Source organism: Macaca fascicularis, chromosome 9 (assembly GCF_037993035.2).
Source record: "Macaca fascicularis isolate 582-1 chromosome 9, T2T-MFA8v1.1".
NCBI classification, from domain to species: Eukaryota; Metazoa; Chordata; class Mammalia; order Primates; family Cercopithecidae; genus Macaca; species Macaca fascicularis.
The window spans coordinates 12354499-12642856 of NC_088383.1; the positions used below are offsets into that span (position 1 = coordinate 12354499).

General features: G+C 42.0%; 3 protein-coding genes and 2 long non-coding RNA genes across 16 annotated transcripts in view; 2 read left to right on the plus strand and 3 right to left on the minus strand.

Annotated features, from left to right (window-relative positions):
* Positions 1–506: 506 nt before the first annotated feature.
* USP6NL (USP6 N-terminal like) lies at positions 507–155212 on the minus strand. 5 transcript variants are annotated; one of them, XM_005564616.5, is made up of 15 exons: positions 154885–155212; positions 141828–141914; positions 73103–73170; positions 71021–71103; positions 64439–64478; positions 55413–55493; positions 46669–46776; positions 35299–35408; positions 33036–33084; positions 31309–31429; positions 27670–27764; positions 27018–27083; positions 26820–26919; positions 23714–23866; positions 507–3823 (listed from the first exon to the last, which is right to left on the minus strand). In XM_005564616.5, the coding sequence occupies exons 2-15, from the start codon at positions 141829–141831 to the stop codon at positions 2415–2417; spliced, it is 2487 nt and encodes an 828-aa protein (XP_005564673.2). In that variant the 5' UTR covers positions 141832–141914; positions 154885–155212; the 3' UTR covers positions 507–2414. The 5 variants fall into 5 exon arrangements, with proteins under 5 accessions (XP_005564673.2, XP_045255474.2, XP_005564672.2 ...); XM_045399539.3 differs by lacking the exons at positions 141828–141914; positions 154885–155212 and adding an exon at positions 119051–119277; XM_005564615.5 differs by lacking the exons at positions 141828–141914; positions 154885–155212 and adding an exon at positions 77729–77987.
* On the plus strand, positions 154264–156651 carry LOC107130757 (uncharacterized). The gene is made up of 2 exons (XM_065520008.2): positions 154264–154295; positions 154487–156651. The coding sequence occupies exons 1-2, from the start codon at positions 154264–154266 to the stop codon at positions 155403–155405; spliced, it is 951 nt and encodes a 316-aa protein (XP_065376080.1). The 3' UTR covers positions 155406–156651.
* Positions 156652–180334: 23683 nt separating this feature from the next.
* Positions 180335–283836, minus strand: LOC135965013 (uncharacterized). Its single transcript, XR_010577832.2, has 3 exons — positions 283662–283836; positions 275961–276068; positions 180335–180473 (listed from the first exon to the last, which is right to left on the minus strand). It is a non-coding gene; the product is annotated as an uncharacterized lncRNA (long non-coding RNA).
* Positions 211896–212760, minus strand: LOC141407649 (uncharacterized). The gene is made up of 2 exons (XR_012417460.1): positions 212630–212760; positions 211896–212293 (listed from the first exon to the last, which is right to left on the minus strand). It is a non-coding gene; the product is annotated as an uncharacterized lncRNA (long non-coding RNA).
* Positions 283837–284075: 239 nt separating the features above from the next.
* Positions 284076–288358, plus strand: part of ECHDC3 (enoyl-CoA hydratase domain containing 3) — a 23768-nt gene continuing 19485 nt past the window's right edge. For all 8 annotated transcript variants that reach the window (XR_012417455.1, XR_012417456.1, XR_012417457.1 and 5 more), the window contains exon 1: positions 284076–284450. Coding sequence is in view for 3 of the 8 variants with exons in the window: in XM_005564617.4 (XP_005564674.3) it covers positions 284281–284450 (170 nt within the window). In the remaining 5 variants the exon portion in view is untranslated. The remainder of the gene's footprint in view (positions 284451–288358) is intronic.

Consider the following 288358-nt stretch of genomic DNA (forward strand, 5'->3'; position numbering starts at 1 on the left):
TAAGGCAAAATTGCCATGAATGAAAGACTTAATGGCAAAATACACAATGTACATGCAGTTACAGGGTAAAATCAGTCTTTGCACTATGAAAATCTGTACTAAATGGGTTTTTCATAAATATACTTTACCAATCTCTTTATCTTTTATCATTATTTCATTATCTCTTATTAAAAAATAAATTTGAAAAAGTAAAACTGTATGGTGGCAAGATAATTTCAAATTACATTTTCCTACTTAGAAAACAGAGATGAGGAAGTCTAGAAATGCTACCTTATTGCTATTAACAATGTCATACTAAATAAAATAAGGAAAGGTTATGTAGTTTTAAATACAGTCTTACTGGAAATTAGTAAAGCATTAAACATAGAACTGTGACACATACAAGGTAACACAGGTGAATACTAGGCAACAGCTACTCAATTAGAAGAGAATTAGCCTTCAAAGCATCAGGGGGTGCATCATTTTTGCCGTATGAAAAAAATGCACATAAAAGACACAAAACGAAATATACTTATTACTTTTAGCATGTTAAAAAACAATCACATCAAAAAAAGTATACAGATAAAAAATGTCATAAATGACATAAGAAAATAGTGCTTGTGTGTATATATATATTTTTTGCATATATATATATATAAATCTACAGTATTTACCACTGTTGATATATATATTTTTGAGCAGCTCAGATACTGCTATTATAAACTAAATTGTACAGCTTGGTTTATTACAAGTCACAGAATCATGGTTTTAAAATGGGAATATCCTCAGCTACATATTTATATACATTTATTTCTCAGCTTCCACCTAATCTGAATCAAGAGCCCAGTTATTTCATCAGAGTTTTGTTTGTGTTTCAATGTAGTGTTTAGCTTTAATACACTGCATTTGTTTTGCTATTTAATAACATCATTACCGAGTTGATTAAAATTACATTAGACTCATTATATACATAAAAAATATTGTCACATTCACTAGCTAAACAAATGTTACTTTCATTTTAAAAGACATACTTTTGTACCTTGAAAGCTTAAAGCCCCACCTTGCAACAGGAAGAAACATCAGTGTCCGGTTTTCTACTATTCAAATATAAGCAATGTTGAAAACAAGTTCCCCAATTAAACACGAAGTCGTACCCTCTTGGAGTACCGATATCTTTGTCAGTGTTTTGGTAATTGTAGTGTAACAGAATATTTTTTAAAGACATCACTAATTTCTTTTTAAGCCAGGAACCTGAATTTGTTTCAATGAAACAAAAAATTTTTTCAAAAGCATGAAATCACACTATATTTTTTAAAAATATCAAAATCCTAGACTCCTATGAAAAACTAGGATCATTTTTATAATTTTAACATGGACAATGTAATGGCCTGATGAGGTGCAGCAATATCCGTCAACTATATTCCCTAAAGAGGTCAGAAATGGATTGTGTAAATGGCCACCCTGGGACTTTCATGGGGAGAAGCTACATGAGTCGGGGCAGAAGTGAGAAGTAACCACACTGCTAATCCAGTTAGTTTGGCTGCCCCACATGAGTACTGTGAGCACTGAGGGATCAGTCAGCTGCAACTTCTCCTGCTCTGAGATTCCCAAGAGTCAGACCAGAACAAAGGGCATAAACGCACTAAGACTGATCTCTTAGTAAATGGATATGATAAGCACTGCTGCACCTTTGGCCGTAAACTTATTTTAACTGCCCCGATTTTTAAGCACCATTAAGTGGTTAGCCTTTCTCTCCAATGTCTTTAATTTTCAGATTGAAAGAAAATGGCAACAGCTGAAGGAGAATGATGAGCATTCTGTGAGATTGCAATTAATAAAGTCAGGACAAACTCTTCAGTCAGTTTAGGACCCAGGTTAAAAATATGAGAGGGAAAAAGAAAAACTGGACCAAAAGACAAGGAAAACAAGAATTACATATTATTCCATGGATCTGGATTAAAAGTAGTTTTTTAAAAAATGTTTCTTTAGCTCCGTGTTCAAACGTGTATGAATAGATGCCTGTATCTATTAAAAGACACATACACTACATATAGCGTTAAAAATATCTATTCTACAGTTTTTTCAGTACTTTGTAACATTAGTCAAAATAGAATGAGCCAACAGAGTAAAAATGTTCAGGTTTTGGAGAAAAACATAAACGGAACTGAGTAATAAATTACCATTGTGCGTGCATCCCTAAATGCTATTGCTATGTTTCCGGGTTAAATTCTAACAGGTCAGTGATGATGCAATTTAAATGCTCATCTTAAGCAGCATCTACGTGGGGCTGAAGACATTTCCCTGTATTCTTACTACTCACAGGAGAGATGTGCGAGCTGTTTACAATAGTATAAATACTGCTTTGGCAATTATGAACATAGCAATGTAGGTTTCATGGGGTTTCTCTCTTGTCTTTAGCAAGTACACATCAAATCTCACAGCAACACTGACTCTTGCATGGAAAGCCCGTCCCGATTCCTGTAGTGGTAGGCTGGAGGCGGGGGCCCTGAATATGGATACCCAGATGGACTGGCATCTTCTGCGGCAGGTGAAGTTTTATACCGCACGGGACTATCTACCGAAACTGCAGGGAGGCCATGATCCTGAAAGGGTGCGTGCTGAAAGGCTGAGCATTTTGGTAAATTGTCACGGCTAGCATCTCGGGTCCATGATTGTCCCTGAGTCTCAGGTCTGTATGTATAAGTAACTTCTGACCATGTTCTGTTATCTGGCAAATAATCCACTGGCGGAATGATCAATTTTCCATTCTTTGGTGACCCTGAATTGCCCGAATATCCCCCAGCACCAACGTCAACAGGGAGGACTTCTATTCGACTAGATGGCAGTACAAGGGGACTTGGGCGGCTGTAAGATTTCTCCGGAGAAGCACTGATGGAAAGAGTAGAACCATGAGGTCTCCTGGAAGGATTCAGTTGAGTCCCAGGGCTAAACTGTGAAGAAGCAAAGCTGCTGTTGGCAGTAGGGAAGTGTTTGGGTGAGTTTCCGTGGTAAATGGGGGGACTGCTGTAGGAGGGGGGATGAGCTAGCCCTCGGGCTTCCCCATCTAGCTGGGACGGATATCGTGCATGACTTGGAGTCTGTACTTTAAAAGTAAACTTGCTGGATACTTTTGACGGACTAGAACTTGGCTCAGCGTGCTTTCTCGGGCTGGGAGGGTAAAGGGCATGCCGTGGGCTCTGGGAGTAAGCCCTTTCCAGTGCCTCCTCCACGGAAGCACTGCTGTCCAGCTCCGGGCCCGGCACGTTGTCGTACTGCGATGCAGTGGAGCCCCGCTTCCCGTCCTCAGCATCCAGGGCCTTCATCTTTGGCCGCGCGTTTGCCACCCGCACCTCGGCAGGGCCTGGGGCGGTGACTGCGAGCGTGGGGTGCGCTGCTCGACCTTTGCTTTCCATGGTGTATTTGGCAGTTCTCTCCGTAGCTGAGACGTCTGATGGTTTATTCCATTTGGGCACAAATTCCTTCCTGATATTTGAAGTGGCGTTGCTATTTTGGTTGGCAGCTGCGTGATTATATTGCCTGGAACTGTCCTGTGGACCCGATGGGAGTTTTCTTTGAAAATCTACCTCATCTTTAAGCTTTTTGTTCTCCTCCTCCACCGACTTCCGTCTTGGCGGCTGTGCTCTCTCGGGCGTCCCGGTCCTGCTCTGGGGGTGCAGCGAGTGCTCGTGCCTCCTGTGGGGCGCCGCGCTCTCCCTCCTGCCACTGACCTGCGGGCTCGGCCGGCCCACGCTCCTCTGTCCGTTGCTCAGGTGATGGACACCCCCAGACTGAAGTTCAGGCGGAAGCTGTCCCAAGGGCTTCTTTGGATATTCATCCTCTTTACCTAAAAAGAAAGAGAAAGGCTAAGTAAGATAATACACGAGGATACACGAGGAAACAGTACCCAATAGAAGCAATCCATTAGTAATAATGTCATGCTTTTCATCTGTGCGCAGATACACGCTGACATACCACACACTTTCTACCACACACACACACTGTTTATACCGCAGAAGGTTGGTAGCTGATGAGAGGTGTTTAATTTTAGAGACTGATACAAAAACATACCAACACTCACAATCATATTAGGCCAAATGTATTGTGGGTGGGAATATTTTGTAATTTTATGCATAAGTTTCATACAATTGTATAACACGATTCTTACATTTTGTTGACAAGTTGTTAATGCTTTTTCAAGCCTGCAAAGCTGATACTCTCATTTCTATTCCTAACAGGAAGGTGAGTAGTTCAGTGTCTCAATACTATATTACTTTCACTTTAACCTTCCTCAGCTATGATGGTTTTGAAATCTCAGTTCAACTTCTATCAATGCCAAGCAGGTCTGCAAAATTTAAAACTCAACTGATGGCTAACTGTGGTCTCAAAGTTGTCCTCGAATAGATTATTATTATTAAATACTCCCACAGTACAATTTCCTGATCAAAAGAAAAAGTACTCTCTATCTGAAAACTAACATTCTAAAAGAATCCTACTTTAAATGCAAAAAAGAAAAGGAATTTTTAAAAAAAGTCGTATTGGATACTATCAGTTTTGTATTTTAAATAATTAGCAGAAAATTCACGAGGAATTAAAGGAAGGTGTAATAGATTGGCCATTTAACAAACAGTGTTTAAAAATTATCTTTTATAATATGTGTATCTAATCAACATCATCTTGAAGAAACAACAGACTTCACTTAAAATTCCATGTTTTTCACCTGTTTTTACAAAATAATGTACTGTCATTTAAAAATGCATTTTTGCTCTTTTCAAATATCCAGCCATCCACCCATCTAGAAATATTTACTGAGTAAGCCTGTTGGAGTGTCAGGCACTGTGCTGAGTGGTAGGAATAAGACGTGGTCTTTTTTTTCATGTAGCTTACAGTCTTGATGATGATAATTTTGTCACTTATGCACATTATAATTTTCTTTAGGATATTTCCAAAAAATATTCAGTGATCTTTTTGGCGTGAGAGGAGGGAACAGAGAATTATGAAGAAACAATATCCTTTAAATAATTAAGCTATCAGGATCAGAATAATTGAGCTAAAACAACTTTTGTGCTCTTCTGATTCAGTAGTTTTTAAATAAAAAGCAGACTCCTTTTTTTTAAGCCAAATTTCATATGAAACCCCCATATAGAAAAGAAAATATACACAAAGCTGCTGTAGTTAAAGTCGGGGTTGGGTAGGACCAGGGCTCCTCCCAATGAAACCTCTTTTCCTCCCTTTTCTTCTTCCCTCTCCTGGGCAGCTCTGAAGGGCCCGAGAGTTCCAGAGACATCGAGTCCTCCCTGTGTTTTCTACAGGGAAAGCAGAGTCTAGGAGAAGCCAAGTGATCTCACAGTGGCAGGAACCCAGTGAAAACCCAGTGTTTTCATTCTCAGTTCACTCTTCTCTTCCCCTGTGCCGTTTTCATGAAGTGCCAGAGAAATTTTTGATGGTTTCAATGGTTTGACAATGTTTATGCAAGCTCCTTATTTTATACATATGAAAGAATAAAAGTGTTAGAATTGGCAATTACAGTTTGTTTCAACTCATTCATCCATTCAGCAAATACATAAAGCAACTACTATGCAGCAGACACTGTTCTGGTTGTCCGCAATACAGGGATGGAATGAGAAAAGTGATGTCCCTGTCCTTCTGGAGCCTATATTCTAGTTATACAAAGTGCCCTGAAGAAAATTAAACTAGGAAAAAGGAATTAAAATGATTGGGAGCTGGACAGGGCAGAGCAGGAGAGTGCCAGCAAGGAGGCGGCCCTCTGAGCATGGGCCTTGAGTTGGGGACAGGCAGGCACACATGGGGCCTTGAAGAATGCGGCGAGGAATTTGGATTTTATTCCAAGGTAACTATAAAATACTAGAGGCTTTTCAGCAGAAGAATTACACGATCTCATGTTTATCTTAGATCACTTTAATGGTGGCCGGGATTTCGATTGTGGCAATACTGAATGATGATGACACTAATGGCTGATACTCACTAGGCACTCACTGTGTGCTGGCCTCTGCTCAGAAAGCTGTACCTGTAACGCCTGTGATAGGCAGAGAGTGCAGGGCTTTACAATTTTCCCATATTTTAATGGAAAATGGAGGCAGAAACTAACTTGCTCAAAGGCTCACCACTAGCAAGTCACAGGTCCAGAATTCAAACCCTGAGCTGATTCCAGCACCTTTGCTCCTCCTCCTACACTACACCACCATGGAGGCAGTGAGAAGAAGTTGCTTCCTGGGTAATTGTTCAGGCAGTGTCTGCACACCTGCTCAATGGGTTAGATGTGAACTGTGAAAGAGCAAGCAGCGCACAGCATAACTCCTGGCCTGAGACAGCCACAGGCAGATCCTATTCTGGAACAGCTGGCAGAACCCACGTTGTTCTTAAACCTTTTGGTAAGAAATATATTTTATAATATGTGGACCAATTATTTTCATTGACAACCCAAACTTTAAAATGCTTGTAATTCAGAAAAGTTTTCTTTGCTTTATGAATGTATATGTGAAATAAACTTGAAATGCCAGGAATGGAGAAAGCAGACTTTAAATACTAGCAAGTCAAGAATACTCCAAGTAGTTATTCAGCACATCAGGTTAAAAAGCAGCAATAAAAATTAAATTAAAATCTATCCAGAATCCTCCAACAGTTTTTTCCTATCAGCTCTACAAATAGTCATCCATTTACTCCCAAATATATGAATGCCTTCTTCCCTGCAGGCAAATAATCCCAACAAACACAAATTATCAATAAGATATCAAGACATATATAATAGAAAAACTGAATTTATAAACTGTCCTCTAGTCCCCACTGTCTGACAATTTCCTACGGGCAGAACACAGTAATCTGATTGGCTAATTCAGTGGCTGGCTGATATTCCATCAGATAATATCAGCCAATCATCAAAACATCCTTCTCAGGTTAGTAAGAAGAAATCTGATGACAAACATGACCATTAAAGAAAAGGAAAAGGGTGACGCCCAGAGTGGTGAATGCACGCCTGAAGATGCGCTGTCACGGGGGCAAAACGATTCACTGCAGAGACTGTCACACTGAGCCCTGGAAGCTTCTCCACCACTCACTGGCTTTTGGCAGCCTGCAGAGAGCCACCAACTTTTTAGCTCACATGAAATAATTTAAAATGTCTTTTAAGATTCTCCATAGCAGTATTTAAAAAACAAACAAAACCAAAAAAGGAATAGATTCCTGGCTGGTCTGCTGCTGCTGCTGCGCCTGCATGCGCTCTCCCCTACATCGCGCTGGCAGTGGAAGCACCCAAGCTGCTCTCAGCGCTGCCTGCAGGTGCCCAAATTCTGATTTCCATGTTTCAGTCTGCATGAATTCTCAATTAGTGAAAACTCAATTCACCTGACATGACGCATTTCGAAGGGCAGCTACGCGTAGCTCTATAACCCCAATCTCAAAACTGGATTGTTTTAAATAAATTTTAGGGACTGCCTTTTTCTGTTAGCAAAAACTCACCTACTTCATTATTTGTGATCATTTGCTTTCATGGTCCTAGCACATTTCAATGTCAATAATGTAATGAAACAAATTACAGCGATTATAATAAAACGCTTTTTATACAACCCCATCAAAAAAAAAAAAAAACAACTGGGCAAAGCAAATGTGGAAGGTAGACACAGGCAGTAACAACTCTATAGGAGAATTTAGAGTTCCAATACTTTGCAGATTTCTGTATGTAGTTTTCCATGTCTTGTGGTAACCAATTTATTCCTGAGAATGGTTAACGTGGGTTTGACTTCCAAAGTTTTTTCCCTAGACACTCAGCTATTGCTATTTATTGATGATAATCAAGTACAATAGTACCCCTTTTAAGTGTGGTAACCCAGAATTGAAGCCATATTCTAGGTTTGAACTAAGATGGCTGATTACTTCCCTTATCCTGAACACTGTAGTGGAAAGTGTATAGCTGTCTGGCAGTCACACTGTACTGCCCTTCCTTTAGAAACAATGTTTCCAAATGTTGTTAAGTTGTATGTCTCCAAGGCACAGTGGAAACAGCAGGGTCAACAGGAACAAGTGACCTGAATTTGAATCTGCCACAATAAGCTGTGTGAACTTGGGAGTCTCAGAATTCTCATCTATAAATTAAAACGGCAATATCTATTTTATAGATTTGCTATAAGAGTTACTATATAAAGAAAATTCTAGCATATTTCCTGACATATAGAAGATGCTTAGGAACTGGTAGCTACTATTATTCTATACAGTCATGCATCACTTAATGACAGGCATATGTTCTGAGAAATAAGTTGTCAGGCAATTTCATCATCATGTGAACATTAGAGTGTAGCGGGGGAACCCGTCCCCAGTATTTCGATGTAGGTTCTTTCTATTCTCCATAAGTGTCAGCTGGCTGAGAAATAAAGAGATAGAGTACAAAGAGAGGAATTTTACAGCTGGGTCACTGGGGGTGACATCACATATCGGTAGGACATGATGCCCACCTGAGTCTCAAAACCAGCAGGTTTTTATTAAGGATTTCAAAAGAGGAGGGGATGTACAAACAGGGAGTAGGTCACAAAGATCACATGCTTCAAAGGGCAAAAAGCAGAACAAAGATCACATGCTTCTGAGGAAACAGGACAAAGGGCAAAAGGCAGAACTTCTGATAAGGGTCTATGTTCAGCGGTGCACATATTGTCTTGATAAACATCTTAACAGAAAACAGGGTTCGAGAGCAGAGAACTGGTCTGACCAAAAATTTACCAGGATGGAGTTTCCCAATCCTAGTAAGCCTGAGGGTACTGCAGGAGACCAGGGCGTATCTCAGTCCTTATCTCAACCACATAGGACAGACATTCCCAGAGCAGCCATTTATAGACCTCCCCCCAGGAATGAATTCCTTTCTGAGAGTATTAATACTAACATTCCTTGCTAGGAAAAGAATTTAGCGGTATCTTCCCTACTTGCACATCTGTTTATAGGCTCTTTGCAAGAAGAAAAATATGGTTCTTTTTGCCCACCCCACAGGCAGTCAGACCTTATGGTTGTCTTCCCTTGTTCCCTAAAAATCGCTGTTATTCTGTTCTTTTTCAAGGTGCACTGATTTCATATTGTTCAAACACACGTGTTTTACAATCAATTTGTACAGTTAACACAATTATCACAGTGGTCCTGAGGTGACACACATCCTCAGCTTACAAAGATAACAGGATTAAGACACTGAAGTAAGACAGGCCTAAGAAATGATAAAAGTATTATTTGGGAACTGATAAATGTGCATGAAATCTTCACAATTTATGTTCCTCTGCCGTGGCTCCAGTTGGTCCCTCCGTTCGAGGTCCCTGACTTCCTGCAACAAGAGTGCATTTATACAAACCTAGATGGCACAGCCTACTGCACACCGAGGCTCTATGATACAGCCTAGTACTCCTCCTCAGCTACAAACACATAGAGCATGTTACTGTACTCGATACTGCAGGGTCACTGGAACACAATGGTAGGTATTTATGTATCTAAAGATAGAAACAGGACAGTGAAAATATGGTATTTTTGTCTCATAGGGCCAGCATCCTGTATGTAGTCCACTGTTGACTGAAAGTTCATTATGCACCTCCTGAGGGTAGCTGTTTTTAGACAGGTTCAAAGTGCTTTATATTGATTCCTATCTCAGTTTATCTTATTTAGACTCATCATTTCAATCTGGGATCTCCCTGGAATTTTACATTAATTAGACCTCCCCATGTGATGCCATCCACAAATCTGAACACCATGCTACCAATGCTTTCATCCAAGTGACTGGTAACAAGTACTGAACACTCAGAGTAAGAACAAAAATGGAGCACCCTAACTTCTCTAAAAGGTAAAGAACTCTCAAAGGAAATGGAGAATGCCCTACATAGAAAATTAAATAAAGAATATGAACAGGAAACTCAAAGAAGAAAAGAGAAGGTAAATATATCACAAGTAATCAGAAAAATGCAAATTAAAATACTTCTAAATTGGTATATCTCACTACTGTGGGCTTGGAGAAACAAATTCTCCAATTTGACATATTGAATATTTTTGATCTAGGAATTCCACCTCTGAGAATTTATCCTAAGATATTAAGGGATATGCAAAATGTTTGCTATAAGGATGTTCAAAACTGCATTCTTTTAGAAAACTTACATCCTCAACATAGAGGATTTGTGAAATTCAGTAACAATTATGAAACAAAAATATGGTGAAATAAGGTATAGAATATAAACTTGTAGCAGCCTACTGCCATATTAATGTATTTTTAACATTAACTAGTTAAAAAGAAAGTTATAAACAATATGTGTAGTATAATCTCATGTACTATGAATGACATACAGACATAAATCAATATATATGTCTACAAAAATTACTAAAAAAATAAACACTAGTAGGGGTTAATACAGTTTTTAAATGCTCATAGACTGAATTATTATTTTTTCCTTAAGTACTACATATTTTTTCTGCTGAGTATTAATGTGAGTAACAGAGAAGTATAAAGTTTAAAAGCACAGAATACTGTTCTACAGGTAGGATGACATTAATCTGCAGTTTCGCTGTATGACCTGTAAGAAATATTTTTAGCTTATCCAAAAAAGTATTTTAAGACTTTGCCAAACACTTTACTTTTACCTATATATACTAGGTTGAGGCATTCTTCCAATTCATTAAATGAGCAATCTTACCAAAAACAAAGTCAGATTAATCAAGTATGGCATTGCTTGATGGAGTCAGATTAGTGATCACCTTCTTTGCTTTCTGAGTGCTCAAAACTCCATTTTTAATTAATCCATTTATTGATTCTTGCCTCAGACAGACATCATGTTTACTTGTCTGTGATTTACATTATTCAACTTTTATCCTCTGTAAAAAGTGGAACTACATGTTTCTTTCTTATCGCTGTCCTTCCAACACTTGCTTGGCTCCACAGCTTTTCCCAGATGACTGTCAATCACAGTTCGCTCAGTCGAATGGTATGTTCCAGGGTCTCTTAGTCACAGCTTGGCCACACTTGGCTTCAAGTTCCTCCTATCAATATTTATTCAAATGTTCTCATTCTAAAACCTCTTTTTTACTGAAAACATGGAAGTGAAACATTACTGGACTAGTGCCTACATCCCTCGCTCAGAGGAGTGGTCCTATCTTTCCCCTAGTTCTCATTTAAATACAGGAAGTCCCTTGGCTGGTGTTACAAGGACAGGGTAGGGAAGAGAGGTCAAGGACAGCAGCAAGACAGTTTCATAAAATACCAGTGTGGTGCAGGAGACAACAAACTGTAGAGTGGGAGTGGAAGGGAGGAGATGTGGCAAAAAAGCTGAACACCTTTGAGGAAAATGTTGCCATGGCATGGTCTACCCCTATGTTGTGATATTCACAGATTTTCATTCTGGAATCCTTTAGACACATAGGAGGCACATATCAGTAAAGACTGAGCTGGACACATAGTAAAATGTAGAATTACCAATATAAGGCATGTGTTTCCTAGGAGAAATAAGAAACCAACTGAGAAGCAATGGAAAGACTGAGGTGGTAACTTCAGGCACAACAAAATGCAAAGGTATGTGCCTTACATACATAGGAGATTTTATTGTTTAATATAAGGAGTAAGAAAAATATTTACCTTATAATTAATTCTACTTTATATTCCAGTCAACACAGAAATGTCCCTGTCTAAGGAAGAGTGCCTAATAGTCTATATATCATACATCTATGCATCATACTAGAATTAAAGGAAAAGTTTAACACGTTCCATTTACTGAATGGGCAAGAGGCCAAAATGCACACTGGGAAAAAAAATCTGTGACTGTTCTGAAACGTCCAAAAAGTAGCATCTTAAAGTTCTTTCATGGTAGTCCCTAACATATTTTTCCTTCCCCAGTAGACTATAATCTTACTTCTTTTGTATTCCTTCCCATAGTATCTAAAATCATAATACAATCACAAGGAAGGTGGTGACAAATGTTCGTTCATTCAAATATTCATGAGTTAGAGTAATGACACACTGTCCATATACACAGGCAGAAACCTGAGGGTTATAAATATCCAAGATCCACATGGCTAAGAAACTAGATGTAGCAGGGTTTGGGGGAAAAAAAATCCAGTACAGACAAAATAACACTGCCTCTAATCAATTCCTAAATGATAACTTCTCTTTAGGAACTACTGTTTAAGAGGAATATGGCAAATACCTCAACTGTATAAAAACATTGAGAAGTTATGGCCTCTTTGCTCTGCCGAGATTTTCAATAAGGATGCAAAGGCAGTAGACAGGGATATAAGAAAGCCTTTCAAATACAGGTGCTGAAAACCCCATTCCTCCACATTTTAAAGACAATAAAGCAAGTGAGGCTGGAGGCCCCGCACAGTGGGTGAAGGGTATTCCCAGGTGCCCAGACCAGACTACGGGGCTGGAGTGTGCTTCACTTTAAACAGTGCCAGCTCACTCCTGCTTTCTAAAGTGATCCATGGCCAGGGAGCAGGCTCAATACTAACAAGTGTAGACCGTGCACGCTCATGATACCTGCACCAATGTCCATCTCCCATGAACATTTGCTAATGCTAACGCTGCAATTATGCCATCTACGCATTTCTCCCACAGCTGCCTAACCTCTGAATAGTGTAATAGTCTCAGAAATTCCACAATGAGCAGTGTATATACAGCTTACATTTCCAGGGAGGCCCTCAGGCCCCTGAGGCAGCACTGCGGAGGCGGTAACACTGTGCCTCTCATGAGAAGGAGAAGCGAGAAGGGGCACAGACAGCAAAGGAGAGGTGGGGAAGAAGGAAGAGGTGGCGGGGAGGTCACAGAAAGCGAGTAATGGAAAGGACCAAAGAAGCAGCCAGGAGCGCAGAGGGTGTGAGGATGGAGAAGGTGGAGGATGGAGGCAGCCACAGGGAACTTCATGGCAGGCCCACGGGGACTCGCTGGCTTTTCACAACCTCTGTAGGGACAGAGGCGTCAGCTCCACCAGCAATACGGAACCCAAGGACGCCATGCCAGGATCTGACCTCTACCATGATGAAGAGGAAAATCTCCTTGACTTCATTAAAGAGGTGGTTCCTTTCTAGCGATTAATTATTCAACCGCCACTGAACTGAAAACACATCATGTAGACCCTGTAAGAAGGACGAATGCCATCACCAGTAACATTTTTATATGCCAATTAGTATTCTCTACTCTTCTTCACAGAAGTACGTCCAAATAAAGCATCCTACATTTTGGTGTGATCTATTTTCAGAGCTATCTCAGCCTGCTTGAACTACCACCCCTAGCCCCACCACACAAACACTGCTTTACTTGTCGTTGTTTGGTTTAAATATCTCCTTTCACCCCTAAGCAACTAACTGTAACTAAAAGATTCAAGCATAATTGATGTCAAAACAGAAAGCTATATATAGGCAATAAACATTCATATTTATTATCCGTGCTTGCATTCTGGGCTTCTTTACAATAGATAGAATCATGTTTTTGCTCACCCCACTATAGCCTCGTGCCTAAAATTTTATTTTCCCTTTCTTCTCCCTAAAAACACAGGAATTGGAGGCCAGGCGCGGTGGCTCAAGCCTGTAATCCCAGCACTTTGGGAGGCCAAGGCGGGTGGATTACAAGGTCAGGAGATCGAGACCATCCTGGCTAACAGGGTGAAACCCCGTCTCTACTAAAAATACAAAAAATCAGCCGGCGTGGTGGCAGGCACCTGTAGTCCCAGCTACTCGGGAGGCTGAGGCAGGAGAATGGCGTGAACCCGGGAGGCGGAGCTTGCAGTGAGCTGAGATCCGGCCACTGCACTCCAGCCTGGGCGACAGAGTGAGACTCCGTCTCAAAAAAACAAACACACACACACACACACACACACACACACACACACACAGGAACTGGAATAAAGACTTACTGCCCTACTCCTTAAAGGGTAAGGAGGCACCACAACTCCTAACAGATACAGTAGGGGATACTTTTGTGAAAATACCGCGTTATTGATATTTCTCACTGGTGTTTGCCTAAGTGGTATTTTTATGGCAGTGCTAACAATTAGAATAATCTGCTCCAACAAAAAGGAATGTAACTTGACACATTTTAGAAAAAGGCAAAAATGTTTATTATTTTCTTAAGTAACTTTTTTTTTTTTTTTTTTTTAAAGAAGCCAACAAAAGAATATTCTAACAGTCCCTAAAAAGTAAGGGAGAGTCCCTCTCAGGCCCTTCAGGCTTGTCCCTGCTTGATTATTACGCCGGTCTCTGTCACCCCCCAGTGGACACCACACTCAACTACAAGCCTCACCCATCAACAGCCTCCGAGGCGTTAGCAGGTTTTTGCACTCAGTAAGAGGCGCATCATTGCAGCAAAGCGCTTTAAGTGCTCGCTTTGTGACCAGCGGTCTACTTCTACGCTTTCAACAGCAGAATACACATACTCTGACTGTTCTAACAGTTTTCGGGAAGAATCGGTGGGGGGGTCACTCTCAGGAAAATAATTCTATTATTCTAGGAAAGTTATCCCCTTCCAGATCAAACAGTAAGTCCAATTGTATTTTTAAATATTCTGGACTTCAAATATATTACCTGAAAAATCAAATGACATTATTTCTGTTTAATGTAATATTATCCAAAATATACAATTCAAACACTTGTAGCTTTCAATAACGTGATGAAAAGAAACAGAATTTGCTTTCTAAATTATGGCTGTAATTTTTTTTAAGTTCAAAAAATTTTTATAGTTAGGTTCCTAGGCTTGACTTTTTTTCCCCAGCAGATTAAACCTGAAAGGTAAAGGAAAAAGAGCCTATTATGTAAACACACATCTCTCACTATAAACCTGTTCAATGCCACACAAATGCAAGAGGTCTCTGTTAAATAACTTTAAAAGCCTACGCTTTGTTTCCTAGAGTTTCAACTTTACACACGTGTAAAAACGTTTAAGTGTAGTATCATTTTACATTATATGAATAAATAAAAGTGAAAACCCACTCCAATCCTCCAAAAGTGGGGCAATTTCTAAACTGGCATCCAATAAAACTGCTTCGCTTCTAGGTGCATGCAGTCAAGCTAGAGAATGGTTTCCTACGCCCAAAAAACTGCCTCATGCTAACCTTTTGTAGACAGTTTATTATCTAAAAAATACATTAGGATTTCATTTATTCAATAGAAGTACCTAATACAGCCACAGCCACAGCTACAGCCACACAGTGTTATTAGGTGCTGGTGAGGCAGGAGCCGGTCACTGTCCCAGGGAACTTTCTGTCTAACAGAGACACGTCTGACAGAGGCACTGAAAGTGTGAGGACGAAAGCATGTGTAGTGGATAGGCCAGAAAGCATGTGTAGTAGACGGGCCAGGCACAAAACAGGAGAAGGTGATCAACTTCTGTGGATTTGGGGAGGCTGGGGACCCGCTGAGAAGGCTTCAGGCCATGCTTAAACCAAGTCATGACACTCAGCAGAATGGATGAGGACAGAGGCATTTGAGGAATGGTCAGGGGCATTCTTGGAGGAGGAGCGTATTCCAATGCAAAGTGCAAAGTATTCCAATGCAAAGTATTGCAAATTATGCAAAGTATTACAAAAAATGAGAAGTATTCCAATGCAAAGTGAAAGCGCAGGCTTGTTAGAGCGGTGAGCGGCCAGGCGCGGGCCAGGTGGGTGTAGTGCACAGCTCTGGAGTCAGCTGACAGAACTCTCATTCCCAACTGTCTGACCTCGGGCAGGTACTTAACCTTAACCAAGTTTCCTCAACAGTAAGCTACTAATAATAATACTGATGGCAAACTCCCCATGAAAACTATTCAAAATTAAAATAAATGCCACTTAATTACAAATTATTGACCTACTAAAGTAGGAACAAATGAACAGAGGATTTCATCAGGTTCAAAGATCTCTAAAAGTAAAAAGTCAAGATCTTCTGGGTGGAAAGGTGCAGACCATGAGGAGAAGGAAGAATGAGGTGGTGGGGGAACAAGGTCTAAGGAATCCGGACTATGTTGACAAAGCCATCTCGTGGGCACCACCCTCGAGATAATGAAGGTGGTGCCGCCCGATGGAACTCACTCGCAGTTCCAGCTCATGATTCAGCTGACTGAGAAAGCACACCCCAAATTTATCTGGGAAAAAAGTCTTAATTCCTGAAAATCTAGAAATAAATGCCAAAGCTTAACAGAATCAAACGTGATTAATACTGTAGTTTTTTGCATTAAGGAATCTGTTTGCATTTAGAATTTTCTGTGTTTCACATATTTCTATTTCAGAGAATCTGGCCAAGTTGGCCTTCTTATGCCAATTTTAAAATATGCAAATAAGTCACTGATTTGAACTTTTGATTATTTAAACTTATAAACAGTATATTGAAACAATTAAGAGACTTAAGGTTCAGCATATTCTTAAGGTTGAATTTATTAGATTTGCACGTTTTTTAGAACTAGGAAACATTTTATTTTTAAATTAAAATTTGATACATTTAAAAGAAACTCGATATATTACATTTATAAAGGGAATTAAAAACGTTTGTAGGGGTTTATAAGTGGAACCAAACATTAACTAAAGTTCCATTAGACGAGAATGTTAAAATTTGCCAGATTTAAAAATACTATACTAACTTCTGTAAACTGAATTAATATAAGGAAGAAAAGCGTTTCTTAATTTGTAACTTTAATAAATACTAACTTTTAAAACCTAAATAATCATGTGCATAGAAAATTTGTCCTTGAGTTAAGGATTTTTAAAAAAAACTTGCATCAACAAATGCCTCCTGCAAAGGGCTGCTGGAAAAAAATAAGTTAATATGTGAATACAAAGCATTTAGCAAAAAGTCTATCATAGAAGACTCAAAGTTTGCTGTTATCATTACTATTAGGTGACTCAAAAGTGGCCGGGGAGGCGGGATGTGAAGTGTAGAAGCCGCAGACAGGAGAGAAAGTGTGTCACACTAAGGAGTGTGGATGTTCTCCCGTAAGCACTGAAGTACCCCAAAGGCTCTGGCCATTTACCAAGACTAAAATGGCTCTGTTAACTATTCTGAGAAAAATCTTCTTTGATTCTTCTATCTAGGTCATAAACTATAAATCTGGCTAAACTGGCAGACATAGTGGATTAAAACAGGCTTTCTAACCAGAATGACTTCTGTTAATCGACGAAAGTGCTGCCAAATGGCTTCATCTGAATAGAAGACAGCATGGGGGAAAACCAGTAAACAGAAAAACAGTAAGCATTTATTCCGCCTTTTCAGTAGTAACTACATTTTAAGGTAACCAAAGAGTTACATTTAAGGTAACTCTCTTGATAAGGGAGGAAAACCTCTTTGTTACAGAAGAAAGTCTGCCAAAAAAAAAAAAAAAAAAAAAAGTAAAAGAGGCTGGGCGTGATGGCTCACGCCTGTAGTCCCAGCACTTGGGGATCACCTGAGGTCAGGAGTTTGAGACCAGCCTGACCAACACGGAGAAACCCCATCTCTACTTAAAAAAAAATACAAAATTAGCCAGACCTGGTGGCACATGTCTGTAATCCCAGCTATTTGGGAGGCTGAGGCAGAAGAATTGCTTGAACCTGGGAGGCAGAGGGTGCAGTGAGCCGAGATCGCGCCACCGCACTCCAGCCTGGGCAACGAGAGCAAAACTCTGTCTCAAAAAAAAAAAAAAAGTGAAAGAAATCACTGAATTTGAAAATCACTATTTTGCAACTTCTGAAGAAATTTGATATAGGTAAGGATTATCAATGGAAGCTAAAAAGCATGAGGGAGAGTGTTAAAGGGAAACTGGACATCTCCATACAGTGTCAAGACATCATCCACAGATTACCTGCTAACTGAAAAGATTTTTTTTTTAGTTAAAAAAACTTTTATTTTAAATCAAAAAGATATGATTATCATCACCAAACTCAGCATCTCCAATATTAAGAAAACACTGTGGGACTCCTGTCTAATCTAAATCTTATTAAACTGCTACATCTAGCTTCTAGTTTGCTGAAACTACACAGAACACCAGGAAAGAAAAACCAGACAACTCCTGAGTGTGGGACATTCCACAGAAGAGCGGGACTACGCTCTTCAGCAGGGCAGTGTCATTCACAGGAAAACAAAAGTGGGGGGGTGAAGAGGGAGGAAGAGGAAAGGAGGAGTACTGCTCCCTGACAAGTGACTTAAGCCCGTAAGACAAATACAAAATGTAGCCCTGACTAAGTGCTGGTGAGAAAAACAGCTTAAAAGGCAGCCTAAGGGACAACTGGAAATATTCCCACATGGAGCTGGCATGAGATCATGCTGAGGAGTCACACTGTAGTCACACTGTTACACTTGTTAGTGGAGCAATGGCATTGTGGTTGGCTGGGGGAAGGTCCTTGTTTCTCGGCTACAGAGACAAGTATTTGAGGTGAAGTATCCCGATGTCCTTATTTTCACTTTAAAATTGTTCAATAAGCTGGGCAATGCGTACCTGGAAGGAGGTCATTATACATTTCCTTACTTTTGAATATGTTCAAAAAGCTTCACAATAAAAAAGTTTTAAAAAATGTTTCAACAGCAACTACAAAACACACAGAGATAAAATAAAGGTACAAAAATGCTAACAGTTAAATCTATGAGGTGGCATGTGGGTAATCATTGGTAATTTTTTTATCATATTTCTCTGTATTTTTGATAGCTTTCCTAAGTAAATTTAAAAGAAAAGACGCCAAACCCACACACAAAAACCCCCACGAAACTCCTTCTCACACAAATCTAGTTAATAAAAACCAAAAATTTAAATGGTAGACACTGTAGACTATAACAATGATAAAAAAACTACATGTCAAAAAAAAACATAGACATGAATACAGCAAAAGTCATGCCTTTCAACACTTTCACAAACCACCCCCATACTATGAAATAAATAAGCATTTGACTTTTATTATTATTATTATTTTTTCAAGATGGAATCTTGCTCTGTCACCCAGGCTGGAGTACAGTGGTGCAATCTTGACTCACTGCAACCTCCGCCTCCTGGGTTCAAGCAATCCTTCTGCCTCAGCCTCCCGAGTAGCTGGGATTACAGGCACCTGCCACCACGCCCCACTAATTTTTGTATTTTTAGTAGAGACAGGGTTTCATCATGTTGGCCAGGCTGGTCTCGAGCTCCTGACCTCAAGTGATCTGCCCGCCTCGGACTCCCGAAGTGCTGGTATTACAGGTGTGAGCCACTGCACCCAGCCAAGCATTTGACTTTATGGAAAAAAGAAGAAATAAACTAAGAAAATCAGAATTAACTAATTCGAGAGCTGATTCTTGATACAAGCCAATTAATAAAGACTAAATTCTGGATAATTTTATCAAAGAGCGGGAGAAGGTACAAAGAAAGTGAGAAATGAAAATGTAGGACTGTTACAGATATATGATAAAAGAACCATAAGATACTTTGCAAAACCTTACATAAATATATTAAGAAACCAGAAATGAACAGCTTTCTAGGAAAACATAAATCACCAAATGACCCACATTGACCTTAGAAGATAAAACAAATCAAAACATTAACCCCCAAAACAATTATATTAGATGGAAATAGTTTCACAAATATATTTTCGAGTTGTTAAGGAATAATTTTAATACTATGTTAAAATTCTAGAACACAGAGAAAGAAGGAAAGCTTCCAAATTATGAGGACAGTATAACCTGACAACACACAGACATTTTGGTTAACTGCAATGAAATCTCAGGAATAACCACTTTAAGTGTTAAGTAAAATATTAGAGAGTATAAATCAGCAGTACTATAAAGGAAAAACTTGTAACAACCAAGTGAAGTTTATCCAAGAATTGCAATGAATGGTTCACCACTAGGAAGTATATTAACAAAATTATTCATGTAAAAAGGTTTTAAAGGAAAAAAATGATTAACTCATTTGTGTTCAAAAGGCATTCAAAAAAACTGAACATGCACTTTGATTTTTCAAGAAAACTTAAAAACAATAATAGCTGAATACTTTCTAGCTATTTTCTAAAAAAGAGGATGCATGAATACTGAAAAGGAAGAGGAAGAACGATTATTTGTTGAAGATAAGATTGTGTATCTGAAATCTTAGAAAATCTAAGATAATTGATCAAATATATTGGCTACAAAAATAATATTAAAAGGATACCGAGAGTTTTCCAAACCAGTTAGAAAGAAATGGCAGAAAAGCTTCAACTTGCAATAGCAATAAAAGATACAACTATCCCCCGTAGGACTTGGCACCCCTGCCTTCACTCTGTTTGGGTCTCTTCTGCAGAGCCCCTGCTTAGGCTCCAACGCCAGTGGCAGCGGTAACGTCCACACACCTGATGCTGTGGGGAAATGGCAGGTCTGCAGCACACCTGGGGTTGTCCAGTGACCACCTGCTGACAGCCACATTTTATATGGTACATGAGTGGGGGGCGGAATGTGAGACCAGAAATGTCTCACAGTCACATGAAGAAAACAAACCTCGACTGTAAAATAAAAGCTTCTACTTAGAAAAACTCAATTTTTAAAATACCAGTTTTCTCTCAAAAATCCTTAATTTCAGTGCAATCTCAATACTAATAAAATAATGTATCTGAATAACACTAAAATAGTAGTGGATTCTCTTTTATAACTTGACAAAATAATACAAAGTAATGAGGGGACATTTGCCCTAACAGATATTCAAAGGGTAACTGGAGGCCGGATACTCCTGTAATCCTAGCACTTTGGGAGGTTGAGGTGGGCATATTGCTTGAGTCTAGGAGTCTGAGACCAGCCTGGGCAACACGGCAAAACCTTGTCTCTACAAAAACTACAAAAATTACCCAGGAGTGGTGGCATGCGCCTGTAGTCCCAGCTACCTGGGGAGACTCAGGTGGGAGGATCACTTGAGCCGGTGAAGTCAAGGCTGCAGTGAGCCATGACTGTGCCATTACACTCCAGCCTGGGCAACAGAGTGAGACCCTGTCTCACGTTTTAAAAGTGTAACTGGAAAAGCAGAGAGCAGTGGAACAGAATAGAGTGCCAAAATGTCATTTAATAAATGCCACTAATCCACATGACTAATGGTTTGGAAAATAAGCAGAGCTGAGTTCTTATTCCATAACAAAAAGTAACTTCTAGATGAGCTAAAGATTTAATCATACTCAATTATATCTCAATGAAGTTGTATCCATAAGCATTAAAAAAACATAAATGTTAGAAGAGAAATATGGGTACTTAAGAAAAAACACTTCATCCAGCATGTGGAAAATTCTTTACAAAAAACACAAAAGCAAGAAGCCATAGGGAAAGCTGTATGGAAGATGTCTGCAACACATAAGAAACTGGCCAGTCTCCTTAACAAGAGCCTGTATGAACAGACCAATAGAAAAATGGGCAACAGATGAACCGGGAAGTTCACAGCAAAAGAAAGAAGGATGCCCCAAAGATATCTAAGAAAGATACTCAAAGAACTACCAATCGAACAACAATGGAAGACTCTATCCAATCAGCAAACATTTTAAAACGTAACAGCGCCATGTTTTCATGTGGGCCTAGGAAAACAGGCGTCCTCGCACATGACTCAGGGGAGGTCACACTGCCACAGTTATATAAGGAGTCAAAAGGAAGTGGCATGTTCATGTAGAGTTTTTATTTATTTATTTATTTATTTTGAGTCAGAGTCTGGCTCTGTCGCCCAGGCTGGAGTGCAGTGGCGCAATCTCGCTTACTACAAGCTCCGCCTCCCGGGTTCACGCCATTCTCCTGCCTCAGCCTCCCGAGTAGCTGGGACTACAGGCGCCGCCACCACACCCAGCTAATTTGTTATATTTTTAGTAAAGACGGTTTCACCATGATAGCCAGGATGGTCTCGATCTCCTGACCTCGTGATCCGCCCTCCTCGGCCTTCCAAAGTGTTGGGATTACAGGCGTGAGCCATTGTGCCCGGCCTTATGTAGGTTTTTAAAAGGATAGATGTGCCACGGAAATTTCTTGGTATGATGTTCATTTAATTATCTTAGTGTTCCATATACAGTTCACAACAATTTAAAGAGAATGACAGGCAGGCGATGAAAGGCAGATGGTCGTGCTACAAAATGTAGAGATGCCTTATCCATTCTACCTTCACTGCCAGTAGGATTAGAGCATGATTCTGCTATTATTTATTCCTCCTCTTTTCTCCCCTGCCCCATTCTCTGTCCCCATTCTATCATTTCCTGGTAAAACGATCTTACAGACTACTACTACTAGGTTTCCCTATCTGCACAATGTAGATGAGCACTTTTATGAGTTATTTTTAGAGATTAAATGAGACAGCACCTGTGGTATGTGGCACACAGTAAACATCCAATAAATATTAGCTGCTAATTAGATGCTAAGTCACCACCATCGCAATCCATGACACAGGTTTTGAATTATCTCATGTTTAAATAGTTCTGTATTTTTTCTTCTGCATTTGACTTTTACTAAAATTTGCCTTGAACTCTTTTTAGGAGGCAAGATATTTAAAAATAAATGATAGAATAAAATAAATAAATAAAAATAAATGATAGTAGAAAACGGACGTCATTACACTGAAGGAGAGGGCTGACCTCACTTAACAAAGGCAACGGCTCCACAAGGCCTAGGCCCACACCCCATTACTGCTGTGAGGGATGCTTCCTAGGAACCTGGATGACCTTGAGCAAACCTCGGAGCAGCACTGATTAGACCCTTCTCAATTAAGTAAATAAAAGCAAGCATCTTGGTTTTTATCAAAAGTACTTTCATGGTTTTATCCATGAAAGTACTGCTTGTCCTTCTGTACAGACATAGCCAACCTGACACACTGATTGGGAAACACCAAATTCACCTCTACCTGAGGGCATACGTAACTGACTTTCTTTACTTTTCATCTCTCGCCCATGACCTTCCACCTCCCTAGCCTCTTACTATACCCATCCACTGCAACAAAGATAAGAAAGAAGAAAAGCAAAAGTACCTTTTTCTCAAGACATACATGGTCAAGTACTATCTGGTCGAAACTTTGAAAGTTATTCCTCCTGTGATTGTCTGACATTTTCATTTTCTTCCCTCCCTTCCTGCACTCCCCTTCCTCCCTTCCTCTGTCCCTCTCCCATTTACCCTGCAGCTAGCTCTAGTAATGCCCCATTTACCCTCTGTTATCATTCTCATACATTCTAGCTCTCCAGTGCACACCCTGAGAGCTTGCTCTCATCTTTCTCTTCAGTTCTTAAATCCCCAGCAAAGTAGTACCTAGCAGAAAACCTATTAGTAGGTGCTGAAAAATGTCTTACAGTAAGTGAATAAAATATATTATCTATACTGCAACATACTGCAAAGAGCCCTGGGCTAGTAGTCAGTAACTGGCCTCCAGTCTCAGTAATGCTATTTGGTGGTTCTGTGGCTTCATATTTAAGCCACTTAAGCACTTAAGTATCCATTTCCTCAACTATAAGATAGGGCTTTTACTTGCTCTACTTACTATTACATATGGTTTCACAAAATGAGATGAAGAAAGCAAAAAACGCTTATTGTTATGCTAGTTTAAAGCACCATGGCTACTTCTGTTGAACAAGAGTATTTGCCAACCAAATTTCTAAATGTAAGCAGGAATAGTACAGTCACCTAATTAGGAGAGGCAGATATAATTAATATGTTTACTTGCCTTTCCCTAAAATAAGAAAAAAGCCAAAGCAGCTGAGCTGGTAAGGCGTTCATCCAGGTTATGTCATCACAAGTATAATGCTTACGCTGTGGGCAAGAAACAGCCCATGTTAATTGTGCCATGTCTTCCAATCTTAATTACAATGTAGATATAAAGTATTGGGGTAATTCTTACCAGGTTCTGGAAGGTCTAACTTTGCCCGCTTTAGTTCTGCCATAGAAATCTGAAGTTGCTCTATCACAAAATCATCTTCAAAGAAAAAATCCTTTGCCAGGGTCTCCTGAAAAAATTCTACAAGGTCTTCCATGGACAATTTCATTAGATGTTCTAAGAAAGGATAAGAGAAATGAAAATGCCAAGTGAATACTTTAGGTGGGAAGATATTCTGTTATATTCAGGTGTAGTATAAAAGGGCATTAAAAAGGGTACAAACAGCATACAACTTACATATGGCATTGAGGACATCATTAAAACTCAGTAAGACAAAAATACTGCCTGATATTAAAGCAGCCACACAGAAAAGCAGGGAAGTTACTGGGAGAAAGGAAAGGAGGAGAATACCGCCTAATACTTCCTCACTGGAGTAACTACACCTAGGCATGAGTATTACCCCAGGGCAAGAGCTTCTCAGAGACAGAGACAGAAAGACTATCTCAGCCCGCATGAGGCCTTTCTCTTTCATTGATACGGAGCTCCAACCGCTATACGCAAGCCCCATTTGAAGTCTGTATTTCTGTTTCAGAATTTCCCAGAACATCTGGATTTTAATCTTGTGAGTTTTATTTCTACTTTTGAAATTCATTTTCTTGGAAAAAGACATTCAAATTAAATATGAACACAAAGCAGAAAGTAAAAATCTGCTAAGATCTCATTACATAATACCCTACAGGTAGATCCAGGTATTTACAAGTGTTTATGTATATCAATTGAAGAATCCAAATTATACTTTTCAAGTTATTCCCCTTTTTGCTCTTTTTCCCATTTAATAATGTATCGCTGATACCTCATTTCAACAAATATGATTTTACATCATCATTAACAGCTGTAAAAGAGTGTACTATATGTATGCATTATAATTGACTTAATTAGTCTTCTAGTAATGGCCATTTAGGTGGTTTTTGATTTTTTATTATTTAAAACCACTGCGATGAACCTCCAGTAACAACATATTTTTAAGACAATCAGTAAGAAAAAAAAAGAAAAAGGAAGGAAAAAACTTATTATGAGCTTTAGCTAACTATTGGTTAATATGCCCAGAGTTTTTCTTTTTTTTTAATTGGCTAACAACAAATTGTATATATCTGTGGTAGACAATATGTTTTGATATATGTATACACTGTGGAATGACTAAATCAAGCTAATTGACACCTCATTACCTCCCATACTTATCTTTTTGTAGTGAGAACATTTAAGCTCTCAGCAATTTTCAAGTATACGGTACATTATTATAAATTATAGTCACCATGCTGTATGATAGCTCTCCAAAACTTATTCTTCCTGTCTAACTGAAACTTGAACCAGCATCTCCTCCCATCCCGCAGCTACCCTTCCATTTCGGAAGCTTTATATGGTGGGGATGGAACTTCACTTGAGCTTTCTCTCTCTAACCAAGAAAAATACACAGCAGCAGACAGATTTGTCCACAGCTCATTTAGTCCAATGATACGGTAGAATGTAAAGTAGTTGCTATGCTTAACGTTTATTTACAAGGGTGAAGAAACTTTTTACTTGTCAAAATTAATCAAGGGTCATATAAGTAACAGCTTAAGAAGGAGATGAGAGCTACAAAGAAATACATTATGTTTCGACTTCCTCATTCTTGAGGGAACATTAAGCTAATGTCTCTTAATTAAAATGTACTTCTGTTCTCTATTTTGATCCATTAACAATCCAGAAAGAAAGTCGGCGGGGGGGGGGGGGGAGGGGGGAGGAGGACAGGGGGAGAGAGAGAGGGAGAGAGGGGGAGAGAAGGAGAGGGGAAGAGGGGCAGGGAGGGGGAGGGGGAGGGAGGCGAAAGGCGGTGTGCGGGGCAGGTGCAGGGAAGAAGGGAAAGAGATTTCACAAGATCAAATGACAGACCTGAATCCTGGAAGATAATTCATAGTCAATTGTTTTGTTTTGGTCCACTAGTTGGGGAAAGAAGAACTGAGTATAAGGGAAGTGAACCACAACAATTCTGAGTCCTTTTCTTGAAAAAACTAAACATAACAAAAGTGCTTTAAAGGGCATTTTCATTCCTATCTAAAGTATGGATAATCTGGCAGTCCTACAGTCCATGCTTTTCAAGTAAGCAACCAAACAATCTTATAGTAAAGTCCGTAACACGTACTTAGAACAATGACAAGCACAGCAGAGAGAAAAACTACAAACAAGACCCTGTGCACTCAATTAGTTTATAATTTAGTTGGGAAGCGGGACAGATCATTCAATAATAACATAAGAGAGTTGAGTGTACAATGAACATGAAACTATGTGGTATGACCTAGATTAGAAGTACGTACTATATGAAGCTCTAGAGCTTTCAATGATTTTCTTTTCTGCATAGCTACAAGAGAAGTCACATAATTTTTAAGGCTGAATTGAGACTTTAAAGATGAATAAGGTTCTTCATGGAACTTCATAAGGTTCTCATGTCTTTATTTTAAAGTAAGGCATAACATATCAAATTTATAGAGCCCTTAAAATATTGCAACTGAAGACTAAAAATTTTCCAATTTTTTTTTTTTAAACCTTGCTGCATTTATCTGCCTATAGACACTGGCTGAACTTGCCCCAGAGGCCATAATGCACTCAGGTAGAGAAGTGGGTCTTTGTGCTCCCATCCACAGTTCAGAGCTGGGTGCTATTCACCCTGGATGAAGGAAACAGTAATAGAAAATGTTTTCTCCAGCCCTTTGAACTAAGGGACCTGGTTTCTTTGGTCTTCCTTCTCTTACTGCAAACTTGAGATTCAGACTGATGGAAAGAACAAGGGGTCCCAGTGGAAACAAATACTTGACGAAAAATATTACTAGTGAAACCAACTAACTGCACTCTACAAAAAGAGTGAAAATGACACTGGTATAAACAGAAAAGAACCAAAGACCTTTGCAGTGAAGTAAGCTTCTAGTCATGAGAAAGAACTTATAAAAATATGTGACCAATTGATGATAATTTCTCCAGTGATTTTCAAAAAAAATTTAAACCACTATTAAAAAACAATGAATTTGAAGTAGGGTGCAGAATGAGAAATCAAAGCCTCAATTTTTTATGAAATTTTAGAGTTTAAGCATTTTCTTACTTTTGTGTAATTTTAAGATTGTGTAAGACATAGCAGTAAGAACTCGTTCTCCTTCAAAGATGTAGATATCCCATATTCTGAGGTTTAGTGTAAAGGGAGTCTATAATTAAAAGCAAAACAAAACAAAAATAAGGTTAACAGCTTCCCCTCACCTTGTATTTATAATTTTATGACTGAGTTTTGTAAATAAATACTTACACGATCAAGGAAACACTGAAAAAACCATTTCATTGTGTAAAAACTTGTGTAGATTTCTTGAGAATCCTGAAAAAACAAAGAGCTCACAATTTCCGGATTGTAGTAAACTAAATTTAACAAAATAATACGAAGTTAGGAAGGCTGTTGGATGCAGCTATCAAAGCTAAACACATTTACTTCCCAAATTCACTCCAAAAATAAATTCCTCTTATGACGGGACTATAATACAACACTTAGATTCTCTTTAATATATTTTACAGTGAGCTATCTTTGTTTACCTAAACTACTGTGTTTTATAGTAAGGCATACATATAGTTCACTAACAACGAGTTTCTGTGACTCTGAAAAAATACTTTCTGTACAATGAAAAAAACCTCCAAAACAACAGGAAGATCCCGTATCTTTAAATTATCACATTGTTTGCATTATTAGCTTCAAAGAAGTTCAAATCCCTCAGTAGGAACTGTGATAGCCTATCAATATTAAATTTTACAAATGTAATATTTTGTAAACAACTGGGAATTATAACTGCATAGTAAATGAAATGGATGACACTATAAATTAATAAGGTAATTGGGACCAAAGACAATTTAATTATCCCAGCTTTTTGGGGCGGGGTAGGTGGGTGTAAGTCAGTGTCACATCTACCTACCAAGTGTTGCTTAAGCTTGGACAGAAATTTGTTCAGTATTTTTTCATGATGTTCTTGAAACCTCAAGAGTTTAGGAAAACCTTGGACAAAAAAGCCTAGAATACAAACATAAAAACAACACTTCATAAACAATACCAACAAAACCCTCCAATCTTAAAATGCAACATATTTCTTTCCTTTGTAACTGTCAAAAATAAAAAGAAACATCCAGTAGTTACCAAAATATTTTTTCTCCCCACCCAGGAAGTAACTGTATATAAGCTTTCAGTAATGAAACTTTGAGCCTAGGATTTGTTTGCTAAAGATCTTCTATAACTTTGTATTTTTGAATTTAAAGGGAAACCTTAAAAAAAAAAAAAAAAAAAAAAGGACACTGAAGCCATTTATCAAGATTATCTGTTCTTTTAAGATATTGGGCCATATCTTAAATGCATATATTTTTAATATTTTATTCCAACGCTGACTAGTTATTTTGTTTTACTCTTAATACGCTAACAAACAATTTATTACTTTTTTCAGGCTTACTCTTAAGAATTTCATTAGTATAACATTTCCAAAGTTTTAAATCGCTTTTTAATCCTTTCCGAAAAAGCTGTATTTAACATCTGCTAAAAATACAGGTGCTAAATGATCAATGTTATATCAAAAATGGTATTTTATCCCGAGTGACTACACAATATAATCTATATCTAAGAAGTAACAAATTACAAATGGTTAGCATTAATTTTGTATATTTAACTCACTGAACTTTACATGTATTTTTCTTCCTGGTATTCTATATAATCCATTAAAAAGAAAGTCCACTCAACAGACTTGATGATTCTTCTACATTAGGATTTTCTAACCGAGGTTCCATGCAACTTTGAAAGATGTTAATAGACGTTCTACGCTTTTGAAAAAGAAACCAGAGGACACATTTATATCCTTCTTAGATATTCATGAGGCATTTTAGCTTATTAATCTTCTTGCCTTTTAGACTTAATGAAACTTGTTTTTCTTTCACTCAGTCTCTCCCACACTTAAGTGATTTTGGAGGCCACATTCCTCCCAGAAAGTCTGTTGCCCCAAAATGAAACTCTGTTCCACCAAGAACCTGAGGCACACGCTATTGGGCAGTGGTGCTTTACAATCTACTGGGCAGAATTATTTCTTAACTAGTTCTCAGTTTTCTAGGGTGTGTGTAAAAATTTCCAGAGACAGAAAGAGGTTCTACTCCTACTTTAGTAGTAGTTTTCAGTGAAATTGTTTCATTAAAAAAAAAAAAAAGGCCGGGCGCGGTGGCTCAAGCCTGTAATCCCAGCACTCTGGGAGGCCGAGGCGGGCGGATCACGAGGTCAGGAGATCGAGACCATCCTGGCTAACACGGTGAAACCCCGTCTCTACTAAAAAAAAAATACAAAAAACTAGCCGGGCGAGGTGGCGGGCGCCTGTAGTCCCAGCTATTCGGGAGGCTGAGGCAGGAGAATGGCGTAAACCCGGGAGGCGGAGCTTGCAGTGAGCTGAGATCCGGCCACTGCACTCCAGCCCGGGCGACAGAGCGAGACTCCGTCTCAAAAAAAAAAAAAAAAAAAAAAAAAAAAATCCATCTCTCTCTCTCAGTGCTACTTTCATGGCCAATTTGGTAGGATAGGATAGGAAGTCTGATTTTGAAAAAGTCAATACAGTTCAGTGATAACTAGCTCAAGAGTGCTAAGAAGCCTAACATTTCTTCATTTTCCACTGATGTTCCAGATCTCATATTTTATATTTTCAGCCTTAGCTTCAATCCCATACATTTATAAGTGAAACCACCGTGTTCACACTGGAAATGCAAAGTACTGAGGTAACCTTTAGTTATAAAATCTCACAGGCAGACACAGAAACAAACATCTCTAAGTATAAACTTACCCTTAATAATGAGCCAAACTGCATTCTAAGTGTAAATGTTAGGATAGTAGAATTAATATTATTTTATAGATTAGTCTAGTGACAATAATTGCTGAAGGTAAGCTATCAAATAGGTTTAAATGACCATTTCCTAAAATTGGACAGTCTTGCACATAATTACATACCACTTAAATTTGCATTCCATTGTACTTCAAGACAGATCAGCAACACAACCCCATGGGAAAGCAAAATAAAGACTGACAGGGAAGAGCGGCTTTCTTCAAGATGCCTTTTGGAATGATACTACCCTACTGGAAGGTAACTCAATATAATAACATGTCTTACTTTTAGAGTCTATTTACTAGATGCAAAGTGCCCAGACCCAGTTACCATGCAGATGATATTTGTTAAGTAATTGGCAAGGAACACTAAGGGAGAAAGACAAATGCAAACACATACATACCCCCCTCACTCTTCCACACACACATAATATCCTCACATGGTCAGAGTGTGAGATTTCAGTAACAATGAGCTATAGAAAGTCATAATTTTGAAAATATTAAAACAGTATTTTAAATATATAGCAGGTTCCCCACCACACAAAGCTTATTCACAAACTGAACTTGGAAGATTCATTCTTAGAATAGCTAGTGTTAAAATTATTTTAAATTTGATATTAACACTTAGAATAACTAGTGTTAAAATTATTTAAATTTGATGGCACTAGGAAAATAATTTTGCATTATATGAACAAATGCCACTTTTATTTCCAAGACAAGTTGTGATCTAAGGGCGGGGGCTGTGGCTCACACCTGTAATCCCAGTATTTTGGGAGGCTGAGGTGGGAGGTTCACTTGAGTCCAGGAGACTGAGACCAGCCTAGTCAACATAAGGAGACCTCATCTCTACAAAAAATTTAAAAAATTAGCCAGGCATGGAGGCACATGCCTGCGTGGTTCCAGAATCTAGAGAGGCTAATGAGGCGGGAGGATGGCTTGATCCCAGGAGGTCAAGACTGCAATAAGTCACAATCACGCTACTGCACTCCAGCTTGGGTGACAGAGCAAGACCCTGTCTCAAGAGTTGTAATCTAAACTCTCCGAAATAAAGTCTATTGCTTAATTTGGCAAAAACAAGGAAAAAGTTATTATAAACAGTGGTAACTTGAAAACGAAAAAAATCAGCAGGTTCTGAGATATTAAATAATCGAGTGCCTAGAACATGTTATCAACCTTTTATTTAAAGTGGAACCAATTTTATGCGAAAAAACTAAAAACTACACTTGAAATATAAAACTACTTAATTATTACCTTTCCTTTAAAAACCTAAGTGCCATTTCTCAATGACTGTTTTTTTGACAAGGTGTTATACATCACAATATCCGGTCAATGGTAAACATTTCACTTAAACGATAATTTCATGACCATCTAAAAGTTCTGATTAAAAGGCATCTTTTATTTCTCCCAATAATATACCTGTTCTTAAATTCCTCCAATCCTAAATTAGTTTCTTTTGACCAAGGGCAAGTAAGAAAGAATTTCAAAATGCCAACAATATACTTTGGAATAAAGACAAAGGAAAATAAATGTAAACATTTTAGAAAAGTTCAATAATGAAAAATGAAAGAAGAAACTAGTAACAAATATTAATGAACTCAACGAGCCCTGAGACATTAAATTTGTTGTATGTAACTCTTGCAAGCATCTTTGGTTTTGCTTTAATCTACCTTTTTCCCTACCTTGATTGTTTAGATAAAGCACAGGGTGTTCTTACCATGCATGGCATGTTTAGGGCCTGAGAAGAGTTTGACCAGGGCCCAGAAGGCATCTTCCTCGTTCATATACATGAGGAGTAAAGCTGTGATCTGGCTCATCCCCTGACAATACCCGACTTCCTGGGGAGCAAAGGGGAACACAGAAGCTGGGGAGTTTAGCCGAATTACATACATATGTACAGAGAAAAAGCTACTCTATAAAAACCAGAAAATTCCTACCCACATCGTTTAATAGTCCATTCTAGAGACAAATACTATACTCTTTACAGTATTATGCCACATAAGAGAATAAAATTGTGCTCAAAAATAAATGTACAGGTACAAAGTGTAAATTGCTACATATTTTTATTGGACTCTGTTCAACACTGTCACACTTTCTTTAAAGAGTGTTAATATTTATTTCACTTTATGTATGATTCTTAGCTCACTATATCTCTTCTTTGCTCAGTGGCTGGCAAAGTCTCTCCTCCTACAATACCCAGTATGCTGTCTTGTCTCCTCTAGATTTCTGAACCCTTAAGCAGACACATTTTAGGATGCCCATGCACAGTCTATGCCTCCTCTCTAAGAAATATCCACTCTCCCCACAGTCCTTGCTTATGATGTGGCCTCAGGGATTCATGCTTGTGCCACAGGAACCACAGCTAATGGACCAGAAGAGGAGAGCTGACCCCAGGGGAAGAGTTAGTTGGTTGCACTGACTCATCAGACACTCTCTCTAGGAAATGTGAACAAAGCCAGAGACTGTAATCAGATGGGGGTATGTACTGGAACAGAATGCTCACACTGAGTCTGTGGGTACAATCTGAGCCAAGGAATAAGTGGCCAGTAGGCAAAGGAAGCAACCTGGAGAGAGAAACAGTGAACTGAACAGTTCACAGAGATCATCTGAGATACTGAGTGGCCCCCAGAATGAGAGAGATGGAAGGTGCAGTTTTCCTTCTCACCAGATGCTTCCCACCTTCCAGCTCCAATTCCAATGAGGCCTAACTAGTGCTTCCTTCTTATGAGATGTCCCTTTAATAACCCCTTTTTAACTTTTCCTAGTTTGAGTGAATTTCTGTTCTTACAATTTAAAGGTTTTAACTACAATAGAAATTATACATCCCAAGGTTCAAAGGTCCTCCCTGGGACCTATTCCGCAAGTATTCATTTAACACCCACATTAAGTCCAACACGAATTAATCTATCCCAGGTTATCTTCTTCCCCAACAATGCTGAATGCCTTAAGAAGAGCATGTCTATTACCAAAGAGTTTAGCCTCCTCCGGGGTATAGCCAGTAAGGGCACAGTTATCTTGTTTGGACCTCACCTAATAGATAAATGTGATTGTGAAAGGTAACCTCCCAAGAGCAAAGAGAGTTATAAAAAGTCAAACAAAATTAACCAAGCCACCCACTTCCTGTCCTTCTACCCTGTATGTCTGCTTAAAAATAAAAACAAAACAACACAAAACATTACCAAGCAAAACAACATGGAGGGAAAGAGAAAAGGTGAGACTCACTGGCATACTGTGGTCATATTTAGGTTCTTCCACTTCAGAATCAGCTCTGCTCTAAGGCCCTAGGGTTATCGCAGGGTTTCAGCTTAAAAAGATCCACAGAGCTAAAGAGACTGTGGAACCACCTAAGCTCTGAGATGCAGAAATGTGCCCACAGGGCCCTGTTAGGTAGGGAGTGCCTCAGAATACAAATCAAAGACCTTGGGCAGGCAGGCCCCAACTTACCGTATTATAAATAGAATAGGCAGCAAGAACATGGAATAAGGATTGTTGCCTAGAGAAAAAAAAAATTTACATTAAATACAATTTAGTAATTTCACATATTTTAAACATTACAAACTTAATAAAGACTGAAAACAGATAATCCAGATAAAATTACTAATGTAATAAATTATCCCAAGTTCAAATTCAAAGACTCTAAAAAGTCTAAATTCAAGACTAGATAATATTCATTCTGAAAGGATTTATACCAAGAAAACACAAAAGACTTCAAAATTCCTTAAATGTGCTGCCCTCTTTTGCTGATCTATCTCACTTTGAGACCCTTCTAACAGAAGCAGCTGGCTTGACAGAATGGTGGAACGTCCTTTTGAGGGCTCAGTGACACTGCCAGCAAGGTACAATACCCTGCAGGGCTGGGGCGATGTCCTTGGGATGCTGAATATGCTCCATACCAGGCTCCAATACAAGGTGCTGTTTCTCCCAAAGCCAGGATTCAGGGGTCCAAGATTCAAAGGCTGGAAGTAGGAGTGGCTCATCATTCTCGCTAAAGATCCACTAGCAAAGCGTTTGCTTCTTGCCCCTGCAAGCTTGAGTTCTGCTGGTCTAGAGATCTTAGTTCCAAAAGGAAGAATGCTTCCACCATGAGACATAACAGTGATTCCACTGACCTGGAAGCTGAAACCGCCACCCAACCACTTTGGGCTCCTTATGCCTCTGAACCAACAGGCAAAGAAGGACGTGCCTGTGCGGGCTGGTGGGATTCTCCTGATTACTAAGGGGAACATGGGTTGTTATGACACAACAGACACAAGGAGGAGTATATTTGGAATGCAGAACACTTGGGGCATCTCTTACTAGTATTACTGAGCCCTGTGATGAAAGTCAATGGAAAACTACCAATTCAGGCACAACTGCTAAGTCCAGATTTTCAGGAAGGTTTGAGTCATCCCTCTAGGTAAAGAACCACAACCATCTAAGGTGCTTGCTGAGGGCAAAGGGAATATGGAATAGGCAGTGAAATGGGACATTAAAAATACCACCTGTGACCACACGACCAGTCACAGAAATGATCACTACAACTGTTATGAGTATTTCTTCCTTATTTTGGTGTAAATATATTTGTATATATACCAACAAATATTTTCTTCTTCCCTCTCTTTTCCCTTATCATCTAACATAAGGTATCTTAATAATAGTCAACTTTATACCACAGTGTGTAAGTTACAGGATACTACAGCAGAAGTGTGATCATCTCCCAAGGACTTGGCATCCTCATGTGGGGAAAGAATTCGCACATTTCAGTTGTGAGCAGAATAGTGGCATCATGTTAGGTGGAAGGAAGACTTGGTTACTATCTTACCTGGAAATTTTTTAAGGTGGTGTGTGTGAGTGCCAAGTTGCCAAGGCTGGACTACAGTGGTTGGCTCTGGGTGTCAACTTGGCTAAACAACAATCCCCAGATATCCAAAACACTGATCTAGGTGTCACTGGGAACGTATTTTGTAGATTGATAAAAATCCATGATCTGTTAACTTTAAGTAGGAGAGATTATCCTAGAAGATCTGGGCAGGCCTCATTCAATCCATTGAAAGGCCATAAGGGCAGATTTGAGGCTTTTCTGAAGAGGAATCTCTGCCTGTGGCCAGCAGCTTCAGCTCATGCCCGAGGCCCAGGCTGTCCTTTCCGATGGCCTGCCCTGTGGATTTTGGCCTTGCCTAATCACCCCCGACAGCTGGAGAAGACAATACCTTGAAATGTCCTAACATATATCTCCTATTGGTTTCTGTTTCCTGGTGAGACTCTCTGACTGACATAGAGATCAGCAAAAACTGTACTTTTCATTTATAAGTTGTCATAGCAATGATACATCAATTCATTAATTCCTCATTTCATTTCATTTCCCTTTTTTAAAAAAAAGTTTCATTTATGCGTGGGGGTCAAGGTTATAGAGATATATTTATCACTGACAAAGTTTTTACACACTGTCATTCTTCTATGACTTCTAATGAAAGTACCACATTTCTAAGAATTCCCAGATTATAAAATGAGTCTTTACCAATTTTATAGCACGTGCTATGTCAAAGGTTAAAAATTTTAAGTTAAATTAGATCTTAAGTTTCACACAACATGGACGCAAATGATCTGCAAAAGCTTAAACCTTTAGGACCTAAATCAAAATTACAGTCTATAAAGGCACTCTAATTTTAAGTTAATAAAGACTATTTATAAATGCGATTAACATTTCATAATATTAAACTTTACTTACTTAACACCGTATCTGTCTCTAAACATAATGTGGTCCCGAAACGTGCGGTTGACATCCAGGTCTATTTGTCTGATGTCAGGTGAACAGCCCCGTGCTCTGTGTTTTAATTTCTGAAGAGAAAAAGAGAGGGGAGAACAGATTTTTATGGAAATTAGTTGTTGAAAAGTCAATGACAAATAATAAAATAATTCTCATTAAAAAGTTTTTGGTTTAAAAAAATCATTCAATGGTTAAAAAAATCAAAACTATATATATAAAAAAGTACAGAATAGAAAATTTCCCTCCCCTCCATTCCCCCATTTCTCCTACTCCCTGCTTCTCCCTCTTCCCCTACCTTCCTTCTCTTCCATCCTATCTAGTTAGATTTTAATTTAGGATAGAGAACTTTTCAGAGTTTGCACTACTGAACTATGTGAAAGCTCTTCATGGCTGAGCCATGCAGTCTGTCATGATTTCTTGTTTCTTTCCAGGATGATGCTTTTGTTTCCCTTGAAGCTAATCATTGCCTTGTTTCTCAATGTGCTTCATTTCCCACCTAATTCAATCCCAAGCTCACTATAAATGGTATAATCTCCTCAGGTGATGTTCAGGTAGAGTAGGTGTTCCACCAGCTTCATCTTGCTGTCTGCTGCTCCTGCCTGTGCGGCCCGACCTCTGGGCCCGCTCTCACCTGTGAGGCCCGATCGCTGGGCCCGCTCCCGCCTGTGCGGCCTGACCTCTGGGCCCGCTCCCGCCTGTGCCGCCTGACCCTCTGGGCCCTTTCCCGCCTGTGCCGCCTGACCTCTGTGCCCGCTCCCGCCTGTGCGGCCTGACCTCTGGGCCCGCTCCTGCCTGTGCGGCCTGACCTCTGGGCCCGCTCCTGCCTGTGCGGCCTGACCTCTGGGCCTGCTGCACAGCCTAGGTCCTGGAGCCTCCCTTCTCCAACTGCTGGGATGGTTTTCTCCCATGTTGGGCCCCCTGCTTCCTGGTCTCATATCTTTTTTCTCAGGTTCTTCCCTTGCTCTGCAGGAACACATTCTTTAGTAGCTCCTGTGAAAGGCTGTATGGAAGATAAAGTTTTTGAAACTTTGAATATCTGATCATTCTACCCTCTTAACTGTTTGGCTGTTTTAGAATTCTAAGCTGGAAAATACTTTTGCTCAAAATGCACGGCTTCACTGTCTTCTAGCTTCCAGTGTTGCTATTCTAATTTGTGTTTCTTTACATGCAATCTGCTTTTTCTCTCTAGAAGCTTGTAGGAGTTTCTCTCTCATGTTTTGAAACTTCACATTTCAGTACTGGGTTTGGATCTATTTTTATCCACAGGGTTGGGCACTTAGTGAATCCTTCCAATCTTAAAAACTCCTACCCACATCTTTCAGCTCTCAGACATCTTCAACAATTCATTTGTCAATTTCTTCATCTTCCCCTCCCCCCACTCCCATTTTCTTTTTCTGAAACTCTTATTATTACAGTCTGGGAACTCCTAGGCTATCATCTACTTTTCTTGTATTTTTCTGTATTATTTTGCATCTCTTTGCTTTTATAACTGATATTCTGGGAATTTCCTCAATTGTCATTTTCAATTAAGTTTTTCGTTTCTAGTATTTTTATATTCATAAGCTCTGTTGTTTTTGAGTGTTCCTTTTTATAGCATTCTATACTTGTTTTATGGATGCAGTATCTATTTTTCTCTGAAGATATTAAAAATAGTTTTTTAGGCCGGGCGCGGTGGCTCACGCCTGTAATCCCAGCACTTTGGGAGGCTGAGGCAGGTGGATCACAAGGTCAGGAGATCGAGACCATCCTGGTTAACACGGTGAAACCCTGTCTCTACTAAAAATACAAAAACTTAGCCAGGCATGGTGGCCGGTGTGCCTGTAGTCCCAGCTACTCGGGAGGCTGAGCCAGGAGAATGGCGTGAGCCTGGGAGGCGGAGCTTGCAGTGAGCCAAGATTGTGCCACTGCACTCCAGCCTGGGCGACAGAGCGAGACTCTGTCTCAAAAAAAAAAAAATAGTTTTTTAGTTTCTCTTCTTTACACTATACTCTGTTTCTTACAAGCTGCTTTCTTCATTTGCTTCCGCTTATCTTTCACATTAGCTCCCTTCTTCAAATGAATGGCGACACTTCGTTTTCTGCTTTTATTTAAAAGTGGGACACAAAAAAGCTGCATGCCTGGGTAAGGCTTCCTGACTGTGATCCTGCTTGTGGAGGGATCTGGCCAGGCAGCTGGACTGGGGTTCCCTGAAATCAGTACCTTTGAGCTTATTTTCTTAGGCTGATCACATTCCCCAGAGAAGGCTCTTCCAATCTCCTGTCAGGAAGACAAGCACCTGGCTGCCAGTGATCTGGGAGGTGAGTTGAGGAAAAAGGCTGGACTGTCCAAAATTTAAACTACTCAGCTCCTCTGCTTTCATGACAGCAGTTCACCCGCAGCAAGGTCTGTGTTTTCCCCAGTCCAGAGGCCCTCTGTTTCATCCTCGCCAAATAACAAACCTCCAGTCTTGGGCCAGCACTGAGGGGGCTAAGGAGCTCTAACTGCTTCTGAAACAGACTTTCAACCACTTCTGTGTTTAGCTTCACCTCCACTTCCAGAGTTTCCTGCAGTTGGCAATTACCAAGCCTTATGGAGATTTTGAGCTGTTAATCAGGTTGCTTCTCCAATTCCCACTGCCAGCCTAGGACTGAGCTTCCTCAGGTTTGCTAAGTTTACTAAATGTCTGTCTGCAATCTCGTTTTCCAAAACTGGTAGCTGTTAAGCATCTCCCATTTTCTCATTTCTGTGGGTTTGCCTTTTTATAATAAAAACTCTGTCAATTTAGTGGCATTTAAAGGGAAAGGGAGCTAAATGAGTATCTTGAATCTCCCATGTTTAAACAGATGGGAGATTAAAATTTAACCATGTTTAATATAAATAAGAATTTATATACTATGTTATATTGACCCATTTACCATGTACTGGTAATATGGACTTCTGCTTGAATCAATTCCAATAAATATATATAAAAACATCACTGTTCCTGACTTCAGCTAGAAGTGGAAAGAAGGCTATCTGTGCACGTCTGGAATAAGTATGTGTGTGTTAAGTGTTTTATAAGTCTGTGTATTTTTGTGTATTGAAGTTCAGAGAAGGAGCTTCTGCAGCTTTTTAAAACAGGAAGAGCAGCCACAGTATGCTTCAGAATTCTAAAGACAGAGGAAGACATTTAGAGTATTGTATTAGAATCATACGGCCACTAAAACATTATCGTATATTATTTCTGAAAAAGGTGGTTCAGAAGATTTTTTTTTTTTTTTTTTTTTTTTTTGAGACGGAGTCTCGCTCTGTCGCCCAGGCTGGAGTGCAGTGGCCGGATCTCAGCTCACTGAAAGCTCCGCCTCCCGAGTTTACGTCATTCTCCTGCCTCAGCCTCCGGAGTAGCTGGGACTACAGGCGCCCGCCACCTCGCCCGGCTAGTTTTTTGTATTTTTTAGTAGAGACGGGGTTTCACCGGGTTAGCTAGGATGGTCTCGATCTCCTGACCTCGTGATCCGCCCGTCTCGGCCTCCCAAAGTGCAAGGATTACAGGCTTGAGCCACTGCGCCCGGCCCAGAAGATATTATAAAAATTTAGCTTGAAAAATAAATCTGTACATATTTGTTCTCTTCCATCTTTTTTTTTTTTTTTAAAGATAATGGGCAAGGCCAGGCACAGTGGCTCACACCTGTAATCCCAGCACTTTGGGAGGCCGAGGCGGGGGAATCACAAGGTCAGGAGACCAACACCATCCTGGCTAACACGGTGAAACCCTGTCTCTACTAAAAATATTTAAAAAAAAAAAATAGCTTGGCATGGTGGCAGGCACCTGTAGTCCCAGCTACTCAGCAAGCTGAGGCAGGAGAATGGCATGAACCCAGGAGGCGGAGCTTGCAGTGAGCCAAGATAGAGCCACAGCACTACAGCCTGGGCGACAGAGCAAGACTCTGTCTCAAAAAAAAAAAAAAAAGATAATGGGCAAGTAAAGAGGTTTCAATTATTGTTCTACAGGCCTCCTTGTAAAAGATGGGATGTCAAAACACAAGAAGAAAATGTTTGACAAGACATGATAAAAGAAAATGCCTTAAAAGTTAATAGGAAGGCAGAAAAGATGCAAACGCATCTATAATATCAGTTCCTCCAGAGGACAAGAAAATCTATCATAAAAAAGGCCTCGTAATGGAAGAAAAGCCTGGGTAAGTACATAAAAAATAACAGGTCAGAAATACGATTTATGTCCTAAAATGTTTATAAGCTAATGCATGGAATGCAGGAATCAAACATATTTTTTTACTCCTGAATGAAAAGAGGTAAACAGTTTCTAGTTACCTCTGAGATTAGGTGGGTTGAGATCCACGAGTGTCACAGTAATATAAAAATAAAATTTTATTTTAAAAATTGAGATCAAATTAACCCATAAACCTGAGGGCAGAAGTACAGTGGGAAGCATTTAGATAAAAAATTAGCATTATTGGCCAGGCACAGTGGCTCACACCTGTAATCCCAGCACTTTGGGAGGCCAAAGTGGGTAGATCACGAGGTCAGGGAGTTCAAGACTAGCCTGGCCAGCATGGTGAAACCCCATTTCTACTAAAAATACAAAAATTAGCAGGGCATGGTGGAGGGCACCTGTAATCCCAGCTACTCAGTAGGTTGAAGCAGAGAACTGCTTGAACCCAGGAGGTGGAGGTTGCAGTGAGCCAAGATCACACCACTGCACTCCAGCCTGGGCAACAGAGTGACACTCCGTCTCAAAAAAAAAAAAAAAATAGCATTATCATTGTGAGTTTGGTCTATGAGATTACTGAGCCACACTAAGGCTGTGGATGAGGCTGTTTTCCACTGTGGTCTGATCCTATACCATCTGTAAGTTACACTGCTAAATGCAAGAGAGAAAAATAAAAATGAGACAAAAGAAGAGAAAAACATATTAGATGAGAGCAGCCAAGACAACTTGGATCATAATCCTACCCCTGCCACTTGCTAACCCTGGGGTGAAAAGTCACTTAGCCTCGCTAAGCTCAGTTTCCTCATGTGTAAGATAAATACAATAATAATGACAAAACCTGCATCTTGGCATTGTTGTAGGAATTAAATGAGGTAATTCCCATAGAGCACTTAGACATAAAAGTACTCAAACAATGTCAGCTCTCCTCATGGTAAAGTAGGAGATATACTACTTTACCTCAAGGTAAAGTATTTAAAATACGGCAACATGAAGCTTCAAGTTAAAACTAACCAGATCCAAGTTGGAGGGAGGAGATCAGGGAAGGTCTTTGCAATGTGCTTTGAAACTCACTAACCATTTTCCTGCCTGTGGGAAACAAAGCCCCACCAAGACACCTCCTACTCCATGAAGCCTTCCTGGATCATAAAGGTGATTTCTTTTTTTACTTTCTTTTCCACTCCTACTTTTACAGTATTTATCACAGACTATTATTAAATATTTCTATGCAACCACGTCTCCTCCAACCTAGAAGAAAAGATTCTTGCCACTGTACCTATTCATCTTCAAACGTTCTTCAATACCACCCACAGAGCTTTATGGGCACAAGAAAGGACAAACAGGCCACCAGGGGAACTTGAAGGACTGAATGTTTATAATATGCTGGGTCCAAATAATTTCACCCATCTGAGAAAAGGCTCGGCAGATTAAGAGAAAGTCGTAGTTTTATTCCTACTGAAGTTCCAGTTCATGGAGGATGTATGGAGAGAGAGAGAAAGAGTGGATGAGAAAGGAAAAAAAAGTTGGCTAAATAATGATGCTGGGGGAAACTCAAATAGTAAAAATAATATTGATGAATGTTGAAAATTATAGGCTTGAAGGAACTGACAGGCAAGTCATTCTTTTGTTGTAGTTGCTGTCAGTTTTTACTAAATGGTTCTCTCATATTAACTGGCCATCTGATAATTTTACTCTACATAGAAAAAGTCTAAAATATAACATGAAAACTAGAGTCCTATTAGCAGGCAAGCTGGGTTGAATAGTGTCCCTCCAAAACTCATGTCCACCAAGAACCTGTGAATGTGACCTCATCTGGAAATAGGGCCTCTGCCGGGGTAATCAAGTTAAGATGAGGTCATCCTGGATGAGGGTGGACCCTACATGCAATAACTATTGTCCCTATCAGGAAAGACAGACACACATTCATAGAAGGGAGGACGGCCAGGTGATAAGGAAGACAGGGACGGAGTGATGCCAAGATGCATAAGGATGGCAGGCTACCACTGGAGGCTGGAAGAGGCCAGGAAGGATGCCTCCCTAGAGCCCTGAGAGAAAGTGTTGTCCTGCTGACACCTTAATTTTGGACTTCTGTCCTTGAGAACTGTGAGAGAGACAGTTCTGTTGTTTTAAGCTACTTAGTTTGCGGTACTTGGTTACAGCAGCCCTAGGAAATGAATACAACATGTAAATTGCTTTTTCTTTCATTTTCTACTTTCATTATTTAAACAAATACTAACAGAGCACCTACCATATGCTAGGTACACTGTAGTAGGTGCTGGGGTTATATTTCATATTATGTTCTCTCAGACATCTTTTTTTTTCAGCCTGGACACAGCAAGTTTAATGTCTCTGCTGTACATAGAATTAACACCCTTTCCCCTCCTCCTCCTTATGCTGGCAACAGGATATGCACTAGAAAATTTGGCTCTTAAGAGTCAATGAATAAAAGGATGGGCTCATACACCTTCATAGTTCTTTTCAGAAAGGATGCTTATAATTTAAAGGATGTCCTAATGGGAAGGAAAGGTACAGGGCAAGAGGCTGTTTCGCATTTTAGTCCATTAGTCTTTGGCAGAGCCCAACCAAGGCCAGATTCACCTAGGATGCCCAATGGCTGTGGGGATCTCCACAGGGTCAAGTAAGCAAACCCAAATGAACATGTTGGATTAAAAAAAAACAAGATCTAGAAACTCTTGAAGGAAGAGCTTCACCCTGAAAAGGGAAGAGGAAAATGCTTGGAGGGGAAGGGCGGAGGGTCAGTGTGTGATCTCTGCTGTGGTGGTGGGCAGGGGCTTAGGAGTTAAGCCAAGGGTGCTGAAGACACTCGGCAGCAGTGGCTCTCTTCTCAGGGATCAGCTCCAACATAGGCAGTAAGAAATCTGTGAAGCCATAGAACTTCTGGGGAAGGTGCCTCGCAAGCTCATTGTGGCAGGAAAATATTCCAAGGAATTTTTCACCAAAAAAGGTGACCTTAAACATATCACGAAGCTGAAACCTTGGGGGCCTTTTTGAGGTTCTAGTGGAGAAGTATGAGTGGTCTCAGGAAGAGGCAGCTGGCTTCAGACATCATTTTGAACACTGTAGTAAAACTATGACACTAAGAGCAAATAGCTAATCAACAGTCTAAAATAATTGGGAACTCTAAAATCCTGAAATATAAACTCTGTGTAGGGTCTGAATGGCTAAATTTAAAATGAATTAACTATTTAAATTATCCAGTAGGTTTCCTTGTCATCTGGATGAAATTTTACCTGAATGCATACACACACACACATACATATATATAAAAGAAAAAAAAATCACAAGAGCACCAAAGCACCTTTTAGAATAGGCTTTAGGTTTAAACCATAAATAATTTTTATTTCTGGATATAGGATCATGTTATCTGCAAACAAAGGTAATTTAACTTCCTCTCTTCCTACTTGAATGTCCTTGATTTCTTTCTCTTGCCTGATTGCCCTGGTCAGAACTTCCAGAGGATGTTCCAGAAGATCCTTGTCTTGTGCCAGTTTTCAAGGGGAATGCTTCCAGCTTTTGCCCATTCAGTATGATATCGGCTGTGGGTCTGTCATATATTTTGAGGTATGTTCCTTTAATGTCGAGTTTATTGAGAGTTTTTAACATGAAGGGATGTTGAATTTTATCAAAGGCCTTTTCTGCATCTATTGAGATAATCAAGTGATTTTTGTCTTTAGTTCTGTTTATGTGATGAATCACATTTATTGATTCATGTATGTATGTTGAACCAATCTTGCATCCCGAGGATGAAGCCAATTGGACTGTGGTAACTAAGCTTTTTGATGTGCTGCTGGATTTGCATTGATCAAGGATATTGGCCTGAAGTTTTCTTTGTTGGTTGTATCGATGCCAGGTTTTGGTATTGGATGATGCTGGCCTCATAGAATAAGGAGGAATTCCTCCTTTTTCATTTTTTAGAATAGTTTTAGTAGAAATGGTACCAGCTCTTCTTTGTACCTCTGGTAGAATTCAGCTGTGCATCCATCTGGTCCTGGGCTTTTACTGGTTTGTAGGCTAGTTATTACTATCTCAATTTCAGAACTCATTATTTGCCTATTCAGAGATTCAATTTCTTCCTGGTTCAGTCTTGGGAGGATGTATGTATCCAAGGATATATCCATTTCTTCTAGATCTTCTAGTTTATGTGCACAGAGGTGTTTCTAATATTCTCTGGTGGTTGTTTGTATTTCTGTGGGGTCAGTGGTGATATCTTCCTTATCATTTCGATTGTATTTGATTATTCTCTCTTTTCTTCTTTATTAGTCTAGCTAGTGGTCTATTTTATTAATTTTTTCAACAAACCAGCTCCTGGATTCATTGATTTTTTGAAGAGTTTTTCATGTCTCTGTCTTGTTCAATTCAGCTCTGATCTTGGTTATTTCTTGTCTTCTGCTAGCTTTGGGGTTTGTGTGCTCTTGATTCTCTAATTCTTTTAGTTGAGATGTTACGTTGTTAACTTGAGATCCCCCAAAAGCTTCTTTAGATGATAAGCAACTTCAGCAAAGCCTCAGGATATAAAAATCAGTGTGCAAAAACCACTAGCATTCCTATATCCCAACAACAGGCAAGCAGAGAGCCAAATCATGAATGAATTCCCATTCACAATTGCTACAAAAAGAGTAAAATACCTAGGAATACAGTTAACAAGCAAGTTAAGGACCTCTTCAAGGAGAACTACAAACCACTGCTCAAAGAAATCAGAGAGGAACAAACAAAAGGAGAAACACATTCCATGCTCATGGATAAGAAGAATCAATATAGTGAAAATGGCCATACTGCCTAGAGTAATTTATAGATTCAACGCTATTCCTATCAAACTACCACTGACATTCTTAATATAATTAAAAGATATATATTTTAATTCATATGGAACAATAACAAAAAAGCCCGAAAAGTCAAGACAATCCTAAGGAAAAAGAACAAAGCTGGAGGCATCACACTACCCGACTTCAAACTTTACTACAAGGCTACAATAACCAAAACAGCATGGTACTGGTATAAGAACAGACACACAGACCAATGGAACAGAACAGAGAACTCAAATATAAGACCACACACCTACAACCATCTCATCTTTGACAAACTTGACAAAAACGAGCAATGGGGAAAGGACTCCCTATTTAACAAATGGTGCTGGGATTAATTGGCTAGCCATATGCAGAAAACTGAAACTGGATCCCCTTCCTTATACTATATACAAAAATTAACTCAAGATGGATTAAAGACTTAAATGTAAAACCCAAAACTATAAAAACTCTAGAAGAAAATCTAGGCAATACCTTTCAGGACATATGCACAGGCAAAGTTTTCATGACGAAAACACCAAAAGCAATTGCAACAAAAGCAAAAATTGTCAAATAGGATCTAATTAAACTAAAGCACTTCTGCACAGCAAAAGAAACTATCATCAGAGTGAACAGAGAGCCTACAGAATGGAAGACAATTTTTGCAGTCTATCCATCTGACAAGTCTAATATCCAAAGTCTACAGGGAACTTAAACAAATTTACAAGAAAAAAAATACCATTAAAAAAGAGGGCAAAGGACATGAACAGATGCTTCTCAAAGGAAGACATACATGAGGCCAACAAACATATGAAACAAAACTCAACAACACTGATTAGAGAAATGCAAATCAAAACCACAAGATACCATCTTTGATGGCGATTATTCAAGAGTCAAAAAACAACAGATACTGGCAAGGTTGCAGAAAAAAAGGAATGCTTTAACACTGTTGGTGCGAGCATAAATTAGTTCACCCATTGTGGAGACAGTGTGACGATTCCTCAAAGACCTAGAGGCAGAAATATCATTTGACTCAGCAATCTCATTACTGGATACATACCCACAGGAATATAAATCATTCTGTTATAAAGATACATGCACGCATACATTCACTATTTACAATAGCAAAGACATGGAATCAATCTAAATGCCCATCAATGATAGACAGATAGACTGAATAAAGAAAATGTGGTACATAGACATCATGGAATACTACGCAGCCATAAAAAGGAACAAGATCATGTCCTTTGCCAGGACATGAATGGGGTTGGAAGCCATTATCCTCAGCAAACCAACACAAGAACAGAAAACCAGATACTGCATGTTCTCGCTTATAAATGGGAGCTGAATGATGAGACTACACAGGCACATGAGGAGGAACAAAACACAGTGGGGCCTGTCAGCGAGGGGTGGTGGTGGGAGGGAAGAGCATCAGGAAGAATAGCCAGTGGGTGCTAAGGCTTAATACCAAGGTGATGGGATGATCTATGCAGCAAACCACCATGGCACACATTTATCTATGTAACAAATCTGCAAGTCCCACACAGGAGTACTCCTGAACTTAAAATAAAAGTTGAAGAAAAAAAAAGTGTTGACTCTCCCAAAAAGATAGCAATTTTTATTTTTTCCCATTTATTCCATATTAATTTTTTGTACATATTTTCTAAGGAACGTATTTCAAAATCTATGGGTCTAAGATTCTTAGATGTAAATCTCTTACTCCTTTCAAGGGTTAACAGAAAATTTAGGTTCAGAAAGGGTATAGCTGCGAGATGACAAGGAGATAACATTTAATGCATTACCTAATTTAAGAAAAAAGTTATTACTCAAAAGTTTAACTTTTTATTAATCAATAATAAAACCTAGAGATACCCTAATAATCTTGGGGCAAAGTCATCTTTTTTTCATGCTAGAAGAAAAGAATCGTACACGGCAGGTGTTGGTTCAACTGAACTCTGTTGCTGTTTCCCACGAACTCTCAAAGTGATGCCGCAAATCATTTCATTAACACCATGTGGCAAACAAGCAGCTATAATTAGGTGTTAGTCCACTTTCCATGCAACCATGTCCCAACATTGATTATTTAATTACTTTAATTGACTTATGTATTTGAAAAGCACTTGATACTTATTGATACAAACAATAACATTTTTACTGAAGTATCTATTTAAAATTTAAGAAGTATTCTGCAATCCAGAAAACAAATAGACCTCCAAAACCTCCAATGCAATATAGTTTTAATATAATTTTAAGTGATCATATGAATATCTCTTGTCACCTTGAATGCTAAAAGAAATGGATTTTACTTTTTAATTTCAAAATAACAAGTTAGCTTTAGCTACTCACACTATACAGGTCCCTTGTTTCTTCTTTCATTTTAGGGATCTCAAGAAGGAGGGCCCAGACTTCACCTCTGAGCTGCAGTGGTATTCCTTTGTAAATTCGCCTATGAAACTTATTAAAAGAAAAAGAAACTGAAGGTTACAAACTGACAAAAACTTAGACTAGTCTCTATAGTCAATCTTGCTGATATTTGTTAGCATTGTATTTCCAAAGCATCTATGGCAATTAATTAATACATTTCAACATGGCACACTGAGATACTGTCATCTGTTTTTAAGATTCTAACAGGGAGACACAGACAAAGAAGGAGAGAGTATAACAAGAAATTGTTAAGAATGCCCAATGCATGAGCATGTTCAGGCCATTACGGAAGTGTCCCTTAAGTGGCACGAAAGCAGTCAGTGCTCTTTTTAAAGGTGTGAACATCTGATTTACACATTCCCTGATGGTATAATTAACTTCTTACACACTTTCTTCCTTTTATCCCACACACCTAAAAGATGCTCCAAACAGCAAAAGGGTTGCCTTGTCCCCAAAATGTCCTCATGGAATGTAGAGTGCTGTCTAACTCCTAATCTCTTTCCTACCACCTTCTCACTGGTCTCTCTAGAAGATACCAAGCTTCTCCTCATCTATCTGAAACCTCAGTTAATCCTATCGGCAATCTTCAGTGTTCTCTCTCTCTCAGACACTCTCATTCCCCACCCACCCACCCACCCCCACCCCTCCACCCCCGCCGGCTGCCCTTTCTCCTTCTTTTCTCTCCTCTTTTCAGTTCTTGCTATTTCTTCAGGAAAACCTTTTTCTTTTTCTTAAATGACACTGATGCTATCTGATAAGACAAAAACGATAAATCTCCATAAAGACACCACTTTTGAATGAAATTAGGCATAAAACAACAGTATCATCAACTCCCTCCATCCTTGAAAGTCTACTGCTATTGCCCTAAGATTCTTAAGTTCAATATACCTCTCCATCTTCTTGTAATTAATTTTTTCCTCAAGTCTAATTACTCAGAATAACATAAAACCTATTACAGTCATCACAATGTTGTGCATAACACTTTGAAACTTAAAAATAGATGTCCAAACAGGGAAGTAATTGAATAAATTATAGCAGAAGCCCTTCAGGTAAAAACTGGTACTCTTATTATCACCATAATATAGTTGAATGTTATGGTTCAGAAAATAAGATGCCAGTTCTAATAACTGAGATATTGAAGAGCTGCAATAACCGTACACAAGGCTTTAACTTCTATTACACTACTTAGATTTTTTTAAATCTAAGTCATAAGGCAGCTTTAAGAAACTTCAATCATGTGGTTGAAGGTGAGTTACCAAGTCGAACAACTTTTATTAAAAAACAGTGAATACTGTAAAGTTGATTCAAATAATGACTTATAAAATTTGTCTTGTTCTTTTGGTATAAATATAGTATGCTTCGAGTTTGAAATTTCAGCAGATAGCGACTACAGTCATATAAATTTTAATCCCAGGCGATCACTTTAACTGGAGGAGTATGTACAGGAAGGCTTCATGCTGATGATAAAACTAGACTTGCAACATTTGCCTCATGCTTGACATTTACAACCATTAATTGCAAACTGAGTGTGGTTAAAAACAAGTGAATTTAAGACTTGTTTTCCCAAAGGAAGTTTATGATCTATACCACTTCACAATTATAGTAAACTGTGATTTTAAAGTAATATCATCCACAAAAAGTCACTTCAAATTATCTTCTAAATTTCTAGAGTAAAGATGTCATACCACAGGCAACTGATTTGAGTATCAGAAAGTGTAGAAATCACTGCAAATGCTAAAAGTAAAATTTTAATAGGAAAGCGTAATATGACCGAACAAGTAAAATGACATTTTTAATGAGTAACATAAGAGCTCTGACACTTCTTAAGCTATATTACTTGAAAAGCTTTCAGACATTATTTTGTTGCTATTGCTCAATTGTGTACTCAATAATTGTACGTAAGTTACTGTCCACCATTTATCCTAAAGTTAAATCTAGATTTAGGAAAAAAACTCCATCAAACAGATGTGATTACATTAAAAAGTAGGAAATTTTGGGGTAGAAATAAAAAATTAATGGTCCCTATACTAGTACAGAGCTAAAATTAAAAATCAGGCACATATGGGAAAGGTTAAGAAAAAACACTGATACAGTGTCATTATCATCACCCATGGCAACAATTAACCCAAACTTTTACTGGGCATTTACCATGCACAAGAAACTATTTTAAGAAACTATTTAACAACTATTAGAAACTATTTAACAACCATTTAAATAAGAAACTATTTAACTAGTTAAACTTTTATTTTATCCCTTCCCTTTAAGCTATTTATGGATATTTACCTCATTTAATTATACCAACAATTCTATAACTTTAATTATACCAACAACTCAATTTTACCGATGGAGCAAGTGAATCACAAAGAGGTTAAATAACTTGCCCAAAAGTAAGCACAAGATGTTATAAAAGATGACTGATTTTACAGTTCATTAAAAAACAAGGACCATCTCCCAATGTCCATGGCACATGGAACAAAGACCATCTCCCTGTGTCCACGGCACATGGAACAAAGACCATCTCCCTGTGTACGTGGTACATGGAACAAAGACCATCTCCCTGTGTCCACGGCACATGGAACAAAGACCATCTCCCTGTGTCCACGGCACATGGAACAAAGACCATCTCCCTGTGTCCACGGCACATGGAACAAAGACCATCTCCCTGTGTCCACGGCACATGGAACAAAGACCATCTCCCTGTGTACGTGGTACATGGAACAAAGACCATCTCCCTGTGTCCACGGCACATGGAACAAAGACCATCTCCCTGTGTACGTGGTACATGGAACAAAGACCATCTCCCTGTGTACGTGGTACATGGAACAAAGACCATCTCCCTGTGTCCACGGCACATGGAACAAAGACCATCTCCCTGTGTCCACGGCACATGGAACAAAGACCATCTCCCTGTGTCCACGGCACATGGAACAAAGACCATCTCCCTGTGTCCACGGCACATGGAACAAAGACCATCTCCCTGTGTACGTGGTACATGGAACAAAGACCATCTCCCTGTGTCCACGGCACATGGAACAAAGACCATCTCCCTGTGTCCACGGCACATGGAACAAAGACCATCTCCCTGTGTACGTGGTACATGGTTTTGCCCCACTGGACTTACTGAAATACATGGAATAGCGAACAGGAAAGTGTTAAGAAAGCCCAAGAGCAGAAAGCACTAAAATAATGATAATATAATTACACCAAAAACTTAAAAGGAATATAAAAATGATGTCTTTGGAATCCAAGCAGTAGGAGGTGACAAAACAAAATATGTACACAAAATCACATATAGCAGAAAAAGAAATTATAAGACCCTAAAATAAAAATTTTCTAATTATGCTGATTGGTTTTCAAATACTTGTACTATTACTAACTTATTACAGTTACACATCTTTCTTCACAAATTTTCAACTATCATAGAAGTTTTAGAAACTTTATAAAACAAAGTAGGAATTACATCCAAACACAACAGTTTGGATGAAATCTGCTTATTCCCCAGAACAGTAGTCCAGTTTACAGTTGTTGATAATCCTTCAACTACAGAGCAGCATTTCATCTTCTCCACATCAGCCCCATAATGTAGGTTCAGTGCACGGGTTCCACTTACAATGGAAGTAAACAATATACAGAAGAAAAGTATCTGCCCTAGATCAAAAAGTTCCATCTTATTACAAATTCGGGGACTTTCTGCCAAATCACACTGTCTTCTAAAAATTACCGCTTTACTAAAGTGGCAGAATTTATCAGTAAAAAGTGATAGCTGGTTGTCCTCAACTCATAAACGAACATCATTCATTCATTCTAAAATGATACTTACAATGAATGCCTGCTTTGTGGCCAACGCTTATGAGGTCCTGTGGCTACAAACATGAAAAAGATCTGTGGAGCTCACAGTGTGATGGGAAGAGAAATACATAAGCTGATAATTTTAACTTAAACAGAGAATCCTTTATCATAAAATACAGTCACATGCATGAACTGCTAACAGTGCTGACGGGGGAGGTGGTGGTAGAGACAGACTCCCCAGTGAGCCAGTGTTCAAAGAAGAATGGTGGGCATCACACTGTCTGGATCTGCAAGAGAAGCTATCAGGGAGTGGCTAGCCCTTCTACAAAAGGATACATACAATTCTAAGAGAGAACTAGAAAAAGGTTAGGGACAAAGTTGCTGGGGTGAGCGCCATGAATCTGCTGTGATGATCACCTCTTATGGGTCCAACACAGGCACTGCCATCCTGAGCCTATCTTAGAGATAACAGAAGAAAGGAGGAACTAATCCTGTGAGAGGTGGAAAGGATTTCCTTTAGACAAAATGACAATAAACTCATTACTGAATAAGAATGTGCCAGGAAGGGAAAAGTGGGGGTGGGAGCAGGGATGTGGATAATGATGAGTCCAACAGTAATAATAACAATAGTTAAAGAACACTTTATTTATTATGAGCTGACACTATGCTATGTGTTTCTAAATTAATTTATTCATTGTAATATTACTGCATCCCTAAAGAGGTAGGTGCTATTATTAACATATCCATTTCACAAATGAAAAAATTAAGACATAGAAAGGTTAGGTAACTAGCTCAAAAGAAACTGCGTCACAAGAACTCAAATTCAGTCTGAGTCTGACTTCAGAATCCATACTCTTAACAACCATGATAAAGAACTTCTACATATTGAATTGTAACAACATTTCAGTATTCCAATTTGAAAAGTATTACCTTTAAGATTCTTCTACAAATTTATTTCATAGATATGATACATAAAATCTTTAAAAAGTCTACAGTAGTCCCCCAGAAACGTTTAAAAATCTATCAACTTAAAAAAAAATTCCAACAAATGACTAATGTTTTCAGCACCTTTTTCTAAACCTTGGTGATTCAGTGACAAGCGTGCAATCCACATCATTATGACTGCCAGTGAGTAAACTTTTCAGCCCAGCAATTCTAGCTGAGTTTTGTGCGAGTGTGCACCATGAAACAGAGGCTCACTCGAGCTGCTTATGCCTTTTACTGCCTCTCCATTTTCTCTAATCATCCCCGCTCCACTGGCTCCTTTGTTTCTGCCTTCAAACAGCAACAAGTCTCCCAAATCCGCATCTAAAAAAGTTTTAAACCATCCACAAGGCCCTACTGTGTTAACTACATTCTACTTCCCTGACAGACACCAAAAGGGAAAGCTGGCATAAAAGATGTTAGTTAAATAAGTTCTAAGTCTGGACATTCTTTTGCTTGTTGCTAACAAGCTGTGTAACCTTAAGAAATTTATATCTAAGCATTATGCCTCCATTTCAAGTATATCATGACCAGTTAAATCATAATGGTCTCCACTTAACAGAGATAACTTCACTTCATAGACTGTATTTTTAAAATACAGGCTGGGCACAGTGGCTCCTGCCTGTAATCCCAATGCTTTTGGAGGCTGAGGCAGGATAAACATTTGACGCCAGGAATTTGAGATCAGCCTGAGCAACACAGCAAGACCCTGTCTCCACAAAAACAAACAAACAAACAAACAAACAACATTTTTTTTTTTTCAATTAGCAGGCATGGTGGTGCTTGCCTATGGTCCCAGCTACTTGGGAGGCTGAGGTAGGACAATCACTTAAGCCCAGGAGCTGCAGGCTGCAGAGAACTGTAATTGTGCAACTGCACCCCAGCCCGGGCAACAGAGACCCTGTCTCTCAAAAAAAAAAAAACAAAAAAACAAAAAAAAAAACAAAAAAAATTAACAAGACAATACTACTGTACATAGGGAGGCAGTCACTGTGAGAACAGAGGCAACATAAACAATCTTAATGGAATTTTTTTTTTTTCCATTAAAGCTTGGGTTCTAAAAATCCAAATATTCCCTACCAGAGCTATATTTTTATTTCAAATGTTTTTAGAATTTCTCTGTATTACTACTATAAAAGTAAGTAATCTGTGGAGAGAAAACACTTCTCCTTGAAAGACAAGAAAAAAAATGCTAGTTTTTTTACTTGAATGCAATTTAAAACTAGGTGTGAATTGAAAGCAGTAATTCTTTTAGAAGGTTCATTCTGTTTCACACCAAATTGGGCCATATATATCACCAAATCATTCTAGCATTATAGTTATGGGAGAGTGCTTCAAAATTATACTTCAAAGAAATGGCACTGCTAAAATCTCTCTTAATGGGAACTGCATTAGCCAGAGTTGCTGTCAGAATTGCTGACAGCAGAATTCTGCCCAGTAGAACTGCTCATTTTTAGAGAGGCTTACATACTTTCATAGGCATATGTATACCAGAGAAGAACATAAAGCCATATAATTCTACAAATATTTTATTAGAATGAATGTGAGATTAAAGGATAGGTGCAATGCATTGAAATCTACCCTGTAATTACCACTTGAGCAATCTTTTCACAAAGATGTAAAGTAGTTGTCAAATGTAGACCAATGTGAGACTGCAAAATATTAAACAAGAGAACAGATGTTGTAACTAATATTCTACTTTGAACCCAGTCCTTAGAAACATCCTGAGTTCAAACCTTATGCTAATAACAACCAGTTAATAAAATCAACAACCCCAAATGAACTCACTCCTGATGAAAATAAAGTAATATAAGAGCCTGACTAAGGATATTTAGTATGCTCAAAAAGAAAAGGCTCATTAGCTCTGTAAGATACCCATGTCAAAAAGATTCCCACGGTTAAGTTTCATGTGATTTAAGATCCCTCTTAAAAATTCATACCTCATATTAAAGACGAAATAATCCTACAGTAAAGAAAGAAATCTTGCTTAATTTTGTTTAGCTCAGGTTTTCCCAACTTTATTTAACCAGAGAGCCCTTTCCTCATTTAATAATAAGCAACACATACTGACTGCATACTAAGTGCCTGGCACTATTCTATGCTCTACATAAACTAACTTATTTAATCCTCACAACAAGCCTAATGGGGTAGGTAGTACAGCAGAAAAAAGTTAAATGCCTTTCCCAATGTCATGTGGCTAGGAAGTAGAGGGCTGGGGTTTGACCCGTGGTAGTCTGCCTCTAGAATCTGCCTCTTCACCATCAGGCTATACTACTGCTTCTGTTGAACTAGCAGAACCCAAGAAACTCATGCTCCCTGGAATTCTTATTGGCAAATGTTGACATAAGATAATTTGTACCTATACAAAAAGGAAAAGAAAGGATTACACTGAAAAAAGTGTGAGGAAATGGACAAAAATCCCAACAGTTAACTCAGTTGTGTTTTGTTGGCAGGACCAAGATTTCTTTTTTTCCTTTAAAATGTTTTTATTGTTCAGCCCTTCCTTCGATAAATTAATAGGGGTAGTTAACATTTACTGAATGCTTATTCTATGTAAGATACAATGCTAAGTGCTTTACATGCATTAAATCATGAAATCTTTGTCGCTTTGAAATGGGACACTATTATCTCCATTCTGCAGATGAGGAAACTGAGGCTTAGATGTCAGTGTTCTTAAAATATGGCCCATGAAATAAAAACGATTTTCATAATAAAACTATTTCTTTTTACCGTGCTGGCTTTTGCATGATCATAAAAAAGCTATGGTGAAACTTTTGCACTGATCATAGAAAAGCTATGGTGGTAAAAACTGCCAGCTCTTGGCACAAATGAAGGCAGCAGTAATGCTGTACTGTAGAATCAGTGATTCCTCACTCCATGTTTTAAAAAATCAGTTTAAATTAAGAATGCCCTCGATGATGCAGTAAAAAGTGTTAACTTGATTAAATATCAACCTTTGATGGAGGTCTCATTAACATAATGAGGAGTGATGACACAGGAGGTGCATACGGAGCTCTGTGCCGCACAACCAAGTGCAATGACTGTCTCAAGAAAAAGTGCTTACGATGAAATTGTTTGAATCATGACCATTTTCACAAAACACTGTTATTACTTGAAAGAATAACTAAGCAACTGTCACTCAGCATTGGGTATTTGGCAGGCATTTTCTCAAAAATATCTTAAATGAGCCTGTCACTTGAAGGAAGAGAACTGATAGAGTATTTACTGCCACTGATGATACCTGACCTTTCAAATAAAACTGACAGCTTTGGAAAACTTCCACCCCCAGGAGCTTGACATCTTCCCACTGTTTAAAGACTTTTCTGATGAGACGCCTGGTGATATTAATATCTGTCAGTAATTTTCTCTAATTAACTTAGCACAAACTCAATGCAAGGCAGAAAGATTAAAAGGGAGGTTTGCTAGAAGCTTTTGAAAAAGAAGATTGCTCCTACTTGAGGGAATGCTTCCAGAGGCCAACCCTCTCTCTTTCTGAGCAGTATGACCTGTGGATATAAAGCCTGGAACTGCTCCAGTGATTCTGACCTCACAGGGAAGCCAACCTCAAGATGGAGCAAACAGTGCAGAAGGCAGAGAAGAGATGGAAGAAACTATGGCACAGGCAACTTCAATAAGCAGCTGAATTAAATCACTCCTGAAACCCATCCCACCTCTGAACCACCCAATACACACTCTTAAATGTTGAAACCAATTTGAATCGGGTATTATGTTACTTACAATATAAAAACTCCTAATTTGAGGTATATTGCTAAATCAAAATTTCAAAACCAAATATGAATGTAATACTCTTATAATTAAAGAAGAACTTCTACTAGGAAAATCCACATTGAGTTTATATAGTTTCGTATGGAAATAACATTATTTTAAATTACCTTTTCAGTGTTCTTGTATTTTTCCCATCCTTTCAGCATTTTCAGCCATTTGGTAGTTCTTTCAATCTCCAGGTGCTTTTGCTAAAATGAAATTGAAATTCATTGTTATTGTTCGTTTCTTATAAATTATAAAAAACTTCAAAGAAAATGCTGCTAAAAAAAGAACTAAAAAGTTATGCTATATTAGCAGATACCCTATCTAACTTTTAAAAAGTTGGATAATCTCAGAACTGTATCAATACTAGTCCATAGCTAAAGTTAAGATTAATAGGAAATGCTCTATCTAGGTAAAAAGATAAAGATATTATTTAAATTTTCCAAGACTTTAAAAGTAACCAAAATATTGTGTATTTTACAAATTTAAACAAAAAAAAATTTTAATATTTTGAAATATTTTACAAAGGAACAAAAACACAACTTTGAAATTTAATTATCTTATTTTACTGAATTCTAGTATATTGACGTTTTTAGTGAGAGTTAGTTTTTTAAAAGCAAAAGTGGCTGTTTATTTATTTATGGAAAGATTAATGTGTAATGAGTCTTATGCTAAGGAAAACTATTTAAAAAAATACTAACTACTAGTTGCTGCCCTAAGGAAATTTGACCAGGTGCTAAGGGCAATGGACAAGGAACACACTGCGTTGTAGCAGGCACTGGTACTGGCAGGAAGGGCCACGCAGAAGGGGCAGTCAAATCCACCTAAGCATGCCAGAGAAAATGATCCCAAAATGAGGAACAGTGAGATTATTAGGGTGGGAATGTGGGAATGCAATGTGGGAAAGAATGTTCTAGGCGGCCGTGAGAATGCGTGTATTTTTGAGACAGCAGGGGCCGACAGCGGCTCCAAAGGGTTTACAAAAGCATCAGGACACCAGGCTGCCAAAGTTGGGGGAGGTCTCTTGCGTGCGCACTCAAGTGAAATTCAGGGGCAAGGCTGGGGAATGGGGAAAGTAAGATGGAAAATGCTCACTCTTCACTTCTTTGGCTTCCAGTAGAAGGAATATTTTTTCCTAAGTACCTGGGCCCATGAGTGTAGTAAGTATATGAATAAAAAGCAATGGAAATACAAGTCTACCCAGAAAAGGAAATCATTCTGAGGACACATTTTATGCTCAAGGATGCATGCTCACTGCCACCCCACGAGGTAGGTATGATCGTCACCATTTTACAATGAGGAAACAGAGGCATAAAGGGCTTAAGGGATTTGTCCCAAGTCACCCCTCTAGTAAGTGGTAGAAGACGGATTCAAAGCCAGGCAGCCTGGCTCCAGGACATACACTCCGAGCCACCACATCTCTGGCTCCCATCCTGTCCTCTGCCCTAGTTCAGGCAATCATCATTCCTGGATGGAAGCAGCAGCTCCTTACTGACTGTCTGCAATCCAGCCTCAAACAGGCAGGCATTATGCTGGCAGATGGCATATATGCCTCACCACTAATATTTTTAGACCTAAAAGCAGCAGAAAATTCCAAAGAAAATCCTGAATTTAGGAAAAGTATCTCACCAATGAGAACATTTTTATAGAATTTCAATTTTAGGCATATTCTTAAAACTCTTAAATTACCTCTTTTTACAATTTTTGTATGGGTTTCTCACAAAAGATGAGCACTCATGAGCAAAAGATATTATTTTATAATTCACATTTTTCAAAAGGCTAAGCATATTCCTCATTATATTATTAGTGATAAAATGTTGCAGATGGTTCCAGAAATATGTTTAATTTTAAAACTCAGTGGGGCACTGAAATCTAATTAATGTTTCTGCTAAATGTGACTTTAGAGAAGGCCAAGCTGTGAAAAATTAAGATTGATCTAAATCACCATTTGGTATTTTTTGTTCTTCTGCACTTTCTCCCCTGACTTCTTTAAAGCATAATCCTTTTTTCCACCAACAGGAAAACACCAAATAGTTCAAGCCAACCCAAGAGTATAATAACATACACTTTGCCAGGAACAACCCTGCTGAGATCTTGCAGGTCTCTTGCTATCTTTCATTTTTATGACCATGAATTATCAATGAATAACTTTAGGAAGTAGTCATTTTTTTAAAGGCACACTTTTGCATTCTGATGATTATCATATATACAGATTATTTTAAATGCTATATATTCCCACACTGCAAGAACAAAACACACACATACAAAAAAAAAATTTAAGGATCATTAAGTATGCTTTCTTTCCTCTACAGGAAAAAAATAGAATAAAATAAAATAATATATATTTTATACAATATATAATACATATTACATATATCTAATTATACATAATATATAATTATCTCATATATTACATATAATTATATATCTTATATAAAATAAATACATAAAATATATAAAGTATATATGATATAATATATAATATATAAAATATATATTTTATATATATACACACACACCCCTTGGGAAGCTATAGAATTCTAAAATTATGTATCAGTATTCAATCAAGTTTAAGTGTTAACTCCATAATGCTGTCCATTTAATAATACCAAACTTGAATGCACATGACAGTCTTTTTCCCCCAATCATGAATCTATAATTCATAGATGAAATATACTTTCTCACCAAAGATGCTGAAGCTAACTATTCTAGCAACTGTTTTGAAGAAGTAACTGAAAACATACTCACATATGACAAATGTGAACTTAAGTGCCCCAGAAAAATAAGCTAAGGAATGCCATCTTGCCACAGACTCAATCACAACAAGACAAAACTGGAATATAATAGTGTATTAGAAACTCCACTTCAAGTTCAACAGAGACTTTAAAGTCGACAATAACTGAAACTATTTTCCCAAACATGCTGCTAGTATGCTTCTGTCCCTGACATGAACTAACACCATCACTACCCACTAAGTCCTCCTTTTCTCTCACTTCCCACCCCCAAATCACACTCTGCTGGGTCCATGTTGTGTCTCCTGCTTCCATCCTGTCCTCTGCCCCAGTTCAGGTAATCGGAGTTCCTGGATGAAAACAGAAGCTCCCTGCTGGGATCCTTGTCTTCACTCCGGCCTCCACACTGCTACCACAACCTTTCACACGTGTCCCACAACCCTTCAATGGCTACCCATTTTCTAGAAGTAAAGTTTAAATTTCTTAGCATAGCACACATGAGTAGCCTTTCAGAATGCGGCCCCAATTCACCTTCTAGTTCTATCTCCTGCTACTTCTGTGATCTGGCCACCCTGAACTATTTGTCATTCCCATACACAATGCATTTTCAGCCTTTGTGACAAATGTTTCCTATTTGTCTCCCTGTGATTTTCTCACCATCATCTGGTAAAATCCTACGCATCCTCTCAAGACCTAGGTCAAATGTCCAACGCCTGGAACCTTTCTCAGTTCTCTCCATGTTCCAAGCATGTTCCAAGAAACAAAACCAACTGTTCCCTTAGCATTCCATGGCATGGATTCAAGACCCAGATGACCTGGGTTCAAATCTGAGTTCTGTCCCATGCTGTTTCATTTGGGGGCAAACTACTTAATCTTTCTGCACCTTAACTGTCTCATCTATAAAATGAGAATATTTTGATCATTGTTACAGCACCTAACATCTGTGTTCTAGTTGGCTTAAATGCCCAAACTGTATTATCAATGTATGAACTCCTTGACTATAGAGACTGGATATGTTCATGTTTTTATCACCTAAAACAGTGGTTGTTATATAAGAAAAGTTAAACATTTAAAAATTAAACAGAATTTACATAAGAAAAAAAACTGAACACTATGAAGGAATTAATAACATTCTGTGGTCTCAAGGTGGAAGGGTGGGAAGTAGAATGAATATGAACAGACAGACTGAAGCCAGAATGTTATTTCTGATAGCAATGTGATCGCTGTAATACAGAAGTAACCAGAAGTTAATAATATCCCATATGTGGCAGAATAGTAGAAATGGAATTATTCCATCATGTGGGTAACACTTTTCAAAGTGTTGCCAAAAGGCAGAGCTGCTGATGTTAACAGCCTGTGTGAAACTGATATCAAATAATTCTGTTGGCTTCATACACAAACATCTTACTTCTCTCAATTTGTATTTTGAAATATTTCAAACCTACAGAAAAGTTAAGAGAATAGCATGTCACATACTTATAAATGCTTCATGAGATTCACAGATTATTAACCTTTTGCTAGATTTCATTTATACTGTTTGGGTTTTTAGGGGGAACCGATCATTAGAAAATCATGACATGAATAGTTCATCCCTAAATATTTCAAGTATGTATTGCCTAAGAACGAAAACACATTATCCTACATGATTCCAGTACCATTATACCCAAGAAATTTAAAACTGATTATTACCTCATAAAGCGCCCATACACCAAATTCCCCACTTGTCCCAAGACTGTCCTTTACAGCTGTTTTTTCTGTGGTGTGGGCAACTCGGAATCCAATCATGCATTCTGCATTGCCTTTGCTGGCATGTCCCCAAAGTGCCCTGGCCTCTGTCTTCAATGACACTGACGTTTTGAAGAGTCCAGGCCACACTATCTGGCTTTGTGTGATTGGCTCCTCTGGATTTTAGCAGGATTATCACCCAATTATGTTGTCTTTCCCACCACATCATATCAGATGCACATGATGCCAAGCTGTACCACTTTCAATGATGATGCTACAGTTTCATCATTCAGTAAAAGTATTTGCCCAATTTTTCCATTAATAGAGAAATTCCCTTTTGTAACTAATAAATAATCCATGTGCTATACTTTGAGACAGGGTGCATGTCGCGTTCCTTAATAACTCTACCCAATAGTCTCATCATCCATTGATGATCCCTACCTGAATCAATTATGGCTGTGATGGTGGTAAAATGGTGTTTGGCTTTTTTTTTCTATCACTCCTTCTATATTATTAAATGACATTATTAACTTTGGACATTAAAAAGTTTCTTTTCTAGCTCCTCCCCTTTCAATATCACTATAGTCTAAAGAATTATTTGATTTCATGTATTATAATCCATTATCATCATTATTCTTTTTGAATCTCAAACTGTCCCCTGGGAGGTGGGTTAGACTACTTCCCGTCTGAGTGGTAATTTCTCCCCTTCAAATTTGTCCTTTTGATATGCCCTATTTGTCTTTTACCATTTCTTAGTGTTCTGGTACAAAATGATTTTGGCCCACCTTATACTCTCCCTATCCCAACCTGGAATCAGCCATCAGTTCAAGAATCTGTGATTCCCTTTAGTGGAGAGGATGTTCAAAACTAAATTTTGGGCACTGGATGTGCTTCTCACCAATGAAATTTTTAAAATTGTATAGAAGATCCTGACATAAGAAAATTCTACTTCTCTCAGAATGTCAGAGCTAACATGCAGCCAAAGAACATAATGCAAAGGCCATCATCTCCACCTCTACTCCCTCTGCTATCTCTCCATTACCTCTCTTGGCTAAGAACATGCTACACTGCCGTATACTTTTCTTCCCATGAGCTGTTTTCAGGGAAGAGCTAAACTTCTGTTTAAAGTTTATGATATAATACCCTATTGTCTTAAGTTGATGTTGCCTCTAAGTCAGAACTGGCCTCTCCTACTGGGGCAAGGAGGGTGGAAGGATTAAAACTGGGACCAATATCTTCTTTGTTACCTCTCAACCTCCAGTGATCTGAGACTACATTTTCAACCCTGTACAGGGCCAGCTGAACAGTAAGTACTCAATAATCATTTGTTGAATCATCTACATAGCTTTGTGTTCTATCTGGTCCCAGGCCCTTCCCACTATTAACATGGCTAATAATTCAGATAGTAAAGGCTAGACACATACACAATTCATGGATGGATATTACATAGCCTTCTCCGTAGAATAAGAAATCTTGGGATTTGCTCAGATTCAAGTCTTCAGATGCTTTAATGGCTCTATTTGAACATTAGTGTGTATTGTGATATAATAAGAACTATATGATCTCTACCCCCAGTTCCCTCTTGGAGGTCGTGGGAACTTCTAATTTATAGCCCCTCACAGGTGATAACCTGAGGCTTTCAACTGACTTCGGATGTGACAGGCAATCTTATGGAAGTGAGCTCTTAACCTGTGAGGTCTGCACCTACTCTGGTTAGTGGCAGAACTGAGTTAAATTGTAGAAAATACATTTATGTCCACTTGGCGAAAAACCAACACATATCTTGGTAACCAGAAGTATTCTGTGCTGTGTCAAGTATGAGAGTAGGAAAAACAGTTTGGTTTTTCCCTATCTTACAGTTTGTTTTTCGTTTCAGTTAGGACTCGTGAGTGGGGACAAAGTTGATGGGAGTCAGGCATGCCTAGACCTCACCAGCAGAGGTCAGAAGAAGACAGGAAGCACAAAAAGAAATGTGTCTGTTTTTACAGAACACCCTGACATTGGAAAGTCTGTCAGTCATGCATCTTGAGTAAGATTTCACACTACATTATATTAAGACTTTTTTAAGATATAAATAGGTTCCAATATTCTATACACAATGCAAAAGATTGCACTACATGAAGGGATAGCTGAATCTATGAAAATACATAGTTTTACATATCTGTTCCTCCTTATTAAAATCATCAATAAGCTCAATGAAACAATATAATCCATTATTAATACTGTTCTCTACAGAGTAAATATAATGTTTGTTTATGTGCTTAAGTGCCTGTTTGGGGGAAACCAAAGCACTTAGTAAACACCAATACTAATGCTCTTAGGAAGGACTGTATACTACTCTTCCTATTTTAAACAGAGAACTGCCTTATGTAAAATAATACATTGGCAAAGCTGGAAGGAAAGCTGTGATTACCCGACTATGTACTAGTGTATAAGTCTTCCCCAATGGAAATAAGAGCATGCTTCAAGTGTATGCTCTGTAAAGACTACAGACCAGCAAGACTATCATTTCTAGATTTTATTCCATTTTAAAAATGTAAACTTTTTCTTTATTCATTTCCTGGAAATAGTAGAACTTGGCTACTAGGACTAGGCAGTCACCATAGAACACAAGAACTTAACTCAAACCTGAAGAACTTGGGGGAAATCCTGATAAACTAAGAGGTTTCCAGTCTTAGACTGTTTTGAATGTGGCTAAGTTCTCATTCCACTTTAAAGAAACCGAAATTGTAAAAGGCAGTATGTCATATTAGTGCAGTTTCCGTACAAAAGGCCTTAGGGAAACCCAATCAACAGACTCTGAATCCTGTCCCCACCCCCAAATAAAAGATCGATAAGTGAATATAAAGTTATATCTTATTTTAAAATAAATTACTAAGGTATGCATAGGTCATTTTTTAGTGATTCCTCATTAAACTAAACTTTTTGGAGAAAACAATCAATTAATTATAAGCCTAATTGCATTAAGAGGTCATTTACTGTATAGGCACGTCTCTTAAAAAACTAATAAAAATTTTTGAAAAACAATATTCCTCAAGCTTGCATCCTCCTGTCTGGTATTTCTTCTTTTCTTTACTGCCCCATTTATTGAATCATTTAAATCACTGATCTGAAGACTTTCAAACTTTCTGGACCATGAAATTACAAAAGGGGGAGGGGAGTGTTAGAGAGAGAAGTCAATACTGGATTGCCAGATTTTTATCTTGCCAAATGTGGATATCTTTTGTTAAAGATATCTTCCAACTCTTCCTGATTTCTCAAATAAAAGACACTGTAACACTTGAAGGGACAAACTCTGCCAGTCTTTATGTCAATATATTTAATTTTATAAAGAACTCATTACATTAATTCAGCCCAAAAGAGAGATCATAGTCAGAGGGTGGGAACAAATCCTTATGTTCCTATTCAAGGCAGACTGCCACAAAGTTCACAGGGGCAGCATTACTAAGTTCTCACCATTAGTCATTACTTCCTTCTCAGTCATTCCTCAGCAACAAAGAATCTGCCTTTCCCCTCCACCTGCACTACCACTACATTTCACATATACTGTGGCCCCACCAAGCCACCAGTCATCTCCTACCTGTTGTCATACTGGATCTTCCTGTAGTCACTGCATGTGAGCTTCTCTAAGGCAGAAACTATGTCTTATTTAATCCTAGCATTCTATGCAGAACTAGGCCAGTGCTTGATACACAGTTGCTATTCAATAATGTAGATATTAAAAGAAAGATATTCATTTGCTGAAACCTCTAGGTTATGATACTGAGAGAGAACCAAGCAGTCACAAAAGAATTCAACTGCAGGTCTGCCTGTAGGGTTCTCTATATACGTAAAATGGCAGTTTCATCTACATCTTAAGGTTTTGCTACAGTTTTGATTTTCAGAAAAGTTTGATATCAGGAAGATTTTCTAAAATATTTTTCATATTCCAATTCCAATTTCACCTTCATTATCTGAAATTCAGCCCCTTGTCCTCATCAAACATATATGAACTGATAAAAATCCCAGTCAATACCCCCACTTTCATTCTACAGTTCATTTTTTGGTACAGAAAAAGTGGGGACGAGAAGGGAGATTTCAAGCAACCTTAAAACATTCCATCACTACTTCAAAGGCATGCCTGGGTGTGGAACCAGTTCCTTGCTATGCATAACAAGGAAAGATTTTAAAATGTTGACAAGTTTACTATGTAACACTTCTCTAAGTACTTAAAATACTAAAATACCCACAGAAAATGATTTTGGTTCTTGTAAGAAATTTACTAAAATCTCATGGAACAGTCATGTTTCAAAGAGCTGCTGGTCTAGAATGGTGCTTTATTTGCCACAGGGTACATGAGAATCACTTGTGAAGCCTTTAAAAATTACCTACCAAGAGGCTCCTCCCCAGAGAGGCTGATTTCATAGACTGAGGGGGGACCTGGGCAGCTGTGCTCTCAAAGCCTCTCAAAACCTAGATTGGGACCTGCCAGTCTAGAATGAAGTCTTTCAAGCACCTATCAGAATCTCCTAAAATCTCCTAAAATTATTTCACCATTATTACTATCTTACAGTGACATAATGAGGTCCAAAATCTAACAATGACTGTATCATTTCCATATAATATGGCACTTAAAATCACAAAGGTGGTCAATTCTATTCTTCTAACAAAGGCAATTCACCAGTAACTGTAAATAAATCAAGAGCGGGACTTACCCGTTCCACAGCTGCATTATGATCTGGGAGTTCCTCCTCACTGCAGAGGAAAAACAGTATTATATGAAATTGTTGAAATCAAAACAAACTTTTAAAAGCTCATACACTTATAGGTACATATGATATACAATACTTATTTGTCATCACAAGAGGTACATAAGTTTCCATTCGCTGAATTCAATATGAAACGATAGCTACTCTAGAACCACAAGGCACCCCCATCTTCAAAATCCAGCCCTGAACTGTCAAATACAGTAGCCACAAGACACATTTATTAATTAAAAAAACTATTTAACATTAAAATTTAATTCACTGTAACACTGAGTTAGTCTCACTAGGCACAGTTCAAGTGCATGAATGTCACGTAGCTAAAAGCTACCATATTGAATGGTACAAATATAGACCATTTCCATCACTGCAGAAAGGTCCACTGGACAGCAATGCTCCAGACTAGGAGTGAGCAAACTTATTCTAGCAGGATAAATATTTAAACAGTAAGTATTTGAGGCTTTCTGGGCCATACCATCTTTTTCACAACTATTCAGCTCTGATGTCATAGTACAAAAGCAACCACAGACACTACGTAAATCAAGTGTGGCTCTGTTCCCACAAAACTTTTACAAAAATAGGTGGTGAGCTGGATCTGGTCCACAGGCCACAGCTTGCCACCCTCTGCTTTAGACCACCACCTCCACTCTTGGTTCAAACTACGGTCTATAATCAATGATTGTTTAAAAAAATAGCATAAGGAACAAACTGCCTCCAACAGACTTGTGAATTTAAAGAAAAAACTTTATTCAGTACAATAAAGAATGCTTGGCTGGGTGTGGTGGCTCACACCTGTAATCCCAACACTTTGGGAGGCTGAGGCAGGCAGATCACCTGAAGTCAGAAGTTCAAGACCAACCTGCCCAACATGGTGAAACCCCATCCCTGCTAAAAATACAAAAATTAAACAGGCATGGTGGCAGGTACCTGTAATCCCAGCTACCTGAGAGGCTGAGACAGGAGAATCGCTTGAACCCAGAAAGTGGAAGTTGCAGTGAGCTGAGACCGCACACACTGCACTCCAGCCTGGGCAAGAAGAGCAAAATTCCATCTCCAAAAAAAAAAAGGAAGAAAAATGCTTCACTGTCAAAATTTCAAGAGATTATTTTTTAAATATACACTAAAAGATCAAATTCATTTCTGATATATTTGTGGTATTATCTCTAATATAGAATATTCTGAGATTCTTGTATTAACTGTCAGTAATATAAAAACCACATGCTATTCATAAACAAAGTTATGCACTTTGAGTAGCCTTCTCAGTAGTACTGTTTTGGCAACACTATGTTTATATTCTTGCCTTAGTTTCTCGTGAGATCAAATAATATACTACCTTGAAGAGCATAATAGAGCAGTATTCACCAGTTCTATATTTTCAAAGGCATTCTTTTTCTACTATGAGGAGTCCTTAGGTGAACGATTACAACTGCCACAAAACTAACAAAAAAGAGTAACAGCCAAAAGAGATCTTAGAGAGTCCAAATCTTTCATTTCACAGATAATAAAACTAGTATTTTCACTTAGTCACTCAGCCTAACAGAAAGATGTTTAGCACTAATTCAGTGGGTTCAACTTCAGACAGACAAGATCTTAAACCATGCAGCAGTATATGAAGAAAAGGGATGGAGGCTGAGAAAACAATTCTCAAGAAGAAACAAAACTGATTAAAAATAAAAGAGTCTTCAGACCTCATAGATGGATGACAGAGCAAGTATGTGGTCCAGCTTTCCTATACAGATGTTCTGGCATGGTTTCTCCATGTCTAAAACTTTTCGTGGAGAATCTGCTGTGTGCATACCAATCTCCACAGAGCTCTTCCCCCTCAAGTCTCTGTGCCAGCATAGGCTTAAATTTCACACCCTTCTGAGGATGACGCTGCTGCTGCTTACCAAGAGCTCCCTGTAATGTCCAGAACACGCACGTTGGCATGCGGGAGGAGCTCAGTAAATGGTGCTGAATGAAGGTATGAACAGGAGGATGAACATATACCTGCAGGCATGGATGCATCCTTACCATGCCTCCTAAATATCCTTCAAGTGGAAGAGAAAAAAGAAGGACCACAATCTGGACGAATGCAGAGAATTCCTTTAGGTCAGCAAACTATGGTGCATAGGCCAAATCTGGCCCACTGTGTGTTTTTGTAAAGTTTTAATGGAACACTGTCACACTCTGCCATGAATGTATTGTCTCTGGTTGTTTTCATGCTGCAACAGCAGAGTTGAGCAGTTGTGACAAAGACCGTATGACCTACAAAGCCAAAGATTCTTCATATCTGGCTCTTTACAAAAAATGTTTGACAAACCCTGCCTTAGAGAACAAGAGCTTAAGGGCACCTAAAGGGTGCTTTAAGAAAACACCAAGCTGATAGCAAGTACCTGTATCTCACAGAAATACAAGAAGGGAAAACCATAAGACAGTCATCTCTGGAAAGAGAGAGACCTTAACTAGATACATTGTTTATCTACTCCTAAACTTTGAAAGTATTACTAATTAGAGTTTATGTGCCTATAACCTCTCAACAGCTAGGTGGAGTATTCATGTTAACTATAAGATGAACTTTCATTGGGAAACATAAAAGTTAACTTGTTAAAATTAATAAGTTGACTATATTGACTAAATTTTATTTTTGTTTTTAAAGTAAATTTTATCTAAGTTTAAATTTAACCCAGTCAAAATTTACAGGATTGGTAGAAAGAGTTCTCAAGTCTTTGTAATCAAAATTATATATATATATATATAAAATTTTCACCATGTTGGCCAGGCTGGTCTCGAACTCCTGATCTCGTGATCTGCCTGCCTTAGCCTCCCAAAGTGCTGGGATTACAGGCGTGAGCCAGCGTGCCTGGCCAATGATATTCTTTAAAAACAAACACACCTTTATTCTGCATATCATATACAGTCATTTCATACAGTCATAGTAAACTACATTTATATTTTATAAATATACACATTTTGATAAGTAGCTGAAAATCTGAAGTTTGGTATTAATTTTATCTTCTTTATTTCTGGTATGACTTCCTTCTAATTCTTCTATTAATAATTTGTGATCTAAATACATTATCTTTCATTATCCAAATACCAAACATTCTTTGTTAAGTAGACTAGCAGTGACTATTTTTGATTAAAATGTTAAAGTTCTCCAAGTTCTTCCTTAAACAAGCTCTGTTTCTCCATTCTCCAGCTTTACCTCCATCATGGCACACACTGGGGAGAACACCTCACTGCTGAGTACTAAACAAACAGGTTGCTCATCTAGCAGAGCTCAGTTGGTTTGGCAACAGCTTTTATATTTATTGTGTAATCTATTCCAAAACCAAGTTGTTCTATATTTGTTAATTACTGTCACTCCATATATAATAACACGTAATTTAAGCTTCTAAAACTGTAATTAGATATAAACTCAGGCAACAAAGGTTACAAAGTTATTTTTGCCATTTTATTGTATTAACATTGACACTTAAAACCCAATTTCATTGCAGAATGAATCAAAAAGTCCAAAGAACTAAGACAGTAGAAAAAAAATGCTCTTTTGATCAAGGTGTGACAGGGAATAAGATCTAAATGCTTACACCAAGTGATTTTATTCAATAGTGCATAAAACTCCAGTCTGTGGTGACAAGCAATAAAAACCACTAGTAACAATGTCTGGAGAAAATGTTTTACTTAAACTACTCATTGTACTAAAAATCACTGATTTTGGTGAAATGTATTAAGGTTTGATATTACCCTAATATCCATTTCTATGCTTCATTATGTTCATTTGTGTTGCCTGTTTGAGGACCGCATCATGGAGTAAATAAAATTAGTGTGATAGTATGAGAACGAGTACCAATCTACTTTATTTTTAAAAAAGCAGTGAGCTTAGCTATCTTAGTACATATCTCAATAGCAGTGTTCATTTCAAACAGTATCCTTCTCTTTGGGTCCTCGTTTTCCTCCTTTAACTTTCTTTCTAGGCATTTCAAAGCACTTGTTCTGTATTTCTCTTATTTAAAATACAAGAAAGCAGCAACAGGCAGCATACTGTAGCAGTTCAGAATGCAGGCTCTGCAGGAAGACTGCCAAAGTCCACACCCTAGAGCTGACGCTCACTGTCAATACAACGTGGGCAAGTTACTTGAACTCTGTGCTTCAGTTTCATCACCTAAAAAGAGGAAGACAAAAACAGTACCTACCCCAAAGAGCTTTTCAGGGGAATAACTGAATTATTCCATGTAAAGAGCATAGAACAGTGCTCAGCACACGGTAAGTGTACAATAAATATTAGCACTTTTTCCCCACTAGACCCAAATGGACCTTAGCACAGACAGTGAAAAAACAAATACAAAAGAACTGACTGCAATATTCAGATTGCCAAATACAGACTAGGCTCCTGGGTCAGAACCACTTATTTCACAGTTGTAATAGTTCAAATACGGTTTTATACCCAGAAATGCTTCTCAATAGACAAGAGTCAGAGAGACCAGATGCTTTCAATCACAAGTGTGGACAAATCACTGGATCCACATTTGCAGGCACATTTCATGAAATTTAGCTGGCACCTATATTCATTATTTTACAATTTCATTTTTGTATGCCTTTCAGATTTGTGAATGCAGTTTTTTCTTAAAATTCATTTTAACTTGATGGTATGTTTTCAATTCCCCCAAATTAATGGACTGTGTATGTGTGATCACATGGGTGTATTTAAACGTTAATAATGTACTTGTGCACTTAGAATTTTACATTGGAATCCAGAATGCTAAAAAGCCAAATACCGCATTTGCCAGTTAAAAAAAAAAAAAAAAAAAACTACCTCTTGTTTCTAGGGCCCAGCTCATGTTGTTTTAAGCAATTAAGAAAAGAAAATTTAGGTAATTAATAGATCCTTTTTGGAATGCACAGGTTTCCATATGTATTTTAAACCATACTAGACCATCTTATGATTTAAAAAATAAAAATAAAAAATCTAGTACAGTTGTTCATTCCCACCAAAATCACTTGGGAAGGTCAAAATCAGCTGAGGTGTCTCCTATCTTTAGAATCAAAATCTAGGAAACCCTGGAAATCTATTTAAACAATTTCTCAGCTGATTCTAATGTGCAGGCAAGTCTGGGACCCACTGGTGTTACCAGTCTTAATGCTTAAATTGTCTTCATATCCCAGATCTGCACACTACACACAAATATGCAATCATTTCTTGTCACATTTGTAGCCAAGTTTGATTTTTTAAAGAAGTAGGGGTGGAGGTTTAATTTAAGAACAGTATTTCCATCATAGTTAAATATTGCTGTTAGTCTAGTGAAGTTCAAAGCCTTCTGATTATAGAGGTGGGAGGACTGCTTGAGGCCAGGAGTTTGAGAAACAGGGCAAGACCTGTCTCTACAAAAACAAAACAAAGTTTTCTGATTATAACTACTCAGAAGAACATTTCAGATAGCTAATGTCATTAGGTATAATAACACTTAACATTTGTCCAGAACTTTATAAAGTATCCTTATATTTTACTTTTTCAAAGCCTCAAATACACCTGAAGGTACATAAAAAAAGGTATGTAAACTAATTCCTGCTTTAAAAATGAAGCACAAAATGTCTACATGACCAGAAAACAGCAAAGCCACAAGAAGAGCACACATTCTCCAGCTCCGGGAACTGTTTCTGTTTGTTGGCTGGTTGGTTTTACTGTCAGAAAAACATAATACAAAATAAATTCTAGACTCAAAGAAAAAAAAAAGGAGAAAATAAGATCAGAGGACTGTACATTACTGTGAACTATACAAAAAATGAATGTTTTTCCTTCAAAATTTAATCATGCAGTATAAAATAAGCAGCCCTGGCTTTTTTTTCCTATTGATAATAAATGAAATTGGAAAAGAGCACAGTTGAATGAATATTTAGTTAATCCTTAAATTGTATGGAACCAAAGTATAAAGATGACTAGAAGTCTCTAGCCTGTAGGAATCTGATTAAACAATACCAGAACCAGAACAGACAGATTCATACCATGTGCAGGATGTTTTTAAGGTTCCAAATTGTTTTAACTGCTTTCCTTTATGTGATCTAGGCCTCTCTCAATTCTTTATACAACATATTCAGGATGAATGGAATTAATTTTGAGAAGCAATATTATGAATACATTTATAACTATAAGGAAGATGAATGGCATTTCTTTACAAGGCTAATATTTAGGCTGCATAACACTAAAGTTCGAATTGCTATTTATTTTTAAAATGCACTGGTACAGAATGAAATGTTTTATAATTATTTTTAAATACAAATTTTCCATTTGCATTTAACTCTGTTGAATTATTAATATCATCTACTGCACTTAATGTTCTCACTAAATTGCAAAAAATATTAAAAATTATATTCTTAAACATAGTTAAATTTTAATCACAGAGTTGTTAAAAAACCCAGGAATTTAGTACCAAAAAGCATATTGTAAGACTATTCCTTATTCACAGCAATTATATTAAAAATAAAGAAAATCAGTATAATAGGTGACCACAGAAACATTATAATCAAAAAAGCAAGCTTTCAATCTATGCGACTTACTGTAAAAAGCCAAATCTATCTGTGACTTTGTAAACAAGGTAATCAGCATCTTCCCAAGGTTCAATCTCTGCACCTTCTCGTCCCTAAAATAAGGCACAAAAATAAGTGTTAATCAGTTTACAAAACTGTATAATTTTTTAAAATAAGGACGAAGAAATAAGAGCTATTTTTAACGTATTATTAAAAATAAGAGCTGGAAGTGAGGCATTACGAGCCTTAACTTTTTCCCCCCTTTAAACCCAACTATTTTTGACAAGATAAACACTATTTCCTAGTTATGACTCTGGAAGGTGCTGTGTGTCAGCAGCAGCTGACGCGGAGCTGAGCCAGGATCAGGCCAGGGTTCCTTGGGGAAGCTGATGAGGAAAGAAGAGCGATGGGGATGAGAAGCTACTCAAGAAACTGCCGAACCTTACGGTTCTAGACCAAACATGTCTCAGAAAAAGAGATTTTTTGGGGGGGGCCTTTTTATGCAAACTCCTCAGAGAAGCAGGCAGAGAAGCTCCTCGTCTATTTCTTTACTTCACAGCTATGCCAGCCTGAAACTACTCTTGCCAAGGTCAAAAATGACCTTCCAGCTGTCAGATCTGCTGGACGCTCTTCAAGCCTCATCTAATGGATCTCTGAAGCGTCCTTGTCAGGGTCGCTCACTCCCTCTTCCCAACTCCTGTGACGTCGTACTCTCACAGTCTCCTCGTGCCCCGCCAACTCTTCTAATGGCTTTTTCATGGGTAACTCATCATTGATGGTGTGCTCAGAGTTCGGTCCACAGCCCGCTGCTCTTCTTAATCTAGGTATCATTTACTCTTAGACTATTAACTAACACTGATCAGTGAAGAAACCCCAAATATAACTATCTATACCACTCCCTCAAATTTCAGACTCAAACTCCCAACTGTCTTGTGGACACCTCCATCTGTCTGCTTGTGTGTTCTCCTCTCAGTACACTGTGAGCATCCTGTAGGCAAGGCAAGGAGTGCTGCCACTCACTTCTATGAATCTCCAAGGCCCAGCACGATGCTGCCTGGGTTAACTGTGTGGGGAAAAAATGCACACAAGCATTTGAATGAGAGTGACACTGGTTCTAAACGAGTGAAGCAGTTAAATAAGTTAACTAAGTTTTTCATGGACTACAATAAAACCTCATCACAATGAAGGAAACTGTTTCATGTTCCAAAAATGAACTCTGGGAACATAACTGCTGAGCACCACCTGTATGCCTCATGGAAGCAGGGCACAGTGCAGGTGGCTTGCTATGATTTAATCTCCTGTTATCCTCACAAATAATCAAAAGGAACAGATATATAATTACAAGCAAGTGATACAAATACAAAACATGACATTTATAAATCACTGCTAGGACTCATTATAAACCTCAGGAGGTAAGGTACAAGGAGGTATGTCAATTGTCAATAACTGTGATTTTCTATAATACCAAAAAACAGATTCCATACCAACATAAGGATAAAATGCTAAAGGAAATTATACATACTTGTATAAATTCAAAATCTAAGATCCATGGTAAATTTGTAATAGATGTAAATTATGAACGCAATGGATATGTAATTCCATATACTTAACTTAGTCAAGTATTTATTGAGTGCCTAGTGTAAATCAGGTAATGTCCTAGGCATTTAGGATACAAAAGTAAATCAAACAAAAGAAATTCCTGCCTAGAATGTAGAGTCTCGGCAGGTGTACAAAGTATTGGGGTTCAGGGGCATTAAACAGGAGGTGGGAGGTCAGAGATCTCAGTAAGACAGTAGCACGTGGGTGAAGATCTGAAAGATGCGAGGCAATGAGGCATGAGGATATCTGGGACACAAGTGTCAGAGGCAGAGGCAACAGCCAGTGCAAAGTCCCTGAGGCAGGAGGAGCAAGCCTGGTGTGCTGGAGGAACAGCAACAGACTGAAGTGGAGAAAAGGTGGAAGAAAGGAGATGAAGTCAGAGAAGAAAGATGACTTCTATGTCCCCATGAAGTAAACAAACTGCTTCTGTAATTTAAGCTCTCCAAAAAGCAAATCCATTTCTATTTATATGGTTTTTCTAATAAAACTCAAAGTGTAAATATGGATACTTACTCTGTCATATTTAGCAACTATTTCAGCTCGCTCCTGGGCAAGTTTGAGTGCTACATCCTGGTCTGAATCTGCGAAGAAGATATCAAATTTAGATGAACTATTATTGAAAGAATCATAAAGCTAATTAATTATGAAACTAAGACATAATAAAAATAAAAAATGAATACTGCCTAAAATGACAAATCAACAAAATCAAATAAAAGGATGAGTTAAGTATTTGTAACTATAACTTTGTAATAGCAATATATGTAATATTCAATAAAAAAGCAAGTTTATTAAGGCATAAACTTAGGACACGATAAATCTTATCCTTCATGAATCAATACTGGATCTATAATTTCATAGAAACTGATGTTAAGTAGAAACTGAAACTGAAAGTTCTAAGTTTTCAGATGAAGCCCACTTGGGTAGAAGAGACGAACATTCAAAAAGGCTTTTAAAAAGTAAAGAAACTTGGATCTCCACAAAATAAACTAGCACAAGATACAATATTTATTTTACATGATACAAATATGTCTTTGTTTGGCCTTTTAGTTCTCTTTATCAACAGCCTCAACTGCTATAACAATCTCCTAACCGGTCTCTAGGACTCTGGTTTTATCATACATATGTGTGTGTACACACACACAGACACACACACACACCCTTCATTCTTATTAACACTAGGAGACTTTCAAAAACATAAATCTGACAACAAAAGTCTAGATCATAACATGAAATAGTATGAATATATACCATAAGCTTTTTAAAAAGATCAATAACAGACTATATAAAAGGCATCTCTTACCAAAAAAAACAAAGCATTCTAAGAGAAAATTAGGCAAAGGTTATGAGCAAGAAATTCCCAAAAGTAGCAACAGCAGTAACAACTGTAGCAACTATATTGCATTCTTATTAAGTGCCTGGTAGACAGTCAGATGCTGCCAGGCGGCAAATACTGTGCTAAGCACTTTACCCTGCCTTATCACATGACACTCTAAGGTAGGCATCATTATGAATCCTACACCAGTGATAAAAAAGAGGCTTAGAGATTTTAAGCAACTTGTCTGCAGGCATAAAGCTAGTAAACAGCAAAGACAGTTTTCAAATCCAGACAGTCTTGACTCCACAGCCCACAATTTTAATTACTACTTTATAAATATGATTACTAAAGACATGAAAAAGGACTTCCAGTTACAGATGGCAGATGGAACGCATGCTTTTACCTCCATTTCTCCTAAAACCCCACTAAAATGGCAACTATAGGGATTCTTGAAATCCCCTCCTCAAAGCAAATGGTGGTTCCTAAGGAGAGGTGGGGTTAAAACCAAGGGAGCTGAGTAAAGGAAGTCAAATCCCTGAAAGTTGAAGGGACATGTATGTGTTTAGCAGAGCCGGGTGCAGGGTGGAAAACCAAATCCTCATTCTCCAAAGCAGGAAACCAACAGAAATGCCAAAAACAGAAGATGCACAAAGCAGCAATACTGGCATGTTACCTAGTGCAATGGAGGCACACAGGAAAAGAATCAGCCAGGGCAGTGGAGAGTGCTTACTTCTATGGAGCAGGCAGTGAAAAATACAGGAGTCTGCTATTTTCAAAATAAGTCTTACAGATTGCTGAATCTTTAAGCCAAATATAGATCTGATAAAAATAAAATTTAAAATGGAATCAAGACATAGAAAAAAAATCAACCTCATTAATAACTAAAGAATACAAGTTTCAAAATATCACTTTGCACCTATTCAGACTAACCAAAAAATGCACTGATAATACTCAATGTTGACAACAATGTGAGGACATTGCAGTTCCTTACAATGAAGATAAACATATAAATATATAAAATCTTTCTGGAAAGTAATTTGATAAGTATAAAAAAATCTGAAAACAGACATATCCTTAGCCAGCACTACCGCCTCTATAGATTTATGCCAATGAGATCATCAAACAAGCACAGGGTTGTTTATAATAGCAAAAATAGCAGAGTGGGAAGTTGTAAATTTGTAAAAGCTTATTTGAAAAAAAAAATGTTTATGTCACTGCTTTTCCCAGTTAAACTACAAAATGTGAATATGCTTTCCTTTGGGGGATATGTGAATAACTAAACAGAGTGATTCAGTAAAATAAAAATACAGATGAGTTATTCAGATTTTCATCGTGAATTAATGCAAACAGAAGTCTGAGATAATCAACTCAATTACATACACATTCACTATCCTATTTTAGACTTACAAGCCTTTGTCAATTCCTTTTTCCCTCTTCTGTTGCCCAGTTTTAAAACATGATACTCACACATCTACCAAAGCATAGGGAAAGCAAATTAACAGAAATTAAAATCAAGCTGGGTGTGGTGGCTCACACCTGTAATCCCATGGCAGGGAGAACACTTGAGGCCCGGAGTTTGAGACCAGCCTGGCCTACATGGCAAAACCTCGTCTCTACTAAAAATACAAAAATTAGCTGGGCATAGTGGTGCCTCCCTGTGGTCTCAGCTAGTTGGGAGGCTGAAGCAGGAGAATCGCCTGAACCCAGGAGGCAGAGGTTGCAGTGAGCTGGGATTGTGCCACTGCACTCCAGCCTGGGCGACAGAATGAGACCCTGTCTCAAAAAAAAAAAAAAAAAAATTAAATTCAAATTAAGAGAATCTGACTACTTATGAAACTCCATTTCTATTATCAGAACTGCAAAGCATTAATTTCTTTGGTAATTAGGCCAAATTCAATAGATGAATGCTTTACTGAAATGTCTTTTATACCAGTCTTTTATTCCTGCTACCAGTCCTAGGCGTCACAAGTATATTTCCAACATAACAATGAAAAGTTTAAAAGTGTAAAGGCAAGGGCTGGGGTTGGGAAGTAAAGACGCAACGTATCCCAAGAAAATGTCATTGTGGCAAACTATAAAATATAAGGCTTTACATAGATCACTGTCAGTCTATAGAGACTTCCGGAAATACTGGACTTCTTATTGGAATTGGATGAAATTGTATCCTGATTTTTTGGGAGAAGTATGATGTGCTTTAAAGGGATCAGAACAGTTAACTCTAAATCAAATAAATAAATTCTCAATCTTTAAACTCCCTTAGAAATTTCTTATCCCTGAGTTTCCCCACGGGGAGAAAATTTTATAATATTAATGTATGTATTCTAAAAGGAGAGTGAATTTAAAGCCAAACGCAGTTTAGAAAATATAGCCAAATCTGTTTCTTTGAGGAAACTAAATGAAAATGTTAATCTTAGCCAATATTCAGTTTAGAGACATTATTTTAAAATCTGCATTGCAAAGCACACAGTAATAAGCAGTATTCTTAGGTAGGGTTTGCTATAATTATGGCTCATACTATCTGGTCTGAAGTTTATTAAGAATTACACTAGAATACTTCCTTTGGTTTCATTCTGATTACTTATTTAGAAATTCTGTTGAAAGAGCCAACAGTGTGCCCCAAAACAGTGACTGCAAACGATTATCAACAGCTGTCTTGTGTCTGTGTGCAAATGTGAACAAAGTTCCGGGCACCTATAAACAACGGCAGCTATGTTGGTTGGTACTTACGTCACATTATCAAATAAAAATTTAATCAGGACATTATCCCAACAATTCACACCCCATGTTTACGCTCTCCTTGCATGATAAATCCATAAATAAAAGTTTACTTGGAAAAATGTGGTTTGAAATACAATACCACTTGTTACCAAAATATTACAGTAAAGAGTAACGAGTGTTAAAATAATTGTAGCTGAAGAAAAAGTTCCTATTATTAAAAATAAAACCATGTGCAGAAATACGTAGATCAACTACTTTATTTTTTTCTTTTTGAGACGGGGTCTCACTCTGTTGCCCAGGCTGGAATACAATTGTATGATCTCAGCTCAATGCAACCTCCACCTCCCGGGTTCAAGCGATTCTCCTGCCTCAGCCTCTCAAGTAGCTGGAACTACAGGCGTCAGCCACCCACCTAGCTAATTTTTGTATTTTTAGTAGAGATGGGGTTTCACCATGTTGGCCAGGCTGGTCTCAAGCTCTTGACCTCAGGTGATCCACCCACCTCAGCCTCCCAAAGTGCTGAGATTACTGGAGTGAGCCACCGCACCCGGCTTAGATTAATGGCTTTAAATATCACTCCTCTCATTTCACCAGGATGTTTGTTTAAAAAAAAAAAACTACATTATCCAAGCCAAATTAAATCAAATTATTTTTATGATTTTTATATCTAACGTAACAAAGTTTCAAAGTAAAAGAGGCATATTTTAGGCAATAAGGATCAGAAGATACTTGGATCCTCAAATGTGCAGGAAATACTCAAGTATACAGGAAAATATCTCAGCACAATTTATGGGAGAAAATAACCACATTTTTTAAGAAGCATTTAAAAAATTCACAACTATACAATTCTAAGATGACCTCTTTTTCCATTTAATCTGCCAACAACTTTTAAGAATCCAGTATCCTCCTGAATTATATGCTTTAAAAGCAGGCATTGTATCTTAATGTCACTAAATTAACACCAAGTTGCAATGAAAAAATGCATACAAAGTTACTAAAGTTCATTTCCAATAAAACAAAATTTACAGCAGACCATTTTTCCTAGAGTACATTCTGACAGATGAATGTTAAAAATATAAACAACATCAATTTTTAAAGTACTTTACCCTTTGTGAGATAATCAGTCTGGCCCTGGGAGTTAACAACAGCTTCAGTCCTCATAGAGTAACTTATCTATTCCAAGATTTCATTATTATTTTATAGTTCTCGAACACACCAAGAGTGCTGCTAGGTGGTACCTCACACATTCTGCAACTAACTAAAACAAAGAAAGGCAGAGGCAGCTCTACTTTAAACTATCTGTGAAATAAGAACAAGAAGGAAAAGTCTGAGATGCATTCTGTCTTCTTCTAAGGGAGAAAAAAACCTGCTGTGGTTACACAGACTATATATTTTCAAACAAAGCTGATCATTGTTGAGGGTGAAAACACGCCTTTCAGGCTACATCCCAACTATGAGGCACACCAGCCTACACCAGCATTCCATCCGATAACAAACAGTGGCTTCAAACAAGCAGCTTCATAACGTGCCTTCATCTTGTGTCTCAATATTAGCCACTTTCTTATTTCTTATTAAAAATAAAACCTGTCATAGAGCAACAAAAAAAAATTTACTTAAAACATTAAACTAAAGCTAACCAGAAATGCTCCTCTCCTCAAATACATTTTATATCTTAATGTAATTTTTAATAATAATTCTTAATATGAAAATTGTAGCCTCTCTTTCAGCTCCTATTTCAGACAGGAAGCAAAATACATGCTAAAGTAGTGGTTTTGGACATTTTTAACAAACCACACACACATACAAGTAAAACAAATGTCTCATGAAACAATACATACTACAAGTACTGGAAGACGGCACTATGAATTTTTCCATTCTGTTTTATTTATTCCTTCCTTCTTCCTTTCATTGTTTCTCCCTTTCTCTTAAATGGGTGGGAACCTACAATTTGGAAACCATTTTGCAAAAGTAACATCCCCGTTAGAGGCATGCCTATGAACATTAATTACACTTAACTGGACACTAATAAATTAAGTTTATGCTCAGCTTAAGCCAGGTGTAACATTCAACTAAAGCAAAAGATCTCAGAAGTTTAGAGGGGGAAAATTTCTCAAGCCATATACCAAGGAATAAGAATTAGACTAGTGTCAAACTTCTAATCAGTTAGAAGATAATGAAACACTATTTCCAAAGTTATGAGCAAAAAATTATGTACTGGGAATTCTATGCCAATCATGAGGAAAAATAAAAAGATTTTTAGATATTACAAGGTATGGTAGCTGAAGACTGACCTTCTGCCCCGCCAAGGATGTCCACATCCTAACCCCTGGAATCCTGTAAATGTTGCCTCAGATTGCAAAAGTGATTACAGATGTAATTCAGCTAAGGATCTTGAGTTCAGGAGATTGCCCTGGATCATGCAAGTGGGCCCAGTGTGGTCACAAGAATCCTTCTGAACAGGAAGCAAGAAGGTTAAAGGAGGGAGCAGGCCGAGTGATGGTGGAAGCAAGACGTCACCAGCTAAGGAAAGCAGGCAGCCTTCAGAAGCAAGAAAAGGCAAGGAAATGGATTTTCCCCTAGCGGCTCCAGAAGGAACCAGCCCTGCTGACTTTGGCCCAGAGAAACTTGATTTCAGACTTCTGACCTCCATAACCCATTAAATGATACATCTGTGTTGTTTAAGCCACCAAGTTTGTGGTAAGCTGTTACAGCAGCAGGAAAACACAAGGATTCAAAGTTTATTGCCCATGAAATGTCTCTTTGAAAAAGAATTTGAGAGTTTCTATAGAAAAACAAAACAGCAACAGGAAGAACTAATAAAGACGTTCCTTGACCAAATTTTGGGCAGGCTCCTTTGAGCCCTCTTCTTGACTAAGCCTCTACCTCAGCCTTGTCCTGTCTTCAGCCTGCCTAGCCCAGTTGTAGCAAGAATCCTGCTAAGTCAGTTTAGCAAGAATCCCCCCACCCTTCATATCTGATTAGCCTAGATATCTGAACAGATTCCTCATCCCTCACCCTTGATATCTGGTCACTCTGGCCGGTCTTCAGCAAGAATCCCGTTATGTCAGTTTAGCCAGAATCCCCCTACACTTGACGTCTCTCCTCTTAGTGATTTTCCATCACTTACCTTCTTGCTCTGCCCATTGGCTATCCATCTCCACTTGTCTTTGGTGCGTGCAGAGTTGAGCCTGATCTCTCCACTATTTTAATAGTCCTGATACTGACTGCAATGGTCCTGAATAAAGTCCACTTTCTCTTTTCAGCAAGAGTCAGAATAATTCTTTTAAACAAAATAAGAAAGAGAGGCAAAAACAGGATCTGTAACATTGCCGCAGACCCAAATTAGACATTTCCAAATGCCAACTGTGTAGCTGCATAGAGAGCAACCTGTCTACATTAGAACAGGAAACATAAGGTGTCTTAGAAGAAAGTGGATTCCAGGCAACACATAGATCATGGGTATAGTAGTGATACAGTAAAAGCTTACATATAAAGACATCAAACAGAGTGTAAGGGGGCTATCAGAAATCTGAAGACAAGCAATTAACGGAGTGAGAAAAGTCAATGTGACATGACATAAAATATACAAAGGGACATGGCTGTGACCTTGATGGTATATGAGAAAAGTGAATTCATTTGACCTTGACATCTTCAACATTAGGATTATGTTTCCTTCCCTACATACCTCATCATAATACTTGAAATTGAAGTAAATGATATTGAAATTATTATGATTATGTAAGAATTGTATTGGCTATTAATGTTCACAATAAAATATAGACAATGTCTAAAACTGAACCCTGATCTGCACACACACTCCCCACTCCAAACCTAAGCCCCCACTTTGCATGTATTCATGAACACCCACAAATATTAAATCTTCCATTTTATTCAAAAACTAGAATCACTCTAAAATATATACCTCTTTTTCACTTAACAGTACATCTTGTGCTGTTAACAACTATACATCTACCCGGCAGTGCCCCTAGAGGTTAACAACCATTTCTGCAGGAAGAGGGAGAGGCAATGGGCCCCGTTTGAGGCATCTGCAGATTTCCATGCGGCAAATACTCATGCTATGGTGGCCAGTTTCCAAGCTGCCAAAGTGATGTCACTGGACGCAGTTTCTCCAGTACCCCAGTGGATCTACCCCAACCTTTTCCACAGCTTTACAGCATCCTAAAGTATTAGTATAATTTATCAACGAGCCCTTCTCTGTGGGAATGAACTAAGAGAAACTTAGAGAATGGATCAATCTGCAATGGAAGTTAAAGACGAAGCACCATGCAATAAAGGGCTTAATAGGCAATGATGACCAAAGGTAAAGCTGAAAAAACGAGGAAGCAAAAACTACCAGTAAGCAGAGAAAAGCAGCTGGTACAGAGAAGGAAACAGCACCTGAGATGCAGAACAAAGCAGTCACCACCAGAGACCTTTTAGCCCAAAAGAGACTGAATAGCCCACCCCGAAGCTGCTTCATGCTTCTGTTCCTGATGGCTTTCATTTCTAGTACAATGGATTCAGAGAGCAAATGTTCTTTTTTCCTTAAAATAATCTGAGTAAGTTATTTGTGTCTTTCAACCAAATTCACTGGTGCCTCTTAGTTATGGTTTTAGTTGTGATCACTTTCTCACTGAACCATGGACTAAAATACATCAAGAAAAAAGATTATTTTTAAATGTTGAAATCTTAATAAGCATATTTGTGATCACTTCTTCACTGTACCATAGACTAAGATATATTAAGAATAAAGATTATTTTACATTTGGAAATCTTAATAAACACCATTGATTAAAATGTCATTATAATTTTGCCATGCTCTAAATCCAAGGCTGGAAGGAATGCTCAGAGGAGGAATGAGCACTGAAGCAAATTAACATCAAAGCACAACTAAAAACACAAAAAATAAAGGAAGGTACATCTGCAACAAGAGTCTGAAATACCACTTACTCTGACTGGTCACTCTGGTCAAGATGAAATATGGGAACCTAAAGTCTACATATACCAGCTCTCCCCCTAAAACAGCTTGTTCTGAAATACCAGCTCTCCTCCTAAAACAGCTTGTTCTAAAATAGTACCCTCAGATAGCCTAAGCCACCCTATCACTGGTGGTCCCATGGGAAGAAGTGCTCCAGTACCTCCTCCTAACCCCTTTATTTCCCTTTATTGGGAAATCATCTGGAATCCTAACAAAAATAGCTCGAAGCAGTCTGAGCTCTGTGAGGTCCACAAAATCTATCAGGCCCAGAGAGATGTGCATATGGGACTTCAGTTATGGATCCTGCCATGCCTGGGGAAAACCATTTAAGGGCATTTTGTGCCTGGCTAGCTGCCTTCCATTATCTTCATGTTCTTGAAATTTGTGATACAAAGAACAAGGTTTAGACAATCAATAGCTTATGTTATTTTGATGCAAATTCTTGGTAAAATCTTAGAAATGGTTCCTTCTTTTTTCCTTAAAAACCCGCTTGTAACTGTTGCTAATTGGAGTGTATATTCAGGGCAACTTGAATCTATGCACCCGGGTGGCCATCCTCAAGCTCTGGACTCAAATTAACTCTACTTAATCATATTTCCGTTATTTAAGGTTGGCAGTCCAATCCTATACTTCCCTGTGGTCCAATCCAATCCCACTTGCATCTCTCATAACTATATTAATTCCACATTAAACAAATGTCTTTTCAAAGACTGCACAACCTCAAAAACCCATTTATCTCCCTCTTGCTCCCCCTATTAGCATATAATCTTAGAAAAATCATTTGGCTTCCTTTCCTCTTTCTTATGTTTACTTGGGAACAACAAGAAAAGAGACAGAACATAGCCACAATTATAGAACAGTATAAATAATCACCATCAAGGAACAAGAAAAGGGACAGCCAGTGAAAGCAATATACAGGAAAGACACAGTGCCATCAACCCACAAAGTCCTCAAAAATGCCCAGATTTTCTCTTCAAAAGAGCCACACAAGTTCCATATATATCTTCATATTCCTCCAGGTTTTGTTTTTGGGGGGTTTTGTTTTGAGACTGTCTCACTCTGCCGCCCCGACTGGAGTGCAGTAGCACGATCACAGTTCACTGCAGCGTCAATCTCCCAGGGCTCAGGTGATCCTCCCACCACAGCCTCCTGAGTCCTAAGTAGGTGGGACTACAGGTGCATGCCACCATGTCTAGCTAATATTTGTACTTTTTGTTGATACAGGATTTTGCCATGTTGCCCTGGCTGGTCTCGAACTCCTGGGCTGGGGCAATCCACCCGCCTTGGCCTCCCAAAGTGCTAGGATTATAGGCAAGAGTCACAAAGCCCGGCCTACTCCTCTAGTTTAAGTATGCATTATCTGATACAATAAAAGTGTTCAAAAGAAATAAACCTAAATGTTCTTCAATTTTAACTTTTCATTATCAGCACAAATATGATTTATACCTTCGCATTCAAAATATTTCTTATATCGCCAATAGCATTATTACTATTATTTCCACTGTATCATGCTTCAAAGTAATACTTTTTTTTTTTCATTAAATTTCCAGAACACATTCTTCAAACAAATTCCATAAATGCCCAATTGCCAAGCAAGTAGGGTGAATGGGGCTGCGGAGGATGCAGCAAAGCTCTGCTAGCTTGGCCTCCCCTTTCCCTATGGTGAGCATTGCCGGGGCGGAGGACCAGGCACACACACTGCACCTGTCGGCCTCTGGGTGTGCCCACTTGTAATGCTATTGCCCAAATGACTTCCCTTCCCAGTTGCCACTCAGCCTCCCTTCAAGGAGTCCCCATGATTCTCCATGGCTTGCCCCTGATTCTGCAAATAAAAGGATCAACAGTGTCTATATAATTGGTAGGTTGTTTTGTTTCGTAAGTACATATTTTCAAAATCATTGGGAACAGGACAAATTGCCAGTATTTTATACATAGAGCACCTTGCATCAGGTAGATACTTAATATTTCTATAACTAATAAAATATTTAAATTATGGTTTTAATTAAGTTAAAATTTTTTCTCACACCAAATCCTGGGTAGGCTTCTATTACTTGCTTCCTAATTTCTAGAAAGATAGGAAACAAAACAATTTTTAAAGTCCTAGAAACAAATGCTGACAAGATTTCATTATAACAGAGAAGATTTTTTTTTCTCAAATTTAATCAAAACTAGAATTGTAGGCTGCTTGTATATGCCCCACCTTACCACTGCCCATTGCCAGTAAGGCAGAACTAGCCACTGCTGCTTCTGACCTACTGTATTTCCACATCTGTTACCTGTAATTCTTTGCTGAATATATGTATTACATGTCTCTTCTACTAAACTATGATCTCCATGAGAGAGGACAGTTTCTCATCCATCCTGGTATCTCTGGTATCTATCAGTGCCTAGCCCACGGTAGATGCTCATTAAATATTTCTTGAAAAGCATAAAAAAATTACTAAAAATTAATTACTAAAGTGAATTATCCAACCAATTAAAAATTTATCAATGTATGCTGAAAATCAGACTCACAAGCTAATTTTCATATACACCTTCACTACAAAAAAGTATACTTTTGCTAAAAATTCTTAGCTTTCTCTTACATATTTATTCCATTTATTCCATTTCAAGATAGCATTTAAATTTTTATGAAGACTAAAATTCAGACATGAGGAGTCACAATCTATCTAAATTTGTACTTCTAGTTATCTAAAAGCCCTTCACCAGCATTTTAAATAATATAGAGGGCTCTGGGAAGATGAAAGGCTCAAGAGACTCGTCTGCTGTGTTTGTGCTCCAACCCTCTCTTCACTCTGCTCTTCATCTCTCCTTCTACTAGCAGAGTTGCACAGGCTCCCTTTCATTGTGGAAAGGCTCTGCTCATGTGGCTGGGTGTGCTTCCATCACGCTTCAAGTCACATGGAGGAAATGCAGCGAGGGCAGTGCTCCTAAACTCTCCAACTCTCCTCATCTAGGTGCAGAAGGACATGTGGGGTCAATGCTCTGAAAGAAGCACCTGGGCAAGACAGGCTCACCTCCTGCTCTCTCTCAACCCCTGTCCCTGGGTGCAGCCTTCTGTCCCTGGGTGTCCCCTGGTCTGGTCTCTCTAAAGGGATCTCCATGGAGGAAGGTGCCCTGCCCTTTGACACCCAGGCTTGTTGGCTGTGTCAGTCACCCAGTGGGCAGGTCTAAGTCAAGCAGACTAATAAGCCCTTTTCACTCCAGATCTGATGCCATGTGCTCCAATCAGCCGACAGAGGAGACAATTTGATCTCCATGTGGCAGTCTCCTGTGCCTTACTTCTCAAGGAAAAGAAACAGTATCAGTGACTCCCTGGAATCCCCCAAATCAGACTAGTAACTCCTACATTTATGTGTAAGATGAGTCACAGCTTAAAAGGATATGAAGTGATGTAACAATATTTAAAATACCATTACTACTGAAGAGAAACATAATTACTAGCTGTTGCATATGAGTGCAATCCCACATTTGGGGACAAGGTTGAAAGACAAAATTGCCAACAACAGATATTTAGAACCAAGACAAACATATGAGTCATTTTACTCACTTCAACCCGCCTACAGTTGCTGACAAAGTCAAGATTATATTTTAGCTGCTTTTGCAGCAGTATAATTGTTTCAACAGATGACACAAGACTGGTTTGTAACAACTCCTTGCTTGTGGATATTTTATAAACTCTTTATTGAGAGGTTACTATGTGCCAGACACTGTGCTGAGCATTTAACATGCATAATAAACCTCACAAAAGCCTATGTTAGTTTTATGACTATCCCCACTTTACATACGTGGAGACTGAGGTGTGGAAAGGTTAAGTAATTCAGGCCACATGGGAAGTAAGTGATAGAGCAGGACTTAAAAGCCAGGCTGTCCAATTTCAACTTCAAAGCCATGTTTCTAACCACCAAACGCTTTTGTTGAAGTGTAAGTATTAACAGATGATCTTACTACATTTCTGCTCACTTCTGCTAGTCCTTACATTTCTTCCCGTAGAAACAAATCTATGTGATTCCTGTGAATTCTTAACAGCTATATTTTCTGGATTCTAGTAGTCTTCCAATCTCATTACATGAAATTGTCAATTATTTGTGCAAAATGGAGATGAATGGTGTTTTGAAGAATCCAAGAACAATTTATATGAAATATTCTTTGTTTTCATAAGCAACTGGACCTGCTATATTATGTTTTAAGTTGTGTGTTTTAGGATAATAACAAGAAATGATCAAGAAACATGTAAATGAACTTTACTAAAACACTTTATTATGCTTTAGTGTTAATAAGGCAGCTGCCTTCACGATTAATTCCCATGATTATGGAAAGGGCTCTACTGAATCTACTTTATTCACTTAGTTTTAACAGCTTTTTTCCCAGCTCATTCAGAATTGCAAGTATGTGCGGTTATATGCACTACAATAAAAGTTTGTGTTGAATTTGGCCCAATACGCATTAACAAGAAATGTTCTAATTACAGCAAATTCTTGCAGACCAGATACAAGAAGATAATTCATAGGCTGCCCACTCTGATGATTAATAACTAATGCCACAGACAGTGGTAATGGTCAACCCAATGGTAACATTGCTACCCTTTAAATAAAAAATGATGTGCAAAAGCCAAACTGCACCTAAAATGACACTCAAAAGCAAGAACGAGGTATTGCCTAGAACAACTGAGAAGCACACAGGAAGAACTCTATTTTCATCCTTTGAGTTATGTAAGTAATACTGGGTCCCTGAATGGCCCTTGGGTTCAAATTTGAACACAAGGCCATCAAAAGCCAGCAATTTGGTAACACTGAATGGGATTTAATAAGTAAAAGTGCTCATATCACACTAAAACTGTCACTCATTCAATCATTTTTTTAAAGTACCCTAAGCTCCAAGCACAGAATCACAGAATTCTCACAAGACACAGTTGCATTCCACACATTTCACCTAACAAATCCTAAACGGCATTATATGTAAATATCTCATGTATGCATATGTGTTTAATATATATTCCTTACATTCTGTTACTGTTATTGTGCTAATAATGTTGTGTTAGGGTAACATATAATAAGATTCATTTTATATAACAAACATCAATAGTGCTATATATATACGGTAGTCACTCTTCAGGAGATCAGATGAATTAAGTAGCAACTAAGAACCCGACTCATAAGTAGTAACTAGCATTTATTCTGTACAATCTAAATGCTTTATGTATATTATCTCATTTATTCTCCCCACATCAGAACTATGAAGTAGGTATCATTACTGCTCATTAAACAAATGAGAACATTGGTAGGTTAACTGCAAAGATCACACAGTTAAGTTAGAGAAGTGGCACCTGGAACAATGCAAGAAGGCTTTGAATAAATAAAATGGCAAGCAAATGAACAAAAGCTTATCAAGAGAATCTGTCAACAAGGATCCTCTAGCATTAAAAAAGGGCAAGAGGCAAGGAAATGCCTTCAAGTCAATAGAAAGCCATAAGTGTTTTACCACTGTAAGACAGAGCAACCTCCCTAGATGTGCACAGATCTTAAATAATGGATTTCACCAGAACTGCGCCATGTGAAGCCTAAAGTTACTCCAAAACCAAACAATAAATCATCTATCTACTGTGGAAAACAAAACAAAATTAAACAACAAAAGCCACAGAAGAAACACTGGAATGAAATGCACTAAAGACAGATGACATTGACACTGTAAGTTAGAAAAAAATTTTTTTTTAATTTTCCAAATACATTTTACCTTTTCTATAACACAGTATTGTGACTAGAAAGGAAAACTTGCTCCTCGGTGGTCTTATAAGGTTTCAGATGGAAAGCTGTAGGATAATTTTTAAAGAAAATTATATAATCAAAATAATTCTGCCCCATCTCTATGGATACCTAAAAGTTCCACTTGGAATACCGAGTAGCCAATCATTAAGTGAATGACAATCAGATGAATAATATAAAAACCAGTTTTTCCTTGGAGAAATGAGATAAATTAAACGTTCTAATATTCATTAATTCAGAAAGTACTGAACACCATTTACTGCCACTGTACCTAGCTATCATTAATACAAATACAGATAAAACAGTTTCTCAAAAAGATCACATTCTGGAGGGAATCAGATACATAAAGACCAACTGTAAATAATGTGATAAATGCTCTTTAATAGATGTGCTTTTTAAATGCTACAAAATGCTGATAGAAAAAAAGCAAAGTCAGAAAAAAGTTTTAGGTACAAAATGACATTTGATCCAGGTCCTAAAAGCATGGTAGAGGCTGGGCACAGTGGCTCATGCCTGTAATCCCAGCACTTTGGGAGGCCAAGGCAGGTGGATCACTTAAGGCCAGGAGTTTGAGATCAGCATCGCCAACACGGCGAAACTCTGTGTCTACTAAAAATACAAAAGTTAGCCAGGCATGGTGACGGGTGCCTGTAGTCCCAGCTAGTCAGGAGGCAGAGGCAGGAGAAATGCTCGAACCTGGAAGACTGAGGTTCCAAGGAGCCGGTATCAGGCCACTGCACTCCAGCCTGGACAACAGAATGAGACTCTGTCTCAAAAAATAGTAATAATAAAACAAAAGCATGGTAGAAACTCACCATGTGGACAAGAAGAGAAAGCTACAACGTCACAATAAATAGCCAGAGGCCCCCAGCAACAGGAACGGCTATTTCAACAGCAGCTACATCAACAGTAACATGACGTAGCAAAGACAGGGCCCCAAACTTCTAACATGTCTCCTTTACCTCCTTTTTCACAATACTCACCCCCAACAACTGGATAATCCACCCCAAGAAGCAGAAGTACATATAGGAAAACAAGAAAAATATTTAGGGATTAGAAATTAGTTTGAGGTTGTCAAGAAAGCTAAATAACTTAGTAAAGGTTTAATTAATATTTTGATACTACTAACGTATCATTATTACCTGGGTATTCAATCATTATTACCTAGGTCATTCATATTTCAATGACCAAAATAAGGGTAACTGTAAGCTTTTTTAATTATGCAAATTTTACTCAAAAAGCAAATTTTAAAACCAAATCTAATCACATCCAAATACTTATTTCTTCAATATTAAGAAACATCTATATAATTGGCCAGGCACAGTGGCTCACGCCTGTAATCCCAGCACTTTGGGAGGCCAAGGCGGGTGGAGCATGAGGTCAGGAGATCTAGACCATCCTGGCTAACACGGTGAAACCCCGTCTCTACTAAAAAATACAAAAAATTAGCCGGGCGTGATGGCGGGCACCTGTAGTCCCAGATACTCGGGAGGCTGAGGCAGGAGAATGGCATGAACCCGGGAGGTGGATCTTGCAGTGAGCTGAGATCGTGCCTGGCCGATAGAGTGAGACTCCATCTCAAAAAATAAAAAAATAAAAATTTAAAAATTTAAAAAAAGAAACATCTATGTAATCTACCAAATATATATTACCCTCTTAATAGTGAACATATATGAGAAAAATAACAGCAGTAGAATGTAAATTTCCAGAGAAACTTGCACAATCACGTTCCAGATATTAAAAGAAACAATACTCTTAAACACAACTGATTCGTGAGAAAAAGGGAAAGGGGCTGCTACTGGGCTCCAGGTAACATATTGTCTGGGGGATCCTGAAAAATACTTAGGTTTCTTTACTGTAACCCAACCCAATGTCCCACCCTCAATTCACCTGGCCAAAACCTTAAACACAATGTTCAATCAGATCATAAATGGATTTTTTACATAGCAGTCAAAGAGTTAAACTCTATTAAGAAGTCACAAGGGGAGGGGAGCCTCTTCCCCAATGCTGCCCTTTATGATTTATGACAATTTCCACATAAAATACCAACACACTCTAAGGAGATTGACTATAAAAACATTTTACATGAAAGATCTGCCCTCCTTCTCACTGCAGAAAATATTTCTTAGAAAGCATTATCTTGAAGTCATTCAGTAAACTACCTGAAATTATAGAATGCATTTATAACAGTAATCTAAATTTTCTCTTTGTGTGTGTGTGTGTGTGTGTGTGTGTGTGTGTGTGTGACAGAATTTCACTCCTGTCACCCAGGCTGACTTGCAGCTGCACGATCTCGGCTCACTGCAACCTCGGCCTCCCAGGTTCAAGCCATTCTCCTGCCTCAGCCTTCCGAGTAGCTGGGATTACAGTCACCTGCCACCACACCTGGCTAATCTTTTGTATTTTTAGTAGAGATGGGGTTTCACCATGTTGACCAGGTTGGTCTCGAACTCCTGACCTCAGGTGATCCACCCACCTCGGCCTCCCAAAGTGCTGGGATTACAGGTGTGAGCCACTGCACCAGGCCAGTAATCTAAATTTTCTAAGTAGGTAAGCAGGACCAACTTCACAATGCAGCATAAAAGTCCATCAATTCAGTTATTAAAAATCATGAAGCAAAATTATATGTACTGATTTCGATTAGTCTCCAAGATATACTGTAAGCAAAAACAAAACAAAACTAAACAAAAAATACAGGGCGAGGCTCAGCACAGTTACAGTTAACAGTGGTTGTCCTGGGGAGATTAAATCAAGGTGGCTGAACAGCAAGGACACTTATTTTTCACTCTATCATATTTAGTACACCTTGAACTTTTTGTTATGTACACATACCACCTTGTCAGAATATAAACATAAATTTTTAAACAATTGTAAATATAATTAACATTAGCAAAAAAAATCCCTCCTAAGGAAAAGACCACTGCAACACAGCTTCTCCCACACAGGTAAATCCTCCCTTCTCTGCCCCACCCTCCCTCAGCCTCCAGCGATCTGACAGTCGGGAGGTTTTGGGGTAAGATCCCCTCAGCCTTTCTGGGGAGAAGGTCCTCTAGGTTCTTCACTGCTCTAAAAGAAAAGTTATTCAAAGAGCTAATACTTCTCTCCTGTGGCCAAAAGAAAACTAATTAACACTTTCTCCCCCAGCAGGCCATGCAAGTAGGGGTGCTGAGTGAAAAGAGGTGAAGCTGCTGTGTTCCACCTTCTCCACACGTGAATAGCAGACCAGCCCAGAGAAACATATTCTTTACCACCGCAGTCATCTGTAAAAGGGTCAGCATTTTGCTAGAGCTGCAAAACTTAAATAAAGGATAATACAAACGCTAAAGGCATTACATTTTATGCTTTTCAGAACTGGCTCAAATATCTTTAATAATATAAATACAAGTAACAATTTACAGAAGAATCTGCCTCAGTAGACCATACTACAACTTTCCTGATCAATGTACCTACCAGATGAGATTTTTTATTGCTAACAAATCTGGACTGTTTTGAAATGAACATCTTGTAGGACTTTCATTTATTGTGTTTTTAAAAATGCTTGTAAAGCCTCTTAGAGGGTATCTTCTCCTGTGAACTTGTATTTGCATATGACACTGATCTTGCTGACTATACTTTTGCCAGCGACACTTTGCCCAATAGTCCTTTTCAAGAACATAACTTCCAAGATTGGTGAGGGATTAACATACACAAAAGACTTTAATAAACTTACTGACAAACTGCTTACATTACTATCCTTGTGAACAGTAAATTACTTTTAATTGACCATTTTTAATACTGTCGATCGGGTAGATCCTTTGCTTTTCCAGTAAAACCATCAACGCTTTACAATTTCACAAACTCTCTATGTGCAAGGTTCTTTTTAAGTACTGAGAAACAGTTTATCAAGACAAGATATGCCTTCAAGATGCTTATAACCTTGCAAATGAATTTTTCAATCCTTACTATAAGAGATGTGTTCACCACAGGACCATACCAGCAGTGAGAGAAAGGTAAACTGCAAACTGTTTCTAACATGAATAGAAAACTAAAGAGCAATTAATGACTTAATTAGAAAAGGTGATTATCTGAAGGACAGAATTTCAGCAAGATCATTCTTTGTTTATTGTAATATTATAAATAAGAGCCAATCTGTATTTTTCTTTATTTTATTTTATTTTTATTTTTATTTTTTTTTGAGACAGAGTCTTACTGTGTCGCCTAGGCTGAAGTGAAGTGGCACAATCTAGGCTCACTGCAACCTCCGCTTTCCAGGTTCAAGCGATTCTTCTGCCTCAGCCTCCCAAGTAGCTGGGACTACAGGTGAGTGCCACCACACCGGACTATTTATTGTTTGTTTGTTTGTTTAGTAGAGATGGGGTTTCATCATATTGCCCAGGCTGGTCTCAAACACCTAACCTCATGATCCGTCCAGTTAGGCCTCCCAAAGCAATTTGGATTTTTCTTAAAGGACTTGCCTTCAGTTGGCTTTCTGTTCTTCTAGAAATCTAAGCATATCTAGAAATTAGAAGCTTAAACTGCCTGGCAAGTATGATGGAATGCAAACAAAAGCCAAAGTTAATTGCCTACTTCCTTTTAAACACTATAAAGCACCAAAAATCTTTTGGAAAATGTGGTTTCTTTATTGATATATGCTTTAGAAACAACTTTTCTAACAAATTATGTCTGGAATGTGTGGCTATCTGTAAACACATGCAAACTTTAGCTTTCCCCAAATCGACAGTCAATAATTTCACAATCTGACTGATTCATTTAACAAATCAATACTGTTTCACAAAATTATTCCATATACCATTAACTTTACTCCATTTTGTTTTTGTCTGATTCAACAGAATTCCTAATAACTTCTCTACCACTTATATTGATGTAAACTTGGGCACGTCACAACCTGCACAAGTTTCAGTCTCATCATCTAAAAAAGAAAACTAATGATGACAATACAATAAGAGCATGAACTCACAGGGGCTCAATGTCCACTGAATCAGGCACTGTTTGGAGCAGGTTGGAGTGTTCTAAGCATATTTTCTCAAGCATATTATCATATGTAAACTCAAACAACCCTATGGTGTAATCACTATTATTGTTGCCAAATTACAGATGAGGACAGGGAGGCGCTCTGAAGTTTCCCAATGTCTCACAGCAGGCGGCAGAGTGGTATGTGAACGCAGTTGGGATCCAGAACCCATTCTCAAAATCATTATGCGACAGCTGCCTGATAATTATAAAATAGTTCCTGCCCAGCTCATAAAATTCTTGTGAAGATCACATTTAATCAAGCTCATAAATCATTTTAAAACTTTTAAGTGCTATATAAATATAAGGTATTTGTTAGGAGTAAAGTCTTAAGGACAAGACTGACTGGATTTTTAAAAAGTTAAAGTTAAAAAATAATTTTAAAAATCAATTTTTAAAAAGTTAAAAAATTGGAAGGAAACTTAAAGCTCAACCTCTCATAAATGATGATGTCCCCTCGATAACATCTCTTAATAAGTCGTCATTCAATTTCTCCTTAAGGCTTCCAGAAATGAAAATCTTGCAAGTCAACTCATTCCAGCTTGAAGTGTTCTAATTATTATTAGAAATGTCTTTCTTTTAGTTCTAAACAAAATCAGGCTTTTCCACATGAGAGGCCTGTAAATACAAATCTCTTGACATATTCACACTGTCCAACACATGACATTTACTAAAGTCCCCTTTGAAATTTGATGCCCCAAATTCAACATGATACCCCAGAAAAGGTTTGGTGGGAGAACAGCAGCACTATTACCTCCTTTGATCTGCAAATATCCACTTTTATTTTCTGGCTGTTAAGTCAACTTAATGGGTTCATATTAGCATACACTTTTTTTTTTCTTTTTTTTTTTTCTTTTTTTTTTTTTTTGAGACGGAGTCTCGCTCTGTCCCCCAGGCTGGAGTGCAGTGGCTGGATCTCAGCTCACTGCAAGCTCCGCCTCCCGGGTTCACGCCATTCTCCTGCCTCAGCCTCCCGAGTAACTGGGACTAAAGGCGCCCGCCACCTCGCCGACTGGTTTTTTGTATTTTTTAGTAGAGACGGGGTTTCACCGTGTCAGCCAGGATGGTCTCCATCTCCTGACCTCGTGATCCGCCCGTCTCGGCCTCCCAAAGTGCTGGGATTACAGGCTTGAGCCACCGCGCCCGGCCAGCATACACTTAATTAAAATCTCTCACACCTCTCTTAGAAGCTTTCTCAATCTCAATACAGAACTTGATATTTTATTATTTTTAATTAACTCATTTTTCATTTTGGTCCATGACTATCCTATAAAGATATTTGTAAATCTTAATTTCATAACCTTACTTTAGCTATCTCTATCAACTTTGTACCTTTCTCCTAACCTTCATAAATCCAAAAACTGTAACTAAATTTTCACCCTAGCCACTGAAAAATTGCTGAATAAGCTAAGATCCTAGGACCCACTGGCAAAAACTTTCATTCTGATAAACATCAACAAATTAGTTTAACTATGGTCTATCAATCAATTATAAAATCTAAATATGACCTATATCCTCCAACCATCATTTCTTCTTCTAGTCTATGGTAGGATCATAGAAGACATAAATACCTTTCTAATACCCAAATAAAACTTATCTCCATGCTTCTCTTCGGAGTCTTGTCTTCTGGTACCTTTTCCATGTTTTACTACCCTTAAAAGACTATTAAATTACTCCAAAATAGACAGTCTAAGACAACAGCTCATCTAATCCTAAAGACCTAAATTTAAATGGTTTATAATCTCCTAACCGACCTTGAGCTTCAATGACCTCTCATTTCTGTCCATTCTCTTTTCTGTTTATAATTCTACTATAAAAAGAACAACAGCAACAACAAAAACAGATGGAAGCAAAACAGTCCAGGATATATATGTTTTCTTTATGTTTACATTATATGATATGTTCCAAACAGCAGGCCTATCTAGTTATTACTGATCTGTAGAATCCAAAATAAGCTTTTGAAGGTGTTTTATCAGACTCCACACTGTTCACAGATGTCAACTCATTCAGTCTTGACTTTTCCTGATGCTATGTTCAAGTATCTAATACTTTTTTCACTCCCTATTCATGATAAGCATTTTCTCCCACTTTTCACCCAAACTCTTTTTAAATGTGAACTCAAAGAGCACCCTAAGCAGCTACTTTATTTTATGTACAGTTCTTTACCTTTTCTTTCTCATGAGTATAAGTAGTCGCTGCAGATTTTTCTTCTATTGATCCAATTTTCCTTTCAGTCTGTGGTAATCAAGCCCACATTTAATATGCTTCTAATTCACTTTCCTAAAGTAAATCACATATCACTAACTGGGTATGAAATTTTCTTCCTTTACAAGTAGAAATACTAGGAAGATACCTAGAATTTCTACTTGTAAATACCATCTCTTCTACTTTACCAACACGTACTTCTTTATTAGTTAGAATTAGCCCCCAAAAGCAGTTCCCTTTATTATTGCCACAACCTCCTAAAATATATAGTACTCAACAGTGAGATTATAAAATGGATTTATTTATATTTGAATAAGCTCTGTTGTTGCCCTTAGATTCTTGCTGAAAAAAATGATGGTTACAAATGATAGCAAGATTTCATAGGCTCAAAGTTGTCAACATAACTGAAGGGGAAAAAGATAGTCTTTTAAACAAATGGTGCTGAAATAACTAGGTATCTATATGGTATCAATATCTATATTAAACCTTGGCCTTTACCTCAACAGTATTCAAAAATTAACTTGAAATAAACCACAAACACATATGAAAGTGTAAAAACTATTTAGAAGAAAACATAGGAGATAATCTCAATGATACTGTGTTAGCCAAATATTTGTTTTAACCAAAAATAAGCACAAACTAGAAAAGCTGATAAAAATGAGCTCATCAAAATTAAAAACTCTTGCTCTTCAAGGGATATAAATAAGAAAATGAAAAGGCAAGACTGGGAGAAAAATCTGTAAAATATGTATCGGATAGAAGGTTTACATCCAGATTAAACAATTCTTACAACCCAGTAAGAAAAAAACAAACAGTCCGTTTTTTGTTTTTTATTTTTTAAAAAAAAGAGCAAAAGAGGCCGGGTGCTGTGGCTCACACCTGTAATCCCAGCACTTTGGGAGGCCAAGGTGGGCAGCTCACCTGAGGTCAGGAGTTCAAGACCAGCCCGGCCAACATAGTGAAACCCCATCTCTACTAAAAATACAAAAAGTTGCCAGGCGTGGTGGCACACACCTGTAGTCCCAGCTACTCGGGGAGGCTGAGGCAGGAGAATCCCCTGAACCTGGGAGGCAGAGATGCAGTGAGCTGTGATTACGCCACTGCACTCCAGCCTGGGCAACAGAGCGAGACTCTTCTCAAAAAAAAAAACAGGCAAGAGATTTGAACAGACACTTCACAAAAGACACACGGATATATGAATGGCCAGAAAATACACTAAAAGATGCCCAAAACCACTAATAATTAGAGAAATGTAAATTAAAATCACACTGAGATACCAAGACTGAGGTATCACTATGGTCAAAGTTAAAAATACTGAAAATATCAAGTGCTGCTAAGGATATGGAGCATCTAGAACTCTCCTGCAGCATGCACGAAAATACAAAATGGTACAGCCATGTTAGAAAAGAGAGCATGTATCTTATAAAGCTAGATATAAAACTGTATCATACTGACCAGCAATCTCACTCCTAGGTATTTACCCAAAAGAAACAAAAACATTTATAAAATTTTTTATGTGAAAGTTCATACGGCTCAAAACTAGAAACAACCTAAATATCCAGCAATTGGTGAAAAGGTAAGCAAATTTTGGTTAATTCATACTTTGGAATACTATTCAATAACAAAAACAAAAAAAACTGCTGATAACACGGAACAATGTAAATAAAAGAAGTCAAACATAAAAGACTTCATACTGTAGAACTTCATTTATATGAAATTCTAGAAAATATATGTTTGCTTACTTGCTTATTTTGGTCCACTGGACCCACAGATCAGTCCATGTCATTTTATTTACCACTGTAACCGGTGCTCAGGATAGTGCCTGACACCTAATTGGTGGCTCGATAAACTTACTAAAAGACTGAACGAACAAGAATTATCTAGTTTAATCCTAATCACAACCGTAGTGATATAGATACCATCATAGCATGAGAGAACTGAGACTTAGAGAGATCAATGTTGGCCCAAGATTACATGGCTACTGAGTGGGGGTGCCACAGATCAAACTCAGGCCTCTCTGACTCCAAGTCCTGTTCACTTAACTATGTTTAATGTCTATATAGTGAAGCAAAGCTCACTGACATTCGACAACTTAAGTTGATTCACCTAGGATCTTAAGTTAGTGGTCAGATTCCATCATAAGTTTTAAGGACTATTCCAATTATTTCACTGTCATTTTGTATCAAATAATTCTTTGAAATAGTTGGGTCAGCTCAATTGTTTTGTTAAGCAGAGATAGTTACTAGGCCTGATGGTACTTCCTGAAATGGGCTTTAGTTGGTTGGTTACAACTAAATTTATAGCACATACCTAAATAACAGGTGCATATTTCCACTAAAGTAAATAATATAGTATTTACATATTCATCTTATTAACAAGAAAGTCTGTTTCACTACTCTTAAACATTACTAACTCTCACTATGCTATACTTCCTGCCAAGACTAAACATTGAAGTGACAGCCATCTTTAGTAAAAGATTTGAATGTGCTTAGAGGCGTGGCATACACACACCAATTAAGAAAAAACAAAGGTTATATTCAGCATGTGAGACTTACTACAATAATTCTATTCATTGGGGAAAAAAATGAAAACCAGAAAAAGAAAAGCAGAATGAAAGAGCTTCTGAATGACAGTGAACTTAAACAAGTGAGTCAGGATAGTGAGTCATCCTTCAGTGCATGCCTCAAAAATGTGAACAGATACTACCCTAAGTCCTACAATGTTAATGATAATCCTTTTCAAAATCAGGAAATAAAGCTGCTTTATGTTGAATTCCTGTTTTCAATGCGGTCATAGTTTTGCCACATGCATAATAATTGATAAGTGGTTTTAAGATTAGTCCTTGAAATCCTGCCCATGGATATGGGTGGCTGTGGAATGTGTAAGAGCATAACTAACTGCAACCACAGGTTTCGTGAAGCTCTGTAACATCCTTTAGGGTGCGAATAAGATCAAGGAAACTCTTCTATATTGGTGTAACACAATTCACATTTTGCAGAAGATTCATATGCACCAATGGGAAACATGTCCACTAAACATATTCTTAGCTTTAAGTAATGAAACACTTATTTCCTTACAAGGAACCCCTTTCTAATTTGCCTGTTTCTACCAACACCATCACACTATCTCAGGCCTTAACTTCAAAAGCTTTGCTGCGGCCGGGCGCGGTGGCTCACGCCTGTAATCCCAGCACTTTGGGAGGCCGAGGCGGGCGGATCACAAGGTCAGAAGATCGAGACCATCCTGGCTAACACGGTGAAACCCTGTCTCTACTAAAAACACAAAAAATTAGCCAGGAGCGGTTGCGGGCGCCTGTAGTCCCAGCTACTCGGGAGGCTGAGGCAGGAGAATGGCGGGAACCCAGGAGGAGGAGCTTGCAGTGAGCCGTGATCACGCCACTGCCCTCCAGCCACGGGGACAGAGCGAGACTCCGTCTCAAAAAACAAAAAAAAGCTTTGCTGCTTTATAATTTTTTTTTATAGATTTGGCGGGGTAGGGGGGAGCGGTTGAAGCACACTTTTGTTACATGGATATATTGTGTAGTAGTGAAGTCTGGGCCTTTGGTGTATGCTTTACCCCACTAAAGGACACGGTATCCAACAGGCAATTTTCAAACCTCACTCCCTTCCCACCTCCCACCTTTTGGAGTCTCCAATGTCTGTTCCACTCAGTATGTCCATGTGTACCTATTATTTCACTCCTACTTATAAGTGAGAACATTGGCATCATTTTTAACACTTTATTTTTCCTTCACCCCTCTACCTGTAATTTCTCACTAAGTTTTTAATATTCTTTTCAATCATCCCTTCCTTTTTCATTTGCTCCACTACCATATTAATCCACAACCATATTTTGGCTACTGCATTGTTGAATGCAAAGAAAAAGCTGTTTTAAGACAGTGTACAATAATCCCAAGTGTGGTCTATTGGGATCATTTGGTAGCCATGTCACAAGTAACTTGCCAATAATGACAATTAACAACACTGAAATTCAAATCTTTCTCTAAAATAATACTCCTCTCACTAACTTCAGCTTCCACGTTTCCTTGTACAGATGACATTTCAGCAAGTACACCAGAAATAATATATAATTCACTCATGAGATATTCACTCAGGTGACCTGTTATATATGCCACAACCAAATAAATGGCTGAAAATCAATGTTCCTTCATATATTATGGGAATATATACTTACATCCATTCATTGAACCCCCACTCCATTAATCAGTATTAGATTTGTCTCAGTATAACAAAAAACAGAAAGACTAGGTTGGGCACGGTGGCTCACGCCTGTAATCCCAGTACTTGAGGAGGCCGAGGTGGGTGGATCATCTGAGGTCAGGAGTTTGAGAGCAGCCTGACCAACATGATGAAACCCCATCTCTACTAAAAATACAGAAATTAGCCAGGCGTGGTGGTGGGTGCCTGTAATCCCAACTACTCGGAAGGCTGAGGCAAGAGAATCACTTGAACCCGGGAGGCAGAGGTTGCAGTGAGCCGAGATCGTGCCATTGCACTCCAGCCTGGGCGACAGAGTGAGACTCCATCTCAAAAAAAAAAGCAAGATTAAAACAAGACAAGATGTTTATGTCTCTCCTGATGTCTAAGAAATCTAGATGCAATTCATCCAGGTCTGATATGGGGACTCTAGAGTCTACCAAGATCTAGGCTTCTTCCATCTTTCTTCTCCTCTATCCTCTTGAAGGCCTCCATTCTTAAAGCCACCTCATTAGGTAAAGACAGTTGCTGGTTCTCCAGCCATCACATTTGTACTGCAGACAGCAGGAGTGAAGGAAGGCGGGTGCAAGAGAGCAGAGTACACACAGAAGAAAGAGCAATGATGCTGCCCCAAAAAGAAACTGCTCAGAGGAAGTAAATTCAAGAGTTTTCAGTTTCACATGGCTGGGAGACAAAACTAGAGCTCAGGGCACAAAGCATGAGGGACCAAGATCCCACAGAGAAAGAAAGCAGTGAGAAATCAACCCAAAATCTGAGCCCCTTAACTCCTCAAAGCATCTGCCCATTCACAAGCATCACAGACTGAGAGAAACCAGGCAGAAAGTAGCAACAAAAACTGTAAAAGCTAAACAGAACTTCTGGCAGTCCTTAGAAAATAAAAATCAGAGTTCAGGATCCACTAAAGGGGCAGGAACCTGGTGAGCACCCAGACTCCAGTTCAAGCCCCTGAATGACTATGCCCTAGGATCAAAAGAGAACCAGAAATAAGCAAAGCCTTATAAATACTGAAATTCAGACAGCTCAAACATGATTGGACTAAGTTGTTTTGCCTTTTATTTTGCTGCCTGCAAGAAGTTAACAGCTTATCCAAAACCTCTACAAGTTTTTCATATGTACTAGCTGATGTTCAATAAAAAATTACTGGGCATATGAAGACATAATACCAAGAAAAAAAAGAAAAAGAAAAAAGGATACAGAGATAGACCCACAAGGTAAGAGAGCTTTTTTTTTTTTTTTTTTGAGGCAGAATCTCGCTCTGTCGCCCAGGTTGGAGTGTAGTGGTGCGGTCTCCACTCACTGCAAGCTCCACTTCCCCGGTTCACGCCATTCTCCTGCCTCAGCCTCCCCAGTAGCTGGGACTACAGGCACCCACCACCACGCCCGGCTAATTTTTTTTTATATTTTTAGTAGAGACAGGGTTTCGCCATGTTAGCCAGGATGGTCTCGATCTCCTGACCTTGTGATCCGCCCGCCTTAGCCTCCCAAAGTGCTGTGATTACAGTCATAAGCCACTGCACCGGGCCTGATTTTTTTTTGTTTGTTTGTTTGTTTTTTAAGAATCACATGAGGCCAGGTGCTGTGGCCCACGGCTGTAATCCCAGCACTTTGGGAGGCCAAGGCGGGTGGATCACCAGTTTGAGACCAGCGTGGCCAAAATGGCGAAATCCCGTCTGTACTAAAACTACAAAAGATTAGCCGGGCCTGGTGGCGGGCACCTGTAATCCCAGCTACTCAGGAGGCTGAGGCAGGAGAATAGATTGAACATAGGAAGTGGAGGTTGCAGTAAGCCGAGATTGTGCCACTGCACTCCAGCCTAGGGCAACAAGAGCGAAATTCAGTCTTGGGGAAAAAAAAAAAAAAAAAAAATATATATATATATATATATATATACACACACACACACACACACACACACACACACATAGAAGAGGAAAATAGATTAAAAAAGATAGAAAATACATGAAAGAGCTTAGGAGACATATGAAACACAAGGAAATGGTCTAATGTACATGCAGTTAAGAGTCCTAGAAAGAGAGGACAGACAGACTGGCACAGAAGCAGGTTCTGAACAGCTAATAAGCAAGAAGGGGAACTCACCAGTTCAAGAGGCACAACAAACCCCAAGCAGAACATAAGAAAAACGTACCTGGACACGTCAGAGTAAAACTTCCAAAAATTAAAAACAAAGAAGAAATCTTAAAATAGCAGTCTGAGAAAAAGACAACCTTCAAATGGGCAGCAGTAAGATCAACTGCAAATTTCTAAACAGAAACTTTGAGAGTCAAAAGATAATGAAATTATACTCTTAAAATGCTAAAATAACCAGCAACTTAGGATTTCAAGACATTCTGAAAGTTTCCTTCAAAACTGAAGGCAAAAATAAAGATATTTCCAGATAATGCCTGAGATATTTAATAGTGAGTACATATACAATAAAATAATAAAAGGGGTTCTATGAGCAGAAAAACATGAGCCCTGATGGACAAACAGTCATGAAGGAAGAAATACAGAGAAATGGAAAGGGTAAATGTATGGATACTAAATACATGAGGTTTACTATCTATATACAATTAAAACATAAAGCAACAATAACCCTAAAGGCAGACAGGGCACAAATGGAGTTAACTACCTTGAGGTTCTTACATTTTTCTGGAAAACAGATATCAGTACTAATTTGTTATAAAGGGATTAATAATGTAATCTAGGGTAACACTAAATAATAACAAAATGATTTATAACAGTATGAGAATACATAATAAAAACTATTCTAATACTCCAAAAGATGACAAGAAATTACAGGAGAAAAAGAATTTAAAACATGAAAGATAAAAACAGAAAGTCAGATTTAGACCCAAACATGACAATAACATATGTAAACAGACTAAACACACCAAGTAAAAGACAAAGGCAATCAGATTAAATGTAAAAAAAATACACTTATGCTATTTAGAAAAGAGATCATAAATACAAGCACTCAGCAAATTTGAAAGTAAAAGAATGGGAAAGATATATACCAAGTAAGCATGAAACTAAAGAGATGTGATAACACTGTACTTATCTCAGAAAAAGCAGACTTAGGCAATAATCATTATAAGAGATATAAAGTAACATTTTATTGCAACAAAACAATCAACCCATGAGGAAGACCTAAGTATGGACCTAGTAACATAGTTTCAACACACATAAAGCAAAAATTGGCAAAATTAAAAGAAAAAGTAGACAAGTTCACACCATAATGGGAGATTGTAATTATAGAGAAGTCAGAGAGACACTTAGACCTCTAACAACAAATCAATCACATCCAATCTTTTGAGTCTATCAATCTGGCTCCCAATTTCAAGGGTACCAGCCAACTGAGGACCTGGTTTTTTTGTATTCCTTGATGCACAGACGAAAAGCCCACTGACTACTTCGCTTTGGATCACAGAGAATTTCAGAAGAAGTCTAGAACAACTCCATATCCTCAAAAGCATTTTTAATAGATCACTAAAAGCTAAAGCATACAATTTATTATTAATTATAAATGTCATTAATTATACATCAGATTAACTTTGCTGGACATTTTGTTGTCTAAACCTCTAAATTTCTACATGCTGTTTTCATGCTCAATCAACTCATTCAATCACAATTTTATTCAACATATTAGAGAACTTGAAACTGTCTGCTTAATTAAAACTAGATAACCTCTTAGTAATAGAAAGGATTAAGGGATAGTCACAAAAAGAGACAAATAGAGCCCAATACAGCAAAGGAAGCAAGTACAATACCCAACACTTAATAGCAATTAAGATTTGTTACCATTTTTAGTGCTTTTTTATGATAAAACCACAACTATGGATGGTAGAATCTATGTATTTTTCCAAATATACTTACCACAGAAAGCAGTGTGAATAACATATTCTAGTTCAAAGATGACATGATTTTAAGTGCAAATTTTAAATTGGATTATCTCCAACATTAAATCAGAGTCATGGGGCTGAAACCTGACTAGAGTGGATTTACAGGACAATGGAAGAGAAAGAATTGGCGTGAGTGTAGACAACTCCTTGAAGAAACAATATTGCAAAGGGGAGAAGACAAATCAAATAGTGGCTGACAAGGGAAGTAGGGTCCAATGAAGTATTTTTATATTTTATGGGAGAAATAACAGCATTTTGTATAATGACAGGAATGACCCATTAGTGGAGAACACTGATGACACAAAAGGAAGTAGGATCCAATAAAGTATTTTTATATTTTATGGGAGAAGTAACAGCATTTAGTATAATAATAGGAATGACCCATTAGGGGAGAACACTGATGACACAAAAGAAAGAACGAGACAGCTGAGTAAGCAATGTTCATGAGGGCATGAGAGCACAGAGACTCTAGTGCACGAGGAAAGAGGCTGGCGCCACACAGGGCAGTGCACACACGGGATACTACACGGGCGGGCTCAACTGTAGCTGGAACGGGTAGAATATATGGGTTCAGTTGATGAAACGCAGGGAGCTCCAACAGTATTAGTCTGCTAGTCCATGAGGCCATTGGCTTCAAGTTTCTCCATACAGAAGCAAGATAACCAGCTGAGAATAGGTATGAAGAAGAAACGCTGAAGGTATGAGAAAAAAGGGAAAACTGAAACAGTCGTCTAAATGAACGAAGTATATAGTATGACTGTCAGGCAGCATCAAAAGCCTACCTGAGGTTCACAATCTCGAATTTTAAGGAAGGTTGTGGAGAGTTCTCCAGTCATATTCACATGCACAGGTACAAAGCGGCTGTAAAGTTGACAAGACCCTATTTGAGAAGTGACAGGTGGTACCAAAACAGTGACAGGTGGCTCCAAAACAACTTTAGAGCCCTAGCCTCTTCTTCCCTGCTTCTTTGCCCCCCAACTAAATGCCACTCCTACAAGTATGTGCAACAAGTATACACACTAACCTCCAAAATGCCCATGACACCATCATCTCAGGACCATCATTCCACAGCAGTATTCCGAAGTTCTGGCCCTTACTAAAAAGAGTTCCTCCGGTTTTCTCTCCTTGTCAACAAGTTCTCCCATGAGTGATTACATCCATTCCCAAAATGGTGAATCCTTTATCTATTTAATATGTCCCTCTACCCTTATATTCCCTGAATGCTAATCTGGATGTCTACACCTGAATACCTACAGGATAAATCCAAATGTGTCAAAACAACCCTTGATGGTCTGGCCCTCATTCGTGGTTGCAGAATTCCAAACATATCTCCTACCACTCCCCATCCATTGAACCCATAATCAAACCACGCTGTACTTTTTCCTCAAACACACTAGGCTCCTTAAAACCTCCATGCCTCTAAAGATTATCACATCTATTCACCTCAATATAAACGATATCCATTTAATCCTAATCAAATTTAAAGTAAACTCATACTGAAACTACATATAAATATCTAAAGAACTCAAACAGATCCATCCCTCCTTTGCTACAAAGAGCAAATACAGGGACTTTTTTTTCCTGGAGTTTTTGACAATGCTAATATGGAAGTATAATAACTACAACTAACCATAGTTTACTTTGCTTAATATTAGTATATATTTGGTAACTGCCTAGATGATATATTTAGATTAACTGCTAACAATTTTTAACCTACTTTTGAAAAACAAAACATTGAAAAGCAGTATAAGCCATTAAGTCCAGTTTGGTTACAGATTTCTATAATCATGACAGTACAATTTTCAAAATATCAGAAATGAGACCCTGCAAAATTCTCTAAGCTATAGGTCCAGGTTGTGTAATAGAGCAACAAAGGTAAGTCTTTTCTAAAACCAGGTAGGGGTGTGTGTGTACCCAAGTACTACATATGCAGTATATATGATATACAAACTAGTTTCTCGGGGAGGTTCTGAAGATTACAAATAAATATGTAAATGCTTTAGGATGTTTAAAGGTAATATTTATTGACCCAAATAACAATTTCTACTTCTCACCTTGAAGTCACATAAACAGAAAAATTAGAATTTCAAAAATATCATAAAAATAAGGATGCAGTCTACTTCGTCATTTTTTAGTACAATCAAAACAGCAACTTTAAGGTCACTTTCCAAACTATTCAGTGATTTAACACCTAAAATTTACATGCAGGGTACCCATGCACACTAGTAAGACTGTAGAGCTTGGAGAGTTATAATCACTTTAGGATAGTATACAGTCTTATTTGACCTTTTGAAATTTAACATTTATGGAGCTCCAAACATATACATATACAAAATCTAAGTAACATTACACTACGGTAATAAATGGAAAAGCAATGCACTAAGCCCAAACCTACTTCACTTTCTTAAACAATCACAAAGTACAACCTAAGCCTGGATCTAACATCTTCCAAACATAAATTGTTGTTAACTGATCATGGAGACAGATGGCTGCTTTCAACTCCTTGAGAAGGAGAGTCCCGTTTTGTTCCAATGGTGCACCCTGATGATGACTACTAGCCCTACAACTTGTTAGCTCTTTGACCTTAACTTCTCTAAGCTTCATTTTCCCTATTTGCAAAACTGGGATACCATCACACCATACAAGTCTTGTTTTAAGGATTTAGGTTTGAGGCTATACAGCAAGTAGTATTTGTACATAAAAAAAAGATGGATCAGGCAATAAAATATTAACAGAGGTCTTCTCTGAATAAGGAGATTATAAAGGATTTAAAAAAAAAATCTTGGCCGGGCGCGGTGGCTCAAGCCTGTAATCCCAGCACTTTGGGAGGCCGAGACGGGTGGATCACGAGGTCAGGAGATCGAGACCATCCTGGCTAACACGGTGAAACCCCGTCTCTACTAAAAATACGAAAAAAAACTAGCCGGGCGAGGTGGCGGGCGCCTGTAGTCCCAGCTACTCGGGAGGCTGAGGCAGGAGAATGGCGTGAACCCGGGAGGCGGAGCTTGCAGTGAGCTGAGATCCGGCCACTGCACTTCAGCCTGGGCGACAGAGCGAGACTCTGTCTCAAAAAAAAAAAAAAAAATCTTAACCTTACTTGTTCTATGTTGTCCAAGTTTTCTACACTGAGAATAATAATTCCATAAAAATAAAATAATAAAGTCTCATTTCATTCAAAAAAGCAAATACACTGCAAATTCCTAATTTCCCATTATCTTCTACAATAATAGTCACTGAGTACTTGCTCTATGCCGGATATATTACATAAACTATCTCCACTTAACGTTCATAGCAATTTCTGAAAGTGCCATCTAGGCAATTATAAAACATGTACTAATATTAAGCAAAATAAGCTTTTAAACATAAGAAAACCAAGGATCAGAAACGTCACTCCGCAGTTACAAGACGACACCAGGATTCAAATCCCAGTCTAACTTGCATGCTTTAGACACCACATTACTCAGGGTTAATGACCAACTTGTCAGCAAAGTCAAGAATCATCTTACTACTAAGGAGCAGAATATTTTAAGGCTTTTTTCTTATATAACTCTGGCCTAAAACACGCTACCCCTCCTTTCCTTAGTACCATAAAAAATTTCTCTAAAAGAGGAAGCAACACTTTTGGGTTATCTGTTTTTAAAAGATTCCTAGATTTGGCAATACATCACTGACTCAAGTAACTAAAACACAGATGAGACTCAAAAGTAAACAAAGAAGGAAAAAAGGCCTCTAAACAGTAAAATAAATATATATATATATTCAAACAACAATAAAGTTCACTATTTTATCCATAATCAAGTCTCTCAAAATCTTTACTCAGAACTAATTTATCCTGTTTTTATTAAGAACAATTTTTAGATACAATTAAAACCAGGTTGATGGTTGCTTCATTCCCAAGTCAAAGAAGACTAGAAGCAGAAAATTAGAAATAGGAAAAGAGCTATTAAAAGTAGATACACTAATAATGTACAAGAAGTAACTGCCAACCTAAGGAGTAAGAAAGTTTAAAGAAATGTATATAGGAAGAATTAAAACAGTTAATCTACATCTATTTTGAGCACACTCAAGCAGCCCCGAATATCTCATTAGGCCCTGAGTCGCAAAGAAAAAACATTTAGTATACTCTAAATCATAAGACGGTAAAATTACATTTTAAGTAGTTTCATGCAGAATAGCTAAAATATGTTTGTGCTTTATACATCCAAAAAACTTCACATTGTAGAATACCTCATTTCCTAACTGAACACTTATTACATGCTTATAAAATATTCAAGCAATACAGAAACGCATTAAGAAAAGTGAACTCTCTTCTTCTACACCCCTTTCCAAATGAACTCTCTAATGTTAACTTTTTTGGTGTGTTTCCATAAAGTCTTTCTCCTCTGCACATTCCAAAACAGATTTAATCATGCCATACACATACACATGTGCATACATGCACAAAAACATACATGAACACACACGTATTTATAAGAAGGCACGCAACAGAACCATACTATGCACATTGCTTTCCAATTATTTTTCTACTCAAATATATTTCATAGACATTTTTCCAGGTCTTTTCAGATAAATCAAGCTTATTCTTTTTAATACTATTGTACTTCACCATATGGATTTGCCATAATGTACTAACCTTTCTTCTACTGACAGGTAAGTTCTACTGGTTTGGGTATTGTAAACAATGCTACAGTGAAGATCTTTGTGCATGTTATCTTTTGCCCAGGTGCAGAAATGGTATTCCTATAGAACACTGACTTGCAGACCAGAATTAGTAGGCCAGATGAAACACAACTTTTAATTTTGATAAAGAATACCAATTTGTTCTCTTACCAACGATGTGTGAGCACCTTTTTCATCACACTGAACATTGGTCCCATTTATTAATTTTAGCCAGTTTTGAAACAGTATTTCATTATTATTTATATATGCATTCTCAAACAATGCAAGTTCCTATCCAGTATTCGCCCATCTTCCTAAGAGAATGCCAGATCTTTTTAGCAAAAATGCTCTGAGTACAAAAAAAAAAAAAAAAAAAAAATGCATTCCCAGGACCGCTTGCAGCTAGCAGCAGCCATGTGACACAGTTCCAGCTGATGGCTTAAGGAAAAGCTTTTGATTTTCTTACACAGGTGACACCCACTTCAGATTTCCCCTTTTCCTTTTTCTTCTGGCTTGGCTCTTGGACCTAAGGATGAAGATGCAGCCGTCATCACATATCTCTGAGGACAAAGACTAAGTGTGGCTGAGGAGAAAAGTGAAAAGAGCTGGATCACTCAAGCCATTGCTTGGCCACCGTGACTACTCTGAGTCTAGCTAGCCTGGACTGTTTCAGCCACTCAGCCAGGTTTTAAATTACTTGCATCTAAATGTAATTCTAACACTGAACAGTCCTCTGATTATTTATGACACTCAACATTCATATGTTATTAGTCATTTGTATTTCTGTGACTTGTCTATTTTATCTGCCAAATTTTCACTTGTTTCTTGATCTAAAAGCATGGAATTCCACACAGTACAATCATATGTGAATTGACTAATTTCTCAGTATTCTAGTTTTATTAGGCATTAGTAAATAAGTTTTGGAAGAATAACAGTAAGGGTCTTTTGGTAGTTTCTTGAAAAAGTAGACATCCATTTATCATGCAATCTATGAATCACATTCCTGGGTATCTATCCCAGAGAAATAAAAATTTCTATTTATGTCTACACAAAAATCTCAATGTTCATAGTAGCTTTATTTGTAATAGCAAAAAAAATAAAAAATAAAATAAAACAAATAAAAAACCTGAAACAATCCAAATATCCTTCAGTGTGTAAATGGTTAAACCAACTCTGGTACATCTATACTGTGGAATACTACTAATCAATAAAAAAGAGACAAACCATTGATATGTGAAACAATTTCATGGATATTAAGTTTTTAAAAATCCCCAAAGATAATATAATCTATGATTCCATTTATATAGCATTCCCAAGATGATAAAGTTAAAGAGATGGAGAATGAATTGGTTGCAAGGGGTTAGGGAAGGACAGGGAGGTGTGGGGAAAGGTATGATAGAAAGGGCGTAGCGTTAGGGAAACCTGGAGTGATGAAACTGTTCTGTAACCTTGGCTCTGATGATGGTTACACATTACACAAATCTACACATAAAATTGCTGAGGACCCACCACACGCACACACACACACACACACACATGCATGTCACACACGCATGCATGTAAAACTAATGAAATCTGAATAAAGTCTGTGGATTATACCAATGTCAATATTCTGGTTTGATATTTAACTAAAAGTTATGTAAAAATGGAGGAAACTGAGTATAAAGTACATGGGATCTCTCTGTACTGCTTTGCAACTTCCTATGAATCCATAATTATTTCAAAATACATTTTTCTAAAAAGTACTTGGTGCTGTTTTCAAAAAAACCATAATTTATATACCCATTCTCTGCTTTTCAACTTGCTCCCTGCAGAGTTTAGGTGAAGTTTTTCCTTCTTTTCAGCTCAACTCCAGTCCCACATTTCCAAGGCGAGGCTTCCCATAATAATCAGAAGTGCAAGAGAGCCACTGCCTCCATCGATTCTGCACAGACGACTCCCAGTCCCTGAGCATGCAGCCCTCAGGAAGCTGGGATTACCAAGGACAGCCATTCCAAAACAGCATTTTGTTGACATTTTGGATTGTTCACATTACAGAAAGATAAGGGCTTTCTCACAATTATATAAAACTTAAGGGAATATTCAAATGTTCTTAGGTAGTCGTTTAGATTAGTCCAAGCCAGATTTTCAAAGCACAGCATGTATATTTTGTTAGATGTTTCTGTTAACTGCCGTCATGAATCTAGCAGATGTTCAGGTAACAGTCATTAAAAGCTCTCCATGACTAAGTAACATAATGACCTTTTATTAATCACTGCATATGGTATCTGCCAAATGGGAGAGAAACAATACTCAAGCAGCCTTTTGTTAAGGAGTAACAAGTTATCTGAATGAAGATACTTCAGCACATTTAAATTACATTTAAATTATATCAAGATAGTGGTATAAACATTTAATTCCAAGTAGCATTCTCAATAAAATAACTCATTGCAAACCTAATTGTTCTCTAGAGAACATTCATAATGTTTACTGGGCAGTCTGTTTCAGTAATAATACAAAGCAAGAATTGAATCCTCTCAGTAATTAGGTAACTGATTAAATTTATCAATTATATACTATCTGTTATCTCACTTAGATGATAAGCCATACAGAAACAAATACCAGGCAAGCTCATGAACCACCAAATTCTTCAGAATTATTCACTTTTCTCCAAAATGATGAATGAATTGCAGTCCCTGCCCTTAAGAAGCTGGCAGCTTAATAAAGGGTACAACCCTCTAGAAAATAATCATAAACACATATGCTGTATGATAGCAAGTAAAGATATATTCAAAGAGCTACTCTAAACCATTTCCAAGTGGAACTTAGTACCTCTGCTCTACCAGTTCCCAGCTATCCCCTACGATACTTCTAAAAAATATGAGAAAGCAACACAAGATATTGCATCAGTGTCTGAGAAGACTGAGTACCTTCAATTACACTGCAGGACCACATGTAAATTTGATTCATATTGCTGATTTTATAGTATCCACTCTTTTCTCCATTACCATGATACAAGGTAACTTGCACAACATATATTTGGGATAGTACATGCAATCCAAAATGCAGCTCTTGATACTGACTAATTACAGATTTGCCACTTGTACTGCTGTTTATCAAGCAACTCACAGTAACAAGTAGAGAAGCAGTATGATCTTACTACACCACAAATAGACATCATTCTACAGGAGTTAACGTTTCTACAGTTTTTTTTCTCACGTGAAGTTAATAGCCCATTTAAAGTGAAAAATAACCTAAATCATACCTGGATGTCATTATCACAGAAACATAAAAACTATGTTTTGCTTCTTATATTAGGTGGTATTTTTTCTTTTAACACTATTTTTCCTTTGTTAAACATATGCGATATGCACTTGAGTATACCCAGGAAGACCGCAGAAAAAAGCAACATGGAGCAAATCAAAGAACATGGGAGATAATTTAAAGAAGCAAGAAACCAAGATAAAATCAGCATTCTTTAAGAATGTATCATCCAGGACAGGTGCGGTGGCTCACGCCTGTAATCCCAGTACTTTGGGAGGCCGAGGCGGGCAGATCACGAGGTCAGGAGATCGACATCATCCTGGCTAACATGGTGAAACCCCATCTCTATTAAATATACAGAAAAATTAGCCGGGCTTGGTGGCCAGTGCCTGTAGTCCCAGTTACTTGGGAGCCTGAGACAGGAGAATGGCATCAACCCAGGAGGCAGAACTTGCAGTGAGCCGAGATCATGCCACTGTACTCCAGCCTGGACGACAGAGCAAGACTTCATCTCAAAAAAAAAAAAAAGAGAATGTATCATCCAGAAAGCATCTGCAATGGTGATTTACACGTCACCATGGTGTAGGGTAGCAAACTGCAGTGATCAGAGCTACTATCCAGCCCCTCACCATTGAGGCCAATATGCACAGAAGTGGAGAGGCTGGTAAAGAGTAGCACATTTCTGATGCTGACATCACAGATGGCAGAATGGGTTTTGGATTCCCTTTACTTCAGAGATTACTTGAACAAATGTAGTTTTGATATTAATAGCAATACTGATTGCAATTCAAATATTGAAGATTCTTTTCTTCAACCAGCATATGTTGAGCATTTATCATATGCACAGATAATAGCGCTCCACATGCCAGGAGAGTTTACATGCCATTGGAAGAGATGGTCATCACCATTAAATATTTTTAACAACAAAAGCAGTGATTAATGAAAGAACAAAACACAGGGCTAGAGCCGGATGGCTGTGAAAATGAGCTGGGAAGGGCAGGCTGTACTCTTCGAGATGCCTGATGAAGTAGGCTGTGCTTCACCCTGAAAGCAGTGAGCACTCATAATACATTTTTAAGCTAGAGTGTGTGGCAGAAACATGAGTCTAAATTGTGGTAAAAGAGAAACATGAAAAATGCATTCAGCAGGTTGGCATATATAAATAGTTTCTCAAAGGGCAATAAAAGATACAGAAAGGACAAAAAAAAATCAGTACTCCTACAGAGCATAATAAATCTGAACACCACGCACATTTGTTTATTTACCAAACACCACATATTTACCATGTGCTTAAATGGGGGCCATTCTAAGCACTTTACAAACGCTGCCTCCTTTAATCCACATTCACAAACTTATGAGAACTTTTGTCTGAGGTTATTAATCCAATTTTACATATGAGGAAACTGAGGCACAGAGAAACTAAGTTGCTCAAGGTCATAAGACTAGTAAGTAGTGGATTCGAGAGCTGAACTCAGGCAATCTGGTTACACAATCTATCCAATACTGTCCGATACAGCTTGCTGCAATGTGGCTATGGAGCACTTAATATGTGGCTAGAATGAGGAACTAAATTTTTTATTTTACTTAATTTTAATTATTCAACCACATGTGGCTACTGGCCACCATGCTGGAGAGTTCAGACCATATTCTTACCTAATATACGGTCCTGCTTTACTAAGAGGCTCAGTGACAAGCAAGAGAGGAATGGTGCGGGGCACAGTGGCTCACGCCTGTAATCCCAAAACTTTGGGAGGCCAAGGCAGGAGGACTGCTTGAACTCAGGCATTTGAGACCAGCCTGGGCAACACAGTAAGACTTCATCTCTACCAAATATAAAAAAAAGTTAGCCAGGCACGATGGCGCATGCCTGTAGTCCCAGCTACTTGGGAGGCCAAGGCAGGAGAATCACTTGAGCCCAGGAGTTCAAGGCTGCAGTGAGCTATGATCTCACCACTGTACTCCAGCCTGGCTGACAGAGCCTGACCTTGTCTCAAAAATTTAAAAATGGAGGAGGGGAAGGAATGGTGCTTAAATAGTCCATTGCAGTCAATTTTATTCTTTAAATTTCATTTTATTTTTAATTGACAAACAATTGTATATGTTTACAAATTTAATGGTTTAAACAATTCAGAGAAAACCTTTCAAGGTCATTTCAAGTTTCAAGTAACAACTGACTGTAAAATTTACCAACTTACTTCAAAAACTCCTTTCCATAGTTAAGACAATGGTACACTGGGCCAACGAGCTAAATAAAATGGACTCAGTTTTCTTTAAAACATTATTAAACTAATTACAATCTGTACTAAATATATCTCCTCACTAAAACAAAGTCCTGACAAAACTTTTATTAACCCTACCCACAACACACACACAATTTTGACTTCAAATATGACATATCTAAATTTAAGGAATAAATACACTGCTTATAGTTTTCCAAGTACAAATGAGGGAACACTGTTATAAAAATTAACAAACATCACTATATTGAAGCAGACTGCTATCCACAGAGCCCTGTATTCTGTTCCAGACATAAACACCTACAAACAAATTATTAGCCATCTAAGAGGTCAGAAGAGCAACATCAGCAACAGAATAACAACAATAATAAAAATAACAAAAACATCAACAGCAGCTTACCTCTATTCCTTACCTCTATTCCTTACAGTGTGGCAGGCATTGTGTGAGTCCCTCATACACATGATCTCACACAGCCCTTATAACACCTGGGGAAATACACACTATTATTATCTCTACTTTTGAGATAAAGAATCTAGTGCACAGGGAAGTTCCATAACTTGCTCAAGGTTACACAGCAAATGAGTGAGCAAATCCAGGATCGAGACCTCTGATTAACGCCCACGCTATTAGCTGACCACCTCTTGCTGCCTTTCCTCTTCATTAAATCACTCACGTAACTGTGGATCAGCCTAGTGGTCACATGTGAAAATCTCTAAAAGCCAGTCATAACTAAGCCGAATGCACAACTTTCTAAGACTACTGTTACCTGATGTATCAATGTGTGTGTCGGGGGGTAGTTGTGTGTGTGTGTGCGCACTTGTATGCAAAGAGTAAACATAGGTAGGCATTTTGAATTGACATTGTAATTCAAGAGGTTACCATAAAAAACAAAAATGGCTTCAAGAAACTAATTAGAATATGAATGTCAATGCTCTGTAAGATCTTAGAGAACATCTAATCACATAACAGATAGTAAACACCATGACACAAAGACATTCACTGACCTACCTAAAGTCATATGGTAGTAAAACTAGATCGCAGGTCTTCCAGCTCCCAAATCAATATCCCTCTCACCACATTCTAATAGCCACATCCATGTTTCACCTTAGGATATATGCTACTTCTAAATAAGACTGCCGAATCCCAGCACAGAACAAAGTACTTTGTAACAGTGTTTAAGTTATATATTTAAATGACACGCTTTTACTTCTAGTCTTATTCTTTACCACATTAGATGCCATACTAGAGAGGATCAGTTTGACTACAAGTAACAGGCCAAAAAAGTCTAAAGGTAACTAAGGGTTGGTACAAATGTTCCTTAGTGTCACTGGTGTCACAAAAGACTAGCCTTCTCTATTTCTTCTACCCCATATTGCTTTTGTCCTTATGGTCACATCATGGCTGCTATAACTCCACGAACTGCACTCACATTCCAGGTAGAAAGAAGGATGTAACAGAAAAGCAGAGGTGACAACTGTCTCAGAAGGTAAAACCTTTCCAGAAATCCTCAGCAGGCTTTTGCTTACATCTTAAGAAAGAGAGTTCATTTGCTGGTTTGTTTTTTAACTGAGGGCACTAGCACTCTAAACGAGAGAATGGAGATTGGGTGGACAATGAACACTGTCTCAAGCAGCCACTTCTCAAGTTCTCATTCAATAATTCTTGTCATGGTATCTTCTTTTTTGGTCAAGGGCATGAAAACTTTGTAAATCACAAAGAACTACAAACCTACAACTAAATAAATTAGATGTTATAACTTTAGTTTCATAAGCTTAAATTGTCAACATATATAGCAAAATGAGTACATTTTAAATACAACTGAAAACGATTATCCATCTACAAAATATCTGATATATCTGCAATATCTACAAAATAATCTGAAAGGGTTCATTTATGTATTTATCTGTCCATTGCTTAAGTTACTAGTTATAATATTTCGCTTATCTAAGACCATATTATAACAATCTTAACCATCTAAAACACAACTAAAAAAACAGAATGGAAGTAGAAATGTTCAGTAAGTCAAACCAACAAATGTATTGCAATTAATATTTATTGGTCAATTTAATAAATATAATCTTCATGTATAGAATTTTTAAAGTGTAGTAATAGAAGCAAAAGCAAAATGCTAAGAGAATATAAAGAAAGAAATGATTCAATCTAACCTAGAGAAGTGAGGGGAGAACAAGTCAGGGAACATGCTTTTTGGCAGGTGTGGTACTGGAACCTGAAGGCTGATCTGATAAGGAGTGTGACTGCTGGAGAAGGAGGGAAAAACTCGCCATCCAGATGGAGCAGCACATTTGGGAAGCAGCAAGTATTCTGATGTAGCTGGCACAGAGGGTGCGTGGAGAGATTTAGTGATACAGCCAGAAATATCGCATAGGTTAAGCCCAAATTCTAGGTTTTATGGCAAATTGTTTCAGAAAGCCATTTCACACAGCAGTAGAAGGGTGGCACACAGAGTTAAATGATCAGGCTTCTTCATGCATCCTCCCCCATCACCGTAAGAGGATTCTTCACGTTTGCGCACCTCCTTCACCTATTTTCTTGCCGTACATAACAATTTGCAGTTTCCCAACACTTTGTGCCCTCTCTTACCTTCGTGACTCTTCCTTCAGGATGCTCACACAAACTCTCTTTTTCCCTACATTAGCTAGCCTTTATGCATGCCTTCAGACTTGGCTCAACTGACAGCATCAGTCACCTCATCGAACAATTTAATTCCTTCAGTCCTCTCATCACCAAATGAGGGAAAGTTAAGAGGGTCAGTTAAGGACCTCCCCGCTCGAGGTTCCATAACCTTGTCTATTACAACGCCTGTCATAACACTGTAATCACTGACTTTCGTCTCTGACCACTTGCATCTGAGCTCCGTGAGGATACATCTCTACACCCTTGCATCTAAGATGTGGCAAGTATTCAATATGTGTTTATTGAATAAAATGAATGGGGAGGCTGTCATAATCTAAAGGAAAAGTATGAAGGAATGAACATGGGAATGAAAAGGTCAGGACAGATACCAAAGCTCGTATGTCTTAATAACAAGAGAGACCCTTCAAGGCCCTTATTCAAAATCTACTCTTACTTTAGAATTAATTTTAATAACCTTGGTCATCAGGTTCTCTAACCTACAAAAAGTACAAAATTAAGAATTTGAATTATTAAGAAAAATTCAATCATATTTAGCACACTTCTGTTTAACAAGATAGAGAAACATGCACTGTTTTTCAAAAGTTTTTTAATTCAAATAAACATGAGGCTTTTAAAGGAGAAAACCAGGATCTTCAGTAACACACAGCTCTTAGGCTTACACTTACACCTTATACACATCTGAGGAGATGGTGTGGCTTTACTTTTCAGTTGGCTCAATGGTGTCTCACCTTGCCAATCTAGTGAAGCTTGGCCCTAGAGATGCAGGCCAATGAGGACATTTGAAGGGAAAACTGTGAAAGTTTGTTTTTCCAATTTGCATAGTTATCACTCATCCCATCCTTTTCCCTGGTCCACCAGGTTACATTCTCTTAACTCTGCCCATGACAGCCTCATGTCAAAACACACTAACCCACTAGACTATGTTGCCTAACTACACAAACACTTATTAGACAAGACTGTCTTAACAAACGCATGTTACACCATTCATCTATTCTTCCATTCATTTTTATAATTTCCCTCCCTCCCCAAAATATATATATATATATATATTTTTTTTTTTTTTTTGAGACAAAGTTTCACTCTTGTTGCCCAGGCTGAAATACAATGGTGCAATCTCAGCTCATGGCAACCTCTGCCTCCCGGGTTCAAGCGATTCTCCTGCCTCAGCCTCCCAAGTAGCTGGGATTACAGGCATGCACCACCACACCTGGCTAATTTTGTATTTTTTTTAGTAGAGACATGGTTTCTTCATGTTGGTCAGGCTGGTCTCGAACTCCCGACCTCAGGTGATCTGCCCACCTTAGCCTCCCAAAGTGCTGGGATTACAGGTATGAGCCACCGCACCTGGCCCCCAAAATAATTTTTAACCATATCCTTGACTCTTACTTAGCATAAGTTTGTTTCTATCTCATACCAAGGAAAACTATTTGATAAAAACTTCTCTCAAACCATTTATCGTAATTTTATCCCAAATTTTGATACTTCTAAGATAATTTTCTCTTCACAAATAAATTTCATACTATTTATAATATTAATATGAATACAATACTTAGAAATGCCACATTCTCTCTACATCCATCCAAATTCATATTATATTTTAAAGAACTGATTAAAAAAAAAAACTCTCTTCTTAGGAGTCAGTGTTTTATATTTGTCTGAACGGCTTTGTTTTTTTCAAGGAGTCTGTCAATATGAAAAATTGGTAAAATGTAACAATATTCTGCAAAAGGATAAAATAGTAAATTGGTTAATGATTAAGAACACTATAAGAAGAGGTTTGAAAAAGCTTCTAAGAAAAAAATGTATGTATATACTTCCTGCTTGTCACAAAAAAAAATTATGTCTGAAAAATTTTAAACAAAAGTCTGAGAACAAAAGCCATTCTACTATTTTAATATACTGCTACTACTACTTTAATATAAGATATAAGTATCTTATTTAATATATAAGTATCTTTTGGTAGTATTTTTTATATCTCATGTTTCCTGTAATATATGAGATATATCTATATATGTGCATTTGAAAAGGCACAAAAATTATTATTCTTTTCCCTAGGTATATTCCAAGTAACTGTGATTGTGAATGAAAACAAAAACTAAGAAAAATTTCCAATAAAAAATTCTGACTGTAAAGGTCAAACTACATAAATCTGACATTTTCAAACAGATGGGATTAAATTAACTAATTGATATTCTCCTGAAATAGTAAAAGCAGTATTGTCTTTAGATACCTAACCTGCTACTGAGAGATGGGAATGTAGTTTTCTATTTCAGAAAGGGAGCAGAAATAAAGTAGAAAGCAAGAGGTAAATAACTGTAAAGTATCCTAAATAATACTGCCACATTTTTAAAGGTAAATGACAGCAGTCTCTCTTTTTGAGATGCATATCTGTTCAATCATTAAATACCACATTCTTCCACAAAATGAAAAAAAAAAAAAAAGACGAGATGCTAAGATTTCTTTCAGCTCTAATATTCTTTATATGGTTGACTATTTTATGTATCACAATTCATACTATCATGCTAAATCATTTTACATAAGACTTATGGAATCTCATAAGCTTTACTTTAAAACAGATTATATCACATTAAAGAAAAAATATAAAATAATCTACATTTTATATCATCTGAGTTATATGTACACTCTTCAAATCATATAAAGATAGAATGCTTAATACATGTGAATGCTTACATGTGAAAAGGCTGATATATCAATTTACCAACTGATTTTAAACCATAATTTAGTGAAACTGCCAATATAATCAACTGAGTTGATGGCCTGTGATTTTTGAAAATCAATTCCTAATTATCATTTTAGAAATGTACTATTTTAAATGCTTAAAAAGTAAAATATACAAGTCTATCTTTAAAGATGTATCTACATTAGCTCATTTAAGATATATGTTAGACATGCAATTTTAAAATGTTTTCAAAAATGTATTTCAGCACATTCTAGACACACGCTATGAACATAAGACTGTTTTTAATATAAATAACATTGATTAAGCATATAATCACAAGCAGAATTATTTACTAAAAAAGGCAATAAAATCTACTATTCACTGGCTAAATTCATATTTATAACTATTATATTATCAGCTATTCACACAAATAAAAATCATGTAGTTCTTATGTTCTGCCATAGGCAGAATCCTAGCTTGTTCTCTTCTGATATCTGCTATGAATATTTATATTTTAAAATTAAAAGAAATGAGGATTACAAAAATTATTCTTCAACCTCCAAAATACATAATGCAAGAGGATCTTTACAACGTGAAAAGTACTATTACAGCAGCAATGCAATAACCTCTCCTTACTCCCTGTAATAATATGCCCCTAATTTTTGTTCAAAAACAGTAATAATGAGGCATGTTAACAATTATGCCATTACCTGATCCTTTTCAGATACCATAATATATCAGAAATGCAAAAGCATACACAGAAACTCAAAACCCCTTTTTATAGCACATCCTTAGGTCCATACTTAGCAAAATCTGAGTGCCTTGAAAGTGCTTGATTGTTCATTCTGCTAATGATCCTACCTTCCTTCACTGTGGCTGCTTTTTGCCTTGATGGTGTCACCAGCTCCTTTACAATCTGCAAGACTTGAATCATTGCTAGTTAACAAGCCAAAGACTCCAGCTGCTTCCTCTAGAAATCCAACAGGTTTCATCACCAAAAGCTCATTTCTGCTTTCAGAAAGCTCAAGCACGAACACAGTTGAACTTCAGAGAAATGAATGCTTTGCCTAGCTATCCACGAAGGCTCTGAAGCAGTTAATAAGAAACAACGAAAGGATAGGCTGTATCTTCTTGAAATGATGGATTCAAAGTGATTTCAGCACATGTGAAAGCCCCATCCTTAAAGTCCAAAATGTATTACTATGCACAGCCTTAACTAGTTATAAACAAAACAAAACAAAATGTGGGTAATCTTCCGTAAATCACTAAGCAAAGTGAAAACATTTTCTCACAAAAGCCATGACAGAAAAAATAAAGTGCTCTGCTATAAATTCTCACACAGTGCATCACAGATGCTATGTGCAAGTTTTTAAGTAGTCAACCAAAATACCCTGCACTGTCGAAAGCCTTAATACTTTTTTCCAATTTCTCAAAAACCTTATATTTGAAACAGAAAATAAAATGTGGATAAAAATAAAATCTATCTTGCTAACTCTAAGCTCCCAGATTTGCATAAAAGATATGGTGCCTCAAAAATATCCTATAAATTCCTTATCCTCCTCCTCACATATACACCTCTGACATCCCAGTCCATGAATAGAAGTCTAAATTCACATGCATACTAGAAATTCCCATAAGAGTCTGTAAATTCAATGGTCTCAACATCAAGCGGCATGGACCAGATAATTTCAAAACAAGTATAATCACTAATCCTTCCATATGATTTTTAACAGCCAAGTTTTAACAAATGATGAATTAATATTTAATACCTTCATTATATGTTCTATTTATCCCATAGCAGCCCTTCTCAAAGTAAACCTACAGAGTTAACTGAGAAAAATGATATTCAGGTGAACGTGGCTAAATGCTATGTTTATTAAACTGATTCTCCACCAGCAATTTGTTCCTCTTACTGTACTGCCAATTTTCCTCTCCTATTTTTCTTTCCTTCCCATGAATTATTTTTACATTTTTAACATACCATAAAATATTAGATCCCAGAGTAAGTCAGAGGCAGTTCCTTTGCCTTCAGACAGTTAAAGGCTTATTTGTTATTTTCCCATTTTTCAGCTGGACAACTGAGCACAGTGAATCAACCAAGGTTACAAGAAAACTGATCCAAAACTCAGCCTTCTGCTTTCTCTCCAGCAAGTGCCCTCTGTACAAATGCCTAGTTTTAAAATTCAAGGTGAAGTTTTCAGCTCTTCAGACACAACGTGCTACAACATATACATATATATCACCCATAATGTATGCTCCATATGGGTGTTAGGTTCAGAAATCAGTGCTCCAAGCCACGACAGTGAAATACTTGGAAAGGGAGGACAAAAAAGAACCACTCTCCTAATTCCCTATCATCTTTAAAGAACATGTTTGTACTCACAACCTAAATCGAAGTAAGAGTTCAGATGGGTCAAAGACCAAGTTTTAAACCTCAAGCCAAAACTGTGATCCTGAATGAATCCCTCTGAAGATGTAAATTTAAACAAATAAAGGTGAAAATCTAACTCCTCAATTCAAGTTTCCCCAATTCTTTCTGTGCCTCATCCCATTTCCTAGGGCAGTTTGGGACACGTAGTAAGTGTTAAGTATCTGCTGCCTTTGTTTTCCAATCACGTTTCCAGCTCTTGAGAAATTACTTCCTCTCTTCTGGAGAAGACCTTCGGAAGGTACTGTTTGACAGGTAACTTTCCACTAGCTTTCCTCTCTCCCAGTCTCTCTCGTTCTGCAAGGAAGGAGGTGTGCAGGACAACTATTTCCTCCATACCTGGTCAGGGAAGAGAAGCATATCTAAATTCATGTCTCATAAATTTCAATCATCATCTTCCTTATCTCACTGGTATTATCACTGGTTTTGAAAATGAAAATCACATAGCAATCTCTTTGAACACACTGGTTCACTACCGTCAATGCTTAGCTTCTGCTAAGCAATCAATAGCTTTTTCTTGTTTCTTTCCTCATTTTTCATCACACATTACATTAGTAAAAATATTTGATCACATACTCTGATATATATAACTGAGCTGAACTCTTTAAAATGCCAAAGTCATAGAAGACAAAGACAGACTGAGGAAATGTTACAGGTTAGAGGACAGTCGAGTCAGGATAACAAAATGCAACACAGGATCCCAGATTACATAGTGGCCAAAAAGGGTTGAGGGGAAATATGGGACATTTTGGGAGAAGTGGTGAAATATGAACATAGTCTATAGATTTATCAGTTAATTTCCTGACTATGACCACCGCACTGTAGTTATGTAACAGAACATTTTGGATTTTAGGATATATACTCTAAAATAGTTAAGGGTAAATACTTCAACTCACTAACACTTCAGAAAAAAAAAAAGGCAATACTATTAACACAGGATGAGAAAACAAATGTCATAAAATGTTAACACTGGGGAAATCCAGGTAAAAGAATATGAGAATTGTCTATGCTATTCTTGCAACATTTTCCTAAGTCGGAAATTATTTCAAAATAAAAAATTAGATCCTGACTCACTCACTCTATGGAATGTATCAATCCAAAAGAGGCACGGTGGAGCTGTGGGACAACATAGGTGGCTCTTCTCACTTCAACATATCCCATTGGTCAATTTCCTCCATGCCATGATCTGAATGTCTAAGTTCCCCCAAAATCCTAACCCCCAAGGTAATGGTATCACGAAGCAGGGCCTTTGAGAATTGATTAAATCATAGGGGCACAGCTTTCATTAATGGGCTTAGTGCCCTTACAAGACATAATCCCAGAGAGCTGCCCTGCCTTTCCACCACGTGAGGAGAAGCCAGAAGGTGCCATCTATGAACTAGAAAGCAGGCCCCCAACAGACATTAAATCTGCCAGTGCCTTGATCTTGGACTTCCCAGCCTCCAGAACTGTAAAAAATAAATTTCTATTGTTTGTAAGCTATCCAGCTTATGATATTTCGTTAGAGCAGCCCAAATAGAGTAACACAAGTGCTACATCCCACTGGTTAATTCGACTGTAACTTCATAATAAGTCCTGATATCTGACAGAAAAAAAATCCTCCCTCTCTGATATTATTTGGAAATGTCCTAACTACTTTTGGCTCTTTACCTTTCCATATAAAATTCTTTCCATATAAAATTTAAAATCATCTAATAAGTTCCCTGGTAAGCCTGACTGCGATACAATTTGAATTTCATTGGTCTATATGTTAACTAGGGAGAAATGATATTTTTCTGATACAAAGTTTTCCTGTACAAAAACATGGTATATTTCTCTATTTCTAGGTCCTCCTAATATCCTTTTTTAAAACTATATGATTTTCCCTTAGCATTCTTTTTTGTTTGTTTTCTTTTTGAGATGAAGTCTCGCTCTGTCACCCAGGCTGGAGTACAGTGGCGCGATCTCAGCTCACTGCAAGCTCCGCCTCCCGGGTTCACACCCTTCTCCTGCCTCAGCCTCCCAAATAGCTGGGACTACCGGCGCCTGCCACCATGCCAGGCTGATTTTTTTGTATTTTTAGTAGAGACGGGGTTTCACCATGTTAGTCAGGATGGTCTCGATCTCCTGACCTCGTGATCCACCCACCTCGGCCTCCCAAAGTGCTGGGATTACAGGCGTAAACCACCACGCCCAACTTAGAATTCTTACATATCTTTCATTAGATTTATTTCTATTTTTTCTGATACTACTGAAAACGGAGTCTCTTAATTACTTTTCACTGCTGATACATAAGCATGCAACTAACTTCTGTACATTAGTTGTTTTTTTGTTTGTTTGTTTTGCGGGGGGACAGAGTCTCCCTCTGTCAGTCAAGCTGGAGTGCAATGGCACGATCTCAGCTCACTGCAACCTCTGCCTCCTGGGTTCAAGCAATTCTCCTGCCTCAGCCTCTCGAGTAGCTGGGATTACAGGTGCCTTGCCACCACACCTAATCTTTGTATTTTTAGTAAAGACAGGGTTTCACTATGTTGCTGAGGCTGGTCTCAAACTCCTGAGCTCAAGCAATCCACCCACCTTAGCCTCCCAAAGTGCTGGGATTATAAGCATGAGCCACCATACCCAACCTCATCTGAAATGAACACTTCATTTCCTCCTTCCAATCCTTATACTTCTAATTCATTTTTCTTGTTTTACTGCACTGGCTAAGACCATCAATACAATATTTAATAGAAGTGGTTCTAACCAGCATACTTTTCTACTTTTTTAACTTTAAAGGGATGCTTTCAACATTTTCCAATTTAAGATGATGCTTGCTTTAAGCCTTTTATAGATACTCTATCAGGCCACTCAAGAGGCTAAGGCGGAAGGATGCCTTGAGCCCAGGAGTTTGAGTCTGCAATGAGCTATGATTGCACCACTGCACTCCAGTTCTAGCCTGGGCAACAGAGTGAGACTTATCTCTAAAAAAAAAAAAAAACATTTTTAGCATTTTTAAAGAATGCAGATATAGATACCCTTCATCAGGTTAGGGAAACCCCCTTCCATTCCTGATTTAGAAGAGTGATTTGAGAATATTATTTTTAAATGTCAATACTTACAATATATGAAAATATCATCCTTTGTAACTACAGAATTTAAAACTTACAATAAAAACCTTTCTATTTCAACTTAAAAATGCAAGGGATCACTTCATCTCATTTTACTAGGTACTTGCTAGATACATGCAGTGATGAGCTACATCTCGTTTGTACCATCTCACTGGTAGCTTGAAGTTTTAAAATTGGCTGTGGTGGGTGTTTTTATACCACAGAAATTAGCAAACACTACAATCACGGTTTTCTCCCTCCCACATTCCCCAGCAGCTGGTTGTTAAACATTTACCGGCACAACGCTGGGTGCAGGGGGAAAAAGAGTTTGAAGATCCTGTAAGTAATATTTACATTCATTCGACAAGCATTCATTGAATATTTACTATGTGCTAGGTAGGCACTGAGAATTAGAGACTTAAGACGCTCACAACCAAGAAGAATGTGCTAAGTGGCAAAGTAGCGCTAAAACCAATTTTGAGTTGGCAGGGCAGGTTTCAACAGAGCATCAGGAATCAGGGAATGTAACATCAGAATACCATATGAAAAAATCTTTCAACTCACAAATTGATAATCACTCCCCTGTCTAAAAACATTAATGGCTTTCCATTTGCACACAGATAAGTCTAAATTCCTTAGCACAGAGTGTGGCCTCATTTATAATTTAGTCCCCATCTACCACTGCAGATACGATTCCTGAAGTTTCTTGCCAGTACTACTTCAATTACACGCAGTGGGCGCATGACACTTTCCTCCATTCCCTGAATACAACACCATTGCCTTTGTATATTCCATGCCCCCTGCCTACAGGAACTTCCCCATTTTCTCTACTCAGATTTTCAAGACCTAATTTTTGTTATCTCCTTAGAGAGGTCTTCCCAATCTTCTCAGGGCATTAATTAGCTGTTCCCTCTCTTCCCATACCTACAACACCCTATACATACCTAAATCTATCAGAACCCTTATCCCAATTAATTGTAGCTATTTACAAGTTACTTTCCTGCCCCAGACCATGTCCCTCATGGGGGAGATAGAGTGGATCTATGGTCTGCAAACATTTTCTATAAAAGCTAGATAGTAAATGTTTTCTATTTTGTAAGCCATCATGTGGTCACTGTTGTAACTACTCAACTCTGCTACTGTACAATACACACAGACAATACACATGTGAATGCGTGTCCAAATATGACCCATAGGCTGTAGTTTGCAGACTACAAACCACCAGTGGGGGTTGGGGAGGCGGCAATGTCTAAAGACATTTTTGATTGTCACAACAGGAGGTGGAGTACTATGGCATCTAGTGCATAGAAGCCAAAGACGCTGGTTAACATCCTACAATTTATAGAACAACCTCCACAAGAATTATCTAGTCCCAAAAGTCAGTAGTGATGAGTTGACAAACCCTGCCCCAGACATGTTCCTCATGGATAGTGACCTTGTCTTGAGTAACATCTGAAGCTTTCCTATTATAGCTTTAGACTCATTAGTTGTTATTTAATAAATATTTGGGTATATCAATAGTTAAACAATAGAATTTCTAAAAATTTCCAAATTAGACAAATCAAAATCATGATATCCATTGTGGCAGAAGAATCAAAAGCCTTAACCTTTTGCATACTATCTGAACAGTAATATTATGACAGGAATTTTATATTAACAAATATAGTCATGCACACAAATTTAGTTACAAGGATGTTTGCAATGTGTATTGTTTGTAATTGCAAAAAAAAAAGGGGGGGGAAATAATCGAAAAGTCTGACAATAAGAACTTAATAAAGTTTCAGTGAGTGTACACCATGGAATACTAGATGGCATTAAAAAAACTGGACTCTAGACAAATGATTGTCAATCTGCAGTGAAATCACCTGGGGAGTTTCAAAGAGGACTGATGGCTGAACCCATCCACAGGGACTGTGACTGCATTGTCCTAGGGTGCAGCCTGGGCACCACAAAGTTTAAAAGCTCCCCTAAATGATCCTTCAGCCATGGTTCAGAACCACCGTTCTAGAAGAATGACATAGGAAAAGCTAACTATAAATGACTACGTAAACATGAAAGGTATAAAATATCATGATTTCACTCTTGTTGGATGGATGGATCGATGGAGGGATGAATGGATGAATGACAAACGGATAGAAGATGGATGGATGGATGGATGGATGGGGGAGGCACACAAAGGAAAAATATCAAAATCTTGTTTGGCCCTAAATAGAAAAAGTACAAGAGAACTGGTATAATTCTAAAGCAAAATTATACTGCTATTCAGAGCAAATAATGTTATAAGTAATTCACACCAACACCCTAGTCTCTTAAAGAATTACAAACTAATAGGTCTCTATTTTCTTCTTTTTGTCAAACACATCTTTAATAGTTTTTCTTATTATTATAATAATAATGCATGTTCAGTATAGAAAAACAAGAATCTAAAACTAAGCCAAAAGAAAATAAAAATCTGTCTTAGGTCCCACATACAGAGATAAGCACTACTGACAATCTTTTAGACTTACTTTGTACTTTTTTGTTACTGATTTTACAAAAATGAGGTACTATTATGCATATTTTTTGGAACTAACATGTTTTCACACTTTCATATGTGTCATCAACATCATTTTTATGCAAAAAACACAGAGAAGAATATTTGGACTGTGCTCTAAGCCTACAAATTCTTTTGATCATACGAATAACAACCCAGCATCTTTTCATTCTTGGCAATGATTCAGACTTTTTTTAACCCACTTTTCAGAAAACTTTTTTTGCTTTCCTGGAAATACATTTCAGAATTGAACTACTGTCATCCTTTTCAGAACATGTAGATAAATGAGATGAAAAAAAAGTGAGAGAGAATTTTATTGTGACAAACATAATCTGTAAATATTCAAGATGTCCACTGGCCTGAAAATATAAAAAGACTGTAGAATATTAAACTATAAACCATTTCTAACTCTTCTCTCTTTTTTGGGTTAAGAAATCAACTTCCTTCATTTATTTGTCATTCTACTTAAGTTTGGTTTGCTTTTGGGTTTTTTTGTTTTGTTTTGTTTTGTGTTTTTTTGAGACAGAGTCTCACTCTGTCGCCCAGGCTTCGTGGGGTGGCTCGATCTCAGCTCATGCAACTTCCGCTTCCCAGGTTCAAGCAACTTTCCCTGCCTCAGCTTCCTCAGTAGATGGGATTAGCCCGCCACCATGCCCCGCTAATTTTTGGTGGTGGTTGCTGTTGTTGTTGTTGTTTTTGAGATGGAGTTTCGCTCTTGTCTCCCAAGCTGGAGTGCAGTGGTGCGATCTCGGCTCACTGCAACCTCCACCTCCCGGGTTCAAGCAACTGTCCTGCCTCCTGAGTAGCTGGAATTACAGGTGCCCGCCACCATGCCCAGTTAATTTTTGTATTTTTGGTAGAGACACGGTTTCACCATGTTGACCATGTTGTTCTCCAACTCCTGACCTCAAGTGATCCGCCTGCCTCGACCTCCCAAAGTGGTGGGATTACAGGCAGGAGCCACCACGCCCAGACAATTTTTGTATTTTTAATAGAGACAGGGTTTTGCCACGTTGGCCAGGTTAGTCTCGAACTCCGGACCTCAGGTGATCCGCCCGCCTCAGTCTCCCAAAGTGCTGGAATTACAGGTGTGAGCCACCGCGCCCAGCCTCTACTTAAGTTTTAAAGGAGGAAAAATATAGTCACTTCATTCTAGAATGTAGAAAATCAACCTCTACAAACTTCTACAATATAAAACACAGCACATTATTACAAAAAATAAAAACTCATTGACAACTTGAAATTGGCAGATGTGGAAAGAGCCACAGAATATGTGTTTGTGGATGACAACATTATCCTCCTCTCATATAATTTCAAAGCAGATTATATGATAGTAATTGTTTATGAACAGAAGTATTTGTATTAATAGAATTAGCAATTCATTGAAAATCAGTCTTTAAAAATACTTTATCAAATGATAATTCATTTTGCTTATAAACAGCAGACAAGAAACCTGTCAACTCTCTAGCTCAGTGGACACTATCATAAACATGTACAAAGCTTTCACAAACATGAGAAATAAAAATATATTATTCCAATTCATCTTCACAACATTGGGAAACTCTTAATCTACTGACTATACAAAGTGTATTCTAAAGGCAATAAAATCCTGTTCATTCATACAAGATTTCTTATGTATCTAGTATGTAAGAGGTACCATGCCAATTGCTGTTCTACAGGGGTAATCAACCTCCTTCCATTCTACAAAGAGAAACTGGCATTAAATAAATAATTACAAAATTAATGATTAAATTACAACTGAGGTGACTCTTGCAAGTAAAGGATGACAGGAGAGTTGTGCCCTTACATGGAAAAACAGTGTTAATTAAAAGCCATACGTAATATACTATAACTGAACATATTCTAATTTACACGTTACATTTTCAATTTTTAAGGAAGTCTCCCGTTGTGTAGAACTGACTTTTCTTTTAACTTTGCAAAGCCACGTGCAAATGGACACAGAAATATGGAAAAGAGGTTTAGTCATAATATGGAAATTTAAATATGACTTCATTTTCAAAATCAAAAATTCAAGAAAACAGAGCATTCAACTAATTTGGACCTACTCTAGATTCCAACAAAGCTATCAAATAACATTATTAGTTTTAAAAAATTCATTATTGGCCAGGCACAGTGACTCACGCCTGTAATCCCAGTACTTTGGGAGGCTGAAGCGGGCAGATCCCCTGAGGTCAGGAGTTTAAGACCAGCCTGGCCAACATGGCAAAACCCCAAAAACTACTAAAAATACAAAAATCAGCCAAGTGTGGTGGCGGGTGCCTGTAGTCCCAGCTACTCAGGAGGCTGAGGTGGGAGCATCACCGCTTGAGCCCAGGAGGAATTTCAGTGAGCCAAGACCACGCCCCTGCACTCCTGCCTGGGTGACAGAGCAAGACCCTGTCTCCAAAAAAACACATTTAGCTCTATGTGTATAGCCTTGGAATAAACGTTAATTCAACATAACATCACATTTAAGATAAAAGGTTCATATGTGCACATACATATAAAACACGTAAATATAAAGACAAACATATTGTCAAAGAATTCACAGAAGCACTTGAGTATTTAAACACAGACGTCCCTCTAACATTCAAAGAGATTTTTGTAGAGACTTCCCCCAGTATGAAATCTGTAATCAACATGACACATTAATTACAACAGCGATGGAAGGCTGCCAACAGTGTCCTTGACAGAATAGTACCTTAGGCAAAACTCATCTTTGGTACTTATTATTCTCCATTCTTCCTCCCTTTCTGAAATCTTTTACTACTTCTGCTTTTTTGGTATACTATACATTATCTCTCCTTTGACCATTACAAAATGGTCCATGTCTCAAAATAAAACCATATGAGGCCGGGCACAGCAGCTCACAAACTGTAATCCCAGCACTCTGGGAGGCCGATGTGGGCAGATCACTTGAGTCCAGGAGTTCAAGACCAGCCTGGCCAACACGGTGAAACCCCGCCTCTACAAAAAAAGACAAAAATTGGCCGAGCGTGGTGGAACACACCTGTAGTCCCAGCTACACGAGAGGCTGAGGTGGAAGAATCGTTTGAGCCTGGGAGGCAGAGGCTGTAGTGAGCCAAGACTGTGCCACTGCACTCCAGCCTGGATGACACAGCAAGACCCCGTCTCAAAAAATCAAAGAAACAAACAAACAAAAAACCATATGAAACTCCAATAAATATATAAAAGCTACACTGCTTCATAACAAAATTTTTGGAAGGTGCAAAAGAAGCATTCAAAGTTAAAATCTGTGATTTTTCAATAATCATTTTGGAAGAAAAGACTGTTTTAGAATGATATGATGAAGGAGAAAATGTAAACAGTGAGTCTATGAAAACGTTACCCTGTCTAACGAGGAAATACCACCTCACTAGGATGGCTACTATCAATGAAACAGAAAATAATAAGGGCTAGGAGGATGTGGAGAAAATGGAATCCTTGCACAATGTAAGCTGGTGCAACCGCTATGGAAAACAGTATGGCAGTTTCTTGCAAAATTACAAAAAGAGTTACCATATGATCCAGCAATTCCACTTCTTGGTATAGACCCAGAAGAATTGAAAGCAGGGTTCCGAAGACGTATTTGTACACCTCTGTTCACAGCAGCATATTTCACAACAGCCAAAAGGTGGAAGCAACCCAAATGTCCACTGACAGAAGAATGGATAAACAAAACGTGGTCTAGACATACAAGGGAATATTACTCAGCCTTAAAAAGGCGATTCTGACACATGCTACAACATGGATGAACCTTGAAGACATTGTGCTGAGTTAAATAAACCAGTTACAAAAATACAAACACTGAATTATTCCACTTATATGAGGTACCTAGAGTAGTAAGAGGCCGGGAAGAGGAAGAAATAAGAGCATTTAGTTTAATGGGTACACAGCCTCCAGTTTTTCAAAATGAAAGGAGGTGAAGAGATTCAAGGTTGCACAACAATATGAATGTACTTAACACTACTGAACTACACACTTAAAAATGGCTAAGATGGTAAATGGTATGTATATTTTACCATAATTTTTTAAGTTATCCTGTCTAGAAATCAAATAATACAACAGATAGCAACTATGTGATGTCATTTTGAGCCTACTAGGCTAGTTATGGTGAAACTGATATCCTTGTATACCATTACCAGAGTAATTGTAAATGGGTGCAATCTTTTCTAGAAAGGCAAAATAATTAGGCATAAAAAGTTCTACATTATAAATCTAGCCTATAGAATTAATTCCAGTTTAATGAAAAAACGGCAAATTCATCAGTGACACTCATTCTATAAACATTTTTAAAAACTGAGCCATCTTAAATGACCAAAAAACAAAAAAAAAAGGAAATGGTTAAATAAGTTATGATGCATCATTACCCTTAAGGAATATAATTGTGAATTCTAACCATGAAAACAATTACAGAAATCTGTTTTAAATACAATTCAATGTTAGAAATCCAAACATAAAATTGCATATACACTATGAATGTGATTATATAAAAAAAACTAAACAATACTAGATCATAAGCAGAAATGCAAATGGCTTCTTTAACATAGTGAGGTTACCAGTAATCTTTTTCCCCCATTTTCAAAATATATTTATTTTAATGTTGTGGTTAACAACAAGAAAAGGGGGTTGTGGAAAATGAAGAAAACTCATTAGTTTAAATGAAATTAGACAAAAGTATAAATAGAGGCAAGAGGGGAGTGCTTACCTAAACTAAACTTAAAATCCCCTCTAACCCACCTGTTCTCCCAATACCAAGCTTTCCCTAATTTCTTAATGTCAGTCTCAATCTCTCAATGCTGGGTCTTCACATACGTTGTTCTTTCTGTTCAGAACACTCTCCTCTTCCTCTTCACTAGGTCTCAGCTGGAACATTTCCTTAAAGTGTTCCTCCCAATCTCCCTGTGAGGACAGATTCCCTTGCTCCTGTAGGAGCAAAGACTCCTTGGATGTCCCTTTTGGTATTACTAAGAATGTACTACTTGCTGAATGTCTGGCTTCCCCACCAGTTCTATGCTATACAAGGCCGAGGGCCCTGTCTGTCTTGTTCTTGGCTGTATCATCAAAGACCACCACAGAAGCAGTACATACGTAGGGGCTCATTAAGTATCTGTTTATACTAAAACTAAAACAATTATTATTTATTCAAAATTACAATTCTCTTCCTTAAAACGTGTTTTAAAATCAAAGATTCAAACACCATGACCCCTAAAATATTTTAAGAAATTAATTTATAGTATCATGTGTCTCAAAGTTGTCTAACTTTGAATTTCCTATCCTTTGCAATATTCCAAGTTAATCTTCTAGCTTTCACTATACCTTGCAATTATTAAACTTTTAAGTCATAACTATAAGATGATAAGTATTCTGACATTTCATATTAAAATCTAATATGACCCATAAATCTCTACAGCCTAATGAGAATCAGAGTCCTGAAATGTTCATTTATTCTATTTTTGGCTGAAGAAAATTTATCAGGACAAAAGAGGCACCAGGTTATGAGAACAGCTAATCTTTAGTGAAGCAATCTCGATTTATATATGAATAGCTATAGCTGTTTTATTATTATAAAACAATTAAATTCAATACTGCTATACTTTATACCCTCATTGCATTTGTTCAGTAGCATCTTGAGATTTTATCAGATAATTCAGAACAGGAATTCTGCTAAAAAGGGATCTCTCCATAAAAGGCAAAGGCTGTCTCATTTCACGGCCATCTCATATTCTAGAAAATATTTCATGGTCATTTTTTTCTCAAGCCTTTGTAATAAAAGTAAAATAGAAACTAGTAAAGCAGAACAATAAATTCTGTACTTATGCAAGAGATTTGAATCCTATTTCAATTCAAGTAGAAATGGGGAATTTTCTACTAAACAGCTAAACGTGAAGGAAATCTAGAGATCACCAAGCAGTCTTCCTTTCTCTTCAAGGCAGGCTTCCTAACAGAATGTCCCCTAACCAGTCACACCTGTTAGGTCAGATCCCATTACAGGAACCCTCCATCATCCATCATCTGAGGAACAGTCTATAAAACAACTGGTCTGTTGTCTTCAAAAACATCCATATCACAAAAGGTAAATAAGATCTGAGGAACTATTCCAGATTAGAGGAGATTAAAGAGACTGGATGACTAAAGGCAATGTGTGAATAACACTAGCTGAATCCTGTATTGGAGGAGCAAAATGCTGTAAAGCACATCATTGGGGAAACTGTCGGCACTGGAATAAAGATCATATATTAGACAAGTCTAATTCATTTATGTGATTATTTTACCGTGGTTATGCAAGAGAATGGCGTTGTTTTTCGGAACCACACTCTGAAGTACATACGGGAAAAGAAGTTTGATACATGCAACCTACTCTCAAATTGTTCAAAAATAAATCAGTGATATTTTTAAATACATTTTCAGAAATAATATTTAAAAATAAAGAATTGATACTACTGAAAAAATAAAAGGAGTATATGTAAGAATTTCATCTGCTGAGAAGAGATACACACTAACGAAAGAAAAAAATAATGAAGGAAAACTGTAGATCTAGACATTGTTATATTTCATCAGAATGCAGCCAGCACTGAGCTAGAAAAGCGTATCTTTTCAGTTAGAATAAAATGTCTGGTGTCTAACAATTTTTACATCACACTGTGGGGAAAAGAGTAGTAACTCCATTTTTATAATACAAATCAAACATTTTTAGGTAGCTTTTGTTTTTAAGCACAGAGATACTGCTAAGGAATCATGTGAGAATCAAATTCCTTTTAACAAAGTCAGTTTGGATACCCAGATAGTAGAAGTAGAGTTTTTCTTCTGTTCTGTGCAAAGACCCCCATGTATAGATGTATATAACATACCTATAGGTACAAAGTTTCTATACAAGGTCTCATTAAGACTGATTTTTTAAAAAACCACAATGGCCCCATTGCCCCCATGTATGGAAACCCGGATAAGATAATGGCAATGGAGAAGCGCCTTTTCTTATCCAGAGGAGACACTGTAACAGCAGTAAAGGTTTCCCATTAGCAGTAAGGCAACCTGCTTTACATAGCTTCTAGGTCACATCTATCAGCAGAAATATTTTTTATAATAAAGCATGCCAACAAAATACATTCTAGTAGTCATATTATAATGGCCTGAATTAACCACTTAGCATGTAAATTGCTGTTATGTTAGTTAAAACAACAAAGTTAAGCAGGTTTGAAAATTAAATTCAATCTCTGCTGCACCATAATTGTCAAAAGTAAATAGTTTGCAATGCTCTTCCAACACTGGTAATAGCTGGTTCCTCCTCTTCTAATCCTGAACACTTCACACATCACCTACATCACATATCATAGAAAGACAATAATGTATAATTGTTACCAAAGGAAAACACACAAGACCAACAATTATAATTTACATAAAAACTTAATACATATATACATGTTAGCTTTTACAAATTTCTCTCAAGTTAAAATCAAGCAAATATATTCTCCCTTACCTTGCAAGTACTAGAATATAACAAGGTTTACCAGTGAAGAGATCACGGTGCTTTACTGTACAGTGTCCAAACCTTTACTAATGCATTCTATAAATTCCATTTCTATTCCATTCGTTTAACATCTAAAACAGGCAACTGTATTTTTAAAAAGACATTGTGACTCCAAATGCCCCACAACTTAATATAAATGTTAATGAATATCTATTAGTCGCTGACTATAATCTTTTTATATTTTATTGTTTAAAGTTTAACACCTGAATGCTACCAATGTGTGAGAACAAAATCAAACCAGTGCTGCTCCAGGTACCAAGGCAATGCCAGGGGAAGTCAGTTTCTAAAGTCAGAGGGAAAAGATAGCACTCTACTACCCACTGCCTGTACAACGACCACTATCTCTGAACATGAATAAGAATAACCCATAGGAGAAGTTTTCATTTTCACCTGACGTCCTAACTTCTGGGCCACATTCATGATACAAACATACAATGCATTTCAGTTTTAAAAAAGAATTAATTTATGGCTCAGTGCTTAAAAGTAGGAGTGGGAGACTGGGATAAGGGGAGGAACTGGGAAGATATTTTCACTCTAGGTCTGACCTTTCTAACCCATAGCTTTAAAGAGAAGCTGAAAAGAATTACTTTCACAGTCACCTTGTCTATCTCCAAAAAAGTCACACCAAAATACTATTTTAGATCAATTTTGAGGAAGAGAGACAGAGGCTTGAAAATTTCTAGTATCAATTTCTCACTCCAGGAAATGAGATTTCTGTACAATGGCACCCATCACATATACTGATAGCCTCAAATTCCCTTAGTAGAAGACGTCTATTTGTGTTTAATGCAAAACATGATAATATATAGCTGTCCAGATACCACTGTAAAAACTGGATGTTAATTATGTGGAATTTTATTCAGACCATGTAACAAATCTCACTAAGCTGTGCTTTCCGCTACGTCTTTTCACAAATAAAAAATATTAAAAATCATACATATAATATTTTCATATAGAAATCCAGTTTTGGAGAAGTTAATGTAAAAGAGATATAGATTTTTTTTCCAACCAGTACATCAATTCTAATAACACAGATTCAAAAAGAAAACTGTAAAAATCAAACTCTATTTTCTAAAATTAATGAAAGAGATAACAAGACGAATATTTAAGAGCATTAATTTGAAACATAATTCCCCTCTGAACTCTGGCTGCCAGGAGAACAAGCAGAAGGAAGCAGAGAACACGCGCCTGCATTTCGAATGATGGTACTTCGGAAAATCCGACTCAGAGCAACATAGCAGGCCCCCAAACCCTGAAAAGTGTGTTTCTTGTAATTTAGGATATTCTGTAACTAATACAGGAATTTCTTGTTTTACCCAATAGATGTACGCCTATAAGGCAAAATAAGAAATGAAAATTTTCTCACTGACTTAACAGTAAATTTTAAGAGTTAGAAGAAGGCTTCCAGATGATCTATCTGGTATCTACATTTACAAATGAGTAAAGGATGTGTGGGGAGGCGGTTAAAGAAGTCAAGCCACTTGCCATACATAATAACATCGCCACCAGCAGCAAAGCCAGGGTTCCAACTCAAGTCTCTGGGACTCTGGGAACATAAAGAGGCCTGCCATTGGAAAACTTACTGCTTTCAGAATGGAACTCTAAATAGTTCTCTTAAGAATGGAGTATCTTGAAACTATTATAAAGAAGTCATTTGGAGCACACTGGTTTGTGTTGTACTAAAAAAATTTCATTAAAGTTGATTTACATATAAAATTTATCTATATTATGCAATACGTTGTAGATCTAAAAGAAAATGTTTAATAACAGGTCTATAAAAACTAGATAGATATAGCTTTTGAAGAATAAAAATATAATAGTAGGTATATAATTTGAAATTTTAAGATTTAACTAGTAAAAATAATTTAGAAGCTTTACTGAGCTTATACTACTACAGTAATTTACATTTATGCAAAAAATTAAATCACTTAATAAAAGGAAAACAGGCTTTTACAGAAAATGTTTTGTTTAAACATTTTAATTTCTTGATAGAGGTGTGTATGAGAGGGGGAAAGGGAGAGGGAAAATCAAATAGACAAAATGTAAATATTTGATAAATCTGACTAAAAGGAATGTGGAAATTTTGAGTACTATTTTTACAACTTTTCTTGTTGTAAGTTTGAAAAAATATCAAAAGAAAATATATAAGAAAAAATGTAAACCACCTCCCAAAAAGTTTTAACTTAAAATATCAAATATACTCTATAAATAAGAAAAGCCTATATTAAATTCATATTTAATTTCCCATAGTATCAAACCAAGAATTACTCTTTTTATTTTTTTGAGACAGTCTCACTCTGTCACCTGGGCTGGAGTGCAGTGGCTCAATCTCAGCTCACTGCAACCTCCACCTCCCTGGTTCAAGCGATTCTCCTGCCTCAGCCTCCCGAGTTGCTGAAATTACAGGGACCTGCCACCATGCCCAGCTAATTTTTTAGTATTTTTAGTAGAGACGGGGTTTCACCATGTTGGCCAGGCTGGTCTTGAACTCCTGACCTCAGGTGATCCGCCCACCTCAGCCTCCCAAAGTGCTGGGATTACAGCCATGAGCCACCACACTCGGCCTCAGAATTACTCACTTTTCTACAGCAAGTGGTCAAAAGAAGATAAATTAGCTAAAAGCACAGTATATTCCACTTTAAATAGTCAGTATTAACAACAATGAAATACACTAAACTAAGAAATTGATCACACACATTTTCTGAGAAGCAATTTCTGCTGGCATTCTTCACCAACTGACTACAGTTGAAGGCTGTCACAGATCTGACAGTGACCCCGGCCCACTAAATGCCATCAGGTTCCCCAGTAACTGTCAGCCACAAAGTCTCCATACATTTCCAAATCCCTCTCCTCCATTAAGAAACACTGTTTATATATTCATTTTAAGAATAACTAATATTTAGAACTTTATATTCCCAAATCTAAATTTATCAAACATAAATGAGTCTTAATATAACAAAAGGATACCTGTTAAACTTTGTAAGGGGATTTAAGATTCCATTAAATAACAGACATGCTGGCATTTCAAATACAATTCAACTTAAATTTTCTTTTAACTTCTACCCAACTTTGGAAGCACGCAGCTATTCCACAGTTTATCTACCTAGATAGGCTACTGTCCTAGAGAGTTTTAGCCAGTACTTATGGGAAGTTTTCTGCTACTTGGAGCACAATTTTTTTACTTAGTAAGACTCAAAAGGATCCTTCTACTACCACCAAGAGATTTAGTAATCTATTCAATTATTTATAATATTACCTGCTCTAACAAATGTTCAAACAAATTGTTCTTCACTTCAGCATGAACACTTAGTTCCCTGCTCCAGTGAATGAAGATCTTTACTCCTACACTACTAGAAAAACACAAATACACTACCCCACAAATTACTCACTGCCATTACTCTTCCTCAGGTGAAAGAGAAACATTTCATATTGAAAAATGACCTCAAAAAACTCATTTCATTATTTAGAACAAAGGGCAGAATCAAACACTCCAATGTCATAGATTCACTCCTGTATTACCCAGCCAGAAAAGAAAAACTCTTAGGAAACCTATCACGTAATTAGTTGCAGAGCAAAACTTGCCTGAAGAAACTGAAATAAAATACAGAACATTAAAATTTTAAAACAGAGCAAATAAGCTAGTTAAGTGTTGTTTTTGTTTTGTTTTTGGTTTTTGTTTTTACTTAAAGCTTTGGAAAAGGAAATTAAGTAATACTCTAATTACTTTTGTGTTTTGGTGTTTTCACTTAGTTGTTTTTTTTTTTTTTAACATATTCTACCAAAATAATCACTACATTGTGCCTTGCGTACAAGCTTCTCTTGTGACCATTTATATTATGGATCTGAGAGCTCATTTTCAAATCATAGTCACAGTCTGAGTATAACAACTTAATTTAATATTTGGTACCATCTGAGAAAAACAAAATAGGCAAGTGTGATAAATGCTAAATACGCAAATACAGAAAAACAACAAAAATTTATGTACTAAAAATCAAAAGGCTTTTTGTGGATTGTCACTAAGTACAATCCACAATGAAATACACATCATAACAGCATCATATAGTACATTTTCCACAAAACAGATATTCAGCCTCAGAACGTGATAGGCTATATATCCACCAGAATAAAAGCTGAAAAACATCATGAAAATTCTAGATGGGGTATTCCAACTACTGTGCCAAGAGGGTGCCATGGCAGCAAGCCAAGCCTGGCTGCCTGGGCTGAGACGTTAGAGCCAGGTGCCTCTAAGCCCTAAACAGCTTCTTCAGTTTATCCCACGTGATGTATAGCTATGACCATGTTCTAGCGCTTGATAACATGGAAAGGGTTGGGAAATACTGCATAGATAAATCTACCCAGACACACAAATATCCAATCTTTATTTTAATCTCCAGAAAAATATTGGGGGGAAAAAAGTTAACCCATCATTCCCACCCAAATCTAAGTTTGGAAATTCCATCTAAACTTCAATGACATATATTGCTATTTTTTAGCCTGTACCATGCATCCATAATTTTTTTTTTTCAAAAACAAGAACTCTGACACACTTGATCACGACCATTTGGAAGACTTACAACCCCCTAGAAACTGCAGCACAAGACAGATCGCTCTAATACTCCCTACCCTTTGGTACAGTGGTCTACTCAAGAACAATTTTTTTTGCTAAAGAAAATCATCAAATTGACAAGAAAAAGAAATGTAACTCAGTCTGATTCAAAGGGAACTTGGAAAGAACTGAAAACTAAAAACAAGGCAAGAAAGGGTGAATACTGTCTGTGTAACCAATCTTTTTAACTGACATCTAACAAAATATCTGTTTGTCAGGGTAATTTTTTCCAGAATGAAATCTCATTAAGTTGCTCCTCTAACTGAAATCCTTTAATAGCTCCTTAAGCCCTACAGGATCAAGTCCAAACTTCCTAGAACGTAAATGACCTGGACCCCAATTTCGTCTCCTCCACCTTTACAATCCCCCTTTCCTATCTCTAGACACCAGAATGTTCAATTCGCTAGTAACACCTATGAGGAGTCAGAACATCACACCTTTCTCACACTGCTCCACCAGCCTGGAATGCTTTGTCTCAGGTGAAGCTCTACACTTACACTCTTCTCATGGCAACAGCTCTAATTTCACCTAAAAATAATAATAATAAAACACAGAATAGCTCCTGCATACTAACGACATTACTTACAAACACCCAAGGTAGTGCAATATTTATTGAACACCTATTAAGTGCCAGGAACAGTGTTTGGCTCTAGGAACGAAATCATCTTTGCCCCTCCAGGAGCACACAGATTAGAGAAAGATACAAGCAAATAAGCAGATGATTTGAATACAGCTTGCTGGGTCCCAGAACCAGGCAGGCAGACTGCTATGGAGAAGCAGCACACAGGGCTCACCTCCCAGCTGGAGTGCTGTGTGGGTGACAGGCAGTGGCTCTGGGAACTAGCAGACTACTCAGAAGCTGATTTTTTTAAAAAAGAATCTGAAGTGTGAAGTAAGGTGTTAAGTCCCCAATGGCATTGTTCTTTCTCTGTAGCTTCCCCTTCTTCACACAAACACACAGAAATAACAGATGAAAGAGAAGCACAAGTCACTAAAATGGCATAGCTATACCCCAAACATCTCCACAGTTCAGAAATCTAACAGGAACATAAAGTGTGAGGCACACTGAAGGCACAAGGTCAGCTGGACTCTGGGCCCAGAGTAGGACAAAGCAGCAGGAAGTTTTGTCCTGTGGGGTAACTGTAAAGAAAAGTTTTCCCTAGGAATCAGGGTCAAGAGTCAGGCTCTGTGCCTAAAGCCAGAAGCTGGGGTGGCACTCTTCCTTAATTATGAAACTAGATTGAAAACGCTTCTGCTAACTGTGCTGAGGCTACGGCTTACAGGAAGTTGCTGACCTAATGCCAGCTGACTGAGTGACTGAATCTGTGATGTCCCCAACGTCACCATGAGACCAGTGCTCTGACCCACTAACACAGACCTGATTCTGATCTGGGAACTCCAAAGCCAGGCAGAGACAACTGTGAATCTGCTAGACCAGCAGGAAAAAACCAAAAATCACAAAAAGAGAGAGAGACATAGGAGCAAAAATACTTCCATCGGAATGTGCCTGCAAATTACAAAACATGATGAAAACATCAACAATCACAACATAAATTCACTGAAGATAAAATTTTTAAATTATCAAATGATCTGAAAAAGACTTTAAAATAAGCATGTAAAAGATCCACAAAGAGATAAAAGAATGACAGAACCAATTGTTTTAAGTAGAAATGGAAAAGAATTAGTGGATATAAAGAAGAACCAGTTAAAAATCTTGCAAATGAAATATAAACATTGTAATTTAAAGATGAAAAATATTATGTGGTTCAAATACTATTAGCTGCTTGACAAGCCACTCCTCCCCTCTGCCTTCATCCTCGCAGGACTGTGATCTCTGTTTTGTAGGGTAAGCAGTGTACAAGACACCGTCCAACACCAAGATTCAAACATGAAAGGTGCAGGCTACTTGTCTTCAAAAAAACTTGCATCTGCAACACTGATCCTAACAGAACCCAAAAATTGCAGAGTAGAAGGAAATTCATTTTACTTTCCAAAAATGTAAGCGTTTTTAAGTTAAAATGCTTGCCATTTATTTTAATTTTTGTGAACTAATTATCATTTTCAATAGAGTTAGCACTTTACATTAGATAAACATTCTCACAAAATGTCATCATTGAAGCTGAAACAACAAAAGCTCTTTCTTGGCCGGGCGCAGTGGCTCACACCTGTAATCCCAGCACTTTGGGAGGCCGAGGTGGGCGGATCACCAGGTCAGGAGATCGAGACCATCCTGATTAACACGGTGAAACCCTGTATCTACTAAAAATACAAAAAAAAATTAGTTGGGCGTGGTGGCGGGCGCCTATAGTCCCAGCTACTCACAAGGCTGAGGCAGGAGAATGGTGTGAATCTGGGAGGCAGAGCTTGCAGTGAGCGGAGATGGCACCACTGCACTCCAGCCTGGGCGACACAGCGCAACTCCCTCTCAAAAACAACAACAAAAAAAAACTTTCTTAATCTATATTGAACACATCTAGCCACTATCCTTGTTTCTTCAAAGTACACTACCAAAAAGTATACCACTGAAAAGTCGAAAATCAAACACCATTCCTTACGATATTATTCTCAGTAGAAAGCACTCCAAGATTTTACAATAGCAGCTTCATTTTCACTTATCAACTGCCTAATTATTTGAACTGTTGATGAGAAAAGCTGTCCTATTTCATATTAAGGTAAATATAATCAATACAAATAATATGTGAAAACATTTAAACTTTAATATTGTCTTCCAATAAGAAAATGCTCATTCCATCCCAAAGATTCCATAGTCAGGAAATCTGTACTTCAAACCTCCATATAATCCCAGTTAGGGTAAAATCTCAATTCTTTTCCCACCCTCTAAAAGGAAACAGTTAACACAAAAAAGTAAAATCCAGTTCTCTTATTCACAAGCAGAAGTATATAGGAATACAGAGAAAAATTATATATACTATCCCCTTACAACTAAGAAGATAAAATTATCAAATGTGGTTAAGCCCAGGATAGCCTTGGTTCTTTGTTCTATCAGAGACATTGATAGATTGTTAGAGGGTTTTTTTCCCCTTAAATACAATGTAACCCATGTTACTCAATGATTAAATTTCACACAATAAAACCTCTACTAATTATGGTCAGCTGCAATGTTCACTATAAAACCTCTACTAATTATGGTCAACTGCAATGTTCCCTATTCATATTTCTGAAGAACCATTTTCCAATGGCAAGTCAATATAAAATTTGAGATAACAGAACTAAATCAGCCAAGGAGCTAATGACCAGATTTCCTCGTCACATGAAACTTGTGACTAAATCAAACATCAGAAAATATCTCCTTGCCTTAATACAGACAAGTGCAGAGTGCTGAGTGGAATCAGATTATTCAATCTCTGAATAAGTGACATAATTCCAATTTATTCAGTAACCGTTTTTCTTTTTCTAAGCACAATACTGCAAATGTTCCTGAGATGGCTGGAAGGAAAGGAAGCAACGCACTTACTCATGACTGGAAATGGCTCTGAATGTTGTCCCAATCAGATAGTAAACCAAAATCTGCTGTCCAAGGTTTCTCAGAGGAATACATGTCCTAGTCAGGAAACAAAGAGAAAGAAATAGTATTTTCTATAGGTCAATATTTAAAATAAAGTTTTCTTAAAGAAAATAAAGAAAATCATTTTGTTTCAAAAATGTTCTACTATTTCCAAAAGAACTCTTGTGATCACCTATTAAATATAAAAGATCATTAATCAACCTCTAGAACATCCTGTTGAATTCATGTTTTCCTTTTCTGAAATAAGTTACTTCAAATGTAAACGATATGTATTAAGTAATCATCACAGAGAAACTTATTAACAGGTATCCTTTGTCTTCAACACTAAAAACATTTCTTCCCCATTCCCAACTAAATCATAGGTAGAAAGCACTCCATCTAGGGTAAATACAGCCCACATCATACCTGCTGAGTATATTTTGATTGCACATAAATGATTAATGCAAGACATCAAATAAGGATCAGCAAAGTTATTGCTATAGACTTTCTCTAGTAATGAATATTTTCTTCATTATAAAAGTAATATGGGTTCATGGTTTTAAAAAAAAAAGAACAACAATAAGGTAAACTTCTCTCATATTACATTACCCTTACCCCTACATCTACACAATCATTTGGGACACATTTCCTTTCAAGCCATTTTTTTCTAAGTATTTTAAAAATATACTTGATACTACATACAAAATTTTGTACTTGTTCCTTTCCACTTAAGAGTAAAACATAAAACATCAACTTGTGTTAGTATTAATAAAAACTTAACCCTTTGCTAAGATTTACATTATAAATCTTCCTCTCTTAATTACTGTATTTCTAAAATATTAATATAGGCATAAATATTAATGCTATATTTAAACAACCATGGATGCACAAATGCCTACCTAAATCTAACAAAAATTCCACAGATAAGATCAGACTCAATACAAAATGTACACCTGTGCTACCTCATATGTAGCTTCCTTCATAAACAAGCTACTTCTTCCAATCACAATAGGTAATGGTTATTTTCTAAATCAATTAAGAAAACAGTATACTACTACTAGAGACCTCTGCTTTAGAATCAAAGTTAGGGAAATACTTTTTGAAGAAATACTGCTTGCCACGTCTATATACCGTACTTGTGTCATGTAATTTACATGAGAAGTATTTCATCTGCAGAATGAAAAGAGATTGTATCAGCACTTATGTGCGCAGCATGGCCCACACACTGTAATTAGCATGACATAGAATCACAGTGCTGCCATGTAATACCCTGACCCCCATCCTACATGCTTTCCTCTTTATCTGTCCACTTAAGTGATTTCCATTTCCAGAAAATGCAATTATCCCAAAGGAAATGAGAAGTTGTATGGAAAACCTAAAACATATAACCCACATGCTAGTTTTAGAATACATGATGAAAGTTTCTCACAAGAAGTATACTTTCTTAATGATGCTTAACTGACTCTATTTAGATTTGTTTTCCTGCCTAGGAAACTCTGAGGTAGGACATGTGGACCCAGAGCATGCTGACCGCTGACAAGGAAAGACAGTCCCGTGTTAACAAATAAAGCAGGATTAAATGTTCACAGATGACCCTAGAGTCCACTTAAATTTATACTTGTAGAGTCTAGTCTCTTTGACCAGGGACTTTTCTCCTTATGTTTAAATAAAAATTTTTAATCTTAAATTTAAAACTCCTAAATGGTAACATTAAAGCACCTTGTGCTATGTAGCACCCTCCCTCCTGCCTATAACCAAAAGGAGCCAAAGAAATACTTATTCAAGGATTTCAGCTCTTAAGACATCAAGAGTTTTCTCAGCACCAAAAATAGCAACCTCAAAAACACCAGTATAATAAAACCTACAAACACTAGACTTATAATCTTACCATCTGAGGTAATAAATGTACGCAAATTTTATAGTTTACAAAACTATACAGTTAAATGAATGTTTTGGAATTAATGTCATGGAGTAGTTCTTAGAAACATTTATAAATGACATAACTGAAGTCACATGTTCAGGATTCTTTATTTACACTAATCATAGCTTTAAAATGTAGATCCTCTGACCTTCTTTTTTATTTATTTATTTACTTTTTTTTTTTTTTTTTTTTTTTTGAGATGGAGTCTCGCTCTGTCACCCAGGCTGGAGTACAGTGGCACCATCTCCGCTCACTGCAAGCTCCACCTCCTGGGTTCACGCCATTCCCCTGCCTCTGCCTCCCAAGTAGCTGGGACTACAGGCACCTGCCACCAAGCCCGGCTAATTTTCTGTATTTTTCGTAGAGACAGCGTTTCACCATGTTAGCCAGAATGGTCTCAATCTCCTGACCTCGTGATCCGCCTGCCTCAGCCTCCCAAAGTGCTGGGATTACAGGTATGAGCCACCACACCCCGCCCCTCCGACCTACTTTCAAAGTAAGGAGTCTACCAATTCTATATGCAACAAGGTAGTTGAGCAGCACACAGGATAAGATGTTCAGACTCCCTTTCTCCTCCCCTAAATGCTACCTTTGCACTAAACATACAGAGGTGAAAGAAGAAAAATCTTACTTTCTGTTTTTCACACCATCCAACAGGGAAAAAGTAATGTCTTAAACCCACAATTTCACATCAAATTATACTAGGATATTTCTGCAAAAACTGGCCTTTCACCTCATTTTCCAGGTACTCTAAGAGCGCGGCCTATGACTTGCTGGAATGGTTCCAACTGGAGGCTGGAGGAGCACTGAGGCAACCTGCCTTCCCTTGCGCGCCTACGTGCAGCACAAGAAATATATGCCCCAGGTAGCGGTGGTCCACGATGAATAAACACTTGACATGTAACTGAAGCCAACCTGCAGCTTACAGTCAAACCCAGCCAAACTCAACAGAGAGCGCAGACCCATGAGCTAGAAAGAAACATCTGTTGTGCACTGAAAGTTTGCAGTCGTTACACAGCATTATTACAGCCAAAGATGACTAATACAGACAGTAAAGATAGTAATTTTAAATCCAAATTTAAAAATTTTCAAGTTAAAAAGACTGTATTTTAAAAGTCTAGCCATATTTCATAAGAAATACACCTAAATCAGCAGAACACATAAAGGCGGGAAATAAGCATTAAAAATGTTTATCAGGCAGGGCGCAGTGGCTCACACCTGTAATCCCAGCACTTTCGGAGGCCGAGGCAGGTGGATCACGAGGTCAGGAGTTCAAGACCAGCCTGGCCAACATGGTGAAACCCTGTCTCTACTAAAAATATAAAAATTAGCTGGGTGTGGTGGCAGGCACCTATAATGACAACTACTAGCGGGGCTGAGGCAAGAGAATCGCTTGAGCCTGGGAGGTGGAGGCTGCAGTGAGCCAAGATCATGCCACTGCACTCCAGCCTGGGCGACAGAGCAAGATTCCATCTCAAAAAAAAAAAAGGCTTATCAGGCAAACACTAACCAAAGGAGAGATATGTGGCTACAGAAAGTCTTTCATGTGTGCTAAGATATATACTGGAAAATGTTTATAGCAATGCTATTCATAATAGCAAGAAAAATGAAATTTCCATCAACAAAAGGGTAGGTAATGATACCATGTTTATACAATCAAGTATTATGAAGCGGTGAAATGAATGAACCATGGGTATGCACATCAACAAATATCACAAGTATTGACATATACTTATATATACTGTACACACATATATATACACACGTAAAGATACCACTTATATAACTGTCCAAAATATGTAAAATTAACAATATGTTGTTAAGAGATATACACATATGTAATGTGTGTCCCATTACACATTGCTTCTGGTGCCAAGCATAAGGGATACTCAACCTATCATATCTTCTCATTAGAAAGGACTTCAGTTAATATTAAAGTCATTATTCACTAAGAGAGAAAGTCTCAACACTGTACTTTCACAGTTTTTATGCTTTCCCTGAAGAATGCTCTTGCTGCAACCCCGTTAAACACAACCTCACATTTCTACAGCTTTAAGTATTTTCTCTGCACAGAAGTAAAGCAAATCTTCTGTCATTGCTGGAGAGAAAGGAGGTTTGTTTATCCTACTCACTAAATCAACAAAGTACTTCCTGCTAATAAGATCAAAGAATGAGATGGGCCTAAGAGCAAAATGAGCAATCATTTGGTTTCATCAGTTTCTTTACACTTGTATGTTAATGAGTCATGAGATAAGAATGAGGTCAAATTTCCCCTTCCACAGGTAGGTTTCCAGACAGACTTATCAAATTCTATTAGGTTTATACTGGTCAACATGACAACTTCCAGGTATTTAGGAAAACAAATGTCCATTCAAAGTCTTCCCTACTTCTATCCGAGTCAGGGCCTTTCGAAAATGACCTATAATTTGTTTACATGGTATATGTGCCTAATGTACTTGACACATCATATCAGAACTGCGCATAATGCCTGTGCTCTACAGATAAAAGTTAAAATGAAGGATACAATATATCTGGTTTTCAGGAGTCCGACATCATTTTAAAAGTCAGTTAAAAATTCCAGACTGCCAACCATAACAATAAGCACTATAGCAGACACCATGAAGAATTATAAAGAGTAAATAATTCCAGGCCCTATCCTCAAAAATCTGTATATAATTGGATTCTAAATACAAGAATATATTCATCTATTCATTTAATAGATATTAATTCAGCTCCGCAACATGCAAAAACTGCTCAAGGGCCTTGGGATAAAACAATCAAGACAAGCTTGGTTCCAGCCATCTGCAGCTAACAGAACATATTCAGAATAAAAGTTCTAAGCGCAACCAGAGTGACGGCCAAGGCTATAGCTCATTCAAAGGCCCTGTGCTGAGTGAAAATGGGAAAACTCATGGACCAAGAGGTGTAAATACACACAGGTGAAGAGAGGAAAATTCCTGTAGGATGTCAATAAAACTGGAATTCAGCAATACAATGGTGGACTATAAGCCTTGCAAGGAAATCACTCAACACGTAGGAAGTCCTCAATGTAAATGTGTTACAACTCTGCCATTAACCAGCTCTAGGAATTCAGACCAAGTCACTTCACTTCCCTGACCCTCAGTTTCTTTGTGTGTAAAATGAGTTAAAATTTTCAGCCTACCTACCACTCAGAGTTGCTGTGGAATTATGCATAAAGAGTGTGCTGGTAAACTAAATATCTTAATTGGTTCACACATGTTCGTACTGATCCATTTTTGGTCTCATAAAATAAGAAAACTGAAACACAATTTTTAAGTTCTCTTTCTAGCACTGTATGATTTATTATCTTAAAACTAATTTTAATTCAATGGGTAACTCAGATTCTAATTTCCTTAGCGGTATAAGTAAGATCAACCTAAATCATTACAGTAAACCAGCTAAAACAAGCTGGTATAAAATGTTGGTTATATGTATTTTTTAATGGAGCAGATCCAACTATCACTTAAAAGAATGTCAAAGTGACTACTGACAGTGAAGTAGTCAGAGGTAACCCTCAGTTTCAGGGGAGAATCTGGATGGCCTTCTTTTGGCAAGCCTCACTGAGGGCAAATCATCAACTCTTGGAGGAAAAAACTTTTTTGTAGTAGTCAGACAAAATGTTTCCCAAGCAAGTCTGGTGAATGAGCTCAGAATTCAAACTGATAATAAAACACTGGATCAAAACATGATATAAATTGATAAGGCATATAACTCAGTATCTCCAAAAAACCATGTCTAAAAAAATTCCAGAAATTTATCTTCAGCAATTAGAGCAACAGAATCTCAGCACTACTTTGAAAACATATTCTAAAATTCTGCTTTAAAAATTCATGTACTGCTTCATAATCAGACCCTTCTACCTAAGAGATAAATAATAACTTATAAAATAAAACAATTATAATAATATGTTGTAGCCAGGTGCGGTGGCTCACGCCTGTAATCCCAGCCCTTTGGGAGGCCGAGGCAGGTGGATCACCTGAGGTCGGGAGTTTGAGACCAGCCTGACCAACATGGAGAAACCCCGTCTCTACTAAAAAAATACAAAATTACCTGGGCGTGGTGGCACATGCCTATAATCCCAGCTACTAGGGCGGCTGAGGCAGGAGAATTGCTTGAACCTGGGAGGCGGAGCTTGTGGTGAGCCGAGATTGTGCCATTGCACTCCAGCCTGGGCAACAAGAGTGAAACTCCATCTCAAAAAAAATAAATAAATAAAATAAATAATAATATGCTGTAATAAAAGGTAGTCTCTCTGTCTCTCAAAATATCTTCTCATACTATACTGCAGTAACTGAAACCAAGGAAAGTGAAACTGCAGATAAGGAGGACTATTGCATATTATGTGAGTGATTACACAGTCAATTACATTTATAAAAATTCTTCAGAGTATACATTTAAAATTAGTGTACATTATATTTGTATTCCTTATTTAATAAAAGGAGGAAGATAACAAGACAGTGAGAAATTACCAGCCACCATCCAAAGAAAAGACAGAAATCTGAAATAGAAAGCAAGGCACCTTCGGGCTTCTTTAGGTAAATGTTTGCCTAATCAAAGAGGTGCCTAAGAGTCTAAACCGCACTTTGGCAGCCTTGAAGGCTAGGAAGACAAAATGTCAGAGTACAAGATCCACCAAGGGAGCCATCTCTGCTTCAGAATAAGCAAAAAACTGAATCCCATGAGAAAGAAAACCAATTCTTTTTTTTTTTTTTTTTTGAGACAGAGTCTCGCGCTGTCCGCCAGGCTGGAGTGCAGTGGCCAGATCTCAGCTCACTGCAAGCTCCGCCTCCCGGGTTTGTGCCATTCTCCTGCCTCAGCCTCCCGAGTAGCTGGGACTACAGGTGCCCGCCACCACGCCCGGCTATTTTTTTGTATTTTTTAGTAGAGACGGGGTTTCACTGTGTTAGCCAGGATGGTCTCGATCTCCTGACCTCGTGATCTGCCTGTCTCAGCCTCCCAAAGTGCTGGGATTACAACTAAACCAATTCTTGCATAGACTCTCGACTTTTTATTTAAATAAAAGTGATCCCAAGTGTCTGGCAAAAGCAATGAAAAAAATCCTTGCCTAACCTATAATGACTGCTATAAACACTTTTTCAAACACAATGACCAGCACACAATCAAAGATATGCAGGCATACAAGGAGATGAAACTCCTTGAGAAATAAAAGAGACCATAAAAATGTTATAGCACTCTGGGGTATAGTCACTATGCTTACTGCATCCAAAGAAATATATGCAAAATCTAAAACTTCTGATAGGGAACTAGAAACTAGAAAGGTGGCAAAGCATATCTGAAAAATAACTAAATTGAAAGTCTAAATAAAAATGAAAAATCTAATAACGAAAATTTAAAACCCAGGGAATACAGATTAAAACCCATGGAAGAACAGATTAGAAATGAAGACTAACTTAGTTCTGGAAGGTAGCCTGAAGAAAATATTCAGGACAAAAAAGATACAAAAAGATGAAAAAAACACCAGAGAGGCAAAATACACAGAGGATTCAGGGAGAAAATCTAACGTTGTGTAACTGAGCTCCCAGAAAGATTAAGCAAGAGAATAGGGAAAAGCAGTATCTGAAGAGAGAGTGGCTGAGAACTTGCCAAAACTGATGAAAGACATCAAGTCACAGTATGAAAATGCCCTATATACCCCAAACAAGAAATGGTGCAAGAGGGAGAGGAGGAGGAAAATAGAAACAGAAAGAGAAAGACAATCATCTAAAAGCCAAAGACAAAATGAAAACCATAAAAACAGCCTGAGAAACAAATGACCAACAAAGAAGGAATAAACTGCAGCTGACTTCTGAATAGAAACAAGCCAAAATATTAAAGAATCTCTCCACAAAACTTATCTAGAATTCTATATCCAGCAAAATATATCTTTCAAGAATGTAGGTGAAATAAAGATACTCTCAAACAAACAAGTTAGAAAACTTGTCAATACTAGATCCACTCTGAAGAAATACTAAATGGTATATTTAGGCAGAAAGATAATTATTCCAGATGGAAGGTCAGGTAATGTAAGAAAAAATGAGGAAAATGAAATGCAGTAAGTCTAATTAAATAATAACAGCATAAAACAACAGAAATACATCTGTGGGGTTTAAAATACGCATGCATCTTAAAACAAGGCAATAATGAAATAAGAAAGGAAATTGAATGTAAATGTTTTTAAAGGTCTGGCATTATTTATTGCATTATCTAGAAAAAGGGTGAAAGTCTCAACATTACACTTCGATAAATCAAAAATATATACTGAAATTTAAGTAAACACTAAAGGAATAGTACAAGAATTTGTAATCCCAAGCTAAAAAATGAAAAAACAGAAAACTTATTTTTAAGAAATCAATTCAAAATAAAGCTAAAAAATTAAAAATGAACAAGAGGTGAAGACAAATAGATTTTGAAATTAATTTTTTTTTTTTTTTTTTGACACGGAGTTTGCTCCGTTGCCAGGCTGGAGTGCAGTGGTGCGATCTTAGCTCAGTGCAACCTCCGCTTCCCGAGTTCAAGTGATTCTTGTGTCTCAGCCTCCCAAGTAGCTGGGACCACAGGCGTATACCACCATGCCCCGCTAATTTTTGTATTTCTGGTAGATATGGGGTTTCACCAAGTTGGCCAGGCTGGCCTCAAACTCCTGGCCTCATGTGATCTACCCACCTGGGCCTCCAAAGTGCTGGGATTATAGGAGTGAGCTATCAAACCTGGCCAAAATTAATTTTTAAGTACTCTTGTCAATAAAGGGTTATTATAGGCCAATTCATTAATTTTTAATATGGGCAACAGGGAAATACACAAAAAACATCTAGCTCATACATAGATACCTAACTTTTATAAATTTTAGCCTGTACATCTATTCAATTTTTTTTCCATTGTGACTGACTTCAAAATCTTATTTCACCTTACCTTATCTTACCACAGATATGCCAGTGGACGGACATTAAATGTCCAAAAACCAAACAAAAAGAAACAAGAACAAAAAACCTAGAGCCAACTGACTTACAAATATTGCATTAATTCTGTAATAAAATATTAGCCAGGCAAAGCAGCTCACAACTGCAATCCCAGCATTTTGGGAGGCTGAGGCAGGAGGACCGCTTGAGCCTAGGAATTCAAGACCAGCCTGGGCAACATGGAGAAACCTCATCTCTACCAAAAAAATACAGAAATTAGCTGGGCATGGTGGCACATGCCTGTAGTCCCAGTTACTTGGGAGGCTGAGGTGGGAGAATTGCTTGAGCCTGGAAAGCGAAGGCTGCAGTGAGCTGACACTGCTCTACTGCAGGCCAACCTGGGTGACAGGGCGAGACCTGTCTCAGGAAAAGGAAAAAAAAAAAAAATAATAATAATAATAATAATAATAATTTGCCATCACTGATCTACATAACATTACTAACAGCAAAACTAATACATTAAGAAGATCAAAAATAATATTTTCATTTAGTTCATCTAAAATGTTACTTTAAATTTTTAATTCACTGGCTGACTCAATGAAAGGAAAATTCCAGGATAAAACTGTAAGTTTTTCTACACTCATGTCAGCAAGACCCAGGTGCAATGTGTACCTCTATCACAGAATAACTAAATAATCTCTTTAGAGCTAAGAACACTTAAAACCAGCATATGAAACTCCAGAGTAACTCTTGATCTTTCTGTAGGCAAATGAAAACTACCTGCCACTTACTGAAGATTTGTATTTTAGGGTAGATTGCTACACAGTTTTGTGAGAGGTGGTCCAAGCTCTTCAAAGAGAAAATGGAATCAAAAGGAAACCAAGACTATCCTGATATTACAAAGCATATCTGTAAGTAAATCAAAGAATATTTCATTTAACATTTAATCCCAGTCTTACAGCTATCGAAACTAACAAGTAATCCAATGCAGAGTTACAAAGTGGACATCAAAGTGTGTCAAGAGTCACTTGCAGGTCTGGTATGGACACAGACAAGTAGGACTCCCCTTCTCTAATGGCTATGGAACAAAGCTGAGCTGCTTCATTCAGATGATCCAAGAACAGTGCCAAGAGCCTTCTCTACATAACCAACAGTGACTGCTCATGGGCTATGGAGGGAACTCATACAGAAGCATCTTATTTAACCTTCCCAATCTCTTCAGAGACTGTGAGCAAGTTCTTCTCTCACCCTCAAAGCCTCCCACACACCCACCTCTTTTTTTCAGCCAGCTATCTCCTCCTCATCTTCAGGTCTTACAAGTCACTTCCTCAGGGAACTTGCCCTGACTCCCTCAAAACCAAGTCAGGTTCCCTAGATATGGGTTTTATAGCTCCCTGTACTTCACACCAAAGGACTCATCCCACGTGTTGAAAACGAAGTACCTAACACAAAGTCCTGGGGTACACAGAAGGCACTCAAAAAATAATGGTTGAATAAACACGTTTGAATTTACGATCCTTCCCAATTTTACAAAGAAACGAGCTTTTAAAAATTCAGTCATTTGCATGAGGTGATACAACCTGAAACTGGCATAGACCAGCTGAGAATCCAAGTCTCTGTGGCTCCAATTTCCGTGCTTAAATCTCATGTGCTATATGGACGTGGGCTACAAGTTGGATTTCTTTCCAATTATTATTCTTATAGTGACTTCCACTGTAAATACAGGTGTCATCTTTTAGAGGAAAAATGAGTCTCTCAATATAATGAATCATATCTGACAATGAACAATGCTTTTTTTTTTTTTTTTTCTTTTTTTTGAGACAGAGTCTCACTCTGTCACCCAAGCTGGAGTGCAGTGAAGCGATCTCCAATCACTGCAACATCTGCCTCCCAGGCTCAAAGGATTCTCCTGTCTCAGTCCCCAGGTAGCTGGAAATACAGTCATGCACCACTACCGCCCAGCTAATTTTTGTATTTTTAGTAGAAACGGGGGTTTCAGCATGTTGGCCAGGTTGGTCTTGAACTCCTGACCTCAAATGATCCACCCGCCTCGGCCTCCCAAAGTGCTGAGATTACAGGCATGAGCCACTGCAACCCGCCAGTCTATGCTTTCCGAAAATCACACTGAAGGAACAAACCATAACTTTCTGGTAATTAGAGGTCTGCATTGCACTAGTTACAAAGTAAGAATGGTTAAAAAAAAAAAAAAAAAATCGTTACAGTGAAACTGTGAATATAAACCAGAATTGTAATCATTTGTCTCCTTCTCTCTACCTGAAGTAGCAATTCCCAAAGCTATCCTATTCTACTACATTAACATTCCTCACACTTTCCAATCAGAGTAATTTTATTTGTTTTCAATTTGCTACTAGCTTGAACTCATTGGCCTCTTTTTCACCCATCTTAGCTAGCTACAAAATGTAACAAGAACTTGAAACAGATGTGCACACCGTGGCAAAGATGGACCAAGGCAACCCTTGCTTGGCATTGGAGACTCAGGTTGGATCTGCTGGGGTGGGTAGTTCTCTTGGTTCCCTATAATGCTAGAAGATGATTAAACAAAACTAACAGACAGTGCCAAATCTGAGACTTCTACTTACTGGCTTGTTTAACCAAAGTCAGTCCCCAGTACGAGCTATTTGCATGTCAAAACACTATTAAAACCGGTAATGGACTAGTCTTACCAGAAACAAGTACAACAGAAAGTCTGGTTGCATAGCTAAAAACTAAGTAGGCACCAAAACTGAGGCTCAGGACTCAAATTCTTAATATTTGGCAAACGATGTTTCTTTGAGTGCCTTTGCAACAACTCATTAATTATTTATATATATATATAATCAGCAAAGGAATTTCTGTTAACTAAGGATACTTGTACTTGCAATTAGGATTTCTTCCTTTAAAAGTTAACTTATACTTTTACTAGTGTTTTTTTTTTTCTATTTGGACATATTTTAATTGCCTATGTAGAATACAACATGGCATCAACATCCATTTTAAGTAATGAACTACACTATGTTTACAAATGTTGTTATAAAAGAATGGCAAGCCAGGAAATATTTTTGTTAATTTTAGGGTCTGACTGAACCAGAAATAAAAGCAAATAAACCACTGTTCACTTGCTGTTGGCTAATTTATTCCTATTAAGATGACTTCAGGAAAGAAAAAAGAACACTGACTTCCCCCTGAAGGAACTTCCCAGAGACTCAATATGGGAGGGAGTTGGCCGGGGTGATCTCTAAAGTTCTGTGTAACTTTCCTAAGCTATGAAATATTAAATATCCCAAAGATGTAATTATTTTTATAAAAGGATTAATATAGGATTGAAACCATTTTCTTCCAACAAGCAACATACTTAAGACGGCGTCCTCACTTTTTTTTTCCATTCGTCTCGCATTATTTCCAATGACTGGGTATGGCCCCAGTTCAACAAGCCTTCCCAGTCCAAAGGAAGCAAGCTGAAGTCTACTGTCTAAAAAGCATCTATCTGCGGATTAAATGTCGGGAAATAAAGGGATAAGGGTGGGGGGTGGGGAAAAACAACATTTTCAAATTACAGAAACGTGCACCCATGGATTCATACGCTTCCCGCATTTTCTGGCAGTAAAACACCTGCGAAGAACCGTTCTCACTCATTACAAATGCCGCACCAGCCTAGGGTTGTGAGCGCCAAACTATTTTGCAAACTTTGCAAAGGCGCACGGATTTTCAAGACTTACAAATCCCTCATTCGCCCCATCCTCCCCTCGCCTGGTCCAAACAAAGTTCCGCGGCATCAAGGCAGTCATTTAAAGGCACGAAGTTTGCTCGGGTCCTGCCCACTGGGGCTCGGGAGACGCGACCGAAACTTGCGAGGGAGACGCGCCTGGCCGGGACCGCGGCTCGCTCTGGGAGGCCGTCGCCGGGTTCCACCCCCGGGCCGCCCCACACCCCGCGCGGCGCCCCCAGCCCGCCCATCGCCCCGCGGACCCCACGCTCCGGGCGCAAGGACACACGGGCAGCCCCCGCACTGTGCCCGAGCCGCCCCCCAGGGCCGAGCCGCGAACCGCAGCCGCGTCCCCTCCTCCCGGGGCCGGGAATGGCGGCGTCCGGCTCTCCGGGGCCAACTCCGAGTCCCGGCCCCGGGAGGACGCCCGCGGAGCCCGCCGCCGCCGCCAGCCCCTCGCGGCGGGAGCTGAGGAATGGAAGTTACCTCAGTACGGTCCCGACTGCGAGGCTGTAGGCAGCGGGCAGAGCGGGAGGTCCCGGGCGGCCGAGCAGGTCCAGCGCGGCGGCGGCTACCGCAGTGCCCTCCGCCCCATTGTTTCCCTTCCAAGAGGATCCCGGCGAAGCCGAGCCCGGGAACCAGGAAGTTCCCCGGCGCGACACCTCCTGCCGCCGCTATGGAAACGGCCCCCGCCTCCCAGGGCGGCTCGCCCGGGACCCCGCCTCCGCGTCGCCGGCCCCGCCCGCCTCACCGGCCGCCGCCAACCGTCACCACAGCGGCCGCGGCCGCCGCCATCTTGGCGCGGCCCCTTCCCGGCGGCACGTGCGCGCCGCTCCCGCGCTCCCGCCGTGCGCGCTCCCGCCCGCCTCGGGGACGCGCGCCCAGGACTGCAGGTGCCGGGAGCCCCTCGGCGGGAGGCGGGCGCTGGAAGCTCGGGAGCCAAAGCGGGACTTCGAGGCACGCAAACGAGCGACATTGGCGTGCCCAGCCGGCAGGTCAGAGGATAGCACAGACGTAGGGAGGTCAGCTGAGTAGGGGGCGACAGGATGGTCTGCGGAGCCAGCCTGGCTTTTTTTTTTTTTTTTCATTTCTGACTCAACTGCTTACCAGGTGTCAGCCCTTGGAGACGTTTCTCTGTGCCTCAGTTTCTTCATCTGTAAAGTGGAATGATAATAGGACCTGCTTCATGGGGCTGTCCTGGAACAAGCGAGTGCTTGGTAGTAAGTGCAAAGCAATCATCTGCTCAATAAAGTGCCATTGCTACTGACACAGGTCACACTGCTGTCATTTTTCAGGAACTTAGGCTAAGCGTTCACATCAGCACTACTTTAAGTAGGCTACTGTGTAGATCCCATTGCTGCTTCAAGCTTCTCAAATGTTCATCACTGTCCCATCTTTCTGTAGGTCAACTTTCCTTTTTTACATCGTGGAAATTGTCAAGAGTTTTAATCTCCAAAGCCTCCCATTAAGGGGTGCCATAAAAAGATGCATGATGTAAACTTCCCAAAGCTGTAATTAGCTGACAGTTAAATGATTGATTCAATCGAAGCTAGAAAAGTTAGGGTGTGCAAGTAACTAAAAGGCTTCCTGTCCTTGATTCCAGGAACTAGAATTACCGAACCTGGCAACCCTGCACTGTGCCTTTTCTCTCTCTTTTCCAGCTGGTGAAAACTGACACGAAGAAACTGAATGCTGTGCCCAGTTATCTCACAGGAGGGGTGGAAGGAGGAGACAGGGTCACAGGCCCTTTGCTAGCACCCAAACTTTAAAAACTGTGACTTAGATTAGGTTTTAGTTGGTCTCTAAGGCTCCTTCTAGCTCTCAAGTGTGGTAATCTTAACGACAGGGATACCCAGCAATACAGTCTGAGAAATTCATCCTTAGGCAATTTCGTCATTGTGTGAACATCATAGAGTACATTTACACAAACCAAGATAGTAAAGCCTCCTACACACCTAGGCTATAAGGTGTGACTTATCGCTCCTGGGCTACAAACCTGTTCAGCATGTGACTATACTGAGTACTGTAGGCAAGTGCAACACAATGGGAAGAATTTGTGTATTTCAACATAGACAAGGTAACACATTGGGCTATAATGTTACGATGGCTATGACATCACTAGGTCATAGGAATTGTTCAGCTCCATTATAACCTTGTGGGACCACCATTGTATGTGCAGTCCATCGTTGATCAAAACGTTGTTACCACGTAACTGTGTATACTCTGTTTAAGAAAATACAAAGGTATACTTCCCTTTGGGGCTTCTTTCATTCATTTAAAGCGTGTTTGTAAAGACTAGTATTTATTTTTATGATCCTGATACAAAAATGGCGTAACTCATTTAATATATGAATTGAGGGGCTAAAAGCAGACTAGAGTTATTTTCAACAACCAAATACTTTCCAAAAGTTATAGGACTCCCAGGTTAGCAGTCACCTAGATTGGACTATTCTCAATTCCTGATAGGAAAGAGCCCTCACTCATATCTCTCTGTAGCCCCTGCTGGACCCAGCAGATTTCTTTGCACATAAAAAGTCCTTAGCAAATGCTACGGAATGAAATTGCTATGATTGTGGTCTCCCATCACTAAAGGAGACCTTGGAACCACAGAGATGCTCAAGAGACATCAATCTTGGGAGGCCAAGGTGGGCAGATCACTTGAGGTCAGAAGTTCAAGACCAGCCTGGACAACATGGTGAAACCCCGTCTCTACCAAAAAATACAAAAATTAGCTGGGTGTGGTGATGTGTCCCTGTAGTCCCAGCTACTCAGGAGGCTGTGATGGGAGAATCACTTGAACCTGGGAGGCAGAGGCTACAGTGAGCTGAGATCGTACCCCTGCACGCCAGCCTGAGTGACAGAAAGAGACCCTGTCTCAAAAAAAAAAAAAAAAAAAAAAAGACATCAGTCAAGGGACATGATTGCAAACATCATGGATGAGAACCCCAAGTCACTAGTTAATGAGTTAATGGGATTTTGGATGGACAACCCTGGCCCCAGGCTTACTTGGCAAAATAAACTGGAAATTTCGGATACATTTTTTCCATAAATTATATGGCTAATTTTAAAAACACTGTTTTGGACTTCATTATGAGCACCCCTGTCTCAATTTTATACTTTCATAATAGCACTCTGACTCTATGGTATTATTACAGTTCAGAAATACCCCCATTTTTTTCCCCAAGTCAAAGTGTCAACAGTGTCACCTTACCTGTACTTCGTCAATCCCTGCTCTAAACAATTATAGCTAGATTATATTCACTCCATGATTATATTTACTCTAACATGACATGCCAGATATTAAAATACCCTTCAACTGAAGGGAGGGTGAAAGCTGTATAGCAGGAATGTACCAAAAAGTAAAAAGAAATGTGGTCTAATGATTTGTGTTACCATTTATTTCACAATACCAAAGGTTAGGACCACCTCTCGTCCATCATTATGGAATAAGAGAGATGGATATTTGCATTTCATTTTTGCAAAAGTTATGTGTTTTGCTAATGACAATATTTTAAATGTTGCCAGTGGTAAAAGTACAGGTTTAAATCCCCCACAGGCTCCCATAATAACTAAGGCCAGAAGTACAATTTGTGGTGAGGACATACGAACATAGAACATGGAGGAAAAAATTCTCCAAAGCAAATTATCCATATCCTTCACTGTCATCTTCAAAATATGGATGAAAGGGTCAGTTCTTTGAGTCTCCTGTAAATTGAGACTTTGAAATGTGAATCCATGGCCATTTGATCCATTTAATTTTTTAAAGAGAGGCAGTTCCCTAAGGGAGGGATTTTTTTTTATTTTAAATAAGGCTGTGGAAAGCATTGCAATGCTCATATTCATGCTCACCAGCCATGGTAATTTCTGAAATCTCATGAGAAGCCAATGCTCTTCTATTGACTAGAAAAGTCAGCTCCAATGACACTGCATATAACTATTCTTTATGGATTAAAAAAAAAAGATCAGTCAACATCTGTGTATAAGTGAAAAAGCAATGGGTAACCAATAGCCACATCCACACTGCTCATACACAAAGCTTTTTGGGGTTTTGGGGGATTTTTGTTTGTTTTTTTTTAATAGAGTCTCGCTCTGTCACCCAGGCTGGAGTGCAGTGGCACCATCTGGGCTCATTGCAACCTCCGCCTTTCTGAGTTCAAGTGATTCTCCTGTTTCAGCCTCCCAAGTAGTTGAGACTACAGGCGTGCGCCATCCTGCCTGGCTAATTTTTTGTATTTTTAGTAGAGACAGGGTTTCACTATGTTGGTTAGGCTGGTCTTGAACTCCTGACCTCAGGTGATTCATCCACCTCGGCCTCCCAAAGTGCTGGGATTACAGGCATGAGCCACCGCACCTGGCCCAAAGCCTTTAGTTTAAAAGAGACGTTATTGATTGCAGTGTGAAAAAGAGGAACCTGTGAAGAACTGTGAACCCCGTAACATTGTAAATAACACAGTTTGTTACCTGTAACTCTGAGGTTGTATTATTTATTGGTGTGCTGAGTTTCTTTCTGACGCCTGTCTTTAGAATGTACATTCCAAGAGACTAGGAAACTTATCTGTCTTCTGCCCTTCTCTATTCCTTGGTCCAGATCAGTATCTAATACAGAATTAGCTCCCTATAAACATTTCTAGAAAAAATGAAAGGCCGGGCGCGGTGGCTCACGCCTGTAATCCCAGCACTTTGGGAGGCCGAGGCGGGCGGATCACAAGGTCAGGAGATCGAGACCACGGTGAAACCCCGTCTCTACTAAAAATACAAAAAATTAGCCGGGCGCGGTTGTGGGCGCCTGTAGTCCCAGCTACTCGGGAGGCTGAGGCAGGAGAATGGCGTGAACCCGGGAGGCGGAGCTTGCAGTGAGCCGAGATCGCGCCACTGCACTCCAGCCTGGGCGACAGAGCGAGACTCCGTCTCAAAAAAAAAAAATAAAAATAAAAAAATAAAAAATGAAAGGAAGGAAGGTGAAAGGGAGGAAAAGAAGGAAGGAAGGAAGGAAGGAGGGAGGAAAGAATGACTGAAAGAAGGAAAGAACAAAAATATGCAAGCATGTATGTTTTCTAAGCAGAAAGTTCCTAACTTTTTTCATATGCTCAAAGGGGTCCGTGACTCAAAAAAAAAAGGACTGACTGCTTTTCAACTACAAGAGCTGCCTCTCGTGATCTCCTCTGCTCTTTTGCTCACAAGACACCCTGTTCCTGATTACATACCAAAATAGTCATCATGGTTTGCCAGAAATCTGTAATGATGTTGTATCGTTTGAAAAGTGTCTCAATATGTTTTTACAGCTTTAGAGGATTTCTTCTGCCTGCTCAACTTACAGTTACCATTCTACAACCATCCATTTGGCCATCTCTTAGACGTCATGCCATTTATTTATTTTTTGTTAAGTCTAATCAAGCAGAGTTGTACTAAAAAGTATTATAAGATACTTTAAAAATGAAGTAGCAGTTCATGGCATTTTTGTCTCTGTTTTAGAGGATAAAACTCTTGCCTCTGTATATATGACCTTTGAATTAACCTTTAAACCCTTGTGCTCATAAGTCTTTATAAATGGTGTGGCAACAGTTTTCACGGATGGCGTCCCAGTGAACTGTGCCTTCCAATATTCACCCCCTTTTACATCACCCTCCTCTTGAGTCTGGGCCAGCTCTGTGACTCACTTTTCACAAGATTGTGGGGGAAGCGATGCTGAGTGATTTCTAAGGCTAGATCCTAAGTTTTGCGGCTTCCACCTGGGCCTCTGAAATACTTAGCGCACTCGCTCCAGCAACTCAGGTGCCATACTGAAAGAAGCCCAGGTCACATGGAGAAGCCACATGTAGCTGGTCTGGATGACAACCTCAGCTGAGTCCTCAGCCAACAACCAGCATTCAATGCTGTTGGGCATCCTGAATGTCCAGCACAATTAAGTCTTCAGATACCTCAAGCCCCAGCTGTGTGACCCCATGAGAAATCCCAAGTGAGGATGTCTCAGGTGAGCCCAGTCAACCCCGTGGAACCATGAATGTCATAATAAATTGCTGTGTGAGGCTTTTGAGCTCAGGGTGGTTTGTCACACACCTGCAGACAACTGGAATGCATTGATTAAAAATATAATGCTAAGGCCTTTAGCATGGTTTAGCTAAAACTTTAGTAAATAATTTAATCAAAATTAACAGAAGTGATGTATAAAAATGTCAAGTTATAGAAGAATGGAGTGAACTGTAGCAGATCCTAGGGTATTCAAGGGCATTTTTTTTCCACTAAATTGCTACTTTTGTCTAAGTCTTTTCTTTGAGGTGGGGTCAACACTTTGTGAAACAACATAATGACTTCCATCTCTTGGAGTCTGTAAAGTAAATATACTTGAAACTGCATTTGACTTCGATATGAAATAAGTCCTTGCCCACATACTTTGGCTAAAAAGGGGAAAGAAGTGGTGGTCACAAGTAGCCAGGCTAAAGAATCAATGAAAATGAGACAATAGATGAGAATATATACATGCGTATGTATATGCTCAGCTTTTCTTTTCTGTTTGTTTATACTTCGTGAAAATTACAGGTCCGCAATTCTTCATCCACAAAACTCTGAAAACCAAAAGTGTTTTTCATAAATTGGGCACCTAAACTCTTTTGGTAGCAACAGAACTTTCCTTTGGCTATTTAGGGTCTTTATCGTATTTAATATGAACACTCATTTTGTTGCAGAAGTCTTTGTTTCATGACAAGGTGCTGGCACAGATCCCACTTATGACACCTGTAAACAGTACACAGTACATGTGCTGTGTCACCCTTCTAAAAATCAAAACTTCTGATATCTGAGACACTTCTGATTTAGACCTAATGAAGACTCTATCATAGACCTGAAGTGAACTTTATTGTACAGGGAGGACAGTAGAGTGTAGAGTAATCAAGCAGTCTCTGGAGTTAGACCACCTGAGTTGAAATCCTGGATCTGTGGCTTACCAGCTCTGACACTTGGATTGGTTGCAAAACCCTCTACCTCAGTTTATTCTGCAAAATACAGAGAGTAAAAGAAATGACTTCATAGGGTTCTTATGAGAACCAAATGAGATTATGCATATAAAATGCTTAGCGCAATAACTAATAGTTAGTAAACATTCAACAAACATTATTATTGTATTATTATTAAAATGTCAGTTGTTCGTTTTTGTTTTTGTTTTTGCTTTTAGAGACATGGTCTTACTCTTTTGCCCTGACTGGAGTACATTGAAGCTCACTGCCACCTCAAACTCCTGGGCTCAAACAATCCTCCTGCCTCAGCCTGCCAAGCAGCTAGGAGTACAGGTGTGTGCCACCATGCCTGGCTTTTTTTTTTTTTTTTTTTTTTTTTTTTTTTTTTTTTTTGTAGAAATTGGGTCTTGCTTTATTGCTCAGGCTAGTCTCAAACTCCTGGCCTCAAGCAATCCTCCCACTTTGGCCGCCCAAAGTGCTAGGATTACAAGAATGAGCCAATGGACCCAGAAGAAATGTCAGTATTTTGTAAATTCAATGAAACAAATAATATTTAAATGAGAGTTCAGCCAGGAAAAAAGAAAAACTACTCAAGGCATCACCAACAGGAAGATATTCGATATAGTGAATCAGATGTATACAGAGTATTTGGAAGGAGTGAATAGGCAAAAGTTGAGAAGGTAGCACTACTAATTTCAGGTTATTCCACATCAGCTGTGGACCCAGTGTCAGGAAGCTGCTGTACCCAGAGATCAGAGATTGCAATAAATGACAGGTAATCAATCACTTTCCATGTCACAACTGCTCTCAAATCCTTGAGTGCACCTCACCAGCACAACTAAACCTTATCAGAACTGTGCTGGGAGGAGACTCTGGGAAATGCAGCTCCAGGGCTCCCAGCCTCTGTGATACACGTAACACCCTAAACAAATAGTCATTTCATAATAATAGTAATTTACACTTGTATAGCACTTTCCATAAAAGCTCTGTGAGGTAGGCAGGAACTGTAGCTCAAAGTTGCAAGACTGGCAAGAGACTTAGATCCTCATACCTCAAATCTAGGGTGTACTTTTTTTTATGTCAGTGTGTCCTATTTACTCATTCGAGTTCCACTTTCCCCCTCCAAATCTTCATAACCATTTATATTATTGTTTATTGTTTTTCTTTAAGTTGACTCACATTTCTGTGTAAATGAAGAGGAAATTTTGCATCATAAAGTATAATGCAAATCACAAAACTGTTTTGCTGCATAAATGGAAGATAAAAGAAAAAATGAACACACTGAAAGCCAAACAGTGATATTAAAACCAGTTTAGTAAAGGGCTCTGAGCCTGAAGCCTGCTCCTCTTTCTTCAAAGGTGCGATTAGCATGTGTTAGAGATGTTACTCGTACTAACAGCAAACACCCTAACTGCAAACTGAGACTCATTGATATATTCACCAGAACTAAAGGGTGAATAAAATCTCTGAAAAATTAAATTCCTCACTATGTAAGGCAAGGTTATTTAAAGCCTTTGCCATCTTATCTACCATCAGTAGAATACGTCTTACGCTTTGGGTAACACTGCTTTCTGCCATCTTAATTTTGGCAATTTAGCTGAGAATCAGTATTTATTCATTTTGCTGTTGAAATTATTTGATAGCAGAGCATTAAATGTATGTCAGTATGTCTTGCCCCTGATGACTCATTCACATAAGATTTTGTTGCTGTTATTAAGGTGAAATTCACATAAAATAAAATCAACCGTTTTTCAAGTGAACCATACGGTAGCATTTAGTACATTCATAATGTTGTATAACCACCACCTCTATCTAGTTCCAAAATATTTTCGTCACCCCAAAAGGAAACCACGTAGTCATTAAGGAGTTATTCTCCATTTTCCATCTTTCAGTTCCTGGCAACCCTCACTGTTTTCTGTCTCTTTGGGGATTTACCTCGAATATTTCATATAAATGCAATCATACAATATGTGACCTTTTGTGTCCGTCTTCTTTCACTGAGCATAACATTTCCGCGGCTCATGCATATGACAACTTGTATGCATACTTCATTTCTTTACATGGCTGAATAATATTCCATTGTTTGTATACAGCACAGTTGTTTTTCTGTTGACAGGCAGGTGAGGGTGCACCCTTTGGTTACTGTGAATAGCGCTGCTAGGAACATGAGTGTACATTTTTTTTTTTTTTTTTGAGGACCTGTTTTCCAGTCATTTTGGGTATATGTTGAAGAGTGGAATTGCAGGATCATATGGTAATTCTATGTTCAACTTGTTGAGGAAGCGCCAAACTGTTTCCACAGTGCTGTGCCATTTTACATTCCCACCAACAGTGCACAAGCATTCCAATTTCTCCACCTCCCCACCACCACTTGTTATTTTCTGTTTTTGTGACTAGAGCCATCCTTGTGAGTGTTAAGTGGTACCTTGTGGTTTTGATTTGCATCTCCCTAATGACTAGTAATGTTGGGCATCTTTTCTTTTCTTTTCTTTTGAGACGGAGTCTCGCTGTATCGCCCAGGCTGGAGTGCAGTGGCACGATCTTGGCTCACTGCAAGCTCCACCTCCTGGGTTGATGCCATTCTTCTGCCTCAGCCTCCTGAATAGCTGGGACTACAGGTGCCCACCACCACTCCTGGCTAATTTTTTTGTATTTTTAGTAGAGGTGGGGTTTCACTGTGTTAGCCAGGATGGTCTTGATCTCCTGACCTTGTGATCCGCCCGCCTCAGCATCCCAAAGTGCTGGGATTAAATGTGTGAGCCATGGCACCCGCCAAGTGCATCTTTTCATGTGTTTATTGGCCATTTGAATATCTTCTTTGGAGAAATGTCTATTCAAGTCCTTCACCCATTTTTGAAGTGGGTTGTTTGTCTCCTTTGTTGAGTTGTAAAAGTTCTTTACATATTCCGATCCTTATCACATACATGATCTGCAAATATTTTCTCCCATTCTCTAGGTTGTCTTTTCACTTTATGATCATGTCCTTTGGTGTACAAAAGTTTCCATTTTGATGAAGTCCAATTTATCTTTATTTTTTTAATTTTGTGTGCTTCTAGTGTCGTATCTAAAGATCTATTGTAAAATCCAAGGTCATTAATATTTACCCCTATGTTTTCTTCTAAGAGTTTTATGATTTTAGCTCTCATATGTATATAAGATTCTTAAACCATACTATAAAATTTCCATAGAAATAAGCTAGATTTATTGACCCAGGTTAACTCTATAATCACTGAAATCGACCTACCCTCAAAAGACTCATTTTCTTTAATAAATGAGTTTGTTTAGCCAGACTGTGGAAAAAACCACTGTACTACACTCTACAGCAACATATAAATACATTTGTATGTTTATTCGTATATTATTCCTATATACCAAGGGGAATTCTATAGTAAGTTCTATGAAAAAAATGTTGGCCAGGCGCGATGGCTCACGCCTGTAATCCCATCACTTTGGGAGACCAAGGTGGGTGGATCACGAGGTCAGGAGTTCAAGACCTGGCCAATATAGTGAAACCCTGTCTCTACTAAAAATATAACAATTACCCGGGCATGGTGGTGGGCGCCTGTAATCCCAGCTACTCAGGAGGCTGATGCAGGAAAACTGCTTGAACCCGGGAGGCAGACGTTGCAGTGAGCCGAGATCGCACCCCTGCACTCCAGCCTGGGCAATGGAGGGAGACTTTGTCTCAAAATAATAATATTAATAACAGTAATAGTTGTTGTTGTCCTGTCTTAATATATTGTTTTGCTTTAAAAACTCCAAAAGAAAACCAGACAACCACCAAAGTTCATGACAAGGAAGTTTACGAAAAATAGAAATACAAGTGATAAACATCTGTTCAGCTTCATAAATAATCAAATGAATCTCAGTGAAGGCCAGTGGAATATAATATTCACCTGTCATTGTCAAAGATTTAAAAAATTAGTCATGTCCCTGTATCGTACATATGAAAATCTGCCAAGAGGGTAGGTAGCATGTTAACAGTTCTTACCACAGTAACATTTTAAAAAGAAAGTTAATAAAGTACATTAGTTATTTTTGGAAAGATCAATTAACACCCAAAATGTGGTGAAACAGGCACTACCATACATTACTAACAGTGAGAGACAGGATTTCCTGTCTAGCTGGATTTCCTAGGCTAAGAGTCCCTAATCCTAGCTGGGAAGATAACCGCTTCCACCTTTAAACATGGGGCTTGCAACTTAGCTCACACCTGACCAATCAGAGAGCTCACTAAAATGATAATTAGGCAAAAACAGGAGGTAAAGAAATAGCCAATCATCTATTGACTGAGAGCACAGCGGGAGGGACAAGGATCAGGATATAAATCCAGGCATTTGAGCTGGCTAGGGCAACCCGCTTTGGGTCCCCTCCCCTTCTATGGGAGCTCTGTCTTCACTCTATTTCACTCTATTAAATCTTGCAACTGCACTCTTTCTGGTCCGTGAATGTTACGGCTGGAGCTGAGCTTTCGCTGGCTGTCCACCGCTGCTGTTTGCCGCTGTCGCAAACCCACTGCTGACTTCCATCCCTCCAGATCCGGCAGGGTGTCCGCTGTGCTCCTGATCCAGCAAGGTGCCCGTTGCTGCTCCCAATTGGACTAAAGGTTTGCCATTGTTCCTACATGGCTAAGTGCCTAGGTTCTTCCTAATCCAGCTGAACACTAGTCACTGGGCTCCACGGTTCTCTTCCATGACCCACGGCTTCTAGCAGAGCTGTAACACTCACCCCATGGCCCAAGATTCCATTCCTTGGAATCCCTGAGGCCAAGAACCCCAAGTCAGAGAACATGAGGCTTGCTACCATCTTGGAAGTGGCCCGCCGCCGTTTTGGAAGCAGTCTGCCACCATCTTGGGAGCTCTGGGAGCAAGGACCCCCAGTAACAGCAGGAGTATACATTGGTAGAATTTAACTAAAGAGCATTTTGGTAATATGAACTAGACTTTATAATGTAAGTACTTAGATTTGGTAATTTAATTTCTGGGCGTGTTTTCTAAGCAAATAATACCAAAAAGATCTATGATAACTCTGTTTGCCACATCCTTGTTTACAATATAAAAAAATTGGAAGCAACCTACCTGTCAATAAAGTACTAGTTAAATTAGAGTAGCCCATTTAATGGAATTCAAGGCCAGGTGCAGTGGCTGATTCCTGTAGTCCCAGCACTTTGGGAGGTCAAGGCTAGAGGATCACTTGAGTCCAGGAGTTCGAGACCAGCCTGGGAAACATGGTGAAACCTGGTCTCTGCAAAAATAAAAATAAAAGATGAGCCAGGCATGGTGGTACATACCCATAGTCCCAGCTACTCAGGAGGCTGAAGTGAGAAGATCACTCGAACCCAGGAGGTGGAGGCTGCAGTGAGCCACGGTCATACCACCACACTACAGCCTGGGCAACAGAGCAAGACACTGTCTCAAAAAAAAAAAATTGGCCCTTAAAAATTATGTTTGACCAGGCACAGTGGCTCACACCTGTATTCCCAGGACTTTAGGAGGCTGAGATGGGCAGGTCACTCAAGGTCATGAGTTCAAGAGCAGCCTGGCCAACATGGTGAAACTCTGTCTCTACTAAAAACATAAAAATTAGCCGGGCATGGTGATGCATGCCTGAAGTCCCAGCTACGCGGGAGGCTGAGGCAGGAGAATCGCTTGAACCTGGCAGGAGGTAAAGGCTGCAGTGAACCGAGATTGTGCCACTGCACTCCAGCCCGGGTGACAGAGTGAAACTCTGTCTCAAAAATAAATAAATAAATAAATAAAATTTTCTCTGACCTCCAGGCCCACATAATTAATTCATCATATCCCTCTCAGCAATACCTTCACTACTAGCTTACCACACACACCGCCCTTCCTCAAGAAGGTATTCCCTCTCTCAATGAAAGGCACCGAGGAATAACTACTTGGACACCCTCTCTGCCCACATCCAACAAATCAGCACGTGTAAATTCTATCCCCAGATAGCTCTTGAATGTGATTCCTCCCCATCAGTCCCACTACCACTGTTTTAATTTAATCTCTTATCGTTTCACGTTTGGATTGCTACAGATTTTTTTCTTACCTCCAATTTGCTCCTCTGGGTCATACATAGCTGTGCTCCCACTATTAACAGCATGATTTTCCTAAAACTTAAATCCGACTGTGTCATTTACCTGTCCATTCAGAACTTCAAAATACAGTCCATGGTAAGTACTCAACAAAGGATTGACAGATAACAAATGAATGATTGAATTTAGAGTGAGATTGCTGGTCCCTTCCCAATCCAGGATAACTGTGGGTTAATCATCATTTTTTATAATCCCCTAACCCCTGCTGGTCTTCAGGCAAAGACTCAATGCATGTGTCTCTTGGCCGTTAGTGCTTTTCTTAGGTTTTGTTACATATGACTTTGTTCATATTTTCACCATCTGGCAACAAGCAGGTAAAGGGGGGGACTGGTACATATTATAAGGTCACTGTGGAATTTTGTGGCATTTCTGGAGGACCCATAGTGCCTAAGACTGGGAAGGGGGCACTTTTAAAGTGGAAAAATAAAAGACAGCTGTGGTGATTACATATCATCCATTTAACTTTGCTACCCCGGAGATACTAAGATAAACTATGAAATAATTCCCTTCCAAGTAACCAGAGGAACAAAATTTAAAGTACTGAAGGGCAACTAGCAGAGCTTTGAAAGGAGCAAACTCTGCAGGAGCAAGTGAATTTCCTTCTATAACAAAATATCAGACAATGCTGATAAGAAGAAGGCAAAAGCTATCCTCTGTTCTCTTCAATAAAGATTCCAATGTGACGTTATCATCAATAACCTGGGAGGATGCAGTCCAGTTGAAGAATGGCCAATTTCAGACATATGTGTCATACCAGTATCAAGGCATTTCTCAGAGAATAGGAAATATACGTTTTTGACAAATAAAATTTTAGGGTTCACCTTTTCTGAAGTTGCAAAATCTAGAGCAAAGAAGTAAGTCAATACAAGAACCCTCTTTTCATTTTCATGGTATCAGTGGACTAAAATATAACACAATTTGTGCTGGTGGACAGACTTAAGCCAGCATTTGATAGTATAGATAATGGCTAGTGGTGACCCTTTCACATTGTGTTCTTATTTAGGTAATGTGTAAACTGTGTCTTATAGTAAACAGGGGAAACACGAATAAAAGTATGTTGACATTAAAAAGAATGTCAACATTTATTTAGGCAGTGTTCAAGCCTGTGTTTTCAATCTTGGAGTTATTGCCACCCTTCCTAAAAAAATAATTAAAAGTCTAGACTGGGCTTGGTGGCTCACACCTGTAATCCCAGCACTTTGGGAGACCAAGGCGGGTGGATTACTTGGGGCCAGGAGTTTGAGACCAGCCTGACCAACATGGGGAACCCCAGTCTCTACCAAAAATACAAATATTAGCCAGGTGTGGTGGTGCAAGCCTGTAATCCCAGCTACTAGGGAAGCTGAGGCATGAGAATCCCTTGAACTCAGGAGGTGGAGGTTGTGGTAAACCAAGATTGTGCCACTGCTTTCCAGCCTGGGCGACAGAGTAAGACCCTGTCTCAAAAAATAAAATAAAATAAAAGTCTGAAAAGGCATTTTAAGCAAAACACTTGGATGACAATTTTAAAAATAAGCAAATATTCAGTTAAAAAGTACTTTTATGGCCAGACATGGTGGCTCATACCTGTAATCTCAGCACTTTGGGAGGCTGAGGCAAATGGATCGTTTGAGGTCAGGAGCTCAAGACCAGCCTAGCCAACATGGTGAAACTCCATCTCTGCTAAAAATACAAAGATTAGCCAGGTGTGGGTGGCCAGCTACTTGAAATGCTGAGGCAGGAGAATAGCTTGAGCCTGGGAGGTGGAGGTTGTGGTGAGCTGAGATGGTGCCACTGCACTCCAGTCTGGGGGACAGAGTGAGACCCTGTCCCCCCCCCACCAAAAAAAAAAGACGTATATATATATATGTATAAACACACACTAATTTAAGAGATACTCTGTCTCCCTCAAATCTAAGAGATTTTCTGTACAAGGACAAGATGTTGAGCATGGAGAATTTGCCTCTGTCACCTGAGTTTCATTTCCCCTTGGGGTTTTCCCAGGGGGTGTGACAGTCATCTGTGCTGCTCAACAGATTATTTCTGGCTTTCTGCCTTCCAGACGTATGGTGGGATTGCTTCCTCACCCCCTTGGGTTGGGTGGGGTAATCCAGGCTAACAAGTCATGACCAAATGTGGCATTGGTAACTTCTGTGCAGAGTAGAGCACTAAGTTGCTGGTGTCAGCACATGTAAAGCACCTTTTCATTCCTCTGCCACAACAACCAGCCATGTTCCTGGCAGTACCTGCTCCATCAGCCTGGATTACTGTGAAGCAGAAACCCCCCATTGTCTGGCAGTGGAAATGTAGTAATGGCAAGAACTATGTCTTATTTTTTGCCACTGAAACATTGTGGCTGTTTGTTAGTGCAGCAAAACCTAGACTGTTCTGACTGATACAGTAAGAACAGTATCACCAGCACCATGACCCTAGTTATTAACCTTCTCTTAACATGGAGACCCCAACATTGACAATAAAAACCCTTTCTTAAGTTTCCGTTGCCATGGCTGATAGACACTGGAACTTTCAAAATGGCGTTAATAAATACGAGGAGAGACCGGTGGCTAAGAGAGCACGGGCTTGGAGAATAAACAGGAATCAGACTAACTGGGTTCTGCCCCTTCTACGCCGTGTGATCTTGGGCAAGTTACATCATCTCCCCAAAACTCACTTCCTTAACAAGGAAAAGAGAGATGATAATAATGGAACCCATCCCACTGCATTGTTTTAAATGCCCAATAAATCTCCATTTCAAAGGTATATTCTTCTTGATGAGCTCTTAACTGCCCACTGTCTTAGCTTAGGTTCCCCAGAAAACAGAATCCGACTCAAATGCTTATGTGTGAGTTCATGAGAGGGACCAGAAGGGAGGGAGAAGGAGAGCAGTACAGGGGAGATGGAAGAGCCTACCAAGTATGTGAGGTGGCATTAGGAAGGGGGTGACTGGTCCCACAGGACCCATGGAGAAACCTTTCAAAATACCCTCCATGTAAAGGGAGATGGGAGGAGGAAGGAGGAGGCATGTCAGCTCCTGTCCCACACTGGCCACGGGTTAGCCTCAGGGAGGTGTGAGGTGACCTGTGCTTCTGGGTTGCACAGGCAATGGCACTGAGAGGTGTGGCCCACACCTTGTCATCTCCAGAAGAACCCCTAGATGGGAGCCGAAAGGCATGGGGTGCACTCAGGTTGCACCTACATCAAGCTGGTCAGAGTCAACTTTTTGCCTTATTGATGTCTGCAATAAGTGACAGGTGAGGCTGAGGACTGAAGCATACAAAAGAGGCGTCCAGCCCACCACCTGTTTAAAATTGCAAGCATTGGTCAGGCGCGGTGGCTCACGCCTGTAATCCCAGCACTTTGGGAGGCCGAGGCAGGCAGATTACCTGAGGTTAGGAGTTCAAGACCAGCCTGGCCAATGTGGCAAAATCCCAGCTACTTGAGAGGCTGAGGCAGGAGAATTGCTTGAACCTGGGAGGCAGAGGTTGCAGGGAGCTGAGATCACGCCGTTGCATTCCAGCCTGGGTGAGAGAACAAGACTGTGTGAAAGAGAGAAAGAGAGAGAGAGAGAGAGAGGGAGGGAGGAGGAGAGAGAGAGAGAAAGAAAGAAAGAGCGAGTGAACACCTCACTGTGGAATTTGTCATCCTCCTACCCTGCTTATTTTCCTGCCTCACCCAATCTACAATATATTTTCCTTATTTCATGTATTCTGTCTTCCCCTACCCTACTAGAATGTAAACCCCTTGAAGGCAAAAAATTGTAACATCAAAGTGTGTTTGTTACACAGAGCAATGGAGTAAGACCCTGTCTCAAAAAAAAAAAAAAAATTAAAAGTCTGAAAAGGCATTTTCAGCAAAACACTTGGACTACAAATTTTAAAATAAGCAGATATTCAGTGCTCAAGTGCTTAGAGCAATGTCTGGCACATAGTAGGTCCTCCCTAAATCTTATTATTACCATTTTTTATTTTTGAGACAGTGTCTTGCTATGTCGCCCAGGCTGGAGTGCAGTGGTGTAATCATGGCTCACTACAACCTCCACCTCCCAGGTTCAAGTGATTCTTCGGCCTCAGCCTCCCAAGTAGCTGGGTTTACAAGCATGTTCCACCACGCCCGGCTAATTTTTGTATTTTTAATAGAGATGGAGTTTCGCCATGTTGGCCAGACTGGTCTTGAACTCCTGGCCTCAAGCGATCCACCTGCCTCAGTCTCTCAAAGTGCTGGGATAACAGGCATGGGCCACTGTGCCCTGCCAATACTATTTTTTTAACTATTTATTTTGATATAATTTCAAACTTACAGAAAATCTGCAGAAAAAAGCACAAAGAACTCCTACATACATTTTACCCAGATTCACCATCGTTCATGTTTTAGCATGTTACCTTTATCATTCTCCCTCTCTCTCTCTGAACCAGTTGACAGTAATCTGTAAATATCACGTTCCTCTTCTCTCAAATACATGAACGTAAGCACATGCTTGAACATAACCATGAGATGATTATAAAAATCAAGAAACAAATTCAAATTTTGTCAATTGTCCCAATAATGCCTTTTATGGCAAAATTTTCCCTAACTCATGACTCAATCCATAATCAAACAATGCATTTAGTGGTTCTGTCCCTTTGGTCTTTTTCATCTGGAATTGTTGCTGAGCCTTTCTTTATCTTTTACGACAATGACATTATTGAAGAGTACAGGCTTGTTATTTTGTAGAAAGTTCCCTTAATTTAGATTCGTTTGAGGTTCTGTCACGGTTAGATTCAGCTGGTAAAGCATATATCAACAGATTGTTATTATCAAACATGGTTGTTATCTAAGTACAAAGCTCAGACCCTTGTCATAAGTAGCCACTCTCAGGACCCTAGTCCCCCCTGTCTCTTGCCACACCTAAACTCTAACCTCAAGTGATTGACGTATGCCTGGCAGCACCCAGGGTCTTTCCTTCCCAACTCCTGATCTAGCTCTGATGAAGGACCACATTTACCACTCCCCAGCCCCCAGGAGCTCCTGCTCGTCCAACTTCACACTATGGTAAGAAAGCAATTCCTCACTGTCTTCCAACTCCTCTCCCCTGCCCCCTCCACTTATCTCATTATTATTATTATTACTACTGAGAAGGAGTTTCGTTCTTGTTACCCAGGCTGGAGTACAATGGTGTGATCTCGGCTCACTGCAACCTCCGCCTCCCAGTTTCAAGCAGTTCTCCTGCCTCAGCCTCCCAAGTAGCTGGGATTACAGGCATGCGCCACCACACACAGCTAATTTTGTATTTTTAGTAGAGATGGGGTTTCTCCATGTTGGTCAGGCTAGTCTTGAACTCCTGACCTCAGTGATCCACCTGCCTCAGCCTCCCAAAGTACTGGGATTACAGGCCTGAGCCACTACGCCTGGCTTTTTTTTTTTTTTTTTTTTTTTTCTGAGACAGAGTCTCCCTCTGTCACCCAGGCTGGAGTGCAGTGGAGCGATCTCAGCTCACTGCAGCCTCTGCCTCCCAGGTTCAAGTGATCCTCCCATCTCAGCTTCCTGAGCAGCTGGGACTACAAGCATGCGTCACCATACCCAGCCTTTTTTTTTTTTTTTTTTTTGTATTTTCAGTAGAGACAGGGTTTCACCATGTTGGCCAGGCTGGTCTCAAACTCCTGACCTCAGGTGATCTGCCTGCCTCAGCCTCTAAAGTGCTGGTGTAAGCCATAGTGCCCGGCCTCATTATTGTTCTTCCTTTCCTCCTCCTCCATCTCTTTCTCCTTTTTCTTCTTCTCTTTGTTTTTCCTGATATGTGGACTTCACTTTTTTATGCTGGCTTTCTCCAGTAAACTATATCCTTAAGTCCAGACTCTTCTCTTCCCAGATTCACAATCTAAGAAGACCTCCTTTCTCTACAGTTCCAATTTTGAAGAAAAAAATCAGAAAAGACTTTGATGGGCTCTACTTAGTTAACATTCTCACATCAGTGGTCAGAATTTGGGTTCTGTGATTTGAAGCTTCCCTAGAGCCACAAGATTTAGAATGAAAATGCAAATAAAAACCACAACAAAACAAAATTTTTTTAAAAAAAACAAAAAACAGAAAATAGTGTTATCCAGGACATGGAAAAAGTGGAATCTTTGTGCATTGCTGGTAGAAACATAAAATGGTGCAGCCACTTTGGAAGACAGGCTGGTGGTTTCTAAAAAAGTTAAGCATAGAGTTACCACGTGACCCAGCAATTTCACCCCTTAAGTATATGCCCAAAAGAAATAAAAACAAATGTCCACACGACAACTTGTATGTGAATGTTCGTAGCAGCATTGTTCATAACAGCCAGATGGTGGAAACAACATAAATGTCCATCGGCTGATGAATCAATAAACAAAATGTGATCTATTCATACAATGGAATATTATTCAGCCATAAAGAGGACTGAATATGATGCTAATTGAAAAACACCAAATGCTAAAGACCACGTATTGTGTGGTCCCATTTATGTGATAGATCCAGAATAGGCAAATCCATAGGGGTTTCCTTTAAAAATGATTAAAGTGTTCTAGAATGACACAGTGGTGATGGTTGCACCAACTTGTGAATATACTATAAGCCACCTCAAAAAAGTGGATTTTAAATTTTGTGATTCATATCTCAAAAACATTAGAAGGAAAAATATAAAAGGAAATAGCTTCCCAGAAATATGAACTTACCCAAAGCAATACCGTGGAAGTTAGAGTGCGTGCTAAATCTCAAGCTGACTAAATGTAACCAATCCAAACTAAGTTACCTTTTAATAGACAAAGAGTCCTCAAAATATAACGGAAGTAGTCGCCATCAAGTCTTGAAGAAGAGTCAAATGACAAGAATTTGTCATTGTCCAACCTTTTTCATCAAAAGGAAACACTGCACCTAGTAGACATGAGTATTTCTACAAGCAAAAAATATGCTTCATTGTTCTACAGAGATGATTCTCCAAATTCTATCATGGCCTGGATGAACCATCACTAGAAATTCTTAAACTCGGCCAGGTGCAGTGGCTCATGCCTGTAATCCCAGCACTTTGGGAGGCCAAGGCCGGTGAATCACGAGGTCAGGAATTTGAGACCAGCCTGGATAATATGGTGAAACCCCATATCAACTAAAAATACAAAAACTTAGCTGGGCATAGTGGCGGACACCTGTAATCCCAGCTACTCGGGAGGCTGAGGCAGGAGAATCACTTGAACCCAGGAGGCAGAGTTTTCAGTGAGCTGAGATTGCACCACTGCACTCCAGCCTGGGCGACAGAGTGCGACTCTGTCTCGAAAAAAGAAAAAAAAATTCTTAAACTCCCTTTACTCTGACTTCACAGTCTCCAATTTCCTGGATTGCTATTAATTAGGCTTCTGAGAGAAATTCTCACCAAAAGAAGTACTTTGAATGGAAGACAAAAAATTTTAAATCATTAAAGACCTTCTATTTGCATTTTAAGTTAATAAAAATACCTGCTCGTGGATACAATGGTGTCAGTTATTCATTTTTCTACTCATAAGCCCTCAGTCACTCCTGGGTGAACTGAAAAAATTGAGTATATGAGGGCAAATCCCAGTACCCGAAGGGAGTTTGATTAGGTGAGGCGGCTCTGTATCAGTTACGAAAGCTTTTGACTCTCCCATTAATAGTGACAAATAAAAACAGCAGCTTTTCCTTAGATAACAAGGCCGGGGGTAGATGGCTGCTACTCGTGATTAAGTTGCTTACAATTCCATTACTAGGTCTATGCCGCCTTTTTGCCTAAAAATATTTCCAGAGCTCATTTCCTCCGTTCAGATATGATTATTTAAACTTGGGTTTAGTGTTTTGACATATACTTTTAAACTGCAACATATTTGTTAGCATTTTAATAACATGTAAGATCTATTAGTAAAGGTTCAAGATATACAAATTATTTAGTAACTTTGTAAAATGCCTTTGTGGCAGCATATGTTAGCTGAGGATGGGCTCTTTGACTTTCCAAAACTGGAAAACAACCATTTTAAAGCTGTAAGATTTCTGCTTTTTAAGTGATGGAGGCTTGAATTTAGATAGTAAAGTAGATTAACCATATATTTTAACAGAATCATGTGTCTATGTGTCCGTTTTCTTTTTTAAAATTCCTACTAGCCTGGGCAATGAAGTGGCACCCCATCTCTACAAAAAAATTCTTCTAAAAATTAGCTAGGTGTGGTGGCGCACCTGTAGCCCCACCTACTTGGAAGACAGGCAGGAGGATCAGCTGAGCCCAGGAATCTGAGGCTGCAGTGAGCTATGACTGCCACACTGCCCTGCAGCCTGGGAGACAAAACAAGACCCTGTCTCTAAAAAATTAAAAATTCAAAATAATGATAAATAAAATTCCTGATTCTGATAAGATACTTAACATGAAATTTACCATCATAACTATTTTTAAGTGTACAATTCAATAGTGTTAAGTCATTGTGCCACCAATTGCCCTGGCTTTTTCATAAAGTAAAAATGAAACTTTGTACCCATTAAACAGCAACTCCCGTTTCCTCTCATCCAGCTCCTGGCAACCACCATTCTACTTTCTGTTTCTATGAGTTTGACTACTCTTAACAGCCTCATATAAGTAAAATCAGTGTGCGATTTGCAGCTGACACTTAATGAAGTTCTCCCACGTGGTAGTATGTATCCAAATTTTCTTCCTTTTTGAAGCTGAATAATATTTCATGGTATGGATAGACCACATTTTGTTTTATCTGTTCATCTGTCAATGGCCATTTGTATTTTATCTACCTTTTGGCTATTGTGAATAATGTTGCTACGGGCCGGGCGCAGTGGCTGATGCTTGTAATCTCAACACTTTGGGAGGCCAAGGCAGGCAGATCACTTGAAGTCAGGAGTTCGAGGCCAGGCTGGCCAACATGGTGAAACCCTGTCCCTACTAAAAATACAAAAATTAGCCGGGTGTGGTCATGCATGCCTGTAGTCCCAGCTACTTGGGAGGCTGAGGCAGGGGGATCACTTGAACTCGGGAGGCAGAGGTTGCAGTGAGCCCAGATCGTGCCACTGCACTCCAGCCTCCGTGATAGAGCAAGAGTCCATCTCAATAATAATAGTAATAATAATAATAACGCTATGAAGTTGGCTCTACAAGTATCTGTTCGACACCCTACTTTCAATTCTTTTGAATATATATGGAGACGCGATATTGCTGGATGGTATGGTAATTTTATTTTTAATTTTGTGAGGACCCACCATAGTGTTTTCCATAGTAGCGGCACCAATTTACATTTCCATCAACAATGCAGTCTTCCAGTTTCCCCACATCCTTTGCCAACACTTATTCCTGTTTTTTTTGATAGTGTCCTTCCTCACGGGTATGAGGTGGCATCTCACTGTGATTTTCATTTGTATTTCCCTAATGATCAGTGGTGTTGAGTCTCTTTTCATTTACTTGGTGACCACTTGTATATCTTCTTTGGAGAAATATCTATTCAAATACTTTGCCTGGTTTTTAATCATGTTACTGGGTTTTTCATTGTTGAGTGGTAGGAATTCTTTACATATTCTGGATATTAAACCCTTCTCAGACAGATAATTTGCAAATATTTTCTCCCATTCTGTAGGTTGCCTTTTCAATCTGTTGATTGTGTCCTTTGATACACAGGTTTTTTATTTTGATGGATCTAATTCATCTATTTTTTCTTTTGTTGCCTGTGATGTTGATGTCACAGCCAAGAAATCATTGTCAAATCTGATGTCATGGATGTTTTTCCCTATGCTTTCTCCTGAGAGTTTTATAATTTTAGCCCTTATATTAAGGTCTTTGATCCATTTTGAGTTAATTTTTGTGTGTGGTGTAAGGTAAGGGTCCAACTTCATTATTTTGCAAACAGATACCCAGTTTCCATGCACTATTTGTTGAAAAAGTTGTCCTTTCCCTGTTGAATGGTCTTGGCACTCTTCTCAAAAGTCATTTGGCTATATATGCAAGGATTTATTTCTGGTCTGTCTATTCTATTGGTCCATGTGTCTGTCTTTATGCCAGTACCACATTGTTTTAATTACTGTTGTTTTGTAATAAAATCTGAATTCAGGAATTGTGAGACCTACAACTGTTCTTTTTTCAAGACTGTTTTGGCTATTGGGGTCCCCTGACATTCCATATTAATTGTAGAACGACTTTTCTATTTCTGAAAAAAATATATATTTGGGATTTTGATAGGGATTACATTAAATCTGTAGATCTTTTTGAGTAGTATTGACATCTAAATGCTATTAAGTCTTCCAGTCCAGAACATGAGACATCTTTCCTTTTTTGTGTGTTTTTAAATTTCTTTCAGCAACATTTTGTAGTTTTCAGTGTGCAAGTCATTTGCCTCTTTGGAGAAGCTTATTCCTGCGTATTTTATTATTTTTGATATGACTATTTCTAGAACCATTTTCTTAATTTTCTTTTCAGATTGTTCATTGTTCCTGCATAGAAAAACAATGTTATTGTGTGTGTTGATGTTGTATCTTGCTACTTTTTAAAATTTGTTTATAAGTTCTAGCAGTTTGGGTTTTTTTTGTTGTTGTTGGTTTGTTTGTTTTGATGGAGTGTCGCTCTGTTGCCAGGCTGGAGTGTGGTGGCGCGATCTCAGCTCACTGCAAACTCTGCGTCCCGGGTTCAAGTGATTCTCCTGCCTCACCCTCCTGAGTAGCTGGGACTATAGGCGCCCGCCACCACGCCCAGCTAATTTTTGTATTTTTAGTAGAGATGGGTTTTCACCATGTTGGCCAGGCTGGTCTCAAACTCCTGACTTCAAATGATCCACCCGCCTCAGCCTCCCAAAGTGCTGGGATTACAGGTGTGAGCTACCGCACCTGGCCTCTTCCTCTTCTTATAAGGACATCAGTCCTAAGCCGGACACAGTGGCTCATGCCTATAATCCCAGCACTTTGGGAGGCTGAGGTGGGTGAATTGCTTGAGGCCAAGAGTTTGAGACCAGCCTGAGCAACATGGTGAAACCCCACCACTACTAAAGATACAAAAATTTGTTGGGTATGGTGGTGCATATACCTTTAGTCCCAGTTACTTGGGAAGCTGAGGTGGGAGGATCACTTGAGCCCAGGAGATGGAGATTGCAGTGAGCCGAGATCATGCCACTGCACACCAGCCTGGGCAACAGAACAAGACCCGTCTCCAAAAAAAAAAAAAAAAAAAGGGGGGGGACATCAGTCTTATCAGATTAGGACCTCACTCTTCTGATCTCATTTAACCTCACTTACCTCCTTAAAGGCCCTATCTCCAGAAACAGTCATATTAAGGGCTAGAGCTTCAACATATGAATTTAAGATGACACAATTTAGTTCATAACTGTGGTCATCCTATTCTTGTTTCTGATTTTAGAAGAAAAGATTTCAGGCTTTCACCATTGAGAATGATGTTAGCTGTGGGCTTTTCAGATAGGGCCTTTATTACATTGAGGACATTTTCTTCTATCCCTAGTTTGTTGAGTGTTTTCATCGTGAAATTTTTCCAAATATTAATAATTTTTCTGCATCAATTGAGATGATTATGTGTCTTTTCTTTTAATCCATTAATGTGGTTTATTACATTGATGGATTTTCGTATGTTGAAACCTCCTTAAATTCCAGGAATAAATTTTGCTTGGCCATGGGGTATAATTCTTTTAGTGTGCTGTTAAGTTCTGTTCGCTAGTATTTTGTTTAAGATGTTTGCATCAATATTTAGCCATAATCTTAGTTTGTAGTTTTTTTTTCTTGTAGTGTCTTTGTTTGCCCTTGGTATCAGGGTAATGATACTCTCATGGAATAAGTTTGGAAGGTTTCCTTCCTGTTCAGTTTTTTTTTGCAGAGTTTGAGGAGAATTGGTGTTAATTCTTCTTTAACTGTTTGGTTGAATTCACCAGTGAAGGCATTTGGTCCGGGAGTTTTCTTTTTGGGGAGGTTTTTTGATACTGATGCAATCTCTTTATTAAGGTCTGTTCACATTTTCTATGTATTCATTATTCGGTCTTAATAGGTTGTGTGTTTCTAGAATTTATCCATTTCATTCAGGTTATTGAAATTTTTGGCACACAGTTGATCACAGTATGCTCTTAAAAGACTGTCTATTTCTGTAAGATTGGTTGTAATGTCCGTCTTTCATTTCTGATTTAGTCATGTGAGTCTTCTTTTTTTTTTTTTTCTAAGTTAATGTAGATAAAGGTTGGTCAATTTTGTTGATTTTTTTTCAGAGAAACGACTCTTGGTTTCATTCATTTTCTCTATTGTTTTTCTAGTCTCTACTTTGTTTATCTCTGTCCTAGTCTCATTATTTCCTTCCTTCTCCTAGCTTTGAGGTTAGTTTGTTCTTCTTTTTCTAGATCCATAAGGTGTAAAGTGAACTTGTTGATCTGAGGTCTTTCTCCCTTTTTGAGGTAAGCATTTACAGCCTAAATTGCCCTCTTAGCACTGCCTTTACTGCATCCCATAAGTTTTGTTATGTTGTGTTCTCTTTTTCATTTATCTCAAGATATTTTCTAATTTCTTTTATAATTTCTTCTTTAACCTTTTGGTTGTTTGAGAGTGTGTTGTTTAATTTCCCCATATTTGTGGATTTTCCAGCTTTCCTTCTGTTATCAATTTCTAGTTCCAGTCCACTGAGATTAGAAAACATATGATCTATAATTTCAATCTTTTCAAATTTATGAGCACTTGTTTTGTGGCCTAGCAGACTTTCTTAATTTTTGGGAAGATGCTGCTTTTCTCTGTGATTTTGGAATGACCTATGATTGTACAATATTACTTGCTTTGTAAATGTTGAGATTTGTTTCTCATTTGAACAAAATCTAGAGCTAAAATTGGAAGGACTGCTAGAAGAATCTAGAGGCTCCTCAGCTTGTGGCTTCTCCACTTTCCACACAGGGGTTCCAAAGTTACCATGCTCTTCTGTATCAGGCCTGATGCAAAAGGAAGAGAATGAAGAATTGTCTATGGGAGGTTTTTGTGGGCCAGGCTTGGAAGTGGTTCTCACCACATTTCATTGGCAGGAATTCAGTCACACAACCGTACTTAACTCTTCAGGAGGCTAGGAATGTAGTCTAACTGTGAGCCTAGGAAGAGAAGAAAATGGGTTTCATGAATAACTGCCACATTCTAGAATTCTATCTACAGTCAAACCATCAATCAAATGGACATTCAATCAAATAAAAATTCAAGAAAGAATTTTTATTTCCACGTACTCTCTCTTAGGAAACTAATTGAAGATGAAATTCAATCAAGTGAAGAAGGAAAGCAAGAAAGAGAGAAATGCAGGATCTAGAAATGGTGAACCCAAATCAGGGGACAGTGAACGAGAGGTGCAGGCTCAGAGCTGTTCCGCAGACCTGGGGAGCAAGCAGCCTGAGGACGAACAAGCCAAGTTCCCACAGGGCAAGTCCTTGAGAGTAGAAGGGAGAGGATGGAATAGACGGGAGACTTCAAGTTTGGATATACTTGAGGATATGCATTTGTGTTGTTGTTGTTGTTGCTTGAGACAGGGTCACGATCTATCACTCAGGCTGGAGTGCAGTGCCATGATCACAGCTCACTGCAGCCTTGACCTCCCAGGCTCAAGCGATCTTCCAACCTCAGCTCCCCAAATAGCTGGCATCACAGGTGCACACCAGCACACCTAATTTTTTATTTTTAGTAAAGATGCAATCTCACTATGTTGCTCAGACTGGTCTCGAATTCTTAGGCTCAAGTGATTGTCCCGCCTTACCCTCCCAAAGTGCTGGGACTGTAGGCATGAGCCAATGTGGCCAGCCAGAAAATACATTTGAACTTCGTAACTGGAAATTTATCTATAGAATGACATAGATATGTAATATTAAATTCATAAACAAAAAAAGAACATGAATTGACAGTGAATAACACTTTCACAAACATAAGAAGATAGTTCTTCAATTGTTCATTAATCAAGACTCTTAATCAGAACCTGTGAAAATCAACCCTAACTGATTTGAACAGAAAATGAATTTCTTGAAAGGTATCAGTGACTCTGGGAACTGCTGGAGGCTCATTAGTTACCCAGTGGGGCCCACAACCACAATGAGGCTGTCCAGGGAGAACCCCACTATTACCACCATTGCTAAGCAACAGATGACATAGTTGATGCTGTCCAACCAATCACATTGGACAGTGGGTGTTGTACTGCACCACTGAGTCCCTTCCCCACCATTCTCCCGCCCCTGAACCTGGATGTCATTGCCACCACCACCACTGCCCAGAAATTCTCAATATCCATGACTCTTTTCATGAGCTGCTCCCAATTTAAAACATACTGATGCATAAGATTGGCTCTGCCTGGGTTAAATGCCTACCCAATACCAGCAAGGGAATCTGGGAGGTTAAAAGTATTTGCATTTTCTATTTCCTGTAATAGTAGAAGAGCTCTGCTTCCCCCAGGACTGATTAGGTGGAAAATGCCTCAAATATATGAAAAATTTCAAGTTCTAGATAGCAGAAAAGAAATATTGACTGCACATTCATTATCAACTTTTATAATCAATCTATCAACAAATCATAGGAAAGTTAACTACAGTTAACTTGATCAGACTTTAAATATTAGCATTCACAATAAAAAAATAAAGATGCAGCTGATAGAGATGCGAAGAAAAGGATGGTGATGCTGATGAGTAGTAAAGAAAAGAGAACAAGAGGCAAGATTTTCATCTGCCTAAGTGAGGAATTGAAAGACACCATCTATAAAATAAAAATGGAGGGTTGGGTATCATTTTTTAGTTTGGAAATAGAAATTAAGAGACAAATGGAAGATTTTTTTCTAACTGTACTGGAGAGAAAATAGGAGAGGATGCTAATCTTAAGTTACATACTCCACTATGATATAAGGAAGTTAAAATACAGTGCCTAACATTTATAAATCAAGAAATCACTGTATATGCATATTATTTAGAGCTATGGGGAAAAAAAATACTAGAAATAGTAGAAGATGGGCCAGTAAGGTATGGAGAAATGGATTCCAGCACTTGCTTTTCATTTCAAGTTCTTGTGTACAAGTTGACTTTTTTAAAGCTCATACAGGCATTATCTTGCTTTTTTCATGTAGCTTGGGAGATTCTTCAATGGAAAGATTCTGTCTCTCCCTCTCATATTCATAGGTCAAGACCTTATACATTTAGATCACTTATTAATATATTTTTCATAAAACAGAAAAGTATTTCCTGTAAGAAAACCTCATACCTTGATCATATTCTAATTCAAGTTTCTATTTATCTGTTTACTCTTAATATTGTTATCTTCCTTAATCTGGATGAAATCTTCTTGATGACATTCCAGAATTCTGTTCTGGCTTGGGTAATACAGAGGGAAAAAAGCTTCCAGAATAGCATTCTGCCGCCTCACCTTTTAAAGTCCTGTATGTATCAATGTGTGTGTGCAGATGTGCCTACTAGGATATGTGCAACCCATATCTCCACAAGCCACGTCACTCAGAATTACAGAAACTCCAGCCCTTCCCAAATGGCACCAGTCCCTCATGTTTTTTGTTTTTTTTTTTTTTTTTGAGATGGAGTCTTGCTCTGTTGCCCAGGCTGAAGTGCAGTGGCCGGATCTCAGCTCACTGCAAGCTCCGCCTCCCGGGTTCAGGCCATTCTCCTGCCTCAGCCTCCCGAGTAGCTGGGACTACAGGTGCCCGCTGCCTCACCTGGCTAGTTTTTTGTACTTTTTAGTAGAGACGGGGTTTCACCATTTTAGCCAGGATGGTCTCGATCTCCTGACCTTGTGATCCGCCCATCTCGGCCTCCCAAAGTGCTGGGATTACAGGCTTGAGCCACCGCACCCGGCCCAGTCCCTCATGTCTTATCCTCTTTCATCTATAGCCTGGTACCCACCATATTCCTCCTAGGGTCTAGCTCCCCTGGAATATCTCTCCCCTGAAATGTCACCTGGGCCCCCTAATGACCCAAGGAAATTTTGTAAAACACTCCTTTTATTGTTGCTTTTTTATTAGAGTCCCTTCTCCTTAGGGCCCAAGCAAGAATCTCTTGAGAGCCGGCTGGGCATGGTGACTCACGCCTGTAATCCCAGCACTTTGGGAGGCCAAGGCGGGCGGATCACCTGAGGTCGCGAGTTTGAGATCAGCCTAACCAAAATAGAGAAACCCCATCTCTATTAAAAGTGCAAAAAAATTAGCCAGGCATGGTGGTTCATGTCTGTAATCCCAGCTACTCAGGAGACTGAGGCAGGAGAACCCCTTGAACCCCAGAGGCAGAGGTTGTGGTGAGCCAAGATTGTGCCATTGCACTCTAGCCTAGGCAACAAGAGCAAAACTCTGTCTTAAAAAAAAAAAAAAAAAAAAAAAAGGAATCTCTGAGAGCCAAGCCAGAGGCAAGGTGATGAGCACGGGAGTCACCCCCACTTGCCCATTGTGTTAGGGTGGGCTGCTCTAACAGAGTATCATAGACTGTGTGGCTTATAAACAGCAGAAACTTCTTCCTCACAGTCTGGAGGCCAGAAATCCAAGATCAGGGCAGCAGCATCATTGGGTTCTAGTGAGGACTCTCTTCCGGGCTGCATATGGCCGCCTTCTTGTTCTGTCCTCACGTGCCAAAAAGTGCAGAGAGAGCTCTCTGGAGTCCCTTTTATAAGGACACTACTCCTATTCATGAGAGCTCCGTCTTCATGACCTAATTGTCTCCCAAAGGCCCCATCTCCTAAGACCATCAATTAAGGGTAAGGACTTCAACATATGAATTTGTGAGGGACACAAACATTCAATTCCTAGCACCCATTGTCTTTGACCACCATGAGCCCTTTGACTCCCCCTTCCATTAAGATAACTTTCCTTGTGGATTTCTGGCTCTCTTGTGGGCTTGCTAAATACCAGGGTAAACACAATTTGTGTGTGTTGTTCAAACGTTGCATAATTCTACACCCTCGTTATAGAGAGATTAAGCTCATTTGAAGGTTGAGGTCAGTCCCTGGTCTGCTAATTACCCAAGATAGAACTGGGTCACTCAGGAACTAAAAGTACAGGAGAGGGAACAGGGGGTTGGGTCCTGCTGTGGTGTCTGTAGACAGGCTGTCAAAAGAGTAACTCGGAGGAACACAATGAGGCTTGAAGCACTGGGTAAGTCTAACCATGGTACAGGCTCAGTGGCCAAAGCAGAAAACATAGTCCAGATTGGAACTATCACAAATACACATCCACATACAAACACACACCAAGGCCCAGGGCCAAGAAACACATTCCAAAACCCAGGGCATCAGAGGCAGTCCAAACTGACTAAGCAAGATGGCACATCAGTAAGCCAAGCTGATACAACACTGAGACAGAGTCAGACACCCAAGTCTAGAAAAGTGTCTCAGGTCAGGGATAAATCCAACTGTCCACATTAAGAAGTCCTGCAGCACTTAAAAAGGAGACAAGCTGGGAGCAGTGGCTCACGCCTGTAATCCCAACAGTTTAGGAGGCCAAGGCGGGTGGATCACCTAAGGTCAGGAGTTCAAGAGCAGCCTGGCCAACATGGTGAAACCTGTCTCTACTAAAAATACAAAAAAAATTAGCTGGGTGTGGTGGTGTGTGTGCCTGTAATGCCACTTGCTCGGGAGGCTGGGGCAGGAGAATCACTTGAACCCAGCAGGCGAAGGCTGCAGTGAGACAAGATCATGTCACTGCACTCCAGCCTGGGTGACAGACTGAGACTCTGTCTCAAAAAAAAAGAGAGACAGTAGACAGGGAGTAATTTTTTTTTTTTTTTTAATGAGACAGAGTCTTGCTTTGTTGCCCAGGCTAGAGTGCAGTGGTACAATCTCAGCTCACTGCAACCTCCACCTCCCAGGTTCAAGTGATTTTCCTGCCTCAGCCTCCCAAGTGGCTGGGACTGCAAGCATGCGCCACCATACCCAGCTAATTTTTGTATTTTTAGTAGAGACAGGGTTTCACCATGTTGGCTTGGCCAGGATGGTTTCGAACTCTTGAATTTCTGATCTGCCCGCCTTGGCCTCCCAAAGTGCCGGGATTACAGGCGTGAGCCATCGCACCCTGCCAGTTTTTTTGTATTTTTAGTAGAAACGGGGTTTCACCACATTGACCAGGCTGTTCTGGAACTCCTGACCTCAGGTGATCCACCTGCCTCGACCTCCCAAAGTGCTGGGATTACAGGTGTGAGCCACCGCGCCTGGCTAACAGTGAGCAATTCTATGGCTATGTGTGACTAGGGTCCTCTGGCTTACATATAATACCTCTTAATTTTTCATTCGTCCTTCCTTAGAACTCAGTAAGTCTTTTTGAAAATGCCATCCTGTGCAGATGTGGGGGGGACACTTTGTTTACACTGGGGGTACATTGTTACTGGAGAAAGTCCCTGGGGCCAATGGTCATCACAGTGGAGAACTCCCAAAGGAAAACCCCAAGAAAGGAGTGTTTCAGGGAGACTGGTCCTATTGCTTGCCATAACCCCAACCCCCTAAACCCTCCCCACTGATCCTTCCCAAGCTAAGAATTTAGGGGTTTTGTGACTTGTGTCATAAACAGGGATGGTTCCCTTACAGTCTCTAGAAGAAGTCCAGACTTGAATAGATCAGGCAGGAAACAGCTTAGAACAGGTATTTGAGCAGTAACACAGTGAAGATACCATCTAAACTGAGGGTGGGGTCTCCAGGCTAAGATACAAGCTAATCGGGTCATAGTAACGAGTGGGTAGAATGATGTGGCGGAGACTAGCTATGCATCCATCAGATACACCTCCTGTCCTGACCGGGTGCACAGCTACCTTTCATTTCCAGCTCCTTTGCAGGCAGGTGTGGTCATGGGACTGAGTTCTACTCAAAGTGGGCAGAAGTGATGAGCACCACTTCCAGTCCACACCCAGGTAAACCTCCCAAAGGCCATTTCCTATGCTCTTTCCCCTTTCCAGAGCAACTTTGGGAGCCACATGTGGAAGATGGCACGGATGGGATGAGCCTGGGTCTCTGTATCTCTGCTCACTGAGTAGGATCAACCACTCGGACTTTATCTTCATGAGAAATCACACTCTCTGGTGTGGCACACAGCCGCTGAGATCTGGGAGTTCAGCGATTGCAATGGCTTGCCTTACTTTACAATTACCTTTATAAATACCAAGAAAACAACCACAAGATGCCCAAACAGGTTGGTCTCCGGTCCAGCCTTGCACATCACAACATTGCTCTCAGCAGCCCCGGCTGAATCTTCCACTCTGTATCTGCCCTTCATCTCACCTTCTATTCATAGCCAAGCTTCTTGAAATAGCAGTCTGCATATTTCTCCACTTCCTCTTCTCCCACTCATTCCTCACTTCATAGAATCCAGATCATGCCCCGCACCCTACTGAAACTGCGCCTATGACCTCCCGGCTATCAAATCCAACCTAACACTTTTCGTTCCTTATGGAGTGGCTTTTAATATGCAACAACAGACTTCAAAAAATATTACATTTCTATGTTTCTTAAAACATTCATCTGCTTCCGAGCTTCCTGTCCCTCTGGGTAAGGAGGAAATCCCACCTCAGCCATTACTGGGGCTTTTGTCCCAGGCCCAGGGCCATGCAAGTTTCAGGAAGGCTTTAGACGGCATGGAACATCGTAGGCTGCTGGGTCTTTGGTGCATGAAGGCTGGAGTGATATGCTTCTTGTCCAGCCATTTGCTTCCCTTGGAAGTGAGTGGCTCTCCTTCATCTGTTCTAAGCCAGTCTCTACATAGGCTGGAAAACCTGGCGCCTCCCTGGATAGACACAGCACTGCCACTTACCCAGGGGGTTATCAGGAGAATCCACAGGCCTCCATTCATTTCCACATTCTTTTTTTTTGAGACAGAGTCATGCTCTGTGACCCAGGCTGGAGCGCAGTGGTGCAATCTCAGCTCACTGCAACCTCTGCCTCCTGGGTTCAAGCAATTCTCCTGCCTCAACCTCCCCAGTAGCTGGGATTACAGGCATCCATCACTACGCCCAGCTAATTTTTGTATTTTTGGTAGAGGCAGGGTTTCACCATGTTGGCCAGGCTGTTCTCCAACTCCTGACCTCAAGTGATCCGCCCGCTTCGGCCTCCCAAAGTGCTGGGATTACAGGTGCGAGCCACCGCACCCGTCCAGTTCCCCATTCTTTAAAACACTTCTCTCACTATCTCACTCCCAGTTTTGCAATCTCGTTGGACACCTCTTTTGCCTTCAAGCAATTCAGCCTTTTTTTTTTTTTTTTTTTTTTTTGAGGTCCCAGAAGCCAAGGGAATCTTTCATCTCCAAACTCAAAATCTCTTCTTGGTCTGGGGAAAGGTGAGAATATCTCTCCCAACACATCACTCATAAATTAAAGCCTCAGTAGGTTACGTGGGGGCTCTACCTTGATCTCTCTGAGGCTTGAAACAATGTACCTTCACTGCGCGGCTCCTCTTCTTAGAATTATATGAACATTCTCTCTGAGATCATTTTCTTTCTTTCTTTCTGGTTTTTTTAATTATTTTATTTTTTTGAGACAGAGTCTCACTCTGTTGCCCAGACTGGAGTACAATGGTGCTATCTTGGCTCACTGCAACCTCCGCCTCCCGGGTTCAAGTGATTCTCCTGCCTCAGCCTTCCGAGCAGCTGGGATTACAGGTGCCTGCCACCATGCCCGGCTAATTTTTGTATTTTTATTAGAGACGGGGTTTCACCATGTTGGCCAGGCTGGTCTCGAACTCCTGACCTTGTGACCCACCCACCTTGGCCTCCCAAAGTGCTAGGATTACAGGTGAGAGCCACTGCACCCGGCCTCTTTCTGGTTATTCTTTCTTAGACCACTTTTTTTTTTATTCCCCAAAATATTTTGAACAAATACGTATTCTCCTTATACATTTTTTAAGTTGACATAAAAAAGTAACCTAAGTCTAAATAGCTACAAAGAATAAATTGTATAGTATAAGTATCAATATTCTGTTTTATTTTATTTCATTTTAAAGACAGGGTCTTGCTGTGTTGCCCAGGCTGGTGTGCAGTAGTGTGATCATAGCTCACTACAGCCTCAGACTCTTGAGCTCAAGTGCTCCTCAGCCTCCCAAAGAGATAGGACTACAGACATGCACCACCATGCCCAGCTTTTTGTTGTTGAGCATGTTGCCTAGGCTGGTCTCAAACTCCTGGGTTCCAGCGATCCTCCTGCCTCGGCCTCCCCAAGCATTGGAATGACAAGCATGAGCCACTGCGCCTGGCCAGTACCAATATTTAAAATAAAACTATCATACCATTCTTCAAAATAGATCTAATGAAATCTCAAATACACGGTGGTTTGTTATAGCCTACTGCATATTTTAAAAACGTTTTTAACAGTTGGCATTTTATTAACATATAGTTTTTCTCTTTGATATCCTATTTATTTTTCCACAGAATTGAACCCTTGTGAAATATGTTTTGTACTTTATAGTCTTTTATCGTTCACTATCTTTACTTCTCTGAAAATAGGTATAAATTAAAATTGTCTGCACTTCCCATAGCTACAGGCCTCTAAGTATTAAAGATTTCCTCTGGATTGTATTATTACAATGATTACTGGTACACAATTGATTAAATATAAATTTGATACATAATTATTAAAAAAGCCTTCCCCTCAGCTTTACTGAGGTGTAATTTACATCACCCCCAAATTCACCCATTTTAAGTGCACATTTTGATGAATATGGGCAACTGTGTTCAGTTATGTAACCAAAACCACAATCAAGATCAAGATATTTGCTGGGCACAGTAGCTCGTGCCTGTAATCCCAGCCCTTTGAGAAGCCAAGGCAGGCAGATGACTTGAGGTCAGGAGTTTCAGACCAGCCTGGCCAACACAGCAAAACCCTTTTCTACAAAAAGTACAAAAATTAGCCAGGCATGTTGGCACACGCTTGTAATCCCTGCCACTTGGGAGGCTGAGGCAGGAGAATCACTTGAACTCTGGAGACGGAGTTTGCAGTGGGCTGAGATCAGGCCACTGCACTCCAGCCTGGGATACAGAGTGAGACTCTGTCTCATAGAAAAAAAAAACAAGATATAAAACATTTCCTCAACCCCAAATTTTCCTCTTGCCTCTTTGCAAGCAATCCCCTAATACCTAGTTCCGAGCAATCACTGATCTGGTTTCTGTCACTATCGTCTTGCCATAAAAAATTTTTATGGGAAATGTATCATTTAATAGATGAGGCTGGAGATATATGTCTTTTCTCGTATAGTTTAGTTATCTGTTGGTAAATATGACCTTTTGCTAGAGTGAAGCAGGATTCGGCATCCATTTTATTCCTATTTTTTCATTTTTATAGATGGAAGCTCTGAGATACTTTATTCACATAAATGGTGGAAGGAAAAGGAAGATTTTTTTTATAGCAATTTCTTTCGATTGTTTGAACTCCTTTTGAGTTTAAGCCAAAAATCACAGAGTGATCTATGAGCACAAGCAATCTATAGGGATTTAACAGCTGACAAGGTTCAGTAAGGTCCTACTTCAGCTTTGTTGAATGCAGAGCTGGAGGCCACTTGGCTGACAGAGGGTCTGTCACCTGGCACTGGATTCATTTGCTGTCTCAGGACCAATATCAATGTTCCTAATTGCCGCTTTGTTTGGGGCCCCAGTGGTTTTCCACAGTCCAGCAAAATGCAATATGGTGCTACGAAGAGTATTGCCTTTCTCTTGGAAAGTGGAAGAAAGACAACAGTGAACAGATAAGAATGGAGACACCAGCCCACTCCCCACCTCCCCAGCACAGGCGTGCTCTCAGGCAGAGCAAGTGGAGGGAAGTTACAAACGGAAGTGAGAATCTCAAAATGGATTCTTAAAACCTGCATGCTCACATATGCTTTGCAGTCTTCGGACATGCCTACAGCACTTGACCCCAGTTTCAAGGCCTCTGCCTTAAACAGCTAGTATGTGTTCAGATTCGGCTCCAGGTCCTCTTCATCACTTCTACTTCTCCACACTGTCCTTATGTGACTTGATCCATACATTCGGCTTCAATTCCATAGACAGGCTGCTAACTCCCAAATCTCTTTTCTACAGCTCAGACCTCTATCCTGAGTCTAACAGCCACACATGCAATTGGCCATTCAACAGCTTCACTTTCCACTTTTCTGAGTTAGAATGGACATGCTTGCTTTCTTTCCTCTTTTTTTTTTTTTTTTTTTTTGAGACAGAGTCTTGCTCTGTCTCCCAGGCTGGAGTGCAGTGGCATGATCTTAGCTCACTGCAATGTCTGCCTCCCAGGTTCAATCGATTCTGCGGCCTCAGTAACTGGGATTACAGGTGTGTGCCACCACACCTGGCTAACTTTTGTATTTTTAGTAGAGATGGGGTTTCACCATGTTGGCCAGGCTGTTCTCAAGCTCCTGGCTTCAGGTGATCCACCCACCTCGGCCTCCCAAAGTGCTGGGATTACAGGCGTGAGTCACCGCGCCTGGCTGCATGTTTCTTACACGTACACACTTATCCTAACCTATATTTTGAAAAAAAAATTCAACCCCTTATATTGAATTGGGAACAAAGTAGCTAACATTTTTCTGGCACTTTATAGCCAAAGTGTTTTCATCTCTGTACATGTGTGTTTATAGGATAATGTATATAATGTATACATGTGACTCGTACAGCAAATGCTTGTATGTTACAGATGAAGAAACTAAGACTCAGTAAAATGAAAATTCTACTACATTCCACAAAACAAGAAAGAAACAAATGATTCATTCCGTGCCGTGACTTGGTTGGACAGAAATGACTTAAATAAAAATCAACATATGTCTATGTATAGCAGGAGGTACACTGATGTTCAGGTAGATAATAAAAAAGAATATTTATTCACAGGTTTTAATAAAAAGTAGAATACATTTATAATCTATATAAAAGCACTTTATCTCCTTTCCTTATGGAAATATGAAAACAATTAAAATTGGTTGGCTGGAAAATAAAGAAATCAATCCATAACAGCTAAGGTCCAAAAGAACTTGATTACCAAATATCAACAAATTAAGGGCTGTTCTGCCAGAAACAGGAGGTTAGATGTGTAACTTCCTTGGCTTCCTTCCAGCGATTTAATTCTACACAAAAGAAAAAAACAGTAAAGCGTGCCTATTCTTTTTGCATTGTATTTTCAACATAGTTATTCGTTGAATGTACATTTCCTGCCCTAAGCAACATGTTTGTAGATTGAGAGGAAAAAACAATCTCTCAGGCTAAATCTTGAACAAATGTTGTTCGCAACAAACCCCAAAACAAAAGGGCATCTTGGTAGTGGTTTGAGTTTCCATACAACATAAATATAAAATGTGGTATTTTACAAATATGACAGGCAAGTGATCAACCAAGTCTTTTTTTTTCGAGACAGAGTCTCTGTCATCCAGGCTGGAGTGCAGTGGCACGATCTCGGCTCACTGTAACCTCTTCCGCCCAGGTTCAAGCCATTCTCCTGCCTCAGCCTCCCAAGTAGCTGGGACTACAGGCACCTGCCACCGCGCCTGGCTAATTTTTTTGTATTTTTAGTAGAGATGGGGTTTCACCATTTAGCCAGGTTGGTCTTGAACTCCTGGCCTCGTGATCCACCTGCCTTGGCCTCCCAAAGTGCTGGGATTACAGGTGTGAGCCACTACGCCTGGCCGTGATCAACCAAGTCTTTAAAAATCTGCTTCTTTCCTCTCCCTCTCTTTCTCTTTTTTTCTTTTTGCTTTAGTTCCCTTTGTTTTTTTTGTTGTTGTTGTTGTTTTTTTGGGTTTTTTTTTTTTTTTTTTTTTTGAGACAGTCTCTCTCTGTCGCCAGGCTGGAGTGCAGTGGCGTGATCTTGGCTAACTGCAACCTCTGCCTCCCGGGTTCAAGTGATTCTCCTGCCTCAGCCCCCCGAGTAGGTGGGACTACATGTGCGTGCCACCACGCCCAGCTAATTTCTGTAATTTTAGCAGAGATGGGGTTTCACCATGTTGGCCAGGATAGTCTCGATCTCTTAACTCGTGGTCTGCCTGCCTCGGCCTCCCAAAGTGCTGGGATTACAGGCATGAGCCACCATGCCCAGCCTGTTTTTCTGTTTGTAGTCTTTGGATCTTGTTTATTATTTCTGTACAGTTCATTATATATCTGTACAGTTTATTGTTTTATGCACACATCAAACTTTCCATTTCCTTCATCATATGTGTTACTCTCATATTCATCTCCATTGTTTGTACATTGTTGAGATGTGGATGCAGAACTCTAAGCCTTTGCTGGTTGATGGTGAATGAAGCCTATTCTGTTACATGTTTTATCTGACAGAAGCCTACAAAGGTAAAAGCGCAGCCAGTCAATGAATGAGGGGAGGTGGGCTTTGAATAAGGGGATGGACACATTCCAGTTGAACCAATTTAAAGTTTTATATCTGTCCGGGCACAGTGGCTCATGCCTGTAATCCCAGCACTTTGGGAGGCTGAGGCGGGTGGATCACTTGAGGTGAGGAGTTCGAGAACAGCCTGGCTAACACGGTGAAACTCCATCTCTACCAAAAATACTAAAACCGGGCATGGTGGCGCACGCCTGTAATCCCAGTTACTTGGGAGGCTGAAGCAGGAGGATCCCTTGAATTGAGGAGGCAGAGGTTGCAGTGAACCAAGATCACGCCATTGCACTCCAGCCTGGGCAACAAGAGCAAAACTCCGTCTCAAAAAAAAGTTGTATTTCGTACTTGAAGTCTTTGACTCCACTTTCATTTGGAAATGATGGCAGGGTGGGGTGCAGAAGAACAGCTTCTATCTTAAAGGGAAAGGGAAGAGGAAGCTGAGGGTCTCCAGGACCTCCTAGGTCCAAGTGTCCCCAACTCCATCTCTGGACTAACAGTTACTTCTCTAGTTCTCTGGTCAGCGGGTGGTGGGTGCTTTTTTGAAGTGTGAGCTCACAGGGCTGCTGGGCCTGGGGCCCAGATGAGAAACGCTTCTCACTCATTTCCTCACTTCCGCCCGCTGTCCTCTGCCACCAGCATGCCCTGGTTTCACGTCCTAACTCCATCTTATCAAACCAGAGACATGAGCCATGGGATATTTATCCCCACCTTGAGTGTTAAGTAAGACACAGCAACAGTGGCACCAAAAGGACACAGGATGTTACCAACATCACCAGATGTAATAATTTAGAATATGCTTACTGTCAAACAATACAGTGGTATGGAGAATGAAACGTTAAGGCCCCACTTTAGTTCCAAGCTGAAAGAACACAGTTCCCTTCTCCCATAGGAATTTACTGTGAAGAGTTTGAGGTAAATCATTCTATTGTTATTTCTTTTTTTGAGACGCAGTCTCGCTCTGTCGCTCAGGCTGGAGTGCAGTGGTGCAATCTCGGCTCACCACAACCTCCAGACCTCTCAGGTTCACGTGATTCTCCTGCCTCAGCCTCCCGAGTAGCTGGGATTACAGGTGTCCGCCACCACACCTGGCTAATTTTTTGTATTTTTAGTAGAGACAGGGTTTCACCACATCGGCCAGGCTGGTCTTGAACTCCTGACTTCAGGTGATCCAGCTGCCTTGGCCTTCCAAAGTGTTGGGATTACAGGCGTGAGCCACTGCGCCCAGCTTGAAAACTTCAAACAGAAAAGTACGAAGTGTGGTGGCTCATGCCTGTAATTCCAGCTACTCAGGAGGCTGAGGCAGGAGAATAACTAGAACTGGGTGGCAGAGGTTGCAGTGAGCCAAGATCTCACCATCACACTCCAGCCTGGGCAATAGAGTGAGACACCATCACAAAAAGAAAAAAAAAAAAAAAACAGATTTGAATACTTGAAAATGGAAGAAATCGGCCAGGTGCAGTGGCTCACACCTGTAATCCCAGCACTTTGGGAGGCTTAGGTGGGCGGATCACCTGAGGTCGGGAGTTTGAGACCAGTCTGACCAACATGGAGAAACCTCTCTCTACTAAAAAAAAATACAAAATTAGCTGGGCACGGTGGCGCATGCCTGTAATCCCAGCGACTCGAGAGGCTAAGGCAGGAGAATTGCTTGAACTCGGGAGGCGGAGGTTGTGTGGAGTTGATACCGCGCCACTGCTCTTCAGCCTGGGCAACAAGAGCAAAACTCCATCTCAAAAAAAAAAAAAAGCCGGCGCGGTGGCTCAAGTCTGTAATCCCAGCACTTTGGGAGGCCGAGACGGGCGGATCACGAGGTCAGGAGATTGAGACCATCCTGACTAACACGGTGAAACCCCGTCTCTACTAAAAAAACACAAAAAACTAGCCGGGCGAGGTGGCGGGCGCCTGTAGTCCCAGCTACTCGGGAGGCTGAGGCAGGAGAATGGCGTGAACCCGGGAGGCGGAGCTTGCAGTGAGCTGAGATCTGGCCACTGCACTCCAGCCTGGGCGACAGAGCGAGACTCCGTCTCAAAAAAAAAAAAAGGAAGAAATCATCATTTTCATCCCCAGGAACTGACTGTGTACCTAAGACCTTCCCCAAATTGATAATGAAAGATGCGATTATGGATAATGCTGGATTTTGGGGGGACAGTTGGGGCACTATCTTGATACAAATGCAGTGGAACATCACACTGTGTGTCAACCATCCAGAGCCAGCAGTAACCTGGCTGCACAAAATCTGACTGACCCCAAATGCCAACTCCCTTTGTTTGGTTGGTCTGATTCCACATAACCCTCCCTACGTTCACACCCACAAGGTCTGCAAACCCTCTCTTACTCATCTACTAGGATATTGAGTTCCCTATTTATTTTAGTTCTCCTAAGTTTCTACAACTGATAGTAACTATTATTACTGATAACCAACTGTGCCCCAGGCCTACCTTTGGGCATTTTAGCTTCATGATCTCATGTCACCACCGTAACCTTTCTCTACAGATGAGGAAAATAAGTGATTAAATAACTTTGCAATGTCCAAGCTAGGAAGAGTATCAACCAATTCAGAGCCATTGGAATCCAAAACCCGTTACTCTCTGTACCACACCACACTGCATCCCAAAAAAGTTTGATGTGAAAAGTCTGGAGAGTACGTTTTTTAGACAGTATTGACACCTTATTTTGAGCAGTGGTGAATCAAGCCTCTCTCTCCTTTCTCCAGCCTCCCACAACCCAATTTTAGTTGGTTATATATTTTTAATTCTTTATACTTCTAAGAATTTGTAGGTCATTTGAAATTGCAGCATAGAAATAAAGCCCTTGCAGGAGTCTGATTGGAGAAAAAAGGTGGGAAACTGAGTTATCAAAATACACAGGGTGGTATAAGCATACAAAACTCAAAAGAGTATGTTCCACCCTTCAAATCCATACTCACATGGTGAGTGAGTGTAGTGTAAGAATCCCAGGGTGGGAACACACAGCAGCTTACAGCAGATCATGAATGGACAGAGCCAACAATCAACTAATAAACTTTGTTAAATGATTTTTTTTTTTTTTTTTTTTTTTTTTTTTGAGACAGAGTCTCACTCTGTCACCCAGGCTGGAGTGCAGTGGCGTGATCTCAGCTCACTGCAACCTCTGCCTCCCCGGTTCAAGTGATTCTCCTGCCTCAGGCTCCTGAGTAGCTGGGACTACAGGCGCCCACCACCACGCCTGGCTAATTTTTGTATTTTTAGAAGAGACAGAGTTTCACCATATTGGCTAGGATGGTCTCGAACTCCCGACCTCAAGTGATCCACCTACCTCGGCCTCCCAAAGTTCTGGGATTACAGGCATGAGCCACTGTACCCTGTCAAATGATATTTTTTAAAGTTTTTTGCCATCATATTTGGAGTGTACTATTAGACGGTCTCTTCTAAATAATGGATAGATGATATAAAATCATCTTTGCTAAAAAGGAAACTTATCAACAGAGATAATGACAAGCATTATGATGGACACAATACTCAAAATCAAAATCACCAAACCAGCAAGTGAAGTGAGACTTCACCATAGAAATAATTTTTTCTACTATAAATGCCAATAGAAGTGATTTTATTTCAGCAAAACAATACCTAATCTGTTATACTAAATGCTAATTTCTATTTTATGAGTTTTACAATTTTGCTGGTACTTAATATGTTTTGATTTTACAGTTGTACAAGAGCTACAAGTCTAAGCTTATATCTGGTTTTAAATATTTAAATACAGGTATTATCAGAATTCTTTCAGTTTTAAGTGACAAAAATCTTAAACCAACCTGGTTGTGGTCATCCCTCACATTCCACCTTTATATCCTGGCTCTAATCAGTTTCTTGACCCAAAACTTTGTAGCCATCTCCTTACCTAAACGCCATAGCTAAATATTACCCAAGATTCTGTTCTCAGTCCTCTTTTCTTTTTTTTTCTTTTTCTTTTCTTTTTTTTTTGAGATTCAAGCTGGAGCGCAGTGGTGCAATCATGGCTCACTGAAGCCTCGATCTCCTTAGGCTCGGGCAATCCTCCCACCTAAGCCTCCCAAGTCTCCCAAGTAGCTAGGCCTACAGGTGCACACCACCATGCCCAGCTAAATTTTTTGTAGAGGTGGGGTTTCGCCATGTTGCTCAGGCTGGTCTCAAACTCCTGGGCTCAAGTGATCCGCCCACTCTACCTCCCCAAGGGCTGGAATTGCAGGAGGGAGCCGCCACGCCCCGCCCTCTTTTCTTCCTCCTTTTGCACTTTCCTTTACGGGAACTCATCTGCTCACACAGCTGTAATTATTGTGGAATGACTCCCTAATCTCTACAACAGCACCCACCACTTCTTCAAACCCACAATTCTGATTGCCCAATGGTCATCTCTACCTCCTGGCAGATTTCTCATGATGCTAACAGAGCCTACCTAAGCTTCAGCCCCCACCCCTCCGCCCTTGAACTGGCTCCTAAAAAGCCCTAGAATCCTTTCCCTCTTTCCCTCCCTCCCTCTGTCCCTTCTTTTTTTTTCCCTCGTTTTGCAAAAGTGGATATTTTAATTACAGTCTGCTGTCTCTTTCCTCTCGGATTTTCTCTCCATCATACTTCCCCTGGAACAGGTACCATTGGAATGGCTGTGTCATTTTGGATTCCAGATAAGGGTAAGTTAAGTTAGGGATGCATCTTACTGTGTTTGGCCACATGTATCCACATGGTTTGCAATCCCTCTGTCTATGGTTACCACCAGCCATCCTGGTGTAGGAATGTCTTCCAGAAATGTCCCTACTGTGCATGAGGGTGATGCACCCTGCTTTGTGACACAAGGGTGCAGGACCAGAAGGCGTGCCATGCCATGACGTGACCTATTGCACCCAGGACCAAAGAGATTCAGGGAGTGGAAGAAAAGCAAGTGTGAAATGTGCAATGAGGCCAGGTGCAGTGGCTCCCAAAGTGGTGGTAATCCCAGCACTTTGGGAGGCTGGGTGGGGAGGACTGCTTGAAGCCAGGAGTTGGAGACCAGCCTGGGTAACATAGTAAAATCCCATCTCTAACAGAAGAAGAAGAAAAAAGAGGAGGAGAGGAAGGAAGAAAGGGAGGAAGGAAGGAAGGAAGGAAGGAAGGAAGGAAGGAAGGAAGGAAGGAAGAGGGAGGGAGGAGGGAGAAAGGGAGGGAAGGAGGGAAAGAAGGAAGGAGGGAGGGAGGGAGAGAGGGAAGGAGGGAAGGAGGGAGGGAGAGAGGGAAGGAGGGAGGGAGAGAGGGAGGGGAGGAAGGAGGGAGGAGAAGAGGGAGGGAGGGGAGGAGGGAGGGAGCGAAGGAAGGATGGAAGGAGGGAAGGAGGGAGGGAGGGAAGGAAGGATGGAAGGAGGGAGGGAAGGAGGGAAGGAAGGAGGGAAGGAAGGATGGAAGCAGGGAGGGAAGGAGGGAAGGAAGGAGGGAAGGAAGGAGGGAAGGAAGGAAGGAGGGAGGGAAGGAGGGAAGGAAGGAGGGAAGGAAGGAGGGAAGGAGGGGAGGAAGGAGGGAAGGAGGGAGGGAAGGAGGGAGGGAGGGAGGGAAGGAGGGAAGGAGGGAGGGAGGGAGGGAAGGAGGGAAGGAAGGAAGGAGGGAAGGAAGGAGGGAAGGAGGGGAGGAAGGAGGGAGGGAGGGAGGGAAGGAGGGAGGGAGGGAGGGAAGGAGGGAGGGAGGGAGGGAGATGTGCAACTGGTTTTCACTGAAGCCCAATAAGAAAAGAAGTCCTCTCGTGTCAGAAGTACTCAGTAACACAGCAGAGACCATTTCAGACGCACTGCTTTTTCTCTCTCTCTCTTTTGATGGGAATAAGAAGAAACAGAATCATTCTAAATTCTGGGTTTAGAGGACACTAGTAGAACTACCAACAGCAACTACATCTGTAACAGCTCATATGTGAAAAAACCTATCTCTATTTTCAGAATATTACTACGTAAAATATAATGAGATAATCTATGAAGACATATCTACAAAATAATGATATTGTCTCATATAATATTTGACCTCTATTGCATAAATAAAGCCAGGTATATTTTCCCCCGTTTTCAAATGAGACCCACAGAAGTTGTCCAGGCCTGAACTGACATCAAACTCCCTGCCTTCTCTCAGTACAGAGGAAACCTCAGCGCCCGGCTAGCTGCTCCATGAATCCTGGTCTCAGCTCTTCTCTTTATGCCGCACCAGGACAGGCGCCAATCTCACGCTGCGGTGCCTGTTCACTGCTGTGCTCACCATGATGGACTGTGCGGTACACACAGACAGGGACATGGAGCTAACGATGTTGAAGTGCCAGGTGGCATCTCTGCTGCTCCGGGGGAACTGCCAATCAGCCCGAAAGGCTTGTCTGCTTTCATGTGCCACTGCATGCCTCCTCGACACGTGATTTTAGCTAGGAAAACTTTTCTCCCCGCTAACTTTTTGTTTTTTAAAAATGGCTTTCCTAGAGAGAAGCTAAAGAATAGTACAAGGGGCCAGGCATGGTGGCTCATGCCTATCATCTCAGCACTTTAGGATGCTGAGGTGGGCAGATCACCTGAGGACAGGAGTTTTGAGACCAGCCTGGCCAACATGGTGAAACCCTATCTCCACTAAACTACAGAAATTAGCCGGGTGTGATGGTGTGTGCCCATAATCCCAGCTACTTGGGAGGCTGAGAAACGAGAATCGCTTAAACCCAGGAGGCAGAGGTTGCAGTGAGCAAGGGAGATCGCGCCATTGCACTCCAGACTGGGATAGGGAAATTCCATCTCAAAAAAAAAAGAAAGAAAAATCATAGGATAGCTGTATACCCCTCATCCAGGTTCAAATAATTGTTACCATTGTGTATCATTTGTTCCTTCCCTTTCCCCCTGACCCTCTCTCCATCCCCACATTTGAAACTAAGTTGCAAGACACCAGGGTATTTCACCCTGTATCTTCTGAAAACAAAGAGGTTCTCCTACAAAACCCTGGCCAAAACCATCACCAACACCCGTCACATCCAAGACACTGAACACGGTACAGTAACACTACCTAACAAGAAGTCCAAATTCCAGCTTCCTTCGTTGTCCGCTAAATGTTTCTCATGGTCTTTTTCAATCTGAGACCAATCAAGGGTCTTACAACTCACTTGGTTCTCAGGTTTCTTTAGCTTTCTTTTATCTAGAACATTCTCCCTTTTTCTTTTTCGTTTTTTAAATGACATTTTTGAAGAGTTTAGACCAGCTGCCTTGTAGAACGCCCCCCGGAATCCATATTTGTCTGATTGTTTCCTCATGTCTAGATTTCAGTTAAACATTTTTGGCAAAATACGACACAGTGTACTTCCCACTCCGTCACCACAGGGAGCACACAATAACAGACTGCCTCACTCTCGGTCATGCCAAGATCACTTGAGTGATAAAGAAAGACTATAAATCATGTGACTGTCCTATTTCCCAGCAATCTTCCCTATTGACACCTTGACTTTAGTCCAATGAGACTCATTTGCACTTGTTTTGTTAAATATTGCCAGTGGTTTTGTCGTTATTACTAAATGGCTGCAAATGTAATTTTTCTAATTCTACCATTCTGTCTACATTCATTAGCTAGCACTCTTCATAAAGAAGTTTTCCCCCCCCTGCATACCTACCTTTATAAAGTATTATTATTAAGTTCTTTCTGTGGGAAAAGGGGGAAAAAGTAATTTTTAAAAGTGTATATATATAAACAGGAGGCTGAGGCAGGAGAATCGCTTGAACCTGGGAAGCAGAGGTTGCAATGAGCTGAGATCATGCCACCTGCTAGATTGTCTCAAAAAAAAAAAAAAAAAAAAAAAAAAAGTTGTTTTTATTATTAACTTTTTAAAGTATTACTACATAGTATCTACAGTGGTGTAGTATCGCTATATACAGTATCCCTACAAACTCAGGGATCCCTGTTTTATTCAGTGTGTTATAAACCACTGTCATTTATTCTTTTTTGGTGATCAAACTGTCCCACAATTAGCCAGCAGAGTCCCACAAGCAGGCTCCTCTGAACTTTTGTCATCGTTGTCATTGAGACAAAGTCTCACTCTGTCGCCCAGGCTGGAGTGCAGAGGCATGATCTTGGCTCACTGCAATCTCTGCCTCCTGGGTTCAAGTGATTCTCGTGCCTCAGACTCCCGAGTAGCTGGGATTATAGGTGTGCAACACCACACCAAAATAATTTTTTGTATTTTTAGTAGAGACAGGGTTTCTCTGTGTTGGCCAAGTTGGTCTTGAACTCATGGCCTCAAGTGATCTGTCTGCCTCGGCCTCCCAAAGTGCTGGGTTTACAGGCGTGAGCCACTGTGCCCAGCCTGGCTCCTCTGAACTTTTAACACATCTCCTGTCATCAGGACTAGCTTCATGGGCTTGTGACCCCGTGCAAAGGCACAACATCCTGCACTTAGGAAAACTTTCCGCGTGGCTTCATGCTCTTCTGTCTCAAAAAAAAAAAATTTTTAAACGCCGTATCAGTCACCTTTTTGAGATGTTGTTTTGCATTTTAGCGGGCATCTTTTTTTTTTTTTTGAGACAGAGTCTCGCTCTGTCACCCAGGCTGGAGTGCTGCGGCGCAATCTCGGCTCACTGCAAGCTCCGCCTCCCGGGTTCACACCATTCTCCTGGCTCAGCCTCCAGAGTAGCTGGGAGTACAGGAGCCCACCACCTCGCCCGGCTAATTTTTTGTATTTTTAAGAGAGATGGGGTTTCACCGTTAGCCAGGATGGTCTCGATCTCCTGACCTCATGATCCGCCCGCCTCAGCCTCCCAAAGTGCTGGGATTACAGGCGTGAGCCACCGCGCCCGGCCGAGGGCATTTCTTTATAATAAATTCACTGAGGCGAGGCACGGTGGCTCACGCCTGTAATCCCAGCACTTTGGGAGGCCGAGGCAGGCGGATCCCCTGAGGTAGGGATTTCAAGACCAGCCTGGCCAACATGCTGAAACCCCATCTCTACTAAAAACACAAAAATTAGCTGGGCATGGTGGCGGGCACCTGTAATCCCAGCTACTCGGGAAGCTGAGGAAGGAGAATTGCTTGAATCCAGGAGGCAGAGGTTGCAGTGAGTCAAGATGGTGCTGCTGCACTGCAGCCTGGCTGACAAGAACAAAACTCCATCTCAAAAGATAATAATAATAATAATTGAAGTTGGATTGCAGAATCCAAAGGAATACAACCCTACTGACCCCTTGCTTTTAGTCCAGTGAGACTCATTGGCATTTGTTTTGTTAAATATTGCCAAATTCTCCTCCACAGAAGCTGCACCATTTTGCGCTCTTGTCAGAAATGCCTGACGGTGTTCTTTCAGCTGTGAAAACATTCACACAGAGAAACACCTGTTACAAGTGCCTGAGATTGGAGGGTCTGTGTCTGTGGGTATTGTCTATTGCCAGAAGGCTGGTCTTTTAATCCTTCCCACCATGAGTTTGCTGTGTATGTGTGTCCAATAAGACTCAATGAGAATCCACGCCAGCAAAAAAGAGGCCAGCCACAAAGAACAGCAGAACCTTTGTCTGGTGGAGGCTGGGCATGGTGGCTCACACCTGTAATCCCAGCACATTGGGAGGTCAGGGCAGGTGGATCACCTGAGGTCAGGAGTTCAAGATCAGCCTAGCCAAAATGGCAATGCCCTATCTCTACTAAAAATACAAAAAATTATCCGGGCATAGTGGTGCACGACTATAGTCCCAGCTACTCAGGAAGCTGAGGCAGGAGAATCACTTGTCTCAAAGAAAAAAAAAAAACGACTAAGATGGTGAATTTTAGTACATTTATACTTTACTAATATATTTATCACAATAAAAAAGAAAAAAAGGGCCGGGCGCGGTGGCTCAAGCCTGTAATCCCAGCACTTTGGGAGGCCGAGACGGGCGGATCACGAGGTCAGGAGATCGAGACCATCCTGGCTAACACGGTGAAACCCCGTCTCTACTAAAAATACAAAAAACTAGCCGGGCGAGGTGGCGGGCGTCTGTAGTCCCAGCTACTACTCAGGAGGCTGAGGCAGGAGAATGGCGTAAACCTGGGAGGTGGAGCTTGCATTGAGCTGAGATCCGGCCACTGCACTCCAACCTGGGCGACAGAGCGAGACTCCGTCTCAAAAAAAAAAAAAAAAAAAAAAGAAAAAGAAAAAGAAAAAAAGGCCAGGCTTGCTGCCTCACGTCTGTAATCCCAGCACTTTGGGGAGCTAAGGAAGGTAGATTGAGCCCAGAGTTCAAGACCAGCCCAGGCAATACGGCGAAACCCCGGCTCTACAAAAAACACGAAAATTATCTGGGCATGGTGGTGCATGCCTGTGAGCCCAGCTACTCGGGAGGCTGGGGTGGGGGATCACTTGAGCCTGAGAGGGGGAGGTTGCAGTGAGCTGAGATCCTGCCACTGCACTCCAGCCTGGGTGACAGAGCAGGACCCTGTCTCAAGATAAAGAGAAACGAAAAAGAAAAAGGTGTTGAAATTTCTGTCACACAACGAAGGGATCTCAGCTTGAGTTCAGACTATGACCATGTCCTGTGACAGGGCATATTTGGGCAGGTCTGGAAAAATGGTGTGGTGGCCTGAAAGAGGTTTATTTGCAAAAGGGCTGAGAACTCATTTTTAAAGGAAGAAAGATGCAGGTACCAGGAGCCTGATCAAGGAACAAAGTCGTGCTCAGAGGATAAGAGTGATTTTCCAGTTCACACAGGGTCTCCTGTGATACACCCTCAAACACTTTTAAAATCTTCACAGCACTTCTGCTATCACAAATAAATCCATGTGATACCTGTTTGCCCACAGACTGAAAACTCCATGAGCAGGATCGTGACTATTGGATGCATGGCTTTGTCACCAGTACCCAGCTTCACCACCCGGGCAGTCATACCTGCTTGTCCAGTATTTGAATGAATGGATAGAGTCTGAGTTCAGCATAGTATGTTTCTAGCCAGCCCCGTGGAAGCGTGTCTGGATCTCAGGGTTACAGAAGATTGTAAATAAAATAACTGCTGCTGTGAATTCTGTAAGACTCTAGGGCGTAGGCAACACCGCTTTACAACCTTTAGAGAACATACCAGGGAGATGACGGCTATTCAGGTTTCGCTTCTGAGTCTCAGAACTTCAGAATTCACAGCAGCAAATCCCCTTGGTTGTGGGTCATGGCAAAGCATTCCCTGGCTTTTCTTGTCCTTCCGACCACCTCAGTCTATCCTAATGTCAGCCATTTTGAATCTCTGCAATGGCTTTTCTCCATTTTCCTATATTCATATTTTGGAGCTGCGTTCATCAAATTCACCATATTTAACTTTAATGGATTTTGTAACTATTAATCTAATTCTTGAGATATCTTTGCAAGAGAAGAACTCTGCATTCCACTCAGGTATTCCTTTCTTAGCTCATGGTTCATGTTGATGCCAGTGGTTTATAATTCTTGACTTCAAACATTGTCAGCTGTTTCTGTTGTAATGTCATTACCTGGTCTGCAAAATGAGTGGTATCCAGTAGGCACTCAGGAAGGTTTCTGATCTCTGTCAGGGTAATGAAGGCAAACTTAGAGACCCTAATTATGATCCCCTCACCACACACACCGTACCCAAATGCACTCCTGATGTCTGTGCTTGCTGGCTCTCCTCTGATTTTGTTACAGCATCAGGCTTCAATGTCAATTAGTCTCAAAGCTCTCTCTTATCAATGACTTGGAGCTCTTTTCATCTCCTGTTGACTTGACAATATCTTTTTTTTTTTTTTTTTTTTTTTTTTTTAGTTTTAAAAAGCCAACTCCATTTACCTCTTGCCTCTTACTTTCTCACTTGGACTGTTGTAAATTTCCAATAATGAAATTATTTCCCTCCTTGTTGACCAAGACTCAAATACTGAAATACTCACGCCTGGGCTCAACCTAATGGGCATGGTACCCAAGCACACCACTTCGCACAGGATGGAGCTGCTCCTTCCACAGGGAGACTAGAGGAAGGAAGGAGACTGAGACAAGCGGACAGTGTATGGGGCCATTGAGTTTTGCATGGAAGGAACTTTCTGGACGGGGATCCTCCTGAATTCCAGATTTGCAATGTCTCCTCCAAGGTGTAGCTAATGCTCTTCAATATGATTGCAGTGCTATTGTGGCAAAAACACCACATTGTATTTCAATAACATATCACTTTGCATCATTCTCTATGTGCCACATGCTCCTGTTCATCACATCTGACTCTTGCCCCAACCCGGATCTGTGCTTCTGAACACACAAAATCTCCAGGTTTTTTTTTTTTTTTGAGACAGAGTCTGGCTCTGTCGCCCAGGCTGGAGTGCAGTGGCCGGATCTCAGCTCACTGCAAGCTCCGCCCCCCGGGTTTACGCCATTCTCCTGCCTCAGCCTCCCGAGTAGCTGGGACTACAGGCGCCCACCGCCTCGCCCGGCTAGTTTTTTGTATTTTTTAGTAGAGACGGGGTTTCACCGTGTTAGCCAGGATGGTCTCGATCTCCTGACCTAGTGATCCGCCTGTCTCGGCCTCCCAAAGTGCTGGGATTACAGGCTTGAGCCACCGCGCCCGGCCCAGGTTTTCTTAATAAAAAGGACTGGCATACTGGCATACGCTGCAACACCATGACTCTTGCAAACATTAGGCTATGTGAAAGAAGGCAGACACAAAAGACTAAATATTATATGATTCCATTGATATGAAATGTCCAGAATGGGCAAATCCATAGAGACAGAAAACAGATTGGTAGTTGCCAGGGGCTTGGGGAGCGGAGGAATGGGAAGGTGACTGCTAATGGGGACAGGATGCCTTTTTGGGGTGATAAAAATGTTCTAAAATTGATTGTGATGATGGTTGCACAATCTTGTGAATACAGTAAAACCATTAATTATAGACTTTATCTTTTTTTTTTTTTTTTTTTTTGAGATGGAGTCTCACTCTGATGCCCAGGCTGGAGTGCAGTGGCGTGATCTCAACTCACCACAGCCTCCACCTTGCGGGTTCAAGTGATTCTCCTGCCGTCAGTCTCCCGAGTAGCTGGAATTACAGGTGCCCACCACCATGCCCAGCTAATTTTTTTGTATTTTTAGTAGAGATGGGGTTCCATCATGTTGGCCAGGCTAGTCTCAAACTCCTGACCTCAAGCGATCTGCCCGCTTCGGCCACCCAAAGTGCTGGTATCACAGGTGTGAGCCACCGCACCAGTCAAATAGTGCACTTTAAAATGGGTGAATATAAGGTATGTGACTTTTATCTCAAAAAAGCTGTTACACACAAAAATACCTCTGGCTGAGGGGAAAGAGGGAAAGAAAGAAGTCGGTGGGAAGAGGAAATAAACCGTGAGACCTAGAGAAAGCAGAGAAAAGGACTTTTTTAAGAAAAAGGGAAAAAATGTTCTTGTAAAAATAAGGCTTCTCACCCAACTCCTAAGAAGAGAGCTGTGTCTAAAGTGTGTTCCGGAAATGGCAGGAACCAGCAGGAGCAGGGGGGAAATAGGAAAGCCTAGCTCAATACTCAGTGCTGGAAAAGTAGAACATGGACAAAGGGCAGAGCCAACAATGAAATCAAACACACCAGAGTGAGCCGTCAGGCACCAGGAAGCAGAGCAGAAGCAGCAGCCAGGGACAGAGTGGCAGGAAAATCATTTTGAAATAAAAATGAAACAGGACAAGGGAGCCCACTCTCTTTCTCCTGGCCTCCTCTTTTTTTCCTGCCCAACACACACAAGCCTCTTCACCCCTCTCCTCTCCTCCATTCTCTCTCTGCCCCTCATTACCCCTATTCTGGCCCTGACCCTTCCTGTCCACCAGGGACCACCCAAGCGATCTTCCCAGAAAGCCCACCTCCCTCGTTCTGACAGACTCAGGACATCACAGCCCCGGGAACCCATACAGTGGGTCAGCAGTGGCCCTAGGGACTGGCACAAGCTTCCACCACCACCAGCACTCAGTACCTGTCCCAGCACCCCGACAGAAGGGCCAGCAGTCCAAAGACAGGGTGACTCATGGATGCAGTCAGCAAGAAAGCACCTTCCATGGCAAAACCCCGTCTCTACTAAAAATAAAAAAATAAAAAGAAACCGCCGGGTATGGTGCTGTGCACTTGTGGTCTCAGCTACTCGAGAGGCTGAAGCAGGAGAATCGCTTGAACCTGGGAGGCAGAGGTCGCAGTGAGCTGAGATTGCCCCACTGCACTCTGGCTGACAGAGCGAGACTATGTATCAAAAAAAAAAAAAAAATTGCTGGGCACGGTGGCTCACGCCTGTAATCCCAACACTTTGGAAGGCTGATGCCGGTGGATCACCTGAGGTCAGGAGTTTAAGACCAGCCTGGTCAACATGGTGAAACCCCATGTCTACTAAAAAAAAAAAAAAAAAAAAAAAAAACCAAGAGATTGAGCACTACACTCCAGCCTGGGTGATAGAGAGAGATTCCTTCTAAGAAAAAAAGAGAGAGAGAGAGAAACCTTCACAGTGCTACTGGGAAAACTCCTTGGCATAGGCCACTCGGTGACTTGCAAGGACAGACAGTGTCTTGAAGCCGGCTCCTTCCACTTCCTCCCTCCTGCCCCCAACACAGCTGGCTGGGGCCTGAGACCCTGAGGCAGGAAGTCTGAGCTCTATTTTTCAGCTCTGACATGTGGTCTGGGGCAGATCCTCTAAACCCAGGGCCCACTTCCCATCTGTATTCATGCAGCAATTTTTTCTTCTGGGTTGCTCAGCCCGGTAGACCTCATGCTCACTGGCGTGGATTCCCATCTTATGATGCTTAAACTTGAACGGGGAACCCCACGTGTCCTTGTCTCTAGAATCTCCCAGTCACAAAGTGAGTGCCTGGGTCAGGTCGAGTGGAGAGCCTACGTCTCAGCCAGCACCCTGGCCCAGGCCTTATCAAATAGACACAGGGGAATTGTCAGGGTGACACTTTGATAGTGCCTTGTGAAGGGCTTGGAGGAAGAACATCAGGCTACAAAAGGTAACATAATTGTCTACTCAGCTTTGCTTTTTTTTTTTTTTTTTTTTTTTGAGATGGAGTCTGGCTCTGTTGCCCAGGCTGGAGTGCTGTGGCACGATCTTGGCTCACTGCAACCTCTGCCTCCTGGGTTCAAGTAATTCTCCTGCCTCAGCCTCCCCAGTAGCTGGGATCACAGGTGCACGCCAGCGACACCATGCCTGGCTAATTTTTTTTTTTTTTAATTTTTAGTAGAGACGGGGGTTTCCTCATGTTGGCCGGGCTGGTCTCAAACTCCTGACCTCAAGTGATCCTCCCGCATCAGCCTCCCAAAGTGCTGGGATTTTAGGCATGAGCCACCGCGCCCAGCCCAGACTTTTTTCTTACAAAGGAACTCTAAACGGTGTAAATTCACTCTTTTAAAAGAAAACTCTGCCATGAAGCAAGGTGCACTGGCCATATAAAGGCTTCTGAGAGTCCAGGAGGGCCCAGGGATGGGAAAAGACTCTTCATTCTTAATGTTTTATTTGGTTTTGGATGACAAGTCTCCCAAACAGAACTGTGATAACTCGACACCACTAAAGGGCTGACTTCACTCCTATTCATTCAGATATGTGCCATGGCAACTCATAGAGGGCTCACAGTGACCTCTATGAGGTAAACAGGATCTGCATTTCCAGCACTCTCCATCAACTCAGATCCACTAAGGAACCATGCCCATGAAAAAGTAAACATTCAACTTCTGAAAAGGTTTTAAAAAACACTTTCAATTTAATCTCACCCCCACTCCATCCATCTTTCACCAAGTTCAAGGCGTAAGTACCAGAAACACATGAAGGAATGATTTCCTGTAGTATTACACCACCAGGAAGCATTTATTAGGTACCTAATTGCTCATGGTTCTGTGCTAATCACTGTATAAATAGAACTGTGTAGAACTGGTCTCAGTCTCTCTCTCTCTCTGGCTTTCAAGACCCTCCCTTGTAAGGTAGACAACAGTCACCTGGACAAACAGGTTCAGGACATAACGAGAACATATGGGGACTTAAAGCATCCCAGTGACTAGACACTGAAGCGTTTACCTGATCAATGTCAGAGCATTTCAGGGGTGAGGAGCCAGGGAAGAACACGGCAGGCAGGAGGAGCTGCTGGGTTTCCCAGGGCCGCCTGGGCTCAAGCACAGTACTCCCCACACCTCTGGGAAGATCCCCAGGCAGAGAAGGCTGCGGTGGGGGGTTAGGTTGCAGAAAGGAGGGAGGAAGTTTAGGGGTAAACAGCTGGACTGCAGTGGGAGGAGGCAGAGGGCAGGTGGCAAGGGTGTGGCCAGGAGAGAACAGCAAGCAGAGATGGCCCTTGCCCAGGAGACAGAAAGGAGACAGCGTGGAGAGCAGCTGTTGTGGGCGGCCCCGCCCTAGCCTCCAACCCAAGGGCTTTCTCAAGCCGTCCCATGGTGCTCGGAGATATAAGTGGGTTCTAGAAGACTGGTGCTTGGTGTGAGTGGGGAAGCAGAGGGTCTAGTTAAGGGTGAAAACATTCCGACTGGAAGGCAAGAGGGCAGGGCATGACGGCCTGTCCTGCTCAGAGGGAGGGCCAGCCAATGACAGTATCAGAGGCACAGGGGAGAACACATCCTTAGATCTGCTCTGGAGGAGAAGACCTCAGGGAAGCCCTTGGCATTTCTGCAGATGAATGAAAACCACACAAAAGGGAACCCGAATGCTCTAAACTGCTGCTGAGCCGCGCACTGACTTTGCTTTAGAATCAGGCCTTGTAAAAGCCATTGGGGTGAGTGGTGAAACCTGACTTACCATCATCCTGCCTCAAAAGCAAAAGGGAATTCTGTCATTAAAAAGCCATCAAAAAAGCAGCAGCTCTTCTTAGATCTGGAAGAAACGTAAGGTCGCAGGGCAAACCACTGCCCCACAATTGGCGAGACAGGAGAATACAGAGAATTGCAACTGACCATTGCAGAAGCCCAGGAGCAGAAGGAGGAAAACCGAAACTGCGATTGATGAATTGCTGGAGGCTCAGCATGGACAAGCCTAAGGGTTCAAGCTCTGGGGACCCAGTCCCAGGGGAATCCCCACACTTTTTTGAGTTTACTTCCTGGAGCGTGGCCAGGTTCTCACGGTGAATATTGGAGAAAATTTCCACATGCTTCTAGAAGGGAGAGGGAAAAAGGAGTCATTCTGAAACACAACAGAGCTGCTACTTCTTCTTCTTCCCCTTCTTGCCCTTCTTCTTCCTCCTCCTCTGCCTTTTTTTTTTTTTTTTTTTTTGCTTTTTTTTTTTGAGACAGAGTCTCACTCTGTCGCCCAGGCTTGAGTGCAATGGCGTGATCTTGGCTCACTGCAATCTCTGCCTCCCAGGTTCAAGCAATTCTCCTGCCTCAGCCTCCTGAGTTGAGTAGCTGGGATTACAGGCACGTACCAACACACCTGGCTAATTTTGTATTTTTAGTAAAGATGGCGTTTAACCATGTTGGCCAGGCTGGTCTCTCAACTCCTGACCTCGTGATCCACCCACCTCAGCCTCCCAAAGTGCTGGGATTACAGGTGTGAGGCAAGGCGCCCGGCCTCCTCCTCCTCCTCCTACTTCTTCTCCTCCTTCTCCTCCTGCTGCTTCTTTCTTCTTCCTCCTTCTTCCTTCTTCTTCCTGCTTCTTTCTCCTTCTTCTCCTTCTCCCTCTTCTTTCTTCTTTTTCTTCCTCTCCTTCTCCTTCTTCTTCTTCCTTCAGACGAGGTCTGGCTCTTCATCATAGCTCACTGCAGCCTCAACATCCTGGGCTCAAGGAATCCTCTCACCTTAGCCTCCCAGGTAGCTGGGACCACAGGCATGCACCTCCAAGCCTAGCTAATTTTTTAACTTTTTTAAAGAAATGGGGTCTGATTATGTTGCCCCAGCTGGTCTCAAACTCCAGTCCTCAAGCGACCCTTCTGCCTCGGTCACCCAAAATGCAAGGATTATAGGTATGAGCCACCATACCCAGCTGCGTTCTGTTCTTAACAACATCTTCCCTTAGAAGAAACTAGATAGCCAGAGCCTAACCTACCTAGAGGAAGGGAAATACCCAACTCCAGCCCCTTCTAGTCATCCTGTCCCCTCTAAGGTTGGGGGAACAACCCAAACTGAAAAACACTTGTAAAGTCCAGGGGCAGGCTCACCAAAAGACCAAGACCCCACACAAGACCATATGACCACTTTCCCTCTTTAACACCATTGCATTACTAAATGCCCGTTTATCCACGTTCCTTTACATCACGTCCACCTCTCAACCAAGAATTATGAGGCATCCCAAAAGATCCAACAAACAAACAACAAACAAACACAGCCTGAAGAGACTGAACAAGCAAGAGAACCAGAGTCAGATATGGCAGTGATGTTGAAATTATCAGATCAGGAATTTAAAACCACCAGGATTAATATGCAAAGGGCTCTAATGGAAAAAAGTAGACAACGTGGAAGAACAGATGGTAATGCAAGCAGAGAGATGGAAAAATCTGGAAAACCACCAAAAAGAAATGCTAGAGATCAAAGACACCAAAACAGACATGAAGACTGCTTGGATGGGTTCATGAGTAGAATAGGCACGGCCAAGGAAAGAATCTCTGAACTTGAGGACATGGTGATAGAAACCTCCCAAACTGAAAAACAAAGAGAAAAAGGACAGCAAAAGTCATCCTATTTCTTGGTTAATGACTACAAGCTTTCCAAACCATTTTAGACCAGGGACAGGCCCCCCAGTTCCACTGTAGTCTAGACCCCAAAAAAGAGGCATCAGGTCTAAATGAAACATGCCCTCAGCCTGTGGGCTGGCCCCATCAGAATTCCCTCGGTGAGACACCCAGGGAAAAAGCACCTTTTAGGAGGGGGCTGGTCCTAGAAGCATTTCCATTCCAACTCCCTCAAACAACACACATATTTCTGCAATTATGCACGCATATATTTGCTGAAATAAAAAAACAGGCAATCTTAGTGAAAAATAAAAGATAGAGGGGATGTGTTTTGAAAGTCAACACAGATTTAAGAACATCATGGCAATTCACACGACAAAATACTAATGGTGAATGAAGTTGTTCAATCCCACTAATTCCTACGGAAATTCCAATTATAGTAAATAATGGGATATGATGCTTGTGCAAAACAGAGTGGTAAAGATTTCAACATTGTCCATATCCAAGGTAGAGAAATATGCTCTCTCCTATGCACTGTTGGTCTATACTTCTATCACTTGTTTTGGATGGCGACTGGGCACTATCCATCTTTATTAAAAGTCTATGCCTTTAACCAGCAATTCACTGCCAGGTATCTGTCCTGGTTTCCATCTGTCCTAGAGAACTACTCAGGTGTGTGCACAAACCAGCAAAAAATGTTTATTACAACAATGTTTAAAATACAAACAAAAATAGAAACAATTTACATAGCCATCATTAGGGAGACTGGTTAAATTCCAGCAGTAAAAGAAAGAATGAAAATTTAGGCCAGGCATGCTGGCTCACGCCTATAATCCCTGCACTTTGGGAGGCTGAGGCAGGCAGATCACGAGATCAAGAGATCAAGACCATCCTGGCCAACATGGTGAAACCCCGTCCCTACTAAAATTACAAAAATTAGCCGGGTGTGGTGGTGCGCACCTATAGTCCCAGCTACTTGGGAGGCTGAGGCAGGAGAATCGCTTGAACTTGGGAGGTGGAGGTTGCAGGGATCCGAGATTGTGCCACTGCGCTCCAGCCTGATGACAGAGGGAGACTGTGTAAAAAAAAAAAAAGAATGAAGATTTATATGGAAAAGACCACATAAATGGTTTTAGGGAAAGACATATTGTTAACTGAAAACTGTAAGTTGTAGAACACCACAGAAAGCATGACATTATTTATGCAAATGTCTGCACAAAACTATATACATCTGTATATAAATATGGTCATGTAAATGCAGACAAGAAAATCTGGACAGATTATACCAAACTGAAAATAGAATTAGGAGGAAGTGGGCTGGTAGCTGGGGAAGTGTCTAAGTCCATTTGAGCTGCTACAGCAAAATACCACAGAATGGGTAAATTATAAACAATAGAAATTTATTTCTCACTGTTGTGGAGGCTGGCAAGTCCAAGATCACAGTGCTAGCCAGTTTAGTATGGCAAAGGCTTGGTCTCTGCTTCCAAGATGGCACCCTGAACACTGTGTCTCCTGGAAGGGACAAACACTGCATCCTCACCTGGAGGAAGGGATGGAAAAGGGAATGAATCCACTCCTTCACACCCTTTTCTAAGGGCCCTAAATGATCAAATCACCTCCTAAAGGCACCATCTTTTAATACTATCACATTGGCTAGTAAGTTTCTACATAAGACATGAGCACAGTGGCTCACACCTGTAATCCCAGCACTTTGGGAGGCTGAGGCAGGAGGACTGCTGAGACCAGCCTGGGTAATATAGGGAGACCCTGTCTCTACAAAAAAATTTTAAAATTACCCAGGCACCATGTGGTGCATGCCTGTGGTCCCAGCTACTTGGGAGGCTAAGGTGGGAAGATTGCTTGAGCCCAGGAGTTCAAGGCTATACTGAGCTGTGATTGAGCCACTGCATTCCAGCCTGGGCTACAGAGCGAGACCTTGTCTCAGAAAAAAGAAAAAAGATTCTACATAAGAACCTTGTTACAAGAAAAAACAAACAGCCCCATCAAAAAGTGGGCAAAGGATATGAACAGACACTTCTCAAAAGAAGACATTCATACAGTCAACAGACACATGAAAAAATGCTCATCATCACTGGCCATCAGAGAAATGCAAATCAAAACCACAGTGAGATACCATCTCACACCAGTTAGAATGGCAATCATTAAAAAATCAGGAAGCAACAGGTGCTGGAGAGGATGTGGAGAAATAGGAACACTTTTACCCTGTTGGTGGGACTGTAAACTAGTTCAACCATTGTGGAAAACAGTGTGGTGATTCCTCAAGGATCTAGAAGAGAAATACCATTTGACCCAGCCATCCTATTACTGGGGATATACCCAAAGGATTATAAGTCATGCTGCTATAAAGACACATGCACATGTATGTTTATTGCGGCACTCTTCACAATAGCAAAGACTTGGAATCAACCCAAATGTCCATCAGTGACAGACTGGATTAAGAAAATGTGGCACATATACACCATGGAATACTATGCAGCCATAAAAAAGGATGAGTTCGTGTCCTTTGTAGGGACATGGATGCAGCTGGAAACCATCATTCTCAGCAAACTATCGCAAGAACAGAAAACCAAATACCGCATGTTCTCACTCATAGGTGGGAACTGAACAATGAGATCACTTAGACACAGGAAGGGGAACATCACACAACAGGTCCTATTGTGGGGAGGGGGGAGGGAGGAGGGATAGCATTAGGGGATATACCTAATGTAAATGACGAGTTAATGGGTGCAGCACACCAACACGGCACATGTATACATATGTAACAAACCTGCACGTTGTGCACATGTACCCTACAACTTAAAGTATAATAATAAAAAAAAATGCAAAAAAAAAAAGAAAGACTAAATAATTCTCAAGGCCCTTTCAATTCTGAGATCCTATCAAAAAAAAGAAGAAGAACCTTGGGGGACAGTTTCAGACTACAGCAAGAATCAAGGGAGATTTTTGTCTTTATCTGATTGAATTTTTTTTACAACAAGAGTGTATTCATGTGTTAAACGTTCAATTAAAAATGAATTTTAAAAGAATGGGAAAAAGGAACAAGAACATCTGTCCTCTCATGAGCCAGACAAATAAATAGAATGAGGGATCATAAGTGAGGAAGGATGGAACATCTTCCCAAAGAATGGGCCAGTCCTCTCCCTCAGGCACTCCACTTTCAGACCGTTTGACCCTTTGGGTCTATTAGCTGGAGGCTCCAGCCATCTACTTGGAAACAGCATAGTACTCACTAACACCATCCAGACCCTCTCAGAATGAGGAATTCACAAGCCCAGGGTCAAGGATTCTGGGAACTAAATGGCCAGGATCCTCACTGGAACACGACCATCTATAGTTCAAAAGCTCAATGCCAAGTCCTTTATCTGGGGAGTTTCATTACGCAAAGAACACAAAGCACTTTACCACAGCACAGCTCAACCTTAGTGGGTCCACGGCATCTGTGGTTTTAAAACAGGGACTCTGGAACAGTTTGAATTTACTGAACTGGCTTCTGAATAAGTCATCCAGGAGAAACGCAGCTTCTCCCGGGCCTAGAATTGACATAGAAAAAACACTGGGTCAGGCTGAGAAACCAAACAAACAAACAAAAAACCCAGAAAACTAGAGAAAGGAAGAAAGCTGGAAATACGAAGTAACAACATGTCAGGCTAAGTATCATTTTCCTCAGTAGTTTGCCTTCAATTTCACTCTTTCACCTTTTTCCTTTTCCAAATGAGAGGTTAGAATGGGGAAGCATAGAAGGGCTCTTCATCCTCAGAGGATGTGTGGCATAAAATATTAATCACAGAAGCTTTTGTTTTCTGTAAAGGGGAACAAAACAATATTTTTTCATCTCTCTGCAGCAAACATGAATGTTTAAAAACTATTTTGCTTGGCCAAGCGCAGTAGCTGTGGCCAGGTGCAGCGGCTCCTGCCTGTAATCCCAGCACTTTGGGAGGCTGAGGTGGGAGGATCGCTTGAGCTCAGGCACTCAAGACCTGCCTAGGCAATATAGTGAGACCTCGTCTCTGCAAAAAACAAACAAAATCAGCCGGCATGATGGTGCGTGCCTATGTTCCCAGCTATTCAGGAGGCTGCAGTAGGAGGATCCCTCGAGCGCGGGAGGTGGAGGCTAAACTGAGCTGAGATTGTGCCATTGCACTCCAGCTTGGGTGACAAGCAGAGACCCTATCTCAAAACACAACCGACAAAACCTGTTTTGCTGCCAAAAATTACAATCACAGGCACACTAAGCCAAACAGCATCCCATTCCCTTAATCAGTAATTTAATGAATGGTGCCTTTGCACAGAGTTTTGTATTCAAGGACCTAGAATGCTTAAAATGCTGTTATAGTCTTGACTCTATTGAAATTATAATAAGAAAATATGATCCGATGTTGAATCCTAGGTCTTGTAACAATTGGAAAAATGTTTCCTGTATATAGAATGTACCTACTGTGGCCGGGCGCGGTGGCTCAAGCCTGTAATCCCAGCACTTTGGGAGGCCGAGACGGGCTGATCACGAGTTCAGGAGATCGAGACTATCCTGGCTAACACGGTGAAACCCCGTCTCTACTAAAATACAAAAAAAATTAGCCGGGCGAGGTGGCGGGCGCCTGTACTCCCAGCTACTCGGGAGGCTGAGGCAGGAGAATGGCGTGAACCCGGGAGGCGGGGCTTGCAGTGAGCTGAGATCCGGCCACTGCACTCCAGCCTGGGCAACAAAGCTAGACTCCGTCTCAAAAAAAAAAAAAAGAATGTACCTACTGTGACCCACCATTTGTAGGTTCTTGGTAAATGAAATAAAACCCAACTAAAATTCAGTTGTTGGAGCCACTGAATCACACACACGTATGTATATACACACATATGTATATGAATGGTGATAACTATTACATATTCTTGTATGCTTGAAACTTTTCATAATAAAAAATTAGAAAAAAAAATCTGTTGCTTCTTCCAAAATCTATTTCAGATGATCTTTTATGATCACCTTGTTCAGACCTTCTCTGGCCTCTGGATAACAACTTCCCAGCAGACATCTCTGGCTTTCTCTGACTCCACTTTGCAGTCCAGCCTATATTTAGCAACTGCATAGCTCTTCTAAAACAAAGCTTTTATCTTGCCATTCCCAAGTCTCTTCGCAGCTTACCACAAAGAGTCCGCACGCCTCTGCCCAGCTTTCCTGGTTCTCAGCCTCCTGCCCCTTCCCTCCCACTTCAACCTAGTTCTCCAGGACCCATGGGCTGGGCTTCTCACCTACATTTTATTCGCACCTCTGCCTGTAGGGCACCCCACTGCGGGTATGCATCCCTATGGCCTTCCATTGTCTAAATTTGACCTGCTCCTGTTTCATCCAGAGTCTCACTTCCTCCATTCATTCCCTGATTTCAGCATCGGAAGTCCAGACCGCAATCATCCAAACTCCTGCCACTTGGATGCCAATGGCATCTATCACATGCCAGGCACTGTTCTAGGCACTTAAGATACACCAGTGAATAAGACAGATAAACCTTTGCAGAGCTTATACTCTAGTGGGGATGGGAGCAAACATAACTCATATCCACAATAAATAAGTGTATTATATATAAGCAGACCTCGGAGATATTGCAGTTCTAGGTCACTGTATTAAAGTATCACGATAAAGCAAGCCACTCAATTTTTTTGGTTTCCCAGTGCATGTAAGAATCATGTTGATGCTTTACTAGCATCTATTAAGTGTGCAATAGTATTATTTCTAAAAAACAATGTACATACTATCTTAACTTTTTTTTTTTTTTTGAGACGGAGTCTCGCTCTGTTGCCCAGGCTGTAGTGTAGTGGCGCAATCTCGCTCACTGCAAGCTCTGCCTCCTGGGTTAACGCCATTCTCCTGCCTCAGCCTCCCGAGTAGCTGGGACTACAGGTGCCCGCCACCCACGCCAGGCTAATTTTTTGTATTTTTTAGTAGAGACGTGGTTCCACCGTGTTAGCCAGGATGGTCTTGATCTCCTGACCTCGTGATCCGCCCACCTCGGCCTCCCAAAGGCCTCCCAAATCCCAAAGGGACTGCAGGCGTGAACCACCACGCCTGGCCCTATCTTAATTTTTTAAATAACTTACTGCTAAAAAAAAAAAAAAATGCTAACCATCATCTAAGCCTTCAGCAAGTCTTTCAGCTGGTGGAGGGCTGTGCCTCGATGTTGACGGCTACTGACTGATCACTGATTTCTCCATAATCGGCAGTAAGGTTGTTTTGCTTTCTGATCACTCATGGGTTCACTGGAGTAGCACTTTTAATTTCCTTCAAGAACTTTTTTTTTTTTTTTTTTTTTTTGAGACGGAGTCTTACTCTGTCACCCAGGCTGGAGTGCAGTGGCGCGATCTTGGTTCACTGCAGCCTCTGCCTTCCAGATTCAAGCAATCTTCCTGCCTCAGCCTCCTGAGTAGCTGGGACTATAGGCATGTGCCACCATGCCCAGCTAATTTTTGTATTTTTAGTAGAGATGGGGGTTTCACTATGTTGGCCAGGCTGGTCTCAAACTCCTGGCCTCAAGACCACCTCGGCCTCCCAAAGTGCTGGGGTTACAGGCGTGAGCCATCGCACCCAGCCCCATGAACTTTTTTTCATTCATAACTCAGTTAACTGGTTTAAGAGGCCTAGCTTTCAGCCTGTCTTGGCTTTGGACATGCCTTCCTCACTACGCTTCATCATGTCCAGCTTGCGATTTAAAGTGACAGATGTGCAACGCTCTTCCTTTCACTTGAACACTTAGAGGCCATCGTAGGGTACTAACTGGCCTGATTCAATTTTTTTGTATCTCAGGAATAGGCAGGTGTAAGGAGAGGGAGACAGACAGGGAGCGGCCATCAGTGGGACAGTCAGAACACACACACCATTTATCGATTAAGTTCCCCATTTTATGAGCATGATTCTTGGTGCCCCGAAACAATTACAATAGTCACAGCAGAGATCACACATCACCATTACAGATATAACAATGATGGAAAAGCTTAAAATATCGTGACAATTACCAAAATGGGACACAGGGACACGAAGTGAGCACATGGGTCTTGGAAAAACGGCACCAATAGGCTTGCTCCATGCAGGATTGCCACAAACCTTCCATTTGTAAAAAGTACAATATCTGAAAAGCACAATAAAGGGACGCACAGTAAAACGAGGTGGGCCTGGCCAGGCACAGTGGCTCACGCTTGTAATCCCAGCACTTTGGGAGGCTGAGGTGGGCGGATTGCCTAAGCTCAGGAGTTCGAGACCAGCCTGGGCAACGCAGAGAAACCCCGTCTCTACTAAAATACAAAAAATTAGCAGGGCATGGTGGCATGTGCCTATAGTCCCAGGTACGAGGGAGGCTGAGGCAGGAGAATTGCTTGAACCCAGGAGGCAGAGGTTGCAGTGAGTCGAGATTGTGCCACTGCACTCCAGCCTGGGTGACAGAGCGAGACTCTGTCTCAAAAAAAAAAAAAAAAACGAAAAAAAAAACTAGGTGTGCCTGTAGTATGTGGAAAGATGGTAAGTCTATAAAAGAAGAAACAGTTGGGAAGGTCAAAGAGGATTTGCAAATGCAAAGCAGGACACGTTTTGGGGTGGGGATTGCAATTTTTTTCTTTTTTTTTTTTACATGGAGTCTCGCTCTGTCACCCAGGGTGGAGTGCAGTGGCACAATCTCGGCTCACTGCAGCCTCCGCCTCCCGGGATCAAGAGATTCTCCTGCCTCAGTCTCCTGAGTAGCTGGGACTACAGGTGCACACCACCATGCCTGGCTGATTTTTGTACTTTTAGAAGGGACAGTGTTCCACCATGTTGGTCAGACTGGTCTTGATCTTCTGGCCTCAAGCGATATGCCCGCCTCGGCCTCCCAAAGTGCTGGGATCACAGGCGTGAGCCACCATGCCCAGGTGAATTGCAATTTTAAATAGCATAATCAGAGAGGCTTCATGGAGGAGGTAATATGTGAGGAAAGACTGGAAGAAGGTAAGGGAGTAGGCACTGAAGATATTGGCGGAACAGTGCTACCCCAGACATCTGGGCAGCCAGGCACAGGGACCCCAAGCAGAAAAGGGTCCTGTGAGGGTTTTGTGTTTTCTTTACAATTTATCAATGTGGACACTGCATACTCACACCAGAAAACAGCAAGTTTCCTACTTGGCTTCTCTGCCTCCCTCCTTCCTTCCCTCCCTCCCTCCCTCCCTCCCTCCCTCCCTTCCTCTCTTCCTTCCTTCCTCCCTTTCTTCCTCCCTTTCTTCCCAATATGCCCCACTTCAATGGATAAGTTTTCCAGCTCCCTCGGCTGTCTTCTGCATTGCACATGACAAGTATCCACTAAATATTCATTCATTAGAAACAGACAGACGATGCTGTGCCTCTGTAGCTCTCTAGCATCTACCATAGCACAGATCTCAACAAGACCCACAAGATACATTTGTCAACAAATCGATGGCCTCCTATTTGGCCCTGTGCTGTGTGCTGAGGCTACAGGGAGGAACAAAGCCTCCTATATGGGGACCCACTGCTGCAGTTAAGTTCCTCTGGTGTCCTTTGTAATACTGCAAACAGAACTTCTTATGCTGTAGGTGAATGAGAGAAATATCCCATTCCAAACCTCTGATGGAGACTGGCCAAGTCAGTGTGTGGGAGGAAGAAGGAAGGTAAGAAGTGGAGGAGGTGGAAGGCGGGAACTTCAAGGTCTTTCAGAGCAATGGTGTGGTTGGCTTGTGGGAAACTCAGCGGCTGTGAATTCAGCTTCATTTTGCCCAGCGTTCAGGGGGCGCTCAGTGCCGGAGAACAACCTGCTTCCTATGAAAATTGCAAAGTAAAAACAAGGAGGCGTGTCAGAGAGCCACAATTCGCACATTTAACTAAAAAACAGCTATAAATCATGTTTATCACCATACGGAAGTCATTATGGAAAGTGCGAGACAAATAGACACGAAGAAACGAAAATTAGGATTTCATCTGCCCTGATTCTTAGTCATTTATTACCATCCAGCTGGGCACACACTTTAAGAACCACGACAAGCAGGATTACCCAACCGGAAACACCTTGTCGCCGTAATTAGATTGGATTTTATCTTAGCTGTGATACAGTAATAGTGATTTTTTTTTTTTTAACTGGAAGGAAAAGATGAAAAACATCTTTTTCTTCAGGATTGACATTTCTTAACACAGATTACAGCAGGCAGGCAGTAGACTTCTTCTCTGACCCTGACGATTTTGTCATCTTCTGCAGAAAGTAATCACTTCCGTGTCATTCCAGCCACAAGCACAGGATCTAGTCACTCATTCATTCCGCCATCTGATAGAGGCAGGAGACAGTCAAATGGCCAGGCCAATAGGGAAGGGTCTCCAGAGAACCCCCGACCTGCACAGGTCATTGTGCACAGGGGGCTTATCTAAACACGACCACGGTGAAAAATTCCATCCCTTCACACCTGCGCAGTAAGGGAAATAAACCAATGGGGAGTGGCTCAGACTAAGGGCCCACCTGCCCACTGGAAGAATGGGGTGGACCCACCAGGAATTCCCCTTAAGCAGGGGAGGAGCCTGGCCTTTAGGAGTCCTGGGTGGCAGCCCGGTATTTAATTTGTGAGGCAGAAGCCTGCAGGCAGGACCCCTCCTTTGACTGAGAGCTTTCCTTTTGCTTAATCAATTCTGCCCCTCCTCACCCTTCAATGTGTCCGCAGGCTGTGAGACAAGAACTCAGATTAAGCTGAACTAAGGAGCAAAAATCCTTGAATCACATTCATGGCCCTGTGCTATGTGCTGAGGCTACAGGGAGGAACAAGATAGTCAAGGACCCTGCCCTCAAGAAGTTTAGAGTCTGAAAAGGGACACAGGCATTAAAAACGTAATTTCAGGCCAGGCACGGTAACTCACGCCTGTAATCCCAGCACTTTGGGAGGCTGAGGTGGGTGGATCACCTGAGGCCAGGAGTTAAAGACCAGCCTGGCTAACACGGTGAAACCCCATCTCTACTAAAAATACAAAGGTTAACCAGGCATGGTGGCTGGTGCCTGTAATCCTAGCTACTTGGGAGGCTGAGGCAGGAGAATCACTTGAACCCAGGAGGCAGAGGTTGCAATGAGCTGAGATCCCACCACTGCACTCCAGCCTGGGAGACAGAGCAAGATTCTGTCTCAAAAAAAAAAAAAAAAAAATTTAATCTCATGCAAAAACACCCTTGCAGGCACACCAGAAATCATGTTTGATCCAATATCCAGGCCCAGTCAAGTTGACACAAAAAATTAACCATCACAGGGGTGGTGAGGAATGAGGTTGGAAGGTGTAATGTGGGCAGATGTACCATGGCCTTGCAGGCAATACTAAGAGTGTTTATCTTTATTATAAGAGCAATGGGTAGCCAGTATAGGGCTTCAAGACAAGGCAAGAAATACTCCACTTAGTATTGGGAAAAGATTGCTTTGATTGTTGTTCGGGGAAGAGACAGGTCTGGACAAATTCAAGGAACAATGACACTTAGGTTAGGTCTTGAAGATGGAGAAGGATTCAGTTACTTGGAGAGAGTAGGGGAATTCTAAATAAGAGACATACATTAGCTAAGGAAGAAAGATGGCAGCCAAGGATATTCAACAATGAAAGCATCTTGAATGATAGGAATAGGGAACGTCAGGGGAAGAGGAATCTAAAATGAGCATAGCAAAGTGGCTGGGGGAGAATCACAGAGGGCCTTGAGTACTAGGATGAGGAACCCATGTTATGCCCAGACCGTTTATTCCCCGAAGAAGACCACCAGAGTCCAGAGTCAAAGCTAAGCAGCAAGGATCTTTATTACAGGTTCGAACCTGGAACTCTCCCTCGCTCGTGAAACGAGACGGGCAGGAGAGCTCCCCCACTCAGCTCCGAACAATGTTATATAGTCTAAGAAAAGTGGGCATAGAGTTATTATACAAATCAGATATATGATTGGCTAGTGTTTGAACAAGGCGATTTGGCTAACTATGATTGGTTCCTGCCATTTCTGATATTTTGGTTCAAACTTTGAGGCGGGAGAGCAGGTTTATGGCAGCAAGAGTTTGTCTTACTTAAACACGTCTTGTGACCTTGCCTCAGAACTTACAAAATCTCTGGTATGTGCAAAACAAAATCTCTGGTACGTGCAGAAAACCAGGTACTCACAGAACTTACGAAATCTCTGGTATGTGCAAAGATTAGAGAGCAGAACAAGGGTGTAGCGGGTGGGGGGCGGGTACACATCTATCTTTGTGTCCTTTCACCCATAGCTCCATTCTATTGAACTTGATGGTTTCTTTGAGCAGGTGATTGACATATCAGGTCTCTTTTAGGAAGATGACTGATATGGTTTGGATCTGTGTCCCCCCTCAAATCTCATGTTGAAATGTAATCCCCAATGCTGGAGGTAGGGCCTGGTGGGAGGTAATTGGATTGTGGGGGCAGATTTCTCATGAATGTTCTAGTGCTACCCTCTTGGGGATTGTCTTGGTGATAGTCAATGAGTTTTCACGAGATCTGGCTGTTTAAAAGTGTGTGGCACCTCCTGCCTCGCTCTCTTCCTCCTGTTCCGGCCATGTGAAGTGCTGGCTCCCCATTTTCCTTCCACCGTGATTGGAAGCTTCCTGAGGCCTCACCAGAAGCAGATGCTGCCATGCTTCCTGTACAGCCTGCAGAACCGTGAGCCAATCAAACTTCTCTTCTTATAAATTACCCAGTCTCAGGTATTTCTTTATAGGAGCGCAAGAACAATGACTACTGATGATAGTGGATTGGGCACCGGAGAGAATGCTGATAGAGCAGAGAGCACTTGGGAAGAAACCATTAAACACTGAAAGAAGAAGAGGTGGTGGAGATACAGGGGAGAGAACACACACAATAGACTCATCTGAGGTCAAATCAACACAACTCCACAACCAATCAGACGTGGAGAGAAAGCAGCAAGAGTGAAATAGAACTCCACGGTTCTAGCCTGAGTGATTATGGGCAGAGGAATATTCTGAACCTTGCTGGGGGATCCAGGTAGAAGGCAGAAACCTGGGCTTACTTCAAGGAGGGGTGGGAAGGAGATGAGAGGAAGGAGGACCAGGAAGATAAAACATTTCCAGTTAGCTATGCTACATTGGAGGTGCTTACCGCGTATCCAGGTAAGACATCCACTGGGTAGTTAAGATCTATGGGTCTGGAACCCAGGAGAGAAGTTGAGGTTGGAAATGCAGGCTTGGAAGTCATAATCAGAATGATGTTCTCAGTCTTTTGGATTTCAAAATTTAATAAAATTCTCAAAAGAAAAAAGGCAGTTTGCACGAGTGACTTTTTTGTTTGTGAATTACCACCATCCACTTTCATGAAGAACCAGACACTGTAATTCCCAAAAGGTATAAAAGGCATCATCTTAGAATAAAAGGTACTCCTTTAAAGAGAATAAATTTAGCCTTATGGAAAACTTCCTCCGTCATCCCCATTTTTCTCATTTTGCTGCAAACCTGTGTCCCACAGACAGTTTGGGTTGCATTCGGCCACCATGGGTTTGAGACATGGGGGGAACAAAACTGTGAGTTCTTTTGTTTGTTTTTTACAGACAGAATCTCACTCTGTTGCCCAGGCTGGAGTGCGGTGGCGCAATCATGGCTCACTGCAGCCTCAAACCCCTGGGCTCAAGGGATCTGCCTGCCTCAGCCTCCCAAGCAGCTGGGGCCAGAGGTGTGCACCACCACACCTGGCTATTTTTTAAAATTTTTCTAGCGATGAGGTCTCACTATGTTGCCCAGGCTGGTCTCAAACTCCTGCCTCAAGCAATCCTCCTGCGTTGGCCTCCCAAGTGCTGGGATAACAGGCCTGAGCCACAAAGTCCGGCCAACCAAGAGGTCTGACGAGACACTTGTAAGGGCATTTAGAGCTCACAGGGATGACGGAGCGTATGAAAGAAAGTGGAACCTTAGGAAGTCAACATCCAGCAGAGGAGATGCGCACAGAGGCAGAAGCAGTGGGGAAAAATCAGTGAAGAATAAACAAATAGGAATGAGAAGGGTCCTCCCCACTTTCTATCACACTCTGCTAGAAACTGACACTTGTATCCCTGTTTGAACCCGGGAGGCAGAGGCTGCGGTGAGCAGAGATTGTGCCACTGCACTCCAGCCTGGGCGAAAGAGTGAGACTCTGGTAGAGAGGGGATTTTGATCAGGGTGGCAAACATGAAGCCACAAGACCCCAACTGCCAGGGTGAAATCTGCACAAAAGCCACAAACTAAGAAGTGTCAGGGCAGGCAGACAGCTCACGCCTGTAATCACAACACTTTGGGAGGCCAAGACAGGAGGATCACTTGAGGCCAGGAGTTTGACACCAGCCTGGCCAACATGGTGAAACCCTGTTTCTACTAAAAATACAAAAATTAACCAGGTGTGGTGGCGCACACCTATAATCCCAGCTACTCAGGAGGCTGAGACAGGAGAATTGCTTGAACCCGGGAGGCAGGATTGCAGGGAGCTGGGATTGCGCCACTGCATTCCAGCCTGGGTGACAGAGTGAGACTCTGTCTCAAAAAAAAAAAAAAGGAAGAGTCGGGAAACCGCAGCCCGTGAGCCAGATCTATCCTGCCTGCTGCCCGGTTTTTGTGCAACACATGGGCTAAGAATGTTTTTACATTTTGAAATGGTTAAAAAAAAACCAAAAGAAGAACGCTACTTCATGACATGTGAAAATTATTTGAAATTCAAATTTCAACACCCAGAAATAGTTTCACTGGAGCGCAGTCACCCTCAGCTGTTCACATATTGTCTGTGCCTGCTTTCAGGCTGCAGGATGGAGTTGAGTCAGCGTGAAAGAGACTGTGTGGTCCACAGAGTCTAAAATATTTCCTGGCCGGGCGCCATAGCTCACACCTGTAATCTAAGCACTTTGGGAGACTGAGGAGGGAGGATCGTTTGAGCCCAGGAGTTTGAGACCAGCCTGGGCAACACAGCAAGACTTTGTCTCTACAAAAAAAAAATTTTTTTTTTGAGATTAAGTCTTGTTCTGTCACCAGGCCAGAGTGCAATGGCGCGATCTCAACTCACTGCAACCTCTGCCTCCAGGGTTCAAGTGATTCTCCTGCCTCAGCCTCTTAAGTAGCTGGGACTACAGGCACCCGCCACCATGCCCAGCTAATTTTTATACTTTTAGTACAAAATTAGGAGCATACAAAAAATAGGAGGCAGCGTTTCACCATGTTGGCCAGGATAGTCTCAATCTCTTGACCTCGTGATCCACCCACCTGGGCCTCCCAAAGTGCTGGGATTACAGGCATGAACCACCACACCCAGCCTTTTTTTTTTTTTTTTTTTTTTTTTTTTTTTGAGACAGAGTCTTGCTCTGTCACCCAGGCTGGAGTGCAGTGGTGCAATCTCAGCTCACTGCAGCCTCCATCTCCTGGGTTCAAGCGATTCTCCTGCCTCAGCCTCCCAAGTAGCAGGGACTACAGGTGCACGCCACCACGACCAGCTAATTCTTGTATTTTTAGTAGAGATGGGGTTTTGCCATGTTGGCCAGGCTGGACAAAAAAAATTTTTTAATTAGCTGGGCATGGTGGTGCATTCCTGTAATCCCAGCTACACAAAGGACTGAGGTGAGAGGATGGCTCACACCCCAAGGTTGAGGCTGCAGTGAGCTGTGATTGTGCCCCTGCACTCCAGCCGGGGTGACACAGTGAGACCCTGTCTCAAAATAAAATAAAATAAAATATTTTCTATCTGGCTCCTTTCAGAAAAAGTGTGCCTACCCTTGCACTGAAAGTAGAAGGGAAAGAGATGGGCTTGTTGGAAACCAGGAAAGGAGCAATTGACAGAGCTGCAGGGGGCAATCCCTTCCCACCTTCATCCAGCACTGAGATCACGTCATACAAAAGCCCTGGTAAGGCTTTTGTATGGTAAGACCAACTAACCGCAGTGCATGTTGGCACGTTACTTACAGATTTGGCACATCTGGATTTTTATTATGGTTGTTGCTTCATTGTATGTTTGTGTGTTTCCTTGTTACATTTATTTATTTATTTATTTATTTATTTATTTATTTATTTTGAGATGGAGTCTTGCTCTGTCACCCAGGCTGGAGTGGAGTGAAGTAGTGTGATCTTGGCTCACTGCAACCTCTGCCTCCCAGGTTCAAGCGATTCTCCTGCCTCAGCCTCCTGAGTTGCTAGGATCACAGACGCGTGTCACTATGCCTGGCTAATTTTTATATTTTTAGTAGAGATGGGGTTTCACCATATTGGTCAGGCTGGTCTCAAACTCCTGACCTCAAGCAATCCACCTGCCTCGGCCTCCCAAAGTGCTGGGATTACAGGCATGAACCACAGTGCCCGGCCTCTATTACCTTTAAAAGTGCTCCTTGAAGAGAAAATCCACTCTGCTGTTTCAAGCTTGACTTCCCTCTCCAGTCTTAGAGACTGATCATTGGGACAGAGTGACATTTTCCGACAGTGCTGGCTCATTATTTTCCTCCTGGAATTGCAAATCCAAGGGTCAAGTGGTACAGCCTGCGCCCATCCAGAAGGGGAGGGAATCCCACCAGAGGGGCCCAGAAACAAAGAAAACAAATAACTTCAAAACCACATCCTAAAATCTGGACCTGTGACAGGACAGATGGAACTCTGGATTGTTTGATTCTATCAGCAGAACAGAGGAAGGAAATGTTTTAAAACGAGATTATGTTATTTTCCCCAGTTCTTATTATGAAACCTTCCTGAAATGAACTTTAAATATCGGCCATCCCTTTCATGGGGCTGAACGGGATTCAGCAGTCAGGAGCGCTGCAGGGAAGTGTGGCAGGGCAGAGGTGGGACAAATTGCAGATCCCAGTGGGGTCCCTTGGCTAGGTGACAATTAGACTATAAAACACAGCTGTGTGTGTGTTAGGCAGGGAATGGGTCTTTAAAAAGCTCTGTGCCCGATGGGAATATTAATTAAAGGGTCTTTTCTCAAAGGACATTAATTATAACGAATAAAAAGCCTTCCACGACTTTCGCCCTCAATGAGAAAATGACTGACAACTACTTATGGTACAGAGAAGGAAAAATATCCTAGAAGTTATAAAAATTTCCCCAAAATGAAATTATGCAATAATCCTTTATAATGCTAGGCTTGCTAGACAGAATTTTCCAAAGGAAGCTGTCTATATCACCCAGCCCCAAGCCCTGCTGAAAAATACACAATAGCTGCGTCATTAGTGTCCTCTAGCCAAATGACTGTCCAGGCAGGATAACATGGATGTGGTCACTTGTCCCGTCTGCATGGGTGTCCTCCCACACATGCCTCTCAATGCCAAGGTTCCTCAAGACCCCCGAGTGTCGGCTCCTATATCCAACTGCTTACCTGACCTTGCCTCTAAGAAGTCTTAGAACGCCTGAAATATAAAGGTCTTCCCCAGGCTCCTCCCTGTCTTCACATCCCTATCAATGGCATCAACACCCATCCACTCATCAAGCCAGAACTTAGGATTCCTCCCCAGTTCTTCCCTCTCCCCTGACATCCAATTCATCAGCAGATTCTGGGGCTTCGCTCTCCCAGTGATCTCTCCCATCTGAGGATTTCCCTCTAGTGGTTCATTCCGGCTATCATAGTCTGTATTAGCATCATCTAGACTTGCCCTGGACTAGTACAAAAGTCTCCTGAGTGTTCTCTCTTCATCTATTCTCAAGGCCCACAGCCAGACCATTCTCTACAGAGTTAAAAGAATGACTTCTGAAGGAGTGAATAAACCTGCATCACTGCCCTGCTTAAGATCCTTCAGCGACTTCCCATAGCACTTAGAATACAATGCAAACTTTTCTGTGGCCTTGCAACCCCTATGTGAATTGGTCTGGCTATTTCTCCAGCTTCATCTCAACCCCTCTTTCCTCACCCCGCATTCCAGCAGCTTCGGGGTTTCATAGTCTTCAAACACTCTTGTGCCTTCCCACTTTTAAGCCTCTGTGTTTTCGGTTCCCTGTGCCAGGAAAGTTCACCCACCATTTCCCAACTTCGGAGGCCGTCATTTTGGATACATTGCATTGGCCTGACATTCCTTTTCTTTCAACTGTCAGACTTCAGGGCTGACCTAACTGTCACTACTGGAGTTCAGTGTGGCCCCCAAAAAAGCACCCTGCCATTCTAAGTTCTGAGCCCATTCAGAGATGAGACAAAGAATCTAGACAGATGGAGAACAAATGCATCAGCTCTATTCTTTACAAAATTGATATTGGAGAATGTGGCATATAATACTTGCAAACAAGTGGTTTCCTAATACCAACCCCAGATTGGATTTACCCACCCAGTCGGAGGCCATGCAGGGTCTGGGCAGACCCTGGATGTGGGGGGCCTCGAGGCCTTAGTGCAGCCCTCCTGGCACCCCCAGCTTCCTTGTATGATTGTGCATGTTTGTTCCATTAGTCAGTGAACTTCCTAAGGCAGACACCAGGCAGAATAAAGAATGCAGGGAAAGGCCAGGTACGGTGGTTCATGCCTATAATCCCAGCACTTCGGGAGGCCAAGGCGGGTGGATTGCTTGAGCTCAGGAGTTCGAGACCAGCCTGGGCAATATAGCAAGACCCTGTCTCTAGCAAAAATACCAAAAAATATAGCCAGATGTGGTGATGTGCGCCTGTGGTCCCAGCTACTCGTGAGGCCCAGGGTGGGAGGATGGCTTGAGCCTGGCATGCAGAGGTTGCAGTGAGCTGTGAACACATCATTGCACACCAGCCTGAGTGACAGAGCAAGACTCTGTCACAGGAAAAGAAAAAAAAAAAAAAGAACAGAGAAAACAAATTATCGTGGGAACAGTTGTTAATGACTTTGGGGTGTTTATTACCACATTAGGGGCGACACACGTTGCAAATCAAATCCCAGCTAGGGTGGAACTTTAAACAAAATGTGAGCCAGCACAGAGGACCCTAGCAGGGCTGGCCCAGCCCCGAGAAACCCCAGTTCCGGAGAGCTCTGTCTCTTCTGGGCTCAACCAGAGGGTGTAAAGAGGCCAAGGGAAGTCCTTTCCTCCTGGCAAAACAGTCGCAGGGCCTTGTGTGATTTTTCTTCTCTCTTTCTTCTTCCTCCTCCCCCTCCCCCTCCTGCTCTCCTCCTCTACCTCCTCCTCCTTCTCCTTTTCAATCATTCTAGAAGCAGAAAAAGTGTCTGCCCATGACTTCAGGGTTAAATGGTCCAATCCATGTCACGATAGCTTTGACTTCCCAGTGCTAGAATGGGCCCTCAGACATTACATTAATCTTGTTTGAAAACCAGTGCCGCCGCATTTGAAGTCTCTCTTCCCAAGAGATTTAAGCCACCCCCATACAATATATATGTGGTACTAATCATTGTGCAGGCATTTCTGAGAAGTGGTATAATCACTACTTAAATCCACAATCTGTCTAACTCTGCGTCCTCTCACGCTAGCATTTACATTCTTTGAGAAGGGTGATATTTAAGCCTGAAATACTGCCTAGAACGAGGTACAAGGCGCTTCCATGTAGGACAGGCAGCCCACAGGGGAAGCCTAACCTACCGGATTGAGGACAGCAGGAAACAGAGTTATTAAAACGTACGTCACAGCCAGATGGAACAAGCTCTGTTCCCAGGACAGAGCTCTGTTCACTTAGCCCCGCTCCGGCCTCCCTTCCAGGGGATCCTGGAGGCCCTGGGACTAAACAGGGAGGTGTTGCTATTTATTGCTACTGAGAAAGACTCCTTTAGAGCACGGTGTACATACAGAAACACGTACACGGACCTAGGTGGTAAATTTGTACAATAAATCCTTAAAGAACTCTCGCCGCCCCACTGTGTTCCACATGCGACTTTTAAATATGCTGCGTCCTTCAGGGGCTTCTTCCTTTCTAGAGGCAGCGGTATCTATGGTGACCTTCAACTTCAATGGTCAGCCAAGGAAGGGATGTGCCCAGGGGGACTTACTTGAACCCACACTATTTGTAGGCAGCACCCACTGCCTCTAAAACCAGATTCAAATGGTGCATTTACTGCACACCCCTCCTCTCTCCTCTCTCTCTCTCTTATACAGACAGACAGATGGACACACACACGCACACATCCAGTGGCAGGGGTGTGGACTCCCAGCCGCCCTCCCAGAGTCTGGGCTATACACACAGTAGGTGTTTAATAGCTGTTTGTTGAGTAAATGCATCCATGGATGACAATGCACAGAGAAGCAGAAAAGACATCCACCTCTGAACAGGAATGTGAGCTTCGGTTCCGCTTCAATTGTGAATTTGCTGTTGGAGTGGCCCCTGCCTTTCTCAGTGGGGCCCTGGAAACGTGGAGACAAGAACCTGAATGGTAGAAGATAAACAATGAGGAGTGGTGGGCTAGGAAGGTGGGGAAGGTTGGATCCCAGGACCCAAAATGTCCCGTCTCCAGAATGGGGTCCCTGTAAGCCTTCCTTCATGTTCATCTCCTGCGTGGAAATCCAGAAGCCCCCTCACTTCTAGAACCCTCCGATCAGAGGCCCTCTGCTTGGCGCCTCCCAGAATCACATAAGAAAAAGAATCTGCCTTGGGGTATATACCCAGTAATGGGATTGCTGGGTCAAATGGTATTTCCGATTCTCAGTCTTCGAGGAATCACCACAGAGACACGCACACGTAGGTTCACTGCAGCACTATTCACAATACCAAAGACATGGAATCAACTCAAATGCCCGTCAATGATAGACTAGATGAAGAAACTATCGCACATAGACACCATGGCATACTACACAGCCATAAAAAGGAAGGAGATCATGTCCTTTGCAGGGACATGGATGGAGCTGGAAGCCATAATCCTCAGCCAACCAACCCAGGAATAGGTAGCCAAACACCACATGTTCTCTTACAAGTGGGAGCTGAACAATGAGAACACATAGACACAGGGGGGGAACATCACACACTGGGGCCCGTTGGGGGAGGGCAGGGAAGGGGAGAGCATCAGGGAAAAGAGCTAATGCATGCCGGGCTTCATACCTAGGTGATGGGTCGTTAGGTGCAGCAAATCACCATGACACATGTTTGTGTACCTACGTAACAAACCTGCACATCCTGTACATATTACTTTAAAGAAAAACCCAATAAGAAAAATAATAATAATAATAATCTGCCTTTGATATTCCAGGCCTGCCTTATAGTTGGAGATTCACATCCTTAGTGACCATTGGGACAAGCATGCGGGGAGGGCTGGGCCCCAAGACCCGGAAGTGGCCCTGCCTGGCCATTTGCGCAAGCAGCATGAAAGCCAGATCTACAGCTGGTGCACCTAGTTCTTCTGGGCAAGGGAGGCCCACGTGAAACCTCGCGGGGGAGAGAGAAGGAGGCTACCTTTCATCTCAATGAGCCAACAGCCTCACACCTTTAAGTCCTGCCTAATCTTACGATGGAGTCATCGAGTCATTGCTTCTTCCCTGCCAAGTCATTCAGGATTCAGCGGCTCCAGCTGCCCTCAGGATCTGATGGAATCTTGAAGGCAGAGTTCCGAGACTGCTGTCCAGGATAGAGAAGCTCCCGGCTGGGTCAGGGCCTCCTCAGCTTCCAGGCAGGACCCACCCCAAAGCCCTCAAGGCGGTAGAGGCCTGTTTTCAGGTCTATTTTTAAAGATCTCTAGGGGAAGTGGTTTCTGAATGCTCTGTAGGATGAGGCTGTGAACAGAGATTGTTTCATTTGCTCGGGGCTGGCAACAAAGGGACGTACAACCCGTTCTCACCGCGCCAGTGCGTTAAAAAGCACTGCAGACTATCATCACCTTTTGCCAGTTGGACTGGTTGAGGAAACCGATGGCTTCCCCTACAGCTGGGGAGGCTGCCAGCCCCGGGTTTCTTGGGACAGTCCCTGAATATCTTGGTCTAGCTTCGAATGCACTTGCTTTATGAGTCACCGTCCAATTAAAATAAAAGTGGCCAAGGAAAAAGAATCGAAGGAAAAGACAGGAAAACTATGCAGAGGATCCAAAGCAAGTACGCATTTATGTTACAGGCATGCCTTATTCTAAAATCACCAACACAAAAGCTCAATTTACAATACAGAAATTGCCTAGAATAGAGGCAATTATACTCATGGCAGAATGTGAATGATTTCATTTTACCCAGAAAAAAAAGAAAGAAAATTCATCAGAAGTTTCCTTTTGGTCTCCTCTCTAATAAATTTTAAATATTACTAAACTGTCAGAAATCTGATTTACTTCTGACTTTTTCCAACCCCCCGTACGGTATAAAGTCATCCCTTCTTGAATTCTGAAGCTGGCCACCTAAGCTTGGAAAACACCAAATGCTTTTGTAATTCTAGATAATAATAAGTGCTCGTTTGGCATGAAAGAACATGAACTATAAACACCAGCTCATCAAAGGACTTCAAATGTCTTAGAAAGGAAAGAAAACAATCCAGTCCAGGAGCCAAACATGATAACAAACCCAACTCATAGAAGGCTTCAGTCATTAGGCACGGAGCCAACAGCGGCTGTGCTCCTGGCTTCTTCCTCTTTCACAGCTCAGCAAGCTAGAGAGACGGGGGTTGGGTTCACCACGTTTACCACTGGGTTGATCTTACTTTTTAAAACCACTTTATTGAAGTCTGGTTGGCATGTTAAAAAAAAAAAAAAAAAAAGGTGTATATATTTCATGTCTACATTTCAACAAGTTTGGGGATAAATTATACAATGGTGAAACCAATACCACCTCAAATCTATGAACACATCCATCACCTCCCAAAGACGCCTCCTGCCCTGTTTATTTATTATTTTGTGTGCACACATCTCTGTTTGTGTTAAAAGCACAGCGCAACGCTGGGCGCAGTGATTACATGCCTGTAATCTCAGTGCTTTGGGAGCCTGAGGTGCGAGGATCACTTGAGCTCAGGGGTTCGAGACCTACCTGGACAACATCCTATTTCTACGAAAAAATATATAAAAATTAGCTGGGCATGGTGATGCACACATGTAGTCCCAGCTACTCAGGAGGCTGAGATGGGAGGATTGCTTGAGCCCAAGAGTTCGAGACTGCAGTGAGCTATGACTGCACCACTGTCCTCCAGCCTGGGCAACCAAGCAAGACCCTGTCTCCAAAAAGGAAAGAACACAGGGCCAGGTGCGGTGGCTCAGGCCTGTAATCCCAGCACTTTGGGAGGCTGAGGCGGATGGATCACAAGGTCAAGAGATCAAGACCCCCCTGGCCAACATGGTGAAACCCCAACTCTACTAAAAATACAAAAATTAGCTGGACATGGCGGTGGGTGCCTGTAGTCCCAGCTACTCAGGAGGCTGAGGCAGGGGAATCGCTTAAGCCTGGGAGGCAGAGGTTGCAGTGAGCCGAGATTGAGCCACTGCATTCCAGTCTGGTGACAGAGCGAGACTCCATCTCAAAAAAAAAAAAAAAAAAAAAAAAAAACGCAACTTAAGATCTACCCTCTGCACATTTACGCATGCAATACAGGAGGGTTAGCTCTAGGAACTATACTGTATAGTAAATCCCTAGAACTTGTTTCTGTGGCATAACTGAAGCTCTGTATCATTTAAGCACTGCCCCACCCCTGGTGACCACCATTTGACACTCTGCTTCTATGCATCTGACTAGACACCACAGAGAAGTGACGTCTATTTGGATCTAATATTTAAAGTGAGGTTTAGACTTGGCATAGGCAGAGGAAGAGGAGCAGAGGGTCCTTGTGGACCCCTGTTTCTAGTCACCCTCTTTCCCACATCTGGCCCAAAGCAGGATGAAAGCCCAGGGCCAAACTGAAAAGCAGATGAAGCGACTCTTAGCTTCCTCAGCCTTCCCTGCCTGGTCACTGTCTCACTCTTTCCTTCTTCCCACAGGTCCTCCCAGTCCTGTGTCCTCCTAGAAACCAGACACTGAGGAGGAATGTGGCCGTGCCTCTCTGAGTAGCAGCTGCGTCTTGCTACTTCAGGACATGGAATGCGCTCTAACTCGAATTTCAGATGTCAGAAGAAAGGGAGGCACTGGGCAAAACCTCACTTTTTGATGGGGAAGAAAGATACAGAATGAAGTCACAGTGAGGCCTAATGTGAGACCAGGTCAGTGCAGGGGGTAGACCAGTTGCTCAGGAGAAACTGCTGTTCAAGACCATGGCTCCGTCTCCTTAAACCCCTTTGATCGACTACTTATCTAGTGGACAAGAGTGACCCCGACCGCTGCCAGCTCTTCCGATGTGGCCTCAGTAGTGCTCCAGGTTGGAAGGGGGAGGGTTCTGACTCACAGAAGAGAAGTCTTCCCTCCAAAAACAATCCAGACATAGGGTCAAGGGGAGTATTTGGGGATAGAAAATGGCATCAGAAGGCATCCAACGTGGCCCCGTCTGCAGGTGTTCTGGGCTTGTGCCATGTAAATACACAGGAAGATGTCTCATCACCAGCTCTGCCTGGAGAACCAGTTCCACCTGCCCACTGCCTGCAGCTGCTTGGAGGGCAGGCCCAGGAAAAGCCTCAGTGAGACCCAATTCCTGGGCAGAAATGCCTCCCTGGACAGCCACACCAGGGCCTCTGAAATATTTTATCTTGGGTGGGGAAAGAATGTGAAATAGATGAGCTGTAGGGACAATCTTTTCCATTTCCTCCTCTAGCTTGCTCACAAAGTGGTTCCCCAAGTTGCAGACCCCACAAGTTAGCACTTAGGGCCTGAGCCATGCTGGAGGCTCGGTCCCACCTTAGGGCCAGCGGCCAGCGGTCTGCCCTCAGCCATCCTTGGCTGCAGAATGTCCCTGTGGCAGGGAGGCCTCCCAGGCAGGTGGGCAGCTGAGTTGTCAGCAGCGATGCTGCCTGTCCAAGGAGATCTGGGGGTCAGCAGTATCTGCGGCAGCATGACATGCCATAGGGCACTGCACTGCAAGTGACTTCAGCGTCAGGTTTTCCTTCAGGCAGGGTTCTGCATCTGTCACTGGCATGGGTGTTTCTTTCTTCCTTCCTTTTTTCCCTCCTTCCCTCCCTCCTTCCTTCCTTTCAACAGAATCTCACTCTGTTGCCCAGGCTGAAGTACAGTGGCACAATCTCGGCTCACTGCACCCTCCGCCTCCTGGGCGCAAGAGATTCTCCTGCATCAGCTTTCTGAGTATCCAAGATTACAGATGCCCACCGCCACATCTGGCTAATTTTTGTATTTTTAGTAGAGACAGAGTTTCGTCATGTTGGCCAGGCTGATCTCAAACCCCTAGGCTCAAGTGATCCACCGGCCTCGGCCGCTCAAAGTGCTGGGATTACAGGCATGAGTCATGTCACCGCACCGGCCCTTTTCCTCATTATTATGCCTGTAGGTCTGCAGTGGGGTCCCAACCTTCTGTTTCTGTCTTAGAGGGAGGTTGGATTCTCCTTGACATACTTCACTCCTTATCTTGTTGCTTTTGTGCCTACCCTTCTGAACGACAGTTGGGGGACAGGGATTTTGAAGTTAGAGCCACTTTCCTCTACCTAGTAACTTGGCAGGAAGAAATCTCAGAGAGATTCGACTGGAGGCTGGCGTTGCCTTTGCTGGAGAAGCTGCGTCCTGCCTTTCCGGCTGAGACTTTGTGAAATGTCTTGTTCCAGATTTCACTTTACTTAATTAGGGCATTCTTACTGCCATATGGAGGCCTCAAGTCTTCCAGTCATTGCTTTACATTTTGTGGAACTCTGAAAAGGGGCCAGGATCCTGAGAGCCTGGGGGTATGTCAGAGCTTTTATCCTATGACATTTCCTATCTCATTAGGCTGCTTCATTTGTTCCAGAGAGTTCGTAAGAAATCTCGGGATTTTATGGATTAACCTTTCTTTATTGGAGTGGAGGTTTAACCTTCCTATATATAGTCCTGCTTTATTGGAGGGGGCTAATGAAAGTGGAGTCCAGAGCTACTTTGGGTTATGCCAGAATCGTGTTTCTTTCTTCGACAACACTTTTCAGCATTTTTTTTTTTTTTTTGAGACAGGATCTCGTTTTGTCACCCAGGCTGGAGGGCAGTGGCACAAACATAGCCACTGCAGCCTCGACCTCCTGGACTCAAGCAACGCTCTTGCCTCAGCCCCATGAGTAGCTGGAACTACAGGCGTGTACCACCATGCCCAGCTAATATTTTGTAATTTTTATAGACAGGGTTTCACCATGTTGCCCAGTCTGGTCTCAAACTCCTGGGCTCAGGTGATCCTCCCACCTTGGCTTCCCAAAGTGCTGGGATTACAGGTGTGAGCCACCGCAATCGACCGATTTTCAACATTTTAAATGTGGGCTTATGCTTGTTTCCACATTCGGCCGTTGAGAGTGATCTTCTTTGCTGGACGTGACCATGTTTTGCTGAATTTATTAGGCTTTGGGGAGAGAGAGAGCTGTGCTCTGGCGTTATTTACTCTTGAGAAAATACAGGCCCACGGATACAGCAGCCAGCGTTGCCTGGTAGGGTGTGGGCAGCAGCAGGCTGTGGGGTTGCCTCGTGGTTCTGGAGGAGCGAGCGGCTCAGCCATCCACATAACTCCTTCACGAGCCTTTCCTCCCCAACCTGGAGATAGCCTTGGACTTCGCCCCCAGCCAGAGCCAGAAGATACAGGCCCAGCTTTCGATGGAATTTACATTGGAGAACAAGAAGTCCCTCCATTTCTTTCAGAAGCCTCTGCCCTGACCACTAATCTCTCTGCGCACACTCTACCCACAGGAATGACTTCACTGGCCGTCCCCTCAGTGTGACCTTGTAAGGAACCCACATTCCCTGATTCCTCTGCCATTCCCTTCTCTAGGCACTCAAGAGTCTATCTCCTCTTAGAATCCTTTCCCAAGACAGTAACTCCCGACTTCAGTGTCTAGGGGTAGGAATATGAAGAGTACCTTTGGGGGCCAGGTGCAGTGGCTCACATCTGTAATCTTAGTGCTTTGGGAGACCGAGGTGGGATGATTGCTTGGGGTCAGGAATTCAAAACCAGCCTGAGCAAAAGAGCAAGACCCTTATCTCTACGAAAAATTTAGAAAGTTAGCTGGGTGTGGTGGTGCACACCTGTAGTCCCAGCTACTCAGAAAGCTGAGGTGGGAAGGTAGTCTGAGAGTTTGAGGCTGCAGTGAGTCATGACTGCGCCACTGCATTTCACTCCACTCCACTGCACTCCAGCCTGGGAGACAGAGCAAGACCCTGTGTCTGAACATAAATAAACAAAGAGTGGCTGGGCACGGTGGCTCATGCCTGTAATTCCAGCACTTTGGGAGGACGAGGTAGGCAGATCACTTGAGGTCAGGACTTCGAGACCAACCTGGCCAACGTGGTAAAACCCTATCTCTACTAAAAATACAAAAATTAGCCGGGCAGGGTGGTGGGTGCCTGTAATCCAAGCTACTTGGAAGGCTGAGGCAGAAGAAGCATTTGAACCCAGGAGGCAGAGGTTGCAGTGAACTGAGATTGCGCCACTGCACTCCAGCCTGGGCGACAGAGCAAGACTCCATCTCAAAAATCAAAAACAAGCAAACAAACAAAACAAAGAGTTAAAGAGTCCCTTGAGTCCATGGAAGAGCACGGGGAGGTGTGAGTGGCCCCTGCACGGGCACAACGCTTTTCAAGCACCCTGACATCTAAAGTGGCTGACTCGGGGACAGGGGTTCCCTTGCCACCCCTACCAGAGAGCTCCCCTCAGGGTGGGGACGGGATGGGGAGAAGCATGGTAGGGTATTTCTTTGGGAGTCAACCAACAACTATGCACAATCTTTGAAAAGCGTTATTTCAAAACTCAGCCCCCTCTACATTGTGGCGTACTGCGGCAAAACACAGCCTCCCTGTCCTGATTTGGACTCTCCACTTTCCAAGGAAGGCTCTCGGCCTACTCCTGTGTGTGGCTGGGTCGGCGCCAGCCTTTCTGGGCACCAGGCCTCCGCTTCTGGAGGCTTATCGCGGATTCCCAAATTGGAAATGGGAGCAGAGACAGCCAAGGAAGAATCTGCTGAACGGACCTGGGGCTGTCACGCTCTGGAAGCCAGAGGGAAGGCTAGGAGGAAAGAGAGCCGCTATTTGGCAACCCCACTCCTGTCTGCCAGAGATGGAAGGAATTCCTCACCTGACTCGCCACCGCAGGTGCTCCTGTAACAAGCCATGGCTCCTCCACCTGCTGCCCTGGGAGCCACCTGGCTCTGCGCATGTGGTATGTGTGCGGCTCGGGGCTCGGGGCTCAGGGCTTTCAGGGAGGGCACGTGCCGTGGGGGCTGGGGGAGGGGATACCACTGTATTCCACCCCTCCATCTCCGGCTTAAATTATACCTGTTTTATTTTAAACAACAGAATTCCTGCATTGGAATAAGGCTTTGTCTGAGAGGTGGTCGCAGAAACAGAAACGTGCAGAATCTCCACTTTCAGAGGCAGCTGCCTGACACAGACATACCCCGGCAGTTCCAGCCCTGCCAGACACAGACATATCCCGGCAAGTCCAGCCCTGTGCGGCCAGTAGGAGACGCTCCTTCCGGCATGCGCATATGGTCACATCTCACTTTATTTTTATTTTGTATTTTTTAGAGACAGGGTCTTGCTCTGTCACCCAGGCTGGAGTGCAGTGGCGCGATCTCGGCTCACTACAACTTCTGCCTCCCTGGTTCAAGCGATTCTCCTGCCTCAGCCGCCCGAGTAGCTGGGATCACAAGCACCTGCCACCAGGCCTGGGTAATTTTTGTATTTTTAGTAGAGATGTTGGCCAGGCTGGTCTCGAGCTCCTGATCTCAGGTGATCCACCTGCCTCGGCCTCGCAAAGTGCTGGGATTACAGGCGTGAGCCACTGTGCCCAGCCAAAACAACAGAAATTAATTTTCTTGCAGTTCTCAAGGCCAGAGGCGTGGAATTAAGATGTGGGCAGGGCCGGCCCCTTCTGGGGGCTCTGAGGAGGCTCCATCCCGTGCCTCTATCCTGGCTTCTGGCGGCCACTGGCGATCTTCCTCATTCCAGTTTCAGCCTCCCTCTTCACCTGGCCTTCTCTGTGTCTCCTCTTCTCTTCTGTGTCTTATATGGACAGTTGTCATTTAGTTTAGGGCCCACTCAGTTCACCCAGAATGTTCTCATCTCGAGATCCTAAAAGTGATTACATCTGCAAAGACACTTGTTCCCAATCCGGGACCATTCACAGGTGCTGGTGGACAGATCTTTCAGGAAGGGGCGCCACTGAACCCAGGTGTCCCAGTCTGTTCAGGCTGCTGTCACAAAATGCCACAGACTAGGGGGCTTAAGTGACAGACATTTATCTTTTCACAGTTCTGGAAGCGAAAAGTCCACCATCAAGGTGCTGGCAGACTTGGTTTCTTCTTTGTCTTGTGGGTTGTCACCCTCTCCCTGTGTCCTCGTGTGGCCTTTCCTCTGTGGGCTCTGTGGGTGTGTGCCCCTGCTGTCTCTGTCTGCTCGAATTATCTCTCTCTCTCTCTCTCTTTTAAGAGACGGGGTCTCGCTCTGTCACCCAGACAGAAGTGCAGTGACATGGTCATGGCTCACTGCAGGTTCACTCTCTCCTGGGCACAAGTGATCCTCCCACCTCAGCCTCCTGAGTAGCTGGGACTATAGGTGCACGCCACCATGCTCCTGCTGATTTTTTAATTATTTGTAGAGATGGAGTCTTGCCATGTTGCCCAGGCTGGTAGGCAGCACACACAGAATTTGCTGATGCATTGGAGGCACGGTGTGAGGGAGAGGAGTCAAGTTCAAGGCCAAGGTTTTGGAGCTGAACAACCAGAAGGATTAAGGGTACATTCACTGAGAAAAGGAAGGCTGGGAGCACAGGAGGTGTCATTGGTGGGGAGATGAGGAGTCTGGTCTTGGCCGTGGTCAGCTCCCGATGTCAAGTTGACCATCCGCATGGACCAGCTGGAGTGGCAACTGAGCCCTGGGTAGAGGCTGGCTGGAGGCGTTTTTTGGGGAGTGACCTGTGTGTGGATGGTGTTCTAGGCATAAAAGGACTCTCAAGCATTAGGCTCTGGGGATAGTCCTAAGATACAGGGAGGAGAGAAATTAGCAAGTGATTCTCCTGCCTCAGCCTCCCAAAGTGCTGGGACTACCCATGTGAGCCACTGTACCCAGCAAACATTTCCTCTTCTTATAAGGACACCAGTCATATTGAACAAGGGTCCAGCCTAACGATCTCAGTATAACTTGATTACCTCTGTAAAGACCCTACCTCCAAATAAAGTCACATTCTGAGGTGCTAGGGGGTTAGGACCTCAATCTATGAATTTAGGTGGGAGCCAGTTCAGGCCATAACAATGAATGAAGGTTATTTTCAAGCACAGCCTTTGCTAAAGAAGAGAAGAAACACACATTTATCCTCTAGTGATTCATCTCCCATCCTGGCGTTCCTTCCCACCTTGAAGGGCCTGGGTGCGAAGTGGCACTCTGTACCAAGGGCTACCAGGCACCAGTCATTGTTCAGCACTTTGCATATATTCACCAACATCAGTCTTTCCTCCCCTCTTACATGTCACCTCTCTTCAGTGTGTTTGAGACAGGGCGACAGGTTTTCCCACAACTGTTCCCAAGGTCCCTATCTTACGACTCCTCCTCACACTAGCTGTTCCTCCTGCTCTGCCAGGGCCACTCTTTGCTTTGCTATTGACCATGATCCAGAGAAACCCTGGACTGAAGTCCCCTTAGTACCACATGCCTGCTTTTTTACAAGGCTTTGCAGAGGGGGAGGTGGATATAGGGCAGACCACACCTGTCTTTGTGGCCCCATCCATGACTCCGCTCTGTAAAATCATCACCTTGTTAAACAAGTTCTGTCTGTTGGGGTAATTTTGGTGGCAAGTAAGAGCAAATCGAAGTCAAAGTGGCTTCAATAATAAGAGGAATGTATTGGCTGACATAAATGAAAAGCCTGCAGATGGAGTGGGCTTTAGGCAAGGGTTGATCCAGCTGTTCAACAATGCCACTTGGAACTCACTTTTCTTTTTTTTTTTTTGAGACGGAGTCTCGCTCTGTTGCCCAGGCTGGAGTGCAGTGGCCAGATCTCAGCTCACTGCAAGCTCCACCTCCCGGGTTCACGCCATTCTCCTGCCTCAGCCTCGCGAGTAGCTGGGACTACAGGCGCCCGCCACCTTGCCCGGCTAGTTTTTTGTACTTTTTAGTAGAGACGGGGTTTCACCATATTAACCAGGATGGTCTCGATCTCCTGACCTCGTGATCCGCCCATCTCGGCCTCCCAAAGTGCTGGGATTACAGGCTTGAGCCACCGCGCCCGGCCTCACTTTTCTTTTCTAATGTGAAAATGTCTTTAATCTTCACATATAAAAAAGTATTATTTACTGATGAAAAACTATTTTTTTCATCAACTATAAATCTTCGCTCCATTTGCTTTTTTAAAAAAAATTAATTTTTTTTTGGCCGGGCACGGTGGCTCACGCCTGTAATCCCAGCACTTTGGGAGGCCGAGGCAGGTGGATCACCTGAGGTCAGGAGTTCAAGACCAGCCTGGCCAAGATGGTGAAACCCCGTCTCTACTAAAAATACAAAAAAATTAGCCGGGTGTGGTGGCACGTGCCTGTAATCCCAGCTACTCCGGAGGCTGAGGCGGAGAACTGCTTAAACCTGGAGGGGCGGAGGTTGCAGTGAGCCGAGATCGCGCCACTGCACTCCAGCCTAGGCAACAGAGTGAGGCTCCATTTAAAAAAAAAAAAATTAATTAATTTTTGTGGGTACATTGTAGGTATATATATTTCTGGGGCACATGAGGTTTTGTTTGTTTGTTTGAGACAGTCTCGCTGTGTCACCCGGCTGGAGTGCAGTGGCAGATCTCTGCTCACTGCAACCTCCACCTCCCGGATTGAAGCCATTCTCCCACCTCAGCCTCCCGAGTAGCTGAGATTACAGGCACCCACTATCATGCCCGGCTAATTTTTGTATTTTTGTAGAGACGGGGTTTGGCCATATTGGCCAGGCTGGTCTTGAACTCCTGACCTCAGGCGATCAGCCTGTGTCGGCCTCCCAGAGTGCTGGGACTACAGCAGTGAGCCGCTGCGCCAGGCCGACATGAGTTGCTTTTGATACAGGGATGCAATGCGTAATAATCACATCATGGATAGTGGGATAGGAACTCACCTTTCTTTCCATCTCTTGTCTCTGTTTTCCTGGTATTGGTTTCCTTCAAATGCTCTCTCCCGTCTTTGGTTACAAGATGGCCGCTGGCGTCTTCTTGATTAAGCCAGAAGAATAATAGCCTTCTCCCATCTGGGTCAGCAGTTCTCAGCATGCCTCTGATTGGACCATCTTTGGTCACATGTTCATTTCTGAACCAATCAGTGTGGCTGTGGATAAGGTGGGACCACCCCAATGGCTCAGAAAAACAAGGACCCGTTTCCGGAGTGGGAGAGTGGCGGCAGAACCTCCGCCCCACCCAGAACCACGTGACTGCTTAAAGACTTGGGCCACGAAGGCAGCTTGACACAGATGTCGGGAGCTCAGCTTTGTCATTCACGACAGGAGTTACTAGATTTCGCTGGGGGGGTGGAGCAAACAAAGTCTAATGACAACATGAAAGGAAAATTGTATGTATGTAAAATATGCCTTGTCCAGTGATCCAGGGGAAGATTCTTTAAGGAATACCCTTGTTGTAGCCAGAATTATGGCCCCCGCCAAGGAAATTCCACGCCCTAATTTCTGGGACTGTCCATATGCTATGGTGCCCCTGAACATGTTACTTTAATGGGGCAAAAGGGACTTTGCAGATGTCACCAGTTGAACTTCAAATAGGGAGATTATGCTGGATTATCCGGGCGGGCCCGGTATGTTATGTTAATGTTATGTTGTTGTGTTATACTGGCCCACCCAGATAAGGCAGAGGCAGAAGAGGACATCAGAGAAATTCAAAGCACAAGAAGGCCTGGATGTGCCTCTGCTAGCTTTAGAATGGAAGAGTCCACACGAGAAGGAACACAGGTGGCCTCTCGGTGCGGAGACTGGCCCTACTTAGGCTGACAGCAAACCAAGATGGGGGCTTCACTTCCACAGTTGCACAGAATTGAATTCTGCCAAGAATTGCAATGAGCCTGGAAGTAGCTTCTCCCCATAGCCTTCAGATTAAAGCCCAGCACAGTCAACACCTTGATTTCAGCCTGGGAGACCCTCAGCCACCCATCCAGCCCAGCTGTGTGGACTTCTGACCTACAGAGTTATAAATGAGTGTTGTTTGAAGCCACTAAACCTGTGGTAATTCGTTACAGAGCCAGAGGAAATGAACATGCCTCCCTGGGCTGCAGTTCTGGCTTGTCGCCTACTGGCAGGGGCCCTTTCTACAAGAGGACCCTCTTCTCACAGATTCCAGCGTATGACCTTTCTGCCCTGCTTGGTAAAACCCTCCCCACTCCGCCAATGCACAGTGGTCTTCTGGGTTCAGCATCCCCCAATCTAGTATAATTTCCTCAAATAAGAGTTACTCTATTTTTAATAATACCCCAGGCTCCAGCAAGACATTCCAAGCCAGAACAGTCCAGAGTGGCCATAGGCCACTTGGTCCTGTACCCTTTGGGATCTTTCCATGAGTGTGGATCCCCAACACACTTCATTATTCTTACAATTGTCTCCTATGCCCACTCCAGCCAGGCTCTGCCCTCACCTGCTCACCTGCACGTCATTTAAACTGCAACCTCCTGGTTGCAGAACCAATGGTCAGTTCTCAGTCTTCATCTTACTTGGCCTGTCCGCAGCGTTTCACCCAATAGATCCTTGAAACACTTTCTTTTTTTTTTTTTTTTTGAAACAGAGTCTCACTCTGTCACCCAGGCTGGAGTGCAATGGCACAATCTCGGCTCACTGCAACCTCCGCCTCTTGGGTTCAAGCAATTTTCTTGCCTCAGCCTCCCAAGTAGCTGGGATTACAGGCGCATGCCAGCATGCCCAGGTAATTTTTGTATTCTTAGTAGAGACGGGGTTTCACCATATTGGCCAGGCTGGTCTCCAACTCCTGACCTCAAGTGATCTGCCCTCCTCGGCCTCCCAAAGTGCTGGGATTACAGGCATGAGCCACCGCGCTCAGCCTGAAATACTTTCTACAGTTGACTCCTAGGCCACTACGCTTCGCTCTCTGCCTTCACCTTTCTCTCTCTACCCCATCCTTCTGTCCTTGCTAATTTCTCTCCTCCCTGTATCTTAGGACTATCCCCAGAGCCTAATGCTTGAGAGTCCTTTTATGCCTAGAACACCAGCCACACACAGGTCACTCCCCAAAGAACGCCTCTAGCCAGCCTCTACCCACGGCTCAGTTGCCACTCCAGCCGGTCCATGCGGATGGTGAACTTGACATCGCAAGCTGACCATGGCCAAGACCAGACTCCTCATCTCCTCACCAATGACACTTCCTGTGCTCCCAGCCTTACTTTTCTCAGTGAATGTACCCTTAATCCTTCTGGTTGTTCAGGTCCAAAACCTTGGCCTTGAACTTGACTCCTCTCCCCCATACCCTGCCTCCAATGCATCAGCAAATTCTGTGTGTGCTGCCTACAAAACACAGCTGTACCCCTACCACGTCTATCACCCCCACCACCTCCGGCTTCTTGCCAACATCCTGTTCCAAGCCTTCATAATCTCTCACTTGGATAGTTACAATAGTCTCTCTCTCTTTTTTTTTTTTTTTTTTTTTGAGTCTCACTCTGTCTCCTAGGCTGGAGTGCAGTGGCTCGATCTGCAACCTCTGCCTCCCGGGTTCAAGCAATTCTCCTGCCTCAGCCTCTTAAGTAGCTGGGATTACAGGTGCCTGTCCCATGCCCAGCTCATTTTTTTGTATTTTTAGTAGAGTCGGGGTTTTGCCATGTTGGCAAGGCTGGTCTCGAACTCCTAACCTCAAGTGATCCGCTCACCTTGGCCTCCCAAAGTGTTGTGATTACAGGCGTGAGTCACCGCAGCCAGTGCTCTTTTTTTAATTTAATTTTTTATTGCAGTAAAATAACATAAAATTTATCATTTTAGCCATTTTGAAGTATACAGTTCAGTAGCATTAAGTGCATTCACAGTATTGGGCAAACATCATTCCTGTTTCCAGAACTTTCTCATCTTTTCAAACAGAAACTCTGTACCCATTAAACATTAACCTCCCATTCTCCCCTCCCCAGGCCCTGGTAACGTCGCTTCTGCTTTCTATCTCCATGGATTGGCCTGTTCTGGGTACATACCTCATGTACACGGAATCGTGCAATAGTTGACCTTTTGCGTCTGGCTAATTTCCCTTAGCGAAATGTGCAACAGCCTCTTTACTGGTCTGCTTCCTTCCAGCTTTTCCCTCCTAAGTTCATTTTCAACAAAACTGCCAGAACAATCCTTTGAAAATGCAGGTCAGAGCTTCTCACTGCTCTGCTCACATCTGCCAGTGGCTTCTTAGCTCCCTTAGAGTAAAATGCAGTCACAGTATCACGAACTCATCTGCTCTGCTGCCCCGGCTCCCTCTTTTTATCCACAGTGGCCTCCTTGCGTCACTCAAACACACAGGATGCATGCTCACCTCGGGACCTTTGCACGGGCAGTGCCCTCTGCCTGGGACTCCCTGTCTTCCTCTAGATGGCTATATGACTTCATCTCACCTGCTAGCCTCTGCTCAGTTGGCACCTGGGTGCCCCCACCCGACTCCCTATCTCCTTTTCCCACTTAATTTTTTTCTAAGCACTCATCAATTGGAAAGTATATAACAGGCTACGTCATGTACTTGTTTTGTTTATTGAGGATCTCCTCTTAAATTCTAGTAAGTCATCCATAAAGATAAGGATTTTGCCTGACATATTCACTACTGTATCCCAGAGCCCAGAACTGTGCCTGGCACACAGTAGGCACACAATAATTATTTGTTGGCTGAGTTACTGAATGTATGGGAAGCTGTTGGTATGAACCTAGGATGAACGGTTCTCTAGCCCTAGCTACACAGCGCCATCACCTAGGAAAATTATTTTTATGTAGAGATGGAGTCTGGATATGTTACCCAGGTTGGTCTCCAACTCCTGGGCTCAATTGATCCTCCCATCTCAGCCTCCCAAAATGCTGGGATTACAGGCATGAGCCATTATGCCCAGTCAAAGGAATTTTTTTTTAACTAACTTCAGGCCAGGCATGGTGGCTCATGCCTGTAATCTCAACATTTTGGAAGGCCAAGGCAGGAGGATTGCTTGAGCCAGGGAGGTCAAGACTGCAGTGAGCTGTGATCATACCATTGCACTCCAGCCTGTGACAGAGCGTGACCCTGTCTCGAAACAAAACAAAACAAAACAAAGCAAAACCCTGACCTCAAGGACAGTAACAAATAGAATATCTGGTGGTGAGGTCTGAACGTCAGTATCTTTTTCTTTACACTTCCTAGGTTATTTTAATGTGCAGCTTGCATTGACAATCAGGGTTTTACCCAAACACATCCCTAATGACAAATATTAATTCTCAGAAGTAATATGTGTAAACCCACAATGAGGAAGTGACATTTTCCTAATGGCATCCATAATTTGCAGTATTGCCTTTCACAGTGGAGCAGGCCACACATTCTATTTCCTCCCCACTCCATGTCAATCAAGCTCCTGTACCTGCTACAAATCAAGAACAGGCCTAGTGACTACTGGATTAGATGCAGCCAGACTAGGATATTCTGCTAAAATGTAGAAGTACTTCTTTGTAAGGGTCAGAGTAACTTGAGAGTTCCTGGAGGGTCATCTTCCCTCCAGTCCTCTGTCCAGAAGTGGCATTGAGCAGGGAAGTAGTCTTGTTCTTCTAGTTCCTTAATTTTTAAAACAACTCTACAAGGTAGCCGACCATCTCAATTTGCTGATGGGAAAAAAAGGCTCAGCGAGATAAACTTGCCAGGGTCATACGTGAATAAACGTCAGGATCGGAGACGCTAACTCAGATTGTTGGACTCTAGAGCTTGTTATATTTTAACCACCATGCCCTTGGCCTCTGGGGCACGAGACAGCAGATGATACGGGGTTGGGCTCCCGGGAGCCCACACTGAAACTGGAAGGACCACATGGCCCAATCACTCACCTTCTAGAAGTCTTCTGTTTGCAGACAAGTTCAAGCTCTAACCCAGAGATATCAGACGGGAAGAGGATCAAAAGCAAGAGGCGTGCCTGGGTGCAGTGGCTCACACCTGTCATCGCAGCACATTGGGAGGCTGAGGCGGACTGATCACCTGAAGTCAGGAGTTCAAGACCAGCCTGGGCAACATGATCAGACCCTGTGTCTACCAACAATACAAATATTAGCCAGGCCTGATGGTGGTGCCCATAACCCCAGCTACTCAGGAGGCTGAGGCAGGAGATTCACTTGAACCCAGGAGACGGAGGTTGCAGTGAGCCGAGATTGCGCCACTGAACTCCACCCTGGGCAACAGAGTGAGACTCTGTCTCAAAAAAAAAAAAAAAAAAAAAAAGCAAAAGGCTGTTATGGATTGAACTATGTCTCCCCAAAATTCATATGTTAGAGTCCTAAACCCCAGTACATTAGGGTGTGACTATATTTGGAGCCAGGGCCTTTACAGAGGGGATAAAGTTAAAATGGGGCAGTTAGGGTGGGCCCTAATCCAGTCTGACTGGTGTCCTTATAAGAAGAGAAGATTTGGACACAGAGACACCAGGGGCACACACACAGGAAAGATCATGTGAGGACGAAGTGAGAAAGTGACTATCTTCTTCCACTTATTAAACTCACAGGCCACAAGATGAAATAACATGTTATGAAGAAAACAGGGAGTATTGGCTTCAGATCTTACTCCCACATGTATTTTCTGGGACAACACTGACTGGGTCACTAAATATTTTGGAAGAGATATAGGGAGAGGCAATGGCTGATGACTGTGAGGATGGTGCAAAGGTTATCTGTCCCCAGAGAAGCTTTGCACACAGGCACAGGTGGCCTGTCTAAGGATGATCCTTGCAGTGCCATTCATGGTAGCAAAGAGTTTGGAGTAACCTGTGTGTCCATCAGTAGGGGAATGGGTAAGTAAAATGTAGCATGGGCATGCGACAGAATACTATGTAGGTGACAAAAGAAATGAACTAGAATGGTCTATAGCAACATGTTTGAGGGCAAAAACCTAATAGCAGCCAGGCGCGGTGGCTCACGCCTATAATTCCAGCCCTTTGGGAGGCCAATGTGGGCGGATGACATGAGGTCAGGAGTTCAAGACCAGCCTGGCCAGTATGGGGAAACCCTGTCTCCACTAAAAACACAAAAATCAGCTGGGCGTGGTGGCACATGCCTATAATCCCAGCTACTCGGGAGGCTGAGGCAGGAGAATCACTTTAATCCGGGAGGTGGAGGTTGCAGTGAATTGAGATAGTGTCACTGCACTCCAGCCTGGGCGACAAAGCGAGACTCCGTCTCAAACAAACACCTAATAGCAATGAATGTAAAACTAAAATAAGATTTGTTATAGCGTAATGCTTTTTTTTTTTTTTTTTTTGAGACAAGGTCTTGCTCTCTTGCCCAAGTTGGAGTACAGTGGCACAATCACGGCTCACTGCAGCCTCAACCTCCTGGGCTCAAGTGATCCTCCCACCTCAGTCTCTCGAGTAGGTGGGACCACAGGTGCATGCTATCACGCCCAGCTAGCACAGTATCTTTTAAAAAATATTTTGAAAGCATTCACAAAATAACAAATGCTATATATTTACATACGTTAGAGGACAAGTATGGACATGGATTCAAAGCACAATGGGAGATTTTGAAAAGAAAGGGAATGGAATTGGGGATGAGGCATAAAGGGGAAATGAAATATAATAAAATTATAGCTAATGATAAAGGCTAACACAGTTAACTCTGTGCTGGGCACTTCTCTGGGTTGCATTCATCAAAAGTCATGTCATTTTCACTGTGAGGTAGGTATATTATTTCCCTGTTTTACAAAGAAGAGAACTAAGGCACAGAGGAGTTGAGTGACTTACAAAAGGCAGCACAGCTAGGAGTTGAGGGTGCTGAACTCTCAGAGCCAGTCAGTCTGGCTCCAGATCCTGCCCTGGGAACCATTACACCATCCTGGGGGAAAACAAACAAACAAAAAAACAAAACAAAACAAAAACAAACCTTGATACAGCAACACACCCATTTTCTACATCTGGGGAAGGAGTGGGCAGGTTTCTTTACAGCAAGAAGGCAGACATCGGGGTAACGCAACTCGAATCTAGGTTTACACAGCATGCCTGACAGATCTCACTTGCCCACACGGTGACTGTAGAATTCAAAGGCAAGCCTGTCTCTTCATCCTCAGAACAGTCAGACAGCCTCTGATCCCTTTAGGATCGAGTCTCTCCTTGTTTCTCCTTGGTGCATTTATGTTGCAGAAGTGCATTAAGCCTAGGTTTGCCATCTGATGGAAGTGAAGGATAATAATACTAACTAATATCTATCCCCCACCCTTTCCTTGTTTTTGAGATAGAGTTTCGCTCGTCACCCAGGCTGGAGTGCAGTGGCACGATCTTGGCTCACTGCAACCTCCACCTCCTGGGTTCTAGTGATTCTCCTGCCTCAGCCTCCCGAGTAGTTGGGATTACATGGGCTCACCACCACACCTGGCTAATTTTTGTATTTTTAGTAGAGATTGTATTTTCACCATGTTGGCCAGGCTAGTCTCCAACTCCTGACCTCAAGTGATCTGCCCACCTTGGCCTCCCAAAGTACTGGGATTGCAGGCGTGAGCCACCACTCACCCTATCCACTCACCCTATCCCCTCTTAGTACCTGGCACTATGTCACACACCTTTGACAAACATCATTTCATTCAGTCCTTATGGAAGCCCTCTGAGACAGACGAGGAAGTCCCCTATTGCAAAGGCAAAAAAGCTCAGCCCTGGAGAGGCCAAGTGATCCGTCCAAAGTTAGTCAGCCATGAAATGCCAGAGCCAGGCCTCGGACTCCAAAACCTGACCTGTCCTGCTGCCTGCCTGCCACCTACCGAGCCGGTGACTGACAAGCTGCCTGGCCAGGAAGGTCCTCTGGAGGCCTGCAGATGCCACCAGGATCCCTGCAGGGAAACCTGCACAGGGACTAAGGCAAAGCTAGACACAAGAGGACGTCTTTTCTTTGCAGCACGAGAGTGTAAGCACAACGTTCATGTTATAGGCCCTTCCACAGGCCACGCGCTGGTTCGCAGCATCAAATGGGCAGTTAGGGTGGGCTATTCCATCACACTTATCCCAGGGTGCTTTTAAAAATCAGAGTCCTGGCCTCCGCCCCAGACCTATTAAATCAGAATCTGTGGGATGGCCACTGATACCTCTAGTTTTTGTTTTGTTTTGTTTTTCTGAGACAGGGATCTGCTCTGTTGCCCAGGCTGGAGTGTAGTGGCACCATCTCAGCTCACTGCAGCCTCAGCCTCCACCTCCCGGCTTCAAGTGATTCTCATGCCTCAGTCTCCCGAGTAGCTGGGACTACAGGCACGTGCCACCACACCAGGCTAATTTCTGTATTTTCTGTAGAGACAGGATTTCACCATATTGCCCAGGCTGGTTTCGAACTCCTGGCCTCAAGTGATCCGCCCGTCTCAGCCTCCCAAAGTGCTGGGATTTCACACGTGAGCCACCACACTGGGCCTTGTTTTGTTTTTGAGACAGGATTGCTCTCTGTTGCCCAGGCTGGAGTGCAGTGGTGCCATCTCGGCTCACTGCATCCTCAACCTCCTGGGCTCAAGTGATCCTCCCATCCCTCAGCCTCTCGAGTAGCTGGGACCACGGCTGCACACCATGACACCTGGCTGATTTTTGTATTTTTTGTAGAGATGGGGTCTCGCTGTATTGCCCTGGCTGAACTCAAACTCCTGGGCTCAAGTGATTTCCCCACCTTGGTCTCCAAAGTGCCGGGATTAAAGGCATGAGCCACTGCGCCCAGCCTTGTACCTCTATTTTTGACAAGCCCCCATGTAAGCCATTGGCACACTGAAGTTTTAGGTTTTTTGCTGCTGTTGTTGTTAAGACGTAGTCTCACCCTGGCGCCCAGGCTGGAGTGCAGTGCTGCGATCTCGGCTCACTGCAACCTCCACCTCCTGGGTTCAAGCAATTCTCTGCCTCAGCCTCCGAGTAGCTGGGATTACATGCACACGCCACCACACCTGGCTAATTTTTGTGTTTTTGATAGAGACGGGGTTTCACCATCTTGGCCAAGCTGGGTTCAAACTCCTGACCTCATCATCCACCTGCCTCAGCCTCCCAAAGTGCTGTGATTACAGGCGTGAGCCACCGCACCCGGCCAAAGTTGTAGTCTTACTGGCTGTTACGGATCGAATCGTGTCTTCTCCCCCTAGATTCATATGATGAAGTCCTAACCTCCAGTCCCTCAGAACCTGCGGTTATTTGGGGATAGGGTCTCTAAAGACATAATCAAGTTAAAGTGAGGTCGCTGGAGTGGCCTGAATCCAACATGACTGGTGTCCTTATAAAAAGGAACATTTAGACACAAAGACTTGCACAGAAGGAAGACCATGAGAAGAGACAAAGGGAGAAGATGGCCATTTACAAGCCAAGCAGAGAGGCCTGGAACGCGTCCTCCCCTCCCTGCGCTGCTGACCCCTCGACCTTGGACTTCTGGCCTCCAGAACTGAGAGACAATCAGTTTCCATTGTTGAAGCCGCTTGGCTTGTGATATTTTGCTACAGCAGCCTGAGCTAAAATACTGGCTCTGCAGAGGGAAGGATCTCGGCGGTCTGTCTCACTACCACAGGGCTGCAGGGCCCGGACACCCAGAATCTTCTGAGCTGCAAAGCCTAGATAGGAATTAGGATCCACTCTCCAGCGAGCACGGGAGGAAGCAGCTCACACGAAGTTCTTCGAGTGAAGTAATCTGAGAACAGCAGAAAAACCAGCCGGGGTGACACAGGTCTGTTTTCTGGGGCAGAGAGGAACAAATGGAGCAAAAGGGCCTGGCCTGAGGAGCTGGAAAAAAGTGGGGGAGAGAGAGAAAGATTAAAAGTCAGAAAAAAAGAAGAAAAGATTAAAAGGCAAAAAAAAAGCAGGGGGAGAACCTGGGATCTCAGGAGATAATAGTTTTCATTCATTATTTGTTCCTAACTTACTGTCTGGCTATGCGGGGCAGAGGTCTTCTTTTCTCTACTTGCAGGAGTTTCAAAAACAGGACCCTTTGTTGGTATTCTGAGCGAGCGTGTTCCTTTATAAAATCAATGCGCCTCTGAAGGGGTCCTGTATTCCAGCGAGTGTCCTCTGGGTTCTCCAAGACTCCAGGCTGCTGTCCCTGCTCTGTCTCCCTAGAACGGGGCAGGGGTTGCAGGAAGTGATGCCAGCCACTTAAAGAGCCACCTTCTGGCCTCTCCAGTGACCTCAAGAGCCCTTTGTCCCCTCCGCAGAGGCCTTGAGGCTCCAGGCCCTGGAAGTCCTGCCTTTGAAAGGAGAGAGCAACTTCGGTGTCGGGTGCTGTCTCCAGGTTTCTTGCCGGGCTCGGGGCAAGAGCCCCGAGTCCCCTGCCCTTAGCACATAGCTCTTAGTCAATAGCAGCTGGTGAATAAGTGTGTATTGATGTGCGGACGCCGTGAATACATGGCTTCTGACTGGGTCACCTAAGGCTTTAGGATGGCAGCCACACTGCATTTTTCTACCCCACCCTCCGCGAGCTGAATTATTTCCCTTCCAGACTAAAAATTCCCCTGTTTACAATTAGATCTACTTCCCTCTCTCCCTACCCTAAGAAATGGAAGAGGATTCGCATGAAATCCTAGCCTGCCGCAGCTGGAGGGAACCTTAGCTATCTTACTGTTGTCTACCCCTAGTTTTACTGATAAGAAAAACAAGGCTCAAAAAATGCAGCTCCATTATCATCCAGACAATCAGTGACAGTCTCAAGTCCCTGCACAGGTTTTTCTATGATACCAAAGCCAAATTATAGTTCCCCAACAGGCTGGAGACTTGGAAGGGGTATGAGGAAAGGGTTTCCTGGTTAGAAACAGAGCAGAGACTCCAAGAACTTTCCTTTTCAGGGCCTTTGCAGGCACTGTCCCCCTGCCTGAAATCCTTCAAATCCATGCCCCTTTCACTTAGGAAACATCGTTCTCTTCTTCAGATCTGAACTTGAACATCATTTCCCCAGAAAAGTCATTTGTGATTCCCCAGACTTGAGCAGGACCTAATGATGAATGTTCCCTCAACACCCGCTTTCTCTTTTGGAGCACATATAATTGCATCATTAATGAGTACTTAGTCGTTAATGTCCATCTGCTGCTAACTTATAAACTCCAGGCAGAGCCACGTCTTTCCCATGCCTCTGTTCCCAGCACCCCAAGAGTACTATGCATACAGCAGGCAGTTCATCAATGCGTGCTGATTTGATGGCTGAACCTGCATATTAAGGACTGAAAGAAGTTCTGCAAGAGGGCAGTGCTGGTGGCTTATGCCCATGATCCTGGTGCTTTGGGAAGCTGAGACAGGAGGATGGCTTGAGGCCAGGAATTCAACACCGCAGTAAACTATGATTGCACCACTGCAAGACCCTGTCTCAAAAAAAAAAAAAAAAAGTAAAGCCTACGTAACTTTGCTTTAATTTCACATTTCCCAGACTTACTAATATACTTTTTTGTATTAGTCTGTTCTCACGCTGCTAATAAAGACATACCTGAGACTGGGTAATTCATAAAGGAAAGAGGTTTCATGGGCTCACAGTTCCACGTGGCTGGGGAGGCCTCACAATCATGGTGGAAGGCAAAGAAGCAAAGGCACATCTTACATGGTGGCAAGCAAGAGAGCCTGTGCAGGGGTACTCCCCTGTATAAAACTGGGTGCCAGGCATGGTGGCTCACACCTGTAATCCCAGCACTTTTGGGAGCTCAAGGAGGGCAGACCATGAGGTCAAGAGATCGAGACCATCCTGGCCAACATGGGGAAACCCTGCCTTTACTAAAAATAGAAAAATTAGCTGGGTGTGGTGGTGCACGCCTGTAGTCCCAGCTACTCGGGAGGCTGAGGCAGGAGAATCACTTGAACCCGGGAGTTGGAGGTTGCAGTGCACTGAGATTATAAGACTGCACTCCAGCCTGGCAACAGAGCAAGACTCCGTCTCAAAAACAGAAAAGAAAAGAAAAAACCTTCAGATCTCATGAGACTTACTATCAGAGAACAGCATGGGAAAGATCCACCCCCATGATTCAGTTACCTCCCACCAGGTCCCTCCCACAGCACATGGGAATTATGGGAGCTACGATTTGAGATTTGGGTGGGGACACAGCCAAACCATATCACTTTTCCTGAGAAACAGTGACAGTCTGAGGAGCTAGATCTATTCATAGAACAAGGACACGCTTTGGAAAATGCTGTGCTGGACTAGTTGCAGACTGCCAAAAAATAAACAAAAGCAAAACACAAAACACTGCTGGCGCTCCATGTCCCTCATCCCAGAGAGCACTGCACGTGGCTTCTGCATCAGGGATGGAAACAAATTCGAACCACAGTTCCCATGGCTGCCCGAGAAAAGAAAGTGCAGGGCCTTCCTTCCCTGATCTGCACTCTCAGATCTCATAGATCTGCAGAATTTAGGACTCAACAATAAGGTGGTCGCAGAAACAAGTGTGCAGAATCTCCGGTTTCAGAGGCAGCTACCAGACACAGACATACCCGGGCAGGTCCGACACTGTGTGGCCAGCAGGAGGTGCTCCTCTTGGTGTGTGCATATGGTCACATCTCTATTTATTTATTTTTATTTTTTATTTTTTTACAGACAGGGTTTCACCTCACTCTGTCACCCAGGCTGAAGTGCAGTGGTGTGATCATAGCTCACTGCAGCCTCAAATTCCTGGGCTCAAGCAATCCTCCTGCCTCAGCCTCCCTGAGTTCCTGCAGCTCTTTCAAAGAGGGCAGACAGTGAAATTAGCATTGATCATGAATTCCTTAAGGCCAGGGCAGGGTCAGGCTCTCAATCAGCACGGAGGAGGAAGGCAGATATTGGAAGTGATCATGAGAGTTTGAGGAAGCCAAGGGCCCACAAAGGGACAGTATCGGGGTGCCAGACAATGCCTGGATGATTCGCTTATGCATGGGAGACGAAACAAAGCCAAGGAGTCGGGTTCGGGGTGGGACCAGCCTGCAGCAACGTGAAACCGGGAGGAACAAGGCAGAGCGGGGAGGAGAGCCAGAAGGAATACCCATCTCTGGCATTGCCTAGGAAATCAGACCCCGCTGGAGGGGCGGGGGTGCCCAGGAAGCGCCAGCTGCTTCTTGGCCAGCAGGTGGTTTGTGTCTGTCTGATATCTTTGCTGGCTGCAGCTGCAGCACCTGGACCAGGAGCAGAGCCTGAAGGCAGCTCATGGAAGAAAGCTGTCCAAGAAGTGGAAAGTGGATCAAGGGTGAACACCCGGCTCAGGGGGAGGGGGCGGAGGAAGACGGCTGGCTGGCTCTGTCAATAAAGGCGCCATCTGTGACCTTTGGAAGCAGAAGACTTGCTGCTGCCGAGCGTGGAAACAGGAAGGACATTGAGGAAAGGGCAGAGAGGTGACAAGCATAGCCGATGCCATCCGCTCCGGCTGCAAAGGAAGAAGAGAAAAGGGCAGAAGGCAGAGGGGCAGTGGGTTCAAGTTCAGATTGTTTTCATATTAGGGAGATGCCTGCCCAATCTTCTCCAGACAAATGATATGGACCCACCAGGTTTCCTGCGGGTCCTGCTGTCTGACCCAAATGTGGGGTGAGGTGGAGGAGCCTCACAAAATGACCTTACAGTTGATGAGTAATCATTCATAATAATAGAAAAACAATCCTTAAGTAATATTTTAAATTGGTGGTTGCCTAAAAATGTTATCTCGGTGAAGAGAAAAATTAATGCTAGGAATTGATAACACAGACAGACCTAGAGCCTACCTGGGTATTTCATTCCATTCATTCAACAAATATTTCTCTGTTTCTTTTTTCTTTTTTTTTTTTTTTAGACAGAGTCTCGCTCTGTCACCCAGGCTGGAGTGCAGTGGTGCAATCTCTGCTCACTGCAACCTCTGCCTCCCAGGTTCAAGCAATTCTCGTGCTTCAGCCTCCCAAATAGCTGGGATTACAGGTACCTGCCACCATGCCTGGCTAATTTTTGTATTTTATTTTATTTTATTTTATTTTATTTTATTTTTTTAGTAGAGATGGGGTTGCACTATGTTGGCCAGGCTGGTTTTGAATTCCCAATCTCAAGTGATCCACCTGCCTTGGCCTCTCAAAGTGCTGGGATTACAGTTGTGAGCCACCACACCCAGCCCCATTCATTCAACAAATATTTCCTGTTGAAATATTTTCTAGGAATTATTCTAAGCACCAGGGATATAGCAGTAAACAAAAATAGACCAACATCGGTGCTCCCGTGGAGTTTACATTCCAGTGGATTCCAGCAAGAAATAGCTGTACGTGCCCAGTAGGAATGATGAAAGGATTCTCTGCCAAGGTGCAAGGGAGAAAACAGGGACTGCTTAGGGACCCCGGGAAGAGGCTCAGAGGAGTGGTGGCCTCCAGCTAAGGGACCCAGCCTACCCAAAGACATCCCCTGCTAGGAGGGGAGCCAGCTGGAGTAATAAGCCCCCTGACCTCACACTCCTTGGCCTCACCTGGAAGCCAGCAGGCCAGAGAGCCTGTTGCTTATGTCAGAGATCCTGGTGGACAAGGGAGAGAGGGATCTGCAGGCGCAGACAAAAGCTGTCTGGCACGTGGATGGTACTTTCAATCCATCCTCCACACAGCTTAAATTCTGGAGCCCCTGCAAGTTTAGGAAGCATGGGGAAGAGAGAGGAGGATGGCTGGGTATGGAAGGGAGATGGGAGCTAGGAGGAACAGTCTCACAAACTAGTTGTTTTCTCTCCTACAAACAAGATCTTGCAGGAACCCTCGTACCCCAGCCAGAGTTCTCTCCTGACCCACGTTCATAGAAAGAACTCTAGACTAGACGTCGCAGCATCTGGATTTTAGTCATTTTTTGTTTTCAGCTCACTAGCTGCACTCTTTACTTTTATTTATTGATTGATTGAATCAGGGTCTTCCTATATTGCCCAGGCTGGTCTCAAACTCCTGGGCTCAAGCGATCCTCCCACCTTGGCTTCCCCAAATGCTGAGATTACAGGTGCGAGCCTCCGTGCCCGACCTGCTCGCTGTGTTCTTTTGCTTGGGCTGCTGTCACAAATTCTCACACACTGGGAGGCTTAAAACAACTGAAATGTATGGTCTCATGGTTCTAGAGGGCAGAAGTCTGAAATCAAGCCATGAGCAGGGCCAGGCTCCCTCCCAGGGCTCCAGGGGAGGACGTTTTCTGGCCCTTCCAGCTTCTGGTGGACCGTGCTAGTCCTTGGCTTATGGTAGCATAACTTACCTCTATAACCACATGCTCTCCTTCCCTGAAAAACTTTGTCAAGGTATCTCAAATCTCCCCCTCCCTTCTTTTTTTTTTTTTTTTTTTTTTTGAGATGGAGTTTCACTCTAGTTGCCCAGGCTGGAGTTCAATGGTACGATCTTGGCTCACCAAAACCTCCGCCTCCAGGGTTCAAGCAATTCTCCTGCCTCAGTGTCCCAAGTAGCTGGGACTACGGGCATGCACCACCACACCCGGCTAATTTTGAATTTTTAGTAGAGACAGGGTTTCTCCATGTTGGTCAGGCTGGTCTCAAACTCCCGACCTCAGGTGATCTTCCCGCCTCAGCCTCCCAAAGTGCTGGGATTACAGGTGTGAGCCACTGCGCCTGACCTCCCCCTCCCTTCTCTTATGAGGACATCAGTCGTAAAATTTAGAGTCCACCCCAAACTCAGGAAGATTTCATATCGAGATCCATAACTTAATTACATCTGCAAAGACCTATTTCCACATAACACCACATTCACGGTACTGGGACTTGGGACTTGGGCATGTCTTTGGAGGTGGGGACCAACCTTCAAAGCTAGTGTCAACCCATGACACTACCTATGGACAATTGCTTTTTCTTTTTGAGTCTCCATTTTCTCACCTGTAAAATGTGAAATCTAACTTGAAAGTGTTGCTGTGGAGGTTTAAAAACATTAGGATCACATGGTACTATGGGGATGAACCTTAGACATCATGCTGTGAAAGAAGCTAGCCACAAAAAAACAAGAACTGTATGATTTCCCTTATCTAAGGTTCCCAGAGTAGTCAAATTCATAGAAACAGAAAGGAGAATGGTGGTTACCAGGGGCTAGGGTAACCACTAGAATGGGGAGTTACCACTTAGTGGGTATAAAGTTTCAGTTTTGCAAGTTTTTCAGTTTTTTTGAAAAACTTGTAGAGATTGTTTGCAATGTGAATGTGCTTAACACTACTGAACTGTACACTTAAAAATGGTTAAGCCCGGCAGGGCGTGGTGGCTCATGCCTGTAATCCCAGCACTTTGGGAGGCTGAGGCGGGTGGATTACCTGAGGTCAGGAGTTCAAGACCAGCCTGGACAACATGGTGAAACCCTGTTTCTACTAAAAATACAAAAATTAGCTGGGCATGATGGCACGTGCCTGTAATCCCAGCTACCCAGGAGGCTGAGGCAGGAGAATCACTGGAACCTGGGAGGTGGAGGCTACAGTGAGTTGAGATCATGCCACTGCACTCCAGCCTGGCAACAGAGTAAGACTCTGTCTCAAAAAAAAAAAAAAAAAACCAGCCTGGCTAATACGGTGAAACCCCGTCTCTACTAAAAAATACAAAAAACTAGCCGGGTGAGGTGGCGGGTGCCTGTAGTCCCAGCTACTCGGGAGGCTGAGGCAGGAGAATGGCGTAGACCCGGGAGGCGGAGCTTGCAGTGAGCTGAGATGCGGCCACTGCACTCCAGCCTGGGCGACAGAGCGAGACTCCGTCTCAAAAAAAAAAAAAAAAAAAGTTAAGCTGGCATTTTTTTTTTTTAAAGACACAATCTTTCTCTGTCTACCCAGGCTCAAGTATGGTGGTGCAGTCTGCACCTCCTGGGTTCCAGCGATCCTACTACCTCAGCCTCCCAAGTAACTGGGACTATAGACGCCCACCACCACACCCAACTAATTTTTTGTATTTTTAGTAGAGATGGGGTTTCGCCATGTTGCCGAGGCTGGTCTAGAACTCCTGAGCTCGAGTGATCCTCCTGCCTCCACCTCCGAAAGTGCTGAGATTACAGGTGTGAGCCATCATGCCTGGCCTAAGCTGGCAAATTTCACGTGTTTTTTTTTTTTTTAAACCACAACAAAAAAAGATGAGGCGATTGAATAGCAAGTGCTTTGTAAACTGGAAGGCACGCTACACATACAAGGTGACTGACATGTCCCAGACGTAGGCCATCCCTGGTGCCTAGCAAGTCATCACTCAGTATTCACCCAGTGAGAGAAAAATCTCTGCTATCGTTATTATTTATGGTGGGAGAAAAGAGGACACGAGAGAGGGGAACTCCACAGCAGAAGCCTGCCCTGGTGATATGGTTTGGATATCTGTCTTCTCCAAGTCTCATGTTGAAGTGTAATCCCCAGTGTTGAAGGTGGGGTCTGATGGGGCCCGATTCCTCATGAATGGCTTGGTGTCCCCACCCTTTTATCCCCCATTGGTAATGAGTTGCCATGAGATCGAATGAGTCTGGGACCTCCCCGCCACCTCACGCGCTCTCTCTCTCTCTCTCTCTCTCTCGCGCGCGCGCGCTCCCTGTCTCACCACGAAGTTACGGCTTCCCCTTCGCCTTCCACCTCTAAAAGCCTCCTGAGGCCTCCCCAGAAGCACATGCTGGCACCATGCTTCTCGTACAGCCTGCAGAACTGTGAGCCAAAAATACACCTCTCTTCCTTCTAAAGTGCCCAGTCTCGGGCATGCCTTTACAGCAACACGAAGTGGACTAAGACACCCGAAGATCAGAGGAAAAGTCTCAGGACTGCTGGGACCCCCAGGGAGAACTCCTGATCCCCCAAACCTGCGCCAGCTGGAAGAAAAGTTGCCCACTGTGTCATCACATCTTGGAAGCATGATGGAGTCCCGTGATTCCTATACAGAGGCCCCTTGGTGTTCCACAGTCACTATCTCCCTGCCCCCACATTTTCTGCAGGGGTGAGGGGTGGGAGGTAAGAGTGGATTCTGACACCCCGAGAAAGAAAGGCAGGTGTAGAGCGGTGGCAGGGCAGCTCGTGGATCCACCTATGTCTGGGGAGACCCTTAGGAACGTCTTAGGAGATCTCTGAACATGAACAGCTTCTCTGCATCCCACACCCAGAGCTGCTCCAGCAGAGAGGCCAGCACCATGGGGTTTGTCCCTTACAAGGGAGGGTCTGCTCCAATCAGGACCTCGGGGCTCTCCCAGGAGGCTGGTCACTTTCTCACCCACTTCCGTGTAACTCCAAGAACACGTGGGATAAGGCTGTGTCCATGCATTTTTTTTCCATTTGCATGGAGGCATCTCTGCCACTGAATCACTATAAACATCAACATATGTTTCCTCTCATCCCAGAAAGACACCTTAAACTCACAGAATCCTTGCTGCTTTTGTTGCCGTTGAGAAACATCTCTTATTTGGGGCATCCCCAGGCACCCTGCAGCTCCGGTTCTTTCTCTCTGCTGAACTCCCATGAGAAGTCTACTATGGTGAAGGTGTGGGTGTTTCCAGAACTCCAGGCACAAAGAGCCAGTATGCGCCCTGCTTGTATGAAATCACAAGAAACAGAATTGGAATTGGCGTGAAGCCTCAGCTGGGAGGGGATGTGTTTGAACTCTCTCCTGCTGAGTGTACATGCACGAGTGAAAGGAAACCTGGGTAGCCATGGCAATCTAGATAAAAGGACACCCACGCATTCCCACGCACTCCCGTGCACCAGGACCACACGCATGCTTCGAAGAATCTGCCAGACTCCAGCCACGCCTGGGGAGAAGGGAGCCCAGAGAGCCAAGGGTGTTTGCCTGGGATACGGCGTGGGCACCCCAAGCCTGTTCTTAGCCCTCTGGAATTCCCTTATCCTCATGAGGAACTGTTGCAAAAGTCACAGGAGACAGCAGGCATCTACTATTGGGTGTGGTGGAGAAAGAAAGTATGGACGTTTTGAAAGACTTGAAGGTCTTGATTGGGAAAAATCCCTGCTGGGTTTTGCAGGGGCCAGTTCAGCAGGGGGGAGTTTTAGAGAATAAAGATGTTGATTCATCAGAAGCCTTATGTCCCAGCCTCTGAATGACACGGGGCAGATCTTCTCCTCTGACATGATGGCCTGAAAAGTCTGGAAAGCCTTCTCTGGAATCCCTAACAGAGGGGCTGGTAAGGCCAGCCTCAGCCCAGCACTGAGTGCCCGTCCCCAGGAGGAAACCTCAGTCCAAGGACAGAAGCCATGCGGAACCCCGGGCTCTGGTCCCAGTCCCCCCGCAAATGTGCTTGAAAATTCACCCACAACTACGGGGGTGATGCCTTTGCACCACAGACATGCTCGAGACTAAGAAGCGCCTCTGAGGATGGGTGAAGTGGAAGCTACATTTAGACCTGAATAAAGAACTGTCCTTTCATAAACGGAGCTGGCATGGCAGGGAGCGAGGGGGGCGAGGGAGGCAAAGGCCCCGCTGGCACTGGGGACAGGGAGGGACCTCTATGCTCCAATCCCTGCCGCCAGCAGGCCCAGAATGTCAGGCTGGACAGAAGGGCCATCTTTGTACCAGCCACCTCCCCCGGGGACCCTGCTTCCCTCCCTTGTGGGACAGGCTGACCAAGGGTCAGAGCCTACGAGGAGCGAAAGGGGAGGCTGCTTGGGACCTCGGCCATCCAAACTCACAGCAGCAATGCACACTCTCTGTTTCAATGCAAAAGATGCATTGTGCCTGCTGGAAGCTACTTGTCCCATCTCAGAGAGAGAGAGAGAGAGAGAAAGGGACTGGGAAAGATGGACAGGAAAGGGAAAATATATGGCGAATAACTTGTTTTCTCTCTCCAGCTGGTTCAGGAGAGTGGTTGGAACCACACAGGATGCCTGCAGAGAAAACTCCAGACAGTGGATGGAGCCCGGATTAAGAAAGGGGCTGTTCACTTTGGGAGACCAAGGAGTCAGGAGTTCTAGACCAGCTGGGCCAGCATGGCGAAATCCTGTCTCTACTAAAAATACAAAAATTAGCTGGGCGTGATGGTGCATGCCTGTAATCCCAGCTACCAGGAGGCTGAGGCAAGAGAATCACTTGAATCCAGGAGGTGGAGGTTGCAGTGAGCCGAGATCATACCACTGCACTCCAGCCTGGGCGAAAGAGTAAGACTCTGTTTCAAAAAAAAGCAGGGGGATGTTGTTGACACCCGTGCCCAGAAAGAACAGGCTGGATGCAAGAGAGCGTGTCAGGTGCAGAGGACATGGAGGTCCCATCAGAATAGAGGGAAGGCAGGCAGGAGTTGCGGGGAGCCAGTGAGAGGGGCAGGTCATAGCTAAATCTGGACCCTGAGCTGAACTGATCTGGGGAACTGGGGTAGGAGGAGCCAGTCAAGATCAAAGACACAGCAGGCCCCACTTCACAGGACCAGACAGGGAGCTGCAGCTTCTCTGCAGTGTGCCTGCACCCCACCTCACAAAGACAGCAGCAAAGTGCCCACAGGAGGGAAAGAGGGAGAAAGAAGGGGCCCAGTGAGGCCTAAACTGTCACTGAACATCCTGGAGGGACACTGGAATCCTCCCTTCCAGGCAGAACTGCCTCTGCTTTGGGAAAATCACCTTGTGGTGCCTGGTGTGCAAAGTGGGAAGCTCAGTCAACATGGTGGCTCACGCCTGCAATCAGCACTTTGGGAGGCTGTGGCGGGAGGATCAGATCACTTGAGGTCAGGAGTTCGAGACCAGCCTGGGCAACAAGGCAAGAACCCCCACCCCTTCTGCCCCCTAATCTCTGTACAAAAGAAAACTGTGTAAAGCTAAAACATGCCCCCTTGTTTGGGAGATGCTGTTCGCTGAGAAGCTGACTTTGGTGGTTTAAAACTTCAGAGGGTTGGCCGGGCGCGGTGGCTCAAGCCTGTAATCCCAGCACTTTGGGAGGCCGAGACGGGCGGATCACGAGGTCAGGAGATCGAGACCATCCTGGCTAACACGGTGAAACCCCGTCTCTACTAAAAATACAAGAAAATTAGCCGGGCGAGGTGGCGGGCGCCTGTAGTCCCAGCTACTTGGGAGGCTGAGGCAGGAGAATGGTGTGAAACCGGCGGGGCGGAGCTTGCAGTGAGCCGAGATCGCGCCACTGCACTCCAGCCTGGGGCACAGAGCAGGACTCCGTCTCAAAAAAAAAAAAAAAAAAAAAAAAAAAAAAAACAAACTTCAGAGGGTTCTCTGAGGCTCTGAGTCTCAAGACTGCCTCTTTTCTTTGCCTGGGTTTGGAGGACACTTGGCAGGAACCAAAGCACAATGTTTTGGTGATGAATGGGGGAGGAGGTCATTTCTGTTTGTTGTTGTTGTTGTGTTTTGTTATGTGAGTTGTTGATTCTCCCTGGGGGAAGGAGCCTCACCTCCTGCTACCCCGGAGGCTGTGGAAGCTCTTGGGCTGGCCGTGCCTGTCTGGCAGGTGCCACAGTGTGCACACAACTGAATTACTTGGAATGGGCCAAGTTTGGGCCACTGAATCCTCTTAGTGTCTACTTGGCAGCCCACTGGGCATGAGTAAGGGGTGGCCCTTCCCCATCTATCATTCTAGAAGAGACCCAAGCTGGGGCTAGGAAGCAAAGGCAGAGAGGGAGGTGGGAGAAAGAGAAACAGCAAAACGACTTCCTTCTTCTGGTCCCCGCCGGGTGAGAAAGTGGAGCTGGACTGCTAGGTCAAAGTTAGGATGGTTCAAGGGTGAGTTGGTTCTTGCCTCACAGAAGCCTGATAGACAAAGAGTCATTCACTCTAGGCCTGTGGGCTGACAGCGTAGTTCATTTATTCAGCAAATATTTACCCAGCACTGCTCCGGGCCAGTGTCTGTGCTGTCATTCTCTGTGGAACAGTCTCTTAAAAATAAAGTCTCACTGAAAGTTACCACTGACTTGAACCGTGCCCACACTTGGGTGAGAGCCCTGGAATTCCTTGTTCCAGAAACTGTGGGAGGCATTCCCATGGGAAGGGGAGGGAGCCGTGGCTGGTGGTGGCCAAGGCACACCTCAGAGTGCTGGAGCAAACAGCAGGGTGAGCAACAGCCAGGATAGGGGTGTGAGACACACTGGCATCCTTGAATAGTCCCAGAAACACTCAGGAAGTGACCCCAGGAAAGGGGCTTGCTTACTTTTATAGTAAAGCAAGATAAAAACATAGCCAGGCAGCAGTGTCAGTTTGAACATATGTGCGGCCCTGCTCAGTGATAAGTGGGATACAGTTGCGGTAACAAACAGGATAATTTGTTTCAGAAGGAATAGGAGAGGGGACGAGGGGACGAGCAATACAGTCAAATACAATATATTTTTTAAAACTTACGTTCTGACCAAATTTCAAAAAATCTCAAACTTTATGTCAGGATCCATCATAGATAAATCTACAACACTTGAACCCTGTAAAATGCGGAAGGGTCTGTACTGGCAGGGACTCAGAACGCTGTTTGCCAGTTAGCTTTCCTGAGGAAGTCAGCCTGGGTGAGACCAGCTGAAGAAAGGAAGTGACTCTCAAAGTAGTGGCCAGATGGCTGAGCTGCCGCCATCTTATGAGGAAGCCTGAGTGCTGGGGGCAAATCCAGCCGTGGCTCTGTCTTCTTGTGTGTGTTCTGTTTCTCCTGAAGTGTGGGTTTTATGATCGTCCATGGTGTAGCATGTGGCAGAATTTCCTTCTTTTTCAAGGTTGAATAATAGTGCATTGTATGGATAGACCACATTTTGTTTATCCGTTCATCTGTCAATGAACATCTGGGTTGCTTCCGCCTTTTGGCTACTGTGAATAATGCTGCTGTGAATATCAGGGTACAAATATCTCCTTGACCCTCTACTTTCAATTCTTTTCCGTCTGTACCCAGAAGTGGAGTTGCTGGATCATATAGTAATTCTGTTTAATTGTTTGAGGAAAAGCCATATTGTTTCCACAGTTCTGTGCTCGTCTGTTTTCTCCTGGAGTGTGAGTTTTATGGTCACAAACCTCAAGCATGCAGATGTAGGTTTTCTGTATTTTTCTATGATAATGTCATTTCTGTCTTGACAGCGGAAATTAATCTTGTCACTTCCAGGAAAACCCAAGTCATATTACTGACTTCCCAGTCATTTTGAATCAGTCAGATCAGGGTTTTCCTGTCCCCACTTCTCTCCCAGAAGGGAAAGCCATTGCTGCAGGGGTGGGGTGAGGAGGGGCCATCTTCTGTCCTCCAGGCATCTGCACAGATGCCACTGGCTCTGGCAGAGGTGACTTCTCCAAGACTTGAGCTTTTCCCAGATCCTCCCAAATCTATCTTGAACTTTTTAAAAATCGTATGTGTTGAATTGTTTTTAAATTGCGGTAAAATACACATAGTGCATAAAATTTACCATCTCAGCCATTTTGAGGTCTACAGTTCAGTGGCACGAAGCACATTCACACCGTGGTGCCGCCTTCACCATCATCCATCTCCAGAAATCTTTTCATCTTGCAAAACCGAAACTCTGTACCCATTAAACTACAACTCTTGACTGGACGCAGTGGCTCACGCCTGTAATCCCAGCACTTGGGAGGATGAGGCAGGCAGATCACCTGAGGTCAGGAGTTTGAGACCAGCTTGGCCAATATGGTGAAACCCCATCTCTACTACAAATACAAAAATTAGCTGGGCATGGTGGCAGGCGTCTGTAATTCCAGCTACTCAGGAGGCTGAGGCAGGAGGATCGCTTGAACCTGGGAGGTGGAGTTGCAGCGGGCCAAAGTTGCAGTGGGCCACCTGGTTGCAGTGGGCCAAGGTTGCGCCATCACACTCCAGCTTGGGCAACAAGAGGGAAACTCCTCCATCAAAAACAAACTACAACTCTCCATTTCCCCTGCCCACAGCCCCTGGCCAACACCATTCTACTTTCTGTTTCTATGAATTTGACCACTTTAGGTACAGCCACAAGAATGGGAACCAGTAAGTGGAATGGTATAGCATTTGTCTTTTTGTGTTGGCTTATTTCACTTAGCATAATGTCCTCAGGGTTCATCCATGCTGTAACACGAGGCAGAATTTCTTCCTGTTCTAAAGTTGAATCATATTCCATTGTATGGCTAGACCACAGCTTGTTTATCCATTCATCTGTCAATGAACATTTGGGTTGCCTTTACCTTTTCGCTATTGCAGATAATGCTGCTATGAACATCAGGGCACAAATATCTCTTTGAGTCTCTGCTTTCAGTTCTTTTGGGTCCATACCCAGAAGCGGAATTGCTGGATCACGTGGTAATTCCATGTGCAGTTTTCTGAGGAAGAGCTGTGCTGTTTTCCACAGGGGCTGCACTATTTTACCTTCCCAACACCGCTGCGTGAGTGTTCCAGTTTCTCTGTTCCTCACCAACACTTGTTATTTTCTGTCTTTTTGGTAGTAACCATCCTCATGAGTGTGCAGCGGCTTCTCATCACGATCTTGAATTTTTAAAAAATTTATTTCTAGTCCCTTCCAGACTCTACCAGAGGAAAAGCCCTTTGTAGGGTATCCACATCAGAGTCTCGCTCTGTTCTCTGCAGTCTAAAAGATTTTCAGTTTTTATTTTTTGAGACGGAGTCTCACTCTGTCACCCAGGCTTAAGTGCAGTGGCACAGTCTTAGCTCACTGAAACCTCCACCTTCCGGGTTCAAGCTATTCTTCTGCCTCAGCCTCCCGAGTAACTGGGATTATAGGCATGTGCCACCACACCTAATTTTTGTATTTTTAGTAGAGATAGAGTTTCACCATGTTGGCCAGACTGCTCTCAAACTCCTGACCTCAAGCAATCCGCGCCCTCGGCCTCCCAAAGTGCTGGGATTACAAGTATGAGCCACCGGGCCCAGCCTAGATGTTATTTTTATCTCTTATTTATGGGAAACACAGCTCTCACATCGTGGATTCTTTGCATTTTGTGGTTTACCTGGCAGAACTACACCGTGTTGAGTAGCAACAAGGATGTTGACCCCTTCAGGGCGGGCGGATCACAAGGTCAGGTGATCGAGACCACAGTGAAACTCCGTCTCTACTAAAAATACAAAAAAAAAAAAAAATTAGCTGGGTGCGGTGGCGGGTGCCTGTAGTCCCAGGTACTCAGGAGGCTGAGGCAGGAGAATGGCGTGAACCCGGGAGGCGGAGCTTGCAGTGAGCCGAGATCGCGCCACTGCACTCCAGCCTGGGCGACAGAGCGAGACTCCGTCTCAAAAAAAAAAAAAAAAAAAAAGACTCTGGAACTTGAAAATCCTTTTCCTAAAAGCTCAAGTCTTGCGAATGAAATAGACCTGGGCTATCACGTCATGAACTGTCCTATACGTTTAAATAGTATCTTGAAACTCAACTGCCTGCTTTGTTCTTTCTGGATTATTCTGTAACATTGTTTATGCCGTTTACTTCAACATATGGATGCCCCAGGGCAACAAAGGGCTCTAGGCTCGATGAGATGGGGGTCAGGCAACAAGGGTGAACCTTAACAACCACCTCCTCATTTTCTCCAGCCGCACAGGAGTGGTGTCCTCACCCTCTCACCTGCACCCACGAGGTGGGCTTTGGACTCGGAGGCCCCGCCTTTCCCAGCCCACAGCCTGACAAACGATAACGCACTGGCTTCCCAGAAAAAGAAAACAGAAAGAGAAAGAAGCAGTCCGGGGGCCACCAAGAGATCAGAAAAGAGAACTAAGTCTCTCTGTGGCAGGGGAGCACTTGGCAGAAGGGAACTGTTTTTAGGAAGCTCAGATCCTGATGCACTGGCTCGGAGAGACAATGTGGGCCATTTGAGGTCAGTGGCTCATCCTTTCTGCACCCCAGTTTCTGCTTCTGCGGAACAGGCACTAATCATACTACACCATGTGTCGTGGAAATGGATGAATAATCAGGGCCTCCCACAGAGGACAAATGCCCCAAAATGCGAAGTCAGGAGTGGCAGTGAATACTGATCACTGGGAAGTGGGGGAGACGCGTTCAGACACCAAGCCTCAGTCTTGGCTGTGCACAAGCGCTGAAAGCTCTCCTTGAAGGATGCATCTCCGACAAAAGAAAGAAGTGACTCAGCGTAGTAAGTTTCTGTCATTCATAAAATCTCTCCTTCCTCCTCATGCGAAGCTCCCTGGGAGAAAAATTAAGCTCTTCCCTTTCTTTAGGCTGATGCAAAATCTTAAAATGTCGTATCTAAAAGCCCTTCCTCCACCTCTGCCACACTTCTTGTTTAATGACCTTCAAAATTGGTTTGTATTTAATCGGTAGAACTCAGGCTTCAAACAAATTTTGGACAGTGTGGTGGTGTGTGCCTGTGATTCCAGCTACTTGGGAGGCTGAGTCAGGAGGATTGCCTGAGGCCAGGAGTTTGAAACCAGGTTGAGCAACATAGCGAGACCCCCATCTCAAAAAAAAAAAAAAAAAGGACAGAACTCAATATATCAGAAAGGTAAGGGGGGACTGTTGAGGCCAGCTCTGAGGTTGGCACCTGTCCCCTCGGGCCTCTCAGCACCACCTCCTTCCAATTCATTGTTCTAAGCTTTCTCCTTAGAAGCCCTAGGACTTCCCATCAAACTGTGTGAAAACATCTCAAGGAGCTTAACTCTCCCATTTGACAGGTGAGTAGACAAATCTAGAGACAATTCTAGACAAATCTAGACAGATCTAGATGTCTGGATTCCAGGCTCAGTTCATTTCCCCTTCCTCCATGCCAAGAATGGCAGAGTCATTGGTAGAGACGAGATCTCACTATATGGTCCAGTGATGGTGGTGGTGATGAGGGAATCAAGGTGGGCAGGCAGGAAGACAGTTGCCGTGCAAAAGAGGGATATGAGCAACACCTCTGAAAGAAAAAAGGGCACGTGTTTCTAACTGATGGAGGTCAGAGGTAGTTTCCTCATAGACAAAGGATAGTGCAGACCAAGCAAGGAGACCTCTTTCTTGTGAGCTGGGAGAGGGGAGATGACACCACGTTCTGCTTCAGTCCCTTGGACAAGAGGAGCATATTTCTGAGTGTGTGTGTGTGTGTGTGTGTCTGTGTGTGTGTGAGAGAGAGAGAGAGATACAGGGTCTCACTCTGTCCCCCAGGCTGGAGTACGGTGGCATGATCATAGCTCACTGCAGCCTCTACCTCCTGGGCTCAAGTGATCCTCCCAGCTCAGCCTCCCAGGTAGCTGGGGTCACAGGTATGCACCACTACACCAAGCTATCTTTTTTATTTTTTATAGAGATGAGGTCTTACTATATTGTCCAGGCTGGTCTTTAACTCCTGGGCTAAAAGATCCTCCTGCCTTGACCTCCCAAAATGTTGGGATTATAGACCGCATTTCTTATGTTATGAAAGGACTTAAATGAACTGAGATTGGATAATACTGAAAGAGGCATTCTGTAAGGTGCTATTTCTCAACTCATTGGTGATCTGACCTTAGTGTTGCAATGCATGGGTCTTTCGCCGGAGTTAATGCTAACCAATCTGTGGAATGCCGGGAAAGGTTAACCAGCCCAGCACGGCTGCAGTGATTCTGAGATTTTCCTGTTCTGTTCCCTCTGCCCATCCTCATCTCTGCCACATGATGGTTAATTTTACATGTAAGTTTGACTGGGCCTGGGTGCCCAGATTTGACACTATTTCTGGGTGTGTCTGCGAGGATATTTCTGGAAGAAACCAGCATTGGAGTCAGTGGGCTCAGGAAACTAGATTAGTCTCCCCGACGTGGGCGGGCCTCGTCCAATCTGTTGAGGACCTAAATAGAACAGAGGAAGAAAAAACGCACCCCTTCTTTCCTGCCTCACTCCTTGAACTGGGTTGTCTTCTTTCCTCTCCTCCTGCCCTCGGCCTGGAATTCCCCCCACTGGGACTTAGGCCACTGGCTCCCTCAGGCCTTTGGACCCGGGCTGAACGCCGGTACCAGCCTCCCCAGGTCTCCAGCTCCCAGATGGCCAGCCGGGGGATTTCTCAGCTTCCATAATCACATGAACACATTCCCCATAATAAATTTCCTTCTCTACATTTGTAACATATTTTAATATTTTTATACAAACATTTCCTATTGGTTGTTTCTCTGGAGAACCCTGACTAATGCAGCCACATTTCCCTTAGTTATAATTGCAAATGCAGAGGAGGTCTTGAAATTGCCTGAAAAGCTGTTCATTGTAAAGGCTGTGCGTGCGTGTACAGTGTAAGGCATCCGGTGGGTACTGACATCTTTGTGGAGCAAATTCAACCACATCAATAGGTTATTTTATTTTCTGAGACAAGATCTCACTCTGTCACCCAAACTGGAGTGCAGTGGCGCGATCACAGCTCACTGCAGCCTCGACCTCCCTGGTTTCAGGTGATTCTCCCGCCTCAGCCTCCTGGGTAGCTGGGACCACAGGTGCGTGCACCATACCCCGGCTAATTTTTGTATTTTTTTATGGAGTCAAGGTTTCGCCATGTTGCCAAGGCTGGTCTCGAACTTCTGGGTTCAAGTGATCCTCCTACCTCAGCCTCCCAAAGTGCTAGGATTACAAGTGTGAGCCACCACACCCGGCCAATAGGTAATTTCTAAGCCAGTCACACCCTTTCTCTTAAAAACACTTAGAAGCTATCAACTGTGTTCCTATCCTTTCACCCAGCAACAGCACTTCCAGGAATTCATCCAAGAGAAAGATCAGAGACGTGCAGAGAGATTTATGTAAAAGTTTGTCCACTGAGGTAGGAAATATTTCCTACAAATGACCTGAAAGGCATCACACTATTTTATCACACAGTTGTACCATTTAGTGTCATGGAAGGATTAATAATGCACTGGGGGAAAAGCAGGTTACAAAGCACTACGCTATCTTATTCCACATTTATACTATATGTTATAAAATATGTACTTTTAGAACATATGTGGAATTTATTCCACGTTTATATTATATGTTATAAAATATATATGTTTAGAACATATGTGGAATTTATGTCGAAACTGGAGCGCCTCTGTTTTCCAAATCTAGTTATACTTGGTCCATCCCTCCTGACCAATTCCCTGGATTGTGCAAGTTCAAAGACTTTCTGGGGATGCCCATGATTTGCACGTGTGGGGATTGGAGAGAAGACATGTTATTATGGCTGTGCTGTGTTGACCGAGACATAAAACTCAGCCCCGTCTTTAACTTATACAAATATACGATTACGTACAGACACACACACTCAAGCACGAAGCGTCTGGGTGGGTGGACAGGTGGAGAAAAGAAAGAAGGAGTTTATATTTCAACCTTGTCAGCCACTTGAAATTTCACCTTACACTTGTTCACTACATGCCTTTGAATTTCGCCAACTTCTTCAGTTTGTTCAACATGAAGTTCAGTTTGTTCAAATAAATAAACATGGAAATTCTAAAATGGAAATGTCTTACAGGAGCGCAGAGAGCAAACAGGTGTCAGGAAAGTCGTGGCTTGACACATGTAAATTCAGCCTGTCAGAGTGCCCCAGGTAGCAGCAAATGTGGCTACTGTTGTATAGACAGCCTTGTGTTAATTATATTTACTGCTTTGCGCATTTAGACTGAGAATTTTTAAAACTCCATTTAGCCCAGCTGATGAAGCTGTCACAGCCCATTTCCCACATAATGTCCCATCATTACAAAGAGAAAGATGACCGGGCTCAGTGGCTCATGCTTATAATCCCAGCACTTTGGGAGGCTGAGATGACAAGATTGCTTAAGCCCAGGAGTTTGAGACTTGCCTGGGCAACATAGTGAGAATCTCCTTTCTGCAAAAATAATTTTAAAATTAGCGAGGCATGGTGGTCAATGCCTATATAGTCCCAGTTACTCAGGAGGCTGAGGTGGGAGGATCACCTGAGTCCAGGAGGTCAAGGCTGCAGTGAGCCATGATCATGCCACTGCTCTCCAACCTGGGCGACGGAATGAGACCCTGTCTCCGAAAACGAACAAAAAAAGAAAGAAAGAAAGATTACATTCAAAAATAGAAATAAAACTCTAATTCAAGCAGACTAATGAAAGAGATTTGCCACCAACCCACCTGCAATTAAAAGAGAATGGTAAGAGATTTTTGTTTGTTTGTTTGTTTTTGTTTATGTTTTTGAGATGGAGTCTCGCTCTGTTGCCCAGGCTGGAGTGCAGTGGTGTGATCTCGGTTCACTAAAGCCCCGCCTCCCGGGTTCACGCCATTTTCCTGCCTCAGCCTCCCGAGTAGCTGGGACTACAGGCGCCCGCCACCACGCCTGGCTAATGTTTGTGTTTTTAGTAGAGACAGGGTTTCACCATGTTAGCCAGGATGGTCTCCATCTCCTGACCTGGTGATCCATCTGCCTGGGCCTCCCAAAGTTCTGGGATTACAGGCGTGAGCCACTGCACCCGGCCGATAAGAGTTTTTATTATATGTAAGACACATCTTCAAAATACCACATGTACTTTAAGAAAAAAAAAAAATCTGAGTATCTGATGGGGGAATTGAAATCCTATTGCCTGTTCCAAACATACATTTCAGCATTTTCTCATCTAAATGGCAATTTCTCCGCAAATAGGGTCGGTGGGGAGAGCTGGAAAGGCACCCCCTGCGGCCCCCAGCCCTTCCGCTTCCAGCCCTTCCGCCTCCAGCCCTTCCTCCCTGGAAGGTCCAGGATTGCAGTATTACATCCACATCTGTGGTCACAGGGCCCTGGCTCAGAGAAAGCACGTGTCGCCTTTTCTCTCTGAAGGGAGGCTGTCTCTGCATTTGATGTACTTACTCTCTTATGTGGCCCATTCAATCATCCTTTACATTTCTTTCCTGTGAGACACAATTCAAAGAAGCCCCATCATCTTCAAAACAGCTTAGACACGAATCCACACGGGTGGAGTCCAGTGCAGCTTTGCTTGTTTAGGTCACCCCCGTGTGTCTCTAGAGGGAACTACTATTTCAGGTCTTTGAAACATCACTTTGAATCCACACTGCATAAGCAATTTTTATCTGCTTACAAACAGCACCTGCTGCGTCTGAAGCACTGCAGTGGCAGACACAAAAGTAACTAGAGCATTGATCCTGCCCTCAAGAAACTTGTGGTTTAACAGGGAAGAAGAGACGTGCAGAAAGAAACTTAAAGATGGCAGAAAGCAACAAATGCCTTTCCTTGCCACAGCAAATATGTTAGGAACGGGGAAGAAGGTAGAATTAATTCCAGCAGGGAGAGCATCTGAAGAGGCTCCCTGGATGTGGCCTTTGATGTGGGCTGAAGACTGGGCCTGATTTAGGGTCATTCATCCATTCATGAAATAGTTTAAGCAGCAGCAAAATCATGTTATCAAGGCAGAAAAGTGCAGGACCTACAGATAAAATATAAGGAGGTTTGTGTTTCCAAAGTATGGAGTTGTGAAGGGTGATAATGTGAATTGGATTTGAAAGAAAGGTGGGGGCCTTATGTATCAAACTAAACAATCTGTGTTTCTCCAGGTGACATAGCAGGAACCAGAGAGGGTGTTTGAGCAGAGAAGTGAGCTCACATATTCTTTTATGTATTCAACAGTGTCATTCAACACATAGGAGTGTGGCTATCTGTGCCAGGTGCAAGGCGTTGGGTACACAGTGGTGAGAAAAACACACGTGGGTCCTGCTGCCACAGAACTTACAGCAGAGTCAGGAGACAGACGATAAAGAAATATGCACACATACAAAGCAATACCTGGCAGCGCACAGTGGCTCACGCCTGTAATCCCGGCACTTTGGGAGGCCAAGATGGGTGGATCACCTGAGGTCAGGAGTTCGAGACCAGCCTGGCCAACATGGTGGCCAACTAAAATACAAAAAATTAGTCAAGCATGGTGGTGGGTGCCTGTAGTCCCAGCTACTCGGGAGGCTGAGGCAGCAGAATGGCTTGAACCTGGGAGGCAGAGGTTGCAGTGGGCCGAGATTGAGCCACTGCACTCCAGCCTGGGCAACAAAAGTGAAACTCCATCTCAAAAAAAAAAAAGAAAAATTAATACCTGATTTAAAATAATAATTAGACAGAGGAAGGAAAGAAAAACCCAGAATCCTATTAGAGAATAATGAGGGGCTGGGAACTTAATTGAGATTGGAAGTTAGAGAAGTCCTCGCCAAGAAAATGACATGGGAACTGAGACCCGAAAGGTACATGAGTGATGTGGAGTAAAGTCTTGGGAGATGAACCTTCCATGCTTGTGTGAAGGCCCTGAAGGAGGAAGGAGTATGCAGAGCTCAGGAGACTGGAAAGTGTTGCCAGGAGCTAGGAACGAGGGGTTGGGAGACGTTGGTCAAAGGGTACAAAGTCCCAGTTATGCAGGATGAATAAGTTCTGAAGATCTAACATGCAGCCCCGTGACCATAGTGAATAATACTGAATGGTATACTTGAAATTTGCTAAGAGAAGAGATCTTAAGTGTTCTCATAACACACAAAACATAGCAACTACACAAGGTGATGGGTATGTTAATTAGCCTGATTGTGACATTTTGATAAATTGGGTATACAATTTATCAAAATGTCACACTGTGGCTGGGTGCGGTGGCTCATACCTATAATCCCAGCATTTTGGGAGGCCGAAGCAGGTGGATTGGTTGAGGCCAGGAGTCTGAGACCAGCCTGGGCAACATAGCAAGACTCCATCTCTACAAAAAGTACAAAAATTAGCCAGGCGTGGTGGCACATGCCTGTGGTCCCAGCTACCCTGGAGGCTGAGGTGGGAGGATTGTTTGAACCCGGGAGGTAGAAGTTGCAGTGAGCTGAAATTGCAACCCCTGCACTCCAGCCTGGGTGACAGAGTGAGACCCTGAAAAAAAAAAAAAAAATCACACTGTACTCCTTGAATCTGTGCCATTTTTGTTTGTCAATTATATCTCAATAAAGTAAAAAAAAAAAAGGACTAGAAGAAGGCTGGTGTGAGGGGAGGGTAGGAGCAAGGAAGAGGGTGGCAGGGGATGCTCAGAGACAAAAGGGCCCCTGTCACGTGCATGGCAAGGAGCCTGGGCGTTCAGTGCCATAGGGGGCTAGGGAACAACTTGATCCCATCTGCAATTTAGAAACAACACTCTGGGCACAGCGTGGAGGATGCCCTGGGGGGACATGGGTAGCTCTGGGATATCCATTAGGAGGCTTCTGCAGCTGCCAGGTGAGACTGTGGTGGCTGCAGCAAGGCAGGCATCAATGGGGTGGAGAGAAATGCTCCCAGAAGGTGAATGTGGTCACAGCAGGGCTTAGAGGAGAGAGGCTGGACGCAGAGAGGCCAAATGAGGAGGCTGTGGCAATTGTCTTAATGGGATACAGAAGCGAGACATAGAGGGAAGGAGGGCCGCATGTTGTTTGGAAAACACCCCAGCCAACTCCTAGGGTGGCGAGGCCCCCCCCCATTGAGGGGGAAGGCATGAGTCAGAAAGGCACTCAAGGGGAGACAAAAGCTTTGAGCCTGCGTGGCTTTAGCTGGCCACAGGATCAAAGTGTGAACAGGTGAGCACAGAGGGTGGGTTTGCCCTGGGACCTCTCAACTTTGGGGAGTAAAGACATGACTCAGACAGAGAGATCCAGGAGCAAGAACTCAGTCCAGACGCAGGGGTTCCTTAGACTGTGATTCTCCAACTCCCGACCAAGCTGCATTTCACTTGGGGAACGGAAGAGAAGACGCCCCTGCTGGGGTGGGGCTGCAGAGGAAGGACTGAGGATATCACTGGGGGTGGGGAGGGGATTGAGGAGGGGAAATGCAACATAAAGTCACCCAGAACCCAGGGAAGTTCCAACTAAGACACACAGAAATGCACAGGGAGGTTACCTAAAACAACTTCTACTTATTTTGACACTGTATTAAATTATGTTTTATAATCATCATAATAACAGATAAACATTTGCTCGGTTTCTGTGATGTGCCAGCTCATATTATGTATCCATGTATGTACTAGGCTGTTCTTGCACTGCAATAAAGACATACCCGAGGTAGGGTATTTTATGAAGAAAAGAGGTTTAATTGGCTCACAGTTCTGCAGGCTGTACAGGAAGCATGGTGCTGGCTCTGCTCAGCTTCTAGGGAGGCCTCAGGAAGCTTCCAATCATGGCAGGAGGTGAGGGAGAGTAGGCATGTCACCTGGTGAAAGCGGAAGCAAGAGAGAGAGACTTGGGGAGGAGGTGCCACGCGCTTTTAAACAACCAGTTCTTGCGTGAACTCAGAGAGCGTACGCATCACCAAGGGATGGCCCAAGCCATTCATGAGGGACCCACACCCATGGTCCCACCTCCCACATTGGGTATTACATTTCTTTTTTTTTTTTTTTTTTGAGACAGTGTCTTGCTCTGTTGCCCAGGCTGGAGTGCAGTGGCCGATCTCAGCTCACTGCAAGCTCCGCCTCCCAGGTTCACACCATTATCCTGCCTCAGCCTCCTGACTAGCTGGGACTACAGGCGCCTGCCACCTTGCCCGGCTAATTTTTTGTATTTTTTGGTAGAGATGGGGTTTCACTGGGTTAGCCAGGATGGTCTCGATCTCCTGACCTCGTGATCCGCCCGTCTCGGCCTCCCAAAGTGCTGGGATTACAGGCTTGAGCCACTGCGCCCGGCCGGGTATTACATTTCAACATGAGATTTGGGTGGGGACAAACATCCAAACTATATCAATGTACATGCATACATTATGTAACATTTAATATACCAATAGCGTAACAGTGAAACAGCGAAAGAGCTAACGTAACTAACTCTACTTTGTTTAACAGGCCTTCATCCATTCCTGCACATAGTCTAGGATGATTTTGAAGCACTGAGATAATATGTAAAAACAGCAGTCATGTTGTTTTCAAAACTAACTCTGAAATGAAAGGGAAAGGTCATAAACATCTAAGTTTTATTAAAAATTTATAGGAGCATTGTGACCTGACCAAGGACAACGAAGTTCCCAACCTCCTGGGACCCTTGCTTGTACCCACGTGTCTGTGGTTGTCAGTCACACCTTGGTACCAACCCCTTCCTCTTCTCTCTGCCCTTAACATAAAAAGAGCCCCAAAGTTGCACTGACTTAAGATGGTACTTTAGGATGCTAGTCCACCATCTTCTTGATTTTGCTGGCTCTCTGAATAAACCTGCCTTCCTCCCCACCAACCCTTGTCTCTCGAGTCTGGCTTTTGAGCAGTAAGCAGACCAACACGGGTTAGGTTACGATAGCAAACATTTCTATCGAACTTGCCCTGGCACAGTTCTAAGCTACTTACATTTATTAACTCACTCATGAGGTAGGTGGTGTTACCATCACCATCTTACAGGCAAAAAACTGAGACAGAGAGGTTAAGTAAAATGCTCAAGATCACAAAGCAAGTAAGTGGTGAGGCCAGGATCTGAGCCTGGCTCATCAACACGATTCTATCTCACTTTACACATCATATAATAATCGTAACTTTTGGTATAAAAATGATGGCAGCAGCGGCCCACCTGGAGCAGCTGCTGCTAAGACGCTGGCTGCAGCAGGGGACGTGCAGCTGGGGCTGCATGCTCCACAGAGCCAGAGGGAGCTGGGAATAGGAGGGACCCATGCCCCCTTCCAAGCTGAAGGGGCCAGGGCCCTGCCCTCCTGGGCACAGCTGCATCTGCCCAGCCACAGCTGCAGACCCAGGCATCCCTGTGCTCTCAGGAGCCTGGGAAGTCCCCTGTCCCTGCCGGCTCAAAAGTGCCTGCTGCTGCTGCCTGGCTTTTCCCTGCTCCTGGTGCCCACTTCAATTTTGGAGCAAAGTTGAGACCAAGCCCAGGCACTGTCATGACCTGGCCAAGTGTGTGAGTGCTCAGGGCAGTGCTAACATGCCAGCCTCCTGCCACCTCAGCCTCCTCCAGACTTTGAGCACTGACAGGGTACGGGAGGGAGGCTAAGGAGGGCTGAGGGCAGCTCAGTGCAGGCTGGCAGGCGCCCCTTAGCACAAACAGTCTGGGTGTGGTGGATGCCATGGATGGCAGGTTGATGGCAGCAGGAGACAGGCAGGTTCCTGGGTGGAAATAAGTGGGTCCCTGGTGAAACCCCACTTTCAAGCCAGGGATGGCCTGAAGCCTGGGGCCCAGGCTATCCGTTCTGTGGATGGGAGCAAGAACTTATGGTGCTTTTTCTGGGCCTACCCATGGCCGCCCATGGACCACTCAGCACACACTTCCTCCCCTCTGAAGTCCAAAAAGTCCCAGACTCAGCCAGGCCCCAGCAGATCACAGGACAATCTTCCTGCAGATAGGAGCTACCCACTCCAGGTCTCCTCTCTGCTGAGGGCTTCACAAACAACGGGTCAACCTATCTGCGGAAAGGAGTTACCCACTTCAAGTCTCCTGAGAGGTATACTGATGCTCAATAAAGCACCTATTTGCTTTGTTCACCCTCTAGTTGTCCACGTACCTCACTCTTCCTGGACACGGGACAAGAACTCAGGACCCACTGAATGGCAGGACTGAAAGAGCTGTAACACAAACAAGGCTGAAACACACACCCCTGCTTCCCCCCTACCCCCGTTCACCATATTGCAGGCAACAAGAAGGAGAGAAGAAAGAAGGCGAGACCATCTGCGGCCCTTCAGGAAGTTAAACCTAGGAGCTCCCCAGGCCGGGGCTCTGCAGTTCCTGGTGTCTCCAAGCTTCCAGATGCCACCATGTTTCCTGATGCTTACAGTGGAAGCCACCTATGTTACACCTAGTCTAGCCACAGCCTCACAGGGAGCTGGCACCTGTGCTGGTGCCTGGAGCTGCCCACCCCACTGCAGTAGCCAGCGTGCTTGGCTGTGCACAATGGCCGGACCCTGTGCGTGCTCGTTCATGTACCCCTTGCTGCTTCACACCTGGACTGCCCTTGGCAGATGTGGGATCCAGGCCAGTAGCATGAGCTGAGTGCAGCCTGCCAGGCTGAGTGAGCAGAAAGAGCCCAGCAGGCCTGAGAAAAACTCAGGCAAAGGTGCCACTGGCCACAGAGGTTTCTGGATGGCAAAGCAACACCCCAAGGATCCTGTGGCAAAAATAAGTAGCTCAGGTCAAAATACTTAAGAGTCCATCCTTGACTCCTCTCCTTCCACTCTAGACCCAATCCATCTACAAATCCTGTAGATTCTAGATGTGCTCCACCTTCAAAGTATATGTAGAATCGACTGCTCACATGCACCCCACCAATGCCACTCTATCCAAGACCATCGACTGTCATGTGGATGAGTGCCATTTCCGTGCAGATCGTCTCTTGGTTTCAGGTCTTTGCCACCTACAGTTTGTTTTTAACAAGGCATCATTCAGGAGAATAATTTGAACACGTAAGTCGGGTCATGTCCCACCCTTTCTAAAACTTTCTGTAGTTCCCTCTCTCGCTCAGAGTGAACAGGCCAAACACCCATCCTCCTTCCCTCTGCTCACCCACCCTGACCTCTTGCTGTTCCCTGACCTTACTGGGTCCTCCTGCTTCTCAGCATCTGTGCTTGTTCCTGCTGCTTGGGTGGCTCTGGCCCCAGATACTTGTGTGACTCACTCCCTCGCTTCCTCTGGTCTCTGCTCAGCCATCAATTTATCAACACTTCCCCAACTCCCCCACCTTGCAATAGGGTCGCATCCCCCTCCCTCGGCCCCTGATCTGCTCCATGGTTCTTCAGAGCATCCCTCACCATCTGACACATCATCCACTCTGCTTATTTTCTGCTTCCCTGCACTAGAACTCAAGCCTTCTGAGAGCAAGGACTTGTTTTTGTCCCTGCAATAACCCCAGTGTGTAGATCTGTACCTGGCACATAATAGGCTCAAGAAATATTCTTTGAAATGAATGAATGATAGTATTTTTATTCTCATTTGACAGACAAGGCAACAGGCTCAGAGGTAACGTGCTAAGGTCATCAACCTAGTAATATAGTAACTACCAAGAGCTGAACCTGTCCCATCCCCTTCTCTCACTGACCAAGTATGAAGTCATTCCCCTCCTTCCAGTCAAGCAAAATACCCTCCCGTCTCCTCACCCCACCACCACTACAGGAACTCTTCTGCAGAGGCTCTCTGGAATGTTCAAGCAAGTATCACTCTTAATGGTAGAATGTTCCATTTGATTGAAGGTTAACCTGATCAATGTCAGAATGGCAACTACTTTTCCTTTCTTCTTGAATTATTATTTTTTAGAGACAGGGCCTTGCTCTGTCACCCAGGCTGGAGTGCAGTGGCACAATCACAGCTCACTGTAACCTCAAACTCCTGGGCTCAAGCCATCCTCCTCACACAGCCTCCCAAGTAAGTGGTATTACAGGCACAGGCCACCATGCCCAGCAATTTTTTTTTTGTATTTTGTAGAGTTGGGGTCTTGCTGTATTGCCCAGGCTGGTCTCAAACTCCTGGCCTCAAGTGAGTCTCCCTCCTGACACTCCTGAAGCACTGGGATTACAGGTGTGAGCCATCATGCATGGCCTCTTCCTCAATTATTGAAATGTAACTGAACCTTCTCTTTGTGTTGCAGGATTAAAATTATTATGAGATGTGGGGCATGTAGCTAAGATGCTGTATTAGTCCATTTTCATGCTGCTAATGAAGATATGCCCAAGAATGGGTAATTTATAAATAAAAAGAGGTTTAATGGACTCACAATTTCACGTGGCTGGAGAGGCCTCACAATCATGGCAGAAAGCAAAAGGCACATCTTACATGGCGGCAGAGAAGAGAGAATGAGAACCAAGCAAAAGGGGTTTCCCCTTATAAAACCATCAGATCTTGTGAGACTTATGCACTACCATGAGAACAGTATGAGGGAACTGCCCCCACGATTCAATTGTCTCCCACTGGGTCCCTCCCACAACACATGGGAATTATGGGAGCTACAATTCAAGATGAGATTGGGTGGAGACATAGAGCGAAATCACATCAGATGCAGATGCAGGAGGTGTAGAAGATAGGGGTGAGTGGGTACCAGCCCCTGCTGTGGCTTTGGGACTTGGCTTGATCCTTGGTCTCCTGCTCCGTCCTCATTGAGGGACCATGAATGGTGATTAGCGGTCTGGTTTCTGCAGCTGCCCCACAGCTGTCCTTCTTTAACAGCAGTTAATGAATCCAACATTAAACATTCCCCTGCCAAGCGACTTGTTACCCCCAGGACAGTCTCTATCACTATCACTATCAGCATCCTTTAACTTTCCAAGCTCATTTAAAGTGTTATCTGTAACCAGGATCCCATGAAACGTGTACCTCTTCATCAGTTTACACACCTCTTCCAGACCCTACCTGAAGTTACTGTTTTGATTTTTTTTTTTTTTTTCTTGAGACAGAGTCTTGCACTGTCACTTAGGCTAGAGTGCAGTGGTGCAATCTCAGCTCACTGCAACTTCTGCCTCCCAGGTTCAAGCAATTCTCCTGCCTCAGCCTCCCAAGTAGCTGGGATTACAAGCACGGGCCCCCACACATGGCTAATTTTTGTGTTTTTAGTAGAGGCGGGGTTTCACCATGTTGGCCAGGCTGTTCTCGAACTCCTGACCTCAGGTGATCCGCCCACCTCAGCCTCCCAAAGTGCTGGGATTACAGGTGTGAGCCACCATACCCGGCCGAGTCTGTTTTGTTTAAGGCATATGAGCAAACTCAAAACTCCATGCCAAGTGGGGAGCAAAGGACGTTCATTTCACCCCCACACCTCCATTTAGCTTCTAAACTAATTTTCACCCAACTCGAGGTCTGCATCCTTGTGAAAACATTTAAGTCTGCAAGTGGCACTTGGGTAATGACTGGTGGATTATTAATAAAACACAGAAAAATAAAACCAGAACATAGCCAAGCATCTGCAGCTGTGTGGACCAATGAAAATGTGAAACCTTTCTGGTTTATGGGTACTTGATCCTCCTTTGGCTTTGCGAGGCTTGCGGGGACAGATGTGGAGTGGAGGATGAGGGTGGGAAGCTGGAATCTGATCATGTCACATGCCCCAGGGCTCTCACTGAAAGTAAGCCCCTCCATCTTCCCCATTGCACCGCTGAACCATGTCATTACATGTCTACCTTAGAAGGGCCTAAAATAAAAAAATAGTAGTGAAAAATAAATAAATAAATAAATAAATAAATAAAAGTTCAAAAACCACTCCATAAGAAGCTGAAAATCTGTACTTCACGTTTCTTTCCCTGAGCCCTGAGGAGGTCTAAGTCTTCCTTCATTCATTCCCACATCAAGCCTGAGATATCAGCCTCCCCAGAACCGTGTTTTCATCCTGCATTATTTCTGCAATGTTCCATCAGGCATCTGCGGGTCTTTAAAGGAAATGTGAAAAGGCAGCAAAGACACATCTGCGCAGCAAAGACATGTAGCACAGGAAAGAAGTGGAGAAATCAAAGCCAGAGAGAAGCCTGCTAGCCACCTGGAAATCAAATTGTGTCAGGGAGAAGGCCTGCGTGGAAAATAGATTAGAAAGGCAGTGAACAAGACAGAGGAAAGAACGGCAGCCCCTACAGAAGTTAATTAGAAGCAGAGGAGGCCAGAATTTGAAAAGCAGCCTGAATCTGAAAAGAGTCCTGCACTGCTTGAGGAAGGACTCAAGATTCAGTAAGTTCTATCGACTTCTACCTGGGTAACGAACGCAGTGGCCGTCCACCTGCATGTCCCTCTTTGCTAACCACGCTCAAACTGGGGCTGCAGGCTCTGAAAGAAATCCAGGGAGGAACCAGACATCAAAGGAATGGGAACGCAGGCCTAGGACTTCAGATGAGAGGGTACCCTCCATCCACAGTGCCATCCTTCATCTGACTTCCACCCCGTCCTGACTCTGGGCCTGGTGCAAACAGGGCTGGTGAAATTGGTGGGAACTGGGAAAATGATACCTGCCTGGACTACCCCAAACATCCAAAGAGACGGCATAAGTACAGGCACTGGCAGAGTGGGGCTCCACAAAGAGTGACCTGTTATTATTAAATCATATGTAGCAGCAGGTGGAAGTGGCCTCTGAGCCTTTCCATTTTTTTTTTGAGACGGCGTCTCACTCTGTCGCCCAGGCTGGAGGGCAGTGGCACAATCTCGGCTCACTGCAACCTCCGCCTCCCGGGTTCAAGCGATTCTCGTGTCTGAGCCTCTCGAGTAGCTTGGACTACAGGCGCCCGCAGCCACGCCCAGCTAATTTTTTATATTTTTAGTAGAGACGGGTTTCACCATGTTGGTCAGGCTGTTCTCGAACTCCTGACCTCAGGTGATCCACCTGCCTCAACCTCCCAAGGTGTTGGGATTACAGGCGTGAGCCACCGCGCCCGGCCGCCTTTCCATTTTCATCTGCGCAGTCCAGGTTCGGAGTGCTCTCGGAGCTCCTTCGTCTTCCCCAAACCCCGTGTATCAGTTCCCTCTTGCTCCAGCTCCCCTGTGGAGTGGGGCCTCCTCATCTCCTCCCAGCTAGCGAAAGTCATCTTAGTAAGAGACCAGCAGTAACCCTAGGCCCTGAGGGCGGTCCCTTTGATCAGGCTCTGCGACCCCCGTGCTCGGCCTCTTCGGAGGCACTTGGCATGACTGCGAGGTCGGGCTCAGGTGTTCTAGAAATTTAACTTTATTTTGTTTATGAACTTATTTTCCATTTCCAGCCACCTGGTGGCAGAAACGTAAAGTGTGGACCCCAGCGTCTGGATGAGAGGACACAAGCATTAAAAAGTCAACGTCGGGGCAGCCAGGCCCCCCACGTGCTAGCCCTCCAGGCCCCGGGCGTTTCCTAGGCAGGTAGGGGAGGGGTTGGTAACAGTGCAGCGCCACTCACCCCGATGCTCGTTTTCCCAATGCAGGCAAACGCCACATTCCTGGTGTTGGTGCAAAAAGAAATCATCCTACTTGTCCCCTCGCTTAAACTTTCCCACAGGCGTTGTCAAACAACCCCAAGAGCTGGCCTGCGGGTTTTCAATGCGCGCCTTTCACCCTGGGGGGCGGGGCGAGCCGGGGGAGGGCCTCGTGGGGGCGGGGCGTGCCGGGGCGTGGCGTAGTGGGGAGGGGCGTGCCGGGGCGGGGCGTGCCGGGGCGTGCCGGGGCGGGGCGTAGTGGGGACGGGGCGTGTCGGGGCGGGGCGTGCCGGGGCGTGCCGGGGCGGGGCGTGCCGGGGCGTGCCGGGGCGGGGCGTAGTGGAGACGGGGCGTGTCGGGGCGGGGCGTAGTGGAGACGGGGCGTGCCGGGGCGGGGCGTAGTGGGGACAGGGCCCAGCCTGGGGCGTCCTCGCGAAGCCTAGGCCTGTCAGGCGGTTCCGTCCGGGTCTCGGCCACAGCTGAGTTCCGTCGAGTTCCGTCCCGTTCCGTCCCGGCTCTGCTCACAGCAGCGCCCTCGGAGCGCCCAGCACCTGCGGCCGGTCAGACAGCGCGATCCTGCGGCGCCTGGCCGTCCCGGATGCCATGGCAGCCGTCGCCGTCTTGCGGGCCTTCGGGGCGAGGGGGCCCATGTGTCTCCCGCGCGGCCCCTGGGCCCAGCTGTCCGCCCGCTTCTGCAGCCGGGACCCGGCCGGAGCGGGGCGGCGGGAGTCGGAGCCGCGGCCCACCAGCGCGCGGCAGCTGGACGGCATAAGGTCAGCCCCGGGCCGCACGGGCTCCTCGCGTTGGGGCCGGGTCGGGGTCGGGGCGCGGGCGCCGCCACTGACGCCGCGAGGACCCGGGGAGCCGCAGCCCCGTTTGCGCCCCTGGGGAGGGAACCCCCCGTGTCCCGGACCCGGGCCTGGCAGCGAGTCGGTGGGACTGCCCGGGGCTCCGAAGCCCTCAGGGCCGCCTGCGGGGTCACTGGGCCTCCAGCCGCTGGGCCTGCGGAGAGGTCTGGAGAGGAGGGCTCTGGGCCCCAGACCCGGCTCCAGGGGGAGTGTGGGCACGGCCGAGCTGCTCCTTGGCCCTCACCCAGAGGCGCGGGGCTGGGGGCGGGACAGTAAATAGTACTAAGGACACAGCGTCCTGAGTGCTGCCCTTGTGGCTACAGGCCCAAAACTCTTAAAAATGTGCTTGTGTGCCAACTGGAAACTGGCGATAGAGTCATGAAGGTGGAAGGCCCTGCCCACTTCAGGCCTGAGCCGGGTGCTTGCCTGGCCCGGGCAAGGGTGCAAAGGGAGGCCTGAGTACCATGTTTCAGCATGTTTCAGTTCTAAATCAAGCTGTTAAATAAGCGTCGTTTTCTCCTATCCTGAGATGTTTACCTTCCGAAGAAGACCCAGAAGGCCGCGGGTGAACTGATAATCAGATGACCGGGTGGTTCCCCGCAGGGGTGGAGAGCCAGTCCCTGGCTTCAGCGTTTTCCTTTTCTCCTCACCCTCCTCTCATCCTTTCCCACCTTTGCACCCGTCCTTTCTGCTGCTCTGCAAGGGACTGGGTGCACAGATCTGCAGACACCCTTCCAGCATGCCCGGATTGTCTGTCCCCTCATGCCCTACAGACAACTGCTCTTGGCCGCCTTTGGGCTTGTGGTGCCCACAGCAGGGGCAGGGAATTCCAGGGTCTCAGTAATGGCCCCAGGGTTTAGAAAGGGGATGGTTCCTTTCCCTGTGGACCCCTTGCTCATCATCTACAGGAGCACAGGCCAGAGCAGGGCCCAGGCTAGGGCCTTTCTTGGCCATTGCTAAGTTTCCACTTCTGTAAATCTGGTCACATCTGGTTGGAAGCCTGACTTCTGGGCAGGCCAGATGACAAAAAGGAGGCTGGTTGAGTTCTCCAGAATTAAACATGAATCAGCAAAGGTGGTGACTGAAACACTCTCGCGTGAATGCTAGGGGTTGTTTAGTAGGAAAGGAAACTTCTTAACCAGGCATTAAAGCAGCACTATGTTAGGCACTAAGCAGGTCAACTTGTGCGAGAACTTGAGCAACCCGTCACTCTTCAAGTGTCCGTTTTCCATGCTCCTCCCAGCGGCACTGCTGTCATGGACCCAGGGCCAGCTCTGTGCTGGTCTCCTGGCATCCATGATCCCTAATTCTTTTTTTTTTTTTTTTTTTTTTTTGAGACGGAGTCTCGCTGTGTCACCCAGGCTGGAGTGCCGTGGCGGGATCTCGGCTCACTGCAAGCTCCGCCTCCCGGGTTCACGCCATTCTCCTGCCTCAGCCTCCGAGTAGCTGGGACTACAGGCGCCCGCCACCACGCCCGGCTAGTTTTTTTTGTATTTTTAGTAGAGACGGGGTTTCACCATGTTAGCCAGGATGGTCTCGATCTCCTGACCTCGTGATCCACCCGCCTCGGCCTCCCAAAGTGCTGGGATTACAGGCTTGAGCCACCGCGCCCGGCCGCGATCCCTAATTCTTAACAATGGCCTGCAAGGTGGATAATTTTATGCCCGCTTTACAGTGAGGAAGCAAGTTCAGAGAGGTGACAGCCTGTTCAGGGCCACACGGCCAGTAGGTCTCACCAGGGTTCAGAGAGGTCCCTCTGCCCCAAAGTGGTTTCTACTCTGTTTCTACTCACCGCTTGGTTTGAAAAGAGATGGCAAAAAAACTGGATGCAATGTCATTCCACTGCATTCGGTGGAATTGGCTGTGAAAAAATAGAAATGCTATTTTTTGTCATTAGAACAGATATTGAGCGTCTTCTCTGTGTGAGAACATGACAGTCCCTCACTTCAAGGACCTTCTCGTGGTTTACAATAATGATCTTCAGACAGCTCGTGGGGGCATTTATAAGGACCATCTCTTACCTTGATACTTATCGCATGCTCTGGTGGTAACCTCATTCTTAAAGTTTTCCTCTTCGGATAGGTGATATTGGTGAAGCTCTCAGTGCAAGGCATCGCATGTTTTCAACCAAGATGGCCATTGGGAGGGTTCAGTGATGAGATTTTTTAAGAGGTATTATTGACAGGCTTTGGTGCCAGTTGAATCAGGAAGAGATAAAAAACTAGAATGACTTTTTCTCTGATTCAGGCAGCTGAGTGGCACCACTCAAATAAGGAGGACACGAGAGGGGCAGGTTTGAGAATGGGGGGATGCCCAAGGACACCTAGATGGAGAAGGCCAATGGACATCGGGATGAACGTGTGCACCTGGAGCTCAGCTCAGAGGTGGCCGTTGACGTCAAGGTCATTGGCGAAGTTGCCTGGGAAGAGTGCGGAGGACAGAATTCAGGATGGCTGGCATTCAGGGATTAACAGAGGGCTAGTAGCCCACGAAAGAAGTCAAGAAGTGTGGGCGTCAAGCTACCCAGGTGCCGAGGCAAGAGATTGAGGGCACGAGCTGTTCCAGTGTAATAAAATACATAAAATAGGAATAGTTATACTAGATATAGATAATAGATATGATTATATATGAATATCATTAATCATTAGCTTATAGCAATTACTCTTTATTCCAATATTATAATTATCCTTGCTCTACAATTATAACCTAGGAAAAACCAAGCCATACAGAGATAGGAGCTGAGGGGACATAGTGAGAAGTGACCAGAAGACAGGAGTGCGAGCCTTCTGTTATTCCCCGGGCAGGGCCACCAGAGGGCTGCTTGGTCTAGCGGTAACGCCAGCGTCTGGGAAGATGCCCGTTGCCAAGCAGACCATGGTCTAGCGGTAGTGTCAGTGTCAAGGAAAAACCCCCGCTACTTAGCAGACCGGGAAAGGGAGTCTCCCTTTCCCCGGTAGAGTTTAGAGAAAACGCTACTCCTCCACCTCTTGTGGAGGGTGTGACATCAGTCCGGCCCCCCCGCAGTTATCCGGAGGCCTGACCGTCTCCCTGTGATGCTGTGCTTCAGTGGTCACGCTCCTAGTCCGCCTTCATGTTCCATCCTGTACACCTGGCTCTGCCTTCTAGATAGCAGTAGCAAAATTAGTGAAAGTACTAAAAGTCTCTGATATGAAGAAATAAAGGCATAGGCTGTGTCCTCTCTCTCTCTGTCTCTCCACCTCGGCTGCCAAACAGGGAAGGGCCCCCTGTCCAGTGGACACGTGATTCATGTGACCTTGTCAATCATTGGAGATGACTCACACTCCTTACCTTGCCCCTTTTGCCTTGTACCCAATAAATAACAGCACAGCCTGGCATTCAGGGCACTACCGGTCTCCGCCTCTTGGTGGTAGTGGTCCCCCGGGCCCAGCTGTCTTTTTCTTTTATCTCTTTGTCTTGTGTCGTTATTCCTACAATCTCTCATCTCCACACACGGGGAGAAAAACCCACCGACTCTGTGGGGCTGGACCCTACAAAGAAGGACCGGCCAGAGAAGTACAAAACAACCAGGAGAGAAGAAATCTGTCTCCAGAAGGAGGGAATGATCGAGATGGCCAGTGGATTTGGATCTGGCAATTAGGAGATGGTCTGTGAGAAGAGCTTGGGTGGAGCGGGAGGAGTTGAGCCTGGTTCCTCTGGGTTGGAGAGTGGACTCTGCGGTTTAGAACACTCACAGTGTCGGAGCCAAACAGCTAACGGGACACATGAACAGATTCTGCAGTGCACGATGGCCTTGGGGGCTGGAATCTTTTTATACAATTTTGCCTGAGACCTTAGCATTTAGTTTAAGCATA

Coding starts and splice junctions, on each gene's coding strand:
- USP6NL (XM_045399539.3), bottom strand. CDS start 119,123: ATGATTCAAGTCTTGCAGATTGTAAAGGAGCTGGTGACACCATCAAGG. Junction 46,777..55,412: donor AATACAAGAACACTGAAAAG/GTAATTTAAAAT, acceptor TCTTTTAATAAG/TTTCATAGGCGAATTTACAA. Junction 33,085..35,298: donor AGAGACAGATACGGTGTTAA/GTAAGTAAAGTT, acceptor TTTTTTCTCTAG/GCAACAATCCTTATTCCATG.
- LOC107130757 (XM_065520008.2), top strand. CDS start 154,264: ATGGATTCATACGCTTCCCGCATTTTCTGGCA. Junction 154,296..154,486: donor GCTTCCCGCATTTTCTGGCA/GTAAAACACCTG, acceptor AGTCATTTAAAG/GCACGAAGTTTGCTCGGGTC.